The 288358-nt window shown below is 37.5% G+C and overlaps 1 pseudogene; it reads left to right on the top strand.

The window, feature by feature from the left end:
• Window positions 1–276012: 276012 nt before the first annotated feature.
• LOC115029888 (macrophage migration inhibitory factor pseudogene) lies at window positions 276013–276360 on the top strand (annotated as a pseudogene).
• Window positions 276361–288358: the final 11998 nt, after the last annotated feature.

The following is a 288358-nucleotide window of genomic DNA, read 5'->3' as shown; positions in this document are numbered from 1 at the left end:
GAACAGATATTACATTGGAATCACCCAGGCTTGCTCCTGAATGATGATGTGTGATCTACTAATGGAATGTTTTGCTAGTCTGCATAATGTAGAGCAGAGGGGTTGAGAACATTCTAGGCTGAGAGGACCACATGAAAAACAATCCTTACTGTAGAGGACAGACATCTGCGAATCCCAAGGAAAAATTCCATGTCTTGACTTAATCTTGGGGATAGAAGGGCAGATTGGGATGTTTAGCTGGTACTCATTTCTGCACATTAAAGAGTTTTCCCATTCAACCATCCAGGTTTTTACTCTTTAATGGTAGAGGATCTTAGCTGCTCTTAGCCAGCCTATTCTGTGTAGAGCAGTGCTTAGTTTGACAGTTTGTGATTATATTTATTTTTGATTATAGGTATTTCAATACTAATAAGGCCCTCTTTCTCACACAGATTCCTCTTATAAATCCCTCAGTGTTGTTATATTCTATATGAAAGACAACATCAGTCCACGCCAGCCAGATACATCTCCAGACTTACTTAGATTAAGCAGTGTACAACAACTGCAACAATATACTATTTTTCATTCTGAATTTTTCTATAGACACAAAAGAGTCATATAGCCACAGATCATTTTGTTTTAGAAAATCTCTGACAAATTCATTTGAAACTTCAAACTTACTGCTTTGTAGTTTATTTAATGTTTGGTAAAATCTGAGATATTGAAATTAGGAAAATGTTATGATAGAACATGGTATCTCAGCATCTATCCCCAGAAAAAACTGTAAGACTGGAAAACTGCACAATTTTTGAGTCCGTAAAAATCAAAATGATCCCTCCTTATGTCAGCTTCTGTTTAATGGCAGAGTGTCACTGCACAGAGCTGTGACCCATTGGTCAAGGAGTTCAGAACTTCCAGCTTGACTCAAAATTACTTCAGATACATATCAATCAAAACAACAAAATTACAAAAATATTTTGATATAAATACACAAACAAACCAGATTTCAGCTATGAGAGAGAATGACTTGCCCTCTGTGATGAAAATATAGCTTCCTTTTCTTTCCCTAGGTAGTAGTAGTACATGTGACTTCACAGATGGAGTGCCTGTGACTTTCACAGAATGCATTTGTCCCCAGAAAGCATAAGCTTATCATGTTTCTGTTCTCCCTTTTACCTGAACTAAAGCTTCAAATTTCACACTAAAATCTTGTGATTCCAAGGGCATTGTTGATGCTTACTCTAAATCTCTATCCTTTATTTTAGTGTCTGGTGGTTCTATTTTCTAGTTCTAAGCTATCTTTATATGAATGATTGTAGCTTGGTAAGGGGCAACTTCAATGTCTGTAGTTTATAGGTGTGCTTGAAGTTAGCTTTTTCAAAGAACAGGTGGTGAGGGCCAATATTAATGATACTCACCTAGGGTATTTCTGTGACTTGAGGGCTTGACTGTATTTTTCTTTGAAACAACTAGGTGCCAGAAAGGTATCTAGTGTTGGCTCTTGGTACAATAAAATCAAAGGATGTACAACACATTCTCTAATCCCAGGAAGATAGAAAAAGCATCATCTAGCCCCAACCTCCAATGGCAGTTCAAATTGGGAGTCACAAAATCCAGATTTAGAAATTATCTGTACACATTGCCAGGTAATTCAACCTTGTTCATTTGCTTATTAGTGGTAGTAATTTAATTACTAATTCTCACCAGTTTCCTAGCAAGAGAAATGTAGCAAGCCAGATAGACACAGGCACATAGAAGTGGTCTTTCATGTGTGTGAGTGAAACTCACACAAGTGACTTTTCACACCAAGCACTAAGTACCTTCACATATTGTAGTATCCGTTTTTCAATTAGTAATATGTTTCCTCGATTATATAGGGAGTATCTCTCTCTGGATAGGAGTTCCTCTGCCTGTCTTTGGAGGACATTTCAGATCACTGTGCCCACCCTTACTTTCAAGACCTACTGCTTATCTTTTATCTTGATTGATAATAGTCAGCCAACCACGCTAATGTTGTAATTTCCCAGTAACCTACAGAGGAATCAAGTCTCAGTAGGACACCAGTAAGACAAAAGCTCTAAAAGCAGCCTTATCACCTGAAGTTCTCATTTGGGAGCAGCTGAGCCCTAATGTTCCAACTTGCCAGATCCTCATGATGTAAATTGGCTGCCAACAAGCAGAACTGTCAGAGAGAGCTACCTGCCTGCTATTTGCTAGCCAGGATTTGTAATTGCCAGAGAAGTTAATGGAATTGTCAGACCATTGATAAAAGTGGGTGCTGAAGAAGGAGAGCTAGATTTAACGAGCAGCTCCTACTCCGTTGAGGTGCAGCCTGTTTGCTCTCGGAGTCCTGACACCCCTTTGTTCCACAGTTTGGTAACACATCTGACTTACCAGAGAGAAAGTGGTCAGTTTTCCCAATAATTGCTTCCAAACTTATATATCTGATAAGTGCTTTCATTTAGAGTGTCTTACAAATTGCCCCTTTAAGGCTCATTCTTAGTGTGCTTCCTGGAGAATGTGCAGCGATTAGAATAGATGTGCTCCTTCAGGTAAGTTCTAACAAAACACACAGCATTTTTCCCAATGATAATGGAGCTGAATAATCTTCGATATAGAATTTTATTAAAAATAACTCCTATCTCTCTCCAGGTCAATATGCTGAAGTACCTTGCCATTAAGCACATATTATGCCCTTTATTACATCCTGCAAGACTCATTATTCTGCATTTATCTGCACTGAATTTTCTATCTATTAGGCCAAGTATTTAAGTGAGCTAATTCTTTCCCTACCATAGGACTGTTTTTCAGGGTTGACCTTTCCTCCCAATTTAGCATCCTCTACCTTCAAGAACACTGTGTTGTAAGTAATGCACGTGGTGTTATTTAACTTGTTAATAGCAATGCCGCTGATATCATTTCTAGTCCAAGGTAGCTCATTAACAAGTGTAGCTGAGCTGTGATTATATCTTTATCTTCGGTTTCATAATACAGAAGTCTTGACTGCAATAAAAGCAAAAAGAAAAACATATCTTGATTAAAACAAAACCTAAGCATCAGTAGAATCTTCTTGGTCTCTATTTCTTTGGACCAACAGGGGCTCCAGAGAGATTACCACTTGAATCCTGGCAGGTAACTCTTCATTCTACAACCCTGGGTCACCAAGACAGACATCACTTAGACCCAGAAAATTGGTGCAATTAATTCCAGGTTTCTACTTCAGAAGTCCCTGAACTGGTAACTGTGGGTCAGTGACTGAAGGTGGCAGCAATGGGAGAATGAAATCTGACTCTGCAGCTGCCCAGGTGCCTTCACTGAGAATAGTGAGAGAAGCGCAGACTTGCTTTCATGTTTCCACATACAAAATCACTCAGTATTCAAATTTCTAATCCTATGACCTGCTTATACACAGATACCATGACAGAATGATGGGAGGGTTTTTTGTTGTTGTTGTTTTTTTTGGGGGGTGAATAATATTGCTATGAAACATAACATACACCTGAAAGAAGACACATTACTTAGGGGACCTTGAAAAATGACAACATTTATGAATCAGAAGTTCAAGTAACCGCAGAAGAAAGTAGCTGCAAGTCATGGATATAAACACATTGGCTGTCACTTTAAACCATGACAATAATGATATATACCACTTATTAGAGGCCTGAATTAGTCATGTTCAGCTGACACATTATATATTTAGGGATTTATAAAAATGCAAATTTAATATCTCTCAATTCATCTTGTGAAAAGTCTAGTATAGGTCTCAAACCAAGTTAACATCAAGGAGTTGGCAATGGTATCTTCCTTTCTAAACACTGCAGGACATCAATATTTCTTCCTTATTCAACTAGTGGGTGGTGTTCAACTCCTTAGAACTTTAGACTGAAGTCTCCTATCTTTGCTATTTCCAAACATGGAACATGCCCATCATGTAGAGGCTTTCCCATTCCTTAACTTGTGATCTATTAAATTTAATTTCAAAGGCAAAAAGACAGAGTCAAATTCTTAGCCATGGGAGTGATGTTTGTATTTTTATTAATTGCTTTGACTCTAGCAGAAGAAAGTTTTCTACTTGTAAGAAAGTATATGATTGGACTGAGTCTGCCAGTTGATTTGAGACAATTTCTTCATCTCAGATTATGGCCTGAATCACACATGTAAGTTATCCTCTGGCCACATAGTTAATGTGGTCACAGTTTAGGAGTTAAGGCATAGACATAGGGGGAAGTTGATAGTATGTTCTAACCCTGGATTTTGAGTCTTTTGTTAGGACTGGGTTGACAGTTGAACACACTGTCATCTCGGTGAATTAAGTTTGTTATTAACCCAATTCAAGATCTGAACCTGGCCTTTGTACCAGGGCCCTGGACCAGTTTAGTCAAAGTATACGAATATCCTTAATACTTACACTTAGGCATTCTAACTATATACATTAATTGCCATATTTGAGCTCAACATATTTTTGTGTTTTTTAATAATATTCTTATACATATTATAACAATACACAAGACATGTGTTCATGTACTTTAGGTTACATATTCACTATTGAGTCAATTTTTTTTTTCAAATTTGGTTTTGTTTATTTCTGTGTACCTTTTCCTCATGATTTTATTCTCAGTAGTGAGATATCACAAATTAGAATATACATACATCATGCCAATCATTTTTTTTGAATGTGACAGTGTTTCTATTTTTTTTTTGATTTTTAATATTTTTATTACATATTTTCCTCAATTACATTTCCAATGCTATCCCAAAAGTCCCCCATAGCGCCCCCCACTTCCCTACCCACCCATTCCCATTCTTTTGGCCCTGGCATTCCCCTATATTGGGGCATATAAAGTTTGCAAGTCCAATGGGCCTCTCTTTCCATTGATGGCCGACTAGGCCATCTTTCAATACATATGCAGCTAGAGACAAGAGCTCCGGGGTTCTGGTTAGTACATCATGTTGTTCCAACAATAGGGTTGCAGATCCCTTTAGCTCCTTGGGTACTTTCTCTAGCTTCTCCATTGGGAGCCCTGTGATACATCCAATAGCTGACTGTGAACATCCACTCCTGTGTTTGCTAGGCCCCGGCATCGTCTCACAAGAGACAGCTATATTTGGGTCCTTTCAGCAAAATCTTGCTAGTGTATGCAATGGTGTCAGCATTTAGAAGCTGATTATGGGACGGATCCCTGGATACAGCAGTCTCTAAATGGTCCATCCTTTCATCACAGCTACGAACTTTGTCTCTGTAACTCCTTCCCTGGGTGTTTTGTTCCCAATTCTAAGAAGGTGCACAGTGTCCACACTTTGGTCTTCATTCTTCTTGAGTTTCATGCGTTTATCAAATTGTATCTTATATCTTGGGTATCCTAAGTTTTGGGCTAATATCCACTTATCAATGAATACATATTGTGTGAGTTCTTTTGTGATTGTGTTATTTCACTCAAGATGATGCCCTCCAGGTCCATCCATTTGGCTAGGAATTTCATAAATTCATTCTTTTTAATAGCTGAGTAGTACTCCATTGTGTAAATGTACCATAATTTCTGTATCCATTCCTCTGTTGAGGGACATCTGGGTTCTTTCCAGCTTCTGGCTATTATAAATAGGGCTGCTATGAACATAGTGGAGCATGTGTCCTTTTTACCGGTTGGGACATCTTCTGGATATATGCCCAGGAGAGGTATTGCTGGATCCTCCGGTAGTACTATGTCCAATTTTCTGAGGAACCGCCAGACTGATTTCCAGAGTGGTTGTACAAGCTTGCAATCCCACCAACAATGGAGGAGTGTTCCTCTTTCTCCACATCCTCGCCAGCATCTGCTGTCACCTGAATTTTTGATCTTAGCCATTCTGACTGGTGTGAGGTGGAATCTCAGGGTTGTTTTGATTTGCATTTCCCTGATGATTAAGGATGTTGAACATTTTTTCAGGTGTTTCTCTGCCATTCCGTATTCCTCAGGTGAGAATTCTTTGTTCAGTTCTGAGCCCCATTTTTTAATGGGGTTATTTGACTTTCTGGAGTCCACCTTCTTGAGTTCTTTATATATATTGGATATTAGTCCCTTATCTGATTTAGGATAGGTGAAGATCCTTTCCCAATCTGTTGGTGGTTTTTTTTGTCTTATTGATGGTGTCTTTAGCCTTGCAGAAGCTTTGTAGTTTCATGAGGTCCCACTTGTCAATTCTCGATCTTACAGCACAAGCCATTACTGTTCCATTCAGGAATTTTTCCCCTGTGCCCATATCTTCAAGGCTTTTCCCCACTTTCTCCTCTATAAGTTTCAGTGTCTCTGGTTTTATGTGAAGTTCCTTGATCCACTTAGACTTGACCTTAGTACAAGGAGATAGGAATGGATCGATTCGCATTCTTCTACATGTTAACAACCAGTTGTGCCAGCACCATTTGTTGAAAATGCTGTCTTTCTTCCACTGGATGTTTTTAGCTCCCTTGTCGAAGATCGAGTGACCATAGGTGTGTGGGTTCATTTCTGGGTCTTCAATTCTATTCCATTGGTCTATTTGTCTGTCACTATACCAGTACCATGCAGTTTTTATCACAATTGCTCTGTAGTAGAGCTTTAGGTCCAGCATGGTGATTCCACCAGAGGTTCTTTTATCCTTGAGAAGAGTTTTTGCTATCCTAGGTTTTTTGTTATTCCAGATGAATTTGCAGATTGCACTTTCTAATTCGTTGAAGAATTGATTTGGAATTTTGATGGGGATTGCATTGAATCTGTAGATTGCTTTTGGCAAGATAGCCATTTTTACAATGTTGATCCTGCCAATCCATGAGCATGGGAGATCTTTCCATCTTCTGAGATCTTCTATAATTTCTTTCTTCAGAGACTTGAAGTTTTTATTATACAGATCTTTCACTTCCTTAGTTAGAGTCACGCCAAGATATTTAATATTATTTGTGACTATTGAGAAGGGTGTTGTTTCCCTAATTTCTTTCTCAGCCTGTTTATTCTTTGTGTAGAGAAAGGCCATTGATTTTTAATAATATTCTTATACATATTATAACAATACACAAGACATGTGTTCATGTACTTTAGGTTACATATTCACTATTGAGTCAGTTTTAACATTATTGGTAATCCACCTACTTTCACTAATTGATCAGATGAGCACTTTTTCACCTGTGCTATATCTACTCATGGAGAGTGGGTAGCACCTTTTCCATGATTACAGAACATATAAGCTATGCAATATGGAAAAGCCATGGATTAAAACGTCTTGTCTTCTAACAACAGTAATTTTAGAAAGATCTAAGTGATAGCAATCCCTTTTTGTTCAACCTCCCTTGATCTTAACCCTCATCCTTTGCAATGATTAATGTGGTAATTCTCTATAACATTAGCAAATCATAGAATACAGTAACCTCCTGGATTTTTTTCAGGTCTCTTTACCACATATCTCATGACTCATGGTTGTGCTAGGTCATCTAGACCCCTTCAGTTTCCTCAGTGTATTGTTTCTCAAGAGGGTAGGGACTTCTCAGACCACATACATCCTATATAAGGCTACATGATTAGGCAGAATAATGTTCTTCCTAGATTGTAACTGTTCTATGCTCGATAGGCCTTGTCCTTTTAAAAATATTACACAGAATAAACAATCAAAGGAAGATAGAATTAAATTGAATTATCTTCATCAAGTTGAGATAGAGATATCACCTTGCAAATGTAGAAATGCTAAATGATATCACAGCCAGCCTTAAAAAATGAACATGCAGCATGAGCATCCAGTAACCTTTGCTGCTCTGGAGAGAGAAAGGGGTTCACCAACCGAGGAATGGAGGAAATCCCCAGAACAGTAAAGGGATGTGAGTGGTTTCTACTCTAGGGTCTCCAGAGGAGTAAAACCCCACTGACAGTTATTTTAGCCCCATGATAGCTTCAGAGTCATGTGGTATAGCAACTGAATCAAGACTTAGGTATAATGACTCAACTCTCATGATGTGATAATTTGCTACAATAGCCATTGACTAATGATAGACTAATAAAACCAAAATATCAGCCCTTGGAGTTGAACAAGGTCTATATGTAGCAAAGTGTTTTCATAATTATTAGCCCCAGACAACAATTGTACAGAACATTTTAAATATTTAGAGGCTGCCATTGTCTTTAGTAAATATCTTTAACACTTTAAATATCTTTAATGGACAAGATCCACTAAAAGAATAGAAATATTTAGGGATACAAGATATAACATAATGTATATATGTTTTCCATGTTCCTTTATTTGATCATCTGTAAAACTAACAGGGCCAGCTTGTGTATTGTATCAAGCAACAGACCTATTAATCATTGAATCTGTAGGGTAATCATAAAGACTAGCTATTAATAACTTTTGATTCAATTGCTTCACAAATATAACATTTTAGACATTTTATAAAATAATCCTTTAAATAAGAAATTCCAAGATGCTTATTGTTAAAATATTGAGTTTTATTTACTGATCACTTTAATGTGAAGTAAAATGTTTCCTGCCTTAGAAGCAACACTTGTCTTTCAATATTTTATTACTTTTTGAGAATTTATGGTATATATATATATATATATATATATATATATATATGTGTGTGTGTGTGTGTGTGTGTGTGTGTGTGTGTGTGTGTGTGTGTGTGTATCTTTCTGGCTTAGTGTATCCCTGTAATATATATTACAGGGATACACTAAGCCAGAAGAGGGTATTGAATAACCCTTGAACTGGAGTTACTGGCAGTTTTAAGCCACCTGATAAGGATGCAGGCAAATCAAACTCAAACTGGGTCATTTGCAAGACAAACAAGATCTCTTAAACATTGAGGCATCTTAGAGACTGAGCCCATGCTTGAATGTTTCAGAATTAAGTGTGAAATGTTGAGGTAAATCACATCTTTTATAAAATAGTTTCACAAATTGCAGCTAGCAATCTACAGATGAGGTTAGCTATTGGAACATAGAATCAGGATCCCTGTATTAAGGTTTCTTATTATAACTCATTTATAGAGATGCTGTGAACAGCTCATATAAGTCAAATAAACCAAGAAACATTATCTAGAAAGAACCCCATTGTACTGGTGAGCTTCCTCATCATTTTAGTCTAAGACTTTGCATTATTCTTGGTCAAATTGTTTAATTGCATATTTTGAATTTCATTGTTAGCTATCTTATAATACATTGTAATCTTTTAAGAGGGCTGAATCATTTTAAAGTAACCAACTAATAAATAGAAATAGACCACAAGGATATCTTGGCTCTGCTGAGACATATTCTATTGTGGTAGACATAAATAAAACAGAATACTAAAACCAATTTCTCCAATGGGTGTCTCCATATTTAGCTCTCTCTGATGGGAAGAGATTTATTTCTGTTTGGTTTCTAAGTCCATATTTGCAGCAGACCACAACACTTAGATTCACAATAATAAGTTACAGCTATGGTGGTAATTCACAGTTGGCTTGAACTCTCTGCTAAGAAATATTGCTACACATTTTAGTCTCACAGGTTGGGAGTATGGTCCTTCCGTTTTGACAAAATTAATGGAAACAGGTAGAGCTATGCCTGCTCCTTGCTGCAAGTTAAAGGAGAAAGAGAATGCAAGTAAGAGAGAATAATAACTATTTCACTTATTTCTCTCAATAACTCAAGAGAAAATACTCAGTTTGTCCTATTTGTTGAATGGGCACCTCTGCTATTCTATCTATTAAAATGGCATGAAAGTTAGATGCCTGGGGAAGTTGGGAGCATCCTGGAGGAGATGAAAAAAGAGGAAACTATGTCCAGAATGTATTTTATAAAAATTATGATAAAAAGAAAAGAAATTTCAATATGAACAAAGAAATGACTTGAATCCAGTCATTTCTACATCATAAAAATGTCTCTATATTTTGACCAGAAGAAGTACAAAAGGCCAAATGCCCAGTGTAGACATAAAATAACCATTTGTTTCCTCTTGGTGAGATAACTCATATTGGTCTATGTGATGAAACATTCCTCTCCCCCCTTTCCTTTCTCTTCTTACAACCATGCCTTTGTTCCTTTTCAGAATAATCTAATTGGAAAAGTGAAGGTCATTTTGTATTCTGTTACTTAAAAGAAACAAATCCTTCAATTATACCCATCTTTTTTGGTGTCTCAACAAAATGAAGAACCAGAAAACGCATGATCCAATGTTCCTTGGTATTGCAAAGATGAACTCAGTATAAAAAATGTAATGACTGCCCTTGTTTTGTGGGACTCTGCAATATCTTTTTTATGTCCTTCTGATACTTAGAATAAAGTAATATGGAGCAAGATAAATAAGAAAGGCAAGCAGGAGCAACTTTAGTTACCTGGATTTAAGTTGAAGAAGGCAAGTAAGATTTAAAGGTACAACAGTACATAATAAGACAAAGAGATAAATAAAATAATTTGCACACAGTTTTTGTGTGAAAGTAGAAGATGAACACAGCCCCTTTCCAACCTCCTAAATAATTTAAATTCTATCAAACACATATTTTCCCCATAACAGGTTCACACCGGTTTCAGGACAGCTTAAGCCTTGTTTTCTTTGGCTTAGCTTTTCTGTGTTCCCTGAGGATGTTCTCTGATGATTATTTCTTTCTGTCTTTATTTTGTTTGGTTCTATTTTTTCAGTCCCCTTCTGTTCCCCGAGGACGTATGCAGCCATAACGCCGAAGTGCTGCTAAATGCAATAAGGCAAAAATCATCACTGTTTGATGGCACCAGCGTGCCGGCGCTTTGGATAAAGAATGATTCTACTATCACAGCGTGAGCCAGCCAAAAGGAAAATGAAGGAAACAATCCCCAAACACATGATGTATTTGTTTTTTACGATTCTAAAAACCTTTATTTAAAAAAAGATAAAATGGGAATCATTGGATGAATGTGTTTGAAGGTGGAGATCTCAGAGGTGCTCAGACCAGCACAGCTGCGAGCTGCTGTGCAGCCAGGCTTTCTGAGCCAGGCAAACACACACTGTGCACAAACTTCAAGGAGACTGCAAAGACCCTTGCTTGACTTTGTCTTTACAACTGAAGCTGTGACTTCAAAATAAGTGTTGGGGGTTAGAAACTTATAAGGAATGAAGTAAGCTGGGCAGGTTCTGGGTTAAAATGCAAGGGAACTGTGCTTTTATTCTTGGAATATAGTAGCAGTTATCATCAATATTAAAATATGCTGTGCATTATACAGTAATCAATGTCTTTCCTTAGTTTCTATTTCTCATCAGCTTGGAACTTTCATTCTTTAATGTCTTCACATTTTTCTCACAATTTCTTCAAGACATTGTTATAAAAATTTGAATGAGTCTGTACTATCACTTGCTTCTCCTTTTTCCCTTTGTCTATTTATTTCTGTTTCTATCTACTTCTACCTGTATGTCTCAGAATCACTCTCTCTCTCTCTCTCTCTCTCTCTCTCTCTCTCTCTCTCTCTCTCTCTGTGTGTGTGTGTGTGTGTTTGTGTGTGTGTGTGTGTGTGTGTGTGTGTTCCTGTCTTTCTGCAGTGATAAGTTCAAAATCACTTCTATGAACTTATTACTATGGATTTAGAAAGTTTTTCTTACTAGTAATTACTTGGAAGGATTTTAGATGACTGTTGTAGGGGCTAAGTTGCTAAACTCTTCTTTTTCCCCTTTAACATAAATTATTTACCCACTTTCCCCCCTTTAACGTAAATTATTTATCCATTTTAACATCATCGTCATCACCACACTCATCAACAAGTAATCATCAATTATTTGTTTTCCCATTTAATGTTTCTCAATTTTATTTTAGCTAGCTGGCAAGCCCCACAGCCTCCTTCATGATGGATAACCTGAGGGGACTATTGTAAATTTAGGTATTTTTACAGCAAGATTTCAAAGTGCAAACTCTAATTCCTTGCACCAAGCGCCATATTTTTCTAACACGTTGCTAAGAATTTTGCACATATTCTGGGCCTTTTTCAGTTGTGTTACTTCTAGATGTTTTATTTGGATACTAATAGGATTTTAATGATATTACTAATGGTGACAGGTGACAAGGCCCACAAATTAACTAGGGCTTTCAGATATTTGTCTTTTTGTGTTACTATCTGGATTTCATGCTTCTCTATCAGCCATGTTTTTTCTTCTTCTTTGAAAATCTGAGGTAAGGACAATGATGCTGCCTTTGTTGAGGACTCCAAATGGTGAGCATCCTGTTAGCAACGTCCCTTTGCAGTTTTTTATATCAAACCTTCTGTGTTCATGCTATGTTCTACACAAGGATGCCTTAAAAGTGTTTGTTTGGTTTTTTGTTTTGTTTAGTTTTGTTTTGTTTTTTGTTTTTTTCCCGCAATGGGAGAAAAAATGGAAAATGTTATATTTTCTGTATGAACTTTTAATTGTTCATTTTTTTAAATAAATTTTTTGATTCAAATCTTATGATTTGACCATGAAGTTATCACCTTAGCTTATCCACTCTCTGATATGAACAGAGAGGTGAAACTGTTGTGTTCTGGGAAACATGAGTTAGAAAGTGCACTTTAGAATATAAATTCCAATTTGAACTACCTAAAAGTCTATATCATTTGTGTGTTAAATAGATGTATTATTTACTCATGTTAATTGACTTACTCATTTTCAATTTGTCTTATCTACTTTGTTTCCACAATAATCAAGTAACAGATATTAATTTATATTAGTATCTTTTTTTTTCTCATAACAAGTTTCAGAACTTGACACTAGGGTTTATCCCATTTGGCAGAGATAAGGTAATTGTCACAGGCCCCCTGGAGACTCAACTAGCTTATACCTGGCAGTCCCGTATACAGTGAGACCCACTTTGAGGAAAGGGAAAGTAGGTAGCTCTGAGTCTGTTTAAAGCTTACCAATAATATAACTTCATACAGTACAATATGAAAAGTTCATTTATTTCATAGCTTGTGGCCACACACAAAAATTTTTCTATGGACTGAGCTGGCTATTGAAAGACTTTAAATTTTTTTTTTGATTTTTAATATTTTTATTACATATTTTCCTCAATTACATTTCCAATGCTATCCCAAAAGTCCCCCATAGCGCCCCCCACTTCCCTACCCACCCATTCCCATTCTTTTGGCCCTGGCATTCCCCTATATTGGGGCATATAAAGTTTGCAAGTCCAATGGGCCTCTCTTTCCATTGATGGCCGACTAGGCCATCTTTCGATACATATGCAGCTAGAGACAAGAGCTCCGGGGTTCTGGTTAGTACATCATGTTGTTCCAACAATAGGGTTGCAGATCCCTTTAGCTCCTTGGGTACTTTCTCTAGCTTCTCCATTGGGAGCCCTGTGATACATCCAATAGCTGACTGTGAACATCCACTCCTGTGTTTGCTAGGCCCCGGCATCGTGAAAGACTTTAAATTTTATTGATCATGAAATTGTATGACCTTAATGAATTTCCTTTGTGTTTTTCATTTATTTCAGCTTTGTATGCAATTTTGTATAATACATATTAAATATAGTATAGTATTTCAACACACAATTCTAAATTGTTATCAGAAAGTCAGTATAACTTATATGTCCATTATCTCAATCAGTAATCATTTTCTATGAGTATTAGAACATTTGAAAAACTCTATACTAGTTACTCTGAAACATACATCTTACCACTGAGTGCTACTGAAGTCATTGATATTGGAGGGGAATCCACAATCAATAATTTATTAAACCTTATAATCCCTAAAAACAATCTATGAACATTTGTCATTAACATGTGACATGTGATGTCATAAATAAGCATGTGATGACACTTTTCTAGGAAAATTCTCTTTGAAATAGAATTTAGCTGCTCCCCCCAAAAAAACTCACAACCCATGAAAATGTAGTCTTGTAGATCCCAGTGCAAATGGTACCTCTATAAAACTCTCAGAGAATACCGTAGAAGATGGGGTGGAAGATGTAAGATCCAGAGGATCAGGGGGTTTGCAAGGAGATTATTTCTCCCAGTAGTATCAAAAACTATACTCATATAAGCTATAATCTCACTAGCTGACTGGTAGGAAAGGGTTTATTCAACTTACACTTCCATACTGATGTTCATCACCAAAGGAAGTCAGGACTGGAACACATTAGTTGAAAAGGCACAATGTGGGGGGCCCATGTCAAAATGGATAGCAAAAATCCCTTCACAATGTATTATAGGCAGCTGAAGAAAGCTGGGAGCAGAAGAGGTGGCTTTCCCCAAGGAACAGCAATTGGTTGTCTAGTGCCAAGTAGTCAACCTTGAAAGCATGCATACCAGTAATATATGGACTGAGAACAATGTATTAAGGAATATATAAGTATATACACATGTGTGTGTGTGTGTGTGTGTGTGTTTAATGCCAATCAATTGAAAAAGAAAGCCAGAAATTTGAGAGAGAGTGGGTATGGATATATGAAATGATTTGGAGTGAGAGAAGGTGAGGGAGAATTATAATTATAACCTCAAATATATTTTAAAACTTTCACAAAAAATAAAAAAACAAAAATAACATACAACTATATTTGTCAACCTTATATACTCTACTAATCCATAGAACGTTAAAAGTAATTTTGAGTAGATTGGTAAAAAGTACACCCCCCAAACAAATAAACAAGCAAAACACTCAAACAATGGAGATTTGTGCTTGCCCAGCACATGGTTCTCTACATGGCAACCAACAAGGTTTCTGGAAATACATCTAATCAGTCATGTCCACTGTTATAAGGATGTCTTAGTCAGGGTTTCTATTCCTGCACAAACATCATGACCAAGAAGCAAGTTGGGGAGGAAAGGGTTTATTCAACTTACACTTCCATACTGATGTTCATCACCAAAGGAAGTCAGGACTGGAACTCAAGCAGGTCAGAAAGCAGGAGCTGATGCAGGGGCCATGGAGGGATGTTCTTTACTGGTCTGCTCCCTCTGGCTTGCTTAGCCTTCTCTCTTATAAAACCCAAGACTACCAGCCCAGAGATGGTCCCACCCACAAGTGGCCTTTCCCCCTTGATTACTAATTGAGAAAATGCCTTACAGGTGGATCTCATGGAGGCATTTCCTCAACTGAAGCTCCTTTCTCTGTGATAACTCCAGCTGTGTCAAGTTGACACAGACTAGCCAGTACACAGCGAGTATGAGAACTTCTCTTTTTGTCCAGTATATACAGATTTTTGGGCATATAGCCCCAAAATACCTAAGCGGTTTATATTCTCCAACCTCACAACTTTATCTCTGGCCACATATCCACTGAGGACATGCCAATTCTTTAGCAAACAGGACTGCCCTATCTCCATCTCTCTCTAAGTATTATCATATCTCCATGGGCATTTCATTTTGCCTATTTTCTATATCAGACTAAGAGGAGATCTCACCGACCCTCTACCTATTTCTCAGAAATATCTCAAACATTCTTTAATAAAAAGAGGATTTCCCTAACTCTGTTTCTGTCTCTCAGTCCATGGCACAGATCAACATTCCCTATCCCATTCCTGTTACCATTGAGTGTTCCTTTTATAAACATGAAACAGGTGCTATCATGTTGCTATACTTTCTAATCTATGTTTCAGATCTACTCTCTCTTTCCCTAACCCTTCTAAGAATCTGAGGGACACATTACACACTATTTCTCCATTTCATGTTTTCAGATTCTAATCATGTATTAAATAATAATGGATTTAGGAATTGTTTGATATATGTCATAAAGCATTAAAAGATAGATGAATATGGAAACTAAAGTTAAGTAGGAGGGACTGAATTCCCTGAGGAGTGCCAGTACAGGTAACAGCATATTAACAGATCTTTTGCATTATGGTGAAGAACAACATGGTCATCACAATGAGAGGGAGTGATATTAAAAATCCTTGTGACAATTTATTTTTTTTATTATTATTATATGTTCTCAAAGAGGAAAGACTTTCATTTCTAGCAGTTCTGGTTCTTGGACAAAAAACATTATCCAAATTGTTGTAGTCTGACCCTCCCCTGAACCCATTCTAAAGGAGGATGCTCAATGTAGGATGATCTCACTTCAAGCCTGCAGGCCACCCTTCTTCCTGTAAAACCCCCAAGGTTGTCCTTTGCGGGGAGCGGGGGAGGCGGGGGGTGTTGGAAAGAGGGGAGTGGGATAGAGCCCACGACCCTCAAGAGTTCCAGTGATCTGGGCAGGCAGATGAGGGAGGACTGAGCATGCTTTCCACGCAGCCCCAAGTGGGCATCTGGCTGTGTTAAGCCACTGACCCCACACTGCAGGTGGTGGATAAGGGGCAGCCCCAGGTACCAGGTTCTCAGCCTCCTGCATCCCATGCTGGATACGGAGGAGCGGAGAACAGAATAGGGGCTCCAGGGCAGCACTCGGCCCTGGAGATAAGGGAAGAGAGGGCAGGGGGAGAAGGGGACGCTGGGTGATTCCCACATAGGCAAGAGTCCTTAGTCCGGTCCATGGCTGCAGTGTAGGAAGGCCTTCTGGCGGGAGGTCAGATGCAGCTCATTAAGAGAAAGCCTATCCCATTCTTCAAGCATAGTGTGCCTCCATAATCAGAGACAGTCTATGGTTTTAGAACTTTATTGTAGAAAGGCAGGGGGAAAGAGAGAAGATAGAAAGAGAGAAGGAGAGGCTGGCCATGGCCACATGGAGAAAAGAGGGGAGAGAGAGAGAAGGAAGGCTAGAGAGTAAGAGAGGTAAAAGCTTAAAGAGAGAGAGGTGGGGCCAAGCAGCCCCTCTTATAGTGGTCTATCTTGCTGTTGCTGGTAACTGTGAGGAGGAGTCTAGCCAGAATGCCAGAAGCTTGGGACAATGTTTATGTGACTGATAACCACAAGCCTCTCCTGTGGGGGCTGTGGGGGCTGTAACTTTGATAGGAGCTAGGGGTCCAGGAGACATGATCGAATGTCTTCTGTCCCACGTAGGTGGAAATTATCACCCACTGGGTCCCACCTGGGTATAAGACCTAAGCTCATCTGGAGACCAGGCTGTTTGTGCATAGCCCATTGCCCCACAATCCTTCATCCACATTAGACTGTGCACAGCCAGTCTTGAAGTTCACAGGAGAACAAGTACTTGGCAGCTGTGGCAGCTGTGACTCAGTAGCTTGATGGGAACCACTCTACAGGAGCAGATGTAAGGCTTTTTTCTCAGACTATTTCTTTGTCAACACAGCTGGGAACTTTTCAGTTGAAATAAATTAGTACTGAAAGGAAGAAAATGGTCAACATAGCTCAAAGGACAACCACATTCTTTGTCTTTCCTTCCTTCTTTCTCAGGTATAAAATATCAAAGAAAATGAATATTACAAGATTAACCATGATGGAGGAACTTTTTTTTTGTTTACAAACCACTCATGCCAATGCCTCTTTAAGCAGTTATCTGTCTGGATATACATTTCCAAGCTTGGCTGTGGAATGGAAATGCCAGATTTCAAAGGAATCATGAACAGTTCAGAGTGTGAGTTTGAGGCTAGACTTAAATATGAAGACAGAGTCTTGGCTCCTGCATCCTGCAAATCCATTACAATCTGAGGTGACTGAATCTGGGAAAGATTTTATTAAAAAACCAGAGAGTATTTTTTACAAAGCAGAACAAAAAGTCAGTGTGGCTTTTTCAAAATATGGAAACCAGCAGATACTCTCAAGATTCCCAAGCACTTATTGTGCATATATTTAATATACCTTATTTCATAGCATACTATTGTGATTTCCTACACAGACTTTCAAAACTGAATGAGCAATTTTCCTTACTGATACAAATTATGTCCTTTTAGTAATTTATAACTCCTCTAGAGAATTCCACTAAAGCATATTCTTAAACCAAAGTTGCCCCATATTTTGACCATTGGACTGATTTCTTTTAACATAACCATAGAATTTAAAAATATAATAATGTGATTATTATTCTATACCTTCTAGAAAGACAGAGTGAATGAGAGTGAGGAGAGAGCTTGATTTATCCATTGCTTATGAGAGCTTAATAACTGATATTCTTTGATTCAAACATAAAAGTTTTATTAATGCAGCCTTTGTATTGGAATTGCAGTTTTAAATTCACATATTAAAGCTGCTTTTTGACATAGGTCAATTAATGACAAAGCCAAATGTAACACTTTATTCCTAATCCCAACTAAAGTAATGACCTAGACACTAGATAAACCTCTGGTCTCTGACATTTGTAATGCAATAATGATGTAGAATTATGTGGTTCATGTGCAAGATTCAAACCAAAATACACTCATGTACAAAAGCAGCCCAATATAAAACCCCACATGTTTCTCTCAGTTGTCAACTATCTAACATTCAACCATATGTTTATCATTTTTCATCACCTATCTACCAATTATCTCTATATTATCTATCAGGTATCTATCTACAATCATACATATATTTGTAATAATCAAAATCTATTATCTGCCACAAATCTATTTATATCATCTGTCTATCACTCATTTTTTTTTTTTTTTTTTGGTTTTTCAAGACAGGGTTTCTCTGTATAGCCCTGGCTGTCCTGGAACTCACTTTGTAGACCAGGCTGGCCTCGAACTCAGAAATCCGCCTGCCTCTGCCTCCCGAGTGCTGGGATTAAAGGCGTGCGCCACCACGCCCGGCCTATCACTCATTTTCTGTCTGTCATTTGTCTGTTATCCATCTGCCATTCATATCTATCAACTATGTATCCTTTTATGTATCTATTATCAATATATCTATCATCTATTTATCTTTCATCTGTTTATCTATGCATTTTATACCTCTCATTTACCTAATTTCAATAGGAAAGCTATAATCATGAGTAGTGAATCTGTGTATGAAGGTAGTGATTCTTCTAAGGAGGTCTAAAGTATATGACTGGCATGCACAACCTTCACATCCTCTCAGGTGACTAAGGAGTGTTTCTTGACATAGACTACAGCTATAGCAAATTCATTGTATAGTCATGTGCTGTTAAAGGAAAGAGATGAACCCTATAATCTCAATATCATATAATTAGACATTGTGCATTTACATAAAGGAAAAGAGTGTATGCCATTTATTTAATATGGTCCTTCATGCAATCAAGATTCACAGTAAACAGAGGGTGCATGAGCTTTTAGCAATGCAGGGAAGCAGAAGGATTACAATAAACATGTCATCCTCCTTCACAAATAACAATAAAAAAATAGAATGCAGTAAACACAAAAACAAGTAGCACAGTCTATAATTATCCTTTTCAAGTATTGTAGGAACTGTTCCACATTGTTTATATTTTTTCAACCCATTCTTAAAAGAGGATTCATGTCCATTTCCTCTCAAAAATGATCCACAAGGCTTTGCTTAAATTCAGATGAGCAGCCAACATGACGTCAGAGAGATGCAATTGGATGAGGTGTTGACTGCAAATGATGGGAAGTCAGCTAATGGCAAGGAACAAGGTCCCACATGTTTGACTGGTTTCCTCTGGGTGACAAAATACTTTATTTGCTATCATGTTGTTAGGACACTGGAACCATGAGATGCAGTGGGGAGTTGCTGATACTAAGATGTGATTCCCTAATTGGTTCTTGATTTTGTCAATAAAGAACGTCTGGAGTCAGTTGCTGGTCCAAAGGTACAGGTGGAACTTTTGGGGGTCCCAGGAAGAAAAGACAGACGAACAAAAAGAATTTTTTTTTGTCTTGTCTGCCAGGCTTGGAATGAGAATTACACAGCAATCATATAAGATCTCAGGGAGGCTAGAACCAATGGCCTCTGCCACATTCAGAGGCTAGCTGATATGAGCCAGTAAGCATAGGACAGAAGGAGAGCCAGTGATGACATGTTGTTAAGGAAGGGCATGCATTTCCAGGCCAGGGGGATTTGTGCCCAGCATTTGTGATAGCAGGTAAAATCTAAAGGAATAGAGCAGAGTATGTGGTTTTTATCTGTGGATTCAAGGCTGGTAATGCAACCCATCCCGGAGCAAAGGCAGGTAGGAAAGAGAAGCTGGGTCAGTGTTGGAAGCTGGCTGGAGCTAAGCCAAAGGGAATTGGGAGGGGCCAACGTTCAGTCCCTGATCCTGGAGCCAAGGAGTAACATGTCTTTTTTTTTTTCTACATGCAACAGAATAGGAAGATACCACACAGAGACAAAAGTAGGCAGGCTGGAGGGAGTACTTTGATGATGGAAAGGAGTATAAGACTCTTTACAGTGTAAACTGCTCCAAAGAAGAAACCAAGATGTGTTCTTGGTTTGACTTTGGGCTTTGACTAAGCTGAATAGTCACCCAGAACCTCCTCTCTGCTTTGTCTGAAGATGCCTGATCTTATATTTTTCCCTGTTCCAATATTCAGGATATGACATTTCCTTTAGACTGATATCCTTCGAGTGTAACTGTACAGAGCAGTAGTTCTCAAACTTCCTCATGTTCTTGTCCTTCCATATACTTACTCGTGTTATGATAACCCCAACCATAAAAGTATTTTGGCTTCTACTTCATAACTGTAATTTTCTACTGTTGTGAATTGCAATGTAAAAAATCTAAGTTTTCTGATGGCCTTAGGTGACCTCTGTGAAAGGATCATTTGATCCCCAAAGGGGTCATGACCCACAAGTTGTGAGCCCCTCCTTTAGCTAGAAGCTTTTTCATGATTCCCAAATTGGTGTTTGTGGTTGTTGAGAAGTTGATGTAACACATAAGTCTTGCAGGAGCCTATTCTGTGCCTGTATATCCCTACTCAACTGTGAGGGAACTAGTCTGGAATCTTCTGTAACAGTTATCTAATTCAGCCTGCTCCAGCCACAACTCTGAGACTCTTTCAAACCACCTTTAACATCCCCAGTTTACTTTCCTCTACAATGAATACTGTACTCTTTCTTAACTTCTAAAATTATATGTCATATCTAGGAAGCTGTCATTTTGCAATATGACAAGTACTGACTTTTTTGACTCTTTATGCATCCATGGAGTGGCTTCTCAATTACCTCTGTTCACATAAAACCACATCATCTGTCTAGATTATGAATGTGATTCTGCACAATGCTTACACCCCTCCCTCTTGATCTGACATCCTAGGCTCTAAATTGGCCTTCTGTTACTTCCATACCTACTTTCTATGCCTTTATCACTGAATGTTCTTACACCTTTTGCACAACTGGCGTGGTGGTGCTCACCTTTAATCCCAGCACTCGAGAGGCAGAAGCAGGAGGATTTCTGAGTTTGAGGCCAGCCTGGTCTACAAAGTGAGTTACAGGAAAACCAGGTCTATACAAAGAAACCCTGTCTCAAAAAACCAAAAAAGGAAAAAGAAAAGAAGAGTTTTGGTGTTTTAATTAGTTTGTACATAGCTTATTGTTCCTATTTATATTTAATTACTGCTATTTTAACACCATTTTCCTTCTTGCATTTACACACACACACACACACACACACTCTTTTTTTTCAAAGAAATGACATAATTTCATTTTTATTTTTATTTTTATTTTACTTTTTTTAATTTTTAATATTTTTATTACATATTTTCCTCAGTTACATTTCCAATGCTATCCCAAAAGTCCCCCATAGCGCCCCCCACTTCCCTACCCACCCATTCCCATTCTTTTGGCCCTGGCATTCCCCTATATTGGGGCATATAAAGTTTGCAAGTCCAATGGGCCTTTCTGCCTTTATCTTTAACTGCTGAAGCCAAACAATGTTTATTGAATGATAAAATGAAGAAGTGAATTGAAAACATGAGAGAGCAGCAACTGGAAGAAGTAGCAGGAGATTCTTGAAGAATCTTTTAAGCAATAGCACAACCAAATGTAAAGTCTTTTAAAGATAATAAGTAATCCATTCCACCCATTATAATACTTTTGTTGGATTTTGAAGGGCATTATAGCTCCATCTAAAGGAAGGCAGGAACCAGGGTTTTTTGTTCTCCACCAAAGAAAGAACTAGTAGATTCATTTGCCTTTCTTGATCTTACAGTAATATTTAGAAGAGTTGCTGGAGATTTAATCTATAGCTCATCCTAAATTCCATGGAAAAATGCCCACCATGCATCTCACCTGTAAAAGCTGTGTTGATAAGAATCCACGAATGCATATTTTTGTGTGACTTGAAGGTATTTCAGTGGCCAATTTAGTTTGTAGCATGGATGAGTCAATCAGCTGAGCCATAAGGCAGCTGTGAATTTGTATCCCACACAAAACGCTCAATTTGAGGACCATATGTAGGCATAAGCTTTGAGATGAGTCAGCAGAATAAGAGCAAGTATTTTCTCTTTGGGGAGTGCACAGGCATGTTGACGAGCCAAAAGACCCATCTTCTGCTGATCCCATCACGCAGAAACGGAAGCTCCGAAATCTATGTTTGGTAAAATAGATATCATGCAAGCTTTTGCCGACTTGCATTTACTTAAAGATTTAATTTATGCATACCTGTGAGGACACTTAGAGCCATTGTCTATTGATGGCTGAGATCTGTATGTTTATTACTACAGATTTGTCCGTGGAGAATGTGTTCAGGGAAACAATTCACTGCTGCGGGTCAATCGGACACATTAAAGCCTGATCCACTAAAGCATGAAGGATCATTTTAAGGCTCTCATTACTGTTTGTAGTTAAATAGCCAGGTAAATGTTAAAAGGCCAAACAAATTTCATTGCCCTGGGCATCAGCTAATGGCCAAAGGGATCAAGAAGTCAGCCTCATTTCCTGCTCATCGGTCTCAAGCTGGCTGACTTCTGTTCTAAGAAAAGCAGGTTATTGTCGGTACCTTCTAGCAGTCTGTGATAGTGGTGTCTTTGGCCCTTGACTGACACAGTGAATGCCAGTCTTTCTGGGACCAGTTGTGCTTCCACTGAGCTACAGCCTGGACTACAGAACTAGCTATAGAGTTAGGCAACATTTAAAGTGAGAAAACTGTCTGGAATGTCTTTAACACTTTAACTCCATTTTCATATTTCTTGTTAGACATCCTGACATTGTTGTCACCTCCCCTGCTCAGGACTACCCCTTTTCCATAGAATCTAATCACACGATCTCTCAGGGTTGGTTAAGTGTATGACCTTTCTTTGTTTCTCTCCATATCCCAATGAAAGACCTGGGTCCCTTTCTCCCAAAAGAATTAGAGTCCAGAGGAATAACCTATCAGACTGTGTGCCTGTCTCTATCACACACACACACACACCTCTCCAATACACACAATAATAGATTTATCAAAAAATACCATACCTGCAAGCCTCTGGTTACTTTAGTGTATAGAAAAATGCTTCTGCAAAGTCAACTACTGTTGCCATATGTGAATAAATTTATCTTGGCCAAGGGGTCTGTGGAGGCTCTAACCCTTTCATAGATGTTGTCATTTGACTCTGAAGTTTGCTGTCAAAAAAGATTAGGATTAAAAACAATGGCATGAAAGTTTTGTTAGACTTTTCAATACTTTTTTTTTTTTTTGGCAAAAAGTGTTCTCCATGTATTTCTGCTAATAGTAGACTTTCCATAGAGATTGCAAAGAAAAGAAAATAGCCCCATTTTTGACCTGAGGGAGGTCCTCAGACTTCTCTACAGATTACAATAAATCTGCTCAGTCAAGGTTTTCACCTATGTTTGACTTTCAGAATATTTTTCATGTATGAATTTCCTAATTGGGAACCATTTCTCCAGCCTAGTGTTCTTACTTTCAATGTTGTGATTTGAAGAAAATACATAAACTAAGCCACCAAAGGTATCCTGGTTTCCAGAAAGCCAGATACTGGATCCAGAGCTTGCAAACAGGATGGAGGGTGTATCACCTTGTGTCCTTGAAACCCAGCCAACTTTGTTTAATAGTGCCCAAAAGTCATTTCCTGGCTTCCTCACATGGCTAGATGTGGATGGCTCAATGGCACCAGTTTCAGACAGCCATTTCCCAGAGCATGGCCATATGGATGCAGGGCTGGAAAGGAGGCTGTGATGGGTTTGGAGCAGCGAATATGAATAAAGAAAAAAGCCATTTGAGCCAGACTGATAGAGAGAGCAGTGCACAAATAAGGACTAATGGATGGAGATGAAGCAGTTCATAGCTGGGTAGAGGGACAAAAGAGTTTCTGGGGCTCTGCTTCATTTTAGTCAAGTCAAATGACTTTGGAGAACTTATTCACCTTATCTAAGATCATTTTTAAATGTATTTAATGAACTAATTTTACTCTTTATTATAACTCTTGCATTTGAAGATTTATTGGGTTTGGAGGAATCTAGCAGTAATTTATTACTAAATAAATATACTATACATTATAGACAATAAATATAAACATATATCAAGGACAATCACTGACACGTGAAATACAAAGAACTCTAGACTGCCTTATAAAGTCTACAAAATAGTCTAATTAATAATAGTGTTAGACTTAATGTAGATTATACAATTTTACTTAGGAATTTATTCAACCTTTATGAGAATTAGATTGTATATATTTATCACATTTTTATAATAACAAAGCTGAAGGTAACTGAAAATACGTTTTCCTATTGTCCCAGATAAAAATGAAGGATGTACTACCAGAGTTTTTAAAGTGTGATACACAGATATTCTCTCTCTCTCTTTTCCTCTCCCTTCCTTTATTTTCTCCACTTCAACTTTCTCTTCTTGCTCATTTTCTTGTCCTTAACTATGTATTAGACTGGGTTATTATACTAAAAAGGGGGTTATTAGACTGGCTTATACAATATTGTTTTTGTAGTACACTCCAGCAATGGCTATTTGCATGCTTCAGAGAATTCGAACCTGGTAGCTTTATAGTCCATGAGTCCAAAGACTTAAGCAGGGCCAATATAGTACTGAAAGTCAAAGGGTTTCTGGAGAGCCACTGAGTTTTGTTCACCATAAAAGGATAGAGAAGGTGGATTCTGACATCTTGAGACTCAACAACAAGATAGATGGACTCAATCTCTAATACTGGAAGAGAAACAGACAAAAATCCAAAAGCAGACTTCTTCATCTCTAGGTCACTCCAAAAAGGCACCACACACAATTAAGAGGGGTCGTCTGGTGTCAATTAGTCAAATCAAGAAAACACTCATAGGCATGCCTGATTATTTCTCTGAATGAGTGGACCTCACCAAGGTGATACTTAATACTGAAGTTAACAGTCATAGAGATAAATGGTGAATCCCATGGACATCCAAAGTTAAGAAGAAAAATAACAGAATGAGGAAGGAAAGAGAATAGAAAGGATTGAAAGAAAGTGAGAAAAAGAAAGCTTTGACGGAAACAGTGAAAGGAAAAGAAAGAAGAGGAGAAGGAAGAGAGTGCAAGAAAAGGGAAAGGAAAAAAAGGAAGGGATAGAAGATGAGTAGAGATGATGGGAGGGAAGGGGGAGAGCAGGGAAGGGAAGGACGCAACGATGAAAAGGAAGATAAGAGGAAGGAAGAGAAGGGGAAGGAGATAAGGAATGGGTAGGGAGGGGAAAGGAGGACAGAAGGGAGGGAACAGAAAGAAGGATTGAAGGAAATAAGCCAGGAATAAAGAACTGAAGGAAGAAGGATGAAGGGGTAGGGGAAAGGCAAGGAGGGAGAGAGGGAGGAAGAGAGGAAGGGAAGGAGGGGGGAAGCGGGGGAGGGAGGAAGGGTTGGTTGGAGATTAAGCAGCATAATCCTGCCACCTAATAAGAAATACACAGGACTCAAACATGGACACTAAATGTGAACATAAATCAATAAACCCTTTAGAATAAAGCCTCGAATAGAATATTTGCAATCTATTAAAGGCAAATGATTCTTAAATATAAAACCTAAAGTATATTTATTCCATAATAGGAAAATTTGATGTGGTAAATCTCAACAAAGTCATCTGCTCAAGGAAGGATCTCTCTATGAAGAAAAATCTCTCTAAAGTGAGTTTGGAAAGTGAAATTGCACATCTTATCCATAACCAAATATTTGTGTCTATAGACACAGAACAAGCATCAAGTGAGAAAGGAAAAGAGAGTAAAAGTGTCTAGTATTATTAAAAACACCTAAAAAGTAACAATTCATTCACAAAATAATGACCAAAAGATATAAAATTTTATTAAATGTACATGTGAGTTGTGAAAGATTCCATCAAAGATTATTCAATGCCACTGTCTGACAGAAAGTTTTGTGTTTGTTGTGTGTGTGTGTGTTTTAATGCTTACCTAATAAAATTATTTCATTTTTGTTTGGCTTTTTTATTAGAAATTTTCTTTATTTACATTTCAAATGTTATCCACTTTCCTGGTTTCCCCTCTGAAAACCCCCTATCCCTTCCCCCTCCCCCTCCTCACCCACCCACCCACTCCCACTTCCTGGCCCTGGCATTTCCCCACACTGGGGTATAGAGCCTTCACAGCACCAAGGACCTCTCCTCCCATTGATGACCGATTAGTCCATCCTCTGCTACATATGCAGCTGGAGCCATTTGATCCATTGTGAGGAACTCCTCCATTCCTAGGAGTACACAGAACAAGCATCAAGTGAGAAAGGAAAAGAGAGTAAAATAAAATTAATAAAATGTTGTCAGTAATAATCTTAAAACCGACTGAATGTAAGGATGACCTGGATCATTCGGGTTTCTTGGGAAATTGATCCTCAGCTAATTGGAATGAAAAATGTCTCATGTTTTCTGAAGAACAAGTCAGCACTTTCTTGTCAAATGAAACTTGCATTAAGCAGCTGACCTTGTAATTGTGTTGTTAACCCTACAGACAGAAGCAAGTTTCTTCACAAAGGTAAAAACCGATACACAAATTAGTTAAAACCAATTTATGTGGTGAAAGCCACATGGTATTTAAAAGTCCTCTGTTGGGTCTACACTTAAGCAAGTCAGAAGGTCCGTAATCACAGAGTACTACGAAGCTCAGCAAAGGAACATGATTTCATACACTAAGCAACTTTTGTGAATTTCAAGATGTGTTAGGTGTAATATGACATATAAAGATTACACTATAGGACTTGGTTTTGTTTTGAAACTGATAATGACTGCCATGGTTTAAGGAAACTGGTAGAAAATGGGGTGAGATGTCTATAGAAGGACATGCAACTAATGACTGGGATATTGCATTTGCTCTTTATTTTGTCTATAAAGCGACTTTCACACAACAACATGTGAACTGTATTGAGCTTAACTAACAGACTTGTTCATGAGCACACTCGCACACACACAAACACAGAAATGTGGGTAAAATGGTGAAATCAAAATAAGGATTTAACTAGACTCATATTGATTTCCTCTTTCTCAGTTTTTAAAGATGTTATATGAGAATGATAATGTCATCATGTGAGAGTGACAAATATCTAAGCAGAGTTATATAATTATTTCAGGATAAGAAGTTCAATTCAAAATAGTCAACAAAACTAAAGAATTCAAAGGTTCTTGAAACACTTGGTGTCATTGCTTGCAAAAGGTTGTGTCTTCTGCCAGCACCTGCTGTAGCCACTCTTCCCCACAGTTTGCTTTGTGTCCAAACCTATGAGTGTCCTGAGTCAAGTGACTTTAGAAACTTTCTGTCCTTTCTATCCCCAGACAAGAGTTGTGAGCTTTTCTGGCTGAGAAAGAGTGTGCCTTTTTTTTGATTGTTAAGCATCTCTTCTTCATGGTCTGATACAGACCAACAACGAGTCATTGCTTCTTCCTCTTATTACATAAATGGGACCTGGGAGGCATGTGCATATATCCCAAATGTTACATATTAGGATTGATTACACCAACACACCTATTAGGCTTTAAAAAGCATAATGTTTTAAGCCTGCTCAACTAAAATACTCTAGCCCATGCACATCAAACCTCTCTGAGGGGATTAAGCAGAAACCATTTTAATTTATCTCTTCTGCAGCATGGTGTCAAGAGCGCTACAAAGACGGAAACAAAGCAACGGCTGAGTGAGCAATTTTTAATCCACAGCAGAAGCAGTTTTGCTCAGGAACAAGGAATGCCATCTCTGGTGCACCTCATACACTGGAGCATCTGAGACTCCTCTCACCCTTTTCTCAGTGATTCCGGCTAAACTATATTTCATAGAGCTTGCATCCCCTCCTTGGGTTTGTTTATGACATGCTCTCCTTTGGACAGGATGTCTCCCAGCAGAGCTCTGACCAACCATAGTTCACTTCTAGCATATTTTCCAAAGACCAGGCCCTTGATAGGGTGTTGCTTTTGGTTTTAGGAATGTATTGTGCATATAGAAAAGGTAATTAAAATATACTGTAAAAAAAGATTTTAAAATTGAGTAGAATGCACACCTTCAACTACTTACGGGGATGTACCACTGCAATGAACAGGATCTTGTAAAGACCAAACAAAGAATGTGGAAAAGGTTGATTGGAGGGATGAAGCTATTCAGGGACACTTCTTCCTTCATGATCACCACAGGGCAGTCTTAATCTTAAGAGCTCCTACTTGGAGTACAGGGAACAAACTAGGAAAATAAAGCAAATTGTACATGAAGTCTTGAGTGCTGACATACTTGAAGAAAATTTTGGATAAAACGGGAGATATTATTTGTGATGTGAAAGTTTTTAAGGAGATTGTGGATATTTGATAATCTCAACACTTGCTTTGTACAAAGAGTTTTTGCCGTCAAGAATGAAACTTTATTTCAGCAGTCACTGTATTTTTTCCTTGTTTTCTTTTTCAAATATTTCCTTAATTCTCTTTGAACACAGAACTGGAATCCCTGGCTACTCTTCCTGTCTCTTTTTATAAAAACTGTAGCCCTTCTCTCCATGGTAGAGAACATTAAGTCCCATAGTCACACTGCTTTCCTTTTGCCTGGAGAGTATGAATGAGCCTTTGCAACCTCCATCACAATTGTCTCTCTGTATGTGAAAGCTTGAACCATACTGATGCATTCATCTAAATACACATGAGTGATGCTTAGGCAGAGATTGACATAACTGATGGTACTTGTGTTCCAGGCTGCTTATGAGCCAGTAACAGCACACCTTGCAACCAACTCAGCTTAGAACTCAGCTCCACTCATTCATTCATGCCCTTTCTGCACCTGCTCTTCCATAAAACTGAATAGTTGTGAAAGAGATCACTTGACCTGCAATAATTATTATCCCTCCCTATACAGAAAACACCATTCCCTGCTATTTAGAGAGGCAGTGTAAACATAGAGTCATCACAGCTTGGCCAAATCAACTTAAAAAGCTCAAAAACTTGAGTGGTTTAAAAAATAAAAGAAAACAAAACAAAAGAGAAAAGAAAACAAAAAAGAAAAGAAAAGAAATAAACAACAGCAACAATAACAAGAGCAACAAACTCTACAGCATTTTACCTATGCCTGAAACTGTAGTAACCTGGCAAAATCAATCAGCAGATTCCCACAATCTTCGTCTGCTTCAGACCTTTCCTTTCTGGTTTCTTCGTCATCAATTTGCATTTCTCTTCTTTGTCTATGAGTGAAATCCTAAGACCATTTGTTTATCTAAGATACTGGGTTTTCAGGCAACCACTTCCAGAGTCAGAGTGTGAGTGAGCTCATACTGAACTTCTTTCAAGAACTTAGTAATAACCCTTGTACAAAACCCTATCTGGAGTCTTTCTCTTAAATTTCGTTGTGAAGGATCCAGCTTCCCTTTTCTTCCCCTTCTCAAACATAATAAGGTAAACTTACATGTGGGAGAGATGATGTCCAATTATGAAAAGAAATGGTTCATTGTTAGAAAAAAAAGGAAATTGGAGACTTTCTAAAGATGACAGTACTTCAAGTGTGTGTAGAGTGTCAGAGTCATACCAGTGCTCACATCAAAGCACCTAGAACTCAGACACACTGTGGACCAATGTTCAGCCAGGTGCAGGAAGGGATGTTTTCACTTCTGCATCATTAATGGATCCCTGGTATGTTTTAAAATACAATCCAGAGAATATTCCAAGCCGTATGAAATCTCATGGATGAATATTGTGAGGATAGTTAACATCCTAGTACTACAGCTTCAGAGTAGGATCATAAGCATTCAAACCATTCTCATTGGAAAGTTCCATTTTTATTTTTTTAATCATCCAAAATGAATGTCCAAAGAGACCAGGTATATTAGAATAATTGCATATACCCAGTCATTTCAGACTTATTATTTACTGTTTGCACTTACTAAATACACAAGAAAATGTGCTTAATGTTGTCAAAAAGAAAACAAACAGAACAATTGATTGACTACCAGTCTTCCCATACACCTATTTTTTTTACTTGTATCAATAAGCCTAGTAACATTAATATAATAAAGAAAAATTACAGAGGTCAATAATTAAGGTTTCTTATATTGAAAACTTCTCAAATGAACTTGCATATAATTTGCAGTATGTTGAATATACAGATAAAGTTTTTTTTTTAATGTGTATATGCATAGCGGTAGGCACAGGGGTGAAGGTCAGAATCCAATTCTTAGATGTTTATTCCTTGTTCCCAACATTAATTATAGGATTGAACTCAGGTTTTCAGGCCTGTGCACAAAGACCATCTGAGGTGTCCTACCTGTCCCCATTCATTTTGCTTGTATGTATTCATTTGTCTCATTTAAAAGCATGGTAAACAACAGTAAAGTAAAAATTAATGAAGACATTTCTAAAAATACATTTTAAAATTAGTTTCTTAAAAAATGTCTGAAAATTTTCTTTTAGAGAAATTAACACAAGTAAAATAATCATGATTTTCTCTAAATTCACTTACAATTTTAATTTAGTTTGTATAGCCCTGAAGCAGACAAATGTTTTGGCCAGATAAAAATTCTTTTATGTTTGCATTCAATGTGAGAACAGAGTTCCATCTCTTAGACCTCTACCTTTTCCTTTTCTTCTTCCTGCTTTAAGTAACAAAATACTATTAGCATGAAGATCATAGAAAAGAGATTTTAAGCAAATGGCAGCAGTGGGTCCTTGCTGGATTTTGACTCAGATAATCACATGCATTCCTTGAAGATGGCTGCATTTCTTTCAGGCTTTTATGGCTTTAGCTCTTTCCTTCCTCTTTGCTGTTTTTAAAAGTAGTCCGGTAAACTAAAGTATTTATTAAAATAATTTCACCACTCAGCTATTTTTTTTGTAGAATTCCATGCACGAATACAGTGCAGTTTGGTCATATCTATCCCTCCACTGCTCCAGCTCTTCCATTGCAACCCCGCTCAATGTTCATAATCTTTAAAACAAGACTGAACAAAGTGTTAGTGGTACTATGCTTACCTGTTGTCCTTCCTTGTTCTTTTATTCTTTTTTGAGGGGGGATGAGGTAATATTCTTTTTCTGTTTTATTTCCAAATGGATATCCCCCTAGCGCTCCCACCCCACAGGGCTGCCCTATTCCCTGGGGCCTCAAGTCTCTTGAGTGCTAGGTACATCTTCTCTTACTGAGGCAAGACCAGGGAGTCCTCTGCTGTATATGTGTCAGGGGCCTCAAATCAGCTAGTGCATGCTGCCTGGTTGGTGGCTCAGTGTCTTAGAGATCTTGGAGATCCTAGTTAGATGAGACTGCTGGTCTTCCTATGGGGTTGCCCTCCTCAAATTCTTCTAAACTTTCCCTAATTCAACCAACTGGGTCTCTGAGTTTAGTCCATTGGTTGGGCATCTGTCTCAGCCAACTTCTTGTTGGGCCTCTCAAAGGACAGCCATGTTAGGTTCCTGTTTGTAAGTACACCATAGCATCAGTAATAGTGTCAGGCCTTAGATTCTCCCCTTGAGGTGGATCCCTAGTTGGGCCGGTAACTGGGCCTCCTTTCCCTAAGTCTCTTCTCCATTCTAGTCCTTGCAGTTCTTTCTCCCACACCTCAGGTAATGAGTTTATTCAGCATCAGCATTATTTGTGAATATATGTGGTATTTGAAATGATTGTATCTCCCAGCCTTCCATCAGACCAGGACTGTACCTCTACCTGTTCAGGGACAGGCTGATATCCTAACTTCATGTACAGGAGCAAAGTGAATGCTTTTTGTTTGTTTGCTTGTTTTTTTACAAATTAACAGCAAACTAATTCACAATGTTTCTAAGTTCTTTTCATACCATTTAACTCCTTTAGCAACTCCAAGAGATATTATATAGTATCCCTATTTTATAGGAATTAAAAACCTGTCTAAAGAATGAGAGTTCATAATACTAAAGTTAAAATCCTAAGAAATAATCATTTCATTAGAATGATAATCAAATAGATGTTCTCAAGTTCAGTTTACTTAACTTGCTTTGAAAGACCGTAATGCGGAAACCCCCACTCAAGTCTCAAGATGGTGTGCACACCCAAGGAACCATGTGAGACTGTCTTGATGTAAACACACGAGGTTGTTTAATTATGGAGCTCCAGGACAACACATGTCTCACGTAGGAGACAGAGGAATCGACCACGAGGCTCAGAAGCTAGGGGTTTATATATAAAAAAAGTTGGGGGCAGGGGAAGAATTGGTGTGGTTACACACAATTGGACCGTTTAAACATCAGCAAATTGTACATGCAGAGCAAGGTACCAGCAATTCTGACTCAGCTGAGATAGTCTGGATGTCCTTGTTACCTCTCTCCTATCTTTATAGCTAGCCAGTTCCTGGAATGACTTAACAGCAACAGCCTTTGTTCTTTGCCCTTGGCCTAAAAAGCCCTCCTAACTAGCAAGCTGCATGAGTCATGGACCTTGAATTTAATTTTCTTTCAGTTTCTAGGTTTTTCTTTGTTGTTTTGTTTTTATTTTTGTTTTTTGTTTTTCATTTTTCTATTAGATATTTTCTTCATAAAATTTCAAATGCTATTCCTTTTCCTAGTTTCCTCTTCGAAAGTCCCCTATCCCTACCCCAGCCCTGCTCCCCAACCCATCCACCTCTGCTTCCTGGACCTGGCATTCCCCTGTACTGGGGCATATGTAGCAGAGGATGGCCTAGTCAGCCATTAATGGGAGGAAAGGCCCTTGGTCCTGCAGTTCTTTTAGACAGAATCAATTCTGGATCAGAGTTTTTGACTGTGGGATGGCAAACCCATCCCTCTACTTGATGCCCTGTTTTTCTACTGGAAGTGGATTCTACAAGTTCCCTCTCCACACTGCTGGGTCTTTCATCCAAGGTCCTTCCCTTTGAGTCCTGAGAATCTATCATCTCCCGTGTCTCTGGTTCTCCCCCATCTCATACCCCTTAAGGTTGCATATTTACATTCATTTTGCTAGCCCTCAGGGCTTCTCTCCTGTCTCCCCAATACCTGATCATGTTCCTCATTTCTCTTCTCCTTCCCTTCTCCCACCTCTCCCTCTACCTCTTGTGACTGTGTTCTTCTCCCTCCCAAGTGAGTTTGAAGCATCCTTATCCACTTAAAAACAAGGCTGAACACAAGTGTTATTGGTCCTAACCTAGCGTTGTTTTCCTTCTTTGAAAAGAACCATTGAGATCAGTATGAAAACAGGAATTTTATATTTTATCATTTCTATGTGGGAGATACAGTGGTCATTGTACATTAAAGTGATGTGGTCCTGGAGGCCAGGGGTAGGCATTGCCTTCTTTGGAGCTAGAGTTAAAAATTGATTGGAACTGAACTCAGGCCCTCTTCAAGAATAGCTTGTGATTTTTATATTATAATGTTATATTTTAATTTAGTTTAATTATTTTTTAATTTATTTAATTGAATACATTTTAAATTAAAAGATAACTACATCACTTCCCCTCTTCCATTTTCTCCCATGTCTCTTTCCTCTAGCTATTCCATATTTCCTTCATCTTCCTCTCAAATTGATAGCCTCTTTCCCTCTTATTATTATTGTTTTTAAGGTATTTTTATTAGATATTTTCTTTATTTACATTTCAAATGCTATCCCCAAAGCCCCCTATGCCCTCCCCTGTACTGGGGCATATGACCTTCTCAGTACCAACACACACACATACACACACACACACACACACACACACACATACACACACACATACACACACACAAAGCAACATCTATAAATATAACCTGATGAGTTCATTTCTCCACTTGGAGAGATTAACTCTCACTCTTTCTTATTTCATTAGTTACCTATAGTTCTTTTTCAAAGGGTGGGAATATGTGAGGTTTTTTTTTCCCCCTTCAACATTAGTATGTCTGTTCATATTGTAAATGTTCAGGTTTTATTTAGTAGTCATTTATAGGACCACAGTCTCACAAAATTCTTTCTAGTCTTCTGAATCTAACATCTTACTGTCTCCTTTCTTCTGCTATGTTTTCTGATGCTCAGGTGAGGAGTTGTGTTGAAGATACATTCACTGGGGCTGGCTTGACTCTCATGATATATTGATCCCTCCATTGGGTAGTGTTTGTGGATTTCTGTGATGGTTTCCATTTGCTGTAAAGAGAAGCTTCTTTGAAAAGGGATGAGCATTATTCTTGTCTGTAGTTATAAGGCATGAGAAACCTATATTCAACTTAGTCAGGATAGTCTAGGTGCCTCTCAAACAATATAGACTACTGTAGCCTTTGGATGCCTCTCAATGGTTGAACATTTAATTCCCTATTGTTGACATCATTGCCTAGTTTGCATAGGGATTTGGATGATTCAAGTTATATCTAAGATTAATGATTCTCACCTGTGGTATACCTTTCAAAGTACCAGAAAGTACTAGGCAAACTGCCAGGGGGAAAAATCAATAGTCCTATCCAGATGTGATGCTTATGAACCACAACACTGACCAGCAGAGCAAGATTCTCATAATGGTGCAAAGTGGTACTCGTGTTTTGACTTAAACCAGCAGCTGTCTAATTGTGCTTCAGGCCCACTCAATAGGATCAAGCCAGTGCTGGCTAGTAGAAGCCTAGCCAAATCTCTGGGGCTAGTGAGGTCATGGAACTTAAAGAGGCAGACTACCACTACTTTACTAGAAGGGCAGCGTGTGCTCTTAGCTGCTCAGTAATCTCCCCAACCCCACAATTACTTCTATAGTGCAGTTTTTTTAATCAGCTTGAAGTTCTTTTATTTATCAGATTGAAGAAGATACCCAAACGAGCAAATGTAAACTAGAAATATATTGAAATATTTGATTTTCTCCCATTATTGAAATAAACATTATTGTAAAGCTTATTAGAAAACCAAAGGGCTATAAAACACAAGTTGTTTCACATCTATTTGGGAAGAAACTAAAATTCATAGAGGGTAGGTTTTCAATAATATAAGGGAAAAGTACCTGTAATCCTGCGATCCTATAGGTTACATTTCACCAGGTTGAATATTAGAGATTCATTCCATAGCTTGAGACATGGTTCTTTTTTTTGCCAATGATAACTCTACCTATCAAATTTCCCTTCACTTCTAAATAATAACATGAATAATTATTGCTAGTTTTCAAGGTTCTGCCATCTTCCATGGCAGTAGAAAAGGAACTGGAGGTAGGATGTGAATACCATACTCGACCTCAATGCCATAGTTTGTCCAGAAAGGCCACATCTCCTATATATCATTAATTAGGAACCGAGTATTCAAATATCCAAACCTTATGGGAATTTTCCCATATTAACCATTCATTAAGAAATGAAGGTCAGACAACATTCTAATTCCAAACAAATGCAAAATCTCCAAACATTTTTGCATTCCCCCCACAACTATGGTCAAAAAGAGTAACTTCAGAAAGTAAATGTAAGCCCATAAACACTGCTAAATTGCCAGGAACCTTATACATGAATCTTATTTAAGAGATATGACTCTGAAAATAGGTGACTGCAAATTAAGGAGGAAAGTGGAAAGCGTCGGCCTTGGACCAGGAGGAGCACAGATTCTCTGGAACGGACCAAGGGAAAAAGGAGTTCACTGGTTAGCTGTGCTTACTGCAAAAAAGCAAGTGCAGCGAGAGATACTTTTGTGGGCCAGAGAGACAAACGATGTCAAGAGTGCCAGTTTTTTGGCTTTTGTGCACTCCCTACTAACTTAAATGTGGCTTTGCTCAAACTGGTCAGATCACTGAACTTCTAAAAGCCTGGTGTTAAATTTCTTGCACCCTTTGGCACATGGGTTATTGCTTTATTACACTCCAGTCATATGATAGCAAAGATAAGTTTTCACTGGGAAATGAATTCAGCTCTGAGTGAACCCCCTGGAAACTTTTAAAAAGAAAAAAAAGTATTTCAGAAAGAAAATACACTTTTTGTGTTGAAATGGAATAATTCAATCACAAAAACCTCCTGTTCTTTGACAGGTCAATTTGATTTGCCCCTCAGCCTGACAGTGGGGACATGAATGAAGAGCACACATTTGCTTCAGAGCACCCCAAGCTTGAAACACCCCACACTTGGCTGTACACTGAAAGAATTGGACCAACTTGGGAAAAAAAAAAAAAAAACATTGGCAACTGTACAGTGTTCTTAGGAGAAAAAAAGTATCCCTATGTATTTGCTCTTGGAGTATTTTATGCAAATGTGTTGATGTATATGCACATGTTGGTGGGAAAAGAAATGCAAAAGGAGGAAGGTTCCAGCAAATGAATATGTCGAATTGCTAAGAGCAACATATTGCAGCTTCTGTTCTGAGAGCTCTTTGCTCACCCTGAAATCCCCGCGCTGAATGGATTCAGAAGAAATGCAATAAGGGATGGAATGGTTCCAGGTTCAGATGTGAACACAGATATAAACAGAGAATGCTGAAATGTGTGTTTGATGCCTTCGCACAATGTTGAGAAAATAAATTGGATGTTGTTCATGTTGCTAACACAGAGACAGAACAAATGTGGAAACGCAGCGATCTGCTGACTTGGAATCTCATTTATCCCCTGCTGACTCATGTCATCTGTTTTGGCGAGTCATATGATACGAGCATTCTATTTGCAAATTCCACCTCTATGTCTCCAACAACTATATTTAACCCCATTTTTGAAAGTTGTCAGGAGCTCAAACACCCAAAGCATGAAGAAATTGATTTCAAGCTGCTTGAGTGAGTATTTTCTGACTTTGTCATCAAACTGTGGACACAGAATTTTTAATTTTTTTATTAAAAAGAAAGTTTTAAAAAAGGAATGTGCATCTTGCAAAGTGTCGGCATGCTGGAATATTTGTAAAATATCAAAGATACTTTGTGGACCTAAAAAAGCTCTAAACATATGGAAGGTGAAAGGAAGTATAGCTATTAAAATCATGACATTAACTAAAACAAATAGCATCCACACTACCATATAGTTAGCAATTGATTAAATGCTGAGTACAGTACATTAAACTGCTGCAGGAGGCTGATGGTGAATATCATGGGCTGGGTATTATGGAAAAGGTTCACAAAAAACTTTATAATCAGTCCTAGAGTTAGACTATAGGAGCAGACTGGAAGTAAATTGAATGTGTGAAGAAAGCCATTTCAACTGGTTTTCAACAAAAGAGCAAAGAGAAGGCTAGATCAGTATGCACTGTGAGCTCAGAAGAACCTAAGTCTCCTCCCATGTGTACTTGCTTTAAAATCATGAGCCCCCGTGGAGCTCAAGCCTGCTGTGTGAAAGTATGCACACTTGCCTTTTCTCTAAAATATGCAACAAAATGATTGAAATCTCCTGGCCTAAACTTATTATTGACAATTTTAACAAATCAACTCCATACTAGAGTTAACAGGATATTTTCTTCTCTGAAATGTATACAGTGGACATATAAGTTTGAAGAAAATGAGTTGCCATGTTGTGCCTCTTTGAAATTTCTGGTGATTTTGATTGAGTAAATTTAGTTATTTCATGTACTATTAATTAAACTGAGTATTTCATCAACAGCAGAGTTTTTCTCTCTTAAGCCAAAGTATATTAAATGTAGTTTGCTATAGCAAACATCTGTTGGAATTGATAGACAGATTGTAGAAAAGCTGATACTAAACTTTCATGAAATTGTGCTTCCATAATTTGTTCCATAATCACTTCACAGGCCATGTGTACAGCAGTAGGTTTTGTCTGGGTAACCATGCTGTCTACTCAGCTCTACAATGATATCCAGGGGCTGAATACTTTCATGCTCACAAACACCAAGATTTGTCCATGTGGGAAACTAAGTACTGGTAAGAGAAATCTCTCTACCTCAAAACCCAAGATATTCTGAATTCCATAATATTCTGAATTAAATAATAGAAAGATATTGTGAGAGTGGATTTTGGCTAGTGAGAAATGAAACTGAAACCTAGCAAGTCGTAGGGAGTATGTTCTTTCAACTCAAAGGCTTAAGTCAAACCTTGAGTGATATAGGAGACAAACAAGAACTGCCATCTTTGTACTAAGGTGGAATCCCAGAGGGCTTTAATGTTCAGTGTTATTTTTTATTAAGAATTTTTAGGGGCTGATCATATTTTAAGTGCTAGGCACTTGTATTATGAAGGAAGAGAGACAGAGCAGGTGATGGGAAGGCAGAAGACTAGAGAGTAGGGGCGAATCAACTGCCCTGGTGAAGCCATTTTCTGATGCTTAAATAAGAAGGAAAAGAGGTAAGTCAATCTGTAATAGATTGTAGCTGATGGTACTTATAAACATATACACAAAAGGACAGTTGCACTACTGAGTATACATACTACTGACTAAAATTCCATCAGCACCCAGCTAAGCTGCTCTCCTTCCAGTCCAGCTTGGTGTGCAATGGGCGGTGGAGAAGTAGACTCAGGCAAGCATAGAGTGACTTTGAACATGATAAGATGCCAAGATGTACAACCCCTGAGTTTGACCACTGCTAGGCTAAATCAACATATGGAGCATATGAGAAAATTAAAACCAAAGGGGACTCTATAATTGCCTGAGAATGGAAAAATTAGAAGATTCTTGGGAATGGACGCTCATCAGGAAGGTCAGAACTCAGCCGTGAGCTAGGCAAAGGCTAACAAGCATATTAGAAAATAAGAATAGCTGTTGCATCTACAGACAGAGGTCTGGGTCCAGAACACTGAGTTAATGGTGTAAGCTTGTCAAGCACCTGGGTGGGGAGGCAGCGTAAAGCCACTAGACATAATGATGGGTTTCTCCAAAATAGAAAAGAATGGATAGATTCCTGCTTAGTCATTGTTTATTTTTTCTCTTTTAATTAGCATAAAAAGGCATGGGTTTAATTATGCATCTTCAGATATATTTCTTTGTTTTTTGCTTTATTTCCCTCCCTAGTGCTCTCCCCAAACCCTGTTTCTTCGCTTCTACACTTAGGCAGTAAAATCTCACCATTATCTTGCATTTTATTACTCTCTTCTATTTCTAAACCTTTCTTTAACCTACCTCATACCCATGTAAACACACACACACACACACACACACACCTTTATCTGCGAACTAGAATCCACACACTAAGTGAGTCTGGGTTACTTCTATATAACAATTTTACCTCCATGCATTTACGTGAAAATAGCTCTATGTTTGGTAATTGTTGATGCTTGTATGTTGTGCATACTGCCCTTGCCTGTCACAATAAGTGCCCAATATATTTGTGTATCCAATTCATTCTTTATGCTTTGGAAATTGCTGAATATAATTTTATTGTCTAACAGACTTTGTATTTTTTTCTTTCTTTTAACATGTAGATCTTAGCTTTGGTTTGTGAAATGTGTCCAAAATTTCTTGAATGCTTTGGTCATTTTTGTTTTGTTTTGTTTTGATGTGTGTATATGTTGGTGAATTCAACCTCCATTATTGATATGTATCTTCTGCTTTCACTGTCTATTGCTGATGTTATCTACTATGATTATATTTGATTGACTGGTTCACTGTATTCCAGAATTTCTCACAGATTCGCTTTCAGTATCTCAAGTTCCTGGCTGAAACTGTTCAGTTTGCTTTGTTTCCCTTCCACCTCACTCAGCATTTCATCTTCATCACTAAAGTTCTTGTGCAGTTTCTGGACTGATGTCTTTACTTCACTGATCAGTTTTTGAGAGTATCCTGGTGATCACTTATCTTTTTAAAAATCCAGTCCCTGAAGATTTCTTTGTCTTTTCAGTCATAATATTTTCTTTATATTCTAATACTAGGAAGTTGTGGGTTTAGGAAGTATGTTGGTTTTCTTTTTCTTCCAACTTGACACATCTGTGACACAACTAGACTTATCTGTGAAAAGGTATGTTAAATAGGAAACTTTTTCCATCAGATTTCCTGAAAGCATGTCTGTAGAGCAAGATTTTGGTTAATGTGGCGTGGCCCAGCACATTCTGCCTGTGAGCACGTGTTCCGATATTTCATATGAAACAAACCTGAATTTTCTCAAATGATTTCTCAGCATCAAATGAGATGATTATGTGGTTTTATTCTTTGAGTTTGTTTATATAGTGGAGTAGGTTGGTGGATTTGTGTATATTGAGCTATTCCTGCATCCCTTAGGTGAAGCCTACTTGATCATGATGGATGATCATTTTGATATGTTCTTGGATACGGTTTGTGAGACTTTTACTGAGTATTTTAGCGTTGATATTCATAAGGGAATTTGGTCTGAAGTTTTCTTTTTTGTTGGGTATTCGTGTGATTTAGGTATAAGTGTAATTTTGACTTTGTAGAACAAATTTGGTAGTGTTTCTTATGTTTCTATTTTGTGGAATAGTTTGAAGAGTATTGTTATTAGGTCTTCTTCACAGGTCTGATGGAATTCTGAAAAAAAAAAAAATCTAGTCCTGAGCTTTTTTAGGTTGGTAAACTTTTAATGAGTGCTGCTAATTCTTTATGGGTTATGGGCCTTTTTGTATGATTTCTCTGATACTGATTTAACTTTGGTACCTTGTATCTGTCTAGAAAATTGTGCATTTTATACAGCTTTTCCAGTTTTGTTGTGTATAGGCTTTTGTAGTAGGATCTGATAATTTTTTGAATTTGCTCAGTTTCAGTTATGTCTCTGTTTTCATTTCTGATTTTGTTAATTTGGATACTGTGTCCTATGGTTAGTCTAGCTAAGGGTTTAATTATCTTCTTGATTTTCTCAAAGAACCAACTCCTGGTTTTGTTGATTTTTGTAGTTCTCTTATTTTTTTCCAACTTGGTTGATTTCATTCCTGAGTTTATTATTTCCTGCCGTCTACTCTTCTTGGGTATATTTCCTTCTTTTTGTCTACATCTTTCAAATGTTTTGTCAAGATGCTAGTGTATGCTCTCTCCAGTTTATTTTTGGAGGCACTTAGAGCAATGAGTTTGCTTCTTACAACTGCTTTCATTGTGTCCCATAAGTTTGGGTATATTGTGCCTTCATACAGCAAACCAGTGGCCAACATCAAACTAAATGGAGAGAAACTTGAAGCAGTCCCTCTAATATCAGGAACTAGACAAGGCTGTCCAGTGTCTCCCTAACTCCTTAAAATAGTACTCAAGACCTAGCCAGAGCAATTAGACAGCAAAAGGAGGCCAAAGGGATAAAAATTAGAAAGAAAGATATCAAAATATCACTACTTGCAGATGATTTGATAATATACTTAACTGAACCCAAAACTTCCACCGGAGAACTCCTAAACCTGATAAACAACTTCAGCAAAGTAGCTGATAATAAAATTCACTCAAAAAAAAATGAGTAGTATTACTCTACTCAAAGGATAAACAGAGTGAGAAAGAAATTAGGGAAATGACATTCTTCACAATAGTCACAAATAATATAAAATAAATTGGTGTGACTCTATCCAAGCAAATGAAAGATTCCTATGAAAAGAACTTCAAGTCTCTGAAGAAAGAAATGGAAGAAGACTTCAGAAGATTGAAAGATCTCACATGCTCATGGATAGGCAGGATTAATAGAGTAAAAATGCCAATCTTGCAGAGGGCAATTTTCAGATTCACTGCAATCTCCATCAAAACTCAAACTCAATTATTCCTAGATGTAGAAAGGAGAAATTGTAAATTAATTTGGAATAACAAAAATTCAGGATATTGACAACTATTCTCAGCAATAAAAGAACTTCTGGGGTAATTACCATCCCTGACCTCAAGTTATACTATTGAGCAATAGTGATAAAAACTGCATGGTATTGGTACAGGGACAGACAGGTAGATCAATGGAATAGAATTGAAGACCCAGAAATGAACCCACACAGCTATGGTCACTTGATCTTTCCCAAGGAGCTAAACCCATCCAGTAGAAAAAAGACAGCAATTTCAACAAATGGTGCTGGTTCAACTGGTAGTCAATACATAGAAGAATGCAGATAAATTTTGTTGTTGTTGTTGTTTTTGGTTGGTTTTTCTTAAAAACATTTTATTAGATATTTTCTTTATTTACTTTTCAAATGTTATCTGCTTCCCTTGTTTCCCTTCCAAAAATCCTCTACCTCATCCCTCAACCCCTACAACCTGACTGTATGAGCATACTCTCTCACCCATCCATTCTAAGATCAAGAATCAACAAATGGGACCTCATAGAATTGCAAAGCTTCTGTAAGAAGGAAAAAATGACAAACAACAGATTGTGAAAAGATCTACCAATCATAAATACAAGAGGGCTAATATCTAATATATATATAAAGAACTCAGGATGTTAGACTCCAGAGAAACCTATTAAAAATGGGATCTATAGCCAAACAAAGAAATCTCAACTGAGGAATATCAAATGGCCAAGAAGAATTAAAAATAAAATGTTCAATATCCGTAGTCATCAGAGAAATGCAAATCAAAACAACCCTGAGATTCCACATCACACCTGTCAGAATGGCTAAGTTAAAAACTCAGATGACAGCAAATGTTGGTGAAGATGTGGAGAAAGAGGAACAGTCCTCCATTGTTGGTGGAATTGCAAGCTGGTACAACCACTCTGGAAATCAATCTGGTTGTTCCTCAGAAATTTGGATATAGCACTACTTGAGGACCCAGCTATACCACTCCTGTGCATATACCCAAAAGATGTTCCAACATATAAGGACACATCCTCCACTATATTCATAGCAGACTTATTTATAATAGTCAGACCAGGGAAAGAACCTTCAACAGAGGAATAGAATATAGAAAATGTGGTTCATTTACACAATGGAGTACTGGAATGTGTGTGTGTGTTACTAAGAATCTTGCTTTCTGATTGTCTGTGAATGATGAATTAGCTCTGATTACCAAGAGACCACCACCAGTGAAATAAAGTCTTCGTTTGTCAGTAAAATTGACTGTGGTTAGATGGATCTAAGAAATCATAAAAGAATATCAGTTCTGGGGTGAAATATTCAGGGAGTATTTCCTCAGGTTCCATATACAGAAGCTGTGGCTGAAAGGATGTGGTAGCTGGGCTGCATCTCATGCGGATTACAAGGCAGTTGAAAGAGTAGAAGTGCCTCTTCCAGAGCCACTCTTTGTATATCTCCACTTCTTTTTCATTGAGCCGTGGCCACACATGGCTCAGGCTGGCTCTCAACTCACTATGTATATGAGAAGCACCTTGATAATGCCCTCTACCTATCTCTCAGGTGTTGGATGACAGCTGTGTAACCAGACAATGGGATTCCAAAGCCTCGCTTTTTATGTTCATGTTTTGCTAAGAACCAGCTTGAGCAATAAAATACAACAGAATAAAGTGATAAACGAAGCAGATTTTCAAGAGGGGTTGACTAGGAGCCTGGAGGTGCAGCAGTGAACACTAAACACAGACAGAACAACTGCAGCGTCCTTTCTGAACCTCAGCTTTCAGACACAGCACTCTTCATCTCTTAACTTGCTGCTAAGTCTTCTGCAGAGACTAATAATTGATGCTTCTGAAATGTTACGGCTGCAAGCAGGAAGTCGAAAGTCTAATTAAGTAAACTTGTTCAATAGCAAGTGTATCTATTAGCCAATGATACCAGTGTCATCAACTTGATGAATGTAGGAGTCTTTCATAAAATATGTGAATGTGTCTCTGACAGTCATTTGTCCCCAGATGAACATAGTTATCTCTGCTTATATATGAGACTAAGGCATTTAAAAAAACAACAACATTTGTTTTCTCTGGGAGATAGGCTGAGAGATAATAAACCTGAGAAAGGAGTCTAATAAATTATAATGAAGCAAACACACATTTAAGTCATCTAAGAGTAGCAGGAGTGTAAGCTTGTACCAAGACCCCTATGAGCATCCTCACAAATCCCTCTATCATTCACCCTCTCTCTCCACTAGTACTTTTGGTTAGGTGACGAGAGCCCTCAGTGATAATTTCTCTTATTTTATCATATTTTACTGTGTGACTGTCACATTCATTCTACTGACATGGACATCACGGTTAGAATGAACTTGGGGCTATTTAAAACAATACTCATGTAAGCATGTTGTTGGGACACCGACTCTCCTATCTATTCAGTTTTCAGGGTCCACCTGAACTTGCCCTTCATAATTTATTATGTGTGTATTTTACTTTAGTGATGAGCAATAAAGATTTCTACAAAGAAGTGTTAGATTTCCTCTGAGTGCCTTGTAAAATTATCATGGTTTGATGCACCAGTGTTCACTATCTGACATGTGACTCCCAGTCACTCTGACTAGACATGAAAGCTGTTTCTTTTCTTTCTTTCTCTCTTTCTCTCTTCTTTCTTTCTTTCTTTCTTTCTTTCTTTCTTTCTTTCTTTCTTTCTTCCTTTCTTTCTTTCTTCCTCTCTTTCTTTCTTTCTTCCTCTGTTCCTTCCTTCCTTCCTTCCTTCCTTCCTTTCTTTCTTTCTTTCTTTCTTTCTTTCTTTCTTCCTTTCTTTCTTTCTTTCTTTCTTCCTCTCTTTCTTTCTTTCTTCCTCTGTTCCTTCCTCTGTTCCTTTCTTTCTTTCTTTCTTTCTTTCTTTCTTTCTTTCTTTCTTTCTTTCTTTCTTTCTTCCTCTCTTTCTTTCTTCCTCTTTCTTTCTTCCTCTCTTTCTTTCTTTCTTTCTTTCTTTCTTTCTTTCTTTCTTTCTTTCTTCCTCTTTCTCTCTCTCTCTCTCCTCTCCCTCCCTCCCTCCCTCCCTCTCTCTCTCTCTCTCTCTCTCTCTCTCTCTTTCTTTCTTTCTTTCTTTCTTTCTTTCTCTTTCTTTCTTTAATGATGGAAGAAGTTTTGTGAAGCTTTGTGTTTTTATTTGGGCTTTGTATATTTTTGGTGAGAAGGTTTGTTAAATTCTTGCTACTTTTTCTAATGGATTATCATTTTTTTCTATCTATAGGGGATTTTTTATTATATTATATTTTACTTTGTTCATCTTTTCTAGCTTGGATTCCGTTATGTTAGTTTGGACATTCAGTACACTTCTAGGTGGATGTTTTGTTATAGACACTGTTCTGTCATTTTACGCACCAGCACAAACATACCCTGGGCTTACTCAGTTTCTGCTGTTTTTACCTTCAACAACCTGTTACAATTGAACGTGTTTGTTATATTCTCTTTTTTCCTAGTCAAAACTATTATATTTTATATTTTTGAAACTAGTTAGAATAATAGCAAGCACTTCATTCATTTGTTAAACGTTAAATTGGGTGAGTTTTATTTATCAGATTTTCCATGCTAAACTGTGTTGGTATTCATGGAATAAATATAATCTGTTTTATATTTTCTTTTGGGATTATATTTAGAAGCACTTGGGAAATATTTTACTTTGCATTTTAAAATCTCTTTTCAGATTTTATTGTTATATTTCCCTGAAAATCACTCAAATCATCAAAACCCATGAAGTATTAAGAAATATGCAGACCATATTATTGAGAAATAGAGAAATCAAGACAGATAACAACAGCAGTTAGGGCTATTTTGCCCAAAACATTCTTCCCTGGTTTTCTGCCCCTAGGTTAAGGAGCTCCTGGGTCATAATTAACAGGAATATCTTCACAAGCTTGAGTTTGGGTTTAAACATCAAGAGATTTGACAAACCGTGAAATAGCTAATTGGTAGATCTACTGTTTCCTTAAGGTGCTCACTGTGCAGAACTTCCTATAAAAATCTACCTCGGGTGTTGTGGAGAACACAGGTGGAAAGTGCTGGAAGCATGAGGAACATTCTAAATGTTCTGCCCTGTAGGCTCAGAGCCTCTTAATACAATTCTTCCTGACCTTCAGATAATAAAAAGCAAACCTCTTACTTAAAAAAATAGTATAGTACACAAGATAATTATGGCCCTTGGCCTCTCATATTTCCAAAACTGATATAAAAGGATAAAGACTTTTAAGAACATGGGGCTTCATAAAGGCAAATACACCCCATCTTTTGAACAGAAAAGACCCATGCCACTTAGTGATATATGCCTGAAAAATGAAACACCAAAGAAAATCATGGTGGTAGTTTTAAACTTTTATTTATTTATTTTTTTTGCTGTAGAAGATTCTTGAAAGAGTAAGCAGATAATTAAAGGAAAGGATTAGCTAAATCTGTCCAACAAGGTCTGGTTCCTAGAAAGATGGCAGGAAAGAAAAAATATTTTTATGTCCCTGACACTCTCATTAAATATAGTTAAAAGTTGGAGGATATCATGTTATTTATCTTTGATCATCAGTGTGTGTCTTGTTTTACCCTTTTGTGTTTTCTTCTGTAGAACACTGACAGAAATCCCAGAGAAATCCACTCTCACTGGGTCATTGTTCCTAGAATCGTATGCACTTTAAACAGTGTTAAATTGCTCTTTGTTTTATCTATAAACCCATTATTAAAACACTCCCATTGGTGTCTATGTTCCTTTAAATATAGAATCTACAGAAGTTTGGCTCAGCCCTCTCTGGTGTCCAGTTATCTCAAATGAAGGACAACTGAGCAGGCAGCCAGCCAGATACTTCCTGTGAGCATCTGCTGACTTGAGAAGATATTGTGAGGAAGACCCATGGTAATCATGGCTGCTTGCTATCGAAACTCATTTCTGGCTCCTGAAGATACTATTTAAGAGGAGATTATTTCTATCGGATCTTGGTTAATCATTTATTACACAAGTTCCTGTGAGTGTTACGTGAGTATTCAGCCATTTCTAAAAGGGCAGTGGAGGGATACTTATCTTGTTAACTAAACAAAAGGCCTATGATAGGGAAACAGTTATGTTTGTTACCATGATGGACTTCCAATGATGTGTAAGACCTGCCTTTTTTTTTACATGAAGGTCTACCATGATAGAGACAGACTTCTTCTCTGGCTAAAGGAGTAAGATATTATACTCATGCCCCATTCTTTCTGAATATACACATTTCTTCCCCATATGACCCAGATGTTCTAATATCAGGTCTTATAGTTGCTTTATCAAGTGTTCTTTACTTGCCCACATTTGAGTTGTACTATAGTAGAATGTATTGAGATGAATATACAATGAATAGAAGGTGGCAAGTGTGCAATGAGTAGCTATGGAAAGCAGTAGCTGTGATAGAGAGTAGTGGTAGTCAAGGTGAAGAAGTTAAGGGGAGTTACAGAGAAATGAAGAAAGATGCTGTGAGTCTTGATCATGGGAGGATTTTCAAACTCTTCCTCAAGTATGAAGTTCTCAGCCACTCCAGATGTGAAAGCTGAAACACTGCCACTGCTGAAGACACAGGTGTTGATGCTCTATATCTAAGAGCTCTTGCTTATTTTTGTAGGCTGTGTCACAATCCACAAGGGAGATATAACACTTGAAGGTACTACTTGATGGTGCTGACCACTGTAAGGAGCTGCCCTCACATTGGCCATTACAAGATGGTGCTGATGGCACTGGCACCTGTGTTCTAAGTAGTAAACAAGCATGCTGCGCATGTGCTGGGGTAGCTTCCCACCCCATGTGCTCTGCCTTCCCCGTGACGACAACTCCGGCCGATGGGCTGCAGCCAATCAGGGAGCGACACGTCCGAGGCGGAGGACAGTCCTCCATAAAAGGGACGGGTTTCCGCCATTCTAGGATTCTCTCTATCTCTCTCTCTCTCTGGCTCTCTTCTCCACTGGCTCCTGAAGGGGTAAGCAATAAAGCTTGTGCCGCAGAAGATTCCGGTTGCCCTGAGTGTGTTCTTACCAGGGGGAACAAAAGCGCGGGCAATAGACCACTATCTAATGCTGATCACCTCTGCCTGCTCCCTCTCACTTCTGCCTAAGGCTGATCACCTCTACATTCTCCCTCTCACTTTTGTCTAATGCTGCTCATTGCTGCCTGTAGCACGCTCACTGGTGGTATTATCACTGCTGCCTTCCTCCTACTACTGTCACTGTCACTTGCAACCCACTATTGCTTATCACTTCTGCTGCTTATACCAGTGCTGCTGCTATGCACTGGTATTGGAAGCTGAGGATTACAAACTGAAGAGCAAGAGAAATATGTGGATAAAGGCAAGAAGCATAAGACTCTGCCTTTAGTGCCTAGAGGCATAGATGTCCCATGTCTGAATCTGAATGCCATGACCCCCAGATGGTGAGGTTTGCAACTTGTCTCTGGGTCCAACACTGCCAGATCTTCTTAGTTATCCATGATTCCTATTCAGGTAAAATAAAATGATCACATTTAATATGCTTCTAAAAATAAGGTCAGATGATGGGGGTTGGTATTCATTGAATCCCCATCGAATGCAATCTAAATTAAAGGTAGCTAAAAGCTGAAAATCCACACTGTGTAACCACATGCAATCTCAAAACAAAATGCTCCCATTTTAAAATACTTAAAAGACTACATCCAAGTTTGTTCTTCTCCATGTAAAGACAAGTTATTCAGAGTAATATCTTTGTATGTATTAGATGAGTCAGGATATATTTTGGGATGGGGAAGGCAAGTGACACTGTTATTCCAGTGGGTATTGTGTCTTTCATTATGGCTGACTATAGCAAAGGAAAACACTTAAGGACATTTAAGCTTCTATTTACATATTTAATATAGTTTCTTCCTCTAACTACTACTGTGTCTTTCCTACATTAGCTTGAGTCTATTCACAAATATTATACCCAAGATACAATTCACAGACCACATGAAGCTCAAGAAGAAGGAAGACCAAAGTGTGGGTGCTCAGTCCTTCTTAGAAAGGGGAACAAAATACTCACAGGAGCAAATATGGAGACAAAGTACAGAGCAGAGACTGGAGGAAAGGCCATCCAGAGACTGCCCCACCTGGGGAGTCATCCCACATAGAGTCACCAAATTCCAACACTATTATGAATGCTAAGAAATGCCTGTTGAAAGAAGACTGATATGGCTGTCTCCTCAGAGGCCCTGTCAGAGCCTTAAAAATACAGAGGAGGGTGCTCATAGCCAACCACTGTACTGAGTGCTGGGTCCCCAATGGAGCAGTTAGAGAAAAGACTGAAGGAGCTGAAAGGGGTTGCAACCCCATAGCAAGAACAGCAATATCAACCAACCAGACCCCCTAGAACTCACAGGGACTAAGCTACCAACCAAGGAGTACAAATGGCTCCAATATGTAGCAGAGGACTGCCTTGTTAGGCATCAATGGGAGGAGAGAACCTTGGTCCTATAAAGTCTCGATAGATGCCCCAGTGTAGGGGAATAGAGGATGGGTGGGGAGGTGGGAGTGAGTGGGTGGGTGGAGGAACACCCTCATAGAAGAAGGGGGAAGTGGGATAGGGGTGGAAAAAAAAAGGCGGAACCAGATAAGGTAATAACACTCAAAATATAAACAAATGAAAAAAATAATAAATTTTTTAAAAAGTAAAACAAAGAAAGGAATAAAGAAAGAAAGAGAGAGACAGACAGACAGACAGACAGACAGACAGACAGAAAGAAAGAAAGAAAGAAAGAAAGAAAGAAAGAAAGAAAGAAAGAAAGAAAGAAAATTGACCTTATAGATGTTCTTATTATCTAATAACATGTGTCAAGGGTCAAGGAGAGGTAAGCGTCAAGACATTAATATGTACAGAACACGTTATCCCCCTACCCCTGCTTTTACTCAGGAAAACGATATTTCTACTTTGTCCTCTTTAGGAAATGCCTGCAGAGACTCCTCTAACACTGGCCTTTGGCTACTTTCAGAAGTTGTTTGTATCTGACCTGTTCCAGATCTGTGATTGTATAAAGCATGATTTTCCTTTACAATTCCGACAGTTATGGGTTTTCACACCTTTGCTATCTCTTGGCACTTGATTTCCTTTGTCCTCATGACTTCGGTACAATTTGTTCACATCAGTATGTTTTCAGTGTGCCCTGATTGACTTTCTCACATATATGACAAGCCTAGACCTCATTCCACTTAATGTTGACAATGACAATGTCCTAATATTGACATAAGAGTAAAAATGAAGACCTCCCAGAAGAATGAATTTAAAAAAAAAAGATGTGAAGGAAGTCTTTATAGTTATAAATTTTCTATACTGTGTCTCATTAAGGAGCTACTCAAGATAAAATCAATTGAATGTGTACCCTCTGCTCGCTCCACTGTGGCCAAAATTGATACACCAGAGGTTTGGGCTATTTAGGAGAGAAAAAAGGAAAAGGATTAAATGAATACTGTAGCCATAAAGTTATGTTATTTCTTTTTCCTGTGGGTACCACAGAACACATTCTTTGATAGAAACAAAGCTTGCTGGCTTGTCTGAAAGTGTCCTGGGAAGTCTGTATCCCCAAACAGAAACAGTTCTTTCCTTGTCGATGTGAAAAATGACTCCTGTTCCCTAGTCATGATTTCTTTTCAATCATCCCCAGGGCTCTCTCACTGTCTCCCTAGCTTCCCTTGGAGACTTGTTTCTTTTAGCTCATGGCTGGGCTCCTGAATACATATTATCTCTCATCTTGAAAAATGCCAATAAGAAAAAGCAAATTATATTTGTTTTCTATGATGTCTGCTACTAACCATGACGGATGAATGTTACAGGTGATGCACACTGGAACAGTAATCAAGGTGATGTTGCTATTGATTTTACAGTGTTGATGTCTCTTTGATATATCGCTCTATCAGCAGCCACAATGACAAAATTTGCACATGAAATTAATCCTAATTAATTATACCACTTGTAGACAGCACTGGCTCTTTTATATTATAAAATAAATAATAATCCCGGTGACTTTTTTGTCACTTTGTGGGGACTATTTAGTTAAAGGAGGTGGCTTCTATTGATCAGGACCCTGAAATAGACAAGAGAGACAAGCAAAGGATGCTAAAAACTAATGGAAATACCTGGGAGTGATTCCAGTTCTCTTGCATTCAAGCACCATTTTATTTAAGTTTTACTACTTAACTTTGAATTCATGTTTCTATGAAAGAGTGTTCATTCCTACATGACCTATATTTACTATTGATTTTCACCAGAATACAATTTTATCTCACTATTCTGCTTACCCTTTGACCTTGACCCTGTTTTTTTATTGCCTTTGCAGTAGTAGGGGAAATAAAGCAATCAAAACAACCTGTTGCACACAGTTAAAAATGGGCAGTGACAGCTCCTGAGCTCCTTGTGGCTGTCCAGGTTGCTTTCTCTGTCTCCTTTTGATGGCAAATCTCACTGTGTAGTCCTGGCTGGAGGAGAACTCTCAATGTAGACCGGGCTGTCCACATACTCACAATGCTCAACCTGTCTTTGCCTCCAAGTGCTGAGCCTAACGGGTAGCAGCAGCCGACCACGAAGACATGGCTGCTGAAGAAGGAGAGTTCCTCTATGGTTATGTAATACTGAGTTAGCATGTGTTCAGGTGACTAGAGTTTATTCATCATTTTGGATATATGTGTATGCACAGGGATTCAAATAGAAATTTCTTGCACTGCAGAACCCTCAAATGTAGCTGAGGATCAAACATATAGGTGTTACTGATTTTTGTGTAAATAGCACATGAATCTAAGATAGAAGACAGTTTAGTAGGAGCTTATGCCTACACCAACTAGAACAGGCAAACTTTATCATTCTAGCACTTTGTTTGAGTTCATACAGTGTGGAGTTCCTCTCCAAAGATTCTGATATATTGACTAATTTCACATTTAATTGCCTACTTGAGATAGGATTTTCCACACATTACTAAAGACTTAAAAATTTTTATAGTTCCATTTCTGAGCACTCAGAAACCAACCCTAACATCTGAATGTGTGGTCAGATTCTAGATGACTGCGTTTATTGAGGATCTTGCCTTGGGAATTAATATCAACACCTTTCTAGGTTAACTTTAATGGACCCTTCCAGCATGCTAGCAATCATAGCTTCCAAGTTTCAGTGGATCTGATCTGCAGCACTGACACTAAATTGGTAGGAAATAGAACAGATGTATCTAGTCAAATTTTGTTTTCTATATTTTATCCAGTCCATTTCTTAACAAGGAAAATGTAATATATAATATTACTGAAGAAAATTAACAATTATTACTTATTATGTTAAAAGCCACAGTGATTGAATTGGGGACATGACTTAGTGGATAAAGAGCTTACTGTGTGAACAGGGCCTGATTTATTCCCTACACTCATGTAAAAATTATGCATGGTATTTAGGTCTCTTAGCCTTACTTGCCAGCAGGCTAATGAAAGACATTGATTCAAAAGTGTAAGATAGTCTTTGAAGAAGACAGTGACAACTTCTAGCATTTTCACTGCTATAAGTGACTGTCTTCGGAGCCTAGCATCTACCATCTTGGGAAGGTCCTCTGTGACCAATTGCAGAATGATTATATCACTGTGGTGGTTTGAATAGGTATGACCCCCACAAACTCATGAATATGCTTTGCCCTAGGAGTGGCACCGCTAGGAGTTGTGGTCTTGTTAGAGAGTGTGTCACTGTGGAGATGGAGCTTTGAGGTTGTATATGCTCCACCTTGCAGTGCAAGACACATCATTCTCCTCCTGGCTGCCTTCAGATCAAAATGTAGGCTCCTCCAGCCCCACATCCACATAGACACTGCCATTCTTCCCACCATGATGATAATGGACTAAACCTCTGTAAGCTAGCCTCAATTAAATGTTTGCTTTTTTAAGAATTGCATTGGCCATAGTGTCTTTTGCTGCAATAAGTCCCTATGACAATCACCTTTTTCTTGCTTACTGTTCATAACATCTCAAGGAGGAATGTGAAGAGTCACCAGACCCTCATCAGAGTATTTTACCTTTCACTACTATCTGTTGTATTTAACACTATCTTAACTGCATATAGCCTCAGGGAGGACTTTGCATATATAGGTCAGAGAAGGGAGGCAAGAACATGCTTATCTCTTCAGCTAAGGGGAACACCTTATCAAGGATGGGGAAAAGCTTTATAGGTACTGCCTACTGTAGAAGGATCACCACATACCTGCTAGTAGCTCCTCTACTATACTCTATAAGAAAGACCAATTATCTCATTGGTTCCCTGGAATGAACACTGATGGAATCAAGCCTTGGTTTGTTTTGTTACCTTACAATAAGGTGTAGATATTGTTAACATCTCCCCTTTGGAAGGCATTTTAGCAACATACATTGACACAAAAAGGTGTTCGCATTCACATATGAGTACACACACAAAACTAAATGCTTGAACACGTGTGGTCAGGTGTCAAATAGTTGCTAATAGTTGCTAGTAACAGCCCCAACTTTCATGACAAAGGCAGTGAGGAGGCATTTGGATTCAACCTGTAAAAGTCTGAAATCAAATCGAGTTTATATTCGATAGATACATGCCCATAGATTATGAGTTGCCACTGGAGTTTTAAAAATCCTATTTAGTTATATCTGTTCACCACAATGGCTCTAAAAATTCCATTGCTTAGGTTATGATAGTATCAAATACTTAGTGGCAATGTTAGCCAAGACTCACTTTTGGTAAATCAATGCTGTATAATTCAGGGTTTCATGTTCCAGCCTAGGTACTTCCAAACAGAGAGTGAAGAAGTCTCTACATTTCTCTTACTCATGGTAGGACACTTAGGAACAAAGCGAGCCCTATCAATTTGGTGAGCTAGAGCCAAGTGTGGACTCATATAGAAGGTATTCATAAAAGCTTGCTAGCACCCAGGGAGTGGTGGCCGATGCCTTTAATCCCAGCACTTGGGAGGCAGAGGCAGGCAGATTTCTGAGTTCGAAGCCAGTCTGGTCTACAGAGTGAGTTCCAGGACAGCTAGGGCTACACAGAGAAACCTTGTCCTGGAAAACTAATTAACTAACTAACTACTACTACTACTACTACTAATAATAATAATAATAATAATAATAATAAATAAAAATAAAAAATAAAAAATAGAAAAATAAAAATGCTTGCTAGCACACCAGAGACCTGTCTTACACATTAACGGAATAGGAACAGTGATAACTAGTGGTCAACAGACAAGCCTTCCTGACTGTCTGGTATTCAGAACCTGATCTAGCAGAGCTGCTTTCATGAATGCCCTACAATCAAAGACAGACTGTTGAACAATGTGTCCAGCCTCTGGGCCTCTTAGAGAGTTCTCCTTGCATTTGATTTACAGACTTAGTTCTTCTAGGACCTTGACTGATAGGTTAAATATATGTCACAGGAAGGAGTTCATATATGGTCCTCAGTCAGTCAGGTATTGTCTCTGAAAGATTCCCTCCCAATGCCTTATAATGTTAGAGTTACTGCCCACCAGAAAGAGTTACTCCCCATTGTCTTTGAGATCCACAGCTAAGTAAGTACTGGTATCAGAAAAAGCTAAACAACGATTCCTGATCTGTTGCTATATGATGGCTGTTAGCCTGGGTGAGGGCTTTTTCTCTTTTGTTTCTACTGTCAGAACACATAACCAAATGTCCCTAAAGAAAGCCTTTACAACTTATACAGTGAACATTAGCCAAATCAAAAACCGTATTCCCTATTACTATGGATCTAATGAAACACACTAGTGGATAGTGTGGATTTGGAGAAGGTGCTTTGTGCACCCCAAACTGTGCCAATTGTAAAAAGCTTCCCTTTGGTTGACACACATTGGTCTATTCAAAGAATATGAGCCTCTTCATTTGCATATGAATGTGAAATAATTTTATGAATGTGCATGTGGGACTTAATTGTTTTTTAAACAATATACTCTTATCTTTTGGAAGCAATTCAGGCCATCAAAGGGTTGTCAGTGTGGAGCTTGCTAATTGCTTTCCAGAGCTCAGCCTCATGCCTCTCTCCATTTGTGCTCTGCTCCCTCTAGTTCTGCATTTACTATCAGAAAGTTCATTTAGAAACCAGTCAGTCTTCCAGTGCTAATTCTGTACTTTTATTCAACATGGACACAGTGGGAATACTATTTGTAGCCGCCAAGGAGACCCATATAAACTTCTCTCTACGTTGTGCAAACTTTCATTAGAAACATAATTCAAAAACAGAATCAGTGCAGAGTTTACAGCCTTAAGAAGAGGGGCTGTATCTTATTCTGGGCTAGTAACAAACAAAATCACTGTTAAATTTGTACCTTTTAATAACACTGAGTCCAACAGTTAAGCTTTAGTCACTTCTACATTTGTTTCCAAGCTTTTGATGGCAGCCAATAGATTAAGGGGCACTTAATCTAGCAGTACTGTCCAACAATGGTGGTACTAATGTTTGTTACTGGTTTTTTTGTGTGTGTTTTGTTTAATGGACAGAGCTTTTCATCAAAGCATATAAAAATATTTTTACAAGATTGGAAAAACAGGCATGCAAACTGTTAACATCAAACAAATCCTAGATTTTCCCAACTTCCTGGACTTTGGACATCGAATCAATAAAACATCTGGATAGTTACTCATCACCGGACTCATTTTTATAATGCTGTAGATATTGCATCTATGTTTGACTCTTCCTCAGGATTGGACAGAAGTCATCCTTAAATGATTGAACATTTCACTTCTCCCCCTGTGTGAGGTATACTGCCAGGCCTTCCCAGGGTTCAGTGTGCTTACAGTTTTACAATTACTGATGAATACATTTAAATCTCAGAAAACCTTTACACGTCCTGAAAGCTTGTCAGATCAGGTGGAAATGGTGAAGGCAACCAAACAGAGATGATGGCCATGTGGACAGTTCATTAGAAAGATGATTATAGACAAACAGCAGCAAATCTGTTGAACATTCACAGCTCTGATGAGGTGCAGGCTTGTGTGATATTGAAAATGAAACACTTGAGCCATGTAAGAGTTTATAGGAAGAGAGGGGCCAGCTAGAGGGAACACAGTTACATCTTTTTATGTTTAGTGGGCACAGATGAGGAATGCTTGCACTGTTGAGACATGAGACCCTCCTGGTATACTTGGAACTGAATTAGAGAGTAGTGGAAAATATGAACAAGTTTGGAACTGTGTACTGTAGTTTGGAAAAAAGTGAGGGAGACTGATACACTATGTTCTAAATATAACTCAAGGTGTTTCTCATTATAGATATCTGTCTCTGTGCAATGATTTTAAGGATTAAGAACAAGCCAATATATTGCAGGTCCTCTTCCACCAGCACTGTCCTGGTATGTTTGGAATCTAAGCAACAAAAATAGACCTGTAAGTGTCTCTAAACAGATAAAGTATTGTGAGTCCTCTGCTCAAGACCACTATTATCAGAAAGTACTGAATCATGAATAGAGGGATTTATATGAATTTATTAGACTTCACATTTTAACCCTTAGTCCAAGAAGAAAAGAACATATTTGCAAACTGAAAAGGTAAACACAGAAGCTTGGGAAAGGGTTTAATGATTATGAACACATATGCCTCTTTCACAGAAGCCATGTCTTGTTTCTAGGCCTCATAGAGTGATTTATGATCACCTGTAACTGCAGTGCCAAGGGATATGCCACTATTATCTAGCCTCTGCAGGCACTATATAGTCATATAGCATACAGCCATATACAGTCAACATGCTCATATTCATATACATGAATATAAATAAATAATTTAAGATGATAAAAAATATATAGCAAAGTGTGCTGATTGGGTTATATTTTTAACCATACTAGAAATAATGCAAAAAATAAGAACAGAAGAGATTTTTCTAAGTCTATATTCTTTTTGTCTAAATTAATCTGATTTTAAGATAGAGGCTATATAGTTTAGCTATTCGTGAAAATAAAGAACAGCTAATCATGTGTTCTATAATCTCTGCTTAGCCATTAAGTGGGATGAGGAATTTTTTTCACTTGAGGTAGATGATAACTGAGACAGAATGTAGGCTTAAAGTTGAGTTGGCCTGGAAGTTTCATCAGGGTGGACAGAGTCCTCAAGACCTAGATGGGTTTTTCCTCAGACACAGATCTCTGGCTACATTGAGTTCATGACAACCTGTGTTTGATGCCTACAGTGTACTTGCATTGACTGATGGAAGGACAAATCTTGTCCAGAACTTTCAAGGTTTCAATTACTCTATGTCATAAGTATAGAGTCACATTTTATTTACAACCCTGTGATTGATTTTTATTTTATTATTATGTGTGTGAAATGATTTTTTTTGTCACTCCAGGCATGTTCTGTGGAGCGCGTGTAGAGGTTAAAGGTCTGCCCTTTAAGGTTCTGCCCTTTAAGAGTAGGGTTTGGAAGTCAATTAAGGGCATCAAGCTTGTGGGGCAGAGGATTATACCAGCTGAGCACCTCAACTTTCCATTAATAGCCAGGCATTGTGAGATTAACTGAACCACGGACTTTATGTCATCCTAATAAACCCCCTTCAGATATATATATATATATATATATATATATATATATACATACACACATATAACATATACATATATACATATATATATGTATATATACATATATATTTACACACACATATATATACATATATATGTTGAGATTCATTCTATAAGTTCTCTTACTCTAGACAGCTGTGACTAAGATACCTCTCATATTCTACACCAGCTTTGGCAATATTATTCAGATGGAGGCCCACTGAACACATACTTTTGAAAAAATGCTATACAAGTAGGCAATAGATGAGCAAAAATAGTTTTTCAGAAATTGCCAAAACACTTATTTTGTAAAATTTAAAATTCAACACTTATTAACACCCTTTGCAATCATACTCTTCTGGTGACCATACAATTTTTAAAAGTACAATAATGAAAAGAATGTATTCAGTTAAAGAAAGACAGGAATGAAAGCCTCAGATTTCATGCTAAGGCATCTCAAATAAAGTGCTAAACTTGTTTCTTCTGCTTAAGTTGCAAGAAGCAACCTCTGCCCTACCTACCCCAGTAGATTGTCATGGGAACAAAAAGGAAAACAATTCATAAGCAATCAGAAAGCAACTGACAGTGTCCATGTCAATACTATTATGTTTGTAAAATACCAACTTCCTTTTTAATTGAATTGGTAGAAAAATCTGAAAAGAAGATGAAGCAATCTTAATGGAAGTGCTTTGATCTGATATAAATCACTATCTGCCAAGTGCACATCGTCCCAGGAGATCTTCCCTCTTACATGTGCTACTGCCAGATCATGAGCTTGAGAAAGAAAAGAGCTAAAGGAGGAGAGAAATAACTTTTAACATAACAGCATATGCATAAAACTTCTTGTCTGAGTTTTCCCATTTACTTTTTTTGTTAGTTAAATAGAAAGAAAAGTATGTCCATCTTCTCGCGACTCTCACAGACCAGGAATCATAAATCTGGGTAAGAGGAATCATTGACTTAGTGATACATGATTTTTGAAAGCTATTAAGAATAATAAGACTCCTTTATATATTGTAGGCTGGAAGACATGTCTCCTACTTGTACATTAATTACAAACCCTTGATAACACATTTAAATATAATTTGAAAGTTGTTCTTTTACATTTTATATCACAATTTGAATCAATCCTTCACTTTATTTAATATAGTATTATTAACTCTTTGAAATTATGAAATTTTAGGACTTTATTGGAGATTGTTAATGTATCATATGAGTAGTTAGCTTCAGATATAGTTCATATTAACTCTGTTTTGGATGCTCGATGCCAAGTCACATCTGTACTTGCAACTGCTAATGTAAAGAACAACTGAATACTTCAAAACACAAACATGAAGACAGTGGAGATATGTTGTTTAACCTTAAGTTTATTCATTTTCCCTTATGAAGGTCAGAAGCAAAATGATAACAATCTTAAGTAAATGCCTGTGAATTCATTACTTACAAAAGTATGTAATTAGAAGAAATAGTCATAAATGTGCATTAGAACTTAACTTCAAAGTATGATTCTCACTGCCCCTATTTACTAACATCAAAATGGATTTTATCCTTTGAAGTAGGTAGGCAATGTAACTGAATAATACCTAAGGATACAGACTACACTGAGGGCAGGAACTTTGTCCGAACTCCAAATTTCTTTCTTTTCTGCTAAAATCAGGAGCAAGACAAGACTATCCAACTTTGTGATAACTCACTATAGTGCATGCAAGAAAGGACAAAATAAAAGCATCTTATACTATTGGTATCATACTAAGTATAACAGAGAATAATCAGGTGACTTAATTCATTGACACATTTTTTGATGGTAATAGAATCTATAAGGACAAGATTAATGATAAAAATGTGATTAAGAAAGGAGATGAGATACAATTTGCTAAACGCATGAAACTCAAGAAGTGAACACTTTGCCCCTTCTTAGTATTGGGAACAAAACACCCATGGAAGGAGTTACAGAGACAAAGTTTGGAGCTGTGACGAAAGGATGAACCATCTAGAGACTGCCATATCCAGGGATCCACCCCATAATCAGCTTCCAAACGCTGGCACCATTGCATACACTAGCAAGATTTTGCTGAAAGGACCCAGATATAGCTGTCTCTTGTGAGACTATGCTGGGGCCTAGCCAACACAGAAGTGGATGCTCACAGTCAGCTATTGGATGGATCACAGGGCCCCAATGGAGGAGCTAGAGAAAGTACCCAAGGAGCTAAAGGGATCTGCAACCCTATAGGTAGAACAACATTATGAACTAACCAGTACCCCGGAGCTCTTGACTCTAGCTGCATATGTATCAAAAGATGGCCTAGTCGGCCATCACTGGAAAGAGAGGCCCATTGGACTTGCAAACTTTATATGCCCCAGTACAGGGAACTCCACGGCCAAAAAGTGGGAGTGGGTGGGTAGGGGAGTGGGGGGAGGGTATGGTGGACTTTTGGGATAGCATTGGAAATGTAAATGAGGAAAATACCTAATAAAAATATAAAAAAAAAAAAAAGAAAAAGAAAAGAGATGAAGCCAAAATGGAAGAGATACAAGTTAGAAGGTGATGCTGTGGTCCAAGCAACAGATGAGAGTTTGAATGTTGCCCATAGATTGTAGAGTCTACCTATGCTAAAGGTGGACCAGAAGGCTTTGCTGACAATTGCAATGTATACCTATATAACTATATAAATATCTACATAATTATACAACAAATACATAAATTATAGCTGTATATCTATATAAAATATATAGCTATACAAAACTCTATAACTATGTACTACATATTATATATACTTCATTCATAGTTAAGATGTTTTAGAATATGCCGGACTGAAATTAGTCCTGATATTAGTTAATAATTGGAAGGGATGGGCTATAAGATACAGTTACTATAGCAATCTTTATTAAATACAATGTGAATAAAAATTATACTGTATGTGACAAGATTTATGGGAATTTCAGTTCAGTTGTGTTCAAATTCCAACCATCTATCAGGTTAACAGTATGGATCAGTGTGTAAAAAGACACTTGCTGCCAACTTACCAACCATAGGTTTCCTCCAGAAACTACATGGTAAAAGGAAAAAACTGACTTCCTCATGTTTTCACCTCATCTCCTCACACACAATGAACAAATGTAAACAGCAACCTATCAGCTCTCAGTTGCAGCGGTTTGACTATCACAGAGTCTCTGATCTGAACAATCAGTACCAAGAAGCTTACAGATGTATCTGGAAGAGAGTCAGAGATCCAATATATACCTCTAGCTCTCTAGGTAAAATACTGCCTGGCTTTGGGGAACTCACTGAGCTTTGAAGGGCATAAATAGCCTCATCTGTAGAGTGGGGTGTTATAGTCTTATCTACCTCACAGGATCATTGTTGATCCCTGTGGGGCAGGAGATGTGAAAATACAGTTTAAAACGTTAACATTCCAGTGAATAATTTATGGCACATTTTAAATTTCAATTTGATTTCTCCCCTGGTACAACTTGGTAAAAGCATTCACTTCTCGTGCTTGTTCACACCAATTCCCATGGCAAATTGCCTTCTCCAGCAAGTCAAGTGAGCACCAGAGTAATCATACAAACTTTGGACTTTGTGTGTCTGAGATCATTGATCACTCTGCTCGCTCCCATCCTTCCTTTCTTCCACACTTTCCTCTTGCTTGACTTCATGTTCTTGTCTCCTGTGCTTCTGATATTTATTGAAATATCTTATTCCTGATTAGTAAACAATATATGAAGCACCCTTATTAATAAGAATGATAACGGCTGTTCACTGCATAGTGAACAGCATATTAATTTTAAATATTGTATGGAAACTCCCAGAGACACTTGATCAAATTATCTTAATTAGAAATTTTGAATAGTTCTAATGTCTTCCTTATGGAAGGTAATTTATGTAACACATATTGAGAGATGCATGGCTATATTTTGAATTTAGGAGCAATAAAGTAAGCAGAATATTATAAAAATAAAGGGCAACTTCAATGCCTCTCTCATTTTTAATATTTATCACCTTCCCAGAGCAGTCAGGGGAGAACACTGCTTACATTTTACTCGCCGTTCAGCTCATATCCCCAGCCAAAGAATAAAGAGATTACTACATAATATGCAATAGTCTATGAGTACAGCATCACTTCCTTGATTGTAACTCCATTGGTTTTATTGACAAATTCAAATATATCTTAAATTTTGAAACACTGTATTTGTATTCATTAAAAAATGGTCTGTCAAAACATTACTACAAAATCTTTTAAGCATAAATCATCATTTGTCCTCACATAACATTTCTGGAAACTTTATCAGAATTGAAAATCAGTGGGAAAACCCATATAAATAATGCTGCTTCTCTCTTGGACTTATCTAGGTATAAGTTGGAGACGTAACAGTCTCCAAGACATTGGCTACCATTAGATAGCTCTGTATGCCACTGAAGTTGGTTTGGTTGGGTTAGATTGGCTCTGATTTTGAGTAGATTTGTCATGAAGGCTCTTAATTTGTGTCATGATGGCAAAGCATAGAAAAGAAAGTGGCTGGAGGAAAAAAAAAAAAAGTCCCAGAGTCATCTATTCATGGTGCTTTGGAGATTGTCACTTGTTTAATGTGTTAATTTTTTTCCTTTTTATAACCTTTTTTATTGGATATTTTCTTTATTTATGTATCAAATGTTGTCCACTTTGCCTCTGGAAACCCTGTATCCCACCCCCTTTCCCCCTGCTTATATGAGGGTGTTCCACCAACCAACCAACCAACCAACCAACCAACCAACCAACCAACCAACCAATCAACCCTTCCTCCCTTCTCTAGCATTCTCCTAAACTGGGGCATTGAGCCCTCACATTTCCAAGGGCCTCTCCACCCATTGATATACCACAAGGCCATTCTCTGCTACATAGTTAGCTAGAGCCATGGGTCCCTCCATGTGTACTCTTTGGTTGGTCGTTTAGTCCATGGGAGCTCTGGGTAGGGGGTGTCTGATTGACATTGTTGTTCTTCTTATGGGGTTGCAAACCCCTTCAGCTCCTTCAGACTCTAACTCCTCCATTGGGAACCCTGTGCTCAGCATCTCAGAACTTTTCAGGAAATAGCTATATCATGCTCCTGTCAGCAAGCACATGGGTTTCATAGTCTCTCACTGTGATATTTTACCAACATTTGGAGAGTGATTGTGGACAACACTATTACTTAATACTCCAAAGTAGGTGGATTTACTCAGGAGCCTGGGGCAAAGATGATGAAATGATTTGTGGATGTGATTGACACTACTTATATCAAAAATCACCTTTACTTCAGTAATGATAGTGTGTTCTATTTGCCTCACAGAACAACACTGACTAGTAGCAATAGTATTTTATTTCACAAAGAGATGTCACAGAGATTATAAAGCACACTTGTCAGTAGTCAACAAACTCAGAAAACCATATAGAAAACCATATAGAAAACATTGCATATGCATAAACAGAGGAGTAATGTTATTATCTCAATAGAGTCTGTTTTGTATTACAGGGACCCCCCCCCCCCCTTGACAGGGCTGTATAATTACTTCTTGATGGTTTCTGCACTTACAGAACCCAGTGTTATCCTTGCATGTTCTCACAGTTCTTTGGTACTAGCTTTGCTCTTTGAAATGGTAATGGACAGACTCCTTCTTGCATTGCAGGTTCAAATATGTTGTCTTCCATTTGCATATTATGTATGCTTGGCTTGCTGCTGTACTTTTATGCCCAGCTTTTCTGACCATTTCCTCTGGACATTTTTGTTTTGTTTTATTTTGTTTTGTACTTTTATGCCCAGCTTTTCTGACCATTTACTCTGGACATTTTTGTTTTGTTTTGTTTTGTTTTGTTTTGTTTTGTTTTGTTTTGTTTTGTTTTGTTTTGTTTTGTTTTAAAGAAAGATGCAGCTGTGGCTTGAGCAGTAGAGAAGCAGAGAAAGAATGAAGAAAGGACTAGAATGGCTAGGTTTCTGCATGTGTAAATTTATCAGCAAACAGAATAAGAAGTGATCTTATTGTATCTATCATTCAACTAAAACAGGCAAATAATGAATGCAAGTGAGTCAGACAGTATACCACCCCCTCTTCATATCTCTCTGTATGAGCAAGGAGAAGTTGAAACTAAACCAGTGATCAAGCCCCATATCTTAGAAGAGAATAATTTAAATTTATTTTATGATCCCTCAAAATCATACAAAATTTTACCATAGACATTGAAACCTAAGCAACTATTGTGATGCTCTTATTAGATACTCCTTTGTACCACTCTTTGTCTGTTTGCTTCACTTTATAACAAATCTCTCCTTTCTAGAAACAGCCTCAAAGTTACAATAACTCTAAATCCCAATAAGTCAACCCTCAAGCAGCTCAGAAGGAGATAGACCAAGAAGTGTTGATGCTATTTAATGATAAAGTGAAAAACTACTGCATACAACATTACTTTATTCTAATGAATATGTATTCATAATGAGACAAAACTGATAAAGCAATTTCTGGAATTATGAGATCTTTGTTCATTTCTGTGTGTTCTCTGAGTTTTGATGGTTGATTTGACTTTACAGATGGTGCCATTCAGTGTAACTTTCGTCGAGAGCATTTGCTATGTAGATTATGCTGGCCTTACTCTCAGAAACATTCCTTCTTCTACTGCCATATTCTCGTATTAAAGATGTGTGTCATCATGCTCAGAAAACACGTGGATTTCATGCTAGATCTATGTGAGGTCAGAAACATCATGATGAAAGATTCAAAATGTTCACTAACATAAAATGATACCTTGCAGCTTTCAACAGGGAACCCAGAAATATCAAGTGATCTACAAAATTAGCATAACATATCTTACTTTAATAGGCAGAGTGCTTTTTAAAAACTTTGATGTTGTTGAGGGACTGGGATATTTATTTTTCCATATTTCAAATAACCAACCTACAAGCCAACTGTCAATCAGTCCTAGCATGAGTTTACAGACAGAGTATGAGAGCATACAGGAATTTGTCTGCTCACCTGTTGCTCTTGGTTTTCTCCTACTTCCACTCATACATGAAACTAAAAGCAAAACTATCCCCTACTGAATAGATTGTTAAGTCTGTGCTTTAAGTTGGATTATTGGGCTATTTTCCCCTTATCTCTCTTAGAAAATAAACAAAGAGAAAATGATGATTAATGATCATATTTAATAATAAAATGGAATCAGTAAAACTCGAAACAGAAAGAACATACGCAATACAACCTCTCTGAGAGTAGGAAGATAATGGCAGTAGTGACCAGAAATATACTTCAAGGGGTCTCAGGATATAACATATCCCATACTAGGTGTCTAACACATCTCTTAGTAGGTGCCCCGCAATGTCCAATTTCCGATAGCAACTAATGACATTGGAGAGGTTAACCCTCAGTAATCCTTCTATGCCCTGGCAAGATAATTGATTTCAATGTCATGCAATCTTTGAGATTTCTAGATATTGAGCAGAAATGAAGGATCCTTTGTAGGCAGGCCATGGAGATAACACTTTATGAGGTAAATTAGACAAACATATACCATATCCAAATCACCTAACACTTAGAGCATTCATAATCATGGAAAGAATTAGAAAGGGGGAATTGTCTGAAAGATAGGCAGATTTATGTGAATACTCAAAAGTATTGTGTAAAGTAAAGAAAACTGAGTTTACCCTAATCTGGATGAAAGTGTTTTAACATTTTATTCCAGATTCTGCCAGATTCTGCACAGCTGATGACTGGGTGAAATTATTCAATGTCACATAACTAGTAAAAGGTCAGCGCTGAGAATTAAACTTTGCTTAGATACAAAACACTATTGTGAACTCATTACAACAACTACCTTAAAATTCCAAAAGACATTTTTCAGGTATCTTCCAACCTTCCTATTTTAACTTGAACTTTTTTCCTTCTTTTGGCCACTTTGAGCTTTCAGAAGCTGATCTATAGCCAGAGTGTACCGAGAACAGTAATCTGTCCCTATATTTGACTCTTTAACTCATTCCCTTCACTTACGGGTCAGCTGATGTATCACTGCAATTCTAGAGCCCTGTATGGGTTTCTAAAAAAGTCACAGGCAATCTCTTTTGTACACTTATGAACAAACCAATGACTTCAATACTGGTGTGCCTACTCACTCCTCTCCAATACCTTGTCTTATTCACTCATTAAATAGATTGTTACTAGAGTAAGTAATAAAATCTCAGCACCACCACGGGTTTGTGGACCACAAAAACAAGACAATGGGCTTCTGCTTTTCACAGCATTTATTTATATTGAGTAGGAAATTGGTTTTATTCTTTTTTCTTTCTTTTTCCATATAATACATCCTGAAAGCAGTTTCCCTTCTCTCCTCTCTCTACACACCTCCCTACCTCCAACCACACCACCAATCTATTCCTCCTCCATTTCATTTCAAAAAAGTGCAGGCCTCCCAGAGATATCAACAAAACAGATCCTATCAAGTTACAATAAGGCTAGGTGCATACCCTCAGATCAAGGCTGGAGAAAGCAAGCCACTAGGATAAAAGTGTCCCAAAAGAGGGCAAGAGGGCCAGAAACAGCTCTCACTCTCACTCTCATGTGAAAACCAAGATATAGGACCACAACACATATTCAGGGAACGTAAGTCAGACTTAGGTTCAGTCTGTGAACCCCAATAAGCCCAGGTTACTTGATTCTGTGGTCCATTTTCTTATGGTGACCCAGCTTCTATCATCCTTCCTCTTTCTCGTCTTCATACCCCACTTTCTGACTAATGTTTGGCTCTGGATTCCTGTGTTTTTTCCTATTAGTTGCTAGGAGCAGCCTCAGATGAAAATTATGTCAAACCCCAGACTACATGCATAATATTACTAGAAATCATTTTATGGGCATTTTGGTGTGTGTGTGGGGGGGTGGTCATTCACACTTGTTTCTATCCAAGGTCTCTGAGTTATCCAGCTTCTAGTGCTTGGCCATCCAGGCAATTTTAACCATGGACTCCCTTTCTTGTCATGGGGTTTCATATTGTACCAGTCATCATTTGGCCACTTGTATACCATCTTTATCCCAGTACATCTTGAAGGCAGGACAAATTTTATGCTGAAGCTCTTTTGACTGGTTTGATGTCTCAATTCCTCCATTGGAGGTTTGCCTCGTTCCAGAAGATGGACATGTCCGGCTCTTTAACCCCAGTACTAGGAGTCTATACCAGGGTCATCCTCATAGATTCCAGGGAGTTTCCATTGCACTATGTTTCTATCTTATCCCAGAAATGCCCCTCAATTTCAGTCATCAGTCCCAGTACTTTCTCCTTCTACACTCCCCACACAGACCTGAAGATCCTTCCTGTTCCCATCCCCACTTGTCCCCAGTCCCCTACATAATATATTCTATTTCCCTATTTCAGGAATGTCCATGTGTTCTTCCACTGAGCCTTCCTCATTCTCTTCCTTAGTCTCTCTGTGGATTATAGCATGATTATCCTTAACTTTATAGCTAATATCTCCTTATAAGTGAGAAGTACCATATTTGTCTTTCTGTGTCTGGGATACCTTACCCAGGAAATTTTTTTTCCTAGTTCTAACCATTAGGTAATTTCTTTAAAACAAAACAAAACAAACACATAACAAACAAACAAACAAACAAACGTCTTGATGTATTTATTTGCTGAATATAATAGATGTTCCTCTATTCTCTTACACCTTGGTCATGTTTGTCTTGGGCTTTGTGCTAACTAAGATATAAAATCACTGGTATTCATAATGAATAAGCAACTCATAGGAGGGATAATTCTCTTGAATATTCCCAAGACGCTGATATCTGTTGTCAAACAGGAGATTCAGTGAAGAAATGCAGCCACCTGATTGTGCACACAGAAAATTTCAGTTTTCATTGGAAATATAGAAATGTTCTCTAAAAGTAAATAAACTGGAGAAATTTAAGTGACAATACTATTCTTCCTAAATGAGCTCTGTGCAACTTAAAATTTATAGTTTTATTGTGTAGTAGCTATTAAGCATAGAGTTATTTCTAATATAGATAAAAGAAGATTTCACAGTTTGTAGCCATAAATTAAAATGTCCTTAATCATTAAATTGCAAATGAAAGACAACATATTAATAAAATTATCAATAAAATAAAAAATTAAAAGTTTTTGCTCTTATTTAGTTATTTCAAATTGACCTCCTTACACATTTTGAAAAGTATTTATGAAGGAAAATTATACACATTACATAAACACTTTATTTATATGTTTTAATGTTACAATTTCTATGTATATTAAATGTTTGTATAAATACTAGAGTTTTCAGTAAATATGGTTGATTCATTTATATTATTAACTTTATTATAGTTGAATATTTTCCTAAAATATGTGTTATATTTCAAAATTATGTTCCCAAGTATTCTTGTAACATTCATATTAAATACAATTTGAGTTACTGATTAAACTATTTAAAATTCTTAGACTTTTCAAAAAATTGATAATTATAAGATATAAACATTTATTACAAATATATTTCTCATTAATTTAAATATATTGAAATATAATATTAAAAATATAAATAATTAACTCTAAATTTTAAGTATACTTTAAAATATATGTTCATAAATTGATAGAAAAGATAAAATGCACATTCCTAGCAAAGAGAAAAAAGTACAGTTACGTACTTTTAATATAACATTATCATATATCTATACATGACATATAATATACTTATACCTCACCATTATATGAATGAAAGGCACAGACAGAAATCAATGCTGATACGCATCATATATTATCTTTTTAATAAAATCACATGATTATTTTACAATGATCCAACCTTTCAGTAAGGAGGTGGCAATACTCAGTTTTCAGCCTTTAAGACTTGATGATAAATAGCCCGCTAGTCTAAAGAAATCACATTTGTTTCATGAATAACCACATATTTTAAAACGTAAAGAGAATAGAATTGTCTGAGTAACCAACTAACTCTTACTAGGCAGTACCTAATGGGGCTTTTACACAGTTGTAGAATGCTATGGAATATTATCAGATCTAGTGTGATGGTCTCTGCTATGATCATAGACATATTTACAGTGAAAATGAAACTCAAGGAAATAAACTATTATGTTTGTGTATATTTTTAGATCCACCTCTTACTTATTTATTCTCCGTTGTGCAATTCACAGTGATAGCGATTCCTGTGTGCTCCTAAATTTGCTTTGTCCACAGCATGCCCAGGGAAGTTGTGTACAGCTTATTCAGGTGATAAGATAACCTGGACTTTAATTATGCCTCTGCTGCTCATATGCTAAACCTCACTTGATAAAGTTGCCCTGTGCTTGTAGAAGCAGACAGGGAACCTGCACATTACAGACTTTGTCTGCCATTATATAAAACGTGGTCATGTCTTACTACAGGAATGGGACCATGGGATCCCTGCTGTAGTCAAGACAAAGGATGAAAACACATCTGACCTCCACAGTGATTTTCCCAACATTGGTGATGACAACCAGCAAACTGCATGAAGTTTTCCCACAGTTAATTTGACAGCTCAAAGAACATTGCAAAAGTTTATAAAAACTATAGTTTTTGTTATCTGAAACTTGTGAAATAGTATATTAACAGGCACAAACAACCCATCTGGACATTTTTATACAGAAATAATGTGTAAGGACTCTCTCTACACATAATGCAAACTGAACAATAAAGTCAGTTGTTTCTAGTATGTATTAAAATTATTGGAGTTATTTTGGAGAACTAGTATATAAGGATTTGATATTTTTCAGAAACATTTTATCCACAATTTTGGGAAACTGATTGATATTTACAATTTGGGCATGAAGTTTCAAATTCAATGTCTAGGAACACATTTTGGCTAATTATTTTCTAAAACAGTGGTCTTTGAAACATCAAGAATAATGTAGTCTTTTTTCCATTCCTTGTTTTAAGGGTCAGTTTGAGATATTGAGCTACATGAAAGGATGCCATCCCTGTCTTAGTGATCACTGAGTGGGTTATTGATACCACAAAAAAGCGTTATGAAATTTACTTGTCTTTTAGACATATTTTTGATATAACAACAGATCTTTGTGCTGCTGCTTTAAGATACTAGGTAGCAAATTTATGCTAACATGGCACATATAAATCTTGCTTGGTTGGGCAAACATTATTAAAAGATATGTGTGGAGTTGGGGGGGATATTTCATTGGTAAGTTGTTTACTTTCTATGATCATCATATGCTATATAGGATATGTCCATCCTAGGCTTTGGTACTGGAATATTTGTCTCCCATTTGGTGGCTCTCTTTGAAGAGATGCTACGCTCTTGCTGAAGAAAAAAAAAAAACAAACAAACAGTGTGATATTGGAATTCATACCCTTTCTTGACTGTCATTTCTGTCTGCCTCACACTTGTGGCTAAAAATGTGATCAACTAACTTCTTGCTCTAAGTCACTATCATTATGGACTCTCTCTTTAGAAACTTTAGTCAAAATAAACTCTTCTTGTCTTTGTTGTGTTACTTTTATCACAGGTATAGTAAAGCAACGTATATACCATCCAAGTATGAGGACCTGAGTTTCTTCTAAAGAACCCAGAAGACAAAAGCCAGGAAGATTGTAACAGTGTGTTGCAGATCTCTCCAGTGAGAAACCTGATCTCAGGGTTCAGATTGAACAGTTTCTTAGGGATGACAAGGGCATGATCATTTGCATCAAGAGTGGCCACCATCTTGTTACATCAACATACACAGATGTTTCTGGCAGATAATGGAAATATCTTATATTTTATATCGTCTTATGTCTAAGAAGTATATTTGCCCCACTCTTCAACTGAGAACCTACATGATATAGAGGTGGACACAGCAAAGTTGAAATGTCTGAATATGTGTGGAAAGAGAGGAGATTAATTTCAGTTTTGCTTCAAGCAGAACCAAATAGTAGCTCAGCTCACTATCATATCACTTATCCCTCTCAACTGTCTATATTTCTTTCATTCTTCACTTTTTTTTTTCCAAGTATAGTTAAGGAAATTCTGTTAGGGCACAGATATTTTCTTTCACTTGTACTGAAACATCCATTTCAAAACCTCCACAGAGATAGAAGTCCATCTGGTCACTTCTAAGCTACATGTAGATCTACATTTATTATAATAAAAGCCATGGTATGAAACAGAGTTATACATATTCCTAATAGATTTCTGCGGTCGATTGGGAGTACTTCATGCCTTCTTTATCTAAAATGAATAGATTTCAGCTTATTAAAATATTTGTCTTCAGAGATGGCCTAAGTTGAATGTCATTGCAAATACAGTCTTAAGTCTGCATATTGGGTAGCAGGTATGTTCTCTCTACAGTGAAGGTTTAAATATGATGCATGTCTTTCTTCTCCATGGAGTTACACATATCTATCACTGCACATATAGCAACTATCAATTTCCATTACCATTAGTTTTCGTTTGTTTTGTTTTGCTTTTATTTATTTATTTAGTTAGTTTGTTAGCCAAGAATTGGTGAAGTGCTGTTTTGAATACAAGGTTGCTGTATATCTAGATTTTTAACATTCATAAAAGAAAACATACATAGTAGATGCATATTATAAATATTAAAGCTAGGTAAAATACAGTGTCATTTAGAGAGAAAACAGTGGTGACTTGGTTAGCTGGATACTTTCAGTTATTGTGTTAGTTATTAACAACCCACCTAACATAGTTATGATAGACAATGGGTGGTTAACTGAAGTGTATTTTATAAAATAAAAATTTCAAAAAGGTATTTGTTAATAATATCTATTTGTCTTTGGAAAATTATTTCCTTTAGATACTTTTGTAGTATGAAGTCTACTTCTGCATGTATCATTTAAAGAATAAGTCAAATATTTATGAGGTGGTATCTATTGAGAGATGTCACTTCAGTATTAAGGCAAGAAAATAAACAGAGCTTTGCACAGTTATTTATAAATTCAAAAATGTATCACTAAGTGTAGCTGCCAGTGGTCATGGACAACTGGGCTCCTGAAAGGAAAGCTGGGGATGGATGGGAAGGACAGATGAGAGATAAGACCAAGACAAAGTTCCTTCCGTCCTTCCTTCCTTCCTTCCTTCCTTCCTTCCTTCCTTCCTTCCTTCCTTCCTTCCTTCCTTCCTTCTTAGATATTTTCTTTATATACATTTAAAATGTTACCCCCTTTCTTAGTTTCCCATCAGAAAATCCTCTATCCCTTCCACCCTCCCCATGCTCCACAACCCACCCACTCCTGCTTTCTGGTCCTGGCATTCCTCTATACTGGGTCATAGAACCTTCACAGGACCAAGAGCCTCTCCTCTGATTGATGACCAACTAGGCCATCCTCGGCTAAATATGCAGCTAGAGCCATGAGACCCACCATGTGATTTATTTGATTGGTGGTTTAGTTCCAGGGAGATCTAAGGGTACTGGTTAGTTCATATTGTTGTTCCTCCTTTAGGGTTGCAAACCCCTTCAGCTCCTTGGGTACTTTCTCTAGATCCTCCATTGGAGACCCTATGCTCTGTCCAATGGATGACTGTGAGCATCCACTTCTGTATTTGCCAGGCACTGTCTCTGGAGACAGCTATATCAGGGTCCTGTCAGCAAAATCTTGTTGGCATCTGCAATAGTGTCTGTGTTGTTTATGGGATGGATCCCCAAGTGGGACAGTCTCTGGGTAGTCGTTCCTTCAGTATCTGCTCCAAACTTTGTCTCTGTAACTCCTGCCATGGTGTTCCCCATTCTAAGGAGGAATGAAGTATCTACACATTGGTCTTACTTCTTCTTGAGTTTCATGTGTTTTGCAAATTATATCTTGGGTATTCTAAGTTTCTGGGCTAATATCCACTTATCAGTGAGTGCATATCATGTGAGTTCTTTTGTGATTGGGTTACCACACTCAGGATGATATCTCCAGATCCATCCATTTTTCTAAGAATTTCATAAATTTATTGTTTTTAATAGCTGAGTAGTACTCCATTGTGTAAATGTACCACATTTTCTTTGTCCATTCCTCTGTTGAGGGACATTTGGGTTCTTTCCAGCTTTTGGCTATTATAAATAAGGCTGCTAAGAACATAGTGGATCATGTGTCCATACGACAAATTGGAGCATCTTCTGAGTATATGCCCAGGAGTGGTATTGCTAGATCTTCTGGTAATACTATGTCAAATTTTCTGAGGAACCAACAAACTGATTTCCAGAATGGTTGAACCAGCTTGCAATCCCATCAGCAATGGAGAAGTGCTCCTCTTCCTCCATATCCTTACCAGCATCTGCTGTTGCCTGAATTTTTAACCTTAGCCATTCTGACTGGTGTGAGGTGGAATCTCAAGGTTGTTTTGATTTGCATTTCCCTGATGATTAAGGATGTCGAACATATTTTAGGTGCTTCTGAGCCTTTTAGTATTCCTCAGTTGAGAATTCTTTGTTTAATTCAGTAACCCATTTTTAATAGGGTTATTTGGTTTTCTGGAGAACAACTTCTTGAGTCATATATATATATATATATATATATATATATATATATATATATATTTGATATTATCCCCCTACTGGATTTAGGATAGGTAAAGATCTTTTCCAAATCTGTTGGTTGCCTTTTTGCCTAATTGACAGTGTCCTCTGCCTTAGAGAAGCTTTGCAATTTTAGAGGACCCATTTGTAGATTCTTGATTTTACAGCATAAGATGGAAAGATCTTCCATGTTCATGGATTGGCAGGATTAATATAGTAAAAATGGCTATCTTGCCAAAAGCATTCTACAGATTCAATGCAATCCCCATCAAAATCCTAACTCAATTCTTCACAGAATTAGAAAGGGCAATTTGCAAATTCATCTGGAATAACAAAAAAACCTAGGTGAGCAAAAATTATTCTCAACAATAAAAGAACCTCTGGTGGAACCACTATCCCTGACCTCAAGTTGTACTATAGAGCAATTGTGATAAAAACTGCATGGTACTGGTACAGCAACATACAGGTAGATCAATGGAATAGAATTGAAGACCCAGAAATAAACCCACACACCTATGGTCACTTGATCTTTGACAAAAGAGCTAAAACCATCCAGTTGAAAAAAGACAGCATTTTCAACAAATGGTGCTGGCTCAACTGACAGTTATCATGTAAAAGAATGTGAATTGATCCATTCTTATCTTCTTGCACAAAGCTCAAGTCTAAGTGGATCAAGGAACTCCACATTAAACGAGAGACCCTGAAACTCATAGAGGAGAAAGTGGAGAAGAACCTCGAAGATATGGGCACAGGGGAAAAATTCCTGAATAGAACAGTAATGGCTTGTGCTATAAGACAATGTTCCTGATGAATGCCCAATGTTTAATTCTTTAGTCTGAACTTAAAGAGGGAACCCATCACCCACATTTTCAGGATCTCCTCAGGAAGACAAGCTCAGATGCTCAGCAGGTAGTGGCCTCTTGCAGGAAGCTGTAGATATGGCAGGACAATGGACTTCACCTAGTTCAGAAGACTTCAGCCTAGATGAGCTAGGGGACTGTGGCAAAACTAGGTCTGAATCATCCCTCAAGGCTGGGGAGAGAGCACAACTAAGTTATTTACAATAACCAAAATAATTGAAGTAAACTCAAACCTTGATAATGGGAGACCGGCTTTAAATTAGCATTTATATACAGTCAGTAAAGTATTTTTGCAGACACCAAAAATAGAGAAAATATTCAGCATATTGTCATGTATAAAATGATCATACCTAAGTATACCAAGAGTGGTCCCATTTCTTTTAAATCTCATAGTTTTATATATATGTTTATATAAAATGCTTTTATTTGCACACCACTCACTTTAAAATATTGTGATTATAAATGGATTTTCCATATCTATATCTATATATCAAATTGAGTCAAATAACTCACATTATTTTGGAATGAAAAGGTAAATGATAATGAAAAACAAGCAAACAAACCCTCAGGATCCTATCTTTAAGGGTTACTCTTTTTTTCCACTTACTTAGATATGTCTTGAGTCTCTGAAATTTCTTCACCCAAGGTAGCATTTAATAAGGTTCCAAAACCCAGGAGACTTGCCTGTGTCCACAGGTACTGCCTGCAGAGTCCATCATTGCTGTCCCCAGTGCAGAGAACCAGGATCTTGCAGATGGTCAGTTTATGAGGCTGTAATTCTCCACCGTCTAAATCTCGTGCTATAAAGCAGGAGAGTTTTTGAAAATCTGCTGTTCTTCATTCAAAGGAAAGCACTTTGGATGTCAGTGAAGGAATCCAGCAAAACAATAGATGGCCATGCTGGCCAGAGGGAGGAATGTTGTCAAGTAAAAGGGAGATTGTCATTTTGTTCCACCGTGGATCTTCAAAATATTATTTCCTTTCTTTTGCCATGGAGTCACAGATTCATTATGGGCATTTCTCCTTCATTTCCATTTTGTAAAGAACCAAAGCTTTTTCCCTCAACAATTAAAGTTACTCTTCTTGTCCTACATTTTCTCTGGATTAAAAATATACACTTCTGTCAGGGTTTCGAGACCTCAGGTATAGAGGGCTGGTTCTCCCTTCCCCAACTTCCTCCCACAGTTGGTAGCCTTTAGTTAAGAAAGAGTGTAAAGAGTTGAATCTGTAGTTGGTAGTCCTTAGTTAAGAAGACATAGGGGCTTGTTTCGTGATCAGATACCTGTGTCTTTGATTCCACTCACTTGCTATGATACTTCAGCCTCTACTTTCCTCTTTTGGCAGAAACCACCATTCTACTCATAATGGATTACTCTTCTTATGATAGTAATTTTTCTTCATAAGATTCAGACTCAGAAAAGCTGACTACTTTAAAGTGAGAATTTTCTGCAAAGCGTGACCACTCTTAGCAGGCTGAGGAATCATTGCAGTCTGCCCAGAGCTGAGCTTCAGGTGTCTTTGCAACTTCCACATTCACTTACAGCAGATAGGCAGTTTGAATGCAGGCTGGGAAAAACTGAAGTCATCATAGTCAATGACTGTATTTCAACAGGAGCGTGGCTAGAGATTTTTAGTTTAAGAAACATAAATACATACATGAATACGAATGTCAGCTTAGACTTAAAAGAAATTAAATGATGAATAAGCACACAAAACCAAAATACTAAAAACACTGGTGGATTTTGTAGCATACTAGTTGGCTGATCTTCATACAATACCAACAGAAAAATAGCATATAAAGACCAACATGTATGAAACATGATCTTTAGTTAAAACATGATTTTCTTCCTATTATATTGCAAGAGTTTAATAGTAAAATATGATGCAAGTTGTTATATGACCAAATACGTGAAGCTCTTGGGAGAGCAACAGTAATACAAAAGGGAAACCATTGATACTGATGTTTAGGATAAGAATTAGCAGATGGGAATAAAAGAGCAATGCTTTTGGGGTAAAATAAATGAAGATAGAATAGAAGTCGACATACATTACTTTGTTCTGGGTGTCTAGTTTATAAAATGACTTTTATTTCCAGAAGATAAATGAAACAGACATGAAGAAAATAATGAGAAAAAAAAAAAAGAAGAGGCTCTTGTTGACAAACCTACAGCAAGGAAGGTCTATACCTCAAAAATATTAGTGAATGGTCAAGCATAGAAAGTATAGTTTCTCTAAATTAAAGATATTCAAGAAATATTTTATTTTACTAAATTAGGCAAATCACAAAGACATGGAAAGCCATAAATAAAATGTTTGCAATGAAGCACCTTAAGGATATGGAGCAACATAGAAGCAGGAGTGGCAGGGGGTATTTCTGAAATATGTGTGAGCTCTTACATCTCCATTCCTGAACCTATTGTGAGATTTTAACATCAGCAGTTTCTCAGAATTATGGACCAGTGTTGGGAACTAAAAAAAAGGGGGACCAGGGGAAGAGGGGGAGGAGAGAACCATGCCTCGCCAGAGTTTCACCTGTTCTCTGGTCTGTCAGGTGTGGGAGAGCTGCCATACACTGTCCACTCATCCCTGGGTGGGCATTCAAGCCTCTGACCCACTCTTCAGGGGGTGGTCAAGGGGCAGCCCTACCTGGGAACACTGGAGCTACTTTGCTAACACCAGGGTTATAGGGGAGAGGGATGGGGAAGAGGTTCTCAACACCTATGAGAGTGAGTGCAGCTGATCTTGATGAGCAAAGACTCTCTATGGTTTTAGAGCTTTATTATCGAAATGCAGGGGGAAGGAGAGAAGGTAGAAAAGAGAGAGAGGGGAGAGAAGAGAAAGGAGAGGGGAGAGGGGAGAGGAGAGAAGACAAAGAGAGGAGAGAGAGAGTGAGAATGAGGGGTAAGAGGGAGACAAGTAAGAGGTAAGAGAGCAAGGTGGAGCTGAAAAGCCCTTTTAATGGTCTTTATGGTTGCTAGGTAACTGGGGAGGAGTTTAGCCTGAAGGTCAGAAACTTCGGCCATGGCCTACGAGACTACTGACAATGCTACTCTTGTGGGGGAGGGGGCGCTGTGGAGTTGTGGTAACTTAGGCAGGAGCCAGAGTTCCAGGAGCATGAGGGAACACCTACCATGTCATGAAGGTGAATTATCATCACCAGGGTTCAGACCTCAGCTCAACTGGAGACCAGCCTGTCTGTGCAGAGCACAATGCCCCACAGACCAGCATAATTCCTAACTGCATTCTTTCATCATTGTGTTTCTCCTCCTCTTCTATTTTTTCAGCATCTCAATTTCCAATCTTCAGGAAGACAACATTGTGTAGCTCCACCCACTTGTTTATATGCTAAACACATTCTATTCATTTAAAGATCATTTCATTAGAATTTAATTTTCTTAATATAGATACCATATGTTTTCCCATTGTGTGCCTATATATATATTTTCACACCTATGTTCAAAGTTATATTATAAAAATATTTAGTCATATTTCTTTGGTCTATTTTAGTATTCCTGTAATTCCCAAAAATCGGACTAATGAGCATATTCTTCAAATGTTTAATATAATTATCTGCTTGGTTTCCAAATGCATTATTTCCTTTTGTACTACCACAAGTCATTTCTCCACCTGTAATAAGTGCTATTATTTCTTTTGAACTTTGTCCCAGGTTGATGGTTGTAAAGTAATGATATACATTTATTGTCATATTTCAAAAACTAATACTAAGCAGAGTTTTTCACTGCTTATCATTATGATCTTCTCCTTTGTGAGTTGTATCTTGGTATTTCTTCTGGTTATCTTTCATGTTTACCAGTATCTAAAAGTAAGACCATGGTATCCTTTACACAACACAGCATTACCGAATAAAACTTTAAGTTTTTCTACAATAATTTTTAGTATTTCAGTGTTCATTTTTGTGTGTCTTCCTTATTGCCTATTTGAAATAAGATGTATGTTACAATTTACCTTACCAAGAGATCTTACAAGCACATATACAATTTTTCTGTTCAAAGTGTTTCCAAGTAGACATCCCATTCCATTTCATACCTAAGAAGACAGAAGACAGAGAAAATTGAGCCACCATCCTGAAGTCATGCATGAAGTCAGGCATAATAACTGGCAAAACTAAAATTGCCTCCACGGATTCTATTTTTAAATTTTTATTACTTTTTAAATTTATTTAGTGAGGAGGGGCAAGCCACTGTACTTTTTGGAGGTCAGAGAAACACTATATGGAGTCAGTTCTCTGCCAAGTGGGTCCCACATATTAAACACAGATTCTCAGTTAATGGCAAGCTCCTTTGTCCACTGAGGTATCTCAACACCTGAGATTTCTGTTTTCAGTCTATTTTAATATTGTAATTAATCTCGTGAACAATGGGCTTTGTTGTGAAATTTTCCTGAGCAATTTACTTTCTTCATAACCATACCCATTAGCCTTGCCTGTCCTTTTATCTCACCCACTTCTTCTTGCAAAATAGCCCATGTCTTTTAAAGTAATCTAGACTCTCTCTATAAGAGGAAATGCGCCATATTTGTTTTAGAGCGACTTATTCTCATTGGCATTTATCAGTTTCCTCTATTCTTTTTTCCACCCATTTCTTTCCCAATGACAACATTTTAATCTAAAACTTAAATCTACTCCAGTTATGTGTGACACATTCTTTTCATCCTTTCACACTATGATTGGCACCTAGGCTGACTTCTTAGCTGGCGATTGTTAGTAGGTCCATAAAAAGATGGTTCTGCCTTTCCACAGCAACATATATTTCCTGTTTCCCCCATCACTTATGTGTTGGCTACTCTCTTGAAGGTAGCCAATCTTAATGGGTTAAGAAGAAATTTCAATTAATACCTTCATTGTACTTGTTGGCCATTTGTACTTTTTATTTGAAATGTATATGTTCACAGAATCATGTTTATTCCTCTGTTTTTCAAATTACTTTACATTTGGTTGTTTTCTTTCATTTTGATATGTATTGTTGGTACTAGTTTACTGACATGTAAAACCTGAGAGGAAAAGTCTCTTGTGTTATATACTTTATAATTTTTCTATTTGTTTTCTTTGCTGTGAAGAATATTTTAATTACATACTGTTCTGTTTGCCAATTGCTATTATTATATTTGGACAATTGAAGTTCTACTCAGAAAGCCATTAACTATATAAGTCTTAACATTGTTTTCCTGAGATTATTCTAGTCTATTCAAAGTTTAGGAAAATGATTCTGTCTTTCTCCATAATTTGAACTAATATTTATATAGGATTAAAACTGGGTCTCTAACTTTAGACTTCAATACATGTTTATTCCATTTTCCCAGTACCAACTGTTGAAGATTTCCTTCCTCCAATATATCTCTTGAGAGACATGTGTTTTTATCAGTTTCCTCTATTCTATTTTTTCTTATACACATATCTGATTATTGATTCATTGTTTGTTTGGTTTTGAAGCATCATTTAAAATCATGGCAGTGATATTTCCAAAATTTCTAATTTTGCACAGAATTGTTTTTACAGTTTGAGCTTGTTTATATTTTCACATGAATACTAGGGTGTTTGTTTAGCTCTTTGTCAACGATCACTGTGCTTTTGATGAGTTTGTATTTGAATATTTAGATGTCAGTAATGAAGCTGTTTTTAGGACATTAATTTGGTAAATCCATGAGCATGGGTGGTCCTTGCATCCTCTGATGTTTTCTTCAAGTTCTTCTGTGCTTTATGACTTTCATTGTGAAGGTATTTTACCTGTTTAATTTGATTTGTTCTCAAATGGCATTTTTTTTTTCTATTTTGGCTATTTGTAATAGAATTATTTTTATGATCTTACTACCAGCACGCTCAGTACTGACACATAGAAAGCCTACTGTCTCTTGCATAGTCATTTTGAATTTGTCAATTTTGATGAAATATATTTTAGATTTCTGATCAAGTCTCCTGGGTCTTTAAAACATTGAATATCATTATCTAGACACAGGTTAACCTGAATTAATCTTTTACCATCTGTAATCATGTTAGTATTTTTTTTTGTTCCTTTATTGCTCTGTCTAAAAGATAAAGTCATTTCAATTCTATATCATGGAAAAATTGTACATTACTTCATCATTCTTGGCTTTGGAAAATGGTTTATCGCATGAACACTGAATTAAGCTGAGGAATGAGTCTTCAGATAATTTCTTCTAAACTATTATCATGAAGGAACATCGGGCTCTGCCCAAGATTTATTTTTACCTCCATAGAATCATGATTACTTCACTGCAATTTTGATTGGTTTGCATAATGTGAACCAATTTGCATCCATGGTATGAGATTAACTTGAATATAATATGTAGTTTTCTAATTTATTATTTGAAATTTATTTCCTTTGCTCAGCTTCTTACCTTGCATTTAAGGTAGTTTATGTCTCATGCTAATTTATATTATTGGAATTAGCTTATTGTTTTATATTTTATGGTTATCTCTTTAATCTATATTAAATTTATTTTGTTTATAAGATAGATAACCCATTTTGCTTTCATATAGAGGGCTATTCATTTCTTCCACCTCAGATTATAATACATTGCCACGTAAAATATATGAAATATTTACAGAAATAATAGTAATCTTACTAATATCAATTCTATGGGTTAGAAAAATAATCATTACTGTTCTTCTATGAAGGGGTCAAAAGCCAAATAGTTAAGAATTTTTATTACAGATAGTTCTGTCATAGCTATACAGTTCTACCTCTATATCCTGACAGGAGTCACACAATATGCAAATAACAATGCACACAATTTTCCAATGATGTTTTAATAAGATTTCTTGATAAACAACAGTATTTGTATTACTTGAAGTCTTTCATTCCTTGCTATATGTCTCTCCTTTGATTTTTTTCAACCATTTAACATTGCAGAAACATAGAAGGAAGGAATCAGGGCATATCCTATATCCACAGCAAGGCTTGACTGCAGTAACAGTCCCTCTGCACCTTCAGATAAGTATGGAGATTAATGACCCAAGAATTTACAGACAAAGGCATTTCTTTACTTCTGTTTTACTGTTTACTATTTCTTCTTGGTAATATTAAGAAATTTGATTACATTTATTCATTGTAAAATCCAGTAAAATTTTATATGGTTATTGTCATTTAATTAATTTTTAATTAACTTCTAAAACTGCATGCCATAAAATTACATTTGTTTATCTTTTGTTTTCTGCCATGAAAAAGTTTGGCCCTTTTTGGGCAAATTCCTTGGCTTTAAGGGAATTTAAAAACTATTATAATAATAATGATTCTTCAACTTTAATTATGTTGTTCATTTGTTTTATGTATATGAGTACTTGTGTCCATGTGCATGTTTCCCCATGTGTGCATGTCACGTGTAGGGCTGGTGACTACAGATGCCAGAAGAAGGTGTCAGATTTCTTGGAACAGGAATTGTGAAGAGTTATTAACCACGATGTAGATGCTGAGAGTAAAACTACTGTCGCTGACAAGAGCAGTTAGTGCTCTTAATGGTTAAGCCATATCTTCAGCCCTAACTCCTATACTTTATAGTAGAGACAACTATTGTTTTTGCAGTACATATCTATCTTTTCTATGTTGGTGTGATTATTTTCAAAATTACACATATAAATGCAACTGACTAGAGAAATATTTGAATATTAATTTCTAAGCATGTATCATCACTTAGATTCATTTCTCATTAATTTTATTTACTACATCATAAACCCAACATGAAATGTTGCTCTACAAGCAGCTCTACTAAAGTTATTTCTGGTTTTCTGGTCATTGCTCTATTCTTCAGGACAATGCTTCTGTGTCTTTCTGTCATTTGTTTCTATTATACCTATTCAGTATTTTTATTCTAAATCTACCAAGATTTCATTAGAAGGATGCTCTATTTTACTATGTGCTTTTCTGTATATCTTATGTCATTCTTTTAAAATTATACTTGTTGCATTAATTAATAATTTTGTGTGCTCAAATATGTCCACCTAAAAAAAATTCTCATTTTAATTTACTTTGTTTACATATCTATGAACATATGAGTGCTATTACTATTTTAAATTACTTCTTTAATTTTTAATGTAATATAATTACATTATTTTCCCCTTTCCCTCTCCATACCCTCCCATTGGTAACAAAATATTATGTTCTCTCTCTCTCTTTCTCCATATGTACATATGTATAGATATAGATATACATATACATATAGATATGCATATGCATATACATATAGATAATAATGATTCTTCAACTTTATTTATTTTGTTCATTTGTTTTATGTATATGAGTGCTTGCCTCCATGTGTGTGTCTCCACTCCTGTGTGTGTCAAGTGCAGAGGCTGGTGACTACAGATGCCAGAAGAAGGTGTCAGATTTCAATAGATATGAAAAATGTGGAGAGATTACCCATGGAGATTCCAAGAGTCAGTGGTGAAGCAGCGAAGCTCTTGCCACAATAGTCATTCTCTAAACTAACTCATTTTTTTTTTTTTGTCATGACATTTGATTGCGTTTATTGAGTTAATACACACAGCGAAACAGAGTGAACTAGCCAACCAGAATGCTTGGTGTAACCAAATTCAGTTTTCAACTATAATCAATATAAATATCCAGCATAATTTTACAATGTTCTAGCTTAGTGAGCTTTTTTGCTTATGGAACAGCATCATGTAGCATAATATATATTGTCTTTAGAAACATTGTAAATGGTTTAAGAAACATATTAATGTCTGACATTATATAAATGGTTGGTAGAAAAAGAGAATTAATTCAATATTGTGTTAGCTTAAGAATTCACCAGATTATCTCCGAGTCAAACTGATAAGCCCAAGTTTAAAAAAACGACATTTAAGAGGAAATGACTATAGTAGAAAAGACAAGAAGGTTTTTCTTTAATTGTTAAAAGTTTCTATCCTTTAATTTTATATCATACATGTAAATATGCAAACATATCTAGACACAAAAGTAATTGTTATATGAGCAAACACTAGAATATCTTTTTTTGTAATTTTTTATTAGATATTTTCTTTATTTACATTTCCTTTTGTTACTAAAACATCTGTATTTTTTTTTCTTTTATTTATTTTTATTAGGTATTTTCCTCATTTACATTTCCAATGCTATCCCAAAAGTCCCCCATAACCTCCCCCCGACTCCTCTACCCACCCACTCCCACTTTTTGGCCATGGCATTCCCCTGTACTGGGGCATATAAAGTTTGCAAGTCCAATGGGCCTCTCTTTCCAGTGATGGCCGACTAGGCCATCTTTTGATATATATGCAGCTAGAGTCAAGAGCTCAGAGGTACTGGTTAGTTCATAATGTTGTTCCACCTATGGGGTTGCAAATCCCTTTAGCTCCTTGGCTACTTTCTCTAGTTCCTCTGTTGGGGGCCCTGTGATCCATCCAATAGCTGACTGTGAGTACCCACTTCTGTGTTTGCTAGGCCCCAGCATAGTCTCACAAGAGACAGCTATATCTGGGTCCTTACAGCAAAATCTTGCTAGTGTGTGCAATGGTGTCAGCGTTCGGAAGCTGATTATAGGATGGATCCCCGGATATGGCAGTCTCTAGATGGTCCATCCTTTCCTCACAGCTCCAAACATTGTCTCTGTAACTCCTTCCATGGGTGTTTTCTTCCCAATTCTAAGAAGGGGCAAAGTGTCCACACTTTGGTCTTCGTTCTTCTTGAGTTTGATGCATTTAGCAAATTGTATCTTATATCTTGGGTATCCTAAGTTTCTGGGCTAATATCCACTTATCAGTGAGTACATATTGTGTGAGTTCCTTTGTGATTGGGTTACCTCAGTCAGGATGATGCCCTCCAGGTCCATCCATTTGCCTAGGAATTTCATAAATTCATTCTTTTTAATAGCTGAGTAGTACTCCATTGTGTAGATATACCACATTTTCTGTATCCATTCCTCTGTTGAGGGGCATCTGGGTTCTTTCCAGCTTCTGGCTATTATCAATAAGGTTGCTATGAACATAGTGGAGCATGTGTCCTTCTTACCAGTTGGGACATCTTCTTGATATATGCCCAGGAGAGGTATTGCTGGATCCTCTGGTATTACTTTGTCCAATTTTCTGAGGAACCGCTAGTCTGATTTCCAGAGTGGTTGTACAAGCTTGCAATCCCACCAACAATGGAGGAGTGTTCCTCTTTCTCCACATCCTCACCAGCACCTGCTGTCACCTGAATTTTTGATCTTAGCCATTCTGACTGGTGTGAGGTGGAATCTTAGGGTTGTTTTGATTTGCATTTCCCTGATGATTAAGGATGTTGAACATTTTTTCAGGTGCTTCTCTGCCATTCGGTATTCCTCAGTTGAGAATTCTTTGTTCAGCTCTGAACCCCATTTTTAATGGGGTTATTTGATTTTCTGGAGCCCACCTTCTTGAGTTCTTTATATATATTGGATATTAGTCCCCTATATGATTTAGGATAGGTGAAGATCCTTTCCCAATATGTTGGTGGTCTTTTTGTCTTGTTGATGGTGTCTTTTGCCTTGCAGAAGCTTTGCAACTTTATGAGGTCCCATTTATCGATTCTCGATCTTACAGAACAAGCCATTGCTTTTTCTATTCAGGAACTTTTCCCCTGTACCCATATCTTCGAGGCTTTTCTCTACTTTCTCCTCTATAAGTTTCAGTGTCTCTGGTTTTATGTGGAGTTCCTTAATCCACTTAGATTTGACCTTAGTACAAGGAGATAGGAATGGATCAATTTGAATTCTTTTACATGATAACAGCCAGTTGTGCCAGCACCATTTGTTGAAAATGCTGTCTTTTTTCCACTGGATGGTTTTAGCTCCCTTGTCGAATATCAAGTGACCATAGGTGTGTGAGTTCATTTCTGGGTCTTCAATTCTGTTCCATTGGTCTACTTGTCTGTCACTATACCAGTACCATGCAGTTTTTATCACAATTGCTCTGTAGTACAGCTTTAGGTCGGGCATGGTGATTCCACCAGAGGTTCTTTTATCCTTGAGAAGAGGTTTTGCTATCCTAGGTTTTTTGTTATTCCAGATGAATTTGCAGATTTCTGTTTCTAATTCATTGAAGAATTGAGTTGGAATTTTGATGGGGATTGCATTGAATCTGTAGATTGCTTTTGGCAAGATAGCATTTTTACTATATTGATCCTGCCAATCCACGAGCTCTAAACTAACTCTTGAGGATGATTTTGCTAAGCTAAGGCTCCAGCATACTCTACAGGCAGGAAAAATTAGAGGTGAAAAGTTTTGTTGCTGGGTTGGTATCCTAATGCCTGCACATGAGGACTTGTCTGGATATAGAAAATGGCTGCTTCTAGCTCTGTGTCATCTATCACTGAGAATCTTTATTAGAGTTACTCTCATAGATTGCACATTATTTCCTTTGAACAAGGTTTCCATATTACACCTGAAAGGCGTGAAAAAAATAGTTGACTAGTTCCCAGTGGGATCCACAGGTGCCCAGCCAGAACAGATGAGTTGTGCACAGTTGCCTGACCAAAACTGTCTTGCTGTGTGCTCACTCTTGAGTTCTGAAAAGAATTGCCAGGACCCGAAGTGTGTCCTCCCATTGGAGGTCATCAAGTCCCCAAATGTAACCAGTTTGGAACCCTAACCCACCAATTCCCTCCCAATCAGGTTCACCTGAGGCAAAGCTGGCAGAGGTGAGTTGTGCTTAGTCCCTATTTTCTGGCACTGAGTTTGTCCTTAGGTCATCAGAAGCTCTGAGGGACCCTAAGAGTCCTGCTTCCTGTGGAGGCCTGAAAGGACCCCAGAAATAACTGACTTGGAACCCTACCCTACCAATCTCTTCCCACTTAAGTCTGCCTGGAGTACAGCTAGCAGATTGGTGTCTGTCTAAGACACAGCCTGTAGAGTTCAGTACCCTGACTTTCATAGGTCCCATGGTTCCCCCTGCCTTCCTGAGATATCCTGCTGCCATCAGGATAATTCAGCCAATGCCAGGCAATACCAGATATCTAAAGCACAGCACAGGAGCACAGTCAACTAGCACCAGGGCAATATACCATCACCAGATGCCATACCTATACTGATAAAGCAAGCCCTCGGGATCCTAACAAATCAGAAACACAAGAAGATAATCTTAAATTCAATCATATAAAGATGATAGAGTCCTTTCAGAAGAAATGAATAAAACACTTAAATAAATCAGTAAAATACATCCAAACTGGTGAAGGATATGAAAAACAATCTAAGACATGAAAATGAAAATAGATGCAATTAAAAAAGCATAACAGGAAATGGATACATAGGAAAAGAGAACAGGAAACATGGGCATAACCATCAGTAGCAGAATACAAGAGATGGAAGAAGAAATCTCAGGAAGCAATAGACAAAAATCAAAGAAAATACAATAAAAAAAAAGGTTCATGACACAAATCATCCAGGAAATTAGCAACACTATGAAAAGAGTAAATGTAAGAGTAATTTGAAAAGAAGAAGAATATTCTCAGGCCAAAGGCCCAGAAAACATTTTCAACAAAATCATAGAAGAAACTTTCTCTAATCTAAAGAGAGAGAGCCCTATAAATGTACAAGATTATATAACACCAAACAGATTGTACAAGAAAAGAAAATCCTCCCTCCATATAATTATTAAAACACTAAATGTATATGACAGAGAAAGAATATTAAAAGATGCAAGGAAAAAACTATATATATATATATATATATATATATATATATATATATATATATACCTGACTTCTAGATTGAGACTCTGAAAACTAGAAAACTAGAAGGGCCAGGGAAAATGTCTTGTAGACCCTAAGAGGCCACAGATGTCAGCCCAGACTACTATACCCAACAAGCTTTCAATCACCACACATATGGAGAAGCCAAGAAATTCCTTGAAAAAAAATTTAAAAATATCTTTCATTAACATAGACATACAGAGAGTACAAGAAGGAAAACTCCAATATAAGGAGGCTAACTACACTGAAGAAAAACCTAAAAAAGAAATAATTTCAAACCATTAACGCACACACACACACAACCACCACCACCAAAATAAAAATAACAGGGAGTAACAATTGTTGGTCATTAACACCCCTAACATCAATGGAATCAATTTCATAATAAAAAGAAACAGACTAAGGGAATGGATGTGTAAATAGACTCCATCATTCTGCAGCACACAAGAAACACATTTCAAAAACAAAGATAGACATTATCTCAGAGTAAAGGGCCAGAAAAACATTCCCCAAGCAAATGGACCTAAGAAACAAGGTGGAGTAGCCATTCATAAATCTTTTAAAAGCAACTGAGTTTCAAACAAAAGTAATCAAGAGACAAGGAAGGACACTTCATACTCATCAAAGGAACACTATAACAAGAGGACATCTCAGTTCTGAACATCTTCACCAAATGTAAAAGTATACACATGTATAAAGGAGATATTACTAAAGCTTGAATCATACATTAAACACCAAATATTAATAGTGGGAGACATCAACATCTTCCTCTCACCACTGCACAACATCAAGACAGAAATTAAATAGAGAGGTAATGAAACTAACAGAAGTTATAAATCAAATGGGCCTAATGCATATATATAGAACATTTCATTCAAAAACAAAGAATATATATTTTTCTTAGCACAGTATGTAGTGAAGTCTTCTCCAAAACTGATCATATAGTTGGTCCCATGGCAGGTTTCAGCAGACATAAGATGATGGAAATGACTCCTTGCATCTTATCAGACCACCATGGATTAAAGCTGCACTTTCACTACAAAAACAACAGAAAGTCCACATGATTGTGGAAATTAAGCAGCTCTCTACTCAATGATTTCTGAGTCAGGGAAGAAAGAAAGAAAGAAAGAAAGAAAGAAAGAAAGAAAGAAAGAAAGAAAGAAAGAAAGAAAGAAAGAAAGAAAGAAAGAAGAAGGAAGGAAGGAAGGAAGGAAGGAAGGAAGGAAGGAAGGAAGGAAGGAAGGAAGGAAGGAAAGAAAGAAAGAAAGAAAGAAAGAAAGAAAGAAAGAAAGAAAGAAAGAAAGAAAGAAAGAAAGAAAGAAAGAAAGAAAGAAAGAAAGAATTTCTAGAATACAATGAAAATAAAGGTAAAACATAGCCCAACTTTTGGGACACTATGAAAACAGTACTAAAAGGAAAATTCTTAACAGTAAGTGTCCTCATACTAAACAAACTAGAACTACACCTGACAGCTGGGGGGCGGGGGGGGGATAAGCAAACGCACCAAAAAGGAGTAGAGTGTGGGAAATAATCAACAGGGCTGAAATCCATCAATTAAAAACAGAGTGTGGGGAATTACAGGCTGGTCTCCAGTTGAGCTGAGGTCTGAACCCCATGGTCATAATTCACCTACACCACATGGTAGGCATTCCCTCACGCTCCTGGAACTCTGCTCCTGGAACTCTGGCCCCTGCCCAAGGTACCACCTCCCACAGCCCCCACAGAGAAGCATGGTCAGTAGTCACAAAAGCAATGGCCCGACCTTCTGACCTTCAGGCTAAACTCCTCCACAGTTACCTAGCAACAGTGAAGACCATAAAAAGACCACCACCTCGCTCTCATTCCTTTGTCCTCTTAACTCTCACTTCTCTCACTTCTCTCTCCTCTTCTCTCTCTCTCTCCATTCTCTCTTTCCCCTGCATTTCTATAATAAACCTCTTAAACCATAGTCTCTGCTCCTTCAAGTTCTGTTGTGCACTCTGGTCAGTGTTGGGAACTTCCCTCTTCCCTCTCTCCCACAACCCTGGTGGCTTTAGCAAAGTAGCTCTGGGGGTGGGGTGTCCCCAGGCAGGGCTGCCCCTTGCCACCCCCCCCCCCAGGAGTGGGATAGAGGAATGCCCACCCAGGGGTGAGTGGATAGGGTAGGTAGCAGCCCTCCCAGGCCTGACTGACCAGAGAATAGGGAAACTCTGGTAGGGCGTTGAGCATCTTTTCCCCATCCCATTTCACCCCACGTCCCCCTTTTTTTTGTTCCCAACAAGAGAGAACAGTACAAATAATCCATGAAACCACGAGCTGTTTCTTTGAGAAAATCAACAATATAGACAAATCCTTAGCCAAACAAATTAAAAAGGCAGAGAGACAATATGCAAATTAACAAAATCAGAAATGAAAAAAGAGACATAACAACAAACAATGAGGAAATTCAAAGACTCCTTAGGTCTTACTGCAAAAGCCTATACTCCACAAAATTTGAACATCTAAATTAAATGAATGATTTTCAAGACAGAAACCAAATACCAAAGTTAAATCAAGATCAGATAAACTATCCGAATAGTCCTATAACCTAAGGAAATAGAAGCAGTCATTAATGCTTCAAACTACCACCCCTCTACCCCCCAAGAAAAATCCCAGGGCCAGGTGGTTTTGGCAAAGAATTCTACCACTCACTGTTGTTATTGTACCCTAGACATTGGTTACCATCTCCATCATTGTCTTTGATAAGTCTGTCTCCCCTATGGATTGTAGGGTAAAGAGAGCACCTGTTCTCACAGCAGAAGAGCAGCAAAACTATATTGCAAGTGTTTTCTCAGGGAAGCCAGGTTTTGCTGTAGCTCATCTTGTCACATTTTGTCTACATGACTCCTCCCATAAAGATAGTCATATTGTTCTTTTTACGGTAAGAAATAGTGTGCCACTGCATACAGAGTTCTTAATCTAGATAATGGGATATGACATAGATATTAAGAACAGGCTTACAGATTCTTAGTAATATTCTTTAGACGAGTATAATTTCCCTGAAAATGTTCTTTTGCCCTCACACTCGTTCAAATTGTAGTCCAACCTGCATTTGCATTGGGTAACCATGGTGCCACAAACAGATGATGTCACAGTGATCTTCTTGGACATGAGGAATAGATTGCTAACAGAAAGGTTCATGCTGCCTATAGCGCTTGATCGCAGTAGTCTGTTCTCTACTCTTATTCTTCCCTTTCATTCTTTCATGATCAGCCCCAATTACAATGGACAGAATCCCCTGGCCTTCTGCTCAGTCAATGATCATTAGCTCAGAGCTAATAATAAAATGTTTTCACGCCTTCCCCTTGGATGCATTGTGATTATGGCTTTGGAAAGTAAGTCACACCAGCTGGTTATCTCAGCAGTCTCTGCCTCTGATGGGAAAACATTCTACGAAGCTGTGTTTATAACTCCCAGAATTGTTATGTTTCTAAAACCTAGGTTGAGACTTATATTATGGAGCAGGTGTGTCATTCAATGGCAGCAATTGCAACAAAGGAAGCCTGAGATACAACCTTAGAAGTTGAATGAGTGACATAAGGACTTGGTTGTAATTTTGAGTGACACAATGTAGATTTCAGATTTCTCAAAGTGCTTTAAACTTTTTTTTCCCACAAATAGTTCAGTATGAGTAGGTCAGGAACTGTGTAGAAAAATAAAGTAGACTGTATACATTGGGACATGCACTTCTTATAATTTATTTTAGCAAGTCTTTCCATAGTATTGCATTGTTCTCTATTTCTCTTTGTCTGCTCTGTCTGTCTTTCTTTTGACTCTGTGTCTCTTTATTTCTCTCTGTGTGTCTCTGTCTCTGTCTGTCTCTGTTTCTCTCTTTCTCTTTCTCTCTCTACACCCCCCCCCAGACAAGGTATTCTATGCATCCTAGGCTACCTTCAAGATCAATCTAATACTAATAATCTAATCCTGAGATCCTATTTATGTAATTCTACTTGGCATATCAATCACTCAGTCATTCACATTTTTAAAGAACATGTTCCTCCAACATTTAGTCATATGACTCTTAAGAAGCACTAAAGAGTTTATTAATGGTCCCTCACAGAGTTTAGAGGTCAAGATTTCAATTAGTTATGTCAGGACGCAGTAAGCATGCTTTTAAAATGCTATGTGAACCTTCAGTTCAAAACTGGGAAGCAGCACTCTCAAAACTTCATGAATAAAAACTGCACTCAGCACAGTGGGCACTATCCTTAGCATTTGTAATGAGAAAAATGATCATTTACATGGCTGATATAATGAGACATGATACTCAGAATCACATAGGCAGCCATTTGCCACCCAGATGGGTTAAATGACAATTGAGATCCAAGTGAAGTTTCCTGGATGTCTTAGTTAAGATTACTACTTCTGTGATGAAACTCCATGACAAAAAACAAGTTGGGGAGGAAAGGGTTTATTTGCCTTCCTCTTCAACATCATTGATCACCATCTACGGAAGTTAGGACAGAAACTCAAACAGGCCAGGATTTAGAGGCAGTAGCAAATTCACAGGTTACTGAGAAGTGCTTCCAGCTGGCTTTCAATGGATTGCTTAGAGATGACACCACCCACAATGGTCTGAATGGTCTGGCCACTCCCCATTAGTCATTAACTTAGAAAATGCCCTACATGCTTTTCTTATGGAAGTATGTTTTTAAGTGAGGTTCCCTCCTCTCATATGTCAAGTTGATGTAAAACTATCTATCATATTGACTAGCCTCAGTTCAATCAAGTACAAACATCCAAAAGCTCCCTTAGCAAAGCTCTGTCCTTTGAGTTATATATTCATTTCTCGGTTCTCTTTCTATCCTCCACCCTCTCTTAATTAAAACCAAATGTATGATTGACGAGGAGAAATAGTATATTCCCTTAAACTGAAACAATAATAATAATCCAATGGCTCTTAATGTGTTGAGAGTTATAATACCACTGAATCAAGAATCTGTTTTAGAGTTTTTACTTGCTCATTGTAAGGCACAAGGTAAGACTATGATCTGTATTGTGACTGTGTTTATATACTGTATGCAAGTCCAGTTGGAGAAACATTGCTAGTGCATACCTTCTGTGCCAGAATAAGACAAGAACAGGTATTATTTGGAACACCATGAAGAATAAACACAAAGCCCTCTCCTATTCATTCTTGTAGAGAGCATTTTTTTGTATGGATACAGTATATGCTCTTAATTCCTTTTCAACTTTGGAATGCTTCAAAGAATGTTTTAATGAGAGATTTGCCATTTTGGTGATGTTTTTCTTGGACAAACAATGTAATTAGTTTGTATTAGATGAACAAACATGAAGTAGCCACAAGGGCAGATCCTGTTTGGCATTCCATTGTGTTGAGGTTGTTGCTGTTGTTGCAGATAAAACCCATGTGCAGAAATGAGAGCTGATACTACAAAAACACTTGAGAATTATAGATATAGCATGGTCAAGGAAGGCAAATTTGCCTGAAAGCTACATGAGGGTGTAGAAAGAAAAAAATATGTGGGCAAAGGAAGTTATTATTTCTGGGAAGACTTTGCTCAGTGGCAGAGAAACAGAAGATAACCACTTCTTTTTCTATCATCAGATAATGGAAAAGGGACCTACAAGAGCAAGGCTTTGGATAAGGCTGGACACCAAGTATCTAATAATTTTTCTATTAAGATTTACTGCTGTCAGAAGCCTCTGATCTGAGCTCTAATTTGGCAGCTGGGTAACTTGTTGCATTTGTTCCTTGACGAAATAGAAGCCACTAAATATCTAATAATTAAAGCAGAGAAGCTTGGAGACTTACAAAGAACGCTGGGTAGTCTTGGACAGGTCTCTAAAAGTGGAGTAATGAGGTTTCTATGATTAGAATTCAAAATGGGAATTTGACAGAACGTGTTACGATATGGAGAAAGAAGCCTGGATTTGTAAAGTGTAGTCAGAAGAGATGTTCCTAAGTTCCTCATCTTAAAGTGTACATGCATATCAAGCGTTCCCTCTCTGACTGCATTTCCATGTCTATCTTCTACAAGATTGCATTCAGAACAAACACTATACCAATTAAGAACTTTGGAAAATTAATGAATTCCCCCACCATCTTCCCAATATCCCAAGTCAGAAAACTAGAAATCATTATTAAGCATTTCCAAACTCTCTGAATCTTTTTTTTCCTGTTCAACTAATCCCACTCCTTGAAATGAAGAGAACTAACACAGTGGAAAAGTAAATGGGAAGAAGAGTATTTTGATTAAAGAAGTTGAAAGGGTTAACTCTGCCATGTGCATAGCAGAATTTCACAGCAAAACCTCATGTGAACAATAGACTTTCAGCTTCTCCTTAGTATGATCATGGTCTCCAGCCAGTCCATGTCTACTGCAAAGCCAAATATGTCTCTTCTACCAACATGGCTGGATAAAGCGGTAACAGGAAGAGGATTGGAAAGGAAGATAAGAGAACAAGGTTTTAAACTACCTCTATCATCACTGCCTGGGGAATTCTGGATAAATGATGGAAACTCTTCTTCCCACTTTCCTTACAACTAAGGATATTCTATCTACAATTCTTATTTCAAAACATATATGTACTTTGTGTACAGTGAAATCCTGAATAAAGCCGTGCAATTATTCTTATGAATGTAAGTAATAAATCTAGATTTTTGTGGTGTTCAAAGAATCTGAGTTAAATGTCACTTTTCTGTATTCAGCAAACTGGGAATCTAATAAATATGGAGAGAAATGACTTTCCCTGAGTGTCCTTGATGTTTGACAAAATGGAAAAAATGAAACCGAATAGATTAGTTTTAAAATACTATATGCTGACACAAGATGAGATTCTAAATCTATTTTCCACTTTTTAGCTGAAAATGCTTTACCTGCCAGAATTGGTTTTAGCCAAGGCTTCAAAAACTTCCCAAACAGTAATTATTGTAGGAAAATAAGTAGGCAACCAGGCAACCATGGAAGGGACAGAGTTTCCAGCCATTAAGAGTTGAAGAGACACAGTCCAAAGGATATTGTCTACCAATGATAACAACCCCAGATTGACAGAGATCCTTGAGTTTTAAAACAAGTAAAAATAATGGAGGTGGGCTCTGTAAGTTCCCTGTCCCTACTGTTGGGCATTTCATCTAAGGTCCCTACCTTTGATTTCTGAGAGTCTCTCACCTCCCAGGTCTCTGGTGCATTCTGGAGTGTTCCCCCAGCCTCCTATTTATGGAGCTTGCCTGTTTCCCCTCTTTCTACAGGCCATCAGGACTTCAGTCCTTTCCCCTCACACAATACCACATCAGGTTCCCCTCTCCCTCCCACGCCCCATCCATTTTCCCTCTCAGGTCCCTCCCTCCCTCCCTCCCAACTTGTGACTGCTTACTTCTCTCTCCCAAGTAGGACTGAGGCATCCTCACATGGACAGTTCAGCTTGTTGACCTGTTTGAGTTCTGTGGATTGTATCTTGGGTATTCTGTACCTTTATTTTATTTTTTATTTTTTGGCTAATATATACGTATTAGTGAGAACATAGCGTGCACATCCTTTTGGGTCAGAGGTACCTCACTCAGGATGATATTTTCTAGTTCCCATCAATTTGCCTGCAAAACTTAGGATGTCCTCATTCTTAATAGCTGAGTAGTGTTTTCCACTGTGTAAATAAACCACATTTTTGTGTCCCTTCTTCTGTAGTGGGATATCTAGGTTGTTTCTAGCTTCTGACTATCAGAAATAAGACCACTATGAACATTGTGAAACGTGTGCCCCTGTGGCATGGTGGGACATCCTTTGGGTATATTCCCAAGAGTGGTATAGCTGGCTCCTCAGGTAGATCTATTTCCAATTTTCTGAGAAACCTCCAGATTGATTTCCACAGTAGTCATTGCCAGTTTGCAGTCCCTCCAGCATTGGAGGAGTATTCCTTTTTCTCCCCATCCTCTCCAACATGTGTTGTCACCTGAGGTTTTGGTCTTAGCTATTCAGATTGGTATAAGGCTGGATCTCAAGGTCATTTTGATTTGCATTTCTCTGGTCACTGGGGACTTTGAACATTTCTTTAGGTGCTTCTCAGCTAGTCGATATTCCTCAGTTGTGAATTCTCAGTTTAGTTTTATACCTCATTTTTTGATTGGGTTGTTTGGTTTTTTGGTGATTAACTTCTTATGTTCTTTATATATTTTGAATATTAACCCTCTATCAGATGTGGGGTTAGTAAAGATGTTTTCCCAATCTGTAGGTTGCTGATTTGTCTTATTGACGATGTCCTTTGTCTTACAGAAGATTTCCAGTTTCATGAGGTCCCATTTATCAATTCTTGCTCTTAGAGCATGAGCCATTGGAGTGATCTTTAGGAGATTTCCAGCAGGAAGACAGGACATCAAGTGAGGGATGGGTTTGCCATCCCATACTCACATCTCTGACCTGTCATTGTTCCTCTCTGAAAGAATTACAGGGATGGAAAAGGAAAGGAGCCTGAGGAAAAGTTCCAGTGACAGGCTCAAAGTGTGATTCAGCTCTCAAGTGGAGGTCCCAAGGCCTGACACTATTACTGAGGCTATAGAACACTCACAAAAAGGGATCTATCATGACTACCCTCTGAAAATCCCAACAAGCAGTTGAAAGAGTCAGGTGCAGATATTTGCACCCAACCAATGGACAGATGCAGCTGACCCCTGTTGTTGAATTAGGGAAGGCTGAAAGAAGCTGAGGAGAAGGGCAATCCTGTAGGAGGATCAGCAGTCTCAATTAATCTGGATCCCCAAGATCTCTTACACACTGGACCACCAAACTGACAACATTCATCAGCTGATATGAGGCCCAAACACACATAGAGTTGAGGACTTTCAGGTCTGTGTTCATTCAGAGATGATGCACCCAACCCTCAAGAGATTGGAGGCCCCAGAGAATTTAGAAGTCAGGTAAGGTAGGTGGTAGGGACATCCACATGGAGACAGTGGGGTGGAGAGGAATTATAGAATGTGGAACAGTTGGAGGATGGGGCGGGACAAGGAAGCAAAATATGGAGTGTAATATATATATATATATATATATGTATAAAAAATTAAAAATATATAAAAAAGATAATATGTTGTACAGTCAAAATGTTCCTATCATTAAATTATTTATATATGTACATATGCTGAATTAAATTTGAACTTTAAATTATAGAAATAGATGAAAGATAAGCACTACAAGTCAATGGCAAAAGCCAGATCTTCAATAAGAACATAAGGGTGCATTTCCCCAAAGTAAGAAAAGACAAATTCAAGGAGGACATAGAACACGAACTAGATGAACCAGAAAACACTCCTTATCACATTTCATAGTTAAAACATTAAGGATACAAAAAGTATATTGGAAGTTTCAAGAAGACAATTAAAAGTCACATATACAGAGAAACCCAGAAGAATAATGGTTAAATTCTCAGTGGAAAATTTAAAAGCCAAAACAGTCTAGAGAAGTAAATTCCAAGTCCTAAAAGACTGTGAGAGCCTACTTAGCATAATATTTCTGGCAAAACTACCTGCAATGATTGAAGGAGAAAGAAAACCTTTCTATGATATAAACAGCATAATACAGTTTATATCCCACAAATCAAACCTAAAGAAAATATGTATTAATTGGGTCTAAAAAGAGGAATGATTATAAGCAGAGAAACAGTGGAAACATGTAAACCCATAATAATTATAATTGCAAAACCATGGAGAACAACATCAAAAATCCACAAATGAATTTCAATAATAACTAAATATCAAGAGCCTTAGTTCTCCAATCAAGAGACACAGGCTGACAGGTCTGAATGTATCAGGAAACAAAACCCATCTATCTTTTGTCTGAACTCATATTAGTTTTATGGACAGGCACCCCATTAGTGTGAAAGGATGGAAAAAAATATTCCAGCTAAATGCAATCAGGCATTGTTAACTTAATATCTGACAAAATAGACTTTAAACTAAAGCTAATCAAAGAAGATGAAGAGAGACAGTTCATTCTAGTCAAGGAAACCGTTAACAAAAGAGACATTAGCGTGTGTGGGGGGGCATACACATGTGTACACACGTGTGTATGTGCACACATATGCATCAAGCTCTGGCCAATCTAATTTCATAAATAAATTACTACTGGATTTTAAGATGTAAATTAACATTGATCCATTAATAATAGGTGATTTCAATATCCCACTTTTTCCATAGGCATGATGTCAAAACAAAAAAATAAACAGTGAAATATCAGAATTAATTGTCATCATACAACAAATGGAATAAACAAATAAGAACTCAATATCCAACTCAAATATCAAGTAATTCATATTCTACTCAGCAGCACATGAAAGTTTTTCTGAGATAGACCACATCCTGGGATACAAAACAAGCCTTGACAAACTCAAAAAGATTGAAATCACTCCTTATATTCTTTCTGTCCACAACACAACATCACTTAAAAGAAGAAAAAGAATCCAGTAAATACACAAACTCATGGAGATTAAACAGCTCATTACTGTATAATGAATAGGTCAAAGAAGAAATTAAGAAGAAAGAAATTATTTCTGGAACTAAATGAGAATTAAAACTCAACAGCAAAACATCTGGGATACATTGAAGTTAGTCTGACAAGAAATCTATAACTTAGGTGCATACATCGGAAAGAGCAGAAATAAAAGACTTAATGATTCAATTAAAAAAGTTGGAAAAATAAAAGTAAATCAAATACAATTCCACTTGACAGCAATAAATACTAAAAATCAGAGTAGAAATCAGGGAAAGATTGTATATATATTGTATATACAATCTTTCCCTGATTTCTACAATAAACATATTATTTATACAATAATATATACAATATATATATATATATATATATATATATATATATATATATATATCACAACAAGAGCAAATATAAGAATTGGTTCTTTGAGAAGATAGACAAGCTTGAAAAACCCTTGACCCAACTAATCATGATGGAAAACTTGAAAGAAAGGAATGAAGTCCTAGAGTCAGCCAAATCCCAAAATCACACCAAGAAGTCACACAAACTAAACAGACTCACAACAAATGAAGAAATTATAATAGTAATTAAAAGCATTTCATGCATAAATATCTAGGGCCAGGTGAATTCACACCAAAATTGTGCCAGAAATTCAAAGAAGCTCTACAGACTATACTTCTTAAACTATGAAAAAAATAGAAACAGAAGGAATATATATATATATATATATATATATATATATATATATATATATAAATTTCCCCTATTAAGTCAGTTTCATTTATAGTTAAGCAAGGAAAACACACACACACACACACACACACACACACGCCACACCACCCACACCAGAAATACACAAGCACAGAGAATAAAACTATAAACCAATAGCCAAGATGAATAAGACTCAAAAACTCAATAAAATACTTGCAAAAAAACTACAGACATACATTAAAATTTTTATACACCATGGCCAACTTGGATTTTTGGATTTATCCCTGTTTCAAGATATGAATGTCTATAAATGTAAAAAAAAAAAAAAGTCAACATACAAACAGGCATGCAATGGAAGCAATTCCCATGCTAAAGAGAAGATTATGGTAAGCAAAGTATTGTATAAATAACGACAAGCATGGTTACAAAGTACCAAAGCTTCATGTTATTCTTATTTGTGATTCTCAGATCAAGAGGTTGGCATAGAGGGGGGGAGTTTATTCAATGTTACACATTATTGAGAATTGACCTTGGGAGAATTAAACAAGGAAAAAACACAATGGTCTAATAAAAAGCTAGAGCCTAAATGTCCTGAATTTACATTGTCTTTGATTTTCATTCAGTGTTTGTGTAATCACACTCACACAACAGTCATTTTTGTCTATTTTGACTTTGTGTCCAGAGAAGTAATTTATAATGTAGACAATGAAAGTCCACATCTGTAGGGACTTAACCATCATAATCAATATCCTTTGTCTCTTCCCTTCATTTAGATGGAGATTGTCATGTCATGTCATCTCTGGAAAACAATACCATATATGTATATCACCCTATTTCCAATATCCAGTCTTCTTTAATGCATATTACTTCCTGTTAGTTTTCTTCAGTCGCTAAATATATCTTGTAATTATTGGAATGCAACCTCACAAAAAGTCAATCCTCAAAGTGACCCCAAGTTTTATCGTACTAGAAGTTCAGCTGGCCCAGATTTTCCTAGGAAACTGAGAAAGATAACAGCACAGCAAAGACGAGCAAAGGCTCGTCTTTGCTCAGCACAGTTTCAGAATAGAAGCCTCTGTTGGGAAAGTTAATATTTTGACAAAAATGTACTCTATAACCTTTGGGCTACTTCGCATTTAAGTATTGTGAGCAATGCTTTTTGTTTCTTTGTAATATACATCAGGTTTTAGCCTTTTACCCATGTACAGAAAGCTAACCAGTATTTCTGGCCCTGGGAAATTCAATGGAAGATAATTTTGACACATTTTTTAAATGAACCTTGCATATCTTAATATTTTCTACCCAAGTTTCTTTCCCACAGAACAGCTTTGTGTTGTATTAGGATAATTCTTTGTGGGCCCATGACATATTCATTGTGTAGGTGTGAATTCTCCTTTTTGTTTAAGATTCAATGACTCTTTACTGTATTGTAAATGTAAGATATATTCATTATATAATACTTGAGTAGAGAAAATTGTTCACTTTCAAGTTTACTGCTATAGTATATGACTGAATTGCACATAATATAAATAGTTTTATTTATATTTAACTACACTGCATACACTGCTGGAAAAATAAAAATTATTTAAAAGATGCTTGTGAAACATACATATATATATATGTATGTGTGTGTGTGTCTGTATAAGTGTTTGCAGGTTAACATTTATTTTTTTAATTTTTTATTAGATATTTTCTTCATTTACATTTCAAATGCTAGCCCAAAAGTCTGCTATACACTCCCCCTACCCTGCTTCCCTACCCACTCACTCCCGCTTCTTGGCCCTGGTGTTCCCCTGTACTGGGGCATATAAATTTTGTTATACCAAGGGGCATCTCTTCCCAGTGATAGCCAACCAGGCCATCTTCTGCTACATATGCAGCTAGAGACACAAGCTCTGGGGATACTGATTAGTTCATATTGTTGTTCCAACTTTAGGGTTGCAGACCCCTTCAGCTCTTGGGTACTTTCTCTAGCTACTACACTGTGGACCCTGTGTTCCATCCTATAGATGGCTGTGAGCATCTACTTATGTACTTGCCAGGCACTTGCAAAGCCTCACAAGAGGAAGCTATATCAAGGTCCTTTCAGCAAAATCTTGCTGGCATATGCAATAGTGTCTGAGTTTGCTGGCTGATTATGGGATGGATGCTGGGTGGGGCAGTCTCTGGATGGTCCATCCTTTTGTCTTAGCTCCAAACTTTGTAAAATTGCAAAGGTCCTGTAGGGCAAAAGATACTATCAATAAGACAAAAAGGCCACCAAAAGATTGGGAAAGAATTTTTACCAAACCTAAATCTGATAGGGGACTAATATACAATATATACAAAGAGCTCAAGGAGCTGAACTCCAGAAATTCAAATAACCCCATTAAAAATGGGGTACAGAGCTAAAAAAATGAATTCTCAACTGAAGAATACCAAAAGGGCTGAGAAGCACCAGAAAGAAATATTCAACATCCTTTTTTTTTCCCATTTTTTATTAGTTATTTAGCTCATTTGCATTTCCAATGCTATACCAAAAGTCCCCCATACCCACCCCCCCCACTCCCCTACCCACCCACTCCCCCTTTTTGGCCATGGCGTTCCCCTGTTCTGGGGCATATAAAGTTTGCAAGTCCAATGGGCCTCTCTTTCACGTGATGGCCTATTAGGCCATCTTTTGATACATATGCAGCTAGAGACAAGAGCTCCGGGATACTGGTTAGTGCATATTATTGTTCCACCATTAGGGTTGCAGTTCCCTTTAGTTCCTTGGGTGCTTTCTGTAGCTCCTCCATTGGTGGCCCTGTGATCCATTCAATAGCTGACAGTGAGCATCCACTTCTGTGTTTGCTAGGCCCTGGCATAGTCTCACAAGAGACAGCTATATCTGGGTCCTTTCAGCAAAATCTTGTTAGTGTATGCAATGGTGTCAGTGTTTGGAAGCTGATCATGGGATGGATCTCTGGATATGGCAATCACTAGATGGTCCATCCTTTCGTCACATTTCCAAATTTTGTCTCTGTAACTCCTTCCATGGGTGTTTTGTTCCCAATTCTAAGAAGGGGCAAAGTGTCCATACTTTGGTCTTCGTTCTCTTGAGTTTAATGTGTTTAGCAAATTGTATCTTATATCTTGGGTATCCTAAGTTTCTGGGCTAATATCCACTTATCAGTGAGTACATAGTGTGAGAGTTCCTTTGTGATTGGGTTACCTCACTCAGGATGATGCCCTCCAGGTCCATCCATTTGCCTAGGAATTTCATAAATTCATTCTTTTTAATAGCTGAGTAGTACTCCATTGTGTAAATTTACCACATTTTCTGTATCCATTCATCTGTTGAGGGTCATCTGGGTTCTTTCCAGCTTCTGGCTATTATAAATAAGGCTGCTATGAACATAGTGGAGCATGTGTCCTTCTTACCGGTTGGGACATCTTCTGGATATATGCCAGGAGAGGTATTGCTGGATCCTCCGGCAGTACTATGTCCAATTTTCTGAGGAACCACCAGACTGATTTCCAGAGTGGTTGTACAAGCTTGCAATCCCCCCCAAAATGGAGGAGCGTTCCTCTTTCTCCACATCCTTGCCAGCATCTGCTGTCACCTAATATTCAACATCCTTAATCATCAGGGAAATACAAATCAAAACAACCCTGAGATTCCACCTCACTATACTCAGAATGGCTAGGATCAAAAATTCAGGTGACAGCAGGTGCTGGCGAGGATGTGGAGAAAGAGGAACATTCCTCCATTGCTGGTGGGATTGCAAGCTGGTGCAACCACTCTGGAAATCAGTCTGGTGGTTTCTCAGAAAACTAGACATAGTACTACCAGTAGATCCAGGAATAACTCTTCTGGGCATACACCCAGAAGATGTTCCAACTGGTAATAAGGACACATGATCAACTATGTTCATAGCAGCCCTATTTATAATAGCCAGAAGCTGGAAAGAACTCAGATGTCCCTCAACAGAGGAATGGATACAGAAAATGTGGTACATTTACACAACGGAGTACTACTCAGCTATTAAAAACAATGAATATATGAAATTTTTGGGCAAATGGATGTATCTAGAGTATATCATCTTGAGTGAGGCAACCCAATCACCAAAGAAGTCATTTGATATGCACTCACTGATAAGTGGATATTACCCCAGAAACCTATAATTCCCAAGATACAACTTCCAAAACACAAGAAAATCAAGAAGGAAGACCAAGGTGTGGACACTTAATTCCTCCCTAGAATAGTGAATAAAATATCCATGGAAGGAGTTGCAGAAACATATATTTTTAATATTGAAATGAAAAAATGAACTTAAAATCATTTGTAAAATATATAGAATGGTTCCCAATTGAAGTAAAATAAAAACCACTCAAACAATACTGCATTTTTAAGATTGCTTAAGAATAAAGATAATTCTAGATGCCAGAATTAAAGGTTCTGAGCCCCAAAGTGATTGACCTAACAACCTGAGGTGAAGAGTCACCAGATATTAACAACCATAAACACATTATCTGTTCAGAATGATGGTTTATGTCAGAGAAACACAGATAAAACCAGCTAAGAGTGGGCCACATAAAAGCTATTTCCTAAGCATATCCTGAGAAGTTAATCTCTGCATATTTTCACATCTGCATGTAAAATTAAGACCTTGAAGCTTGGATTCCAAAGACAAATAAGGAAATAAACACATCTAGCAGGTGATAATACAGAGACTCTGGCATAAATAACTAAAACCTGGGAGAGTCCAGTCAAAGCCTATGTGCTCCTGTTCTTCTCTAATGGTAATGTTAGCCAAAATTAATTAAAATAACAACAACAAAAAGAAACCATGCCTGCCAAAAAGCAGGAGCTACTATACAGTAGGCCATAGTGTTACTACAGTCTTTGGCTTTCGACATATATATTAGTGAATATTGATTGGAGAAAATAATGGGATTCATTGTGATATTTTCATCAATGTATATTGTGTGCTTTGATCACATCCACCCTACTGTCTGTTGTTTCAAAACCAAAAAATACCAGATATTCAATTTTACCAGTGAAGTCTCCGGAACCAGGGGCTGTGGAGAGAGCCTCCTGCTGTCACGGATAGACAGAGAAAGCACCCAGCTGACCTTTCTACTCCATAAAGCTCACAGAATGAACAAGCCTCTTCTCCTTTTCCATTCTGTCTTAAATACCCTTCTCAACGTCCTTCCTTTCTGTTTACCTATGTTTATGCCCTGTGGACTGGTTCCTTGCTGCGCCTCTTGACCTAAGAGGGTTGATTTCATTTAGATCTTGGACTAAAGGTGTCTGCTCAGGCTGAGGCACACCACAAGTAGCTGTCCCCAGAAAAGAGAATGCACTAGGACCACAATTAATATAGATCATAATCGCAGAGTTCACAAGTCAATCAAATATTCTGCATCAACTATCCTGTGCCTTCTCTTCAACTGGCTCCAATCATCTCCACAAATAAATCCTTTTATGTTTGTGACTTTTAAAAATACCTGTATTTTACATGTATTAGGAAATACACAATATGTGTCTATGTGGATTATATCAAGAGGCCAATGTTTCCGTGTATTCATGGATAGATAGGGAATTTACTTCTGCAATGACAGATAGGTCATTTTCAGTCTGACTTATTTCACGGAACACGTTTTCTTATGTCTGTTTTTGTTGTTGTCGTTTTGCTTTCTTTTTTACATACAATATGCTTTTGTTCTTTATAGCTGAATGTAAAATCTTTAGCACTTATGACAAGTTTTGTTCTTGGTTATCTGTTAATGGGCATCTGAGATGAACTGTGTGAACTATGGCACAATACATTTGGATGTTTGGATGTTTCTGCTGTGATTTCCTTTAGATTATTTAGAGTACATACCAAGAAGTGCTCTATCTTGGTCCACAATATTCCAATATGTAGGTTTTGAGGAAGCAACATAATATTGTCTGTGCTTTCTGTATTTTATATACTAGTGTTAGTACAGAAGGTCTCTCAAGCTATTCCTGCTTGAGCACCAACACTTGTTTTTCTTTTAATGTGTGCCTTCTTGTTAGGCGGTGATGGATTTTAAAGAAGTTTTGTTGTACTTCAGAAAAAGTAGCAATGAGAAAAGAATGAGAGAAAATGTTTGTCCCATTATACAGCCAAGTGATATTCAAAATAGACATTTTATGTGTGTGGCGGGAAGTACAATAATAGGATCCCTGGCTCCAAGTGGATAGCCAAAAGCTAAGACTTACAAAGACACCACTAACTGGACTTAGTAAATCATGTTTAAAACTACACAAGAAGTTGTGAAGGGAATGGAAAGTGTGGGAGTTGAAGGGGAAAAGTGGAGGGCCAGTATGTGTGTATGTTATTAAATTCTCTCAAACTGTTCTTTAAATCTCAAAAATAAACACACACACACACACACACACCTCCAAGAATCCTGCAATAAACAAACTGACAAGACTTTTTAAGAGACAGTATTCAAAAATCATAAATATAATTAGCCAACAAATACATAGGAATAAGAGTTGAACATTCTCACCCACTGAATGGCATAATCAGCTGTAACTGCAGTGAATAAGGTTTCAAAATAAGGGTTCAAGAGAATTTCTTATGGCTAAACTGAGCAGACCTTATATATTGTAGAAAAGCCATTCAATGTTAACACAGTTAATCTGAATTTATTCATAACTTCTTTTGGTTAGCCTTATTTGGAGGGCTTTTTGGATGAAACTGGAGGTGTCCTCTGATTTATTTAAGGTCTTTCTTCTGAGTTAATTTTATACCAAGCTTACATTTTATTTGTGTGTTCATACCAGTTTTCTCATTATTGTCTTCATCACACTTATTAATTTTTCTTGTAATTCATGTTTTCTCCAATTTTTTAACTAGTATCAAGTGGTTTTTGTTACTGCTGCTGTTCTGTTTCAGTTTCTTGGTAACATTTTCATACACACACACCCACACCCATATATATATATATATATATATATATATATATATATATATGTATATTTTTATAGGTGTTACATCAATCAGCCATTGTGCTAGAAACTTATTTTTTGCAATGATACAATTAAAAGAGGTTGTACAGATGCTCTCCTTACAAAACTATTCTGATAAGACCTAACTCAATGGATTTCCACAAGAACAAGTATCATGAAGATGAAGACTGTTTGAAGCATGAGTGAGGGGACTCATTGACAAAGCTGGAGGAGATTCAGAGTCCTTGGCATAACAAGGTAGAATTCTAGTGCTTGAAACATCCAGCATGTGATACCAAAGAGAGATGGTCTTCATGCACAGTTTCAGGTACAGGAAATACAAATCTTCTGGAAGACCCTCCCAGTAGTTCAGCAAAGAGGAAAAGACTTATGCTGAGAACTAACATTCCTAATAATAAAGGCAGACATTGACTGATTTGTCCAGAACACTTTCAGGCCATGGGAATTCAATGCCTCTTATTTTGACAAGATGAAACAAATTACAGGTAGCACTTAGTTAAGAATATATCCTTAATATGTAGGAATCCCCCTTTAAATTAAGAGAAATAAAATGAAAAATTACACATCATTATAATTGTATTTTAAAAAAGAACAACAAACGTACAAAAAACACAATAGAAAGTAGAAACAAAGAAAAGGAGAAAAGTGAAAAGTAAAGGATGAAGGAAGAAGACACATGATAAATCCTTGGAGAACATATAATAAATAAGAAGAGGTGGCTACTAAAGTATAGTACTGCTAACATCATAAATTAAACATTTATCTGTATATCTGACTATTGCTTACAATGGTTATCTCAAACATAATTTATTAGAACAAAATATAGAAGAGATATAACAGTACAGAGATATATAAAAGCAAGTTAAAATAAACTTTCCATAAGGAACATTATGATGAACAAGAAATATCTGTCATTTAAAGGAATTATTTACAATTAAGCTTTTGCAATTTGGAACATGCATACTGCTGAAAATAAGTGGTAAATTGCATAAAGCAACAACCCAAAGACTGCAAAGAAATTTAAGCTTGTTAGCAATCTTTAACATCATTTTGTTTATTTATAAGATATGCTTAAATGTTAATACTATATCTGAGTCTGGGTGAATCCATTATTCTGAATAAAGGTCTTTTATTTCAAAAAGGAAGATCTTTTATTTTCACAAATTGAAAATAGCCTAAAGTCAATATGACCAAACCACTAAGGCCCAAATATTGGCCTTTAAGTTAATGAGACACAATGAGGAGATTGATGAATTTCTGTGTCCCTTATCTTTCTTCCATTGTTTTCTTTCCATGAAGTTCATTAAGAAAGGAAGAAGAGAAGAAACAACAACAACAACAACAACAAAACAAACACCAAAAACAAATAAAGCCAAAATGAAGCATTTTTCAACAAATCTTCACAGGATTTCCTCCCAGAGTAAACTCAGAAAGTATGTATTGATACATTTCAATACAGTCTTCTAATCCACAATGTCCTTAAATTTCTTTGTATTACTGTATCATTAAAATTATCACCCACATCTACACTTTGATGCATAACATCTTTTGCTAGAACAAATTTTCTATTGGAACAGTATTTTTCAGAATATGCTTAATAATAAAAAAGACATATTACTTTAGAAAATAAATCTATATTGTTAATACACATGAAAGTAGAGATGAATGATATATGACCTAAACCCTGGGATGCTTTCCTGCACCATGTTTAGTATCCTATGTTTCCAGACAGTGGTCCTGTGAATTGTTAGAGTTTGACACCTTACAAACAAAAGAGAGTGGAAAATTGATAACGTTCAATGATAAATGCATAAGAATTAAGAGAAACTAGTAATACTCTGATGGAAAATGCCATTTCATCACCTACAAGGTCACTCTATTCTGTCCTCAGTCTTCATGACTATTGAATTACATGAATTTCCTGGGACATCAGCCTGTTATGGGCTATGCAACAGCCTGTACCTCCAGGCATTCTAAGATGAATTGCTCACCTTTTTTTTTTTTTCAAGCAATGCAGAATAAAGGTCTTTATGTATTAGTTAAAGGGTCTGGAGAAGTGGCTCAGTAGTAAAAAACACTTATTGTTCTCTCAGAGAACCCAGCATTGACTTTAAAATACCATAAAGTAGTTCCTTGCTATCCATAACTCTAATTCTAGGGGATCTAAAGCCCTCTTCTGACTTCTATGAGCATTACTGCACATCCTTATATACAAGCAAAATATTCATACACATAGAAAATAAATTAAAATAAATAATTATAAATTCTTAGTTCATAGGGATATTTAATTCATAGAGAAAGAGATCAGAGATCTGGCCCTCCTTTTTCTTCCCTCAGCCTGTCTCTTTATTTTTCTCTTTGTCTTTTTCTCTCTAACACAAAGGAAGTTGGTGGTCTGTAGACTTAAGATTTCCACAGCTAAAAAGGTAGATACCCTTTGACACTATGATAAAAATATCTCCTGCATTCTAAGAAACTAAGTTTTGCTGTTTCTCACGGAAGAGGTAATGATGCCCCTTGAGGTCACATAAGACTTAAGATGAACTCTTACTGTGTATTCAGTCTGTTTAACCTACCTTTAGAAGAACAATGTAACTGACTCATTCCTCTGGGTTTCCCATGTAATCCATTTTTGCAGCTTAAGTTGATGCATAACTGCAATCCTAAGTTATGGACTCTGCCATATCCCTGACCCAGAGTAATGCATGTGTGTTTATACGTTTGTTATGATAATCATTTGCTTGAAAGAGCAAGTATGCTGAAGAGTCTTATGAAATGAATATCTTTGATAAATTCTGAAATTCTGATATTCCTTGATGACAGTTGCTTATTTGTGAACTATGAAATGGGTTAATGTATAATCTCTTCCCCTAATCATATCATGGTGACCCATAAGGGAATGTTGGGTATGTAAGACGGTTATCATACCCATAATGCCCATTTCCAAAGTACCTTTCAGTTTAATTTCCATGTGTTTCTCTCAAAGTCAAAAGCAAGATTCCTACGAAGGATGGGAAATTCATCAATTTTCCAAATTCAAACAAAAATGATGTAACAACAGACACAATAGATCAATTAAAATCTATGGAACAAGTTAAATCTATTAGACAAGGGCAATGTTGCTAGGGGAAAGAAGGCAGAAGCCTCCCACTAGGAAAAATTTCTGTCTTAGTCAGGGTTTCTATTCCTGCACAAACATCATGACCAAGAAGTAGTTGGGGAGGAAAGGATTTATTCAGCTTACACTTCCATACTGCTGTTCATCACCAAGGAAGTCAGGACTGGAACTCAAGCAGGTCAGAAAGCAGGAGCTGATGCAGAGGCCATGGAGGGATGTTCCTTACTGGCTGGCTTCCACTGGCTTGCTCAGCCTGCTCTCTTATAGAACCAAGACTACCAGCCTCAAGATGGTCCCACCCACAAGGGGAAAGGGGGGAGCCTTTCCCCCTTGATCACTAATTGAGAAAATGCCTTACAGTTGGATCTCATGGAGGCATTTCCTCAACTGAAGCTCCTTTCTCTGTGATAACCCCAGCTGTGTCAAATTGATACAAAACTAGCCAGTACAATTTCCTAAGAGAGGCCCATTGGTCCTGCAAACTTTATATGCCTCAGTACAGGGGAATGCCAGGTCCAAGAAGAGGGAGTGGGTGGGGGAGTGGGTGGGGGAGCATGTGGGGGACTTTTGAGATAGCATTGGAAATGTAAATGCAATAAATACCTAATAAAAAAAGAAAAGGGAAAGGGCCTCTGTGTTTCTTCTATGGTCACAAAAAATGAACGTAGTGTACTCTATGTCAGCAGACCTGGGTGCTAGGAGAAACTCAGAAGCTATTGTCTTTATATCAGTTACAATGAAATCCAGATGTGAGTGTACTTCTGACTTTACTAATATATCCAATCTGCATATCTCATAAAAGACATTAGACCATTTTCTTGGTTTACTTTCACTGGATAAGTATTTGAACTTTTATAAACTTAATCCCTACCTCTGGAACATACATGTAGCCCCATCATCCTATATACACCAGAAGGTATGCAAGTCTTAGCTGTAACACTGCTGCAAACATTAGGCTCATTCACACAACGACCTGAGAATTTTGACAAAGAACCACCCAGGTGTCTAGGAGAAGACATTACTCAAGTACACAAAGTGAAACACTTATATGAGGACCTAATGATCATGCCAAGAATAACTCACACAAAAGAGAAAGGAGAGCTGTGCCTGAGCCAGGCACTTCACACATCATCTGAGATACAAATTAAACATGCAAGTATTTAAGACAATGCACACTACATTTGGCTTTGAGATAGTTTATTATGCTGTGTAAACCTAGCTAAATATAGCCTTCTGATTAAATTAAGATGCTGCATTCAAATACACAAATTAATTAGCACATGTGCATTTCAACTTTCAATACATAACCACACAAGTTACTTTGGCTTGTCTTATTAGGGATCAGTTCTCCAATAGTGATATTTGAATACAAGTCAGATAAGTTGTAGGTTAGTTTCATGAAAGAGCAGTTGTACATATGCAGCTAGAGACACGAGCTCTGGAGTACTGGTTAGTTCATATTGTTGTTCCACTTATAGGGTTGCAGACCAATTCAGCTCCTTGGGTACTTTCTCTAGCTTCTCCATTGGGGACCCTGTGTTCCATCTTATAGATGACTGTGAGCATCCACATCTGTATTTGCTAGGCACTGGCATAGCCTCATACGAGACAGCTATACCAGGGTCCCTTCAGCAAAATCTTGCTGGCATATGCTGGCATATGTGTCTGGGTTTGGTGGCTGATTATGGGATGAATCCCCAGGTGGAGTAGTCTCTGGATAGTCCATCCTTTCGCCTTAGCTCCAAACTTTGTCTCTGTAACTCCTTTCATGGGTATTTTGTTCTCTATTCTAAGGAGGAATGAAGTATCCACACGTTGGTCTTCCCTCTTCTTGATTTTCTTGTGTTTTGCAAATTGTATCTTGGGCATTCTAAGTTTCTGGGCTAATATCCACTTATCAGTAAGTGCATATCTAATGACTTCTTTTGTGATTGAGGCCATCACTGGGAAGAGAAGCCCCTTGGTATTGCAAACTTTATATGCCACAGTACAGGTGAATGCTAGGGCCAAGAAGTGGGAGTGGGAGGGAGCAGGGTTGGGGGAGGATATAGGGAACTTTTGGGATAGCATTTGAAATGTAAATAAATAAAATATCTAATAAATAAAAAAGAATGTGTGCCAGAAAGGGATGGGGGGCGCAAGACCATGAGACAAAAGAAGTATTTCAAGCACCTGGAAACTTACTAAGTCCTCTGGTTTTGACTGACAGCCTGTAGGCTAGTCCTCTGTCTTTTACCTCCCTCCTCTTTCTGCTCCTCATTTAATAAAGGCTGTTGGATGCATTTCTCCTCCCATCACTGATAGTCAGGTTCCTATTGTACCCTTTCACCAAGTCTACAAACTATTAAACTTTTATGGGTTTGTTAAAAAAAAAAAGAAAGAAAGAAAGAGCAAGCAGTTTTATGAAAACTCAGAGCTTTAGACCAAAAGGGCCCTCTGGCATCTTGCCTTCTTCTATCTCCAAGAGCCTATGAAGACACCAAAGACCATTTCACCCAAACCACCCTTTTTCTATTGCCTTTCAACTAGGTTCATTCTTTGTCATTTCTGCAATAACGGGATGGGGAGATTTGAAAGCTAAAAATGCAGTAATGTCTCCTATAAAAAACAGTCTTAGATCTTGAAGACAGTTTTCTCAACTCTGTATTTCACAGTAACCCTGCAGCCAGTGACGGACAGTTGATTTTACTGAGTTGAGGTTTCATTCCTGCGAGAGTGGCAAGATGTCCTGCTTTACTTGTGGATAATTCCCTTGTTCTGTGTTGCAATCAAACCTGACAACAATAAGTTAGGCAAGAAAGTATTTGTGTGAGTTCTCAGTCTATGTGGTCCCTCACAGAAATGCCCAGAGTGTTGTTTCCATAGTGATAATAAACCACAAGGTGTCTGAAATCAATATCAACTATCATAAGGACTAGAGGGAACGTTCAGTGGCTAAGAATACTTGCTTCTCCAACATTAGGACTGGAATTGGGATGTCTCTCTCAGCTTGGGTAGTTCAAAACACCCTGGAACTCCTCCAAGTTTAGGGAATCTGATGTCATCTTCTGACAGTTTTAGTCACTCTCCACATACTCAAATATGTACAGGAATACCTGTACACAGACACATATAGACACAGAAAGACCCATAAACAACATAAAATAATTGTTTTCATAGCAAAAAGTGACATCATTTTAGTGTTGTACTTAATTTTTTCTTTTTTCTTTTCTTTTTGATACTATAATAAAAATACATTTTCCCTTCCCTTTTCTGTCTCAAAGGTCTCCCATATACAACCCTTGCTGTTTCAAATTCAAGGTTCCCTTTTATTATTTATTACCATTACCTGCAAATATGCATATGTATATATGTATGTAGTCCTAAATATAACCTGCTCAGTCAAAGTAATGTTACTCATATATGTGTTTTAATAAGGAGTGTAGGAGCCAGAAAGACTCTAAGATCCAGAGGAATAGGTAGTTTGCTGTGATATTGTGTCCCCTCATAATATCAAAAGCTATACCCATAAAGTCTCACCATGACTGCCCAAATATGAGCTGAACAAGTTCAACAGTATGCATCTGAAATTAGATAGAGGAAAGCCCAAAGGCCTCCACCCTACATGAAAGACTGCTCACAACTAAGGAATGCAGAGAGTTGGAGAAACCATCTTTTCTAGAGGAAACACTGATTGGTTATTCAGTTAAATATATGTTTAAAAAAGTAACTATGGGCTCAATAGAAGCCTCTGTGGTTTAGAGCCTTTGCTGTACCTGAAGAGGACCAGAGATACTTTTCTATGTAAAAATGATCTATCAAGCTTTGTCTAATTGAATCATCCACAGCAAGAGACAGGTGGTCTCCTTTTAGTGTGCATTGTTAACCTGGTTCCCTTCATCTTTACATTCTATGACCTTTGAAGAATATCCTTCAAACCCCGAGTCCCATTTTACCCTATCTAAACTTTCTCTTTACAAGATTTGTCCAGATTTTGTTGTTTGTTTGTGAAACAAAGTCATAGTTTGTTGCCCCATCAATTGTCAGAATTGTGATTCTCCTATTTCTGCCTCTCAGGGATGAAAGGCTTAATTCTACACACACACACACACACACACACACACACACACACACACACACGGGTTAGTCCAACTTTTTAAATGAACTATTGTTTATAGGCACCTGATTTTTAATTTTCTAGGCATGCAATACATACTATCTTTTATCATATAACTTAAAGGTATAGGAATGTAGTTCTTCAGGACCCTGGATGGAAAAAATTCAAATGTAAGGTGCTTGCCCCATTTTCTGTGACTTGTGCCCAGATGACTATACATATCTGTGTTGAAAACCATGCTGCAGCCTACCTATAACAAGTCTCTACTCTTTGTATAAATGCAGATGAATTATGGAAATAATGGACTGTCCCATTCCAGGATTAATTAAACCTTTCTGCAGTGATGCCTTGTCTAACTAACATCACGGTCTGAGTTCACAGGATCAGTATGAATAAAGGATGACAATCAACCTTGTGTACTGTGTAGATTATGCTTCCAAAGCAACCCATCCTGTGAAATCCAATCACATCTGCATTTTCTTTACAGCTCTACATGAGTTTTTGATAGGAACCTTAAATTTAAAATGAGGAAATTCTTTCATCCATCCTACTCTTTGCCAAGAATTTTCCTCTATTCACAGCAGCATCTTCCTTATAAATATATATTTAAAAGCCTGGGAAATTATGTATCTTGACTTTGTTTCCTACATAGGATGGTTTAAAATATACTTCAGGCCAATCTCTTTACCTCCTTCCTGTCTTCTGAGTACTTTCATATATCTGTATTGTCTCCAATTTAAAGACTCATGCATGGTCTTTGTATATGATTTGTTTGTTTTCAAATAGTTCTATGAATAGTAGTAACATTAGGACAAAGTAAGATGATTTCAATCTTTGCTTAGTAACTTGCCATACCTCCTCACTCAGAGGACAAGTGCTGTTGCTTTGTATCCCATAGATGTATCCAAGCACCTGCTGTCCACTGTATCTCATGTCTCCCTCTCCTTTGGGCCTATTTCATTTGCCTTCTTATATCCCCATCCTCTCTTTCATCATTGTCCCTACCAGTTATTCCAAACCTCCCTAATGTCTTTATTTGCATTGATTCTTCTTGGCAAAGGTTTCTGTGAGTATCCTCCTGAATGGTGCACTGTTGTAACTCTATTCCCCTTCCAATTACATTTCCTTGCAGAGTACACATGAGAATACACCAGCCATCATGCTTCTTATTTTGCTTTCTAGATTGCCCTCTTTAGAACAGGAATATGGAAAGGATGGGATGTTCTGTACCTGCTTAGTGGAAACGCCCTTGCTTTAAGCAGAATTCCACACTAACAGTCACTACCATCTGCACAGGAGCTATACCTGGAAGCATAGGATGACCGGAAGATTCTTGTTGAAACCACAGGCTCCAATCAAATTGGAGAATATGGCTAGAATTTACTTACCTTTATTGAGCTTCCTAATCTCACAAATCTGTCCTCAAGATTCTCATCATTTATATGTGACTTGCTCAGGAATCATTGAACCAAATTACTCCTTTTGCTGTAACAGAATAGCCTGTGTCCTTGTCATGCCACAAATAAGCCAGCCTCTATTTGCTGTAGTTTGTATCTCTTTCTTATCACAAGTGATAGGAGAGTTTCAGGTGGTGCTTTGAGCCATAGACATTGGTTATCTTCATGGGCTTTTAAAGGCACACATCAAAAGTAGGTGGAAATTAAGTTCATACCAGAACACTGAAAGAAGAGCATAAGAACTTAAGGAAAACCACTGCCTACTTTCTTTATCCTGAAGACAATACAAATCCTGTACATCCCTTGTAGGACTCATTTACCACCTTCCCTCCAACCCCCATGCAGACATAACATTTAAAAACTATGGTCTTTCAAATATTAGGATTTATCTCTCTGATATGAAAATTATTTTTCTATAGACACTGCAATGTTTTGGAAAGGGGAAAATATGTCTGCAGTGTTATATTAAAGGATGTTTATGGGCCTCATCTCTGGCAATCAACAGGCTCCTGAGATATCTACTCAGAGAGTTCAATTCAACAAGACAGACATTTTGTTTTACTATAAAACAGATTATTTCACACATGATAGGGATCTTGCTTTTAAATGTCAGCTAATTTCTCCGTTCTGAGTACTGATAACCATGAATTCGTTTTTATTTCCCATTCAAAGCAAAATAGCATTGAATAAAACACCCCTACAGAGCCACACTAAAAGAGTTTTTGAGCCTCTCATAGTTTCTTATATTATGAAGACTCATTAATTATGGTAGATTATATAACTCAATTAAAAGGTTGGAAGTAGAACTTTCTTCCTAAAATGCATCCAACTTTTCCAACCAAAGTCACATGTGTCATAAAGGCGCTTTGGGGCAAGGAGACACAATATATTCCATGGAAGATAAATGTGAAAGTCTTCTAATATCATATATAAAAACAGGTTTTCTGATGAAATCTGGTTTGAAATATTAATCACAGCTAGGGGGGATTTTTGAAGCTCCTTTCCCAACAATATGTAAAGTGACTTTTGACACCACAATAAAGAAAGAGCAAAAATTACTTCTCTGTGATCTATTATTTTTCTGTCTCCAGGAGATGCGTTAGAATTCTCTCTGGAGGGAAGCAGAAACCGGCCTGAGTAGGACCACAGGCCTCATCCGGCTGGATCAGCGCCAGGGTAGCGGGAGCGCAGGGTTGCCTGACACCCGCCAGCTACCCACGACCCCCGCCGCAGGATTTTGGGACTGCTGGTGAGTGGAACACAGCTTCTGCTCCAATCCAATTGCGCGGGACCTGAGACTGCATTAGTTAGGGAAGCAGAAACCGGTCTGAGTAGGGCCACAGGCCTCACCCGGCCGGATCAGCGCCAGGGTAGCGGGAGCGCAGGGTTGCCTGACACCCGCCAGCTACCCACGACCCCCGCCGCAGGATTTTGGGACTGCTGGTGAGTGGAACACAGCTTCTGCTCCAGTCCAATCACGCGGGACCTGAGACTGCTCTGGTTGGGGAGAGAGAAATCCGGCCCACACAGGGCCACAAGCCTCTTCCGGTCAGAAAAGCACCTGAGCAGCTGGGGCGCAGGGTCTGCTGACACTCGCCAACTGCCCACAACACCCGCCACAGGATCTTAAGACTTCTGGTGAGGGGAGCACAGCTTCTGCTCCAATCCAATTGCGCGGGACCTGAGACTGCATTAGTTAGGGAAGCAGAAACCAGCCTGAGTAGGGCCACAGGCCTCACCCGGCCGGATCAGCGCCAGGGTAGCGGGAGCGCAGGGTTGCCTGACACCCGCCAGCTACCCACGACCCCCGCCGCAGGATTTTGGGACTGCTGGTGAGTGGAACACAGCTTCTGCTCCAATCCAATTGCGCGGGACCTGAGACTGCATTAGTTAGGGAAGCAGAAACCGGCCTGAGTAGGGCCACAGGCCTCACCCGGCCGGATCAGCGCCAGGGTAGCGGGAGCGCAGGGTTGCCTGACACCCGCCAGCTACCCACGACCCCCGCCGCAGGATTTTGGGACTGCTGGTGAGTGGAACACAGCTTCTGCTCCAGTCCAATCACGCGGGACCTGAGACTGCTCTGGTTGGGGAGAGAGAAATCCGGCCCACACAGGGCCACAAGCCTCTTCCGGTCAGAAAAGCACCTGAGCAGCTGGGGCGCAGGGTCTGCTGACACTCGCCAACTGCCCACAACACCCGCCACAGGATCTTAAGACTTCTGGTGAGGGGAGCACAGCTTCTGCTCCAATCCAATTGCGCGGGACCTGAGACTGCATTAGTTAGGGAAGCAGAAACCAGCCTGAGTAGGGCCACAGGCCTCACCCGGCCGGATCAGCGCCAGGGTAGCGGGAGCGCAGGGTTGCCTGACACCCGCCAGCTACCCACGACCCCCGCCGCAGGATTTTGGGACTGCTGGTGAGTGGAACACAGCTTCTGCTCCAATCTTTAAATAGTGACAACGATAACAACTAACCCCAGAGATTACCAGATGGCGAAAGGTAAACGTAATAATCTTACTAACAGAAACCAAGACCACTCACCATCATCAGAACCCAGCACCCCCACTTCACCCAGTCCAGGGCACCCCAACACACCGGAAAAGCTAGACACGGATTTAAAAGCATATCTCCTGATGATGATAGAGGACTTCAAGAAGGACGTTAATAACACACTTAAAGAAATGCAGGAGAACACTGCTAAAAAGGAAGAAGACAATAAAGAGGAAGCACAAAAATCCCTTAAAGAATTGCAGGAGAACACTGCTAAAGAGTTACAAATCCTTAAAGAAAAACATGATAACATAATCAAACAGGTAGAAGTCCTTACAGAAAAACAGGAAAACACATCCAAACAGATGATGGAAATGAACAAAACCATACTAGACCTAAAAAGGGAAGTAGACACAATAAAGAAAACCCAAAATGAGGCAACACTGGAGATAGAAACCCTAGGAAAGAAATCTGGAACCATAGATGCAAGCATCAGCAACAGAATACAAGAGATGGAAGAGAGAATCTCAGGTGCAGAAGATTCCATAGAGAACATCGGCACAACAATCAAGGAAAATGTAAAATGCAAAAAGATCCTAACTCAAAACATCCAAGAAATCCAGGACGCAATGAGAAGACCAAACCTACGGATAATAGGAGTGGATGAGAATGAAGATTTTCAACTCAAAGGACCAGCGAACATCTTCAACAAAATTATAGAAGAAAACTTCCCAAATCTAAAGAAAGAGATGCCCATGAACATACAAGAAGCCTACAGAACTCCAAATAGACTGGATCAGAAAAGAAATACCTCCCGACACATAATAATCAGAGCAACAAATGCTCTAAATAAAGATAGAATACTAAAAGCAGTAAGAGAAAAAGGCCAAGTAACATATAAAGGCAAGCCTATCAGAATTACACCAGATTTTTCACCAGAGACTATGAAAGCCAGAAGATCCTGGACAGATGTTATACAGACACTAAAAGAACACAAATTCCAGCCCAGGCTACTATACCCAGCCAAACTCTCAATTAACATAGATGGAGAAACCAAAGTATTCCACGACAAAACCAAATTCACACATTATCTCTCCACGAATCCAGCCCTTCAAAGGATAATAACAGAAAAAAACCAATACAAGGACAGGAACCACGCCCTAGAAACAACAAGAAGGTAATCCCTCAACAAACCTAAAAGAAGACAGCCACAAGAACAAAATGCCAACTTTAACATCAAAAATAACAGGAAACACCAATTTCTTTTCCTTAATATCTCTTAATATCAATGGACTCAACTCCCCGATAAAAAGACATAGACTAACAAACTGGCTACACAAACAAGACCCAACATTTTGCTGCTTACAGGAAACTCATCTCAGAGAAAAGGATAGACACTACCTCAGAATGAAAGGCTGGAAAACAATTCTCCAAGCAAATGGCATGAAGAAACAAGCTGGAGTAGCCATTCTAATATCTGATAAGATTGACTTCCAACCCAAAGTCATTAAAAAAGACAGGGAGGGACACTTCATACTCATCAAAGGTAAAATCCTCCAAGAGGAACTATCAATCCTGAATATCTATGCTCCAAATACAAAGGCAGCCACATTCATTAAAGAAACTTTAGTAAATCTCAAAGCACACATTGCACCTCATACAATAATAGTGGGAGACTTCAACACACCACTTTCACCAATGGACAGATCATGGAAACAGAAACTAAACAGGGACACAGTGAAACTAAGAGAAATTATGAATCAAATGGATCTGGCAGATATCTACAGAACATTCTATCCTAAAACAAAAGGATATACCTTCTTCTCAGCACCTCATGGTACCTTCTCCAAAATTGACCACATAATTGGTCACAAAACAGGCCTCAACAGATATAAAAATATTGAAATTGTCCCATGCATCCTATCAGATCACCATGGACTAAGGCTGATCTTCAATAACAAAATAAATAATAGAAAGCCCACCTTCACGTGGAAACTGAACAACACTCTTCTCAATGATACCTTGGTCAAGGAAGGAATAAGGAAAGAAATTAAGGACTTTTTAGAGTTCAATGAAAATGAAGCCACAACATACCCAAACTTATGGGACGCAATGAAAGCATTTTTAAGAGGAAAACTCATAGCTCTGAGTGCCTCCAAAAGGAAACTAGAGAGAGCACACATTAGCAGCTTGACAACACACCTAAAAGCACTAGAACAAAAGGAAGCAAATTCACCCAAGAGGAGTAGACGGCAGGAAATAATCAAACTCAGGGGTGAAATCAACCAAGTGGAAACAAGAAAAACTATTCAAAGAATCAACCAATCAAGGAGCTGGTTCTTTGAGAAAATCAACAAGATAGATAAACCCTTAGCCAGACTCACTAGAGGGCACAGGGAAAGCATCCTAATTAACAAAATCAGAAATGAAAAAGGAGACATAACAACAGATCCTGAAGACATCCAAAACACCATCAGATCCTTCTACCAAAGGCTATACTCAACAAAACTGGAGAACCTGGATGAAATGGACAAGTTCCTAGACAGATACCAGGTACCAAAGTTGAATCAAGATCAGGTTAATGATCTAAACAGCCCTATATCCCCCAAAGAAATAGAAGCAGTCATTAATAGTCTCCCAACTAAAAAAAGCCCAGGACCAGATGGGTTTAGTGCAGAGTTCTATCAGACCTTCAAAGAAGATCTAATCCCAGTTCTTCACAAACTATTCCACAAAATAGAAACAGAAGGTACTCTACCCAACTCATTCTATGAAGCCACAATTACTCTGATACCTAAACCACAAAAAGACCCAACAAAGATAGAAAACTTCAGACCAATATCCCTTATGAATATTGATGCAAAAATCCTCAATAAAGTTCTTGCTAACCGAATCCAAGAACACATCAAAACAATCATCCATCCTGACCAAGTAGGTTTCATCCCAGGGATGCAGGGATGGTTCAATATACGGAAATCCATCAACGTAATCCAGTATATAAACAAACTCAAAGATAAAAACCACATGGTCATCTCCTTAGATGCGGAAAAAGCATTTGACAAGATCCAACACCCATTCATGATAAAAGTCTTGGAAAGATCAGGAATTCAAGGCCCATACCTAAACATGATAAAAGCAATCTACAGCAAACCAGTAGCCAACATCAAAGTAAATGGTGAGAAGCTTGAAGCAATCCCTCTAAAATCAGGGACTAGACAAGGCTGTCCACTTTCTCCATACCTATTCAACATTGTACTTGAAGTCCTAGCCAGAGCAATTCGACAACAAAAGGAGATCAAAGGGATACAAATTGGAAAAGAGGAAGTCAAAATATCACTTTTTGCAGATGATATGATAGTATATATAAGTGACCCTAAAAATTCCACCAGAGAACTCCTAAGCCTGATAAACAGCTTCGGTGAAGTAGCTGGATATAAAATTAACTCAAACAAATCAATGGCCTTTCTCTACACAAAGAATAAACAGGCTGAGAAAGAAATTAGGGAAACAACACCCTTCTCAATAGTCACAAATAATATAAAATATCTTGGCGTGACTCTAACTAAGGAAGTGAAAGATCTGTATAATAAAAACTTCAAGTCTCTGAAGAAAGAAATTATAGAAGATCTCAGAAGATGGAAAGATCTCCCATGCTCATGGATTGGCAGGATCAACATTGTAAAAATGGCTATCTTGCCAAAAGCAATCTACAGATTCAATGCAATCCCCATCAAAATTCCAAATCAATTCTTCAACGAATTAGAAAGTGCAATCTGCAAATTCATCTGGAATAACAAAAAACCTAGGATAGCAAAAACTCTTCTCAAGGATAAAAGAACCTCTGGTGGAATCACCATGCCGGACCTAAAGCTCTACTACAGAGCAATTGTGATAAAAACTGCATGGTACTGGTATAGTGACAGACAAATAGACCAATGGAATAGAATTGAAGACCCAGAAATGAACCCACACACCTATGGTCACTTGATCTTCGACAAGGGAGCTAAAAACATCCAGTGGAAGAAAGACAGCATTTTCAACAAATGGTGCTGGCACAACTGGTTGTTAACATGTAGAAGAATGCGAATCGATCCATTCCTATCTCCTTGTACTAAGGTCAAGTCTAAGTGGATCAAGGAACTTCACATAAAACCAGAGACACTGAAACTTATAGAGGAGAAAGTGGGGAAAAGCCTTGAAGATATGGGCACAGGGGAAAAATTCCTGAATAGAACAGTAATGGCTTGTGCTGTAAGATCGAGAATTGACAAGTGGGACCTCATGAAACTACAAAGCTTCTGCAAGGCTAAAGACACCATCAATAAGACAAAAAAACCACCAACAGATTGGGAAAGGATCTTCACCTATCCTAAATCAGATAAGGGACTAATATCCAATATATATAAAGAACTCAAGAAGGTGGACTCCAGAAAGTCAAATAACCCCATTAAAAAATGGGGCTCAGAACTGAACAAAGAATTCTCACCTGAGGAATACCGAATGGCAGAGAAGCACCTGAAAAAATGTTCAACATCCTTAATCATCAGGGAAATGCAAATCAAAACAACCCTGAGATTCCACCTCACACCAGTCAGAATGGCTAAGATCAAAAATTCAGGTGACAGCAGATGCTGGCGAGGATGTGGAGAAAGAGGAACACTCCTCCATTGTTGGTGGGATTGCAAGCTTGTACAACCACTCTGGAAATCAGTCTGGCGGTTCCTCAGAAAATTGGACATAGTACTACCGGAGGATCCAGCAATACCTCTCCTGGGCATATATCCAGAAGATGTCCCAACCGGTAAAAAGGACACATGCTCCACTATGTTCATAGCAGCCCTATTTATAATAGCCAGAAGCTGGAAAGAACCCAGATGTCCCTCAACAGAGGAATGGATACAGAAATTATGGTACATTTACACAATGGAGTACTACTCAGCTATTAAAAAGAATGAATTTATGAAATTCCTAGCCAAATGGATGGACCTGGAGGGCATCATCCTGAGTGAAGTAACACAATCACAAAAGAACTCACACAATATGTATTCATTGATAAGTGGATATTAGCCCAAAACTTAGGATACCCAAGATATAAGATACAATTTGCTAAACGCATGAAACTCAAGAAGAATGAAGACCAAAGTGTGGACACTGTGCACCTTCTTAGAATTGGGAACAAAACACCCAGGGAAGGAGCTACAGAGACAAAGTTCGTAGCTGTGATGAAAGGATGGACCATTTAGAGACTGCTGTATCCAGGGATCCGTCCCATAATCAGCTTCTAAACGCTGACACCATTGCATACACTAGCAAGATCTTGCTGAAAGGACCCAAATATAGCTGTCTCTTGTGAGACGATGCCGGGGCCTAGCAAACACAGGAGTGGATGTTCACAGTCAGCTATTGGATGTATCACAGGGCTCCCAATGGAGAAGCTAGAGAAAGTACCCAAGGAGCTAAAGGGATCTGCAACCCTATTGTTGGAACAACATGATGTACTAACCGGAACCCTGGAGCTCTTGTCTCTAGCTGCATATGTATCGAAAGATGGCCTAGTCGGCCATCAATGGAAAGAGAGGCCCATTGGACTTGCAAACTTTATATGCCCCAATATAGGGGAATGCCAGGGCCAAAAGAATGGGAATGGGTGGGTAGGGAAGTGGGGGGCGCTATGGGGGACTTTTGGGATAGTATTGGAAATGTAATTGAGGAAATTATGTAATAAAAATATTAAAAAAAAAAAAAAAAAAAAAAAAATAAAATGTTTTGTCAACAAGTTATTAATTCAAAAGATTAGATATTGTAAAACTTTAAAGCTTTAACTTCCTAAAAGACAAAAAAGGGAGAAATTGTATCCCTGTACATACTATTTAGTACATTCCCATGTACACTATTTAAATCATACCTTTATTTTCAAATTTTGAAATTTAAATGTCAAAAAATTTAATAAATACTTTATAGAATCTTAAAAAAAAAAAAAAAAAAAAAAAAAAAAAAAAAAAAAAAAGAATTCTCTCTGAACTCTTTGGAGACTGGGTAACTTCTGCCCCATTAGGTGAATCTTGAAGCAGTACAGATTTTGATTATTCAATATTACAGATACTAAACTTGAAGCAAAGTTGTTTATCTTTGAATGAAAAAAATAATGGTCTTTTATACAAATTACTCTCTTTGATTGTTGCTTTCTTCTGTATTTTTATAGCTCTGAGGATCTGGGGCTACAAAGTAAGTAATAGAACACTCAAGGCAAAAGATTTGAAAACACTTCAAGATTGGCAGATAAAGGTATTCCAAGTCACAGATACAGCAAAGAGCATGAAGAACTAAGATGGCCACTCTTTTTAGAAAATGTGGTGTTAGATTGGTTATTCGTAGAAATGAGTGTTTTCGAAGGGAATCTCAGTTTCTTGTTTGTAGTCTTAGAATAAGAGATAATAAGGCACATAAAGCAACTACATGTAGTCATATCTTTAGAAAAAAATGTATAAGTGGATTTGAAATATGACAATGCCTGTTTACTGAAAAGTATACCACTCAGGCCATCAGCTAGACACAAAATTAAGAAAGATTATTGTCACATGTTGGTCAAAGCTTCAGATAGCAAGAGGCGACATAGAGTTGAGATGAGAAGAAAACAGAAGACCACAGCTGAAGAGCTGAGAATTTCTAAGCTGTAGAAGCTCAGTTCACCATTGGAAAACTGACCAGAGAGTTTGAATCTGTCTTAACATTTCTCTAGTCAGTCGCCCTGTCTTTATCCTTTTATTTCTGAATGGAGATCACATGTGCCACATTCTATATTAAGACTATCGTGTTTCTATGAAATTAAACAGAATGAAATTTCCTTTTTAAAACAGGCACTTCTACGCACATGGTAACATCATCAGAGTTTTATGTATTGCCAAAAGTGATGGGGTACCACTTTAATTCTAGCACTTGGGAAGCAGAGGCAGGCAAATCTGTAAGTTGAAGAACAATATAGTATACATAGTGAATTCCAGGACAACCATGTCTCAGTAAAAAGTAAAGGAAAAACAAAACAAAACAACAACAACAACAACAACAAAAAAATTGTATGTTGACTTCTTTTCTGGCAGCCTGTGATCATACAGGAGGGTTCTACTAAAGAGTGATCATAAATTAATGAATTTCTCATTAAGAATACTAGATTACTGATCATACAAATACAAGGATAACTGTGTTAAAAAGGGTGAATGTTTAACACAGCCCGTGAGGTTATCTGTCTTAGGGATTCTGAGTTAGATGGATGAAAAGTCACTGGGGCAGGAACTGAGAATCAGTTGCCCAATAGGATTGATATTTTACAGTCTGTCTTTTGAACAGTTTAGGTCTTTGAAAAATGTTTTTCACAATTGCTCTGTAGTACAGCTTTAGGTCGGGCATGGTAATTCCACCAGAGGTTCTTTTATCCTTGAGAAGAGTTTTTGCTATCCTAGGATTTTTGTTATTCCAGATGAATTTGCGATTGCCCTTTCTAATTTGTTGAAGAATTGAGTTGGAATTTTGATGGGGATTGCATTGAATCTGTAGATTGCTTTTGGCAAGATAGCCGTTTTTACGATATTGATCTTGCCAATCCATGAGCATGAGAGATCTTTCCATCTTCTGAGATCTTCTTTAATTTCTTTCTTCAGAGACTTGAAGTTTTTATCATACAGATCTTTCACTTCCTTAGTTAGAGTCATGCCAAGATATTTTATATTATTTGTGACTATTGAGAGGGGTGTTGTTTCCCTAATTTCTGCATGATACTGGTATAGTGACAGACAAGTAGACCAATGGAACAGAATTGAAGACCCAGAAATGAACCCCCACACCTATGGTCACTTGATCTTTGACAAGGGAGCTAAAACCACGAAGTGGAAAAAAGACAGCATTTTCAACTAATGGTGCTGGCACAACTGGCTGTTATGTAGAAGATTGCGAATTGATCCATTTCTATCTCCTTGTACTAGGTCAAATCTAAGTGGATTAAGGAACTCCACATAAAACCAGAGTCACTGAAACTTACAGAGGAGAAATTGGGGAAAAGCCTCGAAGATATGGGTACAGGGGAAAATTTTCTGAATAGAATAGCAATGGCTTGTGCTGTAAGATCAAGAATCCATAAATGGGACCTCATAAAATTGCAAAGCTTCTGCAAGGCAAAAGACACCATCAATAAGACAAAAAGACCACCGACAGATTGGGAAAGTATCTTTACCTATCCTAAATCAGATAGGGGACTAATATCCAATATATATAAAGAACTCAAGAAGGTGGACTCCAGAAAATCAAATAACCTCATTAAAAGATGGGGCTCAGAACTGAACAAAGAATTCTCACCTGAGGAATACCGAATGGCAGAGAAGCACCTGAAAAAATGTTCAACATCCTTAATCATCAGAGAAATGAAAATCAAAACAACCCTGAGATTCCACCTCACACCACTCAGAATGGCTAAGATGAAAAATTCAGGTGCCAGCAGATGCTGGCCAGGATGTGGAGAAAGAGGAACACTCCTTCACTGTTGGTGGGATTGCAAGCTTGTACAACCACTCTGGAAATCAGTCTGGCGGTTCCTCAGAAAATTGGACATAGTACTACTGGAGGATCCAGCAACACCTCTCCTGGGCATATATCCAGAAGATGTCCCAACCTATGAAGGACACATGCTCCACTATGTTCATAGCAGCCTTATTTATAATAGCCAGAAACTGGAAAGAACCCAGATGCCCCTCGACAGAGGAATGGATACAGAAAATGTGGTACATTTACACAATGGAGTACTACTCAGCTATTAAAAAGAATGAATTTATGAAATTCCTAGGCAAATGGATGGACCTGGAGGGCATCATCCTGAGTGAGGTAACCCAATCACAAAGGAACTCACACAATATGTACTCACTAATAAGTGGATATTAGCCCAGAAACTTAGGATACCCAAGATATAAGATACAATTTGCTAAATGCATGGAACTCAAGAAGAATGAAGACCAAAGTCTGGACATTTTGCCCCTTCTTAGAATTGGGAACAAAACACCCATGGAAGGAGTTACAGAGACAAAATTTGGAGCTGTGATGAACGGATGGACCATCTAGTGATTGCCATATCCAGGGATCCATCCTATGATCAGCTTCCAAATCCTGACACCATTGCATACTCTAGCAAGATTTTGCTAAAAGGACCCAGATATAGCTGTCTCTTGTGAGACTATGCAAGGGCCTAGCAAACACAGAAGTGGATGCTCACAGTGAGCTATTGAATGGATCACAGGGCCCCCAATGGAGGAGCTAGAGAAAGCACCCAAGGAACTAAAGGGAACTGCAACCCTATAGGTGGAACAACAATATGAACTAACCAGTACCCCAGAGCTCTTGTCTCTAGCTGCATATGTATCAAAAGATGGCCTAGTAGGCCATCACTGGAAAGAGAGGCCCATTGGACTTGCAAACTTTATATGCCCCAGTACAGGGGAATGCCAGGGCCAAAAAGGGGGAGTGGGTGGGTAGGGGAGTGGGGAAGGTGGGTTTGGGGGACTTTTGGGATATCATTGGAAATGTAAATGAGGAAAATACCTAAAAATAAATAAATAAATAAATAAATAAAGGCATTCTCTTTAGTCTCTAAACATCTTAAAGAAAATAAAAAAGAAAAGAAAAATGTTTTTCATATATATATATTTTTTGTCCTAGTGGTATCTCCATAATCTTACCCATTTGGCTTGTAAGATAATAGTGACTCTGGGGATGAATCCCCGGTAAGACTCACAGGAGAAATAATGAAGAATCTGATGCAATTATTTTTACAAGATAGCTACTAGACATATTTTACATATATCTTCATTCATTTTCATGTGTGTATATGCATATTTCCCTATGTGTGGACACCTATGTGTAAGGGTAAGTGTGCATGTTGTGTGCACATATATGTGAATGTCCTTGACTGTTGTCAGAAATTAATGTTAGATTATTCTTCCTCCTTGCTTATTAAAGTAGGTATCATTAAGCTACAGGATCATATCCACATCCAGACCTGATATATCTGGCTAGTCACAATCACAGACTCCCTCTCCTTCTAGGTAGAAGGGCAAGCAGGGCATCATAGCCATGAGGTATTTTGGATTTCTGAATCTAAACTCCAGTCCTTCCCCTTGTGTAGCAAGCACTTTGATTGCTGTGCCATCACTGTACCCCAAACACTTAAGATATATCACAGGGAAGAATCCTTCAAACACAAAGTACTATTCTAGTTCTGACTTAACCTTAAGAAATTTTTAGAGTCTGAATAAGATGTTACGATCTATAAGTCTCCAGTGTTGTTGGACATGTGGACCAAACGTCAGAGATTTAGCACATATACTTTTGTACCTAACTGAGAGGCTCTTTTAAATTGCAAATAGCTGACACTTCACATGGGTTTATGCTTGTTATCCTGCTTCATTTACCAAAGCTCAGATTTTTCTCCCCTGGTTCTGATGCCTAAGACTGAGTTTACTGAACAGATACTCCTATCAGCATCACAGTGAATGCCTAAAGTAGCTCACAGAGCCATGTGTATCATGTTTGGGAAATGGGCATGGTTTTAAATTGAAATATGAGAAACACACTGATTAACTTAAATTAAGCCATACTTGAAAATGATGGAAATAAAATATATTAGAAGCAAATATATAAAATTGGTTAAATTTATAATTCTGTTTGAGGAAAGATTAATGATCTCTTAAAATTCCTCTATAATGTTATTCTTTATTCCATTGAACTTCTTTCAAGAAGTGTTTATAGTATTTAGATTCAACATTAAAATGTCTGTGTATTCCTGTGTCCCATTGTTATTCCTCTTAATGATATGTAGTGTTAGATCAGTGAGTACTGTAGAAATTCTAAAACTATCTTTTTACATTCCAGGATCAAGTTTTGGATATCATTGAAACATCAATAAATCTACTGAGAAAGACAAATGGACAACAATATTCTGACTTGTTAGGATTAATGGAGGCATATATTTGTGGGCTTTTAAGGTGCTGAAGGAAGGGTAGTGTGGGTATTTCATTCCTGTGTATGAAGAACACCAGCAAGTCCCTGAATAATCCTATACTGCAACTGTGTTCACAGACCTCCTTACAGAGTTAAATTATATATAAGCTTTACTTCTTTCTTGGCATGCAATTGTACCACAATGTTTGTAACATGCAATGATTACACAGAAATTCAGAGCCTGTGATCCCACTACTTAATTCTGACCAATATTTCCACGTAGTTCCCTTCATCTGTCATTGTTTTCTACATGTAATTATTTAACTTATAACACCACTGGGTGTGGGTTCACACACTTCTTGCTTGAATAGAGGAAAACGATGTTAGAATTAATGTAAGATATTTAAGGTACATAGCTAGTCCAACGAACCCATGAAACATTTGATAAACTAAAGTCAAGAATAATATATAAACTGCCCACTCTTTAAGAAATTATCTCTTTGAGGAGGTCTGAGTACTTCTCTTACGTTAGGGCAAAGCTGGTAAGCTTTGACTTTTGGTAACACTGTTGAATGAATTTAATTGTCTATTTGAGAAACATGAAATATACCCTATTCAAGAGTATAATCAGCAAGTATTAACATATATTTATTCATTGATACAACTGTCACTATTCTCAGTTGAACACAATTAACATGTCACACAGCACCTATTTCCTCTAAAATCTTCAGACCCATGTGACAAATAGAATCCATTTTGCTTCTGTTTATCACACAAGTAAATATAGTCTTGTAGAAATGAATGTAAATACGATGTCATCACAGACCACAATCGAGCACAGGCAATTGCCACCCACCCACTGGCAGCACTCCGAACAGGAAACCAAGAAGTTACAGAAAACTGAGATTCCAGGCTTTCACAAGCATATGAGGTAAAGATAGATTCCAAATCTAAACCATGTTATCTATCAGGACACTTTACCCACTGAAGCAGAATGCACAGCAAAGCCAGTCACTGTGCCCCAGACTCTGATTCACCCTGTGAGTTCTAAATGTTACTGATGACATTGTGACTCGGGAAGAGCAATCCATTTTAATCCAACCTTTTGGGTAGAACACACTGGTTTATGCTGCTAATGAAGGCTGAACTAACAGTGATCTGGAGGATACACCAACCGTTGACATGGAGGAGAGACTTGCTGGGACTACCCTTCAATGTCCTAAAAACTGTTAAGCAGATGTTAAAGAGAGAAGAGCGTGAAGGTCTCAAGCAAGACTAACTGATGAGAGAATAGTCAGTAGCTCTGCACACTGTGAATGAACAAAGACTTCTTCTTGGATCCTGGGGCAGCAAAGTACTGTTGCTATCCATTGTCACATATTATAGTATAGAGCCAACTGATGCAGACATCTGTGTTCTTTACATTTCTTCATTCACTATGCATCAAGTAAAAGGACAAGATGAGAGAGACTTGGTACTTGCTGTGTACAGCTATAACTACTGCCCTGATTTGGTCACTATGTAATTTGTATTTCTAATTTAGCTAACTAGAAACAATTTAAGATAGATTCCCATGTTTTCACCTTCAACAAGCAAGCTATTTGAAGATATATAGTCCATAGTCGTGTTTAACAGACAGTAATACTTGCAGATTTAGATTTAGTCAAGATGACAACATGTAACATAACAACAGGGATATTTCTCCCTGTTCCTCTTGCTGTTACCATCCAGTATCACTTAACAGATTTCCAAAAACAATATAGTCAGGATATTTTTCAAACATAGATCCAACCTCTTTAGGTATATAGTTACTGTTTCCAAATTTTTATATATTTAAAGAAAATATGATTCAAACTTTTAATAGTTTCTTGATTTCTTCAAGAGAAACTATTTTTCTTATAGCATATTGTTTCAATTCTGCAATTTTATAATCAGTTGTTTTTGTGCTGGTTCCCAAGTCAATCCATCTTTCTCACTACAACCATATGTGGGGAAAGCACAGTGTGTGTAAGTTTGCTATCTTCAGTGGATTCAGCCATTCAAGTTGGGACATTCAAGTTTCCTGGAAGATAAATGATAAACACTGAGATTACATTGGCTACAGGTTTTGGATCAGTGGAGTTTTATGTTCAAAGCATTGTTATGGCAAATTTTGTAGCATGTAAACAGGCAAATCTGATTATTTTGGTATATAAAACAACATTTCTCCCCTCCAAAATGAAATTTACTTTTTCATGCCTCCTGCTTATGTATGAAGAGGGTAATGATTCACTTAAAATGAAAGGCAAGGAAAGTTCTCATAATACCAGATCAAAAAAAAAAAATAGCTGAACCTTCACAACTCTTCCCATGAGGGAAATTCAGGGGTCTAATAAGCAAGTTTATTGGTATTATAAATGATTGATTGGCGTAGACACATGATTATGATGTGGTATAAACTCAAAGCACAATTAGTCTTCTACATTATCAACTGGAAGCAGCATTCCTTTAACAATTCTGGTTGGCAGTAGTTTCATCTGAGCCTTCAACAATCCAGGCTGCAGGGAAGCACCTTCAAACAGGTAAACAACTCAGAAAGGCTTCAGGAAGTCCCTGAACCTGGTCATATTCAGTGAGTCCCTTACCTCCAATCAGCTTTTTCTGTTTATATAAGCAATCCCTTATATATGACTTCCGAGAGCCTTTCAGACCAGTCAAACTGCCAAGAAGAGTCTGGGGCCAGGCTCTCTATCTGAGAGAAATAGATACCAGGTAGCTGCCTGGAGAGGTTTGGACCAACTTGGGTAACTTGGAAAAGGTACGCTCCAACCTGTTGTGTTGAGTGCAGACTGTGAATTGTGTTACAGGTACCCAACTTTTGTGAGCTGTCATCCAAGCTACTTAGGCTTTGCTGGTGCAAATATCTTCTGAGTCATTTGTCTATGTAGTTAACCCTTCACCCATATTTCTGTAAGTAATTCCAATAAACAACCCCATTGTTTTGCCAAGTTGACCTTTGGCTCTATCCCTATTTTGGCCCTTCATTGGCTCTGTATACAATGTGAGTAGGTGTGAGTGGTCAATTTTTCCAGTAAACGTCTTCTTCACAGCAGAGTTGCATACAACAGATAATGCCTGACTATTCCTTAAGGGAAGTAAATTTCTCCATCATTTTGTTCCAGTGTCCTAGTGAATGAATCCAAAGCAGATCTCCAGCTTTGATTTTTGTTTTCCACTCCCACCTCCATTTGCCTCTTTTAACACCATGAAATAAATTGCTACATTAATGTTTGTACCAAATTCTAGTCTTGAGTTCCAATCCTGAACCTCTTCATTTTCTGCATCAGCAAATACTTCAGCCATTTATTCCAAACTGTATAATTCTTTTTCAACTATCTCTTAATCTAAATATTGAAGTTTTCTGGCACTCCCTCAGAATACCATTTGTGCCTTCCTTTGCTCTTGGCATCATTTCTGTGACATTTTATCTCTCTTGTCCTCTGGTTTCCTGCAATGGCTTCTTAGGGGCCTCTTCACCTCTAGCCACTTCCCCATTTCCCCATATTGCCAAGCTAATACTCTAATATACTGTACTTGTTCACTATTTCATTTTATGGATTGATTGATTTTGATAGCTCATTTTCAAACATCAGTCATGTATCAAATTTTGATAGATTCTCTTTCATTGGGGCAATGATCTTAGAGACATTTCTTGGGTATTTAAATGATTATGACTAACCTACAACAAATGTTTTCAAACATTCTAAAAATGTATCCTTTAAAGAAGTCCCTGAGGGACAGGTTCAAATGAATTCTAGCAATGTAAACCTTTCCCCTTCATTATTTTCAAAATATTGTACACTACAATCTCACCCATTTCTCCATCTTAACACTTTATAATTACCTGTTTTGTGTTCTCTTCCTCTTTAGGCAAACAAGAACCATCTATTTCCTTTTACTACAATTTCCTCTTAATTCTCTTTTGGGTACTTCTGCTATTTAAAGTTTGAGACATATTCATAAGTAATGAGATATATTGTATTTTAATTGTAATTTTTGGAGGTGAATCAAAGAACTTATATACAATGTTGTTTTTCCTGCTTCACCATTTAAAAAGGCCTTGTGCTTTGCACAGCATTTAATTTCAGAGAGATATTTAAATCATCTATTTTGAATCTAAGTTTCAGTCTTTAGTCCCTATTATTTTTCATCACAGTAGTAGACTCTACTCGAGCTTGAGTTGTTTTGGGCATAGTTTCAAGGCTCTGCCAGTGCCTGGCAAATACAGAGGTGGATGCTCACAGTAATCCATTGGATGGACACAAGGTCTCCCATGATGGAGCCAGAGAAATACTCAGGGAGCTGAAGGGGACTGAAACCCCATAGGAGGGACATCAATATGAACTAACCACTAACCCCAGAGCTCCTTGGAACTATACCACCAATCAAAGAAAACACATGGTGGACCTTATGTCTCTAGCTATATATGTAGCAGAGGATGCCCTAGTTGGTCATCAATGGGAGGAGAGGTCCTTGGTCCAGTGAAGGCTCTATACCCCAGTATAGTGGAATGCCAGGACCAGAAATGGGAGTGGGTGGGTTGGGGAGCAGGGGGAATGGGGAGGGGATAGGGGATTGTCGGAGGGGAAACTAGGAAAGGGGATAACATTTGCAATGTAATTAAAGAAAATATCTAATAAAAAAGACTCTGATAAAGGTTGTCTCTTGTGAGACTATGCCTGGGCCTAGCAAACACAGAAGTGGATGCTCACAGTCAGCTATTTGATGGATCACAGGACCCCCAACGGAGGAGCTAGAGAAAGTACCCAAGGAGCTAAAGGGATCTGCAACCCTATAGGTGGAACAACAATATGAACTAACCAGTAACCCCCCGGAGCTAGTGTCTCTAGCTGCATATGTATCAAAAGATGACCTAGTCAGCCATCACTGGAAAGAGAGGCCCATTGGACTTGCAAACTTTATATGCCTCAGTATAGGGGAACGCCAGGGCCAAGAAGTGGGAGTGGGTGGGGTAGTGTGTGTGGGACTTTTGGGATAGCATTGGAAATGTAAATGAAATAAATACCTAATTTTAAAAAAATGACTCTGTGTAAAGGACATTAAAGGAAAAAATGATTCACAACATCTGACAAAAGTCCTATAATCATTGTATAGTCGCATAATTCCTGAATTTCTCCTGATTAAGATATTTGAGCCTTCTGTACTCTGTGTGTGTGTGTGTGTGTGCATGTGTGTGTGTGTGAGTGTGTGTGTGTTTGTGTGTCCATATGTGTGTGTCTGTATCTCTGTCTTTTTCTCTGTGTGTGTACATGTGTGTGTACACTTTTGTGTACATGTGTGTGCCCATGTTTATCTCTTTCTCTCTTTGTATACATATGTATATGCACCTGTATCTGTGTGTGTGTGTGTGTGATAGAGAGAGAGAGAGAGACAGAGAGAGAGAGAGAGTGTGTGTGCATATACCTTGTGTGTTCGAAGAATATAATTCTTTCAGTATTTTTTACTTGTTAAAATTACCATAAATTGGCTAAATTAGTTAGGGCTATTAATTAATTAATTAATTATGTGAAGAAGCAACTTAGGGAATGACAGTACTGGTTGCTTTAAGGCTTCTGGACATGCTGAACTTCACTGGTCCCTATAGCTTTTCAGTTCAGGGATCTACCTTTCTTTCTCTGCCATCTGCCTTACCTACCTTATACTTTAGATTCTTGTACCTTGGCTCACACCATGGATTTGTCCTCTGTGTTTCCTTTGTTTACTTCCATCTTTCTTTATCCTTCTGTTGGTTTGAGAAAAACAAAACTACTGTGTAAATCCACATTGGAGACATAAAAGAGAAAATGACTTGAGGAATGAGGACAAGTGAAGAGAATTAAAACTGGAGAGGAACAGAGCTAATTTCATTCTTCTATACTGGATCCCCAAAAGAAACTGCTTTACCTAGAGAATTGTGTTCTGATATCAGGCACTTACCTCCAGCCATTCACATCTCTATTACAATGCTCCCTGACTGGTTAATTGTTACTTGTCATTGAGCCAAAGCAAGGAGAAGGCAAAATAACCTGGGAAGCTGCAGAATAACACTGCCAATAGAGATTTTAAACAAAACAAAGAGAAAAATCCAAATGCACGGGCATTAAATCTGAAAAAGTATCTGTTGGGAAATTCTAGCAGTGTGCTCAATTGTATCAATTTATCAGTTAATATTCCTAGTTATGTATTTCACTCCTTCCTCTGCAACATTCACATTTTATTCCAAAATGATGTTTTGAATCTAAATTCTCGCACCCTCAGAACTAAAATGATAATTGAACTAACATAACAAATGTAGTGTCTTTTCCGTTTCTCCATCTCAAATTTTTCTTTGCATTTCAGACATTACAGAATAAAATTACATTTTTGCATATGATATCAAAATGAGTACAGCCACAATAACCATTTATTTCCCAGCGGTTTCGTTTCTTTTTAATGAACTTTCCCTGAGGATATTCTTACAATTGAGTATTTATTTATGATAAGCAACAAAAGAAGTCTTGATTGCTCCAGCTGTGACAGTAAGGCTCAGTTTGATAAGCACACAGTAGATGAAACAAGTAATAATAATAATGATAAGCATTTGGATGCTCAGGAATTTGAAGAAACAAAGAGAAATGCAGGGAGTGTGGGTGACGCTTTTCTAGTTTCCAGCATCGAGTGGAATATTTTACACCTATTACAGAGATAATATGAAATTCCCATGCCAAACTATCACAACTCACCATAAATTACATTAAAAATGTTTTGTTGATAAAAATAATATAACAATGGTCCTGAAAACCTGGTAAACAATGTCATTTATAGCAGATAGATGTCTTTCAATTAATTTAATTCATATACTACTGGTCTCTCTCATGTGTCGTTATATAGTAGTCATTTTTCTTTTTCACAAAATGGGTCTTTGATTTTGGAGGGGCTAAGTTCTCTAAAAATAAGTCTGAAGCTGACTTCTATGGCATAATGAGCCGTAAGTGTCAATGGGAAGGCACTTATTAAAGTATTTATACTACTTACTCAGATGACCAGCAACATTAGGGTCAACCAATGAGATAATCACTGAATGGGTATCAGAATTAAGGAAGAAGTGTCCTTGTCAGCATCATTTTGTGGAAACATGTATCATCAAAATATGATAATCTTCTTCCCTTGTGTGTGTGTGCTTAAATGTTTATGATAGGTTAGTACATATGTATATGCATGTGTGGATGCCTGTGTGCCTGTATGCTTATGCATTGCAGGTTGGTTTGCATGTATGTATTTGAGGGATAGGTGTGCATGCACATGTGGTTTTGTATACATGTATAATAATTCTCAGAATTTCATGTGCAGAACTTTCCTTGGTAGAAAGATATGTATTGGGATAGTCATTGCCCTCAACAACTTACCTCACTTAATTCTTCCCAATGTACAGAAATTTCAATTTTCTTCCTGACTGTACATAATTAAAGAAAATAATTAAAGAAAAAAGTGATGAATGTCCCATACACAAAGTATGAAATAGTTAGCCATGTATCTAACTCATTTAATGTAAGAACCTATACAAACATTGGGAATTTATATCTTCTAAGGGAATGAGTGATGCATGCTTGGGATATGGAAAACCACTGTTACACTGGAGTAGAACAGGGTACCTACTATGTGTGAATTTAGCATACCTGAGCTCTTACATGTTGTGTGTTTCAGATGGGAAGCCTATCGGAATTTATTGGAAGGAAATAGTAACTGAAGAAAAGCATAAATACAGGCAGAATGGAGGAACTAAATGCAAGCAGTAAAATCATAACATTTTTAGCACACATTGTAGAGTCTGTATGAGCACAGAGGACAAAAATATTTTCCACAATGACCCAAATAGAGAACACTTAAAAAGATACATTAATAGGGATTATTTTTGTTTAAAAGCTGCAATACCTCCATAAAAAGGGATACAAACAAGTTTCTAACTTGGAGAAGTGGTTTGTAACACATAAAACTGTCTATGTGTATAATTACATACATATATGAAAAATACATGAAATGTTTAGAAAATAGCCCAGCACAAAATTATGCATGAGTTTAGCACCTTTGCACATAAGGAGAGAAAGTAAGTTTTATAAATGTATAATATCAAGGAAGTGCATATTTTAAACTACAGGAATGCCTATAAGGAAAACAGCTGCCCTTAGGAAGTATGATCTGATAGGATAGGCACATCCAAGACACTCACCTAACCTCCAGTTATTATCTGGCACAGAGTGACACAGGAGAAATAAGGGGTATGATTTGGAGAGGAGCAAAAGTATGTAACTAACAAATACACATATCTAGTTTAGAATTTTAAGACTTATTTTAGGTCATAGCTGTCATCTAATATAACTCTAAAACTGCAGTATTGAAAGGGGGGATATTCTGTATTTCTTCTTTTTTTCTTTTTTTTATTAGATATTTTCTTCATTTACATTTCAAATGCTACCCCCAAAACCCTCTATACCCTCCCCCACCCTGTTCCCCAACCCACCGACTTCTGTTTCCTGGCTCTGGCATTCCCCTATACTGGAACATATGATCTTTGCAAGATAAAGGGCCTCTCCCATTGATGGCCGACTAGGCCACCCTTTACTACATATGCAACTAGAAGCACCCCTCACCAACAAATTGGGAAAGGATCTTCACCTATCCTAAATCAGATAGGGGACTAATATCCAATATATATAAAGAACTCAAGAAGCTGGACTCCAGAAAATCAAATAACCTCATTTAAAAAATGGGGCACAAGAACTAAACAAAGAATTCTCAACTGAGGAATACAGAATGGCTGAGAAGCATCTGAAAAAAATGTTCAAAATATTTAATCATCAGGGAAATGCAAATCAAAACAACCCTGAGATTCCACCTCACACCAGACAGAATGGCTAAGATCAAAAATTCAGGTGACAACAGATGCTGGTGAGGATGTGGAGAAAGAGGAACACTCCTCTATTGTTGGTGGGATTTCAAGCTTGTACAACCACTCTAGAAATCAGTCTGGCGGGTCCTCAGAAAGTTGGACATAGTACTACCAGAATGTCCAGCAATTCCTCTCTTGGGCATATACACAGAAGATGTTCCAACTTGTAATAAGGACACATGCTCCACTATGTTCATAGCAGCCTTATTTATAATAGCCAGAAGCTGGAAAGAACCCAAATGTCCCTCAACAGAGGAATGGATACAGAAAATATGGTACATTTACACAATGAAGTATTTCTTCTTTTTTATTTCACTTTCTTATTGATTCTTTGAAAATTTCACACCATGTAATCCCACTCATCACATTATCCCTTCATATCTGCCCATTGCTTCTCCTCACCCAAAAATAATCTTGCTGTGGAAGCTGCAGTGTGTCACAGATTGTCACACAGTATACACTTTTGTCCACCTATCATTACTTGCAAATGTTCATTGTAGTAAGTTATTGATCTGGTTTGATGAGGATTGGGGCCAGCTCTGCAGAGCACTCAGACATCAACAAGGCCCCGGCTAGCAGTTGTGACTAGGAACATCTACATGACCTTTTGTAGTAACAGACCTCTACTGCTGCTGGGCCACAGACTCAGACATTGCTCTCAATGGCAGCATATCACCATGTCCTTGGGTGGCATCACCAGCTATTCACAACATCTCACTGCCCTTGAATCTCCAGTTCTGTCTTTCTTCATCATGGACACACCCTTCAGCTTCTCTCTGTTTTCCATTTCTCAGCAACTTACATTTCTTATCTTAATAACTCTTGGGGTTTCATGTTTTCTGGAGTTGTCTAGGGAATATTATGCCCTGCCTGACCTGTGTTGTACCTGTCAAGGGTCTTCTCAAATGTAGTCTGCCTGCCCAGAACCCATGACACAAGGTGGAAATTTTAACAAGCTTGTTCCACCAGTCAAGGCTGGATGACCCTGGCTGGAGTTTGTCTTCAACTTCCACTGCCTACCTGGAATGCAAGATTTCTGGTTTCTGTGGTAAAACACTGACCAAAAGGCTTCATTTTAGTTTACAGTTCCATAGACTTGTCTAATGCTGATAAAATTGGGGGTAGGAGCCCAAGGCAGTAACCTGGAGGCAGAAATGGAATCAACAACCTTGAAAGCATAATGCTTTACTGGCTTGTCCTCAGAGCTTGATCAGCCTTCTTTCTTATAGCAGCAGAACTGCCTGCTCAGGTGTACTAGTACCTACAATAAAATTGGCCCTCTCACGTCACTAATTAACCAAGAAAATACAACAAAGAAATGTACACAGGCTAATCTGTAGAATCCACTGAGGTTTTCTTGCCCATGACTCTTTTTTTTTTTTTTTTTTTTAATCAAGTTGACCCAAACTAAACAGCACAGTGAATGTGTATGATATAGTAAGGGGTACCATGACCCAAAAAGAGTTCATATGAAATAATATAGCCTTTTGACATAGAAACAATGAATAAATTCTATATGTAAAAAATGTACATTCAGCTTGTGAGTGGAAGCTGCATCTAATGGCCTGGATATGTTTTGCGTCATGAAGTTAGTTACTCATGCATGCACTTTTTTTTTTCAAAATGGTGTATGGATATTACATTCCCCTCACTTATGACAGGTATAAGAAAACTCAAAATAGAATAAGTACTTTCAGTGAAGTAACTCAATACCTGTGAAATTTCTGGACAGGGAGTGTAAGATTCTAAATAATATACCAAATGGAACCACTCTCCCCTGGTTTATGACTGTTCTGGTAAGTTTATTTTTACTCAGTAATGATAGAAAAAGCAATGACAAGAAGAAGAAACTGCACCACACTAGTCTACCTTGGTGAACTCAGTTAACTGGAATGATGTTTATCACTGACTGCCAGCTCATCAGGCATCTAGTATCCCATAGAAAACAAACCATAGTGTGTATGTGATCTATTATATTAAATAAGCTCCTGGGTATTTTTGTTTGAGATTATATAGATGTAGTTAATTGAGGTGGGAATTTCCACTCTGAATTTGGGTGAAATCATTCTATGGGTTGGGGTAATGTAATGAATAAAATGGAAGAAACAAACTGCATGGTACTGGTACAGAGACAGGTAGATAGATCAATGGAATAGAACTGAAGACCAAGAAATAAGCCCAAACACCTATGGTCACTTCATCTTTTACAAAGGAAATAAAACTATCCAGTGAAGAAAGGACAGTATTTTCAACAAATGGTGCTGGATCAAATGGCAGTGAGCATGTAGAAGAATGCAACTAGATCCATTCTTATCTCCCTGTACAAAGCTCAAGTCCAAGTGGATCAAGGACCTCCACTTAAAACCAGACACACTGAAACTAATAGAAGAGAAAGTGGAGAAGAGCCTTGAACATGTGAGCACAGGGGGAAATTTCCTGAACTTAAAACCAATGGCTTATGCTCTAAGATCAACAATCAACAAATGGTGCCTCATAAAATTGCAAAGCTTCTCTCGGTAAGGCAACGAGTAAAGTCAATAGGACAAAGGGCAACCAACAGATTGGGAAAAGATCTTTTCCAATCCTATATTCAATAGAGGGCTAATATCCAATATACAAAAAGAATTCAAGTTGTCTCCAGAAAGCCAAATAAGCTTATTTAAAATGGGGTACAGCTAAACAAAGAATTCTCAACTGAGAAATATTGAATGGCTGAGAAGCACTTAAGGAAATGTTCAATATGCATAGTCATCAAGGAAATGCAAATCAAAACAACACTGAGATTCTACCTCACACCAGTCAGAATGTCTAAGATCAAAAACTCAGGTGACAGCAGATGCTGGCGAGGATGTGGAGAAAGAGGAACACTCCTCCATTGTTGGTGGGATTTCAAGCAGATACAACCAGATGGAAGTCAGTCTGGCAGTTCCTCAGAATATTCGATGTAGTTCTACCTGAGAACCCAGCTATAAGACTCCTGGGCATATACCCAATAGACACCCCAATATATAACAAGGATACATGCTCCATTATGTTCAAAGCAGCCTTCTTTATAATAGCCAGAAGCTGGAAAGAACAGAGATGTCCTTCAACAGAGAATGGATACAGAAAATGTGGTACATTTACACAATGGAGTACCACTCAGCTATTAAAAATAATAAAAATTCTTAGTCAAATAGATGGAACTAGAAAATATCATCCTGACTGAGTTAACACAATCACAAAAGAACTCACATGGAATTTACTCACTGCTAAGTGGATATTAGCCCAAAAGCTCTGGATACTCAAGATTCAATTCACATGAAACTCCAGAAAAAAGAAGAGCAAAGTGTGGATGCTTTGGTCCTTCTTAGAAGGTGGAACAAAATATTTATTTTATTCTCACCCACACATCTCCAAATTATTAATTTTATTTTCATTTTTTACTGGATACTTTATTTATTTACCTTTCAAATGTTATCCCATTTCCTGATCCCCCCCCAAAAAAAATCTCTATCCCATCCTCCTTCCTCCTGCTTCTATTCGGTTATACCCCCACACTGCCACCCTCTCCTGCCTCCCTGACCTCACATTCCCATAAACTGGGGAATCAAGCCTTCACAGGACCAGGCAACTCTTTTCACATTGATGTCTAACAAGGGCATCCTTTGTAACATATATGGCTGGAGCCATGGATCCCTCCATGTGTACTCCTTGGTTGCTGGTTTAGATCCTAGGGGATATTGTTAGTTGATATTGTTGTTCTTCCTATGTGATTGCAAACCCTTTCTTTCTCTAACTCCTCCATTGGGGACCCTGTGATCATTTCAACTGATGTCTATGAGCATCCACCTCTGTATTTGTCAGGCTCCGGCAGAGTCTCTCAGGTTCCTGTCAGCATGCACTTCTTGGCATACACAATAGTCTCACTTGTTGATTGTATATGGGATGGATTCCCCAGGTGGGGCAGTCTCTGGACAGCCTTTCCTTCAGTTTCTGCTCCACACTTTGTCTCTGTATTTTGTTACACCTTCTAAGAAGGACTGAAGGGCCCAAATGTTGGTCTTCCTTCTTGAGCTTCATGTAGTCTGAAAATTTTATCTTGGTTATTCCAATCTTTTGGGGGTAATATCCACTTATCAGTGAGTGCATACCATGTGTGTTCTTTTTTGATTGGATTGCCTCACTCAGGATGATATTTTCTAGTTCCATCCATTTGACTAAGAATTTCATGAATTCATTGTATTTAATAGCTGAGTAGTACTCCATTGTGTAAATGTACTACATTTTCTGTATCCAGTCCTCTGTTGAAGGGCATCTTGGTTCTTTCCAGCTTCTGGCTACTATAAATAAGGCTCCTATGAACATAGTGGAAGGTGTGTGCTTGTTATATGTTGGAGCATCTTCTGGGTATATGCTCAGGAGTGGTATAGCTGGATTCTCAGTTAGTACTACATTGAATATTCCGAGGAACTGTCAGACTTATTTCCAGAGTGGTTGAAATCCCATCAACAATGGAGGAGTGTTTCCTTTTATCCACATCATTATCAACAACTGCTGTCACTTGAGTTTTTTATCTTAGCCTTTCAGACTGGTATGGAGTAGAATCTAAGGATTGTTTTGATTTGCATTTCCCTGATAACTATGGATACTGGACATTTCTTTATGTGCTTCTCAACCATTCAGGTTTTTTTCAGCTGAGAATTCTTTGTTTAGTTCTGTATTCTATTTTTAAAAGGGTTATTTGATTGTCTGAAGTGTAATCTCTTGATTTCTTTGTATATATTGGATATTGGCACTCTAAGCTAGAAAGCACACATTGCATTACACACAGTAATAGTGGGAGACTTCAACACCCCACTCTCATCAATGGACAGATATAAACTAAACAGAAACACAGTGAACATAAGTAACAAAAGTTATGATCCAAATGGATTTAACAGATATCTATAGAACATTTCATCCTAAAGCAAAAGAATATACCTTCTTCTCAGCATCTCATGCTACCTTCTCCAAAACTAACCATATAATTGGTCACAGAACAGATCTCAACAGAAACAAGAAGATTGAAATAATGCCGTGCATTCTATCAGATCACCAGGGACTATGGATGGCCTTAAATCACTGATTATTGTCAGCAATAACCATCCTGACCCCTCCAGAAACCTAAAAGAGTGTTTTAAGAAGAATATATTTCATAATTCAAAAAAACAAATTTCAGGCTTAAATGGTAACAAAATTGGTCAGACACAGAATTTCTTGGTTCAATAATTGACCATGTTGAGTGACTTTATTATGCTAAATAAAATTCTGTATGAAAATTAAAAAAGAAAGAAAGCAAGCCAAGATCCAGCATCACTTTCATCTTCTTCCCGGCCGAGGGTGCAATGTCACCAGCTGCCTGTGCATGCTCCTCCTGCCCTGCTCTCCCAGATGATAAACTGTATCCTGGAACTCGAACCCAAATTACACCCCACCCCGCCCTTGCTTCACCTTGTCAGAATCTCATCCCAGAAACAGACACTAGGGCTTTTTCACAGGAACATGAAGAATGGATGGACAACTATACCATCAGTGCACCAAGAATCCCTTGCACAATGGTTATTTACTTATGTAAATTGAGGGAGATAAGGACTCTTCTGAGCCTCATGTGGTTTGAACTCCATGAGCCCCACTTGCCATCAAGGGACATTTGCATTCTTTTTTTTAATAAGGATTCTGTATGATAAATCACAATTCCTCAGTTACATCCTTCATAGGAAAGAGTCAAACCACACAAATCTGAAACATTATATATAATAATTATATATATGTATATACACATATATGTATATATGTATGTATATATATATACACACACATATAATTTTTTTCTGGAGCTTCAAACAAGATATCAGAGAATTTGTGGCTCAACCAAAGTAAACTTATTTTCTCAGTAGACCCCAATATTGTAAGTTTTCTTCCTCCTAAGATATCTAAGCAAGCTTTGCCAGTGACTTCCCTTTTTCCCCCTCTATTCTCCTTTCCACCCATCTTTGTTGGCTGCTGTCTTCTGTCTACACTTTCCTTGTTGATAGAGGCCAAGGTCATATTCAGCTGGGAATTCCTGAAATTCTTCTTATTTATAATGTCTCTAATGGGCTTTTGGCACATAATCACATTCTGGATTGGTGTCTAGAACATCGAAATATAAATGGGGAGCACAACAATTTAATCCATAACAAATACAGGTAATCACCATACCCCAGAAGACACCCTTATTACATTCTTACCTTAACAAAGAAAACAGAGAAAGCTGAACCCTATATTGATATGACTACTCTTGGTTTTGTCCTTTGTATATCTTTATGCATCTTTACATAATAAACTTCTCTGGGTGACCATAGAAGGTTAGCGCTTTATTAAATTTGAGACTCACTGGACACCTACCATCTCTAAAACAGATAGACAAGATATTGGCTAAAGGAAGCAACACTTCAGACAGCATAGTCTGACATAATAACACTTGACAAGCCTGGTTGATTATTTTTGCTCTTGTTAAAGACTAAGAAGCTTTTAATATGGTTTTAATATGTATCAAATCCCTTAACATTTATTATCATTCTTAAATGGATATTCTTTTCTGTGAAATTTCAAATTGAGAGATGATGGCTCCCTTTTGTGTGAGACTCTGTTCTCTTTCTACCATTTTTGTTCATGCATAAATTGAGAGAGGAGAGAAAGAGAATGTAAGGGAGGAGAGAGGGAGGCAGAAAGAGAGGAAGAGAGAGAATTTGAATTGCTTTTTCCTACACATATCATAGCTTACCGTATGATACAGAGGACTGTTGTGTATCTGTATGACTTCTGAATCAGGGCCAATAGATACTCATTTCATGACTTTAATGTCTGAAAAGAAATATTTAGTGCTGTGGTATGTTGTGCATACAAAATTGTGTTTCTTTCTTCCTTTGGCAAAAGAAAACCATGAATGACCAGCTAGGATACAGATATTTTAAAACCTACGACAAGAGAATGGTCAGTTAATGGAAGGCCAATATGTGTATTTTGGGAGGGGATAGTTAAATGAGCAGGTGAGGACCATTTCAATCGGTGAGTTCTTAGCAGTTACCAACCTGCTGTAATCATCAGGCACTGAAATCAGGATAGGGAAGGACAGTCTATTATTAGCTATGGGCTTCTGATTAATATTTGAAGCTAAGGGAGTTTGTGTTCTAGTTAAGATATAAAAGCTGTCTCTTGAGGTGGAGCCATTAGCATGCCAGGAATGAGACAAGGTTGTCGTTAAGGAGGCATTAGGTCCTGATGACCACAGTGGAGTAAGAATGACTGGCCAGCAGGCAAAATCTAACACAAGGTCACTCTCAGCAATGCCAAGCCATATGTTCAAATTGAGGAGAGCTACACACTTTCTCTGATGTTTCACTTTAAGGGATTCTAAGTAATGATGAGTGAAAACAAAGCTGTGTGAGCCCAGCACACATTGTTGAATTCATTCAATACATTTTGAACATTCAGAGTTTCATTGTGTTAGTGAACACAAGTGTGGTTTGTTTATTTGGGTGAGTGTGTGGTTGTGTGCTCAAAGGTATTCTTTACAATAGGTATAGGAACAACAGTTCAACATTAGATTTTTAAAATTATACTCTTAGCTGAAAGCTTAGTTTGCATAAAATGTCATCCTTTGCCACTTCTATAAACATATCAAAACTTAAGTTCCAAGCATGTGACTGAAATTTAGTACTATGGATATCTAAAACAAAATCCTATCTAATGCCATTGAATATTTTATCATTTAAGAAAAAAACAGAGCCCTATTCCAAAGATATTTAGCCCATGAGTTTAAAAGGACAATGGGTCTAATACATGTGATTTACTCTTCCTCTTGGCCAACATAGAATGCTTCAGTCATTTCTGTGAGAAATGTAAGGGTTTTTTTTAAAGTAGTCAAAACAGATTTTGAATAGTTCTGAGCATTTCTGAGTTCTCTAGCTTACCACGGTGTCTTTACTTCAGATCCTGTGTGTCTTTGCTCAAAAATCACCTTCTCTTACCTACATCACTGTGCAATGGAAGAAGAAGTGTGTATGAAGGGGTTTTGAAAGATAGAATGGGGTATACTGGTTTTAATTGTAACAAGAGAGTAGAAACCATGTTCACTGTTGTGTGACCTACACCTAAGAAAAATAGTCTGTACACATTATGTACATAATAAATATTGAATCAGTTAATAAATCAAAGTGTCTGAGTGTACTTAATGACACAAACTCTCATCTGTATATATTGACACCCTGTCATTATAATTGTGATTGCAGAATAGGAATTTTCAAATTGGAAGTCCACCTCCTGTAATTTGTATTTATCTTATATTTACTATAAATAAGTAATTCCAGTTCTGTTATCCATTCATCCATCCCTCCATAATCAGAACACGTATGTAACAATAACATGTCAGATTTTATTGGTCAATTGTTAACCCATTCCTTGTAATAGCCACTTATATCATCTCTGACAAAAATATTAAATGAATTTGTTTATGATGCAAGAGTAGAAAATGCTATTTACTTGTCTGACAATAGCCTCTGAAAATTAGATCACTTAAAGTCTAAATAGTTCCACTACCCCTGTCCATTCAAAGAATTCTCCTTCCTTTACACACAAGCCCATAACTTAGTTCACTACCATTCTATATGGTTCCCTCTTAGGTTTTGTTCCTAAACAGTTTAAATGCTTCTTCTCATTGTCAACTGCCCTACAGTGAAAATAACTTCTCCAGCCATCGATTAAACCTTAGGATCAGTAAGGACAATTAATCAAACGTGGGAAACACAGAGAAAAGGATAATGGGTTGACTGCCTGTGAGCTGGCTCTCTGTTCCCATGAACCAACTGCAGAAGTAAGGAGAATAGTTCTCAGCCTTTCAAGGGCTGGATTAAGTCAACCTTCAATGTTTGCCTGTCGCCTGAAATATCTGCACATCTGCAATGACTTCACCAGAGAAAAAGAATAAAAAAAAAGGGGGGAATGAAAGAAAATGCAAAGGAGAGAAATTAAAACCTCCTTTGACACTACAAGGTTGTTTTATTCAGAAAACAAACTTTCAACAGGGTGAAACTGTGCATTTATCATCCTGCTTTATTTTATTTCTAATATTTTCTCTCTTTACTCAACCCTCAGTACAAATATATATTAAAAATTTACAAGTGTGTGTACTAAAATTTATTAGTATCATACATTAATAAATATTAAGAATCAAGATAAATTACAAACATTTTTATGTATTCTGATTCATGTACCCTGAAATATAAATATATATATATGCATATATATAAACCTTATCACTTGCATGAATCAAAAAGGCCCAGTACTTACCAATTTATCTTATTATTTAATATTCATTAACACATACTTCACTCCTATAAATGCTGGGCGCTAACTGATTGTTATATTTTTGGAGGACACTGGAGTCAATACCATAAGCGGAAAGCAAAGACTGTGACATTTATTCATTGGACTTTGAAATGGATCTGTAGCGGAAGGGAATGAAATAAGGCCGTGGTACTCAGAGGTGTAAACAACAAAACCACATCAGATATCGCAGCTTAGGGTGGTGGTGCTGTCTCTGTTTATTTCATTTGTTCTGCTACCAAGGTTGTGTTAACCTTCACTGTAAGCTTTTTACCCCCCAAAAAATGTCTACCTCCATTCTAGGCACCTGGCCCTCCCTCTTTCACCTGATGTTTTTTTATGAAATAGAAACGACACAGTAAATATGCTCATATTTATTTAATGTGGTATTTGTTTCAGTACAATTTGCATTCTAATGAAGACGCTGGGTAGAGGGCAGCACTTAACGCATATAAATAAAGCATTAATGGTGGGGTTGCAGGCATAGTGTAGAAGATCTTTTGGGGATTGGAGGCCGTGACAGTAGCACTCAGCTCATATTAATTAGAAAAGCACTGTAGTGCCTAGGCAGACAGTCAAATGGAGTCAAACTGCAGTGTGCTGCTCTGCCAATACAATGTGGATACACAAAAACACCATGCTCTGCCATTATGCTACAAAGCCCTGTCTCTAAAGATGCACTTAGATGTAGACTGTAGAGCTGCCCAGTCAGTAAACATTCAGCATTTTGTATTGCTAAAGGCATTATCTTTCGTCTGTGCTGGAAAATGTGGTCCCACTCAGTGACAGATCTCTGGCTGGATAAGCTAGAGTGCACCCTCCAGTAGATCCTTTGGACTCCCTGACAGTCTATATAAATATTAGTATCTATGGTTTTATTATCTTAGGCTTTATTTTTACATTTCTTACCTTAATCAATAGTATGAATTTACCATTACTTTTTGTTATTCCTAAGCATCGACAGATCATATAGAGAAAGTCTTCAATTTCTACCTCATATCTGAGTACTAACACAAAGGAATATAAGACGGTCATGCTACACAGTGATGACATCTGTATGACGGTGTTCAGGATCTGATTGATGATGATGGACAATGTGAATGCAGGCTAAATTGGTGTCAGAGTATGGAACTTTGGTAGAGTTTCTCTGTGTTTGGTTATTTTTATCTGTTTTATAATCTATTTAAATCATCACAATAACTTCCCTATTTTATTTACAGATAAATGTTCATTAAAATGCATCCATTTCATTTCTTTTTAGATCTCTACCCATATCTATGTCTATGGGATGAGTCTGGGTAAATCATGCTGTCAGGGAAGAGGATGGTCTTGCCCCTGGCTTTCCAATTTCAGAAAGAGTTTACTGCTAACTCTTTCACAGAAAAAGAGACAGAATTTCCCAAGGGATCCAAATGATTTACCCTGTCCCATTTACCTGTCTCCATAAAATTCCATCTGTGTTAATAATTCTACAGATATGGAAGTTTTCAGAGCAAATTCATCTAGGAGAGTAGAGAATGCCACTAATCCTTAATTCCTTTAAATCCTGAATTCTCATCTAATTCCTTAGAGGAATGTTCTAGAGATATCTATAAGCTGAGGTTTCCTGCATTCCTATATCTTGGAAGTAGCATATACATTGTGGAATGCCCTTTGTGTATCTATAGTGTTATGAGCTATCTCTTGTCATAGAGAATATGTACTGTGATCATTATTTGTACACATGTTGAAAGATAAAATTTTGCCTGACGATCTCAGCAATGTATGATCTGTTTCTAAATGTGGTATTTCAGATAGTATCAACTATACAGCATTGATCCATCATGCGGCCACCAGCTAGATGTTTCTGCTTTTTGCCTGTCTTATTCAATATTCAATTCCCATTTAAAAGCACAACAGTGCTTTGTTTTTCTGTAATACCAAGTTACATGAGTGATCTGGGTAATCTGGGATGTCAGTGTACATGACCATCATGTTTCTATAGGGAAGTCATTGAGTAGCTTGCTTTAAATTAGCAACATACACACTGTACACAGTTTAAAAACATTCACTGAATACAAAGTTATTAAAGAAAATATGTACAACCCATAATATTTTGTGTGACAGAAGCATCGAGAAGATACAGTGTTGGCCAAAGACCTCTCTCTACTCTGAGTACTCAAATAACAAGACCATGAATTGTCCTGAAAAGCAAATGGTTCTATTGCTATCAGCTTATAGCTACAGCCTTTCATGGTTTTCTGTTTCTTATTAAAAGATATCAAAGCATGATCCATCACGATGTATCACCTTTCAAGGTTCTTTTTGTCCAATATGACATTAATTTAAAGGAAACACACTGTGAGGGAGCATGTCATTTTAATTACTATTAAATAATAAGAGAAGCACAGAGTTTGGAGCAATACATATGAGATACTTTCAGTAACTTAGTCTCAAAACATTTAAACAGTACATAAACCAGAAGGCTAGGTAGATTGTTCAGCTAAGCTGTTTTCTACACAATGCCGAGGAACTATGATCTGCAGTCTAGAAATTATGCAATAGCCAGATATTATGGGGCCATCTATAGTCCAGTCACTCCTAATGGGAGAGGGGAGGTAGAGTCAAGAGAACTTCTTGGAAACTCATGGGCCACATATCCTGGAGTACATCATGTAATAATAAGAATCAAGCAGGCCTTTGTGTACTGTGTACTCAGATAAAATCATACAAAACACACACACACATACAATTTAAATTGTAAAGTGAAAATGTGTATGTCTGCTGAGCCACATAGAAGGCAAGGCAAGTACATCTGACTTAACGTCTGATTCCAGCTTAGCTTGATATTGAGCCCACATTGACATTATACATGTAACTTATTACACATATAAATGGATACGTTAAGGAAGTTGCAACACAAAGGAGTTATTGCTAGAGACAGGAGCAGAAAGCACTGCCAGTTTCAACATTCACCAAGAGAGGAAAGCACATTCGTATTCTTTAAATCAGTTGATGGACTTCATTGCAAAGGACAGAAGCTGAAGGCAAGGCTCATCCTGCCATTTGATGTAGCTGTCATTAACAATTCCTAACTTTATTGGCTTTTGCAATAATAATCCTGGCTTTTTCTACAAAAGAACTTCTTTGTAGGTATCTAACAAGTGTTCCTCAACTGACTGGGGGTAACAGTATATATATATATATATATATATATATATATATATATATATATATACATATACATATACATATATTCTTTAATCCACATTAGCATGGAAGTTGTGGTATTTAAAACATATTTTCTTTTGTCTCAGTTTGTCTCTGTGGTTTGCTGTAGCTGATGCTTCACTCTGTCCTTTCTCCATTTAATGTCTCCAGACTCAGCTGGGCCTTCACTTGCCCAGCTCAGCCTTCACTGATACAATTCACTAAGCTAGGGAAACTTGGCACAGGCTGTTTTATTTGGTGCTCTTGAAGGTCATGAGCATTCTGTGCTCTCTGTAACCGATTAGACAGATCATATGCACAATTAATCCCCTTAATCCCTCCCCTCAGTTAGACCATAGGAGAAAATACACATGCAGAAAGGATAATGCTTTCAAACATGTGAGACTCCTTTCATCTGAGGATCTCCAAGTCCTTGTTACACATGTCAAAAGCTTCCTATCCCTTTTTCGAAATGGGTATTACAAGATTAATTTGTAGAAGGCAAAGGCAAGCATGGAGACATTCACAGATTTTCCTAAGAGCCTCCACTCAGGAGAGCAAGCCTATCACTGGCAAGTTTGTGGTTCTTGTGATCTGAGGGCTGGAGGACATTTCAATATATAGGAGGCTTATCTTTTAGAAAATGAGGTCTTCCTAACAGAAAATGGATTTCTTTATGTTATCGCAGTCATAGAGTTGAATAAGACTTCAGCCTTGATGTCTTGCTTTTTCATTCTGTAGAGTCTCTTAGGGTTTTAGGCATGAGGGAGGGAAGGAAGGGAGCCACAGCTGCTCTCACTGTCTAGAAGAGGAGCTCTTGGGAGGGATGCTGTGGGAGCAGATGCCCATGAATTCATTCTTATTCAGAAGATTAAAGGGTTTGTGGAGGTCTAGGAAATATGTGTGAAGCAGCAAAGAAGTGATTTCTTAAAATTCACATTGGTTTTCTTTCTAGTTTTGTTCGCTCATTTGGTTCAGTTTCATTTTATAAGGATGGGGTCTTGCTAGTACCCCAGACTGTTCTAGAATTCACAACCCACTCATCCAGGCAAATAAAGTATTTTGGGTCTCCCTACCTAGCTCCAGAGACTCAGGCTGTTAGGTGTGTACCACCACACCCAGCTTGGCTTACTTGTTTAATGAACTAGGCATAATTTAATGCCAGAGGTAATATATACATATATATATGAAGGTTGCAGTGTGTTGACATTAATACAGAGGATTCTGTCTTAACGGGTTCCTCATTGTACCTTGCTGGTACAAGTCACCTGACTTCCCTATTTTCTTCTGTATAAAAAGTTTGATGCTCGATTTGACAAATTACATTCAGATCCACACTCCCTTGTGTCGAGTCTGCTTGTCACCCCACTTTCGCCGACTCCTTTGCCCACTTGTAACCAGAACTTGAGTTTCGCCCGTGGATCAAGGACCCAAGTGAGGTTCGTCTGCAGCACTGAAAGCAATGGCTTCCTTAGATATCAACTGGAATGCTTTATACAGGCCTCTGATAACAGGCAGGTACCACAGTATGCTCCAAGGTTGCAGAGAACTCAAGAATTATATGCTCATGGCACTGATTGTCCACAGGATCTTGTCAAGTCTTTCACAGGTTAGTCTATGACCATTTCAAGTAGTTAGCAAAGGTGAATTGGCTAGAGTTTGTCCCCATGAACTAATGAAAGAAGCAAACTAAAACCACAGAAACAATATGCCTATCAGGTAAATCTGATTACCAGGAGTTTCCAGTAGCATAAGAACACATGAATGAAGAAAAACTTAGTATATCATGAGATTATAGTCCTAGGTATCTGAGTTGACTTTAGTTAAAGTTATAGCACAAATTAGCCAATGAATTAACCAGGAGTTATTTGCCCACTTTGGGCAGTATAGTCTTTCATGGTTGATCAACGTTAAATCCTGAAATGCTGTACCCTCAGCTCCTGCCTCTCCAGTAAAGTGCCACACTGCACTTGCCGGGAAGGACACTTTCCAAACTAGACCAGAAGTCTTAAACCACAAGACTCAGACCTCCTCTTATATCAGAGTTTCATTAATCAGTCTCCTTGGCAGTTTGTTTTAAGGAAGTATTACTTTGTTTTCAGATTATCATAACCTTATGCAAAATATGTCACAATCATTACCTGAGTTCCTGCAGTATGTGCCTCACCCATTATCTCATCCGTCTGCTGTCTAACAGTCTTATCACCATAAATTACATTTGAAAATCTAAAGTAGATGTTATCCATCCTATTATTATTGAACAACGGGGATGCACATGTTATTTAAATCAAAATACTCACTCGGAATTCACTGACGCCTTTCAATATCTTATGGGATATTCAATTGGCAAATTAGTAATGAAGTTTTGCCAAGAGAAATGATGCCCTTAAAAAATAATTTCAACAGAAACCATTTCACAGAGAGTAAGTGTCTTGATAATGGTCTTGCTGATCCCTGCACAGCTGGGGGGGAGAAGCACTGCTTTTCAATCTATTCATTTTGACTCCTGTGTGTGTTCAAAATAAGGCATTATCATCCAACGCACTGAATTTATCAAAATGACCTTTAAAGATCTTTAAGGTCACACGTCTGTCTTCCCCAAGGTTACTCCATTCCCATTTGCGCTAGTTGAATCTCTGCAATTGTAATCAAAACTCTGACTAAAGCAACTTAGGGGAAGAAAGGGTTTATTTCAGCTTACAGTTTATAGTCCATTACAGAGGGAAGTTGTAGCATTAACTTGAGCGGGAACTTGAAGTAAAAACCATGCAATAACTCTAATTGCTACCTTGCTCTTAGAATCATGCTTCCCTAGCTTTCTTATAGAGCCATGACTAACTACACATAGAATGGTGTCATTCCTAGTGACCTAAGTCATCCTAAACTAAGTAACAACCTAGGGAATCCCCCAAAGAAGTGTTCACAGGCCACTCTTATTTGATAAATCCCTCAAATTAAAACACCCTTATCTTTTGACTTTGACTCCTAAACTGGAGCAAGTTGACAACTACAAGAGCATACTTACACACGCTTTCAAACTAGTGACATAACTGACAGAGAACGTCTCTGCATTGGTTGGTATTGGTTTTTTCAACTTGATACAAGATAGAATCATTTAGGAAGAAAGTTTCAATTGAGAAAATGCTTCCATAAGATTGACCTATAAACAAGTCTATCTGCCATTTTCTTGATTAATGATTGATGTGGGTGGTTGCAAATCACTGTGGATATTGCCAGTCCTGAGCTGGCGAGCCTGGGTATGTAAGAAAAGAAGCTGAGCAAGCCACAAGGAGCAAGTCAATAAGCAGCATTCCTCAATGGCTTGTTAGGTTTCTGCTTCCAGATTTCTTCCCTGACTCTCTTAAGTGATGCTGTGTGACCTGAGAGTCTTTAAATGAAATAAGTTATTTCCTTCCTAAATTGCTTTTGGCTATTTTGCATTGTTTTATCACCACAGTGGAAACTCTAGATAAGACACCCTGCTGGTCTTATCACCACACTTATAAAACAATGCCATATGAGAAGTGTCTTCAATGCACAGCAGTCAATGCATGTTTTAGGGGACTTTTGAGAGAGATAGGAAGTCTAACATATAACACTCAGATTCAACAGAGGCTTAGAATTCTCTTTATACATTTTGTAGATATTTAGATAGGATCTGCAGTGTTACCTGTGCTCAACCTGGAGACTTTTTCTTGAGCCTATAGGCTTTCCCAGAAATACACCTGGCTTATCATGACTGTTTGTTGTGTTTAGTAACTCTTTACCCACACATTGAAGAGATGAACCCATTCTACCTCAACTTTGTCTACCTTATCCTCACCAGTAGTATTAATGCCTAGTTGATTGAACACATAACTGACAGGAGAATGTTCCATACTCTCTAAGCTACCATGTATAGCAATATGCTGTCTGCATAGGTCAAGGACCAAGTAAGACAACTTCACACCATTAGACTGACAGATGTAATAGTAGCCAGATGTAAAGAATATATAATTTCATATTAGCCATTGATATAGTTCTCTTTTAGTTTTATAATATTTAATATTTCTTTGGAAAGAAAGGTTTAGTTAATTTTGGGTAGGGATACAAAGATGAATGAGTACGGAAATTTAGTGACCTGAGTTCAATTCCTATAATCTACAATGTAAATAAAAATCACACCCCCGAAAGTTAAGTTCATATATCCTGCCTCCTGTTACACACAATAATAATAAATAAAGCAAATGTTTAAAAAGGGAAAAACAAATCATAATTTTCCCACAGTTTCTCAAGTTTATTTCCATTTCACTAATCTAGAGCTTGAAATGCTTTACACATTTTTTTAAAACAGTTTACTGAAGACAACTCTAAAGGGGCATATTCATGATTCAGGCACAATCTTATTTTTTTTTTTGATTTTTAATATTTTTATTACATATTTTCCTCAATTACATTTCCAATGCTATTCCAAAAGTCCCCCATAGCGCCCCCCAATTCCCTACCCACCCATTCCCATTCTTTTGGCCCTGGCATTCCCCTATATTGGGGCATATAAAGTTTGCAAGTCCAATGGGCCTCTCTTTCCATTGATGGCCGACTAGGCCATCTTTTGATACATATGCAGCTAGAGACAAGAGCTCCGGGGTTCTGGTTAGTACATCATGTTGTTCCAACAATAGGGTTGCAGATCCCTTTAGCTCCTTGGGTACTTTCTCTAGCTTCTCCATTGGGAGCCCTGTGATACATCCAATAGCTGACTGTGAACATCCACTCCTGTGTTTGCTAGGCCCCGGCATCGTCTCACAAGAGACAGCTATATTTGGGTCCTTTCAGCAAAATCTTGCTAGTGTATGCAATGGTGTCAGCGTTTAGAAGCTGATTATGGGATGGATCCCTGGATACAGCAGTCTCTAAATGGTCCATCCTTTCATCACAGCTACGAACTTTGTCTCTGTAACTCCTTCCCTGGGTGTTTTGTTCCCAATTCTAAGAAGGTGCACAGTGTCCACACTTTGGTCTTCATTCTTCTTGAGTTTCATGCGTTTAGCAAATTGTATCTTATATCTTGGGTATCCTAAGTTTTGGGCTAATATCCACTTATCAGTGAATACATATTGTGTGAGTTCTTTTGTGATTGTGTTACTTCACTCAAGATGATGCCCTCCAGGTCCATCCATTTGGCTAGGAATTTCATAAATTCATTCTTTTTAATAGCTGAGTAGTACTCCATTGTGTAAATGTACCATAATTTCTGTATCCATTCCTCTGTTGAGGGACATCTGGGTTCTTTCCAGCTTCTGCTTATTATAAATAGGGCTGCTATGAACATAGTGGAGCATGTGTCCTTTTTACCAGTTGGGACATCTTCTGGATATATGCCCAGGAGAGGTATTGCTGTATCCTCCGGTAGTACTATGTCCAATTTTCTGAGGAACCGCCAGACTGATTTCCAGAGTGGTTGTACAAGCTTGCAATCCCACCAACAATGGAGGAGTGTTCCTCTTTCTCCACATCCTCGCCAGCATCTGCTGTCACCTGAATTGTTGATCTTAGCCATTCTGACTGGTGTGAGGTGGAATCTCAGGGTTGTTTTGATTTGCATTTCCCTGATGATTAAGGATGTTGAACATTTTTTCAGGTGTTTCTCTGCCATTCGGTATTCCTCAGGTGAGAATTCTTTGTTCAGTTCTGAGCCCCATTTTTTAATGGGGTTATTTGACTTTCTGGAGTCCACCTTCTTGAGTTCTTTATATATATTAGATATTAGTCCCTTATCTGATTTAGGATAGGTGAAGATCCTTTCCCAATCTGTTGGTGGTTTTTTTGTCTTATTGATGGTGTCTTTAGCCTTGCAGAAGCTTTGTAGTTTCATGAGGTCCCACTTGTCAATTCTCGATCTTACAGCACAAGCCATTACTGTTCTATTCAGGAATTTTTCCCCTGTGCCCATATCTTCAAGGCTTTTCCCCACTTTCTCCTCTATAAGTTTCAGTTTCTCTGGTTTTATGTGAAGTTCCTTGATCCACTTAGACTTGACCTTAGTACAAGGAGATAGGAATGGATCGATTCGCATTCTTCTACATGTTAACAACCAGTTGTGCCAGCACCATTTGTTGAAAATGCTGTCTTTCTTCCACTGGATGGTTTTAGCTCCCTTGTCGAAGATCAAGTGACCGTAGGTGTGTGGGTTCATTTCTGGGTCTTCAATTCTATTCCATTGGTCTATTTGTCTGTCACTATACCAGTACCATGCAGTTTTTATCACAATTGCTCTGTAGTAGAGCTTTAGGTCCGGCATGGTGATTCCACCAGAGGTTCTTTTATCCTTGAGAAGAGTTTTTGCTATCCTAGGTTTTTTGTTATTCCAGATGAATTTGCAGATTGCACTTTCTAATTCGTTGAAGAATTGATTTGGAACTTTGATGGGGATTGCATTGAATCTGTAGATTGCTTTTGGCAAGATAGCCATTTTTACAATGTTGATCCTGCCAATCCATGAGCATGGGAGATCTTTCCATCTTCTGAGATCTTCTATAATTTCTTTCTTCAGAGACTTGAAGTTTTTATTATACAGATCTTTCACTTCCTTAGTTAGAGTCACGCCAAGATATTTTATATTATTTGTGACTATGGAGAAGGTTGTTGTTTCCCTAATTTCTTTCTCAGCCTGTTTATTCTTTGTGTAGAGAAAGGCCATTGATTTGTTTGAGTTAATTTTATATCCAGCTACTTCACCGAAGCTGTTTTTCAGGCTTAGGAGTTCTCTGGTGGAATTTTTAGGGTCACTTATATATACTATCATATCATCTGCAAAGAGTGATTTTTTGACTTCATCTTTTCCAATTTGTATCCCTTTGATCTCCTTTTGTTGTCGAATTGCTCTGGCTAGGACTTCAAGTACAATGTTGAATAGGTATGGAGAAAGTGGACAGCCTTGTCTAGTCCCTGATTTTAGAGGGATTGCTTCAAGCTTCTCACCATTTACTTTGATGTTGGCTACTGGTTTGCTGTAGATTGCTTTTATCATGTTTAGGTATGGGCCTTGAATTCCTGACCTTTCCAAGACTTTTATCATGAATGGGTGTTGGATCTTGTCAAATGCTTTTTCCGCATCTAATGAGATAACCATGTGGTTTTTGTCTTTGAATTTGTTTATATACTGGATTACGTTGATGGATTTCCGTATATTGAACCATCCCTGCATCCCTGGGATGAAACCTACTTGGTCAGGATGGATGATTGTTTTGATGTGTTCTTGGATTCGGTTAGCAAGAACTTTATTGAGGATTTTTGCATCAATATTCATAAGGGATATTGGTCTGAAGTTTTCTATCTTTGTTGGGTCTTTTTGTGGTTTAGGTATCAGAGTAATTGTGGCTTCATAGAATGAGTTGGGTAGAGTACCTTATGTTTCTATTTTGTGGAATAGTTTGTGAAGAACTGGGATTAGATCTTCTTTGAAGGTCTGATAGAACTCTGCAGTAAACCCATCTGGTCCTGGGCTTTTTTTAGTTGGGAGACTATTAATGACTGCTTCTATTTCTTTGGGGGATATAGGGCTGTTTAGATCATTAACCTGATCTTGATTCAACTTTGGTACCTGGTATCTGTCTAGGAACTTCTCCATTTCATCCAGGTTCTCCAGTTTTGTTGAGTATAGCCTTTGGTAGAAGGATCTGATGGTGTTTTGGATGTCTTCAGGATCTGTTGTTATGTCTCCTTTTTCATTTCTGATTTTGTTAATTAGGATGCTTTCCCTGTGCCCTCTAGTGAGTCTGGCTAAGGGTTTATCTATCTTGTTGATTTTCTCAAAGAACCAGCTCCTTGATTGGTTGATTCTTTGAATAGTTTTTCTTGTTTCCACTTGGTTGATTTCACCCCTGAGTTTGATTATTTCCTGCCATCTACTCCTCTTGGGTGAATTTGCTTCCTTTTGTTCTAGTGCTTTTAGGTGTGTTGTCAAGCTGCTAATGTGTACTCTCTCTAGTTTCCTTTTGGAGGCACTCAGAGCTATGAGTTTTCCTCTTAGAAATGCTTTCATTGCGTCCCATAAGTTTGGGTATGTTGTGGCTTCATTTTCATTGAACTCTAAAAAGTCCTTAATTTCTTTCTTTATTCCTTCCTTGACCAAGGTATCATTGAGAAGAGTGTTGTTCATTTTCCACGTGAAGGTTGGCTTTCTATTATTTACTTTGTTATTGAAGATCAGCTTTAGTCCATGGTGATCTGATAGGATGCATGGGACAATTTCAATATTTTTGTATCTGTTGAGGCCTGTTTTGTGACCAATTATGTGGTCAATTTTGGAGAAGGTGCCATGAGGTGCTGAGAAGAAGGTATATCCTTTTGTTTTAGGATAGAATGTTCTGTAGATATCTGCCAGATCCATTTGATTCATAATTTCTCTTAGTTTCTCTGTGTCCCTGTTTAGTTTCTGTTTCCATGATCTGTCCATTGGTGAAAGTGGTGTGTTGAAGTCTCCCACTATTATTGTATGAGGTGCAATGTGTGCTTTGAGATTTACTAAAGTTTCTTTAATGAATGTGGCTGCCTTTGTATTTGGAGCATAGATATTCAGGATTGATAGTTCCTCTTGGAGGATTTTACCTTTGATGAGTATGAAGTGTCCCTCCCTGTCTTTTTTAATGACTTTGGGTTGGAAGTCAATCTTATCAGATATTAGAATGGCTACTCCAGCTTGTTTCTTCATACCATTTGCTTGGAAAATTGTTTTCCAGCCTTTCATTCTGAGGTAGTGTCTATCTTTTTCTCTGAGATGAGTTTCCTGTAAGCAGCAAAATGTTGGGTCTTGTTTGTGTAGCCAGTTTGTTAGTCTATGTCTTTTTATCGGGGAGTTGAGTCCATTGATATTAAGAGATATTAAGGAAAAGTAATTGTTGTTTCCTGTTATTTTTGTTGTTAAAGTTGGCATTCTCTTCTTGTGGCTGTCTTCTTTTAGGTTTGTTGAGGGATTACCTTCTTGTTGTTTCTAGGGCGTGGTTCCTGTCCTTGTATTGGTTTTTTTCTGTTATTATCCTTTGAAGGGCTGGATTCGTGGAGAGATAATGTGTGAATTTGGTTTTGTCGTGGAATACTTTGGTTTCTCCATCTCATAATTGAGAGTTTGGCTGGGTATAGTAGCCTGGGCTGGAGTTTTTGTTCTTTTAGTGTCTGTATAACATCTGTCCAGGATCTTCTGGCTTTCATAGTCTCTGGTGAGAAATCTGGTGTAATTCTGATAGGCTTGCCTTTATATGTTACTTGGCCTTTTTCTCTCACTGCTTTTAGTATTCTGTCTTTATTTAGAGCATTTGTTGTTCTGATTATTATGTGTCAGGAGGTATTTCTTTTCTGGTCCAGTCTATTTGGAGTTCTGTAGGCTTCTTGTATGTTCATGGGCATCTCTTTCTTTAGATTTGGGAAGTTTTCTTCTATAATTTTGTTGAAGATGTTTGCTGGTCCTTTGAGTTGAAAATCTTCATTCTCATCCACTTCTATTATCCGTAGGTTTGGTCTTCTCATTGTGTCCTGTATTTCTTGGATGTTTTGAGTTAGGATCTTTTTGCATTTTACATTTTCCTTGATTGTTGGGCCGATGTTCTCTATGGAATCTTCTGCACCTGAGATTCTCTCTTCCATCTCTTGTATTCTGTTGCTGATGCTCGTATCTATGGTTCCAGATTTCTTTCCTAGGGTTTCTATCTCCAGTGTTGCCTCATTTTGGGTTTTCTTTATTGTGTACTTCCCTTTTTAGGTCTAGTATGGTTTTGTTCATTTCCATCATCTGTTTGGATGTGTTTTCCTGTTTTTCTGTAAGGACTTCTACCTGTTTGATTGTGTTATCCTGTTTTTCTTTAAGGACTTCTACCTGTTTGATTGTGTTATCCTGTTTTTCTTTAAGGACTTGTAACTCTTTAGCCATGTTCTCCTGTAATTCTTTAAGTGAGTTATTAAAGTCCTTCTTGATGTCCTCTACCATCATCATGAGATATGCTTTTAGATCCGTGTCTAGCTTTTCCGGTGTGTTGGGGTGCCCTGGACTGGGTGAAGTGGGGGTGCTGGGTTCTGATGATGGTGAGTGGTCTTGGTTTCTGTTAGTAAGATTATTACGTTTACCTTTTGCCATCTGGTAATCTCTGGGGTTAGTTGTTATCATTGTCACTGTTTAAAGATTGGAGCAGAAGCTGTGTTCCACTCACCAGCAGTCTCAAAATCCTGTGGCGGGGGTCGTGGGTAGCTGGCGGGTGTCAGGCGACCCTGCGCTCAAGCTACTCCTGTGCTGATCCGGCTGGATGAGGCCTGTGGCCCTACTCAGGCCAGTTTCTGCTTCCCTAACTAATGCAGTCTCAGGTCCCGCGCGCAATTGGATTGTAGCAGAAGCTGTGTTCCACTCACCAGAAGTCTTAAGATCCTGTAGCGGGTGTTGTGGGTAGCTGGCGAGTGTCAGCCGACCCTGCGCCCTAGCTGCCCTGGTGCTTTTCTGACCGGAAGAGGCTTGTGGCCCTACGTAGGCCGGATTTCTGCCTCCCCAACCAAAGCAGTCTCAGGTCCCGTGTGATTGGACTGGAGCAGAAGCTGTGTTCCACTCACCAGCAGTCTCAAAATCCTGTGGCGGGGGTCGTGGGTAGCTGGCGGGTGTCAGGCGACCCTGCGCTCAAGCTACCCCTGTGCTGATCCAGCCGGATGAGGCCTGTGGCCCTACTCAGGCCGGTTTCTGCTTCCCTAACTAATGCCCAGGCACAATCTTTATCACAAATAGAGTTTGTTACTATTTTAAATAATTTTAATCTTAATTTTACAAATATTCTGATTTATTAATAAGCATCAACATAAATTTGTAAAGTTATATGTATTCATTGTTAAAAGGGCAGTGGTTTAGCACAGGTGATGAAAATACCTCATGTAGAAATTAAAGAAGATTTGCACTTTTAACTTTTCGGTTTTGGGTTCATTGGGGTTTTTGTTTTGTTTTGTTTTGTTTTGTTTTGTTTTGTTTTGTTTTGTTTGTTTGTTGTTTGTTTATAGAAAAATGTAATAAACTTAGAGGAACAGAAAAGTTCCTGGTATATATACAAGATCATTCTTAAATTCACTGTGACCATCAATTTTCGAGTTCACGAAGTGCTACAATTAAAACATAGGGTTCACTATGCTGATTTGTAAAAATGATCCTTGTAACACTGAATTGACAGCATGGTAGGACTCTACACAATAGATGTGTCTTATCTTCATGTAAACATATCGAGGTGGTCGAAATATTAACTAATGTTATATATGAAAACTATTTTGGGCGGTTTTTTTATGTACTCAAGGTCATAGATACATATAGTTATAAAAGGGCCTGAAAGTCGACCTTCAGAGATTTTTACCCCACTAGTATTTTTAGATCACTTTGATGTTTTGATACCCACAGTTTTAAATGCTATAATTCTGTTCTGGATGAAAGTGCATCATAAATAAATTCTTCAGTCTTGTGCTGAATACATTCGTTTTAAATTATAGTTTGGTCAGCCTTAGAAGAGGTCTGTGGCTCTTACTATTCCAATGTCTTTGGTAATTAAGTTTGGATGGTATTTACACATAGATCATACTTAGATGGACATACGGTTTGAAAGATTTAAGAACTCCACCTCTGTAACATAGAACTTAGTGATTCTGACCCTGGTCCATGTGAACGCTGAAGGCTTACAGAATTTGTTTTAGGGGGTCTGAATACAAAGTAGTTAACTGAAATCTCTGCATTATTCTACAATTTTATACCTCTGTGTGCTGGCCAGTGTAAATAAGACACTTGAAAGTGTTTTTGTACTGTGTCACAGAGTCAATATTTATGGCATTCTATTCATTGATGGTGGCTGTGAGTTATTTCCTTGTCTCATCTCTACAGGACTCCCCTGCCTACTTGTTCTGTTCACCTCAAGAGATAATTTTTGGTAACATACCTCCCAGTAGCCCTATTCACTTTTCTGTTGTTTTCTCATGTGACTCGGCTGTGCTGAAGCCCAGGTTCTTTGAAACTTAATGACTCTTATGCCATTCTGGCATTTTGTACAATTCTAATTGTGACAGTTTTACAGTTAGCTTCAATTGTCAGTGACACGTTTGAAAAGAGGAGATACATCTATCAGATTAGCCAAGGGCATGGTATACTCTTCATGGATAATAGTTGTTGGAACACACAGTCTACTGTGGTCAGTGCCATCCTTAGGCAAATGGGCTTAGGTGCAACTTAAGAAAGGTAGCCAAACTTGAGCAAAGCAATGACACTCCTTCATTTCCAAAATCTCATCCCTTTGCCAAGAATCTATCCCTACTGCAAAATTGTTCAGTCTGTTTTATGTTTTCTAAATGTCAAAGAACTAAATGAATGATTTTTATAAATATATCTACTTTCCTTATGTAACTATCTTTTTCTCCATTGGACAGTCCTATCTAAGGAGGACAGAAAATTCTGCTCTAGATCCAGAATGCGTTATTGTGAGCCTTTATACTTTCACATGTAACCTGCCATGCAAATACACCTCTCTAACTTGGAATATAATGTCAAATTGCCTTTTAAATATGCATACAGGCTTCCCCAAAACTTTCTTTCACTGCTTTTCAGACAATACTAATTAATATGGACCTGGAAAGACATAGTAAAATGAAGGGTGGAAATCTATAGATGTGGAAACTGATATCTCCTTCTATACATCCAACTGTTCAGAGACTACTCACACCCACATTGCTATTCCTGTCATATTCATGTCATATTGGCTCTTGAAGCAACCTAACACTTTTCTTTGATTTTTACTCCCTTACATGAATATTCAGAGCCAATATTGAATATTGACCCACTCTGTCATACATGTGAAGATATGGATAGATACAGTTTCAAAAGAACGGTCTGGAGGATTGCTCTTAATCTTGATTTCATAGGAACACAGATTGAAGATTAAGGAAAGAACGAAGTAGAACAAGTAATTCATTTTTGTTTTTCTAAAAAATATTTGAAATGAGTTCTATCTTTTAATTCTTATATAACATTGAGAAATTTCCTTAAATCCCACCTATTATTAATAAATGACAGGGTCATTACCTTAGGAAAATGAAAGCCATTCTGGGAGGACTTTGGTACCCATATTTGATGTGTGGCCTAGGTTTTTGTTGTAAAGGCTAAGAGATGATAACCAGAAATGAACTCTTGGATTTCAGTGCTGCCTAGACAAGGGCAGGCTACTGAGACAGTGAGGGCGGCTGAAATAGGAGCCTAGATGCTCCTTTAGGATGGGTTCTTTCCCTCTTCATCCCCATTTCCATTATTGTCCATATGGGTGGAATTTCAAGTGCATGCTTTAGAATGTGTTTACGCACATTCATCCTTTCTCAGAAACACCTATTAGATTATGTTGTTAATGTAATTCTCAATTTTATAATCTACCCCAGTATGGCTGGTGGAATGTTGTTTATGTTTTGGCTCCACATGCAACGTTCACAGTTCTAAACAAATAGATCTGAAAGTTATTTTCCACATTAGCCTTCCTTGGCCTCCCAAAAAGCTGGCACAAATAAAGACTGAGAATTCCGGGAGTTGAAAATTTTTGGCATTTCCAAAGCATTTGAGAAACAGGAATGCTCTGAGTTGAGACTTAATAGTCAAAAAACAACACCAGACAGCAGTGATACAGCTAATGAGTTGTATTTAACTTGCTGTGACTCATAGCTGGATTTAATTGCTCAGGTATTATGCACCTAGCTAGTCTCAGTGTGGATAAATATCTCATAGAAGCTGCAGGGACAAAGAGGGTATGTGGAAGATATTTTTCTGCCTTCCAAGGTTCATAACACATTTTCAGAAACATAATTATTTGAATGAACAAAAAGTACAGTTCCATGGTTAGTAATAAATATTTTAATACAAAATTTTATAATTAATTATACATCACCACTATTGTACACTGAAAAAGGCTCTCAATATATATCATGTGAAAAAAATATCATTACTACTATCACATACTTCAAAGAAGTGAATTGTGTAAAGTGATGTATTCAGAAAGACATCAGAGGGAAATAAAGATTTGAATGAGATCCTTGATAATCAGGTAAGATAATATCAAAGGCACACTGATGTATTAGAAGAAATAGAATATAGGATCAAAAGACTGAATATAAGCTTTTTCACTTTGGAGTAGTTGTGTGGTTATTGATCCACTTAGCTGTCCTCTATGACAGATTTTCTTTGTCTGGAGAAGAATAATATGGAATCTGCTAAAACAACTGACTCATATTTTATTGATCCTCATCGTTAATATCTGGCAAAATATGTATGTGTTTTGTGGACACAGTCATGTGTGTGCATGCATGCATGAACAGTCTACAAGTAAAACATTGTATTATACTCTAAAAAGTCAGTTAAGCTTACAACCCTGGGTTGAACTAGGATCAGCAGCACAGGCCTTTCTGAAAATTTTCAGCCATCTGAGGAATGTGGTCAGTCATAGCTCATCATGGGTAGAAGGCCTGCAGAAGGAAAGAAAGGGCGATTTGAGACTACAGATGACAAAATCTCCCTGGCTCCTCTCTCCCCCCTTATAATATTTCTTTCTCTTCTACACTAACAACTCTTCCTGTCTTTTGTGCCTCCTGTTTCTTGATAGTTCTGACCAAGCCTGAGGACATGGGTTGACCTTTGCTTTTCTTTCATGTCCTGTGCCTCACAGCCATCATCTGTTCTGGGTGGTGAGCTTTCTCGTACCAGTGTTAAGTCAGAAACTTCAGATTGGTGTAGAGAGTATACTGTGCATAATAGATCTGCAGGTTTGTGTGTGTGTGTGTGTGTGTGTGTGTGTGTGTGTGTGTGTGTGTGTGTGTGTGTGCTGCAGGCAGGAGGATTTAGGAAATCTCAAGCTCTGACCCCACATAGAGCTGTTGTCTCTGTAGTCTTGTTTTCAAGAAGGTTCTGCAGAAATAAAGAAGGGTAAGAATATTCTGATTTCATTTTAATATAAATAGAATAAAAAGAAAAGAACCAAAGGGAGGGGAAAAGGATGCAGCAGAGAGGGCAGGAAAGAAGGCAGGAAGGAGAATCAAAGGGCTGATAATTGATAGGAACTTCCAGTATTCCTCCTGTCCTGTAAATTCATAAGAGCAAATGGGCAGTATGGAGATTATTACCTTAAGCCTTCCTTGTCTGTTTTGTGTCTATGCCCTTGTAGAAGTGGCTCAATTCATATCATTCTTTCTTTCAGTCAGAAAAGATCATTTCGTTTCTCTTAGGTCTCAAAGAATCCCAGGATGAATGGTTAATTGAGGTGCTAATTTAAAACAATTTAAAGTCTATGGCTCTTGACTAGGTTCATTCTGCTGTCAGTTAGAGAACTAAAAGAGGAAAATCAAGCACATCAAGTACCACACACAGCAGAAGACAAAATTAGCAGTTGAAGAAAGGTCCCAAAATCCAATCTCTTTCTCAGAAGAAAAAAACTAAGAAGAGTTTTTCCATTCCTAAATTATTGTTGGTCAGTTTGAAGAAAAGTAGGATGGTTGATTGACCAGAGCTTTTCCTCTTTGTACTTGTTGAGCAGTTCCATGAACATGGATCAGTCTGGTGGCAGACAAAAGGCCACAAGTCCTTTGTTGTAAGTCGCCAGTCATTTGTCTTGAATTAGAAAAGTGAGAAAGAATCCTGGCATCTTGGAAGTCTAGCACTTTTATTACTTAGCCATGACCCCTTTCTGGTTAGCAGTAAGTCTATCTACCTCATAGCCTCTCATCTACAGTGTGTGCACATGAGTGTAGATGCTCATGGGGGCCAAGGATGGGGATCATCCTTGAAGCCATAGTTCCAGGTAGTATGAGGCATCTGACATAGGCTCTAGTTCTCCTGCCCTGACACTCAGGAACTGATGCTCTGTACAGGACCAATTTCCTATAAATATTAGTTGGACTTTCAGGTGAGATGCCTTGGCAAATATTTGAAACATAGATCTGAAAAAAAAAAACATAAATACCTAGCTATGCAGTAACTAATAAAACTGAAGTGCATATTAACAAATCAAAGAGGATGCTGGCCAGCTCTTCCAGCACCTCTAAGCACTTGTGGCTCCTCCCAGTTCTCCCAGCATCTCTGAAGACCTGTGGCTCCTCCCAGTACTACTCAGTACTTGTGGCTCCTCCCAGTTCTCCCAGCACAGTACCTAAGGCTCCTCCCATTTCTCCCAGGACCACTCAGTACCTTTGGCTCCTCCCATCCCTCAGAACATCTTCCAGTACCTTTGAATCCTCCCAGCACTTTCCACCAGGCCAAGTACCCTAAACTCACCAGCCTAGAGACTGGCCTGAGTTCTGTCCACCAATTCTCTTGCCTATATAACCCAGACATGTTGAAAACTTTGGGTCTCTTGGGCTCCTGGTTCACTCATATCCTCTTAGCTTCTGATATCTCTCTTCTTCTCTTCCTTTGTTGTTGTTCTTCATGGCATACTTCAGTCTGAACCTTTCCAGATATGTCTGGGTGTGTTTTACCTCATATCTACAATAACCATTCTCTTCTCTAGCATTCATAGAAGCAATCATGTCCTCATGTAATTTTTAAATTTAATTTTATTTAATTTACTTATGGGATTATCTGACTTGTCTGGAGTTTTCTCTTTCAATTTAGTGGTTTTTTTGCTTGTTTGTTTTGTTTTATTTGTTTGCTTATTCTGGTTATGGGGTGGAGTCTATGACCGTATAGCTTACAGGCATTAGGGTCAGTATTCTTTGTTGGCACCTTCCTCAGTTTTGGTTTGTGAAGCTTAGGTAATCCTATGTATTGCATGCTGTTTTAGATCTCACAGTTCTCGATTTAAGGTGTGATTGATTACTTGGCAAGTACTCTTCAACGAAATTTTGGTTTGTAGGTTTTCTTCATTCTCCATGGTTCTACTGTAGTTAAGGCTTTTATTTTCTGTTGCTTACACATGAACTGTGTCACAGGAGATCCAGGCAGATGTGAATTCTCTCATGGGAAGCTAGCAAGACTGAGGTGGGAGTACACAGAACAGGATCCAATGGTGATAGAAGAGCCTTTCACTCCTGGAGATGATGTAATCCAAAAGCTTGGGATATAAGAACATTCTCGTGTGCCACATTCCTTACAGTGGCTACGTGTCATAACCATGTACGTGATGGGTGAGGGAGAAGTGCATGTTGTCTGAAGAGCTATTAAAAATGGGTACTTTAAATATGAATCTCTGGTGCTGACAACAGTATCCTACAAATCCTCACTGTCAACAGAACTGAGTTCCTTGTCCTAACTACAAATCTCAATTTCATAGTGGGCTGCAAAGAATTTGAGGTCCCGAAGTGATATATTGACAAAGAAGTCCTAACTTCCTGGAATTATACCCTGGTTTCTCCCAGGATCCTTTGCTTCCAGCGTTCTATGAAATACTTCTAATTAACCAGGAAAGCCAAAACTCTTTGGCATGTGTGTTTTGTCATGGGAGATCCTAGCTACTCTGCTTGGGGGCAGACAGAGCATAAATCCAGTAATTTTACCATACCTCCAAAGAGGATCATATTACCAGGCAACTATCACTTTAACATAATGTGGTAGTTCTCTTCTCCATCTAAGGAACCATTGGGACTGCACATTATCACAGCACTGACTTACCATAGAATCAGGAAGCTGCAAAGATTGTATGTTTATGTTTTGCTTAATAAATTTTTTTTCTTATGGATTTTAATGGAAGAGGACAGGCAGAATTTGAAAGCTTGATTCTAAAGGAATGTGAAAAGACTTAGTACTCTTCTCACAGTGACTTAGTCATGGTGTTTCCTATGCAGACTCATCTATGGCTTTCTTTCAGAACACAGTGCTGGTTACCAAACATCCCTCAAAATAGAAAACAGAAGCCACTTTCCCATGATGCTCTTCCTCCGAAGAGGTTCGTGAAGCTCTCTGAGGAAAAGGGGGTTGTAGAACTGAAAAATAATTTACATGTAAGTTTTTGTTTTTTGGTTTTTTGTTTGTTTGTTTGTTTGTTTTGTAAATTCCCAAACTGACTGGTGTTTAGAATGGCAAAGTTGTCTTTTCTGTGTTCTCCTTTTCTTTCTTTTGTTCTTCTTCCTCCCCATCTTTCTTCCTTGGAGCTATATATTTCTCAGCCTAAACATTTTGGTTAGTTTTAGTTTAGGGTACACATCTTGGCTTATCACCAATATCCACACTCTCAGTACTGAAGGGCTGGAACACTTCCTTAGATCTGCAAGTGCATGGACTAACAAGAATATTTTAAGCTGTGTCTAATGTTGAAGTAGGATGCAACAAATTGATCTTTTATGACTACAGTCAAGCATGGGTTCACCTCTGACATAGGAAAGAATTGCTACATAGTGGCTCTATACTTGCAAAATAAAGGGGGGGGTGGGCATCCATAGTGAAACAAAGAGGAAAAATACCAATGTTTTTTGATTGTTTGTTTTTGATTTTTGCATTTGAAGTATCTGCTACTGAGAATGTACTGTAAGCTATATAATAATGTGCCTAACAACCTATGCAAACCACCCAGCCTTGTGTCAGATCCCTCTGAGTGATGCCTGTTCACAGTTCTACTTGGTAACCTGACTCTTTTTATTAGAGAATAGAAAACATAGTATATTCAAAGATGTGAACACAAAATATCTAGCAAATGTCTTATTCAATGTAATGTCTAAGACCTCTCTGCAGTTGGCTATTTATTGAATCTCAACTTAATAATGGTTTTGGAACAAAGGAGAAAAAAAAAACACTTCTCTTTGAGAACATCAAAAACCTGCAGTATTTCACAGCTTCTCAGTGGCCTTCGATGGAAAGCTGTGGAATTCTTGCTGTATTTGAGAAGAACGGATAGCTACCAAAGACAAGGTACAAGTCAGAAGTACCACTTTTTCTTTTTAATTGCTGAAATCAAGAACAGAATCCAGTTATAAATTTTAAAAGTGTATACTAGAAGAATGGAAAGAACACACAAGAAACAGAAAGAATAGGGAGAAAAGTGTCACACCAAACATAACATTTCTGACTAAGATATTAATTAAATTCAAATATAATTTATCAAATATCGAAAGACGCCATTAGAGACAAAGATGTCAGAGATATTATTTTAAATATGCTCCTTCTGTTATGTAAACAACACTATTGCAAGATTCTTATTGTGAGATATATTCTAAGCCCAGCAATACTGTCTCAAATCCAACATTAACAAGTAAAGTTCCCTATTTATTCCTTAGTCTTTCATATCAGGTTAGAATATTCAGATATTGAGTTAGAATGTGGATACTCTCTTTCTAAACACCCCAAACAGGGCTTTCCAGTTTCTTTCCTCCCAGCAAAATCAAGATCAGGTCTTTCTCCAAAGTTGCAAACAGCCGTGCTCCCCAAATTGCCTGCTATCCCAGGATTAGCTGCTGTGTGGCGATAGTCCCCTTCAAATGAACGAGCTCTTGTTCTGTCTCCCCAGGCTTCTGCCTTGTTGCTTGAAATGCTTCTCTGGCTGCCACTGTAACAAACAGTTCTAATTGCTGGTTGACTGTTAGGGAGGAATTTGCAGCAAGCTGCAGTTGAAAGCTTTCATTCTGGATACTGGACATAAACAGCTCCTTCCCTGAAGAAACAAGGAAGACAATCTTGAAGAAACAAAGTAATAAATAATAAATCATTTTCCATGAAACAGAATGACAACAGACTTCCCGAAAGGTTGGAGCCTGTACTGGTGTTAATGTGTTTTTCTCCAGGAAAGGAACAGAAGCTCTGGCAGGTTTTCCTGAGTTTTGGGTTGTGACAGTGGTGGATGGGATCTGCTTTTGTCTGTGAAACAGTATAGGGTAGGCAGTGATGTGAAATGGTAAACTCTCCGATTTATTTTCATGGCAATCTGTGAGATGTGTCCCTGGAGGTAGGTACAACAATTGCAGCTGAATTGGCCTCCCTCTTCCCTTCCTTACATTAGGAAGATTGCAAATTCCCAAATTCTAATAAAGTGCCTGAATAACGGTGGGCACTGAGGGGGTCTGAGTGCTGCTGAGGAAACCTCTATCATAGCAGAGGTAAATGTGAGGACCCTATACTATCTAATTTTACTACCATGACAGAATTTAGGTTACAAAACGTGATGTCTAATTTGAGGATTTAATCAGATACCAAGCTTCAAGGACATCAGCTGCTGCTCTGCTAGCTTGGATAAAATTATAAGGACTATCTGTTCTTATGCTTCAGGGCACAATGTGATCACCAGCTGAGGTCAGGACAAAATGTCCCCATTGGCAGTCTTACACAGTTATATCCATTATAAGAGATTTAACACCCTCCCCTAAAGCATCGGATACAACTCATTACCAAATAAACACAAGTGTACAGCATGGCCTTCTATTGACAGGCAGGAGTGTGAGCCCACTCTGTTTGGAGTACAGAGAGATGAGCCTTGATCTGAAGCATGGGTCTTAGTGGAGTTTCCCATACACCATTAGGGGATGACATTCAGCTAGTGAACTTGGTCACAGATTCTTTTTGATTTAGTTATTACTGTAATTTGTGACTGGAACATCTTTCCCTTTGTCTGATAGTGACTCTTGATTATGTAAGCAGAGTACTCTGGAATGGGTGATCCCAGTCTTTGTCCTTACTTTGTAATACACACTATACGCAAGAGCATGAAGTAACACACATCCAGCACTACTTTTGGAACCATCTTGGGATAGGTTAGCTGAAGCCCCTGCTGGGAATATGATTCTTATCTGAGGCGATGAAGAATCCACTTCAGGCCTCCCTGGTTACTGGCAGGTTGCACTTTCTTGCGGTAGTGAGACGGAAGGCCTCCACTCTTCTCCCAGCTGCCCACTACCAGTGATCTTATTCTGTTCCTGCACATCATCCACAATTTATGCTACATGAGAAGAGCATGAGCTCTTCCTCCAGAATTCTGTGACATGTTCCTCTACAAGGAAGATTCGGTACACCTGAGATAGCCCTCCCCCACATTCTGGGATATGTTCCTCTACATTTGAGAAGTGCCAAGTAGAAATGACAGATGCTCAGGTTCTCCACATGTCCAAGGGGCAAAGGGTATATACCTTAGGGGTATAAACCTTAGGGGTAGGAATATGAGGACCATCTGTCGATTGTGTCTAAAGCAGGACTTTGCAGATGATATCACTACTGGAGCTCTGATTTAGCTACTGACACTAGCAAATTTGTTCATGAGATGGGAATAGCAACTTACCTAGTTTTCTTATATCTATTACTAATGATTTGCAAAAAAGAACAGATGACTGGGGAAAGCCCTATAGAAAGGACATGGGAGACATTTATGCCCACTCAACAGAGGTTGTTCTCACTCTGGTAGTCACAGGTGTCCCCAGATAATTGTGAGACCTCTGTACATTCATATCCAATGACACAGACTGCTTCTGGCTGATGACACACTTCTCCCACTGAGACTAAAGGCAGATGAAACTTGTAGTTTTGTATTCTATCCTTCTAATGGCAGAGATAACATCATGAAAATAAAGACTGGACTGAGAAGAGAAATGAGTGTGCCCCCATGCTCCAGAGAGGAGAGAGAGAGAGAGAGAGAGAGAGAGAGAGAGAGAGAGAGAGAGAGAGAGAGAGAGAGAGAGAGAGAGAGAAATGGGTGTGCATTCTGTGAATGTCATGGTGTGTATGTGAGATGTGAGTGTGTGTGTGTGTGTGTGTGTGTGTGTGTGTGTGTGTATACACACGTGCATGGGTGAGTTTTCTTGTACATTCAGGGGGATGATATGTGTGGTAAAATGTACATATGCATGGGGATATGTGATGTATATGTTGACAAATGTTTTGTATGTAGTGTTGTGTCGAGTATGTAGCGAGATGTGTATTGATTGCATTGTGGATTCTGTGTATTTTAAGTGTGTGCAAAGTGAATGTAGTTTTCTGTTATGTATAGCATGCCACATATAAGTCTATGTGTGTCTTGTGTGCTTGTGTATGTATGTGTGTATAATATGGTATATATGTATGGTATATATGTATCTAAGTGTCTGTGTGTGTAGTGTACTGATTAATTTGTAGGTGTTTAGTGATTATATGTAGGACCATGGGTGTCTAAATATGTGCTCCTTGTGTATAATGTGTCTAAGTATGTTCTGTATGTGTAGTGTAATATATGTGTCTACCTGTGTGTAATGTAATGTATATATTTAGTTGTATGGTATGTGTCTCTAGGGATGTTTCGCATGTGCTGTGTGTAATATGTGTGTGCCTCACCTTGTGTTATGTGTATGTAGTATGTGTCTTGCTGGATACTGTGTGTTCACAGTCTATGTCTCAGTGTATGCTGTATGTGTCTACATTTGTGCTGTGTGTATAGTATGTGCTTAGGCATGTGTAGTATGCTTAATATATGTCTAGTTTTGTGCTGTGTGTTTAGTGTGTGTCTATGTGTATGCTGTATCTGTGTACTTAGCTTTGTGTTGTGTGGGGAGTGTGTCTCTAAGTGGCTGTTGTGCATGTGTAATCTAGTAAGTGCTGTTTTTACGGTAAATGCCAAGATTTATGCATGTGTAGTTGTGTTTAGCTATGAGGGCTGTGTTTAATGGGCCTCAGTGAATGCTGTGGTTAGTATGTGTGTACATGTGTGTGCCTAGGTGTGTGAAGGGGGTTGTACAATATGCATCTAGGTGTGTATAGGGTATGTGTGCTGCGTGTCTAAGTATGTGCTGTGTGTTTCTAGGTATATGCTATGTGACCACATCCTTTGACCTGGTAGTTATAGAAGAGAAAGAGATGATTGGCAGGCCCATTCAGTAAAATAGCATGTCAGAACTGGACTGCTGGTCAGCTGTTCCACACTCTTTCAACTCTACAAAACCGACTTTGCTTCTTCCAAATCTATATCATCAGCATTCCTTTAACTAACTAGGCATTGGTGAGTAGACATTTTTTTATTGTATGGCTAAGTTCAATGCTCTGCGGCTCTGGGTATTGGCCAGACAGCAGTGCACTGGTCAGTTAGGGAAACTTGGACACTGCTGAATTCCCTCTTGTTCTGATAGAAGTAACCAGAAAAGGGTGTCTCTGCCAATTTCAGAATCAAGACAGACTTTCACACAGAGCTGTGCTTCAGTGTCTCACATGAGTAAGAATTCTGATTAAGGAAACACCTGCCAGTGCCTGAGAATGGAAACCTACTGGCCGGACTGGGAGGCCATCTCTGTGAAAGACAACAGTGGAAGAGGTGTCTCATCCACACACAATGTCCCCAGAGGGATGATGAGTGTGTCTGTTGTTTTGTCTTTGAGCCAGGACTCTGGATTTAACAACTGTGGCAGAAAGGGCAAGGAGGGGAAGAAATGCAGTGTCTGAATTCCTTCATTACAAAACAGAACTATGTGGTTTATATGCTGTTCTCGCCATTTCAGTTTTCATCATATTCCTGTATTTTGGAGCCTATTTTTTCCTGTGCTTTAAATATTTTCTTGAATCAAACCCTGTCAGGAGCTCAGTGCAAATCCGTTATCTTCACATTAGACAGGGAGTGGCTGTCACTTGCATATGAACTACATGGAAAGACTTGCATACTTCTAAGGAATTTCAATAGTTTTCACAAAATATCATCTTCAGCTGGGGTTTAAGAGTTTCTCCATCAACTGTGCACACTGCCCTCCACTGAACCATCACATTAGTAATTACCATGAGTTATACAAAAAAAAAAAAAAAGGTAACATATTGAGAATTACCTTACTCCTGGTATGACAATGTAATCAGCTGATTATCTTCTGGACTTGCAACAGAGAACGTAAATGCTACCCTTAGAAACTCATGGTTGTCAAGCTCATGGTTCCCCTTCTTAACACAAGAATTGTCCACTTCATAACTACTATTTTATTCCTATTTAATTTTCTCACATGCTCTTTCCAGGCATATAGACATTTACTCAAATCTGAACTTCACTTCATGGATTTACACTCCTCCTATAAACTGCACACAAACTTCTCCAACAGCACAATATTGATGTTGGAAAGAACAAGTGCCCTGAAACAGTAAAATGGAAAGAGACTAGCACTGCGCTCTGGTGAGCAGTCATCAACATTTGCAGAACTGCGGTTTTCATGCTCCTGTCTTTGCACTGTTCCTGCAGGGCTCTTTAGCTTGTTTGTGTAATCTTTGGCTTATTATATATAACTGGATTTGCTTAACTTCAACTAAATGTGTTAAGAGTTTATCAACTATGATTCCATCTTGGCATAGACAGCCATTCACCAATTAACATAAACAAACAAACAAAATTATGGATAGGTCTAGGTAGCATTTAGTTCTACAAGAAAATTTATAACCCCTTCCTATGTCCCAATAACTCAGGGCTGAGTTTCCAAGGACAATACTGAAAATAATGAAATAATCTAGTTTGAGGCTGACCAAAGAATTTGCTTGATAAAAAGATTCTACTGCTTAGTCTTCCTGAAATGAATAACCATTGCCTAATATTTTGCTATTCAAAAAATTTACATATTAACACTCAGCTAGACACACCTGTAACAAGAAGCTGCCAGGTGTAGTTCCATTTGTACTGTCTTCCAGTATGCCAGTAACCAATGTCTGGGCCAGATCTCCAGTCACATATACCTTAAGTTTTAATGGTTACCATGGCAATGAGAATAAGGCATTACAAAATGCACAAGCTGTTAACATGTTGCAGAAGCCAAGGGAAAGAGCTAAGAATAAACTTCTACAAATTCTCGATCATACCACATTTGAGGAAAATCGCTTCTAAAGCTACATAGTGTCCCAGGGAAGCAGCTCATTACTATCCACTCTAAGGTGCCCACCTCTCTCTCCATGCTTGCTTTATTAAGGCTGGACCACCTCCCTGTCAAGGATGAGTGAGCATGCCAGAGTGTGGTGGGGTGTACTGTTAGGAGGAGGTGGGAATGGAAGCTGGGGGAAGAAAGAGCTACACTTCAAATCTCAGCTCTTTCATCAACTAGAAAGCAAGCCTGCGTGTTTTCTAACAGGGATGACAGAGGAGAGGATTTAACTGAATCTAATTTAGATAAATCTAAATTTCAGTGGGTTAAAACATCACTATAGCTCTAGATAGAGGAGATGAATGTCTCCTTTACTTTCAAATTTTCAGATAAAAGCCTAAAATTTGGGCTACATGGAAACAAAACACATCCACCCATGTAATCCTCTCTCTGGGATGAGGTATTGTTTGCTGAGTGAAAGGTCTTCCAGAACAAAGAAAGCAGACAAAAACTGGCCTTGGTTTAAAACTAGAAAACCAGCCAGAGAAACAAGGCATAATGTGGTAGCATTCATGCAGAGGTTTGCTGCTTTTAGGCAGATTTGCTCTACCACAGATGTAGTTCTTTGCTTATTGATTTGCAGAGGTGGACACCAGCAGAAAATGGGCAGGTTCATGAGAGTAAGAATGCATTGGTTAGATAATAAAAATGCAAGCCTGACTCATATTAATTCAATGCAGTCATAATCTGATTGGCCAGTTCACCTACTCAGGGCAGGGAAAGCCTGCCCTTCTGACCTTAGGACTCCGTTAGCCCACTACTGTGGAAGGACAGCTCTCATTGCTATACACTTCTCTGTTCTGACTCTGTATCGTCTCTATGCTATGCTGTTCCCAGATGCCTACATGTCTAATCCTACCTCATTTTCATGAATAGATTCTCCTCACTTTAGGAAGATCTCTGTCCATACTGTGATCAGATTTTACCTTTCTCTACCCCTTCACTGCATGGTGCACCTGTGAGTGTCCAAGATTGTCTGGAAACTTTTATTTCCAATTCTCTCTCACTACTGCCAGTCTTTACTGCTCCAGCTAAATTCCTGACATCACTGTCCTGACATCTTCAATGTTGCAACAATACATATGTTTCAGGGGGTTTTACTGCCATCTATCATGGGCAATGTCCTAGAACTTCTCCCTTTTCCCCCATCATTTTTTTTTTCACTTCTCCAGTTAGATTTTCGAGCACTTATGACTGGGCTACACATTATTTTTGCAATGTTCACTATGCTAAAAACAATATTGTGCTCATACTAAGTACCAATAAAGGCCAATGGGTTGACGTCAGTTTGAATCCCTATAGGCTATGTTCTCTAGTGTCACAGTATGTCTTGAAATAGTATTTTAAGATCTGCTATAAACGCTAAGACTCAAGTTATAAAGATATAGTAAATCAAGAAAATATCCACTGGGTGGTAAGATGATATGATTTTTTTCCAGCAATTCATAGAACTTCTCAGGTTTGGGGCAGGCCAGAATCTGTGATTCTGGTTCTCATAATACTAGGTCCTTAGGGCCACATGGACAAGTCAGTCAAGAAGAGAAAACAGGTGCCATGAATCCACTAGAACCTGTTTTGGTATCATACAGTAAACTGCCATGATATGCTCTTATTATTCTACATTTTCCTGTAAGAAATTGTGTGTCTAATAAGAATATGTGATATGGCCTGTTGATTATCAGGATATACAGTTTGGTATTTTTTTTAAAAAGTCCTTGTTTAGAAACACGCAATATTTTTTTATTGTAATATCACATTGGTCATAAGATAGACCAACTCATAAAATGTGTTTATATCCAGGTATTGCCTTTAATGTGTGGATTACAAAATGAACTAATACTTTATTTGCTGACAAGAGGCTTTGTTATTGTCAGATCATAGGTACCAAGACATGCACACACACAGACACACACACCTACACACACACACACACACATGCGTGTTTGTCTGTGTGTCAGATCTTCTACAAAGTTCATAAGGGTATAGAAACATAAGAGAGGTCTCCAAAGATACAGTGAAGAATTTCTCAGAGGTAAAACCAATATATAAAATGTGTTTGAATTAAGGAAGAATAGTCTTAAGACTATGAAATGAAATTATTGCATGGCAACAGTGAGAGCCAAGGAAACATCATATTCCAGAAAAGGCAAATGGATATATCCCTAATGATAAAATTCATGAAAGAAAGTAGTTCCTTTTAAGTGACTATAGGCGATGAGGATACTATCTATAATAGTTCTGAGTGTTCATGAAAGGCTAAGGTCATCATAGTCACACTACAGAGAAGATGAGTCAGTACACTCATCAGTTAGTACACTGAGTCACAAGAATAGATCTGCTTTCCCCACAGCACTGGATACATAGAGAACATGGCTGAAAACTAAAGGTAGCCATTTAATCCTCACAGACCAGAGATAGCCCTTTCCAGTTTGCACATATGTGTATGATTTGTAAATCACTTGAACCATTTCAGCAGAGTTTGGATATGGCAGTCAATTTCAGAGTGTAACTTAGAATTCTAGGCTCTAATTCCTTCTAGATAAATGACTCATTTAATGGGACTACATTGTATCACAGAGCAAAAGAGAAATCCAGGATCTAATTGAATACTTTCTGACTTGCAGATCATCCAGTTTTATTCTTTGTACACCAATCTATTTGGCATAGTGATATCAAGGAAAGGATCTGGATCTTCACTCTACTAGAAGTGAGGGATCTGAGCAAAGGCCCACTCCATTGTTAATGGCAGATGACCACACAGAGGAAGGATCACAAGCACAGCAATGGAGCTGGGGTTCTTTTTGTACCGAGAACTAGTGCAGCAATCCAGGACAAGCTGCTATGATTCTCAGTATTTATTTCCGCTCTGCAAATGAGAAGATGATCACTTTATTCAGTGGATGGTTGAGCTAAGATTCTGCAAGGTCATCCCTAGATACTCTGTTTATCACTGTCCACTATGAAGGACAATACATAATTTATCAGATTATTTTCATATATCCATGCATATTTTATTTTCCCATACAAACACATTTGAGAAAAACCTAGGGTAGGCATATTATTGATAAACAAATCAACCGAGTTTCAGGATGATGAAATGAGTGTCTCACATACCCCAAGGCAGCAGTTTAGAAAGAATTACACCATTATGTTTCTGCTATATGAGTAAAACAATTACTCCCTCAGCATTTGCTAAACTATAATATCACTCCAAACCCAGGACCTTTAAGAGACACCCTCAGGGTTACTGGCAATTTAGGATGTACCCCATGGAGAAGGCAAGTTCCTGCAGCATCCATTACAGGATGCAGGAGTCTTTGTCCTCCCTCATCTACCTTATAAACTCTGATGGTTCTGTGACATAGAATGATGTAATTTGAATGCAGAGGTCTGAAGGCTTAAGCATACAAACAGGAGCTATAATGTGTCAGCCTCTGAACTATCTGACTACAAGTAAGCAATTGCTGGAGAGACCCTTTCCATAAACACTGAGTCAACTCTACCATGACTGGTCACAAGCCTCAAAACCTGGAAATTTCCCATGTTGCCCCTGAGCCCAATTCCCCAGTCTTTTAACAAACTGAATTTTCATTGCAGGCTCTAGCTTCAGTCCTGTACAACACCCTCAGTATCAAAACCAGTACATCATTTCCAGTGATGTCTTCATCTACCTATTCTAGATATAAGAGTTCCCCCAAGAAGCCAGAATAAGCCAGCTCTTCCTCAGATAGAATCAGTGCATTCTCTCAAACTGTTTTCAGCCTCCTTATAATTGGAATGTTTTATATGAAAGAATATGCTTTTTGGCTACTTTGTTTAATTCACTTTTAAAGGGGAGATTGAAACTCCACCAAGCTTCAAAAGAGATTGGTGGAATGTTTCCATATACGGTTTGAAGCAGATTCCATGTCCCTCTTACCCTGCACTACTTCATTCTTTTACACATACAAATATTTGTCTTATAAATGCTGCTGTGAAGATAAATAATTTAATTAAGAATCTGAGCCATGTAACTGCAGAACAGAGAGAAATATCAAATGGCACAGGATATATGACTCATCTGCAGAAATGGCATATGTCTATTCTCAAGAAGAGGAAAGATGTCACATTTCCTATTGTACAATGAGGAAATAGCCTCCACTGGGACAGATGTTGCTTTGAAAAGTTTCTAATGATTTTAGGAAATGCAGCCTAGGAGACAAATACATTCCTGCAAAGGAATGTAGCCAGAAGCTTTGATGGAGGCATGGATAACTCAGAACTTTTGCAGCTTTCACAGAATTTCTTACAGAAGAACTCAAGAGATCAAGGTTTTATTTTGTTTCAGATGATTCAGTGTTCAATAGATGGGTCCATGTTTGTGTAGTGTAGCAGATCCTCATGGGCAAGGTGGCTGAGAAACAGGGAATCAGGATGGGGGCCATCATGGAGCAGAGTGCTATAAATGAAGGGCACAATTACATCGAGCATCATCCTAAAGGACCCAGTGTGGAACAGCATCATGGGGAAGAGCAGAAAGAGTGGACCTGTCATGGAGAAAGGCACAGACGGAACAGGGCTTCTTTGGGAAGGGTATCTCAGGGGAGAGCAATACACACTGGTAGACAGAGGCCAAGCATCAACAAGAGAAAGGTCTAAGGTAAGATCCAGCCTCTAGGAGTCTCTTTCAATGAGGTTGTACCTTCCATAGTCCATGAAATGCTACCTTCATCATTACATCAAACCATTGTGTAGAACTGAGTCCTCATGTACACACCCAGACTATCTTTGACGAGTTTCTTAGGCTTCCTCATTCTAGTCAAGTTTACAGATAAAATTGATCATGACAGACAAATTGTACACACATATAAATGTGGACTTCAATTCATTTAAAAATTGGTATGGGTATCCCTTCGAAGAGGGCCATTTGGAAGGTCCTAGAAGTAATTGAGGGAATTTGAAGATGTGATTCTCTCTCTCACACACACCTTCTTGAGGCACATTTGCACTGAATCTGTGGTAACCATAATACCTCTAAAAGTACCTTTCCACAAAAACAAACAAACAACAACAACAACAAAAAAAACTAGAACCAATAACAGAGAAGCTTGATCAGCTCTACTTTAGATATTGAATTAAAATCTAAAATTCAAAGTGAGGTTGAACTGCATATAGACAAAATGTTCCCACTAGGCTAAGGCATGATCACATTACCATTGCACTTTTTCACTTATCCAGTTACTTAGCCATGTGAAGATCTGACAGATCCCAAGAAAACTTGCTTCAATGGATGAAGTCTGTGGGTTGAAATCTATACTGCTTTCTGCCCCCCTCCCACATCTTATTATAGCATAAGCTTTAGGAAGACATCAATCTCTGTTTGTGTTTTATAGTGGGAATGATATTAACATGTTTAGTTACTTCTTATTCACTAAAGAACAGATTAGAATGACACAATATTATTACAAATTCTTACTATATGGTTAATATAATTTATAGTTTCTAAATGTGTGTATATTTCTTTTTAAAAATAGTTCAAGTCCAATAACATGACATATAGTCACAATGTTGTAAAACCATCAGCAGTACCTAAATCTGAAAGTCTGTCTCTTTTCTCAAAACATTAAACACTGAATGATCCCATTCCATGCCTTCTCCTTGCTCATAGGTACCATATTTATTATGGTAGAATCTCTTCTTTGATCATAAGTGGAATCACATCATCTATTTTCTTTTCTGTCCAACTCACTTCAGTTGGGATGCTGCCAAAGATGTTACACAGTATACAATTCTAACTCCTTCACCATGCTGAGTGACAGTTGCCCACGCATGCACTATGTTTAGCTATACCATTTCTTTGTTGAAAGATTCTTTGGTAATAATCTATGTTTTGTCTTTTGTAGAAAAGGCTGCTATAAATGGGATATTAACATCAGCTCACATGTCCCTTTTAATCACAGTGGAATCTGAGAGTCAGTGTTGGTATATTATGAGGAGAGGCTAAGTTGGCTTTTGAGGAACCACCATACTCTCTCCAACGTGTGTCCACACACACACACACACACACACACACACACACAGAGAGAGAGAGAGAGAGAGAGAGAGAGAGAGAGAGAGAGAGAGAGAGAGAGAGTCTATAATCTCACAAGCAGTGAATTCTCTTCATTTTACTGCTCAAAACATGTCACTCATTCTCATTTCCCCATTGTGTGTGTGTGTGTGTGTGTACAAGTTACTGATCCTGCTGCATCTGAAATGGTATCCCCCTGTGTGGTGACTTGTGGGGCAGTGGGCTGTGCACAGACAACCTGGTCTCCAGTCGAGCAAAGGTCTGGAACTGTGGAGACCTGGTGGGTGATGAATTCCAGCTTCATGAGACAGAAGGTGTTCAATCATGTCTCCTGAGCCCCCGGCTCCTGTCGAAGTTACTTCCTCCACAGGCCCCCCAGGAAAGGTGTGTGGCTATCAGTCACATAGGGACAGCACCAAACCTTCCCACATGCAAATAAGGTTTCCCCCAAGCTCTCAGTCCAAGCCAATGAGAGTTACCTGCTGTCGAACCCTGAATCACCCCAAAACTGTATATAAATTATATCCAGGGAATTAAAGTTGTGCGAGACCTACTGAGTCTTTTGTTCCAAGAGCTGTAACACTTGGGAAGAGATCTCTCCCGAAGCTCCACGAGGTTCCGCTCTAGTCCTCACTGAATAGTTGCTTTCCTGTCAGTCCAGCCTGACTGGACTCAGTGCAAAGCTGCGCAGTTACCGAATGACCTGGAAGGCATGGCAGAGACTTTGTCTCCCTTTCCACATGACCTTTCCTTCGTCAGAACTCTCACACCAGGCCTGGCAAAATCTCCTTGGGAAACCTCTGGTAGCCGGCCCACAGTGACTAAAATGGAAGAGCTTGTTTTCTTTTGGGTGCTGATTTGCAGCTTTGGAAGACATATATTCTAGTGTTGTGTTCCCTCATTTGAGGTCTTTCACACATTTTTTTTTCGATATTTATGGAGAGATTTTCACTTTATTAGTCTCTTCTTTGATGTCCTATTCAAGGAATAGTCATCACATCCTATATCACAAGATATTCCCCCAATTTATAAGTGTGTAGTTCATCTTATACTTAAATTATGACTTGCTTATAATAAATTTTATTTGTTAATTGGTCCAAATCTTTTCTTTGGCCAGTGATTATTTTCCCCAGAGTTACATGGTGAGTTACTTTGCTTTCCTCGACTGGTAATCTTGGTTTCCTAGTGAAAAGTCATTCGTCCATGAGTGAAGAATTTAGTGACTGGCTGTTTGACCTATTCATGTGATCCACAAACACATGGCTTTATGTCATTATCACACTGTTTTGATTACTCTGACTCTGTAGTACATCTTAAATTCTGTTATTTTCTCAAAATTGCACTAGTATACAGTATTGTTCGAGATTGTATTCCAAGTTTACAATAGATATTTTCTATCTCACTCTGAAATAAGATTTTGACAGATCTGGTGTTAAATCTGGTGTTAAATGTTTTCTTTCTTCTTTCTGTCTTCTCCCTTCCTCCTCCTCTTCCTCTTCTTCTTCCTCTTCCTCTTCTCCTCCTTTCTATTCCTCTCCTCCTCTTTCTTCTTTTTCTCCCCCCTCCTCCTTTACCCCCTCTCCTCCCACCTCCTCTTCTTCTTATTTTCTTTTCAGGGAAGAGTCTTGGCAAAATTAAGGCATCAAATCCTTGAGCACATGTGTTCTCCTGATGATTTATATCTTTAATTCTTCTCAGAAATATTTTTACTCTTCAAATCCACATGCTTTCGACTTTCATTAAATTTTTTCCTGTCATTTAATACTTTGCAATGATGAAATAAATTAAAACTCTGCCTGCCTGTCTCTTAAAACTGAACTTGCAACAAGAAATAAGGCAGACAGGGCAGCTGTTATTGTCTTCACAGCATGATTCAGGAGGCTTATGAGTTAAACTTCAGTCTGATTTGTAAGATCATGATTGATATTTTTAGGTGATGGCTTTAACCCCAACATGACTGCATCTTTGTGTAGGTTATTAACCTACACTCATACCAAGGCATACCTGACATCATAGTGCTGATAACACAAAAGTGTTATGAGAGCAAAGTGAGCAGTTCCTTTGTGAATCCTTTGGAGGGTTCTAAGAATGTTATCTACACAGTTCCTCTTCCTGAAGCTCCTCACACAGCTGCCTTGGTTGCTGCTGAAGATAAACCAGGACAAAGAGCGTACAGGATCGGCTGACCCTCACAACCACAATCTTTGAGTTAATTGTGGCTTGGTGTAGCAAACTGAACAGGTCTTCACTGACAGTCATAGTTTTTCAGACATAAAGCACTCACTATCTTAGACTTAGGGAATATTCATATGATTAATGATTACCTGTGTAAATGCTAAATGCTAATACTACATCAAACAACAGCAAAGCTACTCTCTGTAGATAAACTAACAATTGCATCTTCTATAGTACTCAATGTGCTAACTTCAGGGATTTTTTTTCTGGACTTCGTTGCTCAAGATATATATTATTTGATTGCATTTATTTATGTGACTGTTTACTTTAAAGGAGTGGAGTCTGTTTCAAATCTTTGTCTTAAAAAACAAGCAAACAAACAAACAAACAAACAAGGAAAAAAAACAGCATACATTTCCAGAATTAATTTTTGCTTCAACTACATGGGCTGGGGAATCAAACTCCTGTCTTCAGGCTTGGTATCAAATGTCTGAACTGTCTGTGCCCTCTCCCTACCTTGGAAAGAGTATTTAAACTTTTACCTCTATTTTGGTAAATGAGAAGAAAACTCTTATTTCAAGTGATATGTAGTGATATTAGCAATTGCTTTACTAATCATGTGTTTGAAAAAAATTATATTCTTGTATGTAAGAGAGTTATTAACCACTTAAAGATACTTAATTTCCATATGCACGTAAACAACAAAAACAGTCTCAGCAGGCTATATTTATATATTTGTTCATATATAAATGCATGTGACAAAATAATGAAAAGAAGAAGAGGCTATCAACACGAGACTGTGGAGTTATGGGAAAAAATGGATGAAGGGCAATTGGGAGGTGCTGGAGGGAGGAAAAAGAGGTGGGAAAGTGAGGCCATCTCATTTCAGCTATAAATACAACTTTTAAAGTATAAAAGGTGTAAATAAAATACTTGCCTAAAACATCATTTAATATTTAAAATACATTTGAAATGACCCATGCTGTATTTCCTTGATGTTCTAATACATTGCTACACATTTAATTTTTCAAAGATCACATAATTTTGTTCTTTTCTAGATTTTGAGGCTATGTGTCTAAATGGCCCTCAGTGTCTATAATTTTGCATAAGATTCTGGAAAGGCTTATTTGTATTTTTTTCTAGTTTTGAAAGCTTCTGGCAATCTTTATCTTGTGACCTTCTTACCTGCTTTCCTGCTTGAAATGTCAAGTCAGGGGGTTTTCAACCCCCATTCCCTCACCTTCTTTCCCCTGTCTGCCTCTTTTCAGCAAAGAGATCTTTTGGAAATGAGTTTATTCACCTTATAGTCATCTAGAATAATCTTACATCGCAAGATTCCCTCCTGGGCTATGTGAGTATCATCTACAACTTGGAATATAATCCTGGCTTCTAGGATGAAGACAGACATTTTCTTGCTTCCAGCTATATAAGCTCTATCTTTACTTCTAAGGTCTAGACAGAATCTTGCTCAAATTCCATCTTTTTACTTGGGAAGAAAGACTAGAATTAAAAAAAAAAAAGCCTGTAACTTACTCAGTTGTTCTTCTTTGATGTTTCCTACACTCCTGGTGTGTCTATTCCTTAGAAACCACAGAAACCAGGCCAATTTCAAGGTGCCGAACCTCAGCAGAAGCTTATCTTTCCTACAGCAGAACCTATTTTCTCTGTTCTTTTGATTTGTATGCTTAAATACTGATAAACATTCCTCCTAATATTTTTTTAGTTTTTTAAAAATATTTATCCTATCTCCAGGGATCTTTCCAGGTCAATTTCCTGTTCTGTTTACACCCAAGTTTGTGTCTTTTTCCACCATAGAGACCAATGTGCGCTGCCAAAATATCACTGGATATGTGGCCTCACAGTGGTGCATGATTGGCTTATGAGAGAAAATCACCCTTGCTTCTCCAGATAACTAAATACCACCAATGGTTCCATATCTAGGGGTGAGACTATGTACCCAATTCTTAGTTCCATGATGGGATTTGGTCTGCTGATGTCTGCACAGGTTTGTTCTAGTGATAATATATTAAATAGTAGGGTGGTGGTAGCAGAAAGACAATAAAATCTGAAATATTCTACTAGTCATTATTTCTAAGGTATCCAAATTTTGGATGTGATTGTTCATTTATATTTTCTACGCAGTATTGGTTAGTTTTTCATCCACTCATGCATCTTTGTCTTATTGGTTCCCAGCTGGAATAGATCCTTCTTGAAAGTTAAATAGGCCGAGTGACAAAAGAATAGCAAGGTTTACATATTATTTTTCTATTTGCACAGAATCAAAAAGGATTATGAACTCCAGGTGTATATACTGCATTCAAAGCTTGCCTACCCACAAAAACAAGGAGACGTGTCTTCCTTTCCTCAAGACACCTTACTCTTTATTTGTTTTCTTTTGATTTTAGGTTTCAGAATGATGCATCTTGCCTCTGACAAGTGACAGTAATTACAGAATCAGAAAGTCACATGTGGGAAGGGATGCTTTGTTGTTGTCACTCTTCTCACACTGCAAATGTTCTGATCGACTCAAAATACATTAAATGAAAGTTCATGGCTGCAAAAATTAAATGATAATTGCACAATTTTCTTGTCAAAGTACTTACAATTCAATGGCCATGAGTGTGATCTTCATGCCAATGGATTATTTTATAATATAAAAAAGCTGTTTGGGATTCCCTACATCAAGAAAACTTGACTCCTGTTGAACCTTAAAGCCTTTGACTATCACCCATATCTTTTATCAGAATTAAAAACACTGGCAAAGACACAGCAACACACTTGATCCTAATCAGGCAGTCAAGTAATGTGGTGTGTTTAAGCTGCAGTTTGCTGGCAGTAAGAGCAAAAATGAAAGCCTTTAAAGGCCAGAGGAGATCAACACTTTACTCAGTGCAATTCATATATTTTATCTAAGAACTGAAGAAATTGAAACTCCCTAAATTTTATGGACTTATGTAGTAATTTAATTTTATAATGTTAGGATGAAATTTTCCTTCTTCTACACTTTGACCTCTCCAGTGCTAGTGGGAGCTCAAAATCTTGGATCCCAGCACATTTATTGATCTTCCTTGAGCTCTGGTCCTATGCTAAATTCTGGGCTAACTGGAAGAACATGTGCTTACACTTAATGAATTTAACTTAAGCAGCAAAATTGCCTTTCAATAGAGTTGTTAATAATGTAAGGTACTTGGTCTTTAGAACCATGGCGAAATTGCCTGTATCTGAAGCATTTTCTTACTCCTCAAGAAAACATTGTTATCTTTATAACTAATCATCCTGACCCCATCTATCTCGTGTGTCTAAAGTTATCTTTCTGAATGATTTTAATCTGGCTAGTTAGTGTCTCAGTATGGTATTTTTTCACTACCTAGAAGGCCCTACTGTCCAGCATGCCTAGCTAATCTTTCCAGATGCTTTCATAACTGGTTTTTCTTTGGCTATCTCAACACCTACTTCCTCACTCCTTATAAAGACAGCTCACATCACTCCTCATTCTATGTCTGGTACAACTAAATGTTCTCTTTCCTGCTTTTTAAAACTCAGTACAAGATTTGTAATTATTTGTTACATAAACACTGGATCACACATGGACCTCAATTACTGGACATGTTTATCATTCATGTAGAAGATACTTCATGGACATGAGCGACTAGTCAGTGTTGTCTCAGATTTCTCTTATTTATCAAAAAAGAGTTAATATGTTCTTAAACTACTTACGCAATGTTGAACAAGGTTCAGACACAGTGATCCCTGTGTGAGGTCTCAGTACAGATTTCTCAGAACTCAAAGATGCGTCCACCAGAAAACATAGCCCCTATGGCACTTCCCAAAATTCTATAATCTGTAATAATGTTTCATCTAGAATAATATAACACTAACAAGTTGTAGAAATGCCAAGGACCATGAACAAAGAACTCCTGGCTGGGAAACACAATCTCCATCCCCTCTCCTTATTTAATATGTGTTACTCTTGGTCTGTCAGCTTTTCATTCATTTTATAAGTATTAATCTTTCCAGATCTTTTTATGGGAACTATAGTCATATTCTTCCCAAACGGGTTCATCCTGAAGGCTCTGGAAAGAACTCATCAGTCTAGTTAATACTTGCAAAGGCTATGGATCGTTCATGGGTATCTAATTTAAAAATAGAGAATGTGGCTCTCAGCTTTGCAAATCTAGAATTATCTTCACCTGGGCTTATGATTAAACATGGCCTATCATTCTATTAGGTTATACTGTAATCAACTTATTAGCATATCATATAAATATCTACTTAGCTATACCTGTGTATATTTTATTAAATAATGGTTTAAGAATTTTGAAGATATTTTCCAGTAACCATTTACACACATACATTTTTATGGTTCTTAGTGAATGAAAATGTGCTCCATTGAAAACATTGATGTTTTCAAGTTCACAGATTGAATTCCATCACCCACTTAGTCGTCATGTCTCCCTAGCTGTGGAGACTTGACCGTGATGGTTTCCACAGCCACCAGCTGCCTGGGATTGTTTTTCACTAGTATGGTAGCAGTCAACTTTGGGAAAAGATCCATGAAAACTGTCATCTGGAAGGCAAGCCAATGGCAGAAGTTTTATCTATAAGCCCAGGTAAGGGGATACCCACTCCTCCCTGGGACTGTACACAGAAGTCTCCAGTAACCAATATGTACCTGTGAAAACAATGTCTTCTCTCTTTCTAGAAACATTCATGATTTTCCACAGTACAAATCACAATAACAAGTTCGTGCAATAAATCTCTGCAAATGTCCTTCAGAGGCCTCAGAATTCTCAGACAGGAGCCATACTCTGTCTCTTCCTTTTGGCTACGTCTCCTTTAGAGATTTCTTTAGATCACAAAGTTGAATGCGTTACTCTTACTGTTACAGAGTATTAGAAATTGAAAACCAAATGTGTATTCTGGTTCTCACTGTCCAACGTCACAAGATGTGCTCACTTGCCTTTGTTACGTTTAACTAGAACATCATGACAGGAAGCCCAAAGAAACTGCTCACTTAATGAACTCTAGGAAATAAGGTCAGGTTCCCACCATACCCTTAAAAAACAAGCTGCTGCTGATCCAAATCTATTTCTCCAGGCTTCATCCAAAAGTTTCCACCACTTGCCTACAGGGCCACAGGCTGGCCACCATGGTAAGAGCTGAGATTTAGGGAACAGTCTAGAGTTTATGGTTAATACCAGAGGCTCATATTTCTAAAATTACTCTCGGTCAATCAGATGCCTCTCCTTTTTCTGGTTTTTATTTGGACACTGGGAAATTGTGATGATGAAAAGAAAAAAGAAGAGAAAAAAATCTCATGTATGATGTGCATCCTATCAGAGTTGGATGGGAGTTTCAATCTAAGATGTCACTAAACTGCTCCCCTGCCACCACATGCTAGTCTTCTGTGAGGTAATTAGTTTCCTTGTGTGCTGTGCACTCATGGCTTTGACACTCAATGCCTTGCTGTTTCAGCTTTCATGTATACTCACACATTGGCTTTTATGAGGAAAATGCTTACACAGTCATGGCTTTGCCTTTCAAAACAAGGCAAAAACAGTTTCTAAAGAAAGCTCCCAGTTTGCCCTAGGTCAGAAGCTCCCAGTTTGCCCTAGGTTCCTAATATTTAACTGGGCAAAATTCCTTCTGGCAAGAACTGCCCAGTAATCAGACATACATGCCTCAAGTCTATGAGATAGTTCCCCAAATCAAATTACAAAGATGCAACCCTGATCAGAAAGGCTTCCTTAATCTTAATGTCCTAGCAAAAAAATACTTTATTTCCCAGTCATGGCATTGTATGTATTTTCATTTTCTGTTCTCATTTCCTTTGAGATTAATGCCAAAGGACATCACAACATGTTTCTGAAAACCCCATTCACAGTTCAGTGGGAAGCGTAGAGCAGCTCGAAGGATTACAGAGACAGTGTTTTATAGAAGGCAATAGATATACCCCAAAGGGTCAGTAGCACACCTGAAGACCATAAGAACCCCCTTTTTTGGGTTCAAATTTACAGTAAGATAATGACTAAATTTAGAATGCATTTTCATACATCAAAACAACCTTGAACGAAACATGGCAGGTTCTATTTGAATTTACTTTATAAAGCATCTAATTTTCTGAGAGTTTTTGAAGACAAAATACTTTAAGTTATTTTTCTGTAAGGATCAGCCTCATTTATGTGTGAAAAAGTAAATTAGACTACCTGTATTCTCTTTCCCAAGAAGGGTAAATGCTCCAGCCAGAAACTAAGAAATAGATAATAGAATGAGACCAGATCCTTGCTTCATGGTCCAGATGCCAGCTTAGTTGGCTTTGCCTGCATGTAATGTATACAGCAAATAATCTGCAACTCAACAGGGCAGAGTACTTCCTTCTCTCCCTGTGTTTTCATTCTCATTGAAATAGGGAAAAGCACTCAGATCTTAGGAGGCATACGTTTATGAAGCAACAACACAATATACACAAAAGGACAATGGTATATCTGCAAACGCACTTTAAATATGAACAGATATTATGTTGAATTACACTGACAGGCTGCATGTTATGTAAGGTAACATTACTTTCTAACAACTAATAACCACCCAGTAGAAACTTGCATAAATTCTCTCAGTTATGAAAATTCTGACCACACAGCCAACATTGACAGTCCTTGCTCCTGAATATATTGGCAGTGGTACATTGTGGTCAGAAGACTAAATCTGTATGTGGTTATTGGTCATAAAATTATGACACAGAAATTTGCTTAAAATTTGACATAATAAAACACAAAGGTACATATTAGCCTTTTACTCATAATCTTTAAGTGTGGAATTACAAACACTTTAATCTTTTTTTTTTTTCAATTTCTTTAGAAGCAAGTTCTTTGGGAAATATATACTATGCTGATGCCCTCCTTATCAACTGTGTTGCTTTGGGCTACATCTGAGTGTTTATTAATAGAGTTACTCAGTGTGGTCTCTTAGATAGTTTGAAGATGTCATGGGTCATGCCAAAAGGATTAGATATTTGTGGGATTAGAGAGTTAATGGTTGAAGCTTAACTATTCAATGTTCCAGAAATAAAGAGAGAAGTTGAAGGCTGGCAATTATCAATATCTGTCATAAATTTATCATTTTCCTTGATCCTGCTAATCATTCTATTGAACCATCCTATCTGAGGTGACAGTGAAAATTGCAAACTTACCACACATTGGTTAGATGTATTGATCATTTGAGAATAATTAAACTTGTGATCACTCTCTGGGAAACAAACTTAAAGAGGATGTGTTATCATTAACTCTGTTATGGACAGTTAATACACATTCAGTGTGCATATGAGCTAAAGGGTCCAATCTATGGAAAGATAACACTTTTTTCAGATGCATATAAAAAGTTGTGAATATATATATATATATATATATATATATAATAAATTATCTGAAAACATGTTATGATTTTGTCACCTTTCTACAATCTTCATGCCAAAGCTTAACAGAAGCCCATGATTGGGCTTTGTGGCCTTTTCTTTATTTGTAGTTACTCCAGAAAATTATATGTATTTGAGAAAATGTAATGGATAATATAAATATAAATGGAGTCTACAAATTGCTTAGTTCAGCCTTTCTGCATGCAAAATGCCCATTGTGGGGTAGATTTCTTTTAGGAGGAAAAAGTACATATGAATTACAGGGAAAAATATGAAATGGGTGTAGTCTTTTGATAACTTAATATGAGCTATTTCACAATTTGGAGCCAAACAGATTTTACTGTGGCTTTTAAAAATACTTTGCCTTTCTGTAGTTTCTAATGCTAATGTGTTCATTGGTGTACTAGACTGTGTTTGGTCTCTTTCCTAGGTATGATCTTGCCTTTTCTAAATGCCACCATACTAGAGCATGCATCGTCATCTGTCAAATGCATTCTGGGATTCATGCTTATTAGTTATATAGCACTGAAATGAGAACTCCAACCAGGTCTCCAAAGAAAACTGCATCATACTGAGACAGAATTGGCATTGGTCCCAGCAGCCACTTGGATTTGATTAGAACAGATCAGGTAGAAGTCAGAGGGGTCATCATCCTGTAAACAAGGACTGTTCTCCTTAAGGAATCAGATTCCACATCTCATCTGTTCCTAAGATGAACTGATAAGAATGTCATTTGAATTCACAAACTGATCTTGACCTTGGAGATGGAGAGATCACTCCTGAGAAATGATCTTCCAAAGAAAACTGTCTCCAGAAATTTCTATTTTTTTCTTGCCTTTCCCATGGACTTCCTAAGAGGCATATTTTCTTCCATTAATCTCACACTTGTAGAAATTAGCACCATAATAGAATATAAGCTAATCAAAATGATAAGCTCCTTTATTATAACCAAGTGTTTTTCTTTTGTGTCCTAGATGCCAAGGATACACATGTTCAATTCTGAGCCTTCATTTTAATGGTAGGAACAAAATTCATCATTTATGATTTTTTTCAAGACAGGAAATCTGAAAAGTTTATTCTGATCATTAATCAGCCCCTTTAATTAAGCACAGTTATATCCCATCATCATTGCTGTAATTATTGATTGATTAATCTTTCCACTATTAATTAAAAGTCTTAATTAAACTTTCTCTGGTCTTATTTAAGCTAAAATATAATTACTATGTGGTCTCCCTTTCACATGCAACATATACTGCTTGTCTCATTGTATAGTCACATTTCAATATTGAGGACTCACATATGAGCACTCTGAAAACAATTGTGGTAATGTCTCTGTAAACACTCATTCAACAGGTATGTGTGTGCAAACACATAGGCTCATTGTTCACAAGAAAATATTGAGTGGAAAAGGCATTACAGAATATATGATTTTAAAAGTCTTAGTTCATTTTTGGTTGTGAGCCTAGCCTTTAATGGCTGAGCCATCTCTCCAGCCTAGTCGGCCATCACTGGAAAGAGAGACCCACTGGACTTGCAAACTTTATATGCCCCAGTACAGGGGAACGCCAGGGCCAAAAAGGGGGAGTGGGTGGGTAGGGGAGTGGAGGGGTGGGTCTGGGGGACTTTTGGGATAGCATTGGAAATGTAAATGAGGAAAATACCTAATTAAAAAAATCTTAGTTCATAATAAGAGGGCAAGTTTTCCACACACTCACTCACCAGTACCAGGACCCAGACTGAACAAGAAAAAAAAAATCAAATTCATAAGCCTGTAGATCACAATAGTTGGAAGATATTGACAAGAAGCCCATTCCCCCTTTATCAGTAAATGATTAGCCATGTTTAAGGGTGAGCCTGGTGAAAAAAGAATATTGGTTATCAAAGTTCTGAGCATTTAAGATCTCTCCCCTTGAAGTATTTTAGTGTCCTGAAATCATTCCTAGGGCTCCCATAGGAGCTAAGAAGTACTGTACAGTGAGCTTTGTCCTCAATCTTAGAGTCATCTGCTTATGAAGAAATAGTTGTATTAGTCCCAGGGTTCTCTAGAGTCACAGAACTTATGGAATGTCTCTCTATATTAAAGGTATTTATTGTAATGATTTACAATCTGGAGTCCAGCTAACACAACATAGGGCAGCTGTGAATGGGAATCCCAAGAATCATGTAGTTGCTTAGTTCCACAAGGCTAGCTGTTTCAGCTTGTCTTCTGTATAAGCTGGAATTCTAAAGAAGTAGGTTCCAACAGATGTGCTGGCAAGTAACTTCAAGCAGTCAAAGAAGAGTGAGTCTTCCTCTTTCCAATGTCTTTATGTGGGTCTCCATCAGAAGATGTGATCTGGATTGCTTACCACCGCACTTGGATTTGGAACTTGCTTTGTACCCAGCTGGTGTTGGACTCAGAAACCTGCATCCATCAGTCTCCTAGGATTAACGGTGTGTACTACCTTGCCTGGGCCTAAGCTTTCCATTGCCACTGTGGCTGAAAATCTCCATGTCAGGATCCTGGTCAGAAGGCTGTAACACCCAGCCTTAAGATCTGGATTAAAGGTCTGTTTTCCATTTCTAGATTGTAGTTCATTCTAAATATAGTCAAGCTGAAAACCAGGAATATTGATCACAATTGTGTTGAACAGAGTGACATTGGTGAAGAATTTGACAACGATTTTGAGGTTCCAGGGATTCATAGACTGGAAATTGTTCATGTTATACAGGCTATAAGAGTGTTCAATTCAATAATTTCCATCCCCACACCAGAAGCTGTGTCAACTTCTATAGAATGAATCCTACTGAGGGCTATGTCCACAAGGGAAACCTGAAAACCTATGCTGTTGACCTCTAATTTCAAGAGACTATTCACCATTCTCTGTAGAACATTACTAAAATCCAGTTGGTACCAGGACCTGTTTCCAGCAAAGGAGAGTTAAGGTAGGAGGGACTTACAGGTTTTAGAATACCACCCTGAAGACCATGCAACTGCGTTTCAGATTCAAATTGGCTTTGTTTGTTTGTTTGTTTGTTTTTGTTTTCAAGCAGATCATTTTTAATCTGAATTTTTGAGATTCCCAGTGAATTCTTACAAAATTTTCAAGTTTATATAAAAAGTTTTCACAATGTCTTGCCTATTTGGGATTACAAATCAGTGAAGCATTTGGAAGAGCTGGCTTTAAAACCATTATATATTCTGTTAAATGATTGACTATAGTCCCAATTACATTTTATAAAATAATATTGGAGGCACACTGCACAGTACACCAGAAGTGTAACAATTTGGTATACTTTCTGTGACAATATTACTGCAGATTTTCTCTTGCGTCTCTTTCTCATCCTTGTTTATTTATATTATTCGATCCTCTGCCTTCCCCTAAGTGTATATTACTATTATTTTTCTTTTTCTTAGGACATATACACCCTACTCTTACTGGTCAAAAGTATATTTCAGTTTCTATAAGAAAAATTTAACATAACACATCATGTAACAATATTCTTTTAAATACACTTTATTTGACATTGGGAAGAAAAAAGTAGTAAGGAGGGAGGAATGATAGAAGGAAGGAAGAAAAGAAAGGAAGAAAAAAGAAGGAAGATAGAAAGGAAGAAAGAAAGGAAGGAAGGAAGAATGAAAGAGAGAGTGAGAGAGAGAAAGGAAGGAAGGAAGGAAGGAAGGAAGGAAGGAAGGAAGGAAGGAAGGAAGGAAGGAAGATTGAAAGAAAGACTGAAAGAAAGGAGAAAAAGCAAGGAAGAACAGAGAAAGAGAAAAACAAAAAGAGAAAGCGAAGGCTATCTTAAAAAAAAAACAAAAAACCAAAAAAACAAAAAAACCTGTCCGAACACTGAGAAATTATGAAGCACAGAAGAAGTGGCCTAAAACTAATGAAAGCTGTTGAACCAACAATAAAGCCATTTTGCAGAGACACTCTGCCTCTTCAAAAAAAAAAAACCCAACCAACCAACCAACCAACTAACAAACAACATCAATAACAACAAACTCTTTGCTATGTATTCAGCCTGATCAAAGCATCTCAGATGAAAAATGAAGTGAAAATTACAGCTGTACAAATGCCACTTGCTGTGAACTAAGTCATCTAGATTGCTGCATATACACACCCAGTTCCTGGCTTCCTGGTGTGAGAAAATCCTACAATTTCAGGATTTTTTTTTTTCTATTAAAGCAAACACATTCTGTTCTCCATTTCATCTTCACTTTCACATCCAGACATTAATAGAAATAAAGATCAAAATATTCAGCAAAACATTGTATTTGTACTGAAGAGGTACAGATTTTGTTCTTATCGTTCCCTAAATAACACGGCAAGTATTCAATGCAGATTACATGCATGTTACATTAATACTGTAACCTGGAGCAATCTGGAGACCAATTGAAATGTCAGGACGCTCTTAGTTCACATGTAAACCATTTGCCACATTGCAACTCTGGTATATATGCAAAGCATCTTGATCTTACTGTGCCCAATAGTTTGCATGTTGCATCAGTATTCACCCTGTTAAGTTCTCCAAGCCATGAACAAGAACATCTGCACAATCTTTAATTGCTTTCACCATTGCTTTATAAATTTTTATACAAAACAGAAAAAAAGTTGAGTACTGATTTAGTGTACTTACAAGTATTTGATTTTCTAATATTATAAATGAGTTTTTTTCATATGATTAATAAATATAAATATTAAATAAATTCATCATACATGCTAATATTTCTATTGTACCAATACATTTTGCAACTTTAACTGTCTATATTTGCAAGACAGCAGGTTTTATTCAGAAAAAAAACTGTTAAGTGTGAAGTGATTCTTACTCAACTAGAAGGAAACACTTGAGGGAAGAATGGTAAAAGCTAATATACTTGGTAAGTTCTGGTTTTCAAAAATTAAATTCTTCATTACTTTTGATCTTTGCAACACATTTAAGTGAAAATATAAATTTTATAAATGATGAAATGTGACCCAAAAAAGAGTCAAAGATACAACCCAAACTTGTTAAATATTTAATATTCCATAAGACTAATAACACTGTAGAGAATCCACTTGCGGATGGTTATGGATTAATCTATGACATTTAAATGTCAGGATGTCCATTAGTATCCGGGGTGACTCATGCTAGATTTCCTAAACTCAAGCGCAGGGAATCTCAACTTCTACATCTGTAACCTGAGAAGAACTTGTATCAGTATGATCCTTTAAGAACTGTTGGTCCAACTGAACTACCAACCAAAAGCCAGTAAGGCCTGTACCTAGGCCCCCTGCATGTATGTAGCAAATGTGCTGCTTGGTCTCTATGGACGGCTCCCAACAACTGGAGCAGTTGCCTGCCTTCCAGTGGTTCTGGTTCCCTTAACTGGGCCACCTTGTCTGGCCTAACTAGGAGAGGATGAGCTGCAGTGACTTGATCTGGGTACACGGGGCAGGGGGTGTTCCCAGAAATGAGGCTCCCCTTCTCAAAGGAAAAGGGAAGGGAGGGATGGAGGGAGGATCGGCATAATGGGCTTCTGGGAGGAAAGGGGGCTGATATTGGCAGGTAAAGCAAGTAAATAAAAAAATTGTTAAGAAGAAATGTTAGTCCATAGTAAAATATGTCCCCTGTGGCTACTGTACAAGCCACTAAATCAATGTTGCATTATTTCAATGCCTGCTTCTCTTCATTTCCTGGGTGTTTGAGTTCTACTCCTGATCACAGCGTTATCACCTCCTGAAGTTATCGCCTACCTCATCTCCTCATCTCTCTCTGTTTTGGGTCTGACTGGATTTTATTAGTTGAAACAAACTTTCAAATTCTACACGCCAAATTCTTGGGCTAAGATGAGGAAAAAACAGTCCAGAGAGGGTTAAGGTCTTGCCTGTGGTAGCTCTGCTAATTACTGACATAATCAGGTCTCCAGACTCTGGTTCAGAGCACTCTCCACCCCTCCACATTGTCCCTCAAGCTAACATTTGCCCTACATTTTGTGCATGGTTGTCATGAGGATCAAATACGATTAAATAGGGGAAAGTGTTTTAGAAGTGCAAAATTATGCACAAGAGCAAAACCTTACTATTAATGGGCTTCCTACATGACGTCTTTGGTTAGAAATGGAGATGTTATTTGAAGCAGCTTTAATTTTTAATTTTTTATACATATGCAGATGCTGTGATGATGTACTGTCTAGTTCACACTGAGTTTTGCAATGTGCTCTTACTTACATCATATGGTGCTCTCCCATTAATACAGATTACTTGATGCTCAGATGCTTGGAAGAAAGAACCAACAGAAGAGAATGAAAAATGCCGAAAACATAAAAGGCCAGGATGTAGGTATTAAACCCTCTGGACAGAAGAAAGGTATAAATCCCCCTGGAATGCTTTGTGAGTCAGACAGGGTTTGAACTAATGGCATTACAGGCAGGTTTTCAACAGGGGTCTTATCCAGCCTAAATAGTCACCAGAATTAGTCTACAAAATTGTTCTTGCATGTGTATTGTATATATTGAATATGTCTTTGTGTGTGTGTTGGGATATTGTGTATGCAGGTTTTATATGTGTATTGGAGGTTTAGTGTACTATATATGTTGTATGATCTATGGTGTATCCAGGTATTGTACTTGGGATGTGTGGGGTGTGTGTGTATGTGTACGCGTGCACATGCATTTGTCTTTGTGTTAAATACAGGATATTTATATAGTCTGTGTACATGGGTATATATTTATATGTTGTGTGCTGTATGCACATATTCATATGTACGTGTGCATGCAAGAGGCCAGAGATGGGTATCCCACTGTCTTCTGTCTTTCGGTCATTGACAGAACATCGAGCTGATCAATTCTAGTAAACTGGCTGGTCAGAAAATAACAATGAACTTCATTCAACCTTCTGCTACATGCCCCTTCCTGCATAGTCTCAACCAGAATTTTTCCTGGGTGCTAGGGATCTGAAGTCAGTTTCTTAAGTTCACTCTGAAGGTACTTACTTATGTAACTTCTTTCCAGCCTTCTCCTGTGTTTTAGATAAGAGTTCATAACAGGAAGCATGGGTTTCTCTGTACCTCAGAACCACTATGCTCATGAAATTAATTGGAATAGAGAAGATCCTAAGAAATCCTGTTTTTCCTACTTACTGTAGTGGGAACATGGGCCTGCAGTCCCATGCCCTGCTCCCTGAAATAAGGACTAAGGCACATACCAGGTGGTCTTACCTCTCCTTGGTGCTATGTGGTACCCCAGTGAATGTTGTATCTCACCAGGAAAGTTGATTGAAGGAGGGCAAAAAAGGAGCAACACAACTTCCAGCCAGGAAGTGGGCCCACCCTTGACTACTCCAGCTATTTCTGTATGAATTCTTGTGCCTTCTGATCTGGAGTCAACTCTTCCAAGACCAGCCCAGAAGTGATCCATGGACACTGAACAAAGTTCTATGCCAGTTATATACAGCACTGCTCAGTCCAGGAATTGGTGAGTGTTTATGAGGGATTCCTAAGGTCCAACATACACACCCATATGGTATCTCAAATGGTAGATTTTAATCATTAAATTGGGAGGAAAGCAATTGTTCTTAACCTAAAACACCTAAGAAACCATAGAAGAGTTCAGTTTGGAAATATATTCTACGATATTGAGGTATGAAACCTGCAGACATTACTAAAACCACAGTCTTTTCAACTGCAGGGCTAGGCCTGTCATAGGGAACTAATGCTTGAGTCAGTCCCTCATACCTCAACTTTTTATTTTCTCAAAGCTGGCTTGAGTGTACTATCTCTCATTCATACTCACGCAGTACTGCTGCACTGGATACATGCTGTTGCTTTGTGTTGTTATTTTATAAGGGATTAATATATCTCACTAACTTGCTGATACTTGATGATTCCAGAATAGAGATTCCATCCAGTCTAAAATAGAGTTGAAGAAATTTCCAAGTCAAAGCCAGAAGGAAACGAGCTCTCAGACTCATTGCTTTTGTTTGCCATTAATGGCATGTTGGCAAGGTGGCGGTGAAATCAGTTGCATTTGGCTGAGGATACAAATTACAAGAAACGAAAGAAATCCTTTCAATCTTTCTAGTCTTAAAATGATTCATGATTCCATGCAGGCTTTATGTTTGAAAGTTAATGGGATTTTATGCTGCCTTTCATTGAGAGGCGCAGACAGGTTGTGTCTACTACCTTGTTATCACATGACTTCCTGGAGCTCATAACAGCAGGTTTGTGCACTGAAGCCAGAAGGTCCAGACTTAAGGCATTGGCCTGCTGCTTACTAGCCCTATGTGTGCCTAACCCTCCATTTCATTGCCTGTAAAGTGAGCGGATGCTTGCTCTACCCCACTCGTAAAGTTTTATAGGCTCAAATAAAATAATGAATGTGGAAGCACTTACCATAGTTAAGCACTTACCACAGTTATTAGGACCATGAACTTTGGATTCAGATATGGCTTAAATAGTTTTGTGTCACCACCAGTTGTATAAGCATTGATAAAAATAGCTTTTCCTTGCTTCTGTTACTGCTTACATTTTTGGAAAGAAATAATATTTTCTTTCAAAGACTTGTTTTTCAGAGCAGCAGCTATTAGGCACAATAGGTTTGGCAGAACAGTGTGACTTTTAAATTGATTGCTCTCTAGGGAATAAGGTGGCAGGGTCTGTCCTGCAAAATGTTGACTAGCCTTCCCATTCGGTGGAGATGGTCTGGTGGAATTTTCCAAAAGGTCCTGAACTTATCTCTTCAATATGACTGTGCTTGTCACATCTGGGTTTTTGTCTCCACTTCTCAGCCATGGAACAGTCTCATGTTAACTCTGCATCTATTTAACTATCTGCTTGTTTATATTATCTTCTCCATCTAAGTGATGGGTATGCTCAACATCACCTGTTTTGATACTTCTGAAGTTAAAAATGAATTGTTTGTATTCCTTTCATTCATTCTGGAGTTTCTGTTCTGGTAGATCTATTTAGCTGTCACTTCCCAAGTCTGGTATTACATGCCTCTGTTTTGGTGCTTATTTTTAATCAATTGGATAATAATGTCTTTTAGAAGAAAATATTATAAGTAGATCAATGTTTCCCTGAATTGATGTATTCAAAAGTCAGTGATGATTTCTGCCATTCAAATACCGTCATCAACAAAAGCAAAAAGGTGTAAGTTGTTCAGCTGTAAGTTCACTTTGCTATTCTTTCTAGTTTCAACCATACTTTTCTACTCCATTAATGGCAAATACATTGTATCTTATGTCCCAACCTTCTCTAGCCATGTACAGAAAAGAATGTATAAAGCTTTTGCTTCTTCAAAAAATGAAGTTCTGGAATAAAGGACAAGATTGTAGGAGATTTAGGGGCAATGCAAAAGACACCAGGCAAGTACTGCACCACAACCACAAGCAGACACACAACCACAAGCAGACACACAGCAATAGGAAAGTGGTAAATAATCTGATTATAATTGCAGTATTCTATTCTTTTTGAAAATTTCACTTTAGCTTTCCAAAAAAATCATATCAAATATTCTTTGCACCTCTATGTTTGACATCAGAAATTCTCTACAGTTAAATAACTCGCCTCTACTGTTACCACTCTAAGGTGGCTTATGTGGTTCTTTGCCCTGTGGAAAGTGAGCATTTCAAATCCCCTTGGCATGTTTTCTGGGTACACAGTTGTCAGTGTGGAGAAGAACTTTTGTAGCTCAGAGAAGAAATTCTCCCATTTGGCCTTTCAACAAATGAATTCAGTTTTTTTCTTATAGAATGAGATATCCTTTAATAACAGTGGAGTAAAGGACTCAGAGTGTCAGATCATCAAGGACTTAGTTATTCATTTGAACTCTGACCTGCTAAAGACAACAAAATCACCTACCACAACCCAAATCTATACTTATATGGACAATCAATATGATGCCAGAACAATTTCTATCTCTTTTTTTCATGTAACACATGTACACACAGAGAGACAGAGACAGAGACAATGAGACAGAGACAGACAGACAAAGAGAGGGGGGAGAGAGACAGACCGACAGACAGACACAGAGAGAGAGATAGAGAGCGAGTGTTGAGTAAGATGATCCTTGTACCCTAGTGATTAATGAAAGATTTTTTAAAATTTAGATGATTTTGAGGATAATATACTACAAGAAAAGGTTAATAAATAACTTCTTCACCTATCTCAGGAACATCTGTATTTTAAAAGTACACTTCAGTGAAGTAAAATGCTTATCTCAAAGACAAATGTAATAATGAGGTTTCTGGGAAACATACCAAACAGCAAAAGTTAGACTTACGGTTTCCTATGACTCTCGGCTTCACCACACTGACAGTGTTAACATTAGCTCATCAGATGTTTTTTATGATCAAGAAAGGTTAGACGCTTTAGTTGTCTGCACATCAAATTTTACCAATGTGTTTACACTAAGGATCAGTATTAGCAGAGAGTAACCGCGTCCTTCTTATGGACATACTAGAGAGAACCTCTACTGTCTACAGCCAACCAATCTTCCTTGAACATTTGTGACTAAGGTCTACATTGAGTTCCTCATCTATATTAACTTATTTGAAAAAAAAATGAAACATTAATTAAGAATTATATTTTCATACTTCTTAATTAATTATAATATATTTTGTGTACATTAAAAAGTCAGGCAGTGGCAATGATATTACCATGTTGATATTTTCAGTGGGAACAAGTGAAAGCACTTAAGATTTGAGCATAAGTATGCCTGACTCTGTGGGCCATTTCCTGTCACATAATATTTACCTCAATGTAATTAAAACTTGGTGAACAGACAGGTCATATAAAAAGGAAAGATGACACTATGATGAAAAAAACAAGTGGGACAAGAGCAACATCGGTGATTTAGACAGATAATTACAATCTGAACCTCATCAATCACAGTGAAAGCTTCTTGTCCAGTCTTGTGGTTCCACGGCATTGCCTACAACATCAGAATTCAAATAAATGTTTCTTGACTCCATGAGTACATTAATAGTCTAAATTGTGTGTGAAGATTTGGAATAGGAAAGGTGTTTTCCTTGAATATGACAGTTGGTAAGGAGTGAGTTGTGATGACCATAATTCCTGGTACTATTTCCATCCTAACCCAGTATTCCTGGGCATCAGCACTGGCAACTGGGAGTCAGTTATGGAAAGGAGAATCGAATTACCTGGCCACTATGATTTCAAAGCCTTTTGACTGTTCCTCAGGGTCAACATCACCTTTGTCACAGTGGCCATATCATATTTCTGAAGGCAATTGTGCACAAGGCAGAGTCGGGCAGCTAAACTTCTCATTTATTTTAGTGAGATTTGGGGAAAAGAAATCAAATGTTTGCTTTATGTTTACAACAGAGAAGTGTGGAGTGACTGCATAAAGCATGGGTATAAACGGAAATAACAGTGTACATCCAAGACCTTCGACAATGAGTGGATCACATGCTTAACTAGAGCTCCCAGTAATTTCTAGTTTTGTCTCCCAATTTCTTCCTTCTTTTTTCTATCAAATCATATGCAAGTTTTCCTCATCTATGTCATTGCCAACAGTTTTCATCAGTCTTGAAAAATAATCTAACTTATATTCTGAAAAGAAGACAGACTGTTGATAAAAATATAATTAGGTAGTAATTTGTAGGAAACTGTTTAGATAGATATGGTGATTTCCAGTTGGTTGCCAGTGCTGTGAAATACTGATGAAGAACAATGCTCTCATTGACTCTTTGGAACTTATAGGGGCTGTAGGAGGATGCAAAGAGATGCTGGGGTCTCACTGGTTCAGGTTTACAAACTCTTGAGGAATGACTCATAAATACTGCAGTTTTGAGTTATTATGGTGGGTAAGCAGGGTTTTATGCACAGTTCTTCTCACCATCCTTCATATCAAAAAACTTCTGTGGTTTGTTTCTCTGCCTATCTATGAAATAGATTGAGCCTTTTCATGTTCTTAAAAAAAAATGACTTGCTTTCCCCATCTCCGGCACATCAGTTCACACAGAGGCTACATTCCTGAAGTTCAGAGAGGGATTTTTTTCCTCAGCATCTCTATCTGCCACACAGACCTCTCACAGCTCAGGAAGAGACAGTCCTCAATGCACTGTCAGGCTTTGAACACTGTCTGAATAGCTCCTGTCAGTCAGGAGCCTGCATTTTATGTTTCGGATTTTTCCCAGGGGGCTTTGATGTTAATCCATTTCATACTTCTAACACATCTGTTCTTCTTCAGGCTTTCTTATCTTTTCTGAACATTCAAATATATATATATGCAGAAAAAGAAACTTAGGCTGTCATTGTGCACTTTCTGAAGGGAGACTTCAATGATGAACAGCTGCCTCACCTCTCTGAGACTCAGTTTTAATCACATGAGATGCTGGGTGATCCAGGATGCATCTACCATTTAGTAATCTCCCATTAGATCAGTTATCTTGTGCCTTGAAACAATTAAGGAAACCACATAATTGTGCTGTACAGTCTAGCAACTATATCTTGCATTTTTATCATATGCATAAGTTAGCTAAGATGCCAAGCAAATGCAAAATGTATGGTAACAGGAAAAATGTACTGCCATTCTTAACATCTTATCTCATGGGAACACTAGGAGAAGCCACTAAAATATTAAGTAGTCATGTTAAAGCCTACAAAGTAGCTTACTGTGCCAATAAATCTAATTGTACAATGTAACACGGAGTAGTCTTAACAATAATGTTTCTATTGATTGTCAATCATAGAAAGATAGAAACAATGAATTTAGAATACCAGAAGCTTTAGTGAAGAGAGAAACAGAGGTCAAAAGGTAAAAATTTTGTTTCAGCTAGAAGCTAAAGAGGCTATGGATGAGAACATTGCAATCATTAATTTTACCTAGAATCAGTGGAGTACCTTTTCTCTTTGAAAATGTAATGTAGTTGCCAAGATAAGTAAGTAGGGCTGAGTTTCCTCCATAGCAGACTTTCAATTAGAAAAATAATAAAGGTAAAAGAAAAATAGAAATTTTGAACTAGTAATATATATGATGAAGTATATATTAGTAGGGTGAAATAAATTAATACTGAGGTACTCAGTATTTTTTATTATATTCATTCAATCCTATTCTTTTGTTAAAAATAACTGCTCTTATCTGAATAAAATAAAAAGAACGGCTCTAGAAAATGCTACAAAAATACCATATTAGATCTATTACATGGATTTTAATGAAAACCATTGTCAATTTTATCAGGCATTCTCCTTTCATTGAGGGAAGCATGACTGAACTCAATCTATAAACTTCTGTGCATAATGGCTCATAGTTGCCACAGAATCTCATCATTAAGCATACAGGCTACTATTAGACACATGCTTTGTAGAAACTCCTGTCCAGAATTAAATGTCAATGAAAGAAAGTGATGCATTGACTGGTATTCTTAATTGAAATTCAAAATCAGAGGTTGAATGGCGTTTATTTTTCATATTGGTATAATGGCCAGACTTTTACCAATGAGGAGAGTTTAAAACATGATGCATTTTTGTGTGAGATGGGAAAACTCTAGCAATGGGCATCCATGGTAGGATCCATTATAAACTATCCTTCATGCATGAGTTTAATTGTCTATCCAGAAGGCCGGAGTAAGAATACTAACTGGTCAAAATAATTATACAGAATAACATGGAGTGACAGTATAATGTTATAGAGACACTGGGTATAATGTACATGATGGGTTGTTTTCTATGGCCATTTATGGGTATGACACAAGAATATTGCATGCATTGTAAATGGACAGCTATGATCACTTCAACATATGTAATCAATGATATAGAGTTTGCATTGACTTGGTGGAGAAAACTGTTGCAAAACGAACTAGTTTTTTGTTTGTTTGTTTGTTTAGTTTAGTTTTGTTTTGTTTTGTTCTGTTCCGATTTGCTTTGTAAAAATTAGATAACATAAGGAGACTATGAATTTAGAAACTTGATTCTAAAATGTTATCCATGCCCTAACTTATCCCAGCCACTCTTGGTATTTAAACTTTGGGGTACTATTGGTTTCAAATCACAAATTAACCGAGGTGATGTACATTTGAAAATATAATATCAACTACATGTAAGGAGGAAAATGTTGCCACAGCAATATGTTGGTTTATACAACGTCACATTCACACCAGTACATGATAACTTTATAGGCTAGGTCCCGAACATGAGTTGTGCTTACTAGTTCTTTTCATGTGGAACTGAGGCAGCATTACTTTTACATGGCCTATAAGAATTCCACTATGAGAAGATTCACTAAACCTTAGAATGGATACTAGGATTCTTGAATCAGTGAACCTGCTGCTTAAGGCAGCTAATTCCACCCTAACCTATGACAGCTAATTGGTAAACAAAACAATGGGAAGTTTGAAATATTAAATGAGAACTTGAATTATCTTCAACCCTGTTAGCACATTGTATTGTTGAGCAGTGCTTCCAGTAAATGAGAATTCTAAGTAGAATAAAAGATAGAAAAGCCAAAATATAAAGATACTAATCATACAGATTATCCAACTCAGGCACTTAAATGACCACTCCTGCTGGATAGTTACTATCATACCACTATAATCCATGTCCCTTTACAAGGCTATTCAAGCCATAACACATGACAGGCTGTACATTGTTCTACTATTTATAAGGTGCCTTGGGTCATGTTACATGGCATAAGACTAAAGGCAGAATGACTTAAACCACAGAAGAAGTGCAATAATCCCTAACAAATGCACAGCCTGGAGAATCTCATTGCTGTTATGAAATAAAATTCATACATTAAGCTAAGAAGAATTGTCAGACCCAGGGCACTTATTGGAAATAATAAACATGTCTGTCTATCCATAGATGCATTTTCCTAGACTATAGGATTTAGAATGACTGTGCCAGTACTGAGATTTTCTACTGTGATTGAGACACAACCTGCATCAATCCTGCTGGTTTCTGGCATCTCTGTACATTGCAATAAAATGTCCATTGTACTCAACCACTTAGAATAGTGGGCTTCCTTTCATATCCTGTCTTGGCTGTCTGTTAGGTTTGATTTAGGAAGACCCATTGGAGCTGGGAAAAGCATCACCTCTATATGTGGGAAAAATGTGTCTGTAGCATATAATCCACATAGACGCAGCCCTGCGGCCTGCTTTGATCATAAAACCTAGGGTCATGGAAGAAGAGAAAGATGATCAAAAGGGCATAGACACTAAGTGGATACCATCCATAATTAGGAAAGTAGGGTTCTTCCCAGGCATGGAAGAAGGAAGATAAGGCACAGTCATGAAAACATTAAGCAGCACTAAACTGGAAAATATTACAAAGATTTATAAGACTGCAAGTTTAGCATAAACCCAATTCATGAGATTAGAAATGTCAGAAGACAGTGTAAATTCAGCAGTTAAACTACAGATAGAAACATCAAAGTAAAATAACATACAAGCCACATAAAGTTAATGGGAGAAATATGAAAATAATTTGTCCTTGTATTCTTCACAATGGGTTTTTAAAGTGGCACAATTTTCTCATTTTTCTGGACATGATTCACAAAGATAATTGTGATTGGATAAGTCTCAATGTTAAGCCTATATGCATGAGGCAAGGAAATAGAAGTGTTCATTCATGACTTGACAATAGTAATGGTGTTTAAAGTCAGAGGGGGAAATGAGAATATACACACAACTACAACTTCAGATCTTCCCCCCTCACCCCCAAGTGTATATGTGTGAAATGAGTCCATGCGTTCACACAGACTTGTGATGCAAGGAAAATAATGTCTTTCCTTTATTCATTGATGGTCATGTATGGATGCTCGGTGGATATTCTTAGTAAGGATATAGAGGAATCCATTTCAGATGTAGGTTGAAAGGAAGATACGCAAAGTATGCCTTCATTATATGATGTGTATTTCTAAAATTGGTACTAACATTTCCACATAGAGTTTCTTTCCCCCCCTCCCCCTCCCTTCTCCTCTTCTCCCATCTTCTGTGTGGATGCATAACACAATCAGCCAGCCAGCTCACCTAATGTAGAGCAACCAACACAACGGAAACCTGATTCCCTGGTTCCACGTGTTTACGCTATGCAGAGCCATTCTTACTCCACTGGGTTGGGATAGGCAAAACCATAAATAGAATTCATATATTACAGTCATCAAATTTTAGTGATCTCTATTTTCTGAAGATAAAGAGACCTTAACATGCTACTGACCTAAAATGCATGCCCTGAAATAATGACTGGCTTTGTGGGAAGAACATAAAATTAGGATTTGTTAACTCTGTAACCCCTTAACAGATCCTGTTACCCCTGTAACAGATCCTTATCTTTTTTCCAATATATACTTATTTTTATATTTTTTTTCATTCATATATTGTATCTCTTTCACAGCTTCTCCAGCTCTATTTTTAATTACAAAAAGTTAGATCCTGAACACTGGGAAGAGGTTCGTAGTCTGAAATCCTTGGCTTGTCCCTTGCTTAACTTGTGAGATTGAACTTGAACATCCTTAGTTATTAAATCATTTCTCTAACCATTCAAGTCAAACCTAGATGCCTGGAGCAGAAAGCATGGCAAGATTAAGAAGCCACATAGCTAATGACCTTTGAGTTGTCTGTCAGTTAGACGAAGTATACTATGATATTTTTTATTCTATGCATTCAGATATAGACCTTAGGTTCTCAGTCTCTTCAAATTGTTTTCACACAGTCACCTTGAAATCTTTAAGCAGATCCTGATTTATAGAATATAAATACAGTCAGGTTTCGGTGTTTGAGTCTTGGCTCTGCCCTGTGATTTGGGGAAACAACTAAATGCACATGCTTCATTGGTCGTCTCTGAAAAGTGGTGGCAGTTTGTAATTTGTCTCTGTTTGCTGGGAATTCTCAAAATGGAATAAAAGCCTTAGAATAGTAGGTGCCACACAAATGGCTGCAGATGCCCCAGAGATGCCCACCCACTGCTGACTGAAGGATCTGTACTGTACACCCAGAAGGTGGGCTGTGCTTGTTTGTTTTAAGGATCACGATAAGCTCCAGGGGAAGCTCTGTGTTAGCTATTCTCATAGCACCATTTACCCTGTTGATAACTAGGATGCTAAAACCTCAGTTATTTCCTCTTCCTCAGATGAGATTTCTGGTGGTTAGGAGGAGGGGAGAAAAAAAAATCAAGTAAAAGCAATGCAAAGAACTTCAAACTCAGGCACACACCTTTCATTGTAACATTTTTGTTAGCTTCTCTTAACCCTCTTTTTGGCAGTTATTTTTCATTATATGAGGGGAAAAACCTGCATATTCATTTCTTGCTTCATTTCTTGTTTTTTTTTCTTAAATTAACATAAGAAGAGTATAAGATGGTCTTCAATACTGAACATTTTAAGGAGCCTGCATGGAATTGTGCCACTGTCCATATCAAATCATATTAAATTCTTTCTTTCAAAATCTAAATTATTTTCCTAATAAATGTCCTTATGATATTTCATGAACTAATATTTTCTCCATATTTTATACTTCTTACTATAAGAACAAATTCAAAACCTACAACTTCAATCTATACTTCTAGTTGTGAAGAACACTACAGTGCCAAAGACACGGGAGCCTGATGGGCCAGGTGACTTTACCAGAGCAATATAGCAAGGATTTTTGTGTGTGTGTGTGTGTGTATGAAAATATTTATATCTTCCTTCCATTCTGTCTTCATAATTGGTCCCATGATGCATTTCGTGAGATGCAGTATGCACATGGACAGATATCAGCAAAACCCAATCATTCTCTGAATCAATTGTCTTCAAGAAGAGTAAACAAACAAGCTTCATCACCATCCAAAAATATCAATTGACTGAGTTCAGATTCATTAACCATGCTTCACAGTGTCACTTAATGTCAGAAGCCAAGTACATGTCAGTGGATATTTACCTAACAACACTTCACAAAAATTATATGTATTTAAAATATGCCCTAGGCTCACAAACAAACTGTTAGACTTTCAGAGAAATATTGGGAAATGAACAGATTTGTCACCAAACATGAAACACATAATCAGAGTGGATGAATGCGCACTAATTAGATCTCAGCCTTGGGTTGACATTGACACTTGTTCTGTGATATGGTTTCAGAGAAACAGAGTCTCATATGTAGGTGGTCAGAGCATTTGATATTCCGCTATTATAATTTTACCACAGTTTTTGAAGTGTGCTTTATGTTTCTCTACTTTAACTTTGGTCTGAATAAGTATGGAATTTTATTTCATAGAAATGCTTAAGTCAAACCTCACAAAGTCATTGGACTGCTGCAATAAATAGAGAGAGAAAAAGTCCACAAATAATACAAATAAAACCAGGATTATTGGATTCAAATTAAAAGGCTCACATTAGGTCACCTAGGTGAGAGCAACTCACTATGCAGGTGATAGTATTTTGGGTGGCTTTGTTCAAACAAATACAGGTAATTCTCAGTTTGGTTTAAAGTTTTATGAGCTTCTTTAGAGTCGTCACAGATACAGGCATATATATATATGTGCCTAAAGGAGGAATGTTTAAGGAAGTATTTGAAAGGGCCACATTCATGTTCTGTGAAAACTCAAACATGATCAGATCAAGAATATACCAATACAAAATGAAGAATGTGAGCTCCAAAAGAATGTGAGTGCAGTGAGATGGGATGAAGGGATACTAAAGAATTAGTCAAATCTAGATTTTTCATAAGACAAAATAATTTGTCTTCTTCCTGCACATTACACTCTTGTCTCCCATCTTCTGTCCTTTTTCAAACCATCCTTCCTTCATAATAGCCCTTTGATTTTACAATACACACACACACACACACAAACACACACACAAAGACAATCTGTGTATGCATGTAATTGTGTGTGTGTGTGTGTGTGTGTGTGTGTGTGTGTGTGTCTTTTTTCATGTAATAGGCATCCTTTAAGGAGCTCTCTGGTTCTTTTTGTGTGTTTGTTTCTAACCGAGGAAGTTTGATGATTACTGTGGGGTTGGTTCAAGTCCACTGAACACTAAAGCACACTATTCTGTTGTGGGAATACGGCTTTACTTTTTTCTTTTCATTTTTCCATTAATTTATTCATTTACCCACTTCTAAGTCACAATCTCCCTCAAATATTTGCTCTCTCATTACCTTCCTCTTCTCCTCTGAGAAGGGGAAGACCCCTGCATAACAACCCACCCTTCCAAAATTGTGTTTTCTCAGTCCCACTTGAGAAAATGGGTTCATAGTATTAATTGAAACATTGCTACATATCAACTATCAATTACTAGTTCTCATAGAATCAACAGCAGACTAAGATCTTCATTTAATGTTTTAAAACCTACCAGGTATAACCTTCTCAGAAATGACACCTGAGAAAGGCAAATACCTTATGCATACAAAACAAATGTCACAAGCCAATATGCACAAGCAAGGGACAAATGGTAGCCTCATTCTTTGGAAATTTGAGAATACTATTTTGAACTCTATTGCTTAAGTGGTGATGTGTTTAGTAACAATGAACAGAACGGAATAATGTGATACCTTCAGATATATCATACAAGGAGGATTCCAAAGTCCTCAGCTTGATCGAATTAAACAGAATCCCATGAAACTTGTTCTCACCGAAGCTATTTGATTTCTCTTTACAAAACATCATCCATATGTTATTAAGTGACTTTTTGTAAAAGCAATGCCAAGTAGCAATGATGTTGACCAGTGGTGATCTGGGTGGATCAGATCATAACCTCCATTTCCCATAGTCCTATGTTTCTCCAAGTGTCTTTGCTTGTAAGACTACTCAGAAATTGCCTAATATTCTTAGCCATCCTAAAATTTTAACACTCAAAGATATCTAACACAAAGACCTCATAGCTATTGCTGGTTTTCTAATAGTAGATATGCTTTAATCTTCTCTTTAGTGTTTAGATAAAGTCTAAGTGATTAATACCTGAAATATGGCCATCACTCAACACATTTAACTGAACGAAACTCTACCTTGCCAGATGGACTTGCCTGTGCAGTTGTCAGCCTTGTAACTATGGGCTAGTGATACAAACTCCCTGCACTGCTGTATATTCTCGTAAGTTAAGTACAGATTCTCTTTGGTGACTTTCAAACTCTACCCCTTACAGTTCTATGAGTTCTCCAGGGACCAGATGAACACACCACAGAGCAGGTCAGAAAGTCTCAGGCTGGCAAAGTCACTTTGCTGAGCTCTGCTCTATTCTCACTGTAAGATTCTACATTTGAACCAAAGGATTGACATTTTAAAGCACTGGGGAATCACTCAATTGATGTTTAAACTTCTTGCTAGCTGGGTACTTTGTCCTGTATGGACAAGGCAACTCTCACAATCAATGAACTAAAAAGTGAATTACAAGAAACAGGATGTAAAACACAGAAAACAGTAAAAATGTTATATAAGCACAGCAATCAAGTTTGTATGTCTCTTGTATGTTTATATTCATTGCTTTCAAATCCTAGTTATTTTCTAAAGAGAGAGCAAGAAGGGGCCTAGAGTTGGGTGGGTGAAGAGGGGAAAATAATCTAGGAGAATTTGGGGGAGGGCGATTAAAATCAGAATATTTGTTTGCGAAAATCCTTAGAGAATTAATAAATAAATATGTTACCATTACTTAAAAAGGAAGGAAGGAAGGAAGGAAGGAAGGAAGGAAGGAAGGAAGGAAGGAAGGAAGGAAGGAAGGACAAAAATGTAGGAAGGAAGAATGGTAGGAAGAAAAAATAAAGAAAGCAGTTCATCCCTTGAAGAATTTGATGAGTCTTATTGATCAATAATGGAATTATGAGAATTCATCAGGAATAGAAGGGCAGGGGGAACAGGATGCTTGCATGGTTTCGATAGAAACAGGAAAGGAAACGTAGTGACAGACAATGGAATAAGCACAGCACGGATTGAGCTGCCAGAGCAACGAGTGTGATGCAAGCATGGTCAGATAGATCCTGTTCAGGACAATTGGGTGCCACTACAAAAGTACAGTAAAATAACAACAGCCACCTGGAACTTCCAGAAAACATCTGTGGAAATTAGGTTGGCTGACTGTTTCAGTTGGGGCCAGCAATGGGTGGAGGGGTGCAGCTGAGAACATGTGCAGCTGTGGTGCTTAGCACTGGGGAGGGAATGCAGACGACGGAGTAATTGGTGAGAGAATGTAGAGGTTTGATTGCCCTATCCCTCAGACAGCAAGGTTTTAATTTTAGCCGAGTCTCGCTATGCTACTGAAGAAGCATCTTTGGTTTCTTATATTCTATTGAGAATATGATTTTCTTACTTTTCCCTCAAGGAAACAGACTCAATACTGAGAACAGTATCATGACTGTGGAATCAAGGGCCAGAGATAACAGATTCACTCAAGAACCATTGTCCTCCCACTAAGTACTTGTCCTTTTCTTGGTTCTTTTTGCTTTTTGGTTCTTTTTGCCACACACAGGTCATCATGTAATTACTTTAATTTTTAGTGTGTTAATACCAAAATTACAAGTGTCACCCATATATATAGCTCAACATAAGAGGAAAATCTTATAAAGTAGATTATTAAATGACTATATACCCTATATGTCAAGGATGGCTTTAATGGAATTACACATGCTTACAATGATGAGATAGTGAAGATGTGTGAAGAAGATCACATGTAACACTCTAAATATGGCAAAGTTGTTCATCATGGATGGTCATGGTAAGCTTTTCATATAGAAAAAGAGGCAGTTTCACAGGACGGAGTTTCACATTATAGACATTAAGATATTTTTTAAAGTTATTGCCTAGGAAAAGGTTAAACAGAGTCCTATGTATCCTCTGCAATGGAAGCTAAGAGAAGATATGTGGTAGTTTTAATACTCATGGAAGAGAAAGCATTTGTTGGATAGTTGTTGACTACCCAGGAGCATTAAGCTCCATGCTGATTTAATTTATTCTTTCTTTATATATTAAAGAATCATATTCCTATAGTTTCTTAAGACGATAATATAATTACAACATTTTTTCCCTGTCACTCCGCTACAAATATGCCTCTATACACTCTTTCAAATTCATGGCCTCCTTTTTCACTAAATGTTATTATAGACAAATAGGTATGTTTTAACAGTTTTCTCAATGAACAATTCTGCTACACAGTAGACTAGATTTTGTCACAGGAAAGTTAAACTCTAGAATGTGACATTACCCACCTTAAAACATACAAAATGCTCTTTAAAATACTGAGATGGAAAGGGGTCAGCAAAGATGATCAAATTTTTGTGTGAAGAAAAGGACCCTGTGTGTCTGTGTGTCTCTGTGTGTGTGTGTGTGTGTGTGTGTGTGTGTGTGTGTGTGTGTGCATCTAATAATAGTAGTGATTTACAATGACCTGCATTTACACTGATACCTGGAGAAGAAATTGATGGTCCAGTAAATTGTAATGCTTGGAAGTAGGGTTTAATAAAAATGGGGAGCCTTCTTCACAAAATTGCTCTGTGCCTAGGGGGGAAACACAGAGTAGAAAAAAAAAAAAAAAGAGAACAGATAGAATCCAAACATCCTCTGATTGAATAAAACCAGAAAATACAGAAACTCAAAATTATAAACAAAATTGCCTTGATATGGGATTAAACTGATTAGGTTTGGATGTTGTGAATCAAACTAGCAACTCCTCTCTGATTTACCAAATCATGGTACAGATCACATGTATCAGTCCACATCATTAGCAACCTGAGAATGGCTGGTATTCTGTCCAGACATTTTTTTTTAATCCCTGAGGCTAAAACATGACTCTATACTTGCACATATACAGTGTTACACATGTGGAAGCTAACTGGATCTGAGATAACCTTTATAGGAGTGAAAAGCTTCTAAAAGGAAGGTAAGATGATCTCAGGAGACATACACATCCACTGCAGACAGCCTTTTGCTCTATGCCATATGAACCTGGATTTTTGTCTGATTTGCTCAGGAACACACAGCTGAGCCTCCTAGTGATTACTTCTACCTGGAAAGTCAGTGAGGTCTTTGATCTGAGTCCATACTGAGAAGACCAGTAGTAAATGTCACCTCTGTATTTCCTCTTGCCTTACATAGTTCTCTAACTCTTGCTTTCTAAACTAATGGAATTTAGACTAAAGTTGTCTCTGGCCAAATCTGGGTTTTATTCTCTGTGTCCTCAAAAATAAATCCAACCATATGCCCTCCTATCTCCCCTGTTATCACTGACTTAGTTTTGATTCATTCTTCTGAAGTTGACTTTTGTGACCCTCAACTCCAGATAGTTATCTTTCCAGGTTCTCTACTGTACCTAAGATAAAAATATATTTCCTAACATCAAACTTTAATTTGGGGAATCAAATTTCTTTGTCATGAGTTGTTTCCTCTTTCTATGACCTCACTAGGAAAGTGCACTTGCTGCCTAGGTAACAAAAATTCCCCAGTGATTACTGCTTTCCTCAATTTCACAGCATACTAGATGCCATTCATTATACCTGAATCACACAATGAAACTCATATTATGACTAGTAGCTGAATCTTGACAAACTCTTTCAATCATCCAGTCTCTCTGAAAGCATACGTTGCTAGTGATGTTAAAACAACAATAATAAAGTATACAACATCACCCATTATAACAATAAATAAGGTTTTTGGTCTACTGAATACACTATTAGGAAAGTTTCACAAAAAGAGGTTTTTGGGTTTTTTTTTTCTACCCTTGAAGGACCTGTGATTGTAAGAGATCAAAGAAAGTTAAGTCAGAATTTTGGAACATCTTACATATATGTGCCAGGAGGTTGGTGTCAGAAATTTGCTGACCAAATAAATCAGAAAAATATAAAAAATAGAGTGTTGAAAGTGGACCACACTTCCTATAGAAAGTGGGTTGCATACTGATAGAGGCTAAAAAAAAAATTCCATCTCTAACTGGAAAACATGAAATCTGCAACTGTGATTCAATCTGAATCTGCTGTCCTAGAAATTAGAGGTAGTTGTGGTGGTGGTGGTTGATAGGACAGTAAGGGGTGGTGTAAGACCTTGTTGAAGTCTAAAGTTCACCTGAGAATTAGGTGAACCAGATTATTCTCCATGGTAAGAATAGAAAGAAGCAAGAGTTGCTTGTAGACCATGAATAGGAAGAGAAATTCAGAGAGATAGGGATAGGGTGGGAGGAGAAAAGGAGGTAAAGATGGTAGAAGGATGGAGAAGGAAAAGAAGGAACAGAGGCAACTCAAGAGAGACTTCATTTCCTTTATCTCTGTTTTGGCCTTAATTGATAAGCTATGTGACTCCCCTCCAAATTGGTTAAAAGTAAACCTAATTAATTCAAAATCCTATCTTTCTTATACTCTTATGGACATATACAGAAAGGTTTTACCAGCTATCTGGGCATCTCCTAGTTCCATCTACATAACACACAGCCTTAACTAAAAAGGAGCCCAACGTACACTGTTAGTGTGTGAGACAGGAAATATTTCATGGGATTGGAAAAGCTGCATTAATAGCAGTGATGGCACCACTGTCATAGTCTTTGTCAAAGTCATAGTCTTTCAAGTGAAAAAGCTTTCCTGGAATAAACTATTTCACAGACTAGGAAAAAGAACCAAAAAAGTTAAGTATTTCTCATATTATAGAGAAGTCAGATGTTAGACCTGAGATTCCCTCCGATCTTCCTTGCTACCATGCACTTATGGAAGAGAACAAAGAAGATAAATGAAGAATTCAGTCAGTGCAGAAACTTAAAGGAGAATATAATTGGAATTGTTTAAAAGTATGAACCAAGAGAATATGATTGGGACCCATATGGTATTGTCTAAGTTAATCAATCATTTGTGCCAGTCAATTCTAACTCAGATGGAAGAAACCAGTGTGTGATTTATTGAGCAATCTGTCATTTCTAGGAATTCCATTACTGCTCCAATGGTAAGAACTACATGGATACAATAGCAAAAATCTGGAAAGTTGTGGGAACAATTTCTAGGATAATATGGCCCTGGGTGATAAGAAAAGTATGCCAGATACCCTCTGGGCAAAAACCAATTACTCCCACCCTTCCGACTCCCTCATCCATAGAGGAGATTTTTTCCTTTTCTCCAGCTGTTTTCTGTTTTTGAGCTTGCAGCTTTGCTAATGAGGTGTTGAGTACTGCATCTTTCAGAATAAGGAATGAGTCAGTCTCTGAAAAGGTTACTCCTGCCATAGGGGCCCTGTGGCAGCTCCAGAGTGCCAATCTGCAGTCTGTCAGGATTGGATGGGGCCAAGGTCCTGAAGGAAACTGACATTGAAAAGACATTGCCTCAGCAAGACAGAGATTTGGGGAACTGCAAGGCTAGAGATCCTTTATTTCCACAGACATTAAAGCTTAGGACCATGTAGGGGTTCAAAAATAAGTGAAGTTCACTGTGAATATCGTTCTGCAAATATACACAGACCAGAAAACAGTGTCAAAAACTTATTGCACATCTGTGTATGCACAAGCTACTTCAAAGCTGCATAAAGAGTCATCAGCTCCACTGGGCATTTGCATATGGATAAATGAAAAGTAAATGAAATTATTAATGTATTTCAAGTCTGTCAGAGTCACTTGTGACTAGAAACTCCTAACATTAGATACCAGACAGCAGAACACAAACTAAACTACTATGCAGAACAAATAATGAACTTACCATGGCAATTATATCAGGCACACAGTTGCATAATTAATAATCACTTGATATGTGCTTTGCCTAAATGAGGGACAGCAATCTAGCATCATCACCAAGCAAGCCATTTAAAAACCATATCCTGACTTTCCTGACTCCAAAGAATAAAGATGAATGTAATTACCCAAGCTAAATAAAACTACTACATACTGCAGAGCAAAGCTCACTGACTGTTCTTGTATTCACAAAACAAGAATCAGAAAAACTTATCAGGCATTGTAGCTGGCATATGTTCTCTTATTTATTGTATGAACTAAGGATTCAAATTAAAAGGGAACCTGAATTAACACTTTGTTCAAATATTCTTCTCCCCATGAGGTTTGAAATGTTTGTTAAAGAGTTAGAGAACAGACCCTTTATCTACCTTGTTTCTCAATAGCATCAGCTTTTCTGTGTTTGAATCTTGGCTGAGATGTCTACAAATGAGTTAACCTTGCACAAGTTGCTTCCCCAGTGGCAATCTCCTTCCCTGTCATTGGTGAGGCTTGGCTCAGTCATATGCCCTTGAGTGAACTCCAAACAGAGTAAATGGTTATGATCGCTCAGACTAATTGCATTTCATCACAGGGCAGGAAGAAAAGCCAAGGAGAGCATGAACATCCAACACTAAACAAGGTTAGAGGTCTTTAGCAAGGAGAAAAATTGGTAATTGGTGAAGTTACTGTTTGTAGTCACCCAACAGTATTTGCCAAGGGATCTTCTTGTTTGGTACTCAAACACTAGTGATTGATAATCCTACATGACATTGTGACCCAGAGGGATAGTAGGTTTTAAAAAGTGCTTGAAATATTCATCCATGTCAGAATATCTTGTTGCTTAGAGAGTGAAAAGAAAAGAAAAAAAAAACATGCGTATTCCTTGTGTATATCTTCTACCCTTACAAAGATAGCACCTACAGGCTGGTTTGTTATTGTTGTTGTTTATCTTTGGTTCTAACACTCTATTTTCTTTTTATATTTAATGTTAGGGTTACTTACACACACACACACACACACACACACACACTCACACACACACACACTATATCCACATTCTCCAGGATTGAATTATAAGTTTCAGAAATAAATGTTGACATTTTGTTTTTTCCCTTTTTTGTAGCAAACTTTCTGAAAATTTTAAACTTAGAAGCTTTGTGTAGTTTTTAACCACATAGACATATAATATTTGTAATTCATACACCTAGATGATACACATATTTGATGTCCATCTGGAAAAGTTGAAAGCAGGGCTAACACTTCTCTCCTCACTATTAGGCATTCACACTTAGGGGGATATTGCAAATAGGGTGAAATCTGACATCTCCTCATCCTCGAGGAGCAAAACCACACTGCAGACTTTCAAAGCAGCAGCAGGAAGGTCCAACATGAAAGCACATCTTCATAAAAAGAAAGAAAGCCAATACCCCAGGAGTTAGAAACCCCTAGTCCATTAGAGCGTTTGCAGCCGTCTGGCTGCACTGCAAAACTCATATTTATGAGCTCATTCTTAGCTTTCCAGCTGTCCTAAGCATTGGTCTGAAAGACAGATGAGAGCTTCAGGTAGGGAACAAGGAGCAGATGGGGATGGTCACTTAAGGCATGGGGTCATGTTAGCATCACCACGGATGCATTCTTTAATTATTAAGGGATGAGGGGATTGAGATTAAGGGAATATAATAAGCATTTCCAAATGGGTTGCACTTCTGCAAAATGCCAATGAGGAGGCACCTGTGCAGGCTGCATTCTTTACTACAAGAAGTTAGTTCATTTGTTTCTGATTGTTGCAAACAATTTCTAGAAGACAATTTTATCTTTGGTCTGGCAACTCTGATATTAAGTGTTGGATTGTCAAACACACACACACACACACACACACACACCAGTCCTTTAGGTGGTCCAATTCTTCCCCTGTGGCTCTGCATCAGATTTTCCTCCCCCTTCAAACTTCCTGTATCCTTTTTCTTAACAATAAATGAATAAATAAATAATAAATGAATAACTAGATCTATTTGGTATTGTATGAATATGTATTGTTGAGGTATAGAAAATGAGGGTTGTGTTTTCCTAAAATACATATGCATATATGGAATTCTCAAAGAGAAAGATTGTAAAAATGACCTCCTCTACTCATCTAGTAGTTCTAGTAGCAGGAATAGCAGTGGTGCTAGTAGCCCTCCTTTGGTATGCTGCTAGAATCTGCAAAGATGTGGATGATCTCCTGAGACTGTAAGAGCAAAGGACATTCTAGACAGATTTGAAACTTCTATGTAAGAACAGGAGCAATATAAAGTGAATGAACAAAATGGCTACTAATAGTGCACTGTGGGGAAGAACGGAAATTGATTAACCTTTGAAGAATGAAATGGACATAGCAAGAGAAAAAGGAGCATTCTAGGGAAAACTCCAGGAGAACACACATTGAATGAGCAGTTCACACATGGGTTAGAAGTATATGCATTTTGTGTGTGTGTGTGGAGGGGAGGTGTATAGGCATTTTTCCATGACTAGGACTCAGAAGTGCATTATGGGTTCAACTAAAACAGGATTATCCCTTTACTGATATTAGGTATCTCTGTAATTTCTTAATGTTAGTTGATATTTTCTTAGTGAGGGAGCAGGGCAGGGGGTGGGAATAGGAGGCTTTGGGGATAGCATTTGAAATGTAAATGAAGAAAATATCTAATAAAAAATGCCTTAAAAAGAAAGTATTTGCGTTGAAATTAGTTTGAATAGACTTTTTTTTCACAAAATTTTAACATTTCCATGGCATAAACCAAACACATTAAACTTTAGTTCATTGTAAAAAAAAATTGATAATGACAAAAAGAAGGGAGAGGGGAAACAAGCCATTAAGTAACATCCCTTCATGGCTTCTGCATCAGCTTCTGCTTTCTAGCCAGCTTGAGTTCCAGTCCTGACTTCTTTTGGTGATGAACAGCAATGTGGAAAAGTAAGCTGAATAACCCCTTTCCTCCCCAATTTGCTTCTTGGTCATTATATTTGTGCAGGAATAGAAACCCTGACTAAAATACACTTTCACTACCATAATCACTATACATATTTGTAATTACATGGGTAACCTGCTTATTTTGCACAATGGTTAATTAAGACGTAAATGAATATTAATTTCTACTAGTGTCTCAATTTGCCTTTGTTTTCATCCTAAATTTTATGCTACCTTCTACACATAAAAGAGATCATAATGGAGGAGGTAAATTGTACATAAATGATGTGTGTTTGTGTGTGTGTGTTGTAAAACAAAAATTACAGGAAGCAGAAAACATTTCATTGAAAATATCAAGGAGGAGCATAAGGAAGGTTTTGGAAGAAGGAGAAGGAAAATTTAAACAATCATAATCCCATAAAATAAAGGAAATATTTCAAAACTTTCAGATAAGTAAATGAAGGAATGCAGTACTCTGCAGAGTTGTTATCCCTTCTTTCCTTTCTACTCTTTGTTTCATCTCTTTCATTTTTTTTCTTTCTTCCTTTGGTTCTTCTATCCCCTCTCCCTTCCTTTATTCTTTCCCTTTTAATTTCTTTTTTTAAATTTTTCTTTCTGTAATTAATTAATTAATTATTCACTTTACATCCTAAAGGAGTCCCTCTCCCTTCTCTCCGGCCCCCTCTTAACAACCCATCCCCCATTACTCCTCCCCTTCTCCCCTAGGATATCCTGTCCCAACTGGGTCTCCTCTCCCATTGATGACCAATCAGGCAGTCCAGGTAAGAAAAGTGGATCCAATGGCAGGCAACAAAGTCAGAGACACCACCTGTTATAATTGTTAGGTGACTCACATTAAGACAAAGCTACACATAGGCTTCAAATGTGTAGGAAGCCCATATACAGCCCCTACATGTTCTTTAGTTGGCTGTTCATTCTCTGTGAGCCCCCTTGAGCCCAAGACAATTGATTCTGTAGGTCTTCTTGTGGTGTACTTCACCCTTGTGGCTTGCTCAATTCTATACCCCACTCTTCCACAAGACTCTCTGAGTTCTGCCTGATGCTTGCTGTGGGTCTCTGCATCTGTTTTCATCTGCAACTGGAGGAAATCTCTCAGGGGACTGCTATGCTAGGTTCCTGTGTGTCTACAAGCATAGCAGAATGTCATCAGTAGTGATAAAGAGTTTGCTCTCTCAAGATGGGCAGACCACAATGGGCTGTTCCTCAGTATCTGCTACAACTTTATGCCTGATCCTTTTTGTAGGCAGGACAAATTTTGGGTTGAAGCTTTAGTGGGCAGGTCGGTGTCCCCTTCCCTCAACTGGAAGTCCTGCCTAGCATAAGAAATGGTCACTTCAGTCTCCATATCCACTGCTGGAAGGAATCAAAGCTAGGGTAACCCTCACAGACTCCTTCGAGCTTCCTCTATCCCAGGTCTCTAGCTAGTTTCAGAGATGCCCCAACCCACACACGGATTTATCTTCACACTCTCAGTTACAAAGACAAAGTTCAGAGCTGAGATTGAAGGAAGGACCATCCAGAGACTTCCCCACCCAGGGATCCATCCCATAATGACCAAACCTAGACACTTTTGCATATGCCAACAAGATTTTCTTGACCTTGATATAGCTGTCTCTTGTGAGGCTATGCTAATGCCTGGCAAATACAGAAGTAGATGCTCACAGTCATCATTGGATGGAACACAGGGTCCCCAATGAAGGAGCTAGAGAAAGTACCCAAGGAGCTGAAGGTATCTGTAATCCTATAGGAAGAACAACAATATTAACTAACCAGTACCCCCAGAGCTCTTGTCTCTAGCTTCATATGTAGCAGAAGATGGCCTAGTTGGCCATCACTGGAAGGAGAAGCCCTTGGTCTTGAGAAGATCATATGCCCCAGTACAGGGAAACGCCAGGGCCAGGAGGAGGGAATGTGTGGGTTGGGGAGCAGGGTGGGTGGAAGGGTATAGGGGACTTTCAGGATAGCATTTGAAATGTAAATGAAGAAAATATCTAATAAAAATAGCTGAATTGTATTTGACTGTGTACATACACATTTTCTTTATTAATTCTTCAGTTGAGAAACATCTAGCTTGTTTCCAGTTTTTTGAAATTATGAATAAAGTATGCTATGAACATAGTTCAGATAAAGTCTTTGACATATAGTGTGGCATCTTTTGGGTATATGCCCTGGAGTGGTATAGCTGATCTTGTTTTAGACCTGCTCACAATTTCCTGAGGAACTGCCAAATTGATTCCCAACGTACTAGTTTATACTCCCACCAGCAAAGGAGGAGCATTCTCCATGCCAGACATCCTTGCCACCATGTGCTATCACTCTTTTGGCCTTAGCCATTCTGAAAAGTGTAAGAATGTCTGAGTCATTTTGAGTTTCATTACCCTGATGACTAATGATACTGGAAATTTCTTTCAGTGTTTCTAAGCAATTAGAGATTCTTCTTTTGCAAATTCTGCTTAGATCTGTATTCTGTTTTTAATTGGGTTATTTAGTTTGTAGTGTCTAATTTCTTGAGCTCTTTATATATTTTGAATATGAGTCCTCTCTTAGATATAGGGTTGATGATGATCTTTTTTCATTCTGTAGTCTATCATTTTGTCTTATTTATGGTGTCCTTAGACTTGCAAAATCTTTTGTATCATAAGGTCCCATTTAATTGTTCTGTTCATGAATTTGTTTCCTGTGTTGATGTGTTCACCACTTTCTCTTCTATTAGATTTAGTATGTCCAGTTTTTATGTTGAGATCTTTGATCTACATGGACTTGAATTTTGTTCAGGAGGACAGATGTAGATATTTGTGCATTCTTCTTTATGCAGACATTCAGTTATACGAGGGGCATTTGTTATTGAAAATGCTCTTTTTCAACAAAGTGTGGAGCACAAACTAAAGGAATGACCATCCTAATACTGTCCCACCTTGGGATCCATCCTATATACAACCAACAAACCCAGACACTTTTGTGGATGCCAACAAGTGTTTACTGACAGAAGTCTGTTATAGGCTCTGGAGAGGCTCCACCAGTGCCTGACAAATGCAGAGGTGGATTCTCACAGCCTACCATTGTACTGAGCACAGGATGCCCAATGAAAGAGCTAGAGAAAGGACCCATGGAGCTGAAGGGTTACAGACCCATAGGAGGAACAACAATGTGAACTAACCAGTACCCCCAGTGCTCTCAGGGACTAAATCACCAACCAAAGAGTACACATGGTGGGACTCATGGCTCCAGCTCTATATGTAGCAGAGGATCGCCTAGTCGATCATCAATGTGGGGAGAGGCCCTTGGTCCTGTGAAGGCTCTATGCCCCAGTGTAGGGGAATGCCAGGGCCAGGAAGCAGGTGTGGGTGGGTGGGTGAGCAGAGGGAGAGGGAGGGGATATAGGCTTTTGGAGGGAAAACCAGGAAAGGGGACAACATTTGAAATATATATAAAGTAAATATCTAATTAAAAAACAAAACAAAATGCTCTTTTCCCCATTGCATTGTTTTGCTTTCTTTATCAAATATCAAATGTCCACAGGTGTGTGGGTTTATATCTAGGTCTTTGATTCTATTTCATTTATCACCCTGTCTATATTTTTGCCAATACCATGGGTATATATATATATATATATATATATATATATATATATATATAAAGAGTACACATGGTGGGACTCATGGCTCCAGCCATATATATATAATATATTATATATATATAATATATATAGCCATATATATAATATATATAATATATTATATATATATTATATATAGCCATATATATAATATATATATATATATTACATATATATATGCTTTGTATTATAGCTTGAAATTAGGAAAGGTGATGCTTACAGATCTTTAATTGTATAAGATTGCTTTAGGTAACCTGAGTCTTTCTGTGTTTCCACTTGAGGTTGATAATTAATTTTTCAAGGTCTGTAAAGAATTGTGATTTTTTTTGTGTTTTTTTTTGTTTTGTTTTTAGGGGCATTTTACTGAATGTGTAGATTGCTTTCATTGATATGGACCTTTTTGGAATATTAATCCTAAGGATCCATGGTCATAGGAGATTTTTCCAACATGATATCTTCCTCAATTTCTTTCTTCAGAAACATGAAGTTTTCATCATATAGATCTTTCACTTGGTTGGTTGGAGTTACACCAAGATATTTTGTATTATTTATGGCTAATTCAAAGGGATTTGTGGGGTTTTTAAGGTTTTTGTTTTTGTTTTGTTTTTTGTAAATTGTTTCTCAGCTCACATATCATTTGGGTTAATTTTGTGGTTAACCAGCTACTTTTAGGAAGGTGGTTATCAGCTTTAGAAATTTTTCTGGTAGAATTTTTGGGGTCATTTAAGTATACTATCACATGATAAGGGAACTCTATCTCAAATTATCTTTCTTCATTGATTCTTTATGTGGTTTAGGTAGCAGGGTGATTTTAGCCCTATGAAATGAGTTGGACAATATTCTTTTTGTTTCTATTTTGTATAAGACTGAGGTGTATTGGTATTGGTAGAATTCTGTGCTAAAACCTTCTGTTCCTGGGCTTTTGTTGTTGTTGTTGCTGGTAGAATTTAATGATTGCTTCTACTGTATTAGGAACTATAGGATGATTTAAATCATTTACCCAATCTTGATTTAACTTCGGCAAGTAGTACTTATTAAGAAAAATCAACCATTTTTATCAGATTTTCCAATATTTTGGCTTTTGATGTAAAACCTAATGATAATTTGAATTTCCTTAGTGTCTGTTGTTTTGTTTCCCTTTTCATTTCTGATTTTGGTAAGTTGGATACTGTCTTTCAGGCTTTTACTTAATTTGACTGAGGGATTGTTTATCTTGTCGATTTTGTCAAAGAACCAGCTCTTGGTTTTGTAGATTCTTTTTATTGTTCTTTTTGTTTGTAATTGATTGATTTCAGTCCTGAGTTTGATTATTTCCTGCCATCTACTCCTCTTGGATATGTTTGCTTTTTTTCCCCTAGATCTTTCAAGTGTATTTTTAAATTGTGATATTGTAGAGCATTTTTTGTGTATATGCCTAGGAATGCTATAGCTGGGTCTTCAGGTAGAATAGTTTCCAATTATCTGCTTCTTCAAATCTTTTGATTAATTTTGGTTGAACATATATTTTATTAGATATTATAATTGGTATTCAAGCTTGCTTCTTAAGTCTATTTAGTTGGAAAACATTTTTCCAGACCTTTCCTCTAAAGAAATGTCAATATTACTTGGTGAGTTATGTTTCTTGTATATAGCAGAAGACTGGGTCCTTTTTTCGAATCCATTTTGTTAGCCTGTATTTTTTATTGAGGAATTGAATCTATTGATGTTGACAAATATTAATGACCACGATTGTTAATTCCTCATGTTTTTGTATTGGTAATGTTGGTATGTGTGGGTGTTTGTGTGGGTGCCATATATTTTGTTTTTGCTAGCATGGAATTATGTATTTCCTGTGATTTCTTGGGTGTAGTTGACATTTGGGGTTTGCAGTTTTACTTCAAGTATTTACTGTATGGCTGGGATTGTGACTAGATATCGATTAAGCTTGGTTTTGTCTTAGAATGTCTTGGTTTCTCTTTTTATTTTGACTGAGAGTTTTGCTGAGTATAGTAGTCTAAGTTGACATATTTAATTTCTTACAGATTACAAGGCATCTGTTCAGGTCCTTCTAACTTTTAGAATCTCTGCTGAGAAATTAGGTATAATTCTGATAGGTCTGCCTTTGTATGTTACATGGCCTTTTTTCCTTGCAGCTTTTAAGATTCTTTCTTTGTTCTATGGATTTATGTTTTGATTACTATGTGTAAGGAGGATTTTCTTTTATGGTCCAATCTCAATGGTGTTCTGTAAGCCTCTTGTATGTTTATTAGAATCTCTTTTATTAGTTTGGAGAAATTTTCTTCTAAGATTTTGTTGAAAATGTTTTCTGATTCTTAGAGCAGGGGTCTTTCACAACCTTCTACTGCTAACACTGTTAGGTTAAGTCTTTTCATAGTATCCCAGGTTTCAATAATTTTTTTTAGATTTAACATTTTCTTTGATGATTCAATTTGTTCTTTCATATATTTATGCCTGAAACTCTCCTTTCCATGTCTTATATTCAGTTGGTGGTACTTGTATGCTTTTCTTGTTCTCTTCCTTAGGTTTTCAGTCACAAGTATTACCTAAATTTCTATTTTCTTTATTGTTTCTATTTTTCTATTCAGGTCCTGAGCAATTTTATTCATTTTCTTCAGATTTCTACTTGCATTTTCCTGTATATCTTTAAGGAATTTGCTCATTTTCTCTGTAAAGAACTCTACCTATTTTAGTGTCTCTTCCTTTATTTCTTTAAGGGATTTATTTAATTCTTCTTTAAAGGTCTTTATCATCTTTAAGATTGGATTTAAGGTCATTTTCTTGTGCTTCAGTTGTGTTAAGCTATCTAGGGCTTGTTGTAGCTGGATAGCTATGCTCTGAAGGTGTCATATTGTCCTGATTTTTGTTGATTGTGTTTTTATGCTGGCCTATAACCATTTGGTTGTCCCTGGAAGCATCAGGCCTCCAGAGGCCATTCCTGGGCTGGACCATACAACTCATGGGGCCGTGCACATCTCAGGACAGCTGGGTATGTCCTGGGGGACTGACTGGAAGAGAATGTGTTGTGATCTATCCTGTATGTTTCTGGAACTGTGTCTGGTGAAATGAGTCAGACAGGTGGCTGAACAATGCTTTTCTTATTTCTATTGTCACCATTTTGTCAGCTTTTCTACTCCATACTAATATCATGAAAGTATGAAAATAATACAAAGTAAATACTACAAATTACTCTTAAGTAGACCACATTCACATTGGAAAGTCTTGGCCATTTTGTAGGTATGAAACAGCTCATACTTATCAAAGTGAACAAATGATATGTATTTGAGTGTGAATTCCTAAACATGATCAAGTTTTTACAGACTCCAGATGCTTTCTTTAACTTCCCATTTCTATTAATTCTCATTATAGAAATTAGATGATAATCCCATTGTCATGCATAGATCTACTGCAGGGACTCAAGCAAAGTTTGTACCCAACCATGTATTTTTTTATGTCTTGAGGAAAATGGTTAGTGACATTAGTTCAATTCATACTTAATTATTAAAGTAGTTGAGCATTGCTGCAGCTCTTCCTCAGATGTCTTCTGACTGTGGCACTGGGTATAGTCACAGCTCAGCTATAGATATTCCTGGGATTTGAATGGAGGAAGACACTTCAATTCTTCTTGGCCAGCTAGTTACATGTGGGAATAACTCCACAGGAAATACTAAGGTTATTGGAGATATCCTACAACTTTATCTACCTCATTCTCAGTCTGATTCCACCTCTTCCTCTCCTAAGACTCATTTTCTGCCAATAGAATGATATCTAGGTTCTTTGATTTGAAAGACAAGGAGAATTATCCAACCAAGAAGTAAACATATCTTGTAACTCATACACTCTTGTAGAATCAAAATTTAATATGTCTGCCCTGAGGATTGGGGAACTGATACAAAGTGAGATTCTAACTCCTCATGTCTTATTGTCTTCTTCAAAATTATCTATTTTTTTAATCTTTCCTGGATCATAATTTTCCCATTGGTGATACTAAAATATGTGCAATAATTAACTTGAAAATTGCTTTAAGGATCAATTTAGATAATACATGGAATGGTTTCTTCTAAGTGATCAAGTTGTCATTGAGGCATTGCTTCTTTAACTTCAAATCTCAGCTGTCTCATGGAGCCTCACAGTGCACTCACTGGTGGCATTTTTCATTAGTTCCTTTTCCCTTTGATAGTTAAGGACAAACCAGTGAGCAATGATCCTCCAAAAAATGGGCAAAGGTAGAGAATAAAGTTTGACAATACCTCATAGGAAAAAAAGAAGGCATAGCTTGTTTACATTGTGAGCAGTTGCATAAAGACACAGTCAATACAATTTCCATCCAGTTCAAAATTTTACTGAGGAGAATTGCCGATTCCAGCCAATACCTTTGTTGCAGCCAGGCAAAGGGCATTGGGTTTAATTTGTTATATTTCTAACTCAATGGGAAGATTTCAGTTTTAAAAAGTTAATTTCCAAGGAAATGAATGAGCCCCAGGAACATAGCTCTGTCCTTCCATAAATCAAAATGGGGGTAAGTGAATAGAAGGGCAGACTTGTCAAATGAGTATAAATCAGATCTGCCCCAAATAGCTGCATTCCTAATAGAGGCATGCAAATAGCCCAGGAAAGAGGCATGCAAATCATTCAGAAAGTAAATCACAGTAAGTGGCTGCTAATAAATCTCAACTTGACTGAAATGGCAAAATTTCAGAGGAATCAGTGGAAGGTGGGACTGTTTAGGAAGCAGATGGAATGCCGTTAATCATTTGATCTAGTTCAACTGGACTCTGTACGTTATTGTAACATATTTCTAGACTTCTGGCTACTATCAGGGCTCATTGTGACAGAAAATGTGGATTTTTTTAGTCTGAATTAAAGTTTATGTTATGAAACTTCTCTGTGTGTTGGGACACACCTCATCCATTCTATAAAAGGTTTGCATCCTACTGAGTCAATTACCCTGTGCTAGGAACCTAAGTCAGAACCGTGAATGCTAGTCCTTCTGACTCAATTTCAGTAACAATTTTCAGCATGGAAACCATTTTGTTCATGTTCAGTATGATAATTAACTCAGTTTTTAAAATTATTTCTTTTAATTTTTGAGATTTAAATGTAGTTACATAATTTCCCTTTCCCTTTCCTTCATGGAATCTCTCCTAGATATTCCTCTTTACTCTTTTTCAAAGTCATGACTGCTTCTTTCATTAATTATTATTATATATGTATTCTTTATTCCTGCTCTTCATTCTAAAATATACTTATTGTTCTAGCACTCTCCATGCAACATTTGTTCAACTTTCTGGAAACATAAGGTAACATAAACCCATCCTTTCTTAAGTTCCTTTGGTTTATGATGTTTTAAGAGAGCAGAAGAAAACAGACTAACACAAATGCCATGCTTGACTATGAGATAAATAATTTATTTTAGTTTTTATCCTTAAAACATCTATACTTTCAAAGTACAGCATTTATAACACATAGTTCTTAAAATATTAGGGATGACTAACAATGTAACTTGTATCAGGGTCTGGAGCATAACTCACCAGTTAAAGTCACATTCCCTCAATGCTAGTGATGGAATTTTAGTCTCTAGAACCCACATGGTGAAAGATAAGCTGCTCTCTGATCTCTACTTGTTTTTGAGAACATGTTCTTCCCACAATTATGAACACATGCACACGTGCATACACACACACACACACACACGACATGGATGAAGCCACACAGGGAAAGGATTCATCCTTCCACATCTAACAATATAAAGACTGTTTTGTTTGGACCTGGCAGGATGGGTTTTGTCAGTCAAAGGGAAACAATATAGGCTCTGCTTGAAGGATAGAATATTTGAGCAAGCAATAAGAGGAAGATAGTACAGAAGATTAACATTGAAGGTAAATGAGCACTGGTATTGATGGTTAATATTTAAAAGAAAGAAGGATCCAATTTCAAGGCTCAAATGACATTACATGAGCAAAAGGAAGGTGATGTTATTGCAGGGAGGGGATGAGAAGAAAACCATTCTTTCTGTGATAAATTGTCAGGACAAAGAGGGCAAATAGAGAGAAGCACTGAGAACAAAGCCAACTCCTTCCCTGGTACACTGGAGAGGACATCTGATCCTGCCGAGGAATGACTCTCTGTTGACTCATCCCCAACCAGCAGTCAACCGAAGCTTTTCCACACTCTTAATGAAAGTGTATTATTTTTACTTGGGTGTTTCTAAATGACGTCTACATCTGATGTCACTCCCAGCATGTAACTCCAGTCAATCGTTTATTATTTCACATACTATTGATTTGCTGGTTAACACCATGAAGATGCTATGCTGTTAGGAATGAGTGGACCTCCTTCTACCTAGGACAGTTCAAGTAGATGGGTTAGCTACAGACCTTTGAATGAGTCACAAAATGTTCATAGAGGATGGGACATTTCTAGAAACCCTTCTGCAAGTCTCAGAGAGCTTCACAAAAGAAGATGTGGAAAGAATGTAAGACCTGGGTATTGGGGAGGAGTGCTGTTTAGTGCTAGTCTTATGTGTGATGTGGATGTCACAAAAGGGACTTACTTTTGTTAGCCCTTTACAGTCTCTGGAACACTAAGGAAGCAGGCACAGGAGTAGCTGATAACTCAATTTACTGATCTCCTTGAAGCATGAAGGAGAATATGAACCTATTTTTTGGTATGACGGCCCAAAGCTATGGTATTTAATCTTTGTACTGCCTGATATAATTCTGTTCTTGTTGGTTGACCTTCTAGTCCTAAGGAAAGGTGTATTCTTTCAGCTTGAGCAGCTCAGGTGGCCATGAGTGGCGGAGCTGGACCATCAACAGTGCACTGGACAGAAACAGTGCCGAATCACTTCACCTCGCCTGAGCTGGAGCCAACAGCAAGAAATCTGCTGCCCCATGGGAAAGCTAGTCATCCATGGCCAATCTCCTTGAAAAGGCTAATCACGCTCTCCTGGAATAAGAATTTTAGAGAAAGATGTTCCCTGTGTTGACAAACAAAACTTGCTTCCATGACAAAAACAACTTGAATACATTTCTCCATTGAGTCAACCCTTGTCACCAGATATTTGTTTACGTAAGGATGTCTGCATAGCAAGGAAAAAAAAATGTTAACAAAAAGTTCTTATTTGAAAACTATACAGGAGACACAATCATGTGGGAATTCATTATCTACTTGAGTTGAGCCAATGGGATTGTATAATGCAGATGTCATTATCATAAGATTCTATCAACCAGGATGATTATTGAAAGGCAGAACTATGAATTGCAGAATTTTTGTACCAAGCCTCTACTTTTAATGCAGACATGAGATAGATATCATTTTTCCTACCAGGAGGGTGGCCAAGAAGTCTTCAGGGACATAGTAGGTTCCAAAGTCTGGATATTTGTCTATTTGTTTCTGTTCTGGTCCTGGGGCACTAATGATTCCGAACTACACTTGCAAATAAACCTAAAAGTAAATATCCTAGTAAGTTTTTAAAATATTTTTATTTAATACAGAAACTGTATTTGGCATATGTTCTAATTATGCTCTTCTCAAGCTAATTGCATTAGTCTACAAAAACAAAAATGTGTTTTTCCAGAGAGAATTAAGATTAATAATAAACATTTTAGTAGCAGTAGACACACTGGTCTTATCTCTAAGCACAGATGTAATAAAGTTGAAGGAAGGAAAATCAGGTTCTTAGGGGCCCACTACCACACATTTGCTGATATTTTCCAAACTTCTGATTTCATATTTTTGAGGAATTTGTGAAATTACCAGCTAAAAGCATGAACAGACACATGCAGGCAAGCATTGCCCCACACAGTAGTTACTGTAGCACAGCCTTGGTTGAAAGGGTTAAGAAATGGTTTCTCTTGGGTGAGCAGGCATGAGCAGGCACCCATGCACATCCTTTGGTTTCCTTTTAATGGTCACAAACCTTAGTGTAATTTCTTAGGTGAGTGAGATGCTAATCAAGCAGTTGAAGACAGAGAGCCTAGTGAAAATAATCAAATGTGAATTTGTCTAGAGGGACTCTCAACTTTGAAGAGGGAGAGAAGAAATTGTCACAGTGATTCTGCTGGAGACAGCCTTCCTGCCACTAAGCGGCCCCTGGGGATTCTCTACCTGATTTGTTCTTTGTCAGTCTGGCATCTCTGTGACAAGGCAATTGTAATTAGAGAGAACAAAATGAGCAATGTGCCAAATTCGTGCTTATAATTCAGATGGTGACATTAAAGAAAACTGCAGTTTCTATTTTATTTTATTTTATTTTAATTTATTTTATTTTATTTTATTATTTTAATATACAGAGTTACAAAGAACCAGTAGGATATTGCCTCCCATGTAATTCAGAGGTGTTTCACCAAAGAAAGGGAATATGGATAGTCTAGAAGATAACAACTGACTTGGTGGAATTTTAGTTTGAGAATCGTCTCACATCCACATGTTTCCATTTGGACTGCATGGAAAATGAGGATACAGGTAGTGAGGAAAAGGACAGATACTTCATCTCTCCTGTGCCTCAGTGCTCACAGATGTGAGACACAATTTGATGGCATAATTCATGTGGTGAGGACAGACACTTCTGAAGATTATGAGAGTGGAGGGGTATGCTAAACCTAACTGATTGTGAACTGAGTTTCTATCTAGAAAAAAAAAAATCAGGATCCCACACTTTCCTAATGAGTCCCATGATTATTTCTTTTCTCACATTATTGCACTATTACAGACTAGGGAATCACCTGGGATTTCAGGAGAGTTCAAGTGAATTACTAATAAATTAGAAATTTCAGAACAATTTACAACTATAGAATGATGCAAGCCATAGTTCCCACATGCATGACACCTCTGCTCTCATGTCCAAACTGGTCTATTCTTCTCCCTCTATCATATTGAGAGATAAAACATATTAATTTCTCCCATGTGCTACTCAGTGTAAGTATCTGGTGGCTTTCCTCTCTACTGACTCTTGAGAATTCTTCCCTGGACTGATTTTTCCTGACTCTATACCTTTTGCTATTGTCTTCACTAAATTAAAAGGGTATTTGATGATTAGTTCAAACTACATCCATCATGCATCTTAGTGAGTCTATTACACTCCAGAAAATCAAAATGTTGATGAGGTGGTTGGTTGATAAGAACAGAGTCCCAGACTGATATGGAATTCTGGGCAGCTGGGCTGCTCCTGTAATTCTTTTACTTCCTGGGAAGAGCTGAGCTCTTCAGTCCTTTCTATCCCACACAATTATTGGGAGGATGCATAGACTGTGTGACCCTTCCATTTATATGTTGAGAGATTTTCTTTTCTCAAGTGAAGTTAGTCACTACTAGGATAGACTAGGCAGTAGGAATTGGAGTTAAAAGAAGAATGTTGGTGTAAGTCAGAACCATGCTTTACCACTCCCTGCCCTACTTCCAAAGCAAACAATCCAGCATGGATCTTACTGTGTGTCTACTTGGCCTGTTACCTACAAACACATGCATTCACTTCAGTGACTCTCAGCCTCGTGACACAGCAAATCCATGGCTACCAACCATCACTAAGGTGTTTTCTCTATTTCCCATTTTGCTATAAAGCTTATTTCTTTTCCCACCTTTCCCATTATTGTCCACCTTGGTGTGGGGGGGGTTGAATATGAAATTGTGCACCTTATACTCTAGGAAAAGTGGTTTCCTAGATTCACAGGGCCCTTGAAGATTGGTATATCCAAGTTTTGACATTGAAATGGGAAATATTTGCTATGGATTTTATTTTTGAGAGCTGCATAACCAGCATATAGTTGTTTAAACTGAAGAAGAGGAGGATAAATGTCATAATTTTTAACAAAAATTATCATGACTTTGTGTCACACCTCACTCGTGGCTATATTTGGGTACATGAGACATGTGAGCCTTGAAGTGGACATTCTTGGTGAAGTACCAGGCCCATGTGAATAAAAAAAACACCTCCCTAGTTCCACTATACATGGTTTTCTCTAAATTTTATTACAGCATAAATACTGATTGGTTAGAATACTTGCTACTTGATACTCTGTGTACAGAGCTGTTGGCCTTACACTTCATAGAATAAGAAAGTATCAGGAAACAAAACCTGCACTCAAGGATTTCACACCTAAAGAAGAAAAACCAATGTGCATCGGTGGTCACATATATAGATATATGAGGAGAATTGCAACAAGATTGGGATGCTTTTCGCACAGTCATCTTATAATTGCCAAAGGAAATTTACTGTAAAATTTAAGAATTAAATCTTGGTTGGAGAAAGAGGGTATGTTCCTTACCTGGATGAATAGGAGAAATGTCATAATTTTTAAAGGAAATTATCATGACTGTGCCACACTCACTCATGGCTATCTTTGGGTACATGGGACATGTGAGCCTTGAAGTGGACAATCTTGGTGAAGTACCAGGCCCATGTGAATAAAATACACCTCTCTAGGTCCAATATCCATGGTTTTCTCTAATTTTACTACAGCACAAATACTGATTGGTTAGAATACTTACCTGGATGAATGGGGAAATTTTGAAGATGAATTAAGTTAGATGTTGACACTGTACTGAAATCTCCTGATCCTGCATTTCTTGAGATTAGAAACTACTCTCAGATCTCTTAGTTGCCTTCTGGGACTCCTGTTACACCTGTAGCTACCTTTCTTGTTATTTTTAATGAGTAGCTGTAATTTACATAATGTAGCCTTTAAATATAAATGGTCAACAAAATGAAACATTGTATCACAATATGTACTCAATGCTTCAAAAACAAGTAATTACTTTATTGATATTGCATATGTTTTATAATTATGTAACTTTCTACATTTCTTTCCATCTCTGCAAAGGAGAGGTGTGAATTCACAGGGACAGTGAATAAAGACCATGGATTTCTATATTAAAAATAATATCTAATGTATAAGAAAGACCTTATAAGGAAATGACAATGTCCTCAATCTCAAACCTGTAAAACAATTCTCAGTTCTCATTGAGAGTTTAGCTTATATCTCCAGTAACTCAGAAATGATGAGTCTTATTCATAAATATACTTTCCTAAACTTGTTTCAAAAAGTATACAAAATAAAAGTAAAAGAAGTACAAGATTTTTCCTGTGCATGTACTAGGCAGCCCTTCTGTGGTGATTCAGGTCAACAGAGGCAGATGATATACCATCTTTCTCTGTCTAAATCATCCACTTCTAATTTGCCTTAAATGACCTCATGCTATTAGATTTATTCCAGTTTTGTTTTAGAAATGTGAAACTCATAGTTCTGAAGTTACTTTATTTGTAGAACTCACACTATTAAACTAGCTCGATTTAGTTTCCTGCCAGTCTCTAGCAGGGCTGAGATGGCTTGAAATCAAGAAAGCCAATCAAACCTGCATCCTCATGTGCCCAGGAGGCCAGAGAGGTCTAAGGGCTTATTAGTGACTCCGTCATTTCCATCCATCATTCTCTATGCACCGCAGTGTGCACACCTACCAAGAGAACTTTAAAATAAGAAATAAAACTCAATGAACTCACATTCAATTAATATTAGTCATATTATTAATCCTTGCCGGTGCAGGGCTTATCAGGAGATAATTGACCTTGTCAGGGTTCTGAGCCCGCTGCCTTGCTGTAGGAACTCTCCCTCCCACCATGCTTAATTAGAAAGCGATAAAATCCCCCCAAAAGGTTTTTCCTCTTTTCTGATTAACCATGGAATGTCCACTTCCTTCCCAAATTCTCTCTCAGTGGTGAATGAGGGAAACTAAAAAACTATGAGATCATCATATTCACAATTTAAAAATGTGAAGCTCCTGCTTGTAGGCCTTAGTGAATGACAGATGATGTGTTTGCAGAGCGAGAAGGCACAGATCTCTTGCAAACCCAGATATTTTCTCCTTCCCAGGTGTTTTATAAGAAAAAAATATTTAAAATGGACTGTGGTTCTTGTCCTTTTTCTTTCACGTAGAAGATGTTAGGTGATAGTCTGAACAACTTGCTATTAAGCTGGATAGCATGCTGATTTTGAGTTTTCTATTTGTCACCTGTTCTGTGCATGGGCCTCTCTGTTTTTGCTGTTTATGAGTAAGAAGCCTTGAATTCCTATTTTAATTTCATTGTTGTTGGTGGTGGTGGTTTTCCAAAATTGGTAACTGAGCATCTATTGAGTTTATGGTATATGAACTTAATGCTTCAAAATCAGAAGCTGACAGAATGATGTTGACTGAACTGAAGCTCAACATTGAAGATGTTGACAATAAATCTTTGAGAGTAGAGGAAGAACATATCTATTACGTTCAGAGACATTCAACACAGATCAGCCAATCAGGGGTACACTTGTGTCTACTCCTATATCTACCTCAAGAGATTCTGCAAGCCATTTCAACCCAAACAACTATGCAATGGAAAGACTTCAGTTGAATCCACATTCACAGGCATACATACAGCCATGGACACACACACACATACACACACATACACATATGGGCACATATATACTTTACTCACACACAGAGAAACACACATGAACATAAGCATTCCACACATAAGTGTCCCCATGGAAATATGGATATATGAACATACATATGCTTGCACAAAATGCATGCACATGTAAGTGTGTACATGGTCACACATATGTATACACTAAAGGACATACTTAAAAGAACACATATACTTATGAACATAAATGTGAATGTTCACATAAATATTCACACACAGCTAGTCATACATTCATGGCTGTATGCATAAACACACATAAATAGACATTTTATATTATTAAAAAAATTAATAAATGCTTGTTAGAAAATGCAAATCTGCCCTTTAAGGAGTAGAACTACAGTAATATACAATTGACTCTGAATTTTGTTTGGCCATGTACTTCATTTGTTGAATTGCCCAGTTACACTAAGAATTTTAGCAAAACCCACAAAGAGGTGCCAGTGGGAATTCTGAACGGTTTTAATCTTTCTACATATGCCTATCTCTTCTGCTATATAATTGAAACCTCATTGAAAGTACATAATCATATTCCTATGTGTAAGTAGAAACAGAGGAATTACTGGAAATAGCAATTGTCATTAAATTAGTTCATTGTGTGCATTATACCCACAAGTTCCTTCCCAGGATGGCAGGTATGCAAACAGATTATCTCATTTAACACAACAGGTATTTACTGAAAACCTCCATTTGGTCAATCCTATGATGTTATTTTCCTGCCCTGGTCCATTGTGCTGGATGAGGTTAAACAAGCTGAAAATCAATATCTGAAATCACAAAGTATAATGAAGGATGGGAAAGGAACATGGCCATCTGTCACAATTTTGTGTCAAAATGTAATTGGGTCAAGGTCAAAGGCTGGGAAAGAGAATCAGTTTATTGCATTTTTTGGTAAGTCCAAGGAAAATTGCGCTATTGTTCTGACTGTTCTCCTATCAGCAGGTTGAAGGGCCAAGGAGGTCACTCATAAAGTTTAAAGTGTGGTTTTTGGGGAGCAACACTTTTAGAAATCTATTCTTTCACTCAAACTAATTCACCGAATCTTACATATGCCCCAGATACTCCTTCAAGTGAATAAAAATGAAAAAAAAAAATCTGTGCCTACATACTGTGTTCATCCAGTGGGGAAAGAAGTTAAATAAAAGGAGAAATAAACATTAGCTTATCAAGAGTCCTATATACCACACTTATGTCTCCTGAAAGTAGAAAGTGCTGCAGTTCACACTGCTCTGGCTTTGCATAGTCACTCTGTAGATACATTTGAAAAGAAATCAAGACAATGGCCCCAAAGTTTAAATATCTCACAAGAATATATAGAATGAAAATTGCAGCATTCTATGCAATGTGTAAAACAGTTTCATATATTTGAATGTTCTAATAAAACCTTCAAAAGTACAGCAACTATAAGAATGAAACTGGAATTGTGTGGTAAGGTGGTTTAAATATGCTGGACCCACGTGAAGTTCCGCTATTAGGAGGTGTGGCCTCGTTAGAGGAAGTGAATCCATGTGGAGGAGGGGCTTTGAGGTCTCATGTATATGTTCAAATCTATCCAGTGTGACACAGTCCCCGTCTGATTAACTATAGATCAATAACTAGAAGTCTGGCTCCTGAAGGTCCTCCAGCTCCTCCAGCTCCTCCAGCTCCTCCAGCTCCTCCAGCTCCTCCAGCTCCTCCAGCCCCTCCTGCTCCTCCAGCTCCTCCAGCTCCTCCAGCCCCTCCAGCCCCTCCAGCTCCTCCAGCTCCTCCAGCTCCTCCAGCTCCTCCAGCTCCTCCAGCCCCACATCTGACTACAAGCTGCCCTGCTTCCTGCCATGATGATGATGATGGACTGAACCTCTGAAACTGTAAGCCAGCTCCAATGAAATGTTGTCTTTAGTAATCGTGGAGGGCTCATGATATCTCTTCACAGACATGAAACCCTAAGACATATGAGTAACATGTTAAGTATCAGATCCCTAGGGAAGGACAGGATTTACACTGACTCAGGTTTACAAGGGATTTTTCTGATATTTTCAAAACTTTCAAAACACTCTTATGAAAAGAAAGATATAAATAGACTGGATTAGGGAAAATCTGATTCTTTTGGCTCTCCTTACGATAGTTAACCAGTGTTCATCCTGGAATGACAAACCTGCATTGCAGGCTTATGGGCATGTGTGCAGGATTTTGGTTCTACATCACAGACTATTCTTTAAGATATGTCAAGCTGAACACTAGCTTTTCTGGCTTTTCATCCAACTTGCTTCAACTTCCAGGAGCCTATAAACAGTCATACTCATTGGTATCTCTACATTCTGTTCTTTTTATGGCTTTACTATTATCATTGAATATTATGGCTTAAAATTTATTGAGTACAAACACTATGCTATATTCTATTCACAGTGTTGGAAAATGACCATATGCTGGCACCAGTCCACCAGGTTCTTTAAGTAGGTTTCATGAGATGTGAAGTAGATAGACATACTACACATGAGTTGAGTTGGAAAAAAAAAAAACCTATCATTTAAATGCATGGGATTTTCAAAGTTTCTCAACAGATTGCTTCTTTCAAGATCTGGGAACACTTGATTGTATGATCTCACACATATTCTCAGTCAATCCGAGTAGAAAAATATGGGGCAGTGTTTTACAAAACATGATAAAATTTGTTAAAATATATTTTATTTCACAGTATTTTATTTTTCCAACTATGACTAGAATTCTTGTGGGCAGACACTTGAGATACCAGTATTAGGGGGTATTAGTGTGCTCCGTCATTACATTCACACATATACACATGCCCGTGTTACACTATCTTCTAGTGATAACTTCATATGTTTATATGTTTTATTTGCCTACTAGTCTACTGTTAGCTTTTTAATATTCTTGCATGTCTTTTAAACATTATATAAATAATAACACAATTATGTAAGAATATCTTTGTGTGGTGTGGTGGTTTAAATATACTTGTCCCATGGCAAGTGGCAGTACTGGGAAGTGTGGGCTTTCTGGAGAAGATGTGGCATTTGAAAATGTGTGTCACTGTGGGGGTGGACTTTGATATCCTATCCATCCAGGGCATAAGAGTATTCTGGCTACCTTCTGATCAAGATGTAGAACATGTCTCCTCTAGCACCATGTCTGCTTTGACACTGCCATTTTTTCAGTCTTGATGATATTTGACTGAACCTTTGAATCTCTACACTACTCCCAATTAAATGTCCTTTATAAGAAAAAAAAAAAAGAAAAAGAATCTCTTTGTGCTAGATGTAGAAGATATTACTAGATGTTGTAATTTAGTAGTTAGCTCTGGATAAGCTTGTGTCTCTGTCAGACATTGACTTATATTTTCTTCTTTTTTTTCCCCTCACATATATTCATAATATTAAAACATGAAATAGTTGGAAATTGAAAACATATGAATAAAATTTATGTGCCTTTCAGAAGCCTTTCAGTTCCTTTCCTTATCCCTTCTAACTATTCCTATGCACTCCTTTGCTCTCTCTCTCTGAAGGCCTCTATTTCTTAAGAAAACATATATTATGTTATATTATATTATATATTCATAATAAATAATTGCATGCATATAATATGTATCTATAATTGTATATAGATTTATATGTATTTTTATATAATTATATATTTATATATAATATGCTTATATATTTAGCCTGCATAATATTGCTTCTATGTATGTATCTCAATGCAATGAATTACACTTACCTTGTTGAAGGTTATTTTACCTTCTCTCAACATGTTTTAGATCCCTGTAGGTCTTTTTCTAGGCATAAAGACCCTGAGATGTTTTCTATATCAAGTGTCCTATTATTACAAATGTTAGAATTGTCCTATCCCTCTTTCACTATGATCCCGAAGCCTTGGTTGTAGGCATTGATTTGGAGATGTATCAAGTGAGGCTGAGCATCAAATGGTCACTGGTTCTCTGCATTTTTTAATTTTTTATTAGATATTTTCTTCATTTACATTTCAAATTCTATCCCCAAAGCCCCCTATATCCTCCCCCTACCCTGCTCCCCAACCCACCTACTCCCACTTCCTGGCCCTGGCATTCCCCTGTACTGGGGCATATGATTTTTGCAAGACCAAGGGCCTATCCTCCAAGTGATGGCCGATACTTTGCTCCTTCCTACAATGGGGAACAAAATACCCATGGAAGGAGTTACAGAGACAAATTTGGACCTGAGACAGAAGGAAGGACCATCTAGAGACTACCCCACCTGGGGATCTATCCCATATACAACCACCAAACCCAGACACTATTGCATATGCCAGAAAGAGTTTGGTGTCAAGACCCTGACATAGCTCTCTCTCTTGTTAGGCTATGCCAGTGCCTGGCAAATATAGAAGTGGATGCTCACAGTCATCTATTGGATACAACACAGGGCCTCTAATGAAGGAGCTAGAGAAAGTTCCCAAGGAGCTAAAGGGTCTGCAGCACCATAGGTTCTCTGCATTTTTATCAGTTGTGGTTTTCTGTAGTAGTCTTTATCTGTTGCAAGACTTTCTTTGATAAGAGGTGATACTACGATTCTTAGTCTTTTCAAGTATAATTGTAAGAACATAGAATCTTTAACAAGTGATACTGAGAAAACTGGATGTCTGCGTGTAGAAGAATGAAATTTGACCTGTAGCTATTATCTTTCAGAAAAATTGACTCTAAATGAATCAAAAACCTAAACCTAAAATATAAAACACTGAAAGTTCTAAAAAAAAAAAAAATATCCTAAAAGAAAATACTTAAGTAAAACACCACTTTTCTTGTAATGGAGACCAGCAAGTAGAACCTCTTAAAACTGGAAAACTTCTGTACAGTTGAAGACACAACTAATCAAAGAAAGAGGAATCCCAGAGAATGAGATAGAATCTTTGCCAGCTACACATCCGACAGAATAAAGGATCAATATATAAAATATTTTAAATATCAAAAATAACCCAAACAAACAAACCAAGGTGTCAACAACAACAACAAGCCCAAAGAGGACTTGTTCAAAAGATAAGTTTGGGATCTGCACAGATTTCCAAAGAAGTCTTAGAAATAACCATATCTCAAGTGTGTTTATCATTCCTAGATATTAGGAAAATCCAAGACAAAACCACTCTGAGATCTCTTCTTTTTCTTCTTTCTCTTGTCATAACCACAGTTATAAAATAATTACAATAAAAAAGAAAGACAAAAGAAAAATCCAGAACAAAACAAAGAAAAGACCAACCAAGAACATTGTAGTGGATTCAGGTGAAAAATGAACCCTCATTCACGTTTGGTTGGATTACAAACTGATCAAATCCCTGTGGAAATCAGTATGAAAATTTTATCATAAGCTAAAGATAAATCTAACACAGAACCCAACTACACTATTCCTTCATCTGTGCCCCAAAGTCTCAGCATCCACAGAACTTGTTCAGCCATGTTTGTTGCCTCCAAAATCATGACAACTAGGGAATGGAAACAACTTTAAAAGCTCTTCAGCTGATGAATAGATAATTTAAAAAACATGTTATTTTTTTATATATATTATGAAATACTGTTCAGTCCCATTGCCTATATAGCTGGTGTATCCTGGAAATAAATATAGAATGGCAAAATTTTACTATGATGGCATCGGTATTTATATCTTTACAGGATCATAAGACAGTTTCCTTCTGACATCACTAGAATGAGTCACAGTCTTCAAGTGGCAGCAATGGTTCTGGCATTCCAATGTTCTCCTTCAATTATGTTGATTTATCTAGTGACAATAAAGGGTCTTTACTAAGAACATATTCAAACAACACCCAAAGATGCACTGTGTCTTATATTGAGGAGTTTTCTTCTTGCCTGGATTTAAAACTTGCCCCCATCAATAACTGTTCTGTAGCAAGAAAAGTAACTCATGTGTGTTTCAGTATTGCATTGTTAATTTCTAGGATGTTTTAAGATCTAAATAGGAAGTAACCAGTTAACTGCGAGGCAAACATTGTATGCACTGAAGACTTGAAAGGAATAGGGTTGAGAAGCATGATGTGAGATTCAGGCATTGTTTACTAATTACAAGATGAGGCAGGCTGAGATGTGTATGTCTGATTGAAACAGTGGGCTGTTCAACTGAGTACTCTCTCTCAGTGAATTTCTGAGACATTTACCAGTTTCCCTCCTTATAAAAGCAAGTCAGAAAGATCCTTCCTCACTAAGAGTGGCTGATGTATGGTATTCAGGTTACTTTTGGTTATTCTCAGGGGATGAAGAACTAGAGGTAGCAGCCACACCCTTCTCCTGGCAATCAGATCTTTGTATTCTCACTCAGATCACTGCTGGTTATTTTCATGCAGGATCCTTTTGTTCCCATGAGGTTTGTTTGTTTGTTTGTTTGTTGTTATTGTTGTTTTGTATCCCTCTAAGGACCAATGATTTGCTCCCAATCAGAGATATCTTTACTGAAGTTTAGTCAACTTGAAACTCTAGGAGAATCCAAATAAATGTAAATTATCAGGGTCATAAGTCAATTAAACCCTCTGGACATGAATCTTTCGTGTTGCTCAGAAGACACACATCATAATTCAGTTGATACGTATGTTTGAGTTACAGGGTTACAGAGTCCTCTCCCCTCCACATTTCACCAGAACCTCAGTGTACAGCACAGCAAAATGATTTACCTTTTGCTGATCAGTCATCTCAAAAATACTGTTCCCTACCCCCTTTTTCCAGATTCTTCTGTCCTTTTCTTTGGCTGGTAAATAGACTGAACAATTAGCAGCAATGTACAAAAATCTAGTAATAAATTCACATTTTAGCAGAGAACACTAATATCTTATCTGAGGAATATGCCTATGGATGGATCCTTTATAATATCAGGAGACTAAAGGAAAGATGCTCAAATAAAGGAGCTCTTGATTGTCTCCAAATTCTGGTCTGATCATGGGTATGCTTATGTCAGAGCAGTTTGGCTGCTCTTACAATGTGCTTACTAAGCTTACAAAGAAAAAGGTATGTGTTTCCTCTATCTGGAAGTCTATACAGCAAGTCAAACATCAAGTAGCTGTCATGACAGACACTTCCGATTGAAAGTGAATATGGTTTTCCACCTATCTCAAAACAAGAGAACTTAGATGGTTGGAAAATAAACATAAAATCTCCCAATAGTCATTCATGTTTTGGCAGGTGTGTTATGGACAGTTTGAGGGCTTATGACATTTTTTTTCTTACAAAATTTCCCAGGAACTTGAAAGATGTTGAAAAAATAGTACTTAAACATAAGCCACTTAAATACTGAAAAGTTCTTGCTCCTATACTTTTCTTACCATCCACTAGCACATAATTCAAGTGATTTTTAAAAGCACACATTGCTTAACCTTAAAATATTATTTCACTCACTTTAATTCAAATAAACAAAGCTGTCGAGGTTCTCTTCCTATGTACAGGACTACCTTTAGGTTGATTCATTCTAAGAAGAAAAGTTCAGCAAGATACTAATTATCCTCTGGATGGGAAAAGTGGATAACCAGAAATGGGGGAAGGCATACAAAGCAGGTAATAGATCTACACAGCCGTATGTAATCTCACACTGAACACAAGAATTGCATTGTTGAGCTGTCAAAATACGTTCAGCTCAAATGTTATCCTCAGGAAGTATACAACTGTAAATAAAAGCAAATTGGAGTAATTTAATCATAAAAGTTATTCTCGTGTACTGCTTGCATTGTGCAACCTAGACAAACAAAACATCTTTCAAAAAATTACTGCAGACACATCCCTCAGCCAGACACCTCTGAGTGTCTGCACTATTGTGATTCTGTAGCATTCCCTGCTGGCATAACTTACCTGCCTTGTGGTACCAGGCTGACAGGAGAATCTCTGCATCGCCACAAGGGTCAAAAATTCTGGAAATGAAGACAATGTTCACATCCTCTAATGCTCTCAGTTATAAATATCGTTTTTCTCCTAGAATTATCTAGAACTTAGTTGAGATTGGGCTAGTAGAAAGATGGTATTTTTAATTAGAAAAACACAGTAAAAAACAAAAACATGTGCTAGAGACAACTTCTCCCTCAATTCTTTAATCCATTTGCTCCCATCAGTTTAAATTTCAAACATCTTACCCAGTATCCTGTCTACAAAAATACAAGTAATTTATTTTATTTATTAATTTATTTTAGTTTGAATTAGTGAAATCATAAGCCAAATAAGTCATGTTTTATTAAAATAACCAAGTATTAATGCCACAAAATATTCTATCACCAAATACATATAATTAAAACCTGTCATAGCTACCTGATACATGTTCCTTAGAAGGCATATCTCATTGATACATATGTTACAAATAATTTGCATGTATAATCTATAAAAGTGAATAAAATATTTGTGCCTTAATTTTTTTCAAAGATTTGAACAAGAAAATATTTACAAAGGAATGTTATTTAAAAATCAAATTAAGAAGAAACTCAAAGAATATGTTGCTTTTAGATGACCCACTTTAACAATGACATTGTTTTTAATTTTGTTGAAAAATATCAAAGAAATTTATCAAACCATTTTTTTGTCAAATAGCTAAATAACCAAACAAAAACATGAAAATATTAGTTTCTCTGAGCCTTTGGCATTCAGTAAGAAAACAATATCTTAGAAAAGAAAAAGTCCACATTGGCCCTAGGTTTTATTCCCTTCAATGTTTATGCAGCAACAAATTTGAAATGATATTCAATATGTGTTCCATCTATGCTATATATGAACTAATTTATTTAGTGCATGATTGTTGTACCATTATGAGATAATTATGCTCTTGACATCCCATGTTATAATGTTTAGGATTTCCAAAATGTTTTCTGGATTGTCAGATTAAATATATGGTAGCAAGTTGCATTTTGTTTTTCTGTTTTCAAGGTCAGTTTTACTTATTCTAAGAAAACAGCACACAAGAAGAATGCTCTTGATTATGAGAATATTTTATTTATGAATATATTTTTGATAATGGAATTTTAAGCCTCTAACTATAATTGAACCATTCATGTGGTCATTTCCTTTGATGTGTAAATGCGTTTAATGCAGCAGAGTGCAACACATGCCCTTTCTTTGTTTCTTGAAAAGCATATCTAGTTGTGACTTGGGTATAAGTTGCTACCTCTGAGTAGATGTGTCTCTGTTCCTATCTGCAGAGCAGGCAAGAGCTGCTGACGAGGAAACCATTTACCCCATGTGTTGGTACTGACTAAGAAACTCTTCAATTACATTATTCAGGATATGTATATATGGGTGGGTGGGTGTCTGTGTGTATGTGTGTGTCGATATTTATGTGTATTGTAAATGAATATTAGATACATCTTGGTAAACTACTTTTTAGATTTTTCTATAAGGATATATAAAATCTATCACCTGTAAATCATTGGTGAACTGGTTTGATTCCCTTCCAGTCAACTCCTAATATGTTCCATTTGATTTAATTCAATGATTGTTTCCCTGAGGTAATTTTGCCATACTCTTTTTACACTTGCAAATTTGGGTATATACTTTTCATTTGTATTAGTTGACAATGGGGGAACCTGGATTTGCTGAAAAAAAATTCCAAGATAATGTTAAATTCTTAGATTCTCAGAGTAGAGGTCTGGTTTTTGCCCCCATTCTAACAAAGTTTCATCCAACCCAAAGAATTGTATCAATTAGTTTGTGAAACTGTAGTTGATCGTATTTGTTCAGGTAATTGCATCTTTAGTGTGTCATTGCTTTTTTGCTGTTCAACCTAGTCTTGTACACCCTTTCATTTAGGGCTTTATGGGAAATTATAAAAGCTAGTGCTAGCATTAGTTTATTAACTACATGTTTTCTACATTGAAGAGACTATTTTATATGAAGTAAATTCAGTTTATTCAGGAAGTATAGGATATAGATTGTTTCATTGAGTTAAAAAGTAAAGTTAATGAAAGTAAGAAAATGAAAACAAGTAAAACTTGTTATATATTTTTAAATGAGCTTTCAGAATCCAAATCTTAATGCTAAAGTTATATGATCTTAACTTTAAACCTAGTAGTCTCCATAGGAAAAGATGTTTTTAAGATACATTAAAGGATCTATGAGAAAAATGTAAAAATAATGAAAATGTCAACATACAATAACAGATAATTCAGGAAATAATGAACACAAATGCTATGAAATATATAAAAAATATAAATAAAGCCATCCAATTTTGCTTTTCTTTATCAAGATTGATATTAAATATATAAGGATAAAACTCTTCAATCAGATAGATATGAAAAAACATGAGCCAATTTTACAAAGTCTCTAAGATACTTTATTCTAAAGACATACATAAAAATTAAATAGCAAAATATATTTTATACAGATAGAAATAAAAATAGAAAATTAGATATGAAAAAGTAGAGTAATTTCAATCCTAAAATATATAAACTACTAACAATGACTGTCTTAGTACCTTTTCTATTTTTGTAAAGACAAACCATAATCAAAGCAACATACAGAATAAAGCATCTAATTGGGTGCTTACAGATTCCGAGGGGTAGTCATGACCATTATCCTAGTGAGCATGACACTGATGTAATATATGGGAGCTTAAATCTTATCCACTAGCAAGTGTTAGAAAGAGAAAGAGAGAGACTGAGCCTGACGTAGGCTTTTGAAATCTTCAAGTCCACCCCCAGTGACAAATCTCCTTAATAAGGCCACACCTCCTAATGCTTCCTAAACAGTTCCACCAACATTCAAATATATGAGCCCTTGCGAGTCTTTCTCATTCAAACTACCACAATAACAATATATATTAATGAAAACCTTGTTACTGTAGTGATAGCATTTTACACATTCTTTAACAGCCTAACATGTTTCTGATAAGCCTTTTTTCAGTGATATAATGTCTCTCTAACACAGCAAAAAGGCAACATGATTATATATAACCATAAACATATAAAAGAACCACCCAAACATGTCAACGAGAAGCTTACAGAACTGAAGAGAAAATAATTATGCAATTGAATTGGAAACTTTGATAACTCCTGTTGATAATCCCTAAAACAATGTAGTCAGAATATAAGTAAAGAGAAGGTAAATAAAAAGTATTTACCTTGGAAAATTTAACAGACTTAGAAGGAATGTAGTTACCATCACATAGAGATTCCTGATAAGTCTTTAGGGATTTATGATGAATCTTAAGATAGATTGTGCCTAATCAAAAAGGAACCTGGTAAGATATCAACTCAGGTAAACTTCACAAATTAGTGAAAAAATAGAATAATATCCAACAACAAACAGACCAAGAATAAATTCCAATAATTAGAAAGTGTTCAAAGAAGATATTTCTAAAGCATTGGAGTTGTGTGAAACAGAGATAGCAAGGCTGAGAAAAGAATTTGTAACTATGACCTCATTTTTGCAAGCTAAACATATCCATAAGGATTTTGAAGCTCAAACTAACAATATCACTAAAGGAACACGAGAAAGACAAACAAGCAAAAGTTAATATAATAAGAGCAATGAAAACTATGCCAATTAATGTGGAAAAAAGTGAAATAGATCACCAAAAATCTTAAGCATACAATGATATCATAGTCTGGTCTTTATAAATGAACAGAATAAGAAACCTCTAGCTAGTGAAATAAAAATAAAAAAAGAGGGAGTATTGTAATTGCTAAAGTATAAATGCACCGTTCAGTGAAACAATAGTATGATATCTATTTAGACATTTTATATCAAAATTTTGATGTTATATATTTTCCTTTTTGTTTTCTAATTTTCCAATTCTTCCTACAACTCAAAAGAACATCTCACATTATAAGGACAGAGAGAAAAGTAAATGTTTAATTATGTACATTATAGTCATATAAAGGTGCAGATCAGACTTAGAACTTTTTGGTGGATTTAGCCTATTACACTGTACTAAATACTTCCTCATTGTGGTAAAAATGAAGAAAAAAACGAATGATGAAAGCAATTTAAGGAAGGACTTATTTATACTCACAATTTGAAGATATGGTCTGCCATGTTAAGGAAGCTATAATGGCAAGAATGTGTGCTACCTAGTCTTGTTACATCTGCTTAGAGAAAGCAGATGAGATTCTGTTTCTCACCTTTCTCTTTTTATAAAATCTACCCCTGAGTAACAGTTTAGTGTTGCTTGTATATAGGATAAATCTCCCAATATAGATTAAAATATAGAGACTCTCTCACATACCATACCAGAAGTTTGTCTCCTAAGTTAGTCTAGATCCTGCTATGTTGACAATCAATATTAATCACCATAGCTACCAGTCTTAATCATTGTTCTATTGTTATAAAGAGACATCATAGCCAAGGGAACTCTTATAAAATAAGGCACGTATTTGGTGATTTATATATAGTTTTAGACGGTTAGTCCATAACCATCACAGTACAAAATAGAAGCAGAAAGGTGTGGCTCTGCAGTAATAACTGAGTTTTATATCCTGATCAGTAGGCAGCAGGTGGCAGTGGGGGAGAATAGATTTTCAGTAGGCTTTTAAAACTCCAAAGCTCCTGCCAAGTGGCCAACCTCCTCCAACAAGAATTCTCCATCTCTTCCGACTAGGTCACACCTCCTAATCTTTTTTATCCTTTCCAAACTGTTTACCAAGTAGAGACTCAACATGAGCTTTTAAAGGCCATTCTCAATAGAAACCATCAAACTATCTAAAGAAGAACTTTTTCCATTTGCAAGGATTCCTTTAAAGGTCTTAGAAGAGAAGGTCTCTTCTAAGCTGAGTGAAATTAGCTGCACTTTGAGTGGGGTCAGCAAATTCATCAAAGCATATGTTGCCCATAGGAAAGTGTTTCAAACCTGGGCAATTCATCCGGAGCAAGCATGACTGGCCAAGGCCTTCAGAAGCAGAATTTGTGATAATCAGCCAAGACTGGAGTACAGTTAGCACCTGAAGTATATTTTTAATGAGGTGGAGATTGCCATAGCAACAGTCTGTATAGTCTCCACAAGTATCTGGTATGCTCAATTGACATCTTCCTGCTTGCAGCCAGGTGTAAGTAATTGACAGCTGTCAATCAAAGGATCAGACCAGACCAGCCTCCAACAGCTTAACTGGCATTAAAGTGCTTATAGTATAGGTATATCATCAATACTAACAATGTCTGCTCACTTAGCAGTGCTGAACTCTTATGGAAATGCCAGTTGGAGAGGTAGGATCCCAGTTTCACTTTAAATAGTCAAAGTCTTAAGCCACAGAATGCTGAATGCTAATTTCCTGTGCTCTGAAAGAATAATAGGGCTATTTGTTTAATGCGTACAGTACCATCGTTCCACAGGATGGAAGGGGATGTAGAGATGGTTTTTAACATTAGTTTCACAACAGATTGAATGTATTTGACACTGCCATTCTGAACACTTATAGTAGTTAGAATAGTAAACTTAATTTGTGAATATTTTAACTATTTTACCACAAAAATAAAATTTGAGAAGAACATGGGATGCCCTCCTTGATAGATATTTCATTTTAGTAGCTCTAGCACCAATGATTTCAGTGCCTATCTCTCACTTCTGTGGTATATTACTTTTTTACATTTTTAAAAAGATTTATTTATTTATTATATGTAAGTACACTGTAGCTGTCTTCAGACACCCCAGAAGAGGGCATCAGATCTCATTAAGGATGGTTGTAAGGCACCATGTGGTTCCTGGGATTTGAACTCATGACCTCTGGAAGTAATCAGTGCTCTTAACCACTGAGCCAACTCTCCATCTCTTGATATATTTTTTGAATAAGTATATTTTATCTGAGCAGCTTGATAGTAAGCTAAAATTAACACTCAAGTATTATGTATATTTTAAAAAATATATAGCAAGTGATATGCATTCAATAAAGTAATGAGACTGTTACTTTTATAAAAATTTGTTACACACAGTTTTGTACAAGTCAGAGTTCTGCAGAAACAATATTGTATACTTCATCCTATTAAATCATATGACAATGTTCTGAGACACCAATCATATTCATTTTCATTTAACATATAAGGAAAACAAGGATTGGGAAAAAATTCACTGGTGAGGCCATGTGAATCCAGCTCTTTCCTAAGTTAGAGTCAGAATTCTAAATATTCATGCTACCATTAACAGGATCATAGCAAGGGTAGCCACCATAGTAAATAGAGAACTACAAAGATCACATGTTCTATTCTCTGGGAACAGCAAGCACTTTGCTCTACACCAAAAATCATTAAGTAAACATTCCAAAAAAGAAGAGCATATTCTGAAACATATGTATGTACACTAGGGTTAACCATATAGGTTCACCAAGAGGAGGAGCAGAGATTCAAAACAGTACAGAAGAAGGTTTGGCCATGTCACTGTTTAAAGTCATACAGGAATAAACCCTGGAATCCTGACACTGTGACATGTTATAAGAGGCAGAGAAAGGATTTTCCTCTAAAAGTCACAGAGATAGCATGACCTTTCTGACATTTTGACTTTATACAAGGGGTATTTATTTCAGCATCTGAATTAATGATAAACTATTTCTTCGATGCTATGTCACCAGACTCATTGCAATTACTGCAGCAGTCCAGCGTCACTGTGTTTCATCCAACAAGACCATGAGAATGCCCAAGAGTCTGAAACTCACTTCAGGAAAAGAAGGAGGTCCAGGGAGTTTAGCTTTTGATGGTTTTCCTATTTAATTTCATGGTTTACACCTGATAAATGGACATACCTTTGCCTTTTCCTCTGTTGACATTGAATTTCTTCCAGTCTATTTACTGACTGACTGTAAAATTGTCAGGTTTCTATGAATGTCTCGCATTTTAAAGTGTAGTCCAGTGTATGTATTAACTATATTATTCTTAATATTTTCAGTAGTATTATAAAATGGTTATATTTTTACCATAATCTAAATGTAGTAGATAAGAAATTTACCCTTGTAATAAATACAACAACTATTAGCCTTGTATTATGGTGTTGTAAATGTAGGTAGGAATACATCAATATCTTTTTAGGCAATCCTTGAAAAATTCTGAAGAAGAAAACTGAAAACTGAGTAGCAAGCACATGCTTCATACAAAGAGCCACAGGAGTAAGATTTAAGGCATGGAAGGTCGGATGAAGCTTAATGTCTTCATGGAGCCTTTCCTCAAACACCATCCGTTGCATGTGACTTCCAATGGAGATACTCGAGATGTCTTAAAATTTAGGATATTATGTTCATTTATGTCCTGTAAATGTCCACTGTTTCCATGAAGGACTTGCTTTCTTTGTATATTTTAAATCTCACTCATATGATATATAGCATTAACTGTCTCAGATCTCAAAGCTTGTAAAATAATTGCATTGTGAAATCAAACTCAGTGTCATAGTCAGGGTTTCTATTCCTGCACAAACATCTTGACCAAGAAGCAGTTGGGGAGGAACGGGTTTATTCGGCTTACACTTTCTACATTGCTGTTGATCACCAAAGGATGCAGGACTGGAACTCAAGCAGGTCAGAAAGCAAGAGCTGAGGCAGAGGCCATGGAGGGATGTTACTTACTGGCTTGCTTCCAGTGGCTTGCTCAGCTCGCTTTCTTTTTTTTTTCTTTTTTTTTTTAATTTTTATTAGGTATTTTCCTCATTTACATTTCCAATGCTATCCCAAAAGTCCCCCATACCCATCCCCCCACTCCCCTACCCACCCACTCCCACTTTTTGGCCCTGGCGTTCCCCTGTACTGGGGCATATAAAGTTTTCAAGTCCAATGGGCCTCTCTTTCCAGTGATGGCCAACTAGGCCATCTTTTGATACATATGCAGCTGGAGTCAAGAGCTCCGGGGTACTGGTTAGTTCATGATGTTGTTAGACCTATAGGGTTGCAGATCCCTTTAACTCCTTGGGTAATTTCTCTAGCTCCTCCATTGGGGGCCCAAGACTACCAGCTGAGAGATGGTACCACCCAGAAGGGGCCCTCTTACTTGATCACTAATTGAGAAAATGCCTTACAGCTGGATCTCCTGGAGGCATTTCCCCAACTGAAGCTCCTTTCTCTGTGATAACTCCAGCCTGTGTCAAGTTGACACAAAACTAGCCAGTACACTCAGGAATGTCTGCAAGTTTTGTTTACAAATTTATACCCAGAACTCACTGTTGAATACCTTTAAGAACTCTCTCAGAACCTGAAAATTCACATGATTGAATGATGGCAATACATCCTGCTGGTGACAACAGGCATAACTTAGTGACCTGTTCTAGTTCCACTTTTTTAAAAAATCCTCCTCAGGAGGGCTAACTAAATAAAGGAAAAATCTATTAAGAACACTGTAGCTACACAGAAAAGAGGACAGTCAGTTAACTAAGGAGAAAAAAAGACTTACTGGGTCAACTAATGCCTTAAGAGAAAATTATCTATGTATCAAAAAAAAAAAAAAAAGGAAGGGGCAGGAGGAAAAAAATCAGCATTCAGAGGTAGAAAGAGGAAGAGGAAGAAGTGGCAAAGGAAGATAAGTTTATGGAGGAGGAGGAAGCACAGACATAAGAGGAGAAACAAGGGGAAGGAGCATCTGAGAAGGAAGAAGAGGAGAACTGAAGGTAGAAGATATGAATAGAAGAGGCAAAGGAAGAAGAAAAAAGGAAGTGAGGAGGAAGGGGGAAGAAGAAAGAGAAGTGAGCAAAAGAATGACAAAGAAGATGAAAATAGGATGAAGAGAAAGAAGAGCAAAGGAGAAGATGAAGGTAAAGAGGAAGAAGATCGAGAGAAGGGGGCATGGAAAGAAGGATTCAAATACTTCAGTGACATCTTCAAGTAACCAGCTAGTGCACTAATAGTATGTGCCTGGATGCTATCCATTCTCTAGCTGACTGCAGTACTCACACACCTTTTAGGTAGGTAGGAAAGCCAGCTTTTCAAGGTAGCCAGCTTTTCTAGATCATGGCAGGAGCCAGGCTGAGCCCAAAGAAGCAATAGAGCATGCTTTCATGACAAAGCAAGATGTTCATTTTGACCAGGGAAAGACTGGAGTGTCTGTCAGCTGAGTAGACAGCATTGGAATCCATGGCTAAGTGGTGAAGGTAAGTCAGGGGTCACTGTCCTCTTACCCTCCTGCCTCCTTACCGTCTCAATTGGGGTTTACCTCCACAGTAATTTTCACCTATACTGTGTGTCCACATTTGTTGTTCAGACATCTTTTTCTCTTGCCTGTTGGTAACTTTACGATTAATGTTTTATAGCTCTACATAATTTTAGTCAGATTTATATCTGATCTTCATTATTATATTGCTACATTCTTCTAAGAAGATGTCACTCATTGATTTTTAAATTACTCATTGAAAGATGAGTGTGTGTTAATTCACACAAGCATTTTAATAAGACCGAGGTGACACTACTTCCTCGAGGAGAGGGAGCAGCACTCCTAATTCTTCTGTGACTCCATCAAGCAAGGCAACAGGGAAAGTTTGCTGTTTGATCTTTTTATCTATGCCTCGGTACATAATTACAAATTTATTTTCCCCTCTGTCCTTATTTTTGAGATGTCCCTTTGAGTTATGAGAAGAGTTGAAAAATGAGAAAACATAATAGAGTTTGTGGTAGAATGGAAAAGAGGATAAAAGATATTAAAGATTGGATATGGAAGCTTTCTGCATATGAATATAGTTGACAGCATCATACAGTGTGGTTGTTTAAAGTTCAATTGGCTTTAACTCTGAATCATGCATATATCTGCAAACATATCACCGCACTCAAAGTTATAAATATAATTTTCTCTACCTTTCACAATGGCTCTTTTCTAATTATCTCTGGGAATCCATTGATTTTTCTTTCATTCTGAATGAGCTAATGTTTAAGATGTCTATTCAAAATCCCAAAGTATTTTGATTCTTAGTCATATTGGGTGGAACAATAATTCCTTGCACTTGATCACTGGTTTTTAACACATATTTTATCCCATCCACATGATTTTATTTGCTATTGATTTATTTGTACTTTTTTTTCCAAATTTTTTTTAAGTTACACTTTTTGCCATTTTTTACAGTTCTTTATGGAGACTGGCAATTGCAGGTTCAAGGTCTGAATAGGTGAATGAACATTAAGAGTATAGACATTTTAACTTGGTTAAAAAAAATGACATCAGTCCTTTGGGACAGAAATATTCCTAAAAGTTTGAAGCTAAACAGGGATGTATAGCAAGTCACTATCTCCAGAAAACAACCAACAAACCAATCAGCTAGCCTACCAACTAACCAACAAACCAATCAATCAAATAAACAAAACCACTGTAAACAGGAGCAGGGGAGACAGGTCGTCAGTTAAGAGCATGCGATGGTCTTACGTGGGACCTGAATTGAGTTGGCATCACTCATGTCAGGTAGTTCAAAAATAGCAATATCTTCAGCTTAAGGGGAGCCAAGAACTCAGATATCTGTAGTAACATGCTCCTACACAAACAGCCATATACAAATAGTAACAAATTGGAAATTTCTTACAAATCTTCAACAATACCCATATGTCAGTGTGTCCTCACCTTCTTGCTCAGGATGGGAACATCTCTATCCTGAGTATTTTACAAGTATATGTTATACTTTATATACAGAATGAGAACATTTGAAAAGTATACCCCTACTATCCTCATTCACTCTCATTTTATCCAACTTCCATTAATATTTATTTTACACACATGCTGTGAATTTCCACAGTGCCCATGAACTTCTATTTTGTTTGAACAATGATTAGCCTTTCAAAATACACTAAACTCACCATGGTCTGCCTCTGTGTCTGTGCTGTGTCTGTGTCTGTGTCTGTGTCTGTGTCTGTGTCTGTGTCTGTGTCTGTGTCTGTGTCTTTGTCTGTGTCTGTGTCTGTCTGTCTGTCTGTCTCTTTCTCTCTATATATATGCATAATATATATTATATATGTAATAACTATATCTCATCTCTAATATCTATTATCTATCAATATATGCATCTTTTTATCTATCTGTATCTATACCTATACCTATCTAATATATTTATATCTATGCCCATATCTTACACATATTTATGCTCATATCTATATCTGTCTATGAATATCATCTCTATCTAATTTGTCTCTCTAATGTCTCTCCACCATCTCTATGGCTATATCTATATTATTTATAATTACTATCTCTATATGTCGATATATTATCTCTACTTCTATCCATCTCTATCTTTACCTAAATCATATTTTACATAGGTCTATGTCTATGTATTCATAATTTTATGACTTCAAGATATACTACTTTATATAGATTTATGTAGTGTATCTGTCTATTATTATTTTTGGTTTCTGTGCAGAAATTCCTTTAAAGTGCTTGTAGTAAAGGGCAGTAGACTGATGATAAATTCTTTCAGCTTTCATAATCTTGAAGATGCCCCTAGTTCATGTTGAGTTCTGAAATATAAATTCTGTTTTCACCCCCTGGCTGCTTTAAGTTTTTCAACACGAATTTTGAACAATTTGATTATAAAGTACCTCAGTGGTATTTATCAGGATTTTTTTTTGAGGCTCTCAGAGACTGTGTTTCTTTGACAGAGGGTCTGAGCCAGGACATCACTACCACAATACCAGTTTAAAGAGGTAGAGCATTTTGAGAGACATAGGTTAGAATTAATACCCATAATTGGGTTGTAGGGCTAGGGTCACATGAATAGGGGCTTAAGAGTAACTTTTCTTTTATTGTGAAAAAAAAAAAAACCAAAAACAAAACTATGATCCAAAGCAGAATAAGAAAGGAAGAGATTATTTGCCTAATAGTCCATCAGAGCAGGAAGGAATGTCATAGCAGCAGATGCAGAAAGCAGAGGGAACATATTCAACACCATGGAGAAAGCAGAGAGACAGAGAAGGACATGTAAACCCCAAACCCACCCCTAGGAAGATATTTCCTTCAACAAAGATCCATCTTTTCAAGGTTCAATATTCTCTCCAACACCACCAATAACTGGAAACTTAAGTCTTCAAACATGTGAGATTATGGAAGACATGTTTCATTCAAATTATCACAGTTCTTAGCCAGTTAAAAACCACTGTATATTTTCTGTCCAGGAATCTAATTTGCTACCACTTTGATCTTTGATTTCCTAGTTCCCAAACCTTAAACTAAGAATTATCTTAGTTTATAAGTTGTCAGCATCTAGTGTTTTATCACAGCAGGCTCTGGTGATAGACCCTTGCACATCTATTTTTGTTAGAAACATAGTTTAAAAACACAAAGAAAATTCTAAAAGTAAATTGATGTTACTGGAAGGATGTCTTGGTAGGTAAGAATGCTTATTGATCATGAATAAAACTTTAAATTTGCTTCCAAGCGCTGGTGTCAGTTGGCTCACAACTTTGAACTTTACCTCCGGGGATTTCATGCACTCTTCATTTCTCTGTGAGCATGTGTACTCATGTGCACATACTTACATGCAGACACAAAGACACATAATTAAAAACAAATCTTTAAAAATGAAACACAGTTGAATTACATCTTTTTTGGAATGCCATGACTACTTTAGCCATATTAATGACAGAATAGAAAAATGTGCAATTTTGAGTCTGTTTATGTCTCATGTAGGCTCATTATCATTGTTCATGTGCATGTCTCTGTACATTTTTACCACATAGCATGGCATCTATCCCTCCACATACTCCAGATAGCCTTCAAGGTTCAACTCTACAGCTGCCTTCATCAAGTTTTCTATGCTAGACTAGAGCATAACACATTTTCTATTCTATGGATTCAGTTAAGGTTAGAATCATACGCAGTCAAAAGGAAACATCTCCTTTGGCTGTGTGTTTTGTAGACAGTGTAAAGCTACTGAAAAATATCTTGCTTTTTACTTCTTTTGTAGAATGGCTCTGGGCTCCTGTTGGAGGAAATTCAATTCACTTTCTGAATGGAGTATACGCCTGTGCAGAGTTATAAAGCTTGATTCTCATTTCAATCCTTCTACTAAATAACTGTGTGATCTGGGTAACTCCTATTCAGACCTTTCTACAAAATGAGCTCATTAAATCAGATTATCTCCAAGGTCTCTTTTGGCTCTGCAATGGTATGCTTTTTACTGTAAATATTAGGCAGTAACAGAAAGCTAGAATAATACAACATCCTCTGTATACCAAACGCTTTTTCCTCTGAAATCCTCAAAGAATATTCATCAATGCACTCAAAGCGGAAAATGCAGGGGTTTTTTTCATGCTGAATATTTAAAAGTTTATTATAGATAAATAGCCCCAAACTTGTAAGCTTATTTGAAGCTCTGAAAAAGACTAGCAGCTAAACCTCATGGGTTAGCAAAATTGGGCAGTAAATTATATGACACAGAGCCATCCCCTGAGATCCACTGTTTGCTGCTTCTGGAAGACTGTGTGAGAGAAAGTCAGTTTTGCAGTTGCTTTGCTGCTGATGATCCCAGATGGAGTTCAGGAGTGTAGACTCAGCGACAAATGTGATGAGCAAAGCAGACAAAAAATACAAAACAAAACAAAACAAAACAAACAAACAAACAAAACTAACAGGAATGGAATTCCATGGGCTCTCTAAGAGCTGTCAGCCTTTACTCTGGGCTTGCTCAAATTTATTTGAGAATTATGTTTGTGAAATCACCTTTTCTCTTTGGGGGGAGGAGGAGGAGGAGGTTATACAATTACACATTGGAAGTGGCCACATTTGTAGTCAGAAAGCAAGATGTGAACTTGTGTCTTAAGGACATGCGGAATGTAAAGTTAGACGATGTATATCCTGAATATCTTTTCAAATTAGAAGGCTGAATATGTAACATCAAAACTATTTATAATCCTTACTTAACACTTAGCCATGTTGAACATACAACACCAAAATAATCTACAATCATTACTTGCCACTTAGCCATGTTCACTGTCAACCTCAGTAGCTTCCCCTAGTTTAATCTGTTTTAAATACCTTCAGCTCTTTCCATATGGTTCTTTGACCATATAAAATATGAATACTTCTCTTATTTAGAAAGTGTTCTTATTCATCTGCTGTTACAGTAGGCCTTGAAAAATACTGAGTTCCTAGCTGTAGTTAGATTTATCTTAGTTCCAAGAAATTATCAATGAGTATTTTACTATGACTATTATTTCACAGAAATATTATTGAAAAAATAAACACAAAACTACAGGAAATCAAGTGGTAGATCTATTGATTATCAAGCAGGAGACTCTGGATTGGTCAATGGAATAGAATAATTACTATATTCCAATGGAGTGTTGCCTAGCCATGAATTCCTTGTATTTCTGGCCACCAAATCTCCTCAATATTACCACCAACTGACTATCTTAAAGCTCACTGCATGGATGGATCCTTTACTGATGTACTCTGTACTCTGAGATGATCAGCTTTTTACATGCATCCATCTCTTTCTAACTGAATCCTAGGATCCTCTGTCATGTTCCATTTCATGCTTACTCTCACCTGAGTAAAATATATAGTTCTAAGACTTAACACACATTTGTGGACACTCCTGGGTGGTGTATCATGCCTCCTGTACTTTTGACCCAGGAAATGTTAGGATGACTTACATCACCATCTATAGCACCCATATCATGGTCTGTTGCCACAGTGAATTATTTTTTTGCGGTTACAAACCTCTCAGTCACTGTATTTGTGTGAGTATTCAGTTTAGTTCATGTTTAGTATATATCTTCTACTCTGCTTCTTGGAAAAATATAAAATTTTCCAATCAAATTCATATGTTTTTCACAGTTTGGATTCTGTCTCCACCTTCTCTGTCATCTAACATGACATGAGAGCTTTGTAAAAAGCCCCAGTGTGACTTTAAGATGTGAAACATGAGAATGATTTAATGTGAGTTATAGATTTTGTTTGGAATATATAGTACAATGTATTTATCCTCAGTTCAGTTCAGCTAATATTTATAGACCAATAGTTTAGCATCTTATACAGAGTAAACTTTCAATAAACATTTAGACACAGAATGTTAGCAATTCATCTAAACAGTACATGGAGCCCAGCAGAAAAGGAGGGATAAATAACTCTTAAAACATTTTCTGGTTTATTAACCCTCGTTGTCTGCATTTCACTTTTAAAGGAGATTACATCAGAATAGTGCAGACCTCATTTAAGAAGCTGATTCTCAACTCTATTGCCAGTGTTGGCACTCCATTGAACTTGAAATCATCAGAGAAATTAGGGCGTAAGGCATATGGTTTTTGAAGCATAGCTCGTTATTTTTTTTTATCTGCTTTACCCCAGGGATGGGACATTTCTTAAGTTCAACTTCAAAAAGAAGTTTCAATGAATCCAAATTCTGAGACATGTTTTGCAAACTCATGGTGTTTTGAGTATTAATAAACTGCCTGTTACATTGTGCAATGCCAGAAAATAAACTATGAATACTCAAGAGAAAGCCTGGAATACTGCACACTGAGCACAGGTAGGAAAAAAAAATCAATTCAGTGTTGATGCACAAAGCTAGGGAGTTTGCTTATTGGCTATCAAACTGACCTTAGATTAATAGTGAAAAGATATAAATAGTTTAAAACTGAAATCGTCAGAAAATATTCTATTTTTAAAATTGCCATGGATCTTAACAGGGTGCTTACAAAAGAGAAAAATAATCAAATACAAGTAGATAATAAAAATCTAAAATGTAAATTGTCACTGTCAATTTGAGTAATGTAAATCAAAAAGAGCTTTGAAAGTTTATTGTACCTCAGTCAAAATGATAAAGTTCAAAAAATCAACTAACAATAAATGTGTGCATGGATGTGAGGAAATGGAAAACCTCATTCAGTATTAGCTGGGTTGAAAACTTTCCACTCGAAGTCTGTATAAAAATATGGAAATCAAGGTAGAAACCCTCAAAAATCTGGAAATAATTCTACCATATGACCCACTAGCCAATTCCTTGGCATTGAAATAGGATTGAATACCCTATTTCATGTACAGCTATGGGCATTGCTTATCTATTCTCGATAGCTAAGATATGGGAACATCCTAGATGTTCTTAAACTGACAAATGGATAATAAAAAAAATAAGTATATACTATGGAATACCATTTATCTATAAAGAAAAATTAAACTATGAACTTTGCAGGTAAATGTATAGGACCAATAAAGACCATATGGCACAAGGTAACTCACACTCAGAAAGGCAAAAACGCCTATTACCTCATCTGTAGATGATGGCACCAGATCTTCAGATGTTAGCACACAGCCTAGAATAACCACAGAAATGAGGAAAGTAAAGATAGCCCATGGGCAGTGGGAAAGCAATAAAGAGGAGAATATCAGGATCCAAGTAATTTGAAGGTATAGATCTGAAAACATTGGGTGGGTCCATTTAGGGAATATGGAATGAGGAAAAAAAATAGCAATGATATCAGAAAAAAAGCCATAAAGAATCATATTAGTTATTTACTAGAAATTAGACAGGATGCATGTAAATTTTATCTATGCAAACACATATAGATTTTAAGATTTTAAATAAAAAGTTTGCTGCCTGGGCTGAGAATGTTCCCTAAAAACTACATAGCTTATCTGAGAAAACTTTATTACCAAGCATTAGAACCTCTATTTTGACGGGTGAGTCTAAATGACTCCCAATACAAAAGCCAGTTTGCTGCATTTGATCGTCTTGCAGATGCTGAAGAAGTCTCTACTGTTGAAGAAACAATGCACTTTGGGCACAGGACCCAGTGTGTCTCAGATGATCTGGCATTTAATCCTCCCCACTGAAAAAAAATGTTTATGATACCAGATCATGACATTCTAGCTTCAAGGGAGAGAAGCACCCAATAGTCCTAGACACTTATGACCCCTATAACCTGCCAAAAGGACCAGGATGACATGATAATCCTAAAGGTGTAATAATGACACTTAAGGCTTGACAGTAACCAATGTATTTGAACTTAAGGTCCTCTCAGAAAGAGGAAAACCATGCCCAGTTCTGAAAACATTGCCAACTAACTTAGGTCAGTGAGGACTGAATCTTTGACTACTTTACTAAACCATGTAACTCATAACTGCATTCAAGATGTTTATCTTTACGCTCAAAGGTAAGTTTAACTCTCACTCCTCGTCAAAGAAACTCCTCTTTGTAACAGATGCAGATTTTACAGAAAACCACAGCCTACCAAAATGCAGAGAACAAGTGATCCTGTGGTGCTCAATCCAAACCTATACATCTACAATACATATTTTATACCTGACGATCAGGGAACATCATGGAGGAGTGAGTACTAAGCTTGTTAAGAGCCAACTATCAGACTGAGCTAGGGGACCCAGGTAAGGGAGCTGGCAGAAGGACTGGAGACGCTGAAAGGGATTGCAACTGCACAGCAAAAACAATGTCTACTGGCCAGATCACCCTGTGCTCCTACAGATTAGATCACCAACCAAGGAGTGTACAGGGAGGGATCTGTGACCACAGATGCATGTATAGAAGATGGCCTTGTCTGACATCAAGGGAAGGGGAAGCCCTTGGTCCTGTGGAGGTTTGATGCCCCAACATAGGGGAATGCTGGAGTAGTAGGGTGGAAGTGAGTGGTTGGATAGGGGAGGACCCTCATAGAGGCAAAAGGGTGGGGGAAGAGGGCAGAAGTGAGATGGGGATTTGTGGAGGGGTAACAGGGAAGGGGGATATCATTTGAGTTGTAAACAAATGGAAGGGTTAATAAAAATAAATAAATAAAGCCAAAGTAATAGGAAGTTTGCTGCGAGATCATGTCTTCAAGAGATGAAAGGGAAGATACACTTATTAGTCTTCACAAAATAGCTACCCTAGACAAATCTGAATAAGAATAATACCAGGACACATCCTAACAGGGAAGGAGGAAATCTTGAAGGGCCATAAACAAAACAAAGAACTACAGGAATTTAAGGAATGTTAACAATGGCAGAACTAGCTTTCCTAAGGGAAGAACCTCTGAAGTGGTTATCCAGCTCCAAGTGGTCAGCACAGAGATCACACACACACACACACTCGTATGTATGCATGATCTCTTCTGTTTATGCATATGTAACACTATACAGATGATAGAATTGTCTTTATATAGTTAAGAATATGTATAGTACAATCATTATAGAAATATATGACATGAATTAGAGAAAGATGAGGGAATACATTAAAAAGATTGAAGGCATGAAAGGGGAAATGCTATAATTATATTTAATTTTAAAATGTTATTTTAAAATAATACACATTGAAATCAAATAAATGGATGTAAAGATTCTTACTATAACTACTAGGAAAAATCAAGTTAATAGCAAATTTGACATCCACTACAGACTTATTTTGGTCATAGGACCAACACCTGGCACTACTTGAACTTGACACTACATGTAGCAATTTGAATTCTGTTAGCAGTAGGATTGAAAAACAGTACCATCATATTGGAAGATGATTTGTGGAGAACTTGATAAATTGTGTTTACTTGTTGATCAGATAAACTCATACCCCTGAGTAGTTAGTCAAGAATAAAACCAGTTATGGCTTTAGTCAAGAACTAAACCAGTTATGGCTACCTAGAAATGTGTCAATGTGTCTGAAACAGTTTATTTTAATGTAAGAATAATTGGGAACAATAAAGATCTTTCAACCTCTGGGTAAATGTGAACTGTGATACTCCCTTTAAAAAGACATTAATAATAATAAAAATGAGAAAGGTACTAATAATCCAAGCATTAGGAGGGGATCTTACTCCTGATCCTAGTATCATGGTTGAATCTCTTATGTAGAGCACAAGCAGCCAAAAAAAGCAAAGACAAACCCTATGTATATAACAGTTCCTGAAATATGGTTAGAAAGTCAATGTTACAGTCAAGTTGTAAATATCAGACTGAAGAGAGATGTTCACTCTAAGACCAAACACAAGCACTGTATTTCTGATGATAGAAGTACTCGAGAACCAAATGTCTGTGACCCTAACTAAACGCATGTGTGAAAACTCAGCAATACAATCCTCATTATCCACAGTTGTTACAGTTGCAACTTTGCACCTCTTGAGTATATTCATCTTAAATAGAAAATTCCTAAAATGACTCCCATGTTAAACAACTTTGAGACTCGAGGATGGATGTTTGGCTTGGAGGTTAGGGGTACTTATTGCTCTCATTCAGTTCCAAGAACCCACTTGGAAACTCACAGCCATTGATAATTTTTTGTTCCAGAGGATTTTATTTCCTCTTCATATTTCATACCCAGTACATTCATGTATTTGGTGCATAGACATATATGCAAGCCAACAACTCAAATTCATAAAATAAAAATAAATAAAAGATAAAAATACATAAATAAATAATTTTCAATATGTTGCATTTATATTTTATCTTATATTTTATTAGGCTTCTAATTGCCTCTAATTTGGATCATCTATAACCTAAACCTAAGAAAATATATGTCTAGGAAAGCATCATATAACAGAAATAGTTACTACACAGGGACTTTCAGGAAGTATATATTCAGCAGATAATGTGGGACTGATACCTACTGAAAGGTGAGCTATTCTCACATATACAAGATATAAGGCGGCTACTTTATGTTTTGTAGCTATTGTAGAAACAGTGGAAATTAATTGGCCTGATTTTGGCATTGGGAACTAAAGGCATGGCGTCAAAAACACTTGACTGTAGAGAAGATATGTACATCTTCTCTCATGTATACATGTTATATGGGTACAGTGTTATAAATAGATATAGAGACAGAGATATAGATTATATATCATAAGTATATAGATGTAGATAAAGATAGATATAGAAATGGATATATATTAATATTGATAGAGATGATATATAGATGAACTAATATAATGCTGGAAAGTGATAATTTCCTTTATGTAACAAAACCTAAATAATAATAATTATTAACAATATGAGAAATATTTTAAATTGTTTACAGTACGAATAGCAATCAAGTCATGCAAAGAAGGAAGAAAACTATATCACTACATACCTATACTATTTAATTCATTAGTACAAGTGATATGACCAATAATTCTGTGTAACACTTTGGATTCACTGATAAATGTGTACTGTACTTAAGGAGGAAGTGTTTGGAATATTATAGGTCTAGTTTGTCAGACTTTTAACTGGATATTACAGTATAGGTTGACCCTCCGAGGTTCACATCTCTGAAAAATAAAAAGTACTCTACTTCAATCCCACTCTCTTCTACGCCAACAGCTATCAATTGTCAATAGCTCTTGAGTAGGGATCAGAAAGAAATCCATGAACTTCTCCCCCATCTATGGTGGAATCATGTCTGGCTTGATCTTGTGAAGGTTTTGTGCATGCACTAAGATCCTCTGTGGGTTGATGAGAGCTCACACCTGTCACATCTGGTTCACATTACTCCTCCACAGCCTCTTTCCTATAATGTCTCCTATAATATTTCTGCCTTATATTCTGCATTGACTGAATCATGAGTGTAGGGGCTGTGACACACATGCCTAACTTAGGGCTATGCACTTTACAGTTTTCTTAGTCTCTGAATAGTAACCAGTTGTGGGCTTCATTATTTATTGCCACACACGGCCAGAAGATGCTTCTCTACTGTGCCTTTTTCCCAAAACATTTATGAGCCCCAGAACATAGACGATGAGTATCCTGTCTGATTCACACTTTCTAGATAGTTGATTTTGCAGCAGTAAAAATATTTTAGGGCAAGTAACTTTACCACGTAATTTGAAGAGACGAAATTGATTATTCAATAAATTTACTGACATCCCTAACATACTCGGTAATATATTTATGAAAATGGAAAATTTGAAACAGGTTAAGCAATAATTTTCTCAGTTAAGGATTCTGAATCAGAGTTGTTATATAGAATTATTAATCTTATCACTTCTAATATTAAATCATTAAAATAGTATAGGTACATAATTATACATATATGTAAAAGTGTATATATATGTATATATATATGTGTATGTATATATATATATATATATATATATACTATATACAATTTTCTTCTGTCATTTTTTATAACTTGATTGGTATTAACCAATTAAATGAATGAACCCATTAAAACATTTTCTGATTGTAAAATTACTTTATTCAGGTTTTGTTATTTATATGGAAGGTAAACTAACTTTTAATATTCAACATTTTATTTAGGAATTATTAATAGCCTTCTATTAGCTAAACTAATACAGTGATAAAAGGTAGAGTTCTTATACATACAGGGTTGATGATATAGTGGGAAAAAACATGAGTTCACATACATAATGTAATTGGAAGTTTATCATGACAGATGAATTATTGGGGTGCTGTGGTACATTCTTTTCACACTGCATAAATGCATCCAGAAATGTTTATATTTGGGATTCAAGAATAAGCACTTCATAAAGGAGATTGAAAATGTGATTGTGGAGATAGAATAATATAAATCTAGTGTTTAATATTTCATAAAATTTAATCCATCTGATATAATATACTGTGTTTAGCCCTTTTTATTGGATGTAATGTATAACCAATTTAATTACTATAAATAATCTTGCAATAAGTGTTTCTGTCTATATAGCTTTTATTTTACTCTGAATTATCTCCTTAGAATTTATTCCCAAGTGTAACATTACTGGGAACATTATGTATATATATATATATATATCCCTGCTTTTTTATATAATCCCAAATTGCTTTTTAAAATGCTTATACCTATTTACAATGTCATCAGCAATATATGAGTGCACAGGTTTTGCCAGTATTCTCTAGTTTTATATAATATTTAACTACTTTAATATTTGCTAACATAATCATTCTAAATGAATACAGGCAGTTTCTTAGACGATGAAATATTTGACCAAAACTGATGAGAGAAGGACATTGCACAACCAGGCCACTCTGATGGGCACTGAAAGGCAAAATTGGTAAAAATAAAGCTCTTTAATCATATGGATCATAAAATTGTAGAGCATCATTTTGTGATTTGAAACAAGTAAGCTAGGACAGACTAATGTTCTCTAATGGTGTTTCTGAGAGATGCTTTGGTTTGTGACAAGGTCCAGCCTTCAGGAGAAATTCACCCCTGCTGTGTTTTATTTCCTTGGATATTTATAAAATTATACAGCAACCTAAGGCAGACCCAAGTCCCTGTTCTTCTGCACTCATTTATCTCTTGGAAACATAGGCAGCTCTTTCAGATGAGCCATGGACCTAATGGGAGAACTTGGAATGAGATTTTTTTTCTAAAGTGAGTTCCACCAAGTCCTTAGTCACTTAGAAGTGTCAGGGAGAAGGGACGCTGACAGCCAGCTCTGTCAATGTGAGCAGAGAGTTTTAGATCAAGCCCAGGAACATTACTGTCAAAAATTACAACCTCGGAGTTGACATAAATGTTGACAGCACCATTTTCACTGATAGTGGTATCAGAGAGGATTATGATTCACAAAGGACTGTCCAACAAGCGATGATTCAGATGAAACACTCCTAAATAAGTAAAGGAGAATAGAAATGTGAACACTGCAGGCTGCAGAATTCTATCAAGATGATGTCATACATATCTCTTCCTCTTGATAATGAGAGCTTATCTGTAAGCTCTTATAAAGGGAAACATGAAGGCATAGAACCATGCCCTCCTTTGAGCCTGGTATACCTTCTCTTCAACCACATAGCTCTCTAAATTGTATAATATTCTTCATAATGGAAGAATGCATAGTAGTTACCCAGTACCAAATGGTAAGCCCCGAAAACATACATACAAGTCATGTTGTACAGAATGAGTAGCCTGTTTTTGTGTATTTAAGAAAATATGTGTGTGAATGTAATAATAAAATAGTAAAGAAAGAAGCTATGAATTCAAAAGAGATGGAGATGAAACTTATGGGATGTTTTAGAGGGAGGAAAGGGAATACGGAAATGGATTAATTGTATTATAATATCAAAAATAAGAAGACAATTGTTTTTTAAACAATTTGAATAACTAATGGTAGGATAAAGAATATAATGAATACTTTTTGGGTATCAAAAACAATGTTAGGTAACTACTACATAGGAAAAAAGAGTGGCATTTGTTGAAGGGAAAATGTAGAGTTGGAGTTCTAACCCTTCCTAGAAATGCTGCTAATTTACAAACTTTCCTTTTCTATTTCCCCAGTGACTACTACTAACTCCTCTAACCAAGTTTGCTATTGTGATACTCAAAGATATTCTCTTAAATAGAAGTTTTTTGGGCTTTTGTTTTTTGTTTTTTATTTTTTGTTTTGTGTTTTTGTTGTTGTTGTTGTTGTTGTTGTTGTTGTTTTCAGGACTGAATTTGGGCATTGCTAGGAACCTATCTTAAGGTACTTTTACGGGTAGGCATATGTTTGTGTGGGCAAGTGTATGGGTGGGCAGATGTGTAGGTGGGCAGTTGTGAGAGTGCTCAGGTGTGTGGATGGGCAAGTGTCTGGGTGGGCAGATATGTGGGTGGGCAGGTATGAGGGTGTGCAAGTGTGTGGGTGGGCAGGTGTGTGGGTGGGTAGATGTGAGGGTGGGAAGGTGTGTGGGTGGGCAGGTGTGTGGGTGAGCAGGTGTGAGGGTGGGCAGGTGTGTGGCTAGGCAGGTGTGTGTGGGGGTAGATGTGTGGGTGGGTAGATGTGAAGGTGGGTAGGTATGTGGGTGGGGCTTATGGCAAAAGGGATGAACCAGTCAGTCAAGTTACATTAGTAAATCAAGTTAGACTTATAAATTATATAAATGTCTTATGAAAATATGTTTCCCATTTCTGTTCCTTTCAAGAACAGCCATTTCTCTTAAATATTTCATAAAAAACAAATTGTTTGAATAATTTTTAAATCACTCGTACCTGAAGCTCTTTCAAAGAAACTGTCTAAAATGAAAGCAAAATAAAATTAAAAGATTCTAAGCCAAAATAATTGTTTAGAATGCTTAAATTTCAAGTGCTATAATATTTATTGTTTATTTAACTTGGATTCTGTGTTTCATGGACAATATTGTAGATGATGTGTGTTTCCTTTTTGACCATGAAATTAAAGTGTTGAATGAAGAAAGTATCCTTGCCTAGTCTGTATTCCAGTTTCTGAGTGTGACCACAGGAATATATGAAGTTCCCATACATATTTAGATAATTGCTTGTGTATGAAATTTTCTCTTATAAAGGGTAAATATTGCTATTGCAACTTCAAGATAATAAATAATAAAGATGGCAGTGTGGGTATCTGGAATGTTCAGATCTAATAGAAAGGTTTGTCTAAAAAAGGAAGGTCCTCTGACCTGTAAATTGCACTAAACTGAGGGTTCATTGGGCACAAAATGTTTGGTACACTTTCCAGGAAGTGCTTTACATAGGTACTCCTCATTCTGTGACCAACTATGACCAATCTTAGTCAACCTCTCATTTTTTTTTATGTAAAAAATATTTACTCAGTAAATAAAATGAGCAGTTTAATTAACATCCTTGGACAAATGACAGTCAATTATTCCCAGAAGAGTAAATTCCAGTTTAAAAAATAAATCTACACTTCATCTTGGAATTTATCTACAAGGAACATATATTAATCTTTCCAAAAGCAGAAACTAGCTCAAGTGTGTGCCATGTATCCTGTCTGTTCTCTTTAATAAAGCTAGTTCTTTTATATACAAATAAAAACAATTTGAAATATATATATACAGGAAAATACAATACAGTAAATTAAATGCTATCCAAATCCTCCTCAAAAAATGAAAGCACTACCAGCATACAGACACATGTTCACTCATTTCACTATTTCTGAAACAAAGCTATAGATGAAATGCTTCAGTGGTTTCTACTAAGGGGAAAAACAGTGGGGATTACTAGCTCTTTTAAACTGATATTATCTTAGCAGTTAAATTTATTTTTCTTATATTTCTATATTGAGGATGTTCTAGATAATGATATTTCAATAATCAAATGGTGTGAGTTCACTTGGAAACAATCATAGGAAGACAAACATGGATAAATAGGCATATACAGAAGAGGTCAGGGGTAACAAAGCACCAGCATAGAATTAAAAAAAAATTATACAAAGAAAACACAGAGCTTCTACTGTATAAATGTGGTTTGGTGTGTGTGTGTTTGTAATTGCATGTGGATACATTTGTGCACTTATATGTGTGCATGTGCTGTGTTTGGGCACGTTTCATATGACTTATACTCTGATCCTCACAAATTCTGCTAAGTAAAATTTTCAGTATTGCATATAGAAATGACACAGTAGAAGTTTTCAGAAATTTTGTCCAAAGTCTTGATTTTGGTCAGAAATTCAAGAAGTCAGCTTAGATGCATGAGGGTCCTCTCGCATAACTGAATCCCACATTGTGGCAATGGGATTCGAAATGTGGTTCAAAGATTTTATGAGCATTAATGTGCATCAGGACATATTCAGCATGGCAATTTAAATTTTAGAAATTCTGATGATGTAAAAAATAATTCTGAAGCTACAGTCCTAAAATAGAGAAGGAGAGCACAATAGGCTTACACTTATCAATTCATTTTACAGATTTTAAAGTCAGTGCTATTTTTGAGGTGTCTTCATCTGTGGTAACAGATGGTTTTACCAGGTACACTGTAGTCTTCTTGATAAGGGAGACATGTGAACTCCCAAGGGTGCAGAAAGACCTATATAGGCTGAATTCTTGAAGTCCTTAGGATAATGTGGTTGTAATGACCTTCAACCCTAGGCTTCAAAAGAAACACTGTGGGAATGAGAGTCTTCTTCAAACAGTATCTCTCTCACAATCAGTCTTGTCCTGTAGTGCACAGGAGAGAACACATAGTCTTTCCTTCAGCCCACCCTATGTGACTCATTATTTACACAGAATTCCCAGTCGGAGCTTGGTATTCTGCCACTGTATCCAATAAAAGTCTTTTATCTAGTGATATATTGCTGAGATCTTCATCCAAGCCCCAGAGGTTGCCCTGGTAACCCCAAGAATACTGGGATTCTTACAAAATTCAGATGCTTGGTGGACTCTGCTGTGTTCATTCTCTGGTCACAGAATACACTCTTGGCTGTAGAGAGGGTTGGGGACAGAAATTGAGCGGGATGGAAGCTTGGCCTCTGCAGGTGGAAAGCTTAATTGGGGGATCAGGTGCTCATGAAGAATGTGCACAGAGGGTGAGCAAGTCAACTGGCTTCAAGAATAAAGCCACAGGGAGACCATACTTGGGAACCTATATAAAGACCCTTTAAACTCGCTTCTGTAGCTATGTTCTGCCTCAGGTGTACCTAATGAGGTGTTGAACTATTCTGCTATGTTCATTCTAAAATGTCCAGGCAATTTCCATCATTTGAAATTATTTTCCTTGACATATATTGCTGTTAACACTGTAGAATGTATCATCTTTTATGTGGAATAATTGTTGCCATAAGGTTTTCTGGAAGTTCAGTGGATTATACTATGGTGACATGCAAGCTGGTATAGAAAGAATTTATACATTCTTGTAGAATTCAATAATATTTTTGTCTTTGAACATTTTTTTATGAAGAGAAGATTTGATGACAGAGAACAAGGAAAAAAGAGAAAATGAGAACAAGTTAAAAGATCTTGCTCCTGTGACAATTCTCCATTTGCAAAAATAGATTTGTGTCCAGGTCTCTTAAAATAGTATTGTCAGCTGTGAATAAGAAGTTTTTCTGATTCAAAGTTAAAAAGGAAGGTTGGAAATATAGATATCAATGAAATAATTGATGATATCTCCTGCCCTTGGTGAAGGAATTTATGCTACTTTCTTCATATGCTATATTTTCCTTTTCTCTTTCTCAATCATTATAAAATAAATGTAAATAAATAAAATAGCATAAAACAGAAGTGGAGGGAGAAGGATGAAGTATTTGAAGCAACCTCATTTTTCTGTAAGTTACATCTATACATTTCTCTTATAACTGTTGCTTATCTGTTTAATCTTCAATGTGACCACAAAGAAAACCTCCCTGAGCTTAGATCAGTAGGCACATAATGTGTGCATCATTTAATGGATAGAGGATTAGGGTGCTTTGCCACTCAAACTCTTGGTTTAGAATACTGAATGACATTTTTAAGCAACCTGTTACTATGTGTCAATATCTCTGTTTTTCTTTTGTTTTGTTCATCATTTGTACCCTCTTATTGAAAGAAAACTAGCTCTGAGCAATTATGTGTGATTCTTTGTTATCGCTTTCACAGTTCTAAATGAAAAGTAGTTTTCATATTCAGGAATAGACAAGTACTGTAACGCAACACTGTTATTGGGTTTTCTCATTTTGGCTATTTAAATAACTCTTAATACTAATGCAAATGACTGGTTTGCTGGCTTGCTATATCTTTATGAGGAGGATGTTTAATCATCTTGCCTACTTTTCATTTTGGCTGTTTTTCCCTATTATGTTTTAGGAAACCAGTGTATGTTTACATAGAAGCCTTTGCATTTAATACAAATAATACCCAGAGTCAGCCATACCCATTTTGTCATTCCCTTTTGGGACTCTTAATTGTGTTCTTTTGATGAAAACCTTGTTTTGGTGTGAGTTTATTATATCAATCTGATTGTGTGAGAAGCATTTGTGGTTGACTAGCATATGTTGTTTCGGTTTATGATGAATTTCCTTCTTGACTTTTACTCTGTTTTCATATGACCTTCCCTTTATATCTGTGTCTGATTGTTTTTTGTTAAAAACAATGTTTGTTATCATTCAAAATAAGGAGTTACAATATGATATTTTATATGTGCAAACTATTGTGCTTTCTTCACTGTTATTCCCATTTGTCATTTTTATCCCCTATTTCTCTCTGTCATTTTCCTTTTTGAATGTTTATTCTCTTTACATCCTTGTTACTGTCCCTCCTCCTGTTTCCTTCCTCCCACAATCACTCCCTGCTACCCTATCCCTTCTACTCTGAGACCATGGAGATCCTATTAGGAACCCTGGCACATCAGCTCTTTTCAGGACTAGGCACTTCTTCTCCCACTGAGGCCAGATAAGACTGTCAAGTTAGGGGAATAGATTCCATAGACAAGAAACATCTTGTAATTTCTTCCTCCTCCTCCTCTCCCCTTTCTTCTCCTCCACCTCCTACTCTTCTTGCTGTTTATGATTCCCTCATATATTACATCTCTACCAGTTTCACCAACCCCGGACTTTCCCTCCTCATATCCCCTCTTCCACAGATCCAACCCCACACTCACTCTGCCTCTCCTCAAATAAGAGTAAACCTCTATGGATATCAATCACTCAAAAATGACATAAAGAGATACAATAAAACCAGGCAGAGAACATCATGTCAATCCTGGAAAAGGTAGCCAATAAGAAAGAAAGAGTCCCACAAGGAGACAAAAGAGTGAGGAATAACCCTTGCTCTCACTATAAGGATTTACGTAAGAAGACCAAGCTACTTTGCCATATATATTCAGAGAACCTAGGTCAGACCCCAACAGGATCCCTTTGCTAGTCCTCGTGAGTCACACTCAGTTATTCTGTAGGCTTTGTATCCCTCTGATTCCTTTGACTCTCCCTCCCCTAATCTCTGTTCCCATCAGTTTCAGGGTAAAGAATTCTCTGGACTCTTTGCTGACAGTTGTGCCAGGCTTTGGGTCCCAGAAGACGCTGTGGGCAAGACAAATTGTAGGTGAATGACTTTTGCGGGTGGGTTGGTGTCCCAATCTCTCCTCCAGGCTTTGCCTGGTTACAAAAGATGGCCTTCTCATGCTCCACATCAGTGGACTCTCTGCTAGGCTTACCCTCCAGGAACCCATGGACCTTCCATTGCATTATGTTTTCACTTTGCCTCCCGATTGCCCGTACTTCCAGTATTTTCTTCCTTCCTCCCTCCATCCTGATCTTTCCTGTTCCCAACTCCACTGACTCTCAGACTCTACCTGTGAAATCTATCCTATTTACCTGTTCCACAGAAATCCTTGGATCCTCCCTTAAGCTGTTCCTTTTACTTAAACTCCTTGGGTCTGTAGATTTTAGCAAGATTATCTTTTTTTAAATTTTTTTCTTATTCTTTTTTTAATTAGGTATTTTTCTCATATCTACAGCTATTATCCACTTATAATTGAGTTCATGACATGTTTCTTTTTTTGGGGTCTGGGTTATCTCCCTAGGCATGATTTTTTTTTTCTAGTTCTAAGCCTTTGCCTTCAAATTTCATGATGCTTTTTTTTTAACAGCTGAGTAATACTCCATTATTTAAATGTACCTCATCTTCTTTATCTATTCTTCAATTGAGAGGAATCTAGGTTGTTTCTAATTTCTGGCTATTCTGAATAAAGCTGGTATAAATATAGTTGAGCAAGTGTCTTTGTGATGGGATATAATGTTCACTAGGCATATGCCCAAAGAGTGGTATAGCTGGTTTTATAGGTAGATTGATTTCCAATTTTCTAAGAAACTGTTATATTGACTTTCAAAGTGTCTGTACAAGTTCACACTCCACCGGCCCTGGAGAAGCACTCTCCATGTTCTACATCATTCACAGTATGAGCTATCACTGTGTTGTAGATCTTAACTATTCTGACAAGTATATGATGAAGTTTCAAAGTCATTTTGATTTACATTTCCCAGATTGCTAAGGTTGTTGAACATTTCTTCTCAGCCATTTTAGATTCCTCTGTTCATAATTTTCTGTTTATATTTGTATGCCATGTTTAATTGTATTGCTTAGTTTGTTGATGTATAGTGTCTTGAGTTCTTTATATATTGTGCATATTAGCCTTCTGTCAGACATAAAGTTGGTAAAAATATTATCCCGTTTTGTGGGGTTCCCATTTTGTATGATTGATCATTGCTTTGCAGAAGCTTTTTAGTTTCAGTAGGTTTCATTTATTCATTGTTGAACTTAGTGCCTATACTATGGGCATGCTATTTAGGAATCTCTCTTCTGTGCCAATGTGTTATCTTGCTTTATGTTAAGGTCATTGATCCACTTGAACTTACAGTTTGCGCAGGGTAATAGATATGGATCTATTCTTCTACATACTGATATCCAGTTGGACCTGCACCATTTGTTAAAGATAACGTCTTTTGTGTGTTCAGTAATTATGGGTTCTTTATCAAAAATCAGATATGCATTCAGTTGTGAATTTACATCTGGGTTTTTAATTTGTTAACACTGATAAATATGTCATGATGCCTACTTGATCATAGTGGATAATCTTTTTGATGTTTTTTAATTCATTTTGCAAATATTTTATTGATTTTTTACATCAATATTCATGAAGGAATTTGGGCTATAGTTCTCTTCCTTTGTTGAATCTTTGGTGTTTTGGATATCAGGGTAACTGTGGTTCCATTAAATTAATTTGGCATTGTTCCTTCTGTTTTAATTTTGTGGAATAACTTGATTGTTATTGATGTTAGTTCTTCATTGAAAGTTTGCTAAAATTCTATGCTGAAACCACCTGGCCCGGGGCTTTTTTTGTTTGCTAGATATTTAATGATAGCTTAAGGGATATAGGTCAATTTAAATAGTTTATCTGATCTTGATTTAATTTTAGTAAGTGGTGAGTATTGAGAAAATTTTCCATTTCTTTTAGACTTTCTAATTTGATGGCATACAAAGTTTTGAAATAAATCCTAAAGATTCTTTGGATTTCTTCAGTGTCTGTTGCTATGTCCCCGTTTCAGTTTTGATTTTGTTAATTTGGATATTCTCTTTGTGTCTTCTAGCTGGTTTATCTAAAGTTTTGTGTAGCTTGTTGATTTTTTCAATTAGCCTACTCTTTGCTTTATTGCTTTTTGGATTGTTCTCTGTGTTATTCTTTTATTGATTTCTGACATCAGCTTTGCTACTTCATACTTTATACTCTCCTTGGGTTTCCTTTTTATTGGACTAGAGCTTCCAGGTATGCTGTTAAGTTGCTAGTATGAGAACTCTCCAATTTTTTTTTTAAGGCACTTAGTGCTATAAACTTTCCTCCTGTCACTGGCCCATATCTTGACCCTGGAGCTATTCAGTTTCCATGACTTTACATGCTTTCTGTTTCTATTGTTAATATCCAGCTTTATGCTTTGATGGTCTGATAAGATGCAAGTGGATACTTCAATTTTCTTGTATCTGTTGAGACTGGTTTTGTGACCAGGCATGCAGTCAATATTTGAAAATGTTCTATGAGGTACTGAGAAGACCATAAATTCTTTTGTGTTTGCGTGAAAGGTTTTGTAGATATCTGTAAGGTCATTTGATTCATAATGTCTGCTAGCTCAATTATTTCGCTATTTAGTTTTTATCCGAATGATATGTGCACTTCTGAGAGTGAGACATTGAAATCCTGCACTACGAATGTCTGAGTCCAATGTTTAATTTAAGTTTTAGTAATTCTTCTTTTATAAATGTGGATGTCCTTGCATTTGATGCACAGATGTAAAAAATTGGTAAGCCTTTGTCTTAGTTAGGGATTTACTGCTGTGAACAGACACCATGAATATGGCAACTCTTTTTTTTTAATTTTTAATATTTTTATTACATATTTTCCTCAATTACATTTCCAATGCTATCCCAAAAGTCCCCCATAGCGCCCCCCATTTCCCTACCCACCCATTCCCATTCTTTTGGCCCTGACATTCCCCTATATTGGGGCACATAAAGTTTGCAAGTCCAATGGGCCTCTCTTTCCATTGATGGCCGACTAGGCCATCTTTCGATACATATGCAGCTAGAGACAAGAGCTCCGGGGTACTGGTTAGTTCATCATGTTGTTCCAACTATAGGGTTGCAGATCCCTTTAGCTCCTTGGGTACTTTCTCTAGCTTCTCCATTGGGAGCCCTGTGATACATCCAATAGCTGACTGTGAGCATCCACTCCTGTGTTTGCTAGGCCCCTGCATAGTCTCACAAGAGAGAGCTATATTTGGGTCCTTTCAGCAAAATCTTGCTACTGTATGCAATGGTGTCAGCGTTTAGAAGCTGCTTATGGGATGGATCCCTGGATACGGCAGTCTCTAGATGGTCCATCCTTTCATCACAGCTCCAAACTTTGTCTCTGTAACTCCTTCCATGGGTGTTTTGTTCCCAATTCTAAGAAGGGGCACAGTGTCCACATCTGGAAATCAGTCTGGCATTTCCTCAGAAAATTGGACATAGTACTACCGGAGGATCCAGCAATACCTCTCCTGGGCATATATCCAGAAGATGTCCCAACCGGTAAGAAGGACACATGCTCCACTATGTTCATAGCAGCCCGATTTATAATAGCCAGAAGCTGGAAAGAAAGCAGAAGTCCCTCAACAGAGGAATGGATACAGAAATTATGGTACATTTACACAATGGAGTACTACTCAGCTATTAAAAAGAATGAATTTATGAAATTCCTAGCCAAATGGATGGACCTGGAGGGCATCATCTTGAGTGAGGTAACACAATCACAAAGGAACTCACGCAATATGTATTCACTGATAAGTGGATATTAGCCCAAAACTTAGGATATGGCAACTCTTATAAGGATACCATTTAACTGGGAAAAGTTCAAAGTTTCACTCCATTATCATCAAGGCAGCAGCATGGCAAAATCCAGGCAGGCATGGTTCAGGCAGAGTTGAAAGTTCTTCACCTGAAGAATGCTACGAGAAGCCTGGCTTTCTGTCAGCTAGGATGAAGGTCTTAAAGCCCATGCTTCAGTGACTCACATATTCCAACAGGGCCACACCTCATATAGTGCCACTCCCTGGTCCAAGCATATATAAACTATCACATTCCACTCCCTGTCCCCATAGGCTTGTTCAAACATATGACTCTATGGGGCCTGCATACCCATAGCATAGTGAAATTTAGTCCAACTTCCAAAGACCGATAGTCTATGTTAGTCTCAACAATGGTAAAAGTTCAAAGTTCAAAGTCTCTTCTGAGATTCATCTAATCACTTAACTGTAATCTTCAAAGCAAGACCAACCTGGACAAACTCCAAACTCTGCATGTCCGTGTCTAATGTCAAAGTGGTCTTCAGATCCCCAACTCATTTTTCATCTTTGTTGACTGCAACATACTTCTTTCTCCTGGCATGGTTTCACTCCCTGTTAGGAGCTTTCCTCAGCAGATATACCATGGTCCTGGAATTTCAAATATCTTGGGGTCTTCTAGGTAACTTCAAAATTAGAGTTTCTTGTTCCAGTGTCTGAGATCCCTACATGATCTTCTAGGCTCCTCCAAAGGGATTGTATCATTTCTCCAGCTCTGCCCTATGTAGCACACTAAGCTCTACTTGACTCTACTCCACTACTGTTGCTGTTCTTGGTGATCATCTCATAGTACTGGCATCTCCAATATGCTGGGATTCTCTGCTGCAACTATGCTTCACCAATAGTTTCTCATAGGCTCTCTTCATGGTGCCAAGCCTCAATTTCTTTGCATGACCCCTTCAGTCCATGGCTGTCCCTGAGGCTGCACCTTTACCAATTGCCTTCCATGACCTTTCATAGTGCCAAGACCCAGCTGCTCTTCATGACCTCTTTATGCCTTCAAGACCAGTACCACCTGGGTGACTCTTACAGGTTACCGAGTACAGCTACATCATGAGGTACAAACTTCTCTGTCTGTGGAACACAGCTTCTTTTATAGTCTCAGAAAATACTTCCAAGATTTCACCTCAGTAATGCTAGTCTCTTCTTTTTTTTTTTTTTAATTAGGTATTTTCCTCATTTACATTCCCAATGCTATCCCAAAAGTCCCCCATAACCACCCCCCACTCCCCTATCCACCCACTCCCCCTTTTTGGCCCTGGTGTTCCCCTGTACTGGGGCATATAAGTTTGCAAGTCCAATGGGCCTCTTTCCAGTGATGGCCGACTAGGCCATCTTTTGATACATATGCAGCTAGAGTCAAGAGCTCCGGGGTACTGGTTAGTTCATAATGTTGTTCCACCTATAGGGTTGCAGATCTCTTTAGCTCCTTGGGTACTTTCTCTAGCTCCTCCATTGGGGGCCCTGTAATCCATTCAATAGCTGACTGTGAGCATTCACTTCTGTGTTTGCTAGGCTCTGGCATAGTCTCACAAGAGACAGCTATATCTGGGTCCTTTCAGCAAAATCTTGCTAGTGTATGCAATGGTGTCAGCATTTGTAAGCTGATTTTGGGATGGATCCCTGGATATGGCAATCACTAGATGGTCCATCCTTTCGTCACAGCTCCAAATTTTGTCTCTGTAATTCCTTCCATGGGTGTTTTGTTCCCAATTCTAAGAAGGGGCAAAGTGTCCCCACTTTGGTCTTCATTCTTCTTGAATTTCATGCGTTTAGCAAATTGTATCTTATATCTTGGGTATCTTAAGTTTCTGGGCTATTTCTTAGCTCCAGCTAACTACATCAATTGTCCCAGTAGTTTCCTTCTCCTCTTAACTATAAAGCCAGAGCCAAATGGCCAAAGCTGGTGAATTCTGCGGCTTGCTGGAGCTAGAACAAGCTCCCCACCCCACACCCTAGTTCTATTACATTATCACTTTCTGCTTTCCAACTCTTTTTTTTTTCTTCCAAGACAGGGTTTCTCTGTATAGCCCTGGCTGTCCTGGAACTGCTTTCCAACTCTTTCACTGCCTAAACTTGGCTGTCCTGAAAATTGCTCTTTAAATTAACCTTGTACTCTGCAGGCCTGTCTCATGAATGCTGGGATTAAAGGTGTGGTAGACCACACCTGGATTTAAACTTTTCTCTACTTAGACCTTGCTCTATACCAGGCTGGTTTTGAACTCAGAAATTTACTTGACTCTCCTAGAATAAAATATGTGTATCACCCTGCCTGGGCACTATGCCTCAAGATTCAGATCAAAAGTCTGTTTCTTCCAGTCTCAAGATCTGGATCATAAGTGTGGCCTCTATTTCTGAATAGTAGTTCATTTCAGATTCAAAGTCCAAACTATTCCTTCTTCAATTGTAAACACAATAAGTCAGTTTAGCTGAGTGGGATCTTGCCCTGAGATCACCAGTCCTTTAATCTCTTTATCTCCTTGAACACAGGATTCGGCTCCATTTCACTTCCTGGTGTCCCTTTAATACTCAAATCATACATTTTTATATATCTTTTTTTTTCCTTTCTAAACCTATTACACTTGTTCAAAACACTCTTCATTAGACTTAAACAGTTGCGTTTGATACTTCCTTTTTCAATGCAATTAATACAATTTTGTTTTTACATTAGCTTCAGGTAGACTCTTTAGAAATGGGTAAAAAGCAGCCAAATTGTTCACCAAAGAGCTCAGTCCCTGGCTTTGGTCCTCACTCACAGTCTCTCAACCACCATGCCTATGTTCATCATGAACACCAATGTTCCCCACATCTCCAAGCCAGAGGGGACTTTCTCGAAGCTCACCCAGCAGCTGGCAGGGGCCACAAGCAAGCCAACACAGTATATCACAGTGCATGTGGTACTGGACCAGCTTATGACATTTAGCAGCATGAACCACCCCTACACCCTCTGAAGCCTGCACAGCAACTGCAAGATTGGAAGCACACAGAATCACATCTACATAAAGCTGCCATGCAGCCTGCTGTATGATCACCTGAACTTCAGCCTAGACCATATCAATATCAATTATTATGACATTAGCACAACCAACGTGGGCTGGAATAGTTCTATCTTTACTTGAGTCTGGCCTCACTTACTTGCACTGCTGTTCTTTGAGCCTTGCTGCACACACTGTTTATCCACCCAAATAAATGGTTTAAGAGAAAAAAAAACAAAACAAAAAAACTTCACCAAAATATCACAAAAACAGTTTTTCTGTAACCTATTAAAAGTCTCCTCTGAAAGCACTAGAGCCAGGCTTCTCCAGTTCAAGTTACCCCCAGCAACAAAATCTTCTATATTTCTACTAGAATAGCCCATTAAGCCTCACTTAAACCATCCTACCATTTTCCAAATCCCAAGTCCCCAAAGCTGCACAAACAAAAGCACAGTCAGGCCTATCACAGCAATACCCCACTCCTGGTACCAACTTCTTTCTTTGTTAGGGTTTTATTGCTGTGAATAGACACCATGATCAAGACAACTCTTATAAAAACAACACTTAATTGGAACTTACAGGTTTAGAGGTTCAGTCCATGATCATCAAGGTGGGAGCATGGCAGCATCTAGGGCAGTCATGGTTCAGGAGGAGGTGAAAGTTCTACATCTTTATCTGAAGGCTGCTAGGAGAAGACTAACTTCCATGGAGCTAGGATGAGGACCTTAAAACCCATGTCCACAGTGACACACCTATTCCAACAGAGTCACACCTCCTATAGTTCCATTCCCTGGGCCAAGCATATATAAACCATCACAGTCATCTTGGTGAATTTTTCTTTTGGTGTATAAGAAATTTTCTTCTCCATCTCTTTTGATTAATTTTGGTTTTAAGTCTTTTGGTGTGTATTAAAATAGCTAGGTAGCTTAATTCTTTGGTATATTTGTTTGAGAAATCATTTTCCAACCCTTTACTCTGAAGGAATGTCTGTCTTTGTTGGAGTGTGTTTCTTATATGCAACAATAGTATTGATTCTGTTTATGTATCTACTCTGATAGCCTGTGTCTTTCCCTTGTAGAATTGAGTACATTAACATTGATAGATCTTATTGAAAAATGATTGTTAATGATTTTGATAAACAATTATTGCTAATTCATATTATTGTTGTTGTTGGCGGTGGTGGTGGTGAATGTTCTCCCCACCCCACATTTGGTTTATTCCTTGTGTGAAATTATTTATTGCCTGTGTTATTATGCCTGTAATTAACCTCCATTGGTTTAAGTTTTCTTTCCAGTAATTTCTGTAGGGATGGATTTGTTGGTAGATGTTTTTTTTTAATTTTGACTTTTCATGAAATTTATTGCTTTCTCCATCTATCATGATTGGAAGTTTTGCTAGACATGGTAGGCTGAAGTGGCAAGTATTATCTCTGAGAGTTTTTAAAGTATTTATTTAGGTCCTCTGGCCTTTAGAATCTCTGCAGAGAAGTCAGGTATAATTCTAATAGGTCTTCCTTTATATGATATTTTGCCTGTTTCCCTTGAAAGTTTATTATTATTTATTTTTCTGCACATTTAGTGTTTAGTGGTATTGTATGTTGTGGTACTTTCTTTCTCATTCAATCTATTTAGTATTTTATGTGTTTTTTATACATTTATAGGCATGCCCTTTTTAGGTTAGAATTTTTTCTGAGATTTTGTTAAATATATTTTTTGTGTGTGCAAGGAGACAGGTATAGATCCATTTACATTCTACATGTAGACCACCAGATGAAAAAGCAACATTTTTGAAAATGCTGTCTTTTTTCCACTGAACGGTTTTAGCTTCTTTGTCAAAGATCAAGTGACCATGGGGGAGTGGGTTCATGTCTGGGCCTTCAATTCTATTCCATTGATCCAAGGACCTTTACATAAAACCAGACACCCTTAATCTACTAGAACAGAAATTGGGGAAGAGCCTCAAGTACTTGGCCACAGAGGGAAACTTCCTGAACACAATACCAATGGCTTATGCTTTAAGAGCAACAGTCAACAAATGGGACCTCATAAAATTGAAAAGCTTCTGTAAAGCAACAGACATTATCAATAGAACAGAACAGCAACCCACAGACTGGGAAAAGATTATTTACCAACTCTACATCCAATAGAGGGCTAGTATCGAAAATATACAAAGAACTCAAGAAGGCATATTCCTGAAAACCAAATAACCCTATTAAAATATGAAGTACAAAGCTAAATAGAGAATTCTCAACCAAGGAATATCAAATAGCTGAGAAACACTTAAAGAAATACTCAAAATACTAAGTCATCAGAAAAATGCAAATCAAAGCGACCCTGAGATTCCACCTCAGAGCAGTCAGAATGACCAAGATAAAAATCACAAGTGACAGCAGAGACTCGTGAGCATGTGGAGAAAGAAAAATATTTCTCCATTGTTGGTTGGATTGCAAACTGGTACAACCACTCTGGAAAACAGTCTATTGGTTCTTCAGAAAATTTGACGCACTATTACCTGAGGACCCTGCCACACTACTCCTGGGTATATACCCAAAAGATGCTCCAACACATAACAAGGTCACATGCTCTACTACATTCATAACAGCCTTAATTATAATAGCCAGAAGCTGGAAACAACCCAGCTTTCCCTCAACAGAGGAATGAATAAAGAAAATGTGGTACATTTACACAATGGAATACTACACAGTGATTAAAAACAATTACTTCATGAAATTCTTAGACAATTGGATGGAACTAGAAAATATCATTCTGTGTGGGGTAACTCAGACACAAAAGAACACACATGGTATGTACTCACAAATAAGTGGATACTAATCAAAAGCTCACAATGCCTATGATACAACCAACAGATCATATGGAGTGTAGAAGGAAGGAAGATTAGGGAGTGAATGCAGTCCTGCAGTGAAGGGGGAATGGGAAGATTGTGGGAGATGAAAGGAGAGGTGGATAAGGGGGGGGGGAGAAAGAAGGAGGAGGAAATAAGGGTGACAGGATCAAAATCTGGAGGAGATGTGAAAGAGGTACAGAGGGTCAAGAAATTGAATAAATATTGGTAGCAGGGGAGATGAGGAACTGGGGATAGCTACTGGAGGGCCCTAGACACCAGAAAAACATGAGGCTCCTAGGACCTAATGGTATTGACTTTAGCTGTAATGCACAGAGAAGGGGGGCGTAGAACCTGTGGAGACCACCTCTAGTAGATAAGCAAGACTTCTGATAGAGGGATGGAGCCACCAACCCATCCATTTCAAAGACTTTTTTAACCCAGAAATGTTCCTGTCCAAAGGAAGAACAGGGACAAAAAAAAAAAAAAAAATTGAGCAGAGACTAAAGGAGGGGCCAACAGGGGAACAACACCACCTAGGGATACATCATGTCTGCAGACACCAAACCCAACACTGTTGCAATGGTCAAGAGGTGCTTGTGGTCAGGAACCAAGTGCAGTAGTTCCTGGGGAGGTCCAACCAGCAACTGACAAAAGCAGACGCAGATGCTTGGATCCAACTCAGGGAACCTGATGGAGGAACTGGCAGAATGACTGGAGGAGTGGAGGGTGATTGCAACCCCATTGGAAGAACAACATAGGCTGCCCTGACCACCCAGTTCTTGCAGAGACCACACCACCAACCAAGAAGTGTACAGGGAGAGATATATTAGGTCCAGATCCATATGTAGCAGAGGCCAGCCTTGCTGACAGCAATGATAGGGGAGGCCCTTGGTGCCAGTGAAGGGGATGCTGGAGCAGTGGGGCAGGAGAGTGTGGATGGGGGAGTACTCTCATACAGGCAAAAGGGATGGGGAAGGGCAGATGTGGGATGGGGGAGTGGTGAAGGGGTAACTGGGAAGTGAGATACCATAGGATGGAGGATTGGTGGAGGGGGTAACTAGGCAGTGGGATATCATATGAGATGTAATTGAATGTAATGATTAATAATAATAAAAGAATATACATATTCTTTTATTATATTATAAAATTATATTATTTATATTATTTAGTATATTCTTTTATTATATTTATATTTGAGCTAGAATTCTTCTTGTTATATTATTATTTTTAAGTTTTGTCTTTTCATAGTGCCCCGGACTTCCTGAATGTTTTTGTGTTAGGACATTTTTAGATTTTTTACAATTTCTTTGACTGATGAATCAATTGCTTCTATCATATCTTCAATGCCTGATATTCATTTTTCCATCTTCTGTGTCTAGTCGTGATCTATAGTTTCCATTCACTTAGCTAGATTTTTTTCATTTTCAGAATTTCCTCTTTTTTGTATTTTCTTTATTGCTTCTATTTACATTTTCAGGGCTTAAACAGTTTTAAGCCTCCTTGTTTATTTGGCTTGTTTGGTTTTTTGTTTGGTTGTTTGGTAGGTTGGTTATTTTTTTGGCTTTTTTGGCATTTCCTCTAATTAGTTACTTACTTACTTACTTACTTATTAGTTTCTTTGTTACTTGATGTCTTTAAAGGATTTCTTTTCCTCTTTAAGGACCTCAATCATCTTCATAAAGTTGGTGTTAAAGTCCCTTTTGTGATTCAGCTGCATTGAAATATTCAGGTCTTGCTGTCCTAGGATAGTTGGTCTCCAGTAATGCCATACTGTCCTGTCTGCTGTTGATTTTACTCTTATTGTAGCATTTAGGCATCTGTGTTTTTTATGATTATAGGTCTAGTTCCTGATATCTTAGTTTGTCTTTATTGGTTAGATGTTTCAGTCCTTCGTTTCTGTTTCTTCTTTGGGCTTCAGATCTCTGGTGCTTTGGATTTCTGATGACTGACATGCCAGCTGATCCAGTACAGAGTCTCTGACTAGGTTGGGGACTAGGCTTCTGGAGACAACATTCACCTTTGTTGAAGTCAAGGCTCTCTGTGCTTCTGATTGTTGTGGCATACAGTTGAGCTGTGAGTGCCTTCCAGAATTGGAGGCAGAGACCCAGGCATGAAATGGGAATTGATGTGAAAGGTGGTTGGGGGTTGTATAGTAAATGCATCTTTTGAAACCAAATCTAGGGAGTAGGGTAGTTCAGCTGGCAATCAGGCAATTCACCTGTTCTTTCTATTGTGGCCTACAAATGAGCAGTGGGAATCTGTAGGAATTAAGGGCAGTGGCCTGGCCATGAGGTGGCTATTGGAGTGGGAGGATGGTAGACTTTGTCTTTGGGAATTGAGGTTATGGAGTGGAGCTCTTCTCCTCCTTCCAACTCTGCTTTGACCTCAAAGTAGTTTTTCTAAAACTTTAATGACAATATAGATATGTATATGTTGTATATACATATATTTAAATTTAGTTTAAAAATATTCAAGAGGGGCTGGTGAGATGGCTCAGTGGGTAAGAGCACCCGACTGCTCTTCCGAAGGTCCGAAGTTCAAATCCCAACAACCACATGGTGGCTCACAACCACCCGTAATGAGATCTGATGCCCTCTTCTGGTGCTGTCTGAAGACAGCTACAGTGTACTTACATATAATAAATAAATAAATAAATAAATAAATAAATAAATAAATAAATCTATTAAAAAAATATTCAAGAAGGGACTGAGTGATGACTCAGCAGTTAAGACTCTGTAGTTTGCTTTTTGAGTAGCCCATCAGTTTATCCTCACACCATGAGTAAATAAGCATTTGATTTGTCTTGAAACCTTGCCAGCATTTGCTGTCATTTTCTTTTTCCTGGTGATGGATCATCTGGTTTTCCTGATAGTTAAAGGTGTTGTTGAATACTTTTCCATGTATTTGTGTGTCATGTGTACTTCTTCTGAGTACTGGCTTTCTAGTGTTTCCATACTTATTAATTGGGTGATTTATAAAGTGTAAATACTCTTCAGTGAGTCCTGACTCTGGCCAACCCACTCAGCACTGATGCTTGGACAGCAGTGACACTGAAAGTGAGCTTGGGTTGTTGCTAGAGAAGCATAAGGTCTTCAATGCATTTCATGAGTTGGGGAATTACACTAAATCTAGAAAGAAAGAAAGAAAAAAAGAATGGTGGTTTCCTTAATTCCTATAGGAAATTGCCATTTATGTGTTTTAGTTCAAATGGAAATTATCATGGCTTTGGACAAAACAATAGCTGCCCTATAATGGTTCTTTGCATAGTTCACATAACCTTTCTAGATGGTTCTTCCTTATCATGGTAGTAGTCTCTTTGCTTTCAAAGATGGTAAATTTCAATCTTGGTTGTCAAAGCAAATTCCAGAGCTTTCATAACTTCATTGAATCCCTCAGAGAAGCTTTTAAGACCTAACTCAATCTGAAGACAGTCCTTCATGAACTGATGGTTTTTAGCAGTGGATATTTACTGTGCTTTCTTTCTGAAGCTGTGTTTGTATTAGGGTTCTGCTCTCACTTATCTTTTACCTTGTTTCCTATCATCATATTATCTTTTGTTATTTTAATGTATTCTATGTGAAATTGTTTTAAAAGTTATTTTCTATCTAGAACTATACTCTTTTTCTTCTAGACAAAAATCCTTTATTCTGGTATTTATCTTATGGCATCAGCCTCCAGGATAAACTAATTTAATTTCACAAATTGAAAGACTTACCAACAAAAGTGATATGCTACAATTCAGGAGAATTATTATTGTTATGGATTATTTGCTTTATTTTATTTTTAATTTTGGCATTTAATTTACATATTAAATTTTATTTTCACATATTTCTCTACTAGTTTGTTTTATCTTCTTGAGAACTAATAATGAGACCTAGAGAGGCAGGTGCATGTTTAAGATCACTTACTGTGATTAACTAGCTGGAACTAGCCTCCCAAGCCTCCTGCAAGCTGGTATCCTGTTAGCATCCTCTATTACTAAACACACCCCATGTCTTGACAGCAAGAATACTCAAGATAGTCTTTTGATCAGTCTTCTAGAGAAGAAGCTTATCAAAATAACAGAGGTAGATACAAAAGCACTAGAAAAAGACTGCTCTATGGCCATCACTCATTGCTGTTCTGTTAGATTTCTACTTCTACAAATATTGCCACCATTTTCTCCTCATTTCTTCCCTTTAACAAGAAACACTACTTTGAGCTTGACTGTCTAGACACAGGAACTCTGGTTGCTTGAGGTTGTAATAATATGTCCTGAACACAAATCCACTCAGAATGTAATGAAGGTCACTTTCCCCTTGGTTCTCCATTCCCCCATCTCTTTAACATCACATTGTCACCTCTTGTTTACTCATCAAAGTATCTTATAATACAGACGACCTGCTTCAAAACACATTTCCTATTATTAAATATTGGCTGAAGAGCCACCCAAATACCACTTAGTTTGAACAATGGACAAGAAATACTTTAATATATATATATATATGTATATATATATATATATATATATATACACATATATATATATATACACACATAAAGAACTACAGTACTTCATCAAAGATGGCTTTCTGAGCTCTGTCTAATCAAAGCTTCTACAAAAAAGGAAAATGATGCAAGGCCTCTTTCCCTCCCACTGTGGTTTTTATTCTGGGTCACCATATTTCTTTTACATAGCATTTCATACTTTAAACATTTCTGTCAAATTGACTACCAAAATTAGAACAGACATTGTCCTAGAACTACCTCAAGAAGCACAATTTTTCACAAGTTGGTGTTTTTAATTTCAATTTCTAATTAATGAAATCCATCATGTTGATTCATACTCCACTTTGTTTGTGCCTATCCTATCCTCGCTCCCTGTTTTCAGTATTCTCTGACATTCATTAGCAGAAGAAAAACCAAAGTAGTGCATGGGACAGTAGGATAATGAATGGGCAGAAATCACATCTCCACATAGAAGCTTCAAACAAATCAGCCATCTTCTGATGAATGTGACTATGCTACTGACAGGCACAGTGGGGTCAATATTCCCCATGATTTTATTGAGGTACCACAGATATGCTCTCTGCTCTGAATTATGCTTACTGTAGGTCACCAAACACATAGTTCATTTCACAATTTCTAGGGCTATTTCAGTCTATGTTTTATCACCCATCTAGAATTAATTTTGTATAATTATAAAAACATTGTATGTCTCCAACAGCAAATAATGCCCCAAAGATTCAGGCAACAAGTTTACAAGTTTAGGCATATATATATATATATATATATATATATATATATATATATATCCTCTACTTTTACTACTATGCATATATCTCTGTGTGTTTCCTTGTTTTAGGTGATGATAAGCACCCACTAAGCACAAGTATCAACCATATCCAATGCCAAGGTTATAAAGGATTAAAAATAGATGGAAAAACTGTCTTAGCTTGAGAACACATTGTGATCATAACATCTAGATGTTGCCTGGGATCCAGTTTTTCCATCCTGGAACAGAAGGAAAACAATAGCAGAGCTAGGGAAATACAAATAAAGTCTATGGTCGTGATAATAATATGTTATTCTCATGTTCATGTTTTTACTATGCTATGACCTATACCAATGATACTTGAAGTTGAGTTGTACATTTTTGCAAATCTGTCAGTCTGTGACTTCTAAGTGAAAGTAAAACTGGACAAAAGTAGTAATCTCTTCCTGACTGACATTCACTATGAAAGATCTCAAACCCCAGAGCTAATATTAATTTATCAATCTCAGTAACCCAGACCAATGCCTGTGGATTCTGGTTTTATCTTCAGAGAAAATTACTGGTCCATCCAAAATGTGGAGAGCTGAGGAATGTTCTTAGCTCAATAAAAATATTTTTAATTCCTCATGAATAAGCTGACATCTTAAATTCTCATCAGGAAAGGGTTTAAAACTGACAAAGGAAAAATGAAAATTGTAGCTATATTCTGATTGGTCATGATACAACCAAACTGGCATGACACAAAAAGTTCATACTACAGCTAATGCTAGGCTGGCTCATGATCCAAGAAAGGAGAACCTTGTTTTGTGGGTCCTCATCTCATTTTAGGTGATTGTGTTCTACATTATTTTCTTGGCCTCTAAAAAGCTCCATTCTTTGTAGATATGGAAGAGTAAGATTTCTTCATGTGAAGTCCATCACAGAGAGAGCAAGTCTCACACATGTATTATGTAATATATGCAAGTAGTGATGAGCTTGGCTTTGATTGATCAGAATTTTAGTTTCTTTTGCCTTAGACTGAATCTTGATATTAGAGGTCTGCCAGTACACAATATCTGGGGTATAAGGGATACAACACAGGCCTTGATTCATGCTAGACAGGCAATGTATCAATGGAGCTAAAATCTGTGATTTGTATTGTCAAGTTAACACAACCTTCAATCACCTGTGAAGGAAGTCCAAGGAAGGATTATCTAGATAGTCAGGCCACTGTGCATATCTGTATGGGATGGTGTTATTTGTCTTGATTGAAATGGGAAAACACATTACATGCTTTTCTCCTCTCCTCTCCTTTACTTCAAAATGCTCTCATGTAACCCAGTTTCTCTTGTTCTGAAAGTCAGAGTCTCCCAAAATCTTCCCTCCTAAGAACAGGAGAAATAGTCTCCAGGGAAGAGACCCTTAATTGATTATCCAATACTGAGCTTTCAGCCCTAAAGCCATATACATACAAGTAATACTACGGAGACTGAGCAGGTTGTATTTAAATGTGTGTGTGTGTGTGTGTGTGTGTGTGTGTGTGTGCATGCACGTGTGTGTGCATGTGTTTGTCTGCTTGCATCACCCTAAAAAGAACTATAAAACTTTCTTTTTAGTTACAAAATGTTTTCAAAATTAAGTTAAAGCATTTTGAAATTCATACCAAAACACTAATACTTAAATGTTCACTGACTATAATTAACAATGATTTATTGTTCAACTAACTCTAAAAAGAGTTCTAAAATAAATATTTTACATATTTCTGTCTGTAATTCTAATCTCATTTTACTGTTTTTCTGTAGATTGAAGCCTGCGCCTCTTGGGTTTTATACATGTGCTTTATAACTGTACTTCTACTCTCAGCCCATAACTACACTTCAAATAATCCTGGATCTCCACAGCCTTGGGAAGACAAATAAGCAATAATCATGAGAGTGTCATTGCAACAGTGATTATAACCATTTATATATATATTATGATCTAATATCTCAGAACACTTATATCAATATTCAGATAGTGTGTTCTTTAGTGGGACAAGCTTCTCTCCCATTAAGTTATCTTCTGAGGTCTGTGTATCAGTGTAGAAAAAGATGAGCAATAAGCAGTACCATGTACTATTATATTTAAGTTTTATAATGCATATTCATCTTACTTGGTAAATCAAAACCAGAAATGGTCTCACCTATTTTAAAATGGAAAAATAATTTGTACAGCATCCTGAAAAAGCATATTTTTTTAAAAAGTTATGAGTAGGAATATAAGGTAAGTATCTAATGGGAACCTTGCATCATAGATAGATAGATAGATAGATAGATAGATAGATAGATAGATAGATAGATAGATATGTGTGTGTGTGTGTGTGTTCTTGTATCCCTACACAAACAACAATGTGCCTTTCCTCTAAATATAGGGGCAGGTGGTGTTTTCCCAAGGCCTTACTTATATTTCTGGGGAATTCGAAGAGCTTTGTATGCTTTTGAGCCATGTCCTGCCATAGGTGTATAGAAAGAGCCAAAGAAGCACCTGTCTTTTCTATTTTCTTCAATTGATTCCGCACAAAGTTCAAGGGGGTAGTTTGGGGCACCATGTCCTGAACTATACCACCATGCTATGAAAACCCTCAGATCTGGTATCTCAAAATTTCCTGCTATCCTTTAACCTTGTTCGTTCTTAGCCCTTGGCTCTGGCCAATCTTATATAAAATGGTAGATAATTGTCTTTTCTGACATGACTTATTTTCTTTGTCTAGGCTTGAAAGCATACGTGAAGAAGTGTTCAAAAAGCTTAAAAATAAAGTCTCATTCCATACCTTGCTATCCATCAAGAGAGATGATAGAAATATTAGAGGGCATGACCTTCCTAATAAGATGCTGTAAACAGGAGCTGGATCATAAAAGAGGCCAGAATTGAAATAGAAATGCATTTTTTTCTTCCTAGAAATAAAATCAACTGAGGGAGTTCTCAGGTAGAATTTTTGGGATCACTTTTGTTTACTAACATATCATCCACAAATAGTGATACATTGACTTCTACCTTTCCTGTTTGTATCCCCTTGATCTCCTTTAGTTGTTTTATTGCTCTACCTAGAACTTCAAGTACTACCTTAAATAGATAGGGAGAGAGTAGGCAGCCTTGTCTTATCCCTTATTTTAGTGGTAATGCTCCATTTAGTTATTCTCTCCATTTAGTTTGTAGTTGGTTGTTGGCTTGCTTAATATTGCTTTAGTTATATTTAGATTTGTGTCTTGTATTCATGATCTCTATCAAAGGCTTTTTAATGTCTAATGAGATGATCATATGATTTTTTTCATTCTGTTTGTTTATATAGTGGATTACAATTGATGGATATTTGTATATTAAGCCATCCCTGCATTCCTGGGATGAAGCCTGCTTGATCTAGGTACCATGCTATGCTCCATGGACCCAAAAAGCTAAACAAGAAATAAGCCCCACACAAGGAAGTTTGAGTCTCACTTAGGAGAGGAAATAAAATACTCTTAAGAGGCAGATGGTAGGGGGAGGAATTGGGAGAGAGGGAGGGTGGGAAAGGGAATAGAAAGATTCAGATTCAGGTGTGAGGAAGAACAGAAGAGATGGCAAGGAGGCCATAAAAATGAATGGAAATCTGCAACTGACAGAGGTGAGGAGGGCGGCATCAGTAGGACAAGACAGAGACCTAGGAAATGGACGCACCCAAGAATCAATGAGGGTGACATAAACTGTGAATCACTACATTGGTGATATTGAACTTGAAAAGGCCACCTTCTACAATCAGGCAGGAACACTAGTAGAGTAAGAGATATTAACCCACCCACAAAATTTTCAACCCAAAATCCATCCAGTCTACAAGAAATGCAGGCATGGGAGATAGAGCAGCAACTGACAGAAAGGCCAACCAATAATCAGCCCAGCATGAGACCCATTCCATGGGCAAGTACCAGTCCATTAACACTAGACAGGAGCATGTTGTTCTCTTAGAGACTCTACTCAGCAGCTGACTCAGACAGATACAGACACACTCAGCTAAACAGTAGATGGGATTTCCGGACTCCTATGGAAGAATAG

The sequence above is a fragment of the Mus caroli genome, unplaced genomic scaffold (genome assembly GCF_978045245.1).
Source record: "Mus caroli unplaced genomic scaffold, Mus_caroli_1 scaffold_19, whole genome shotgun sequence".
NCBI lineage: Eukaryota > Metazoa > Chordata > Mammalia > Rodentia > Muridae > Mus > Mus caroli.
Note: the sequence above shows the minus strand (reverse complement) of the source record. Positions and strands in the feature narration are given on the sequence as shown.